Genomic DNA, 288,358 nt, shown 5'->3' on the forward strand with positions numbered 1-288,358 from the left:
TTGACGAATACTTATGTAGAATATAATACTATCAATCCATACTCAGTCATATCCTGATTTAATACCACACATATCCTTATTGATAAATCATTGCATAGAACACTCTGACGAATTCCATGCCGTGATATATCAAAATCCCATAGCTCAAGATAACATTAACACTGGTTCAAAATACTTTTAAAAGAAGATACAATACCCCTCACTTTCCATATTTACAAATCATTATAATGGATACCCTTCTTGACATATAGATACATATATCTTTTTCATGGAAAACCCTTAAGTCTTAGTCCCTCATAACCCATAACATATCAGTACTTCACCTTAGCTTTACTATTACAAAACTAAAAGAATTTACTCATACCTTACAATAGAGATGAACATTCAGATTCAGATATTATCAGACATCTCTGACAATTTATGCCACATAGGCCTAACAGAAAATGTCACACAAGCAACCATATAGAGTACGTACCAAGGTATTCCATTCAAAATCTGTCACAAAGGCATTTCTTTCAGAGTTCGCCACAAATGCTATTATTAGCTGTCATGTTTACGATATGGATTTGTCTAAACTCACATTACATAAGGTTTGCTCATCATCGTATTGGGACACACAGAGAACTCGATTAGGTAATCACCATTCCTTAGTTCTTTTTCATAGAGTGTCATGGTCATGGACTTTCTTTTAGAGTTTCATATCAGAGTTCGTATTTTTTTCCCTAGTGGACTTCACCATATACTACCGTGGTAACTAGACACATACTCACTTTACAGAATTTTCATGCACTAACACACTCTAAGCCCAACATTTTAATTCACTAACATACACCCAATAGATCATCATATACTTGAAATTATCAAATTCACTATCCATATACAGGCTATACTTTTCATAGTTTTAGATTCATAATTCAATCAATTTCCTTCAAGTATCTCTCGATATGAACAGTATATATGCAGGAGTCAGCATAGAACTCACTTGATTCTCACTAACGGTAGTTCAAAACTCCAGATATGGATATCCATCTTGAACCAGTACCAACCACTACTTTTAGAATATAATAACATCATTAAGACTCATTTGTATACAATTTACCATTAATTCGAGCATTGACAACTCCCATGCAAAGCCTTATACTTACATCTTACAGTTCATGTACCTCTTGTAGACTTACTCCTTCAAAATTTAACATGTAGAATAGTAATACTTACTTATCAATGGAATAACCACTGATCATGACATAACCTTAGCTTCTAGATTATCAATAAATAGATACATCCAAACTCAAGAAAGGTATCAATAATTTCTACTTAAGGAAGAAGAATAAGAAGAAAAAGGACAAAGAAACCCCTTTCAGAATACACTTTCAAAACACGCTTAGTGGAGTTTAATAAGTGTCTTACGTATCAGAACTTGCCTTTTTACTGGCCTACAATTTTTAAGAAAAATATAAATAAGTTCCTTTCATCAAACTCATCAGGCTAAACTATACATTTCTAAATAACCAAACTATACCAACTTGTACCTTAAATGCCAATTTAGTGAGTGTAACAACTCAATTTTCGGTGGTGCAAGACAAGGCGGTTTCAAAATCTCATTTTCGTAAATTGAGTCTATAAATATTATATTATATAACTTTATTAAAGTTTGGTCTTTTAATTTTGTTTATTAATTGTTTAATTATGCTACAGAGACTAAATTATAAAAGTCTTATCGCTATTAATTTTTAATTGGCCAAAGATATAGGGACTTAAGCTATAATTAAACAAAGGTCTAAAATGGTAATTAAATTATTTTTCTATTACGGTTAGTGGATGGTGATGATTTCTCCACTAAATAATTTTATTTATTGGTTCTTGTTAATTAATTATAATTAAATTAATTAAACCTAGTTAATTAATTACTAATCATACTATATATGTTATCATCGTTCTTCATCCATCTTCTTTTTACCAATAGTGAGTCACGTCGAGACGTTGAGTGCCTGAGGTCACGACGGGACATACTGTTTTGACAACGTCACGAAGTCGACTTCAATCCTTTTAAACTTTGCAATTTGGTTCTATTTTGTGTTCAGGTTGATAAAAGAGCTTTGGTAAGCTCAATTAAGACACGTATTTGATTGTTTAACATGAAATGAGAACGATTACCATTGAGTTACATGTGCGTATGAATATTTTACTGTAATTTAACTGTAGTTGCTCCGACAACGAATGTAGCATCTTGTAATTTAGACGTACAATGAGGGGTAGGGCGAGGGTTGTTACCGTGAGGGGTAGGTTGTAATGACTGCTAACTAAGCATGGAGTAGAAAGGGTGGGTTTTGCCTGAGCGGTGCTGATTGAGGTGAAAGATGAGATGAATTGGTGATAAATGGTGAACTATTGACCAAGTTTACAAAGGTGTGGATCGAACTAGCTACGAAATTGGTGAGGAATTAGGTAGTGTTGAAGAAGATTAGGACAAAGTAAGTGAGATGGGTTTTGGAAGGATGTTAGGATTTTGGTGATGGTTTGGTTGCTTAAGTGGATGAGTATTCTAAGCCCAAATTCAATCCAAAGGGTAATAGTGGGGGAGACAAAGAAAGGCCCACTAGGAACGACAACAGTAGGAAGCTTTGAGACAAAAGGAAGAGTGGGCCTATAAGTTATTCTATTGTGATGACCCACATATGATCAATGATTATCCAAAGAAGGCCACACTCTCTACTATGGAAACAAAAGTAGAGTCAAATATGGAGGATAACAATCTTGGTTCGATACTAGGGGGTGTCGAAGATAATACGGGTCATGGGCTGATGTTTGTAGACATAATCGTGGTCGATAAAAAATTAAATGCACTTGTCGACACAAGTACAGTTGATTTGTTCATGTCCGAAGAGGCTGCTTGTAAACTTGGCCTCAAGATTGAAAGTGAGTCAGGTCGAATCAAAATGATAAACTCAGAAAGTGTTCCAATCAAGGGGGTTGCAAAGAGAGTGGATCTTCAACTTAGCAATTGGACCAGTAAGGCATCCATGAAGGTAATACCACTTGATGACTATGATGTTGTGGTTGGATTAAGTTTTCTTGACCGGGTTAATGTGTTTTATTGTTCCTTCGGGTAATTACATGGTGATTTCAAATTCGAACCATCAATGCATGGTGAGAATGACAATGAAAAAAGCTTGAAGAGAAAAACATTGTCAATAATTCAATTTGCTAAAGGAGTATGTGGAGATGAAATCTTCTATTTAGTCACATTGAAGATCGAGAAAATCGTTAAGTCCGTTGGTGAGATCCTGAAAGAAGTGGGTCAATTGTTGCAGTTATTTTGGGATGCAATGTCCGCCTAGTTACCCAAAACTTTGCCACCCAAGAGGGAGGTGGACCAAAAGATCAAGTTAGTGTCCAACATGGTGCCGCCAGTAAGGTCCATATATCGTATTTCTCCACCAAAATTAGAAATGTTACGAAAATAATAGAATAAGCTTTTAGATGCGGGATTCATTAGGCCATCTAAATCTCCATATGACGAGCCTGTATTGTTTCAAAAGAAACATGATGGATCGTTGAAAATATGCATCGATTATTAGGTTCTAAATAAGATTACTATGAAGAACAGGTACCCTATTCATCTTATTGCGGATTTGTTTGATCAGCTTGGTAGCGTGAAATGGTTTACCAAGTTGGATTTGAGATCGGGGTACCATCAAGTTCGGATAGCTGAGGGGGACGAGCCAAAGACAGCTTGTGTGACGCGGTATGGTTTGTAAGAGTTTCTTGTGATGCTCTTCAGGCTCACGAATGCCCCAGCTACATTTTGCACCCTAATGAATAATGTACTTTAACCTTTTCTTGATCATTTTGGGTTGTTTACCTTGATGATATTGTGGTGTATAGTAAGTCTCTCGAAGAGCATGTGGGACATTTGAGGGAAGTATTCCAAACTTTAAGGAAAAATAAGTTGTTCATCAAAAAAGAGAAGTGCTCATTTGCCTAACGAGAAGTGTCATTTCTAGGCCACATTGTGGGATGTGGCAAGATTCGAATGGATAGGAGTAAGATTCGGGCCATTATTGAGTGGGACCTCCAACTAAGATGACGGAGTGGAGATTTTTCCTTGAGTTGGCGAATTACTATCAACACTTAATCAAAGGCTACTCTAGAATTACTACACCCTTAACAAACATGTTGAAAAATGGGAAGGTATGAGATTAGAATCCGCAATATGAGAAGGCCTTTAATCAATTAAAGCAAGTGATGATGAGGGAACCTGTACTTGCTTGCCAGATTATTCAAAGCCTTATGAGGTACGCACGAATACCTCGGATTATTCTATTAGGGAGTATTAATGCAAGATGCGCATCCAATTGCTTTTGAGAGTTGAAAGCTTAATAATACAGAGCGGAGGTACACGATCCAAGAAAAGAAAATAACCGCTGTGGTCCATTGCTTGTGCACATAGAGACATTATTTACTAGGTTCTAAGTTCGTGGTCCTTACCGATAACGTTGCCAACAGTTATTTTCTAACCTAGAAAAAGTTATCTCCCAAACAGGCTCATTGGCAGGTTTTCCTAGCTGAGTTTGATTTCACAATAAAGAATAAAGTCGGGGAGTGCCAACATTATAATTGATGCACTTAGCCGAAAGATGGAGTTTGCGACAATCAACCAACTTAATGGTTTCTTATTGGAATGCATTAGATAAGGATTGTCTCATGATCGCACAACTAAAAACTTGATTGAGCTTGCCAATGAGAGGAAAACAATGAGATTTTGGCTTGATAGGAAATAGATATTCACTCATGGGTACTGTATCTATGTGCCCCATTATGGAAAATTACGCAAGGAAGTCATGAAGGAGTGTCATAACTCGAGATGGGCGGGCCATCCAGGAAAGCATCGTACATTGGCCCTTTTGGAAGATCGTTACTATTGACCTTATATGGGTGATGATGTGGAGACTTATATGAAAACTTGTCTAGTATGCCAACAAGACAAGGTCGAGTTAAAGACTCCGGCCAGTTTACTACAACCTTTGCCCATTTTGAAAAGATTATGGGAGAGTGTATCCATGGATTTATTATTGGTTTGCCTAAGTCTGATGGGTTTGCAAGTATTCTTGTTGTGGTGGATAGGTTTTCGAAGTATGCGATGTTTATTTCGGCTGCCAAGGAGTGCCCTATTGAAGAGACAACTTGTTTATTCCTTAGACACGTGGTAAAATATTAGGGAGTGCCACTGTCTATCATCAGTGATCGAGATGGGCGATTCATGGGCCGGTTCTGGACAGAGTTGTTCAAGTCAATGGGCTCAAACTTGAACTTTTACATAAGCATGCATCCGCAAACCGATGGGCAAATCGAACGAGTGAATGCATTGTTGGAGACATATCTTCGGCATTATGTTAGTACCACACAAAGGGATTGGCCAAAGTTGTTGGATGTGGCCCAATTTTTATACAATTTGCAGCTAAGTGGGGTCACGAATCAAAGTCTGTTCGAGATAATGACGGGTCAACAGCCACTCACACCCAACGCTGTTGTGACCCGTTATATAAGACCAAATCCAACAGCTTATTGATTTGCGAAGGATTGACAAGAGAAGAATGACTTGGCTAGAGCTTGTTTACACAGGGCAAGTAAGCGCAACAAGAAGTGGGCCAATTAGAATTGAAGAGATGTACAATTTCAGGTGGGTGACTCAGTTTTTGCCAAACTACACTTGATTTTGTGATATATGGGTTTGCACAAGGGGCTTGTACGAAGGTATGCGGGGTCATTTCGAGTTGTGAAGAGAGGAGGCAAGGTGGCCTACAAGCTTGAATTGCCAGCAAAGCTCAAAGTCCACCCAACATTTCACTTAAGCATGCTTAAGCCATTCCATGGGGATTAAGAGGATCCGAATCGAGGCAAGTTCGAACAAGCACCAATGAGGGTAAAGGTCTTTTACGACCGTGAAGTTGAAAACATGGAGGCAAATCGTGTGATTAGACGAAAGTACCATCGACTGCGGCATGAATACTTAGTTCGACGGAGTGGGCTTACCGACAGCGAAGAAAGTTGGGAACCTGCCGAGGCATTGTGGTAGTTCCAAAGAAAGATAGACTAGTTTCATGAGGAGGACGAAACAATGGTGTCGCTAGAACAAGTGGGGGAGAATGTCATGGGTTGCGCATGGGAGCCCGCAACCATGACAAACTTGTAAGATCCATCGAATTTGAAGGAGGTCATTTAGCCCAATCGGACTAGTCCGTTGCTTGGAGAGATTGAAAGCCCATATCCGAAGCTTGGCAAATATGGAAGGTGATCTTCAAATATATGTGATCCTAGACATTAAATGTAATCTTTAGAAGATACGGTTCTGTAATCTTAGAGATTTGACATCTAGATAGCTTTTAATATTAGCCATTGATGTACTTTGATTTTTACCGTTGATTTTGGGGAGGGAGACTCAACTATAAATAGAGGCCTCTCCCCTCATTGTATTTCATTCAGTTATTAATAGAATTTTTGAGAGCATTCACTCAAACTTTTCTTTCAAGTGTTCTTGCTTTTCTGTGGCTTCTATTCATCTTTCGAGTTCGTTCTTACTTCGTTCTTTCACTGTTCTTCATGGGAGCCTTAGAATAATTCTGTTGAATCCTCATTTGTTACGAGTTAGGCTGACTTAGGCGTTTTTTAGCGAAGAAACTGCCTAAGGCCGCACGGATCGCACGGGAAAAATCTAAGTCCGTGACACTAGGTCCAAGTTAAGGTAGGGATAATTGATAATTTTTAGACACTCATATGACTTGTTTATAGTAAAGAGAATAAAACCTTCGCTTATTTTGAAAATATCTTATTTTTTACTAAAATTTTTACTTATATTTCAAATTGCATGTTTAATTTTGTACTAACTACTTTTTATTTTTTGTCTAGCTATTTTAAAACGTATAAAAAAATTAATGAGAGAAAGTTAAGCCTAGGAAACAAATTAAAAATATAAAAGAAAAGTAGCGGCTTTGCATGAGTTGGTTAATGTAAATATTATAAGTTTGGGTTAAGGCGGCAGGCAAAGTAGGAGACAAGCACCATTTTCTAAGGGTGGTTTCGGTGCTCATTTTAGGTAGTATTTTTTTAATAACATCTCATAAATAAGAGGATAATGCATTTCAGTACACTCGAATTTACGTCTTTTTGCATTTACAACAATACTAATATTAATTGAACTAAGACTCAATCAACATATTTATGAAGATTATATAAACTATTCTTAACCAGAAGAAGTAAATAAGATTAAATAAAGGGTTTTAGGATATTTATGGAGCTTAACTTTAATTAATTTTATTTTTTACTTATAGTTTCTTAATGATGACTTTTTAAATAAATTAAGAGAGAAATTTATCCATGCTTTGATGAAGCCTAACTCGCGGAGTTTAAGTACTTATTCATGGAAGGGATGAAAATCATTGGATTTCAACCTTGGTTTTTGCAATTTTAATGAGTTTAACCATTGCGCCATATATTGACTCAAATACTCATTTTAATGCTTCAAATGTATTTTTCTAAATTAATTTATATATATTTATTATATTAATCACTCACAAAAATTTATCATATTTGAATTATAGAATCCCATTTCACACTTGATTCAAATCAAATAAAACTTGCCGAAACAATTAATTAAATAATCCTACCTCTTAAAAGATTTGATTAAAATTTAAATAACCTTCAAAGCTAAAGTGATAGTCTAATGATACATAATTCCCGTCGCATTAAAATCATATATAATGTATATGTGCATAACCAAGATGTTAAAAATCAAAGGGCATTTTGTTTTTGTTTTTGTTTTCAATTTTATCAGATATATAATTTTGTTCTTCAATTTGACATGACAAGCAAAGTGATGAAAATATGAAACCCTTGGACCAAACTTAAATTAGGAAAATTGATTGGCGCACTCAGAACTAAAAAATGTAGTCAACAGCTGAAAGTGCAAGTATTCATTCATCGGAAGATTTGGTATGTGGCAAAGGCCGATGCACTGACACCAAAGGAAAAAGGTCGGAAAGCCAAAGGCGTCGTCGGGGGATTCATACTAAAAGAAAGAAAAAGAAAACAATGTACCTTATCATTTGGTTAAAGAGATAAGACAAAATCACACGAGTGGGAGAAGATGGATTGTCCGCGGACTTGTCGTGAAAGTCATGGAGTGAGATGGTCGGTGTGCTGCCGCTGCCCACTGGGATGTGGCTATGAGAATGGCGTGAAAATGGGGCGTGTCTTTATGCGCCTTTGTCGTTTTAGTGAATGTGCGTGTCGTTAACATTGACAGGAAATGCATTTGGTTCATCAATTCTCGAATCTCACATTCTGGATTATTATTATTTTGAAATTTTGATTTGATCTAATCCTCATAAATTATTAACATAATTATTATATATATTTAACATCCTAATTTTTAATGTCTTAATTTTACTATTTCAACCAAAGTCACATTTAACTATTATATATATAATTTTATTACACAATTTTTTTCACTCACATTGGGAGTATGTTATAATATAGAATTAATTATTTATCTATAGTATACATAATGCATTTGATTGTGTTGATATCATGAGTCAATTCGATACAAATTAAGTCAAGAAAATTACTTATAAATCATTTTTAAAAAATAATGAGTATTAACGTAATGATATTTTTGTCTTTTAAACAAAATAGCTAAAGATTGAATTTAAGACTAAAAGAGGTTTAAATCTATACTCATAATATAATTTTAATTAAAATTTCCTCTCCCTACCTCGTGAGTCTGAAAAAACAAGTGATAATAAGGAGATTGAAATATACATTAACATATATATATATATATACCTGAATATCAAAATAGTATTATAGTGGATAAAATTTGAAAATAAATATAAATTTAAAACAGTATATACGAAAAAGAAAAACTATATATTAACACTTTTGAAAAATTAAAATCCTAAAAATAATAATTCAATCAAAACATAGCTGTTGATGTGCTAGCTGGATAAGGCAAAAAAAGGTGATGAGGCTACGTGATTCACTTCGTTTAGTGCAAGGTAGAGCACCATCGGATGAGGTGGCTTTATATACTTTTAGTTTTGGACTCTCAAGTGCCATGGGACGAGCTGATATTAGCAGGTTAGAGTTATATGGGCATAAGTAGAGTGGAGCTATAATTTGTCATATGTCACCTTGGATGAAACGTTACGGTAAAAATTCGGTATGACGGTTATAAAGTGAGATTCGTTAAATTATTTGTGGATGAGTCCTTTTGAAGAATTTACCTACACCATTTGTGGGCTTACTGTTAGGGTATAACAATAATGTTGGTATATGTATTTATTCAAATATTTTAACAAATAATTAAAATTAAATGAATAAATAATTTGAAAAAGCAATATACAAACGACAAAATATAACAACTTGAAGAAAAGAGAAGTAAAAAAAATTGAATGGCTGGTGAAAAATTGTGGCCTTTCTCTTTCGGTAATGAATACGGGGTTCATCTGAATTTATTGGGTTGCAACCAATGCCTTACACAGGGAATGTGCAATTTGGGGTGGCTAAGGGCTCCCGTCTTTTGAATAAGGATGGCTAACCAACTTAAATTTCTACATAGACTCCATCAGTCTATGCCTCATGTTTTTTCTTTCGAAAATAATTAACATTTCTACTAGGTTAAGCTTTCTTGTGCTTCAGCAAATGCATCCAAAATTGGAATTATTAACCCAATTTTTTTGGTTAATAGTTTTCCAATGATTTGTTAAAATTTTAAGTATTCTTGTGTAATTATGAGTATGAGTTCTTAAGAAGAAAATAAGATTTTATGCATTTCAAGTATAAATCTGATATTCAAGCATGATAGAAAAAGAATAATTCAATAATAATACAATGAAAGAATCTGTGACAAAATTATACCGCCTAGATACATATTTTATACACTGACATGCTCTCATGTCTTATAATCTTTGTTTAAGACTTTCAAGCCAGTGTAGAGCAAGTTGAGGTTGAAGGGTCAAACAAAGCCGGAAGCAGATACTTTCTCCCATTCACACCATGTGCGTTGTAGTTAGCGCCAGTTGTGGCGTCCACCGGAAGGTCTCCAGCATAGCCTGGGTATGCTCCTTTACCATAAATACCGGGACAAGCAGATGCAGCCTCCAGTGGTGCCTCTTTTGGACCTTGGTAGTACCCATTTCCAAACGGGTTGGTCACTGTCCCAGCCAAGAGGCTAGCCAGGTTGATCACCATCCCATCAAGACCGACATCATTGTTGGGTGCAACCAAAGGTGGGTTCTGTGGTCCGTAGATGGGCTGGTGGAATGGCCATGCGCATTGACCTGGGCACTGTGTCTCGGAGTTTCCAACCCAAATGTAAGCGAACTTACTGTTGTGACCCTTGCTTGATCCGCCCAAACCTGAACCATGGGTTCCACACCTGCTTGAGCAGAACCCTTCGACAGCCACGTCAGCTGATGTCAAAACAACGTTAATGGCGTTTTTCTGACCACCCTTTGATGCTAATTCCATGATCTGTTGATTTGTTAGCGACTTTCCCAAAGAGTAGTTCTCGTCAAGGATTTGTGAACCCAATGTGATAGCAAGAGAATAAGGTTTCTTGCTGAGCTGATAGTACTTCTCTGTGGCTTTCCACCATGTGGCGACCGAGGGCTGAGCTATTGTAGGCTTGGAAGACGCAACGGAAGTGACGAAATCGGACACAACCGCACGTTGAGAAGGCTTGAACTTGCCGTACCAAATAAGATTAACAGAGATTTTCCCAGACAGAAGAGGACCATTGTGGTATTGGAAGAGCAAAGGCTGGTCAGGTTGGTCTGACTCAACGAGCCTCCTTGCATCGGCGGTGAAATGTAGCGAAGAGGCCAAGACAATAAGAAACATAACAAAATTAAATGTAGCCAAAGAAGCCATGATGAAACAAAGAGAAAAAGAAGAAGCTGAGGTGAAAATGAATGTCTTTGTTCGGTTTGGGATGAAATGAAAGGAGGTAAGGAACATATTTATAGTGGTGATTTTTTAAGGTAGGAAAGAGCCAAAAAATTCAAAGAGAAAGGTAAAGGAGTGGGGAGGGAGAGGTGGCATGCCAGCCAATTGACGCGTTATATTATAATCAATGACTCTCCCACTCAACCGAAATAATGCGTTAGAAGGATCCAGTTTAACGCCAGCTAAGGGTAGATAAAGACACAAAGACGTGAAGAAAATGACGAAATTGAGTGGGTATTCAGGTGAGGGAGCTTTTGAGGCCGAAGGAAAACGCGTCTTAGTGTTTGGGAATTGTGCAGCCAAACCAAGTGGGGTTTGTTATTTGCCATTACATCTTCAATAACAGCAACTTGCTGGAATATCAAGGTTTCATAAGTCAGAATAACTACTTCTAAACCAAACAAAATAATTTTCATACATCAAACATGTCATGTTATTTATTCATATAACATGAAGAATATGTGGCATGTTATCTGTCGCAGATATAAGGACCTTCATTGATTTGGGACAATTTGTTGTGTTGTTTCTATTTTTCCCTCCTAGTGGTTATTGTATTTTGTTTGATTTCCACAAAAAAAAATTTCATTGATATTATTGTTAGAGATTTTCTTTAGAGGACTGCTATTTTTTATAAGTGTTATAATTTTCATATAAATTTATAAATATCAAATTATTACAGTACGGATTATTTACTGAATTGGATTAAAATCCGTACATTGTGAAACTAAAAAATCCCATTATAAAATTTGAACTTGAATACTCAAAATTCAACATTTCAATTTTAAGTATTTAAAACACAATGTTTTTTGGCGAATAATTATAATTAATCAAAAATTTAATGATTTTTAATGTAGTTTATTATAATCAAATTCATATATAGTATATCGTGATTGTGAGTTTAATCTCGACATTGATTGTGGTCTCTTTTTTCTTTTGTAAAAGCAAAATGGATCATAATTCTCATTTAAAGTAGACAAAGAAATGATAATTTCTTTTTAGAGTAGTTAGAGGTTAAGGTTTAAATATGTGGAAGGTTGATACAATGTTTTAATTTTGAGATATTGCATTTTTATCAATTTTATTGTTTGTTTAGATTAATGATGTGAATGCTTTAATCTTTATATCTTTTATTAATTTAGACATTATAATCAATTACAAACATGTTTTAAAAATATTTTTTCTATATTTTCAATAAAAGATATAAAAATTACAAAATCTTTAAAATAAAAATAATCTTAAATAATTTTAAATATGTGAAAAATATAATTTTTTTAAAATTGTGATATTTACTCCATGAATAGCATAATAAATAGAAAAAGATTGATTTTTCAATGTGGAATAATAAAATATTATGGATTATTTTTATGATATATAGGTGAAAGAGTTTTTTAATTTCAGATCTCACTAATTGATATATTTTAAAAATCTAAATAAATGAGATACTTGATGATCTTTTAAACTCATTTATAAAGTTGAAAAACTTTATATTCATAACATTCAAATGTACAATCTTTAATAGTTTAATATATTATATTAATTATAATTAAATAAAAATATTTCTAAAATTGAAAAATAAAAAAATAAGTAACATTTAAACTTGGAAAGCCTGAGTCCAAGTTGTAGAGCGAGATCCAGCTTTTATTCTAACACTATAGTCCTCTTAATTAAAATCCCAGCTTTACCCGTGAGGGATCCAGTTGTAGAGTCTTGTAGGTTTACTGAACAGGATTCTTCCACTAAACGGTGTTTAGAGATGAAAATGTAGTTTTGCTTGAAACTTGCCTTCTTTTAAATTGTATTAGCAGAGCATTTGTCAGAATAGGACAAAGACATATGGCATGAAAGAATAAAAAGCACCCAATCGATGTATAGCTCCTACTATTTTGCTGCCAACTGTTTTGTTTTGTTTTTTTTTCGACTTGAACCTTCCACAATTTTCAACTTGGATTGTGAAAAAAAGCAAACCGAACTAGTTTGCTGATATATTATTATCCAAAATAAATCAACAAATAAAAGAATTACATTATAAACCGAGTACTGGCTAACACTAATTTTGTTGATGGCTGCTTCAAATGGTTAGACCAAAGTTGAGCAAGATGATGTAGAAGGATCATATAAAGCAGGAAGCAAGTATTTCCTTCCATTGTTACCATGAGCATTGTAGCTAGCGCCAGTTGTAGGGTCTACAAGTAGGTTTCCTGCATAGCCTGGATAAGCCCCTTTACCATAAATTCCAGGACAAGCCGATGAAGCCTCCAACGGTGCCTCGGCTGGGCCTTGGAAGTAACCATTTCCGAAAGGGTTCGTGACGGTCCCGGCAAAGAGGCTAGCCAAGTTTATGACCATGCCATCAAGACCCACGTTGTTGTTTGGTGCAATCAAAGGCGCGCTTTGTGGTCCGTAGATTGGCTGGTGGAACGGCCAGGCACATTGACCGGGGCACTGGGTCTGGGAGTTACCCACCCAAATGTAAGCGAACTTGGAGTGCTTCTTGGCCTTGACGAGACCATCGGTGGAGCCCAAGGCAGAGCCATGAGTCCCACAGCGGCTCATGCAGAACCCTTCAACAGCAACATCAGATGCTGTTAAAACAACGTTGATAGCATTCTTTTGGTCACCCATTGAGGCTAGCTCAACGATTTGTTTGTTTTTGAGTGATTTGCCAAGCGAATACTTGTCGTCAAGAATCTGCTTTCCCAAAGACAGGGAAAGGGAAGATTTCTTGGAGGTGAGGTGGTAGTATTTCTCAGTGGTTTTCCACCATTGGGCAACCGAAGGCTGGTTGCTTTGCGATGGAGGCGTGGAGGAAAGGGAGGTGACAAAATCAGAGACAATAGCCCTCTCGGAAGGCTTGAACTTGCCATACCAAATCAAATTGATAGTAATTTTGCCAGAAAGAAGGGGACCATTGTGGTATGTCAAGAGCTGAGGCTGGTCTTGCACCACTTCACTCAGCTTCCTACCGGCCAAAGAGATTTGAAACAAAGAGATGACGAGGAAAAGTTTGAGGACACTTTGAGTAAGGAAAGAAGCCATTTTGATTTTGATAGAAAAAAAGGAGGAATATATAAAAAGCAGAGAGAGGTTTGAGCTTTGGGTTTTGAGTTGTGGATTTGATCGAGGGGAGATGGGTATATATATAGGCCGAAAAATTGTGTTTGTTTATTGAACTTTAATCAATTTTTAAATTAAAAAAAAAAAAGGGGATAGGGTTTGGAGCTTCGAGACATTGCCAGCAAGCTTAAAATAAAAAACCCAACGGTTCACCCAAGCGTGTTTTTAATAGTAAAAGAGAAAGAAAGCGCGGTCTCCCTGGCTCGCTCAACGTGTCATTTAGTTCACTCACCAATTAGAAACGGTCGTGATGAGCAATGCCCAGAAAGCGCGTGTACATATATTCCTTGTGGAAGATGGAAGCAGATATATAGGGTATGAAATGAACAGGCTGGAGTTAATTTTATTAAAGCAAGCTGGCTGGCAGTCAGAGTGTGGGCAAAGTAGTGAAGTCTAGGAATCCAAGGTAAATTGACACGTCAGTTTAGTTGCTAGGCTTCAACGCTTAGCCAGCCATACTGTGGACTTGCTCGTTGTTAGCCAGCTAGCTGCTTTTCAAATTCAAAAAACAAAAACAGACTTCTTGGTTCCTGTACTTCTTGCAGGTTAATTTTCGTGTCGTGGTTTAAAGTTTGAGCTTGGAAAAAAATTAAAAAAAAAAATTCATATTACTATATCCTTAATTTCTTTTTTAGAGGAAGTCAGAAGTTTTGTATTTGGAGACTAAAGTTTATGTTAAATGATTTTCGAATTAGGCAAATATATTACGAGTGGCACAATCATGGTATCCCGATATCGCATGAGCCTCAGCACGTTGCCTGAGAAATGAGCATAGGCATCCAGGCAGGCAAAGACTGCATCCAAAGCATGGTCAAACAACGATGCACCAAGATGGTTGTATCAACTGAGGAGGCACACTTTGAGACAAAGCGTAGAATTAAGATCCCCACGGGATTTCATTTCATTTTAAAAACTAAACCATCAACTGTTATTGCTTACAGGACCAAATTAAAAAGTATAGCAAACATAAAAAAATGTCACGAGCTTTATTAAAAAAGTATCCAAAACCTAATCTAGTAGTAGCAATCACGAGGCATGCTAAATTGTTACCTAGTAATTACTTGGACCACATGATTCGTATCTCTTAATTAACATAATAATAAAAAAGGGGTATTCTCTTGAAATAAAATATTGTAATATGTTGAATCAATGAATTGGTTGCCAATGAGTCCACTTACAATGCCCTAAAGTCCCGAAATACTCAAAACATTAAACAATTACTGCATCGTGTTGTGTCTGATGGGAATTTTCATATTCTACCTGCCTTCTTACATACTTGCAGACATTTCCCATTTATTTATGTCTTCAGTTTTTATATTGCTAAATTGTTTTTCGTTTTCTAACTGCAACATTTCTCCGAATCTAAGCCCTACTTTTTGCAATCCAAAATCTAATCATGAATTCACTGATAAAAAAACTGAACTTCAAGCCATCGTTTTTAGCTATGCATAATAAGAGTTTTGGGAATTCCGAATTATGAATTCATTGAACGATGGATGATCTGAGTGTCAAAAGTGTTCCCCTTCTTCACACCCAGTTTCCTATATTTATGTGTTGAATTGAGCTGAGCTTAATAAGACTTTTGGGAAACCATCATTTTGAGATGATCGGAAGTCAATATTGACACTTTCTCAGAAAGTACTTGAGTGGAGCCTTCACTGGATTGTCAACTCTCCCATATTTCCAGCTCCATCGACATTGCATATTCAATTGCAGTCCATGATTTTGGTGCTGGATTTATTTTATTCGCATAACCCTTGAAGAAATCAGTTTTAAGTGCGTGAGTATATTATATTCCATTAACAGCGCACTTGGACACCTCGGATGCCGCCAAAGCAGCAGCATCCGATGAACTCGAGCAGAGCACCCAGCCTGTCTGAGAGCAGATGAGCTTGCTTTTGTTCCCATACTTGCAAACATGGTCACCAATTGCTTTGATTTCTTCAAAACCTGCACGAGTGATGCTTTGAAACTCTAAATTAATTAAACATTCAATCCCCGGTACTCAATCCATTGAAAAGTAACATCAAAGCCATGATATTCAACCATGATGGCATTCATTGAGAAACGATGGGCAGGGTGAGAGGGCCTTTCATCTATCTATTTTATGATTTTGATAAAATGTCCACTCACAATATGAGACATGGCATCCACCTCTATGAAGCATGGGATGGGGAAGGCTCTGCTCTGTTTCTTACAGTAGTCCCAAACATACTGGAATATTCCCCATGGATGTGACATTGCAGTGAAGTTTTGTCTGTGGGTATATGAAGCTACCTTACATGGGGTTAAAGATTCTTTTCGTGGAGAACATTGCAAAAACCCGAACAATTTTTAATTTAACCACAATGGTAATAAATCTTGCAGGGTTCATGCACATAATTAAAGAATTGGTTAAGTTTCGGATATCGACTTCAAATTTTAATCTTTTATATTGAATAATAACGCAGTTTAATGATGTAAAACGAGGCGGCAACACCAATGAGATAAGAGCATCGATCCAAAAACAACTCTTCAAACTGAAGGGAATGGAAATGCGACGCAGCCTAAGGTAAGAGGCTTTTTTTACAACACATGCTGCCCATACCTCTTCAAACAATTATATTTAAATCGATTTACGAGCTTTAAATTGATGTAACCATTAGCTAAAGTTGTCCTAATCTCCATGCAAAAATAAAATGGGTTCAAAAAAGTGAATAAATAAAGGGAAGATTCTCGCTAGATGTTCTCACCTCACATCTTATCTTTTCCCAATTTTCATGATCTCTACATTTTTTCTTTAACTGCGTAGCTGCCAATGAAAGCTACCGTGCAACCGCTACCACTTTCTCAGTGCATGTACCAACTTACCCATATCCCAATATCCAAATTCAAGCTCCCTTTGTCTCTTGCAATTTCAGAATCTTTGGGTTCCTTTTTTTATCTTGAAAGCTTTTCGAAATGAGTTTCCATTGGTTAGCCAAAACAATTCCTCTTGTTATTTTACTGATTTACCTAAGCTTAGCCAATGTTTGCCTCGGAGCAAGAAAGCTAAACTCTTTATACTAGCAACCACCCCTGGCTTTGACTTACCATAACGGCGCATTGCTTGAAGGCAATATTCCAGTCTCTATTCTCTGGTATGGTGAATTCTCACCTCCTCAGAAATCCATCATTGCTGATTTTCTACTCTCTCGGATCCCTCCCCTGCAAAACCCTTGGTTTCTCTTTGGTGGAACACTATCCAAACTTACATGAAAAAAGCAGGCAGAAGCGATGCTCGTATTGTTTTAGCAAATCAAGTCACCGATAGGAACTATTCCATCAGAAAAATTCTGAAAAAATCTCAAGTTTCCTTGTTGGCTAAACGAGTTCACTCCGAACCCGATGGATTGACTTTGTTCTTACAGCCAAAGACGTGGCTGTCGAAGGCTTTTGCACGAGCAACTGTGGATTCCATGAACGCTAAGGAAAAGTCCGTGTTTGTATGGGTTGGAAACTCGGAGACTCAATGCCCAGGTTAATGCGCATGGTCAAACGCCGCCAATGGAGACGTGGGTGTGGATGGCATGATCATAAACATAGCTAGTCTTCTGGCTGGGGCCGTCACCGGCGCATATGGAAATGAAAGGAAATACTTGCTACCAGCCTTGTTTGACCCTGTTACTTCTCAATGTTCAACGCTTGTGTGAGACCCTCACGGGAATTATAAGTTTGTACTATCTATTAGTCTGCTGTTATATGTGTAAATAAATCTTACGCTATCTTACCTATAAAATGAGTTTGTATGAGGGGGGAATGTAAAATATTTTATAGTTGAGGATCCGGGTAAAAAATATATCACCTATAAAATTACAAATTCTATGAGGCAAATTTAAATTATTTATTTTTCATTAAAAATTGATTAATTTACATTACACGTGACATGTCACATGTCATTATTTGGTTATTGCATCAACCACGTTAGTTTTTAACATCGTATATAAATGATTTTTTTACTTACTCTTTAAGTAGAAGTGGTAAAAAGCAATCCGCTCCATAGTACTTTTCCCTACATGAGTCTCATGCACTTTTGATAAATTACTATCCGCTACTTCGTGAATATTAGAGAAATAACAAATAAATATCCCTAAACAGTTTGGCTATTTAAAGTTTATGTAAGAATTAGATGAATTTTAAGTTGGAATCTTAAAGTTAAAAGGTCTAAAAAGCATAGTGTATTAGGTTCATATCTTATCATTTATTAGTTTTAGGGATAAATATAAAAATATATATGGACTTTGGTTTAATGTGCACTTTCATATATGAACTTTGATTTTGTAGAATTTTATATATGAAAATTTGATTTGATTTAACTATCGAAGTTATTAACATAATTATTAATATAACATCATTTAATGTTTATATATTGAGTACACAAATACTTATATTCATCGATCTAAAAATAATTTGATGTATTTATTTCTTTAATTTGTATAATTGAATTAAAATAAAATTTTCATATATGTATATATATTTGAATCACAATTAAAGTTTCATGTTTATGCCAAATCAAAGGAAAACAATGAGAATATAATTTAGTATCTGTTTTATAATTAAATTGATGTAATAAAAGTGAGGTATAATTAAATAAACATGAAAATGAAATTACATAATTCATTCTGACTATTAAATAATATATTGATTAGTTTTGTGAACCTCTTAAACTAAAGACCTTCGTCCTTTGGTAATGATTACACATAGGACAACACTTACGGCTATAAATTAAGCCCAACAGCCTCCAAAAGGAATGACCCTGGCCGACTTACAAGACTTTAAAACAATAGTTGAAAAATGACACTGCCCTCAACAACCCATTTCTGCCTAATTACATTCATCTAAATTACAAAGATTTGGTTAATCACGTTTTCCGAATTGTGAGAGAGTTAATAGTTGAAAGTATTGTATGAACACAATTTAGCAACATAAATTCATTCATGTTGCACACTCGACTCTTCAATCTTCATTTATTTGATCTTTGCAAAACATAGATAAGTGGTCATGTTTCATATTTATCAATTCATATAATGCCAATGAGAGGATACCGTTAACTCTTTAATCGAGTTATAAATTCCATTGTTATTACTAAAATCATGCCATACGCAAGTCATGTACCCAACATACCGGCTATGGGCTAAATCATCTTTAGAGTATAAGCCTCCACTTATATCAAAGCACGTAAGTTACATACGCATGGTCAGTGGCTAACTCAGGATTTAGGTAAATCACACCATGAATGTCACAAGTGAATTATTTCACAAATGGATTCAGAATTAATTCAACTTGGGTCCAGCCCAATGTATCATTTATGTCTCTACTTCTGGAGTCAACTGCTCTGATAGTCAAAACTAGTTATTTTCCCAATTGGAATTGTAGACGACATAATAATCGTTCTAAATATTTGAATCAAACGTTCACTTTAATTTTTTGACAAGATTACAGACTTGTTTAGATTATCTACCGAAGTAAGTTGTCTTTCTTGTATTGTAAACGTTCTTATAGTTCCACTTATCATCAGTTTGAACTTAGACAATCAATAAGCTAATTTTTGTTTGTCATAATTTTGTTATGTATACAATATATGGAAGAAAGAAACACAAAAAACATAACAGTGAAATATGAAATTAACTTTATTTCTTCATCGTTCAAATACATAGAAAACAGTTACATGTTTACTACAATATGGGCACATTTCCCAACATTCTAAATAGTTCGAGCCTCGAGTAAGCTCTTTTTGGCCTGAGCTTGTAAATTTTTTTTATTGTTTTGTCACTATTTTGCTTCTATTTCTATTGTTTTGTTGTCATTTCACTATTATATTATTACTATTTTTTTGTTATTATTTGGATATTGTATAACCATTGTTATATTGTTAATTTTGCTACTATTTTAGAGGCATTTGCTTGTTAAATTGCACATATTTTAGTGTTATTTAAATATAAATATTTAAAAAAATATTTTAAATTTATTGAGAAACATTTATTTTAATATTTTTGGTGTATTTGATATATTCTATTTTTAATTTATTTTTATATAAAAATAACAATGTAAAAATATAATACGCGTGAGCTGGTGATCATGGATTAGGCGGCCCGGCCCAGCCCGACGGCCCACTCGAAATATGGGAGGGGTCGGGTAAAAATATAGGCCCGAAATATGGGTTTGGGCAAAAAACGAGTCCCGTTTAGAAAATGGGCCGGGCCTCGGGCAAAACTTTTTTAACCCGGGCCCGGCCTGAACTGAATATATAATAAATATATATTTTTTATTTTTAAAATACATTTCCCATTTCCCCATTTCCCATTAGACATTTAGTATTTATATAATAAATATATTTTTTATTTTTTTATTTTGAAGTATTTTTAAAATATTTTTTATTTTTAAAATACATTTCCAAATATAATAAATTGGTTGCAAAAAGGACGATGAGGATGATGTTTCTTTGGTTGCTTTTTAGGATACTTCCTTTCTAATTGTTGAAAATTTAATTTAGCTTACAATTTATATTTTGTTATAAAATTAAATATGTTGATTGGTTAATGTTGGATATTCTAGTTGCTTGATTATATTTTGCAGGTTTTTTATACAATTTTGGTGTTTACTAAAAAAATAAGGGTCGGGCCGGGCTCGGGATTAGAAATTTTTCTCGGGTCGGGCTTGGACAAAATTTCAGGCCCATATTTCGGGCCGAAAATTTTTCTGGGCCCGGCCTGGCCCATGATCACCTCTAGCCGAGTTTGATCAAAATTTTAAGTCCATTTTATAAGTCAGGCTTGATCCTAAAAAATTAACTTAAAATTCTATTGAGGTCCGGCCTGACCCATCATCACCCCTAAATGTAATACATGTGCTTTTATTCGTATTGATTTGATAATTATGATGATATTTCTTTTATCTTATAAATAAACAAACTATAAAAAGAAATAAGATTAGAAAGAAAAAGTTGGATTTATGAGTTGATATAAAATTGATAATAGAGTTGAGGGATTTGATTTAATGTAAGCATTTAATTAATGATACATAAAAATCAAATGAATGAGAAAGAGAAAGAGAATGTAGCATTTAATTTCTCTGTCAAACATAATGAAGATCAGATAATTTGAATTTTGGTAATAACCCAACCTAAGAAACGCAGCAATGGAAGTGGGGATTGCTGATTTTGTCAACTATTGTCAGCAATTTCACATTATAAAAAGATGTCTTAACCTGTGATGAAAATACGAGTAGATGGGTAGAACAAATTTGGTATCAGTGGGTTAAATTTAATCAAACACATAAGAAAGCGATTGAGGTTAGGAAACAGATATTCAGCGCTGACCTATTCTTTTCACTGTAGTGTGACTTGCTTTTTAGGTTTGCTTCTAAAAGCAAATCCCCATTTTCAACGTAATTATATTTTTGGTTTAGCAGAAATAATGGAAAAATGATTTAAAATGTTATCTCCTCCTCCATCACGCTACTAACACATCAAGGAATGGTACGGGTTAAGGCGGTGGGAATAGTCTGCCACCGCCTAAGAAGAACACAATTGTTTGGTTTGATTCCTTCACTAACAGATAAGAAGGGAATTCAAATCTCACTTTCTTTTCATTATCAAATGCACTTTTAATTTAACCATAATGTTTCATCCTCTATTCTACCAAATTTAGATACTTTTATTTTAATTTATTTTGTAATTAAGAAATTATTCTAGTATGAAAAGTTGAAAATGCCACTTGCATGAGGGCTATTATAAAAGGGGTCCCGAATCTTTCTTGTACTCCTATTTTTCTACATTTAGAAATATCAATCAACAATGGATTCCTCCAGTCATAGGCATCATGCAGTATGTATTCCTTTCCCTGCTCAAGGTCATATCAATCCCATGCTAAAGCTAGCCAAAATACTTCACCAGAAGGGCTTTTATATCACCTTTGTTAACACTGAGTTTAACCACAAACGTCTACTTAAATCCCGAGGACCTGATGCTCTTAATGGTCTCCCTTCTTTTCGTTTCGAGACTATTCCCGACGGCCTTCCGCCGACCGATGTCGATGCCACCCAAGACATCCCTTCCCTCTGCGACTCCACTAGCAAGACTTGCTTACCCCACTTCAAACAACTCCTCCGCAAGCTAAACGATTTCGCGTCCACATCCAAAGTTCCCCATGTTTCTTGCATTGTTTCGGATGGTGTCATGAGCTTCACTCTTGATGCAGCTGAAGAACTAGGCATTCCTGAAGTTCTGTTTTGGACCACAAGCGCTTGTGGCTTCCTCGGTTACGTTCACTATCGCCAATTAATGGAAAAGGGTTATACACCTCTCAAAGGTAATTTTTATCATCCAACTTTTTAGCTACTTTCACCACTTGCTCTAGCGCCGCCATTGTTGTTGGGTTTAATTATTATTGTTATTTTCGATTTGCAGATGAAAGCTATTTAACCAATGGGTACTTGAATACCGTCATAGATTGGATACCGACAATGGAAGGTATCCGATTGAGGGATCTTCCTTCTTTTCTTAGAACAACTGATCCGAATTTTGTTATGCTTGATTTTATTTTATCTGAAACCGAAAGAGCTCGGAAGGCGTCAGCAATTATATTGAACACGTTTGATGATTTGGAGCACGAATCATTGGACGCACTCAACTCAATGCTACCCCCAGTTTACTCAGTGGGTCCTCTGCATCTTGTTTTGAATCACAATGTGGATAATAGTGAGTTGAAACAAATAGGATCGAATCTTTGGAAAGAAGAGCCAGAGTGCCTCCAATGGTTAGACTCCAAAGAGCCCAACTCTGTTGTTTACGTGAATTTCGGGAGCATCACTGTGATGACAGCTGATCAGCTAAACGAATTTGCTTGGGGGCTAGCGAATAGTAAACAACCTTTTCTGTGGGTCATTAGACCCGATCTTGTCGGTGATGAATCGGCAGTTGTGCCAGCAGAGTTCGTAGCGGAGACCAAAGATAGAGGCATGTTGGCAACATGGTGCCCGCAAGAACAAGTCCTGAACCACCCTTCGGTTGGAGGATTCTTAACGCATAGCGGATGGAATTCCACGATTGAAAGCATATCCGGCGGCGTGCCCATGACATGTTGGCCGTTTTTCGCGGAGCAACAAACGAACTGTTGGTATTCATGTACTAAATGGGGAATCGGCGAGGAAATCGACAATAATGTTAAAAGGGATGAAGTAGAGAGCCTTGTCAGAGAGCTAATCAAAGGAGAAAAGGGTAAAGATATGAAGAAGAAAGCTGTCGAGTGGGAGAGAAAAGCAAAGGCGGCGACTGTCAATTCTGATGGCTCGTCTTACAGGAATCTCGACAAAATTATCCAACTTCTATGCACACCTAGAGCTTAAAATCAAAGCCTACTTTACTTGTTTGATTCAAAAGAAATATATCTTTTAAGTTAAATTATGGAGTATAAATTTAAATATTAAAGTATACTCTAATCTCGCTTTTAATTTCTTAAATTTAGAAATTAATTTTTTTAATAAACTGGTGGAAGATGTTATCTCCTCCTCCATCATCCAATACCCAATTGGCTACTAACACATAAAGGAAATGGTACGGGTTACGGCGGTCGGAATTGTCTGCCGCCGCCTAAGAAGAGTGGGTACGTAATGTGATTGTGTCATCCATGATGTTTCAAAAATGTGAAAATAATACTATTGTTTGATCTGATCCCTCCACTAATATGATAAGAAGGCAATTCAAATCTCACTTTCTTTTAATTATCTAATGCACTTTCAGTCAATCATAATGTTGTCATAGAAATTTAGGGAGGAGTTCAATTTTTAGGGTTTAGATTTTAGCTAGTTTGGCTGTTTCTTTTGTAGGACCGGACGATTAAGGTCCTCATTAATTAGGAGATCGTGATTAATATGGCATCCATTTATTATTTTTCAAAAAATAAAATAAAAAGAAATTAGTCTAGTTGTTAACATGCATATAAACTTTGGTTAATATATTTTCATGACGTTAAATATTAAGTATAATATAAAAATATAGATGACCATAATGATGTTGTAATATCTATATTTTCATAATGCTTTTAGATGTCTTTAGACTTTAATGACATATGATTCGGTTCCAAAGAAGATAAAATTATAAAATAAAAATATATTATATGTTATGGAGGAAAGGGCAACGTCCTCTTTATTTCAACCTCTAAATTTAAGATACCAAAATATGGTAACTCTTTGATAAAATTTGCACTTTTGTATGATAACATTAATGATTATGATAGTTTAATATCTTTATTGCTTTTCTACTAAATCAAGTAAATATATTTACATTAATTATGATAAAAATTTTGTGTTTTAATTTCTAAAATAATTATATATGCAATTTACTTCTGATATTTGAAAATTAATTTTCTCATTTTGGAAAAGAAACAGAAATATGATTATTATAAACCTCATTATTTGATTCGTTGATTCTGTTCGAATAAGAACTACAGCATGGTGCAATCAAAAGGATTTATTTTGTTCCAAATCAAAAGAGCTTTAAATGGTGAATGAATACTTTTAAAGGATCTCAATAAGAAAATTATTTTCACTTTAAGACGTAACATTTTGCATATGTTAAGAAAATACTTTATTTTGCACGTAAAACAGAAAATTTGAAATATTGTGTTCTCAAATAAAGAAGACAGTCACGAATCTTGATCATGAAAAATAAAATAAAAATTACTGAATTCTAAAACTTGAGTGTAAGACAATAGTTTTTTTTGGGTATAAAATCCATTTTGTATTCAACACCTAAATATTAATTACGTGAAATAATTACGTATCATGTTATTAAACAAAGCCCGATGTGAGATAATTATGGAAATCCTCAACTGCTGGAGGTCACGAATGACAAATATGATTCAATAATCACCACTTCTATAATGGGAAAATGATGTGTTGTTTTATCAAAGTTAGCCGCATCGCCATATCATTTAAGCCACCAGCAGCAGCCACCCTTCCCTGGTACTGCTTACCGTCAAACCTATACCTTAGCTCTACTCAGATGATTATTTGACTTTTCTTCGCTAAACAATTGGAGCATTTATTTTTAATATAATTTAATATTTTTACTGCCAAGGCTAGATTTATCAGTAATATGAAAAGTTGAAACTGCCACTTGCATAAGGGCTATAAAAGGGGTCTCAAATCTCCCCCCATCAAAGCATATATCTTTCTTGCATCCTTCTGTTTTTCTAAACTTGAAATATTGATCGACAATGGCACTACACCAAAACAAGCTTTTAGCGGCGTTTTTAACGGCATTTTTAGCGACGTTTGGATAAAAAACGCCGCTAACGATCGATCATTAGCGGCGCATTACGGAAAACGCCGCTGAAAATAAGCATTAGCGGCATTTTTGAGAAAGCGCCACAAAAAACCTAAGCCCAACGACGTTGTTTCCCGAGCTTTCGGGGATTTAGCGGCGTTTCTAAGAAAGCGTCGCTAATGCTCCGGGCTTTAGCGGCGTTTTTGCAAAAGCGCCGCAAAAAAACCTAAGCCCAACGACGTCGTTTTATGAGCTTTCGGGGATTTAGCGGCTTTTAAAAGGAAGCGCCGCTAATGCTCAGGGCTTTAGCGGTGTTTTTAGGAAAGCGCCACAAAAAACCTAAGCCCCACGACGCCGTTTTCTGAGCTTTAGGGATTTAGCGGCGTTTTTAAGAAAGCGCCGCTAATGCTCAGGGCTTTAGCGGCGTTTTTGGAAAAGCGCCGCAAAAAAAACCTTGAGCTTTCGGGGATTTAGCGGCGTTTTTGGAAAAGCGCCGCTAAAAATATTTTATCTTAATTGGTTTATTCATATTAAATAAAATTCAATTTATTTCTAATTGAATATTTAAAATCTTCAGAAAAAAATAATGACACGTAGAAATAATTTGAAATAAAACACATGGAAAAATTAAAATATTATTATTTAAAATAATTGTAAATGAGATAATAATAAATTTGTTTAGGGTTTTTAGTTTAGGGTATATGATTTATTTAAGATTTAAGGCCGGTTTAGGAGTTCATATTTTAAGGTTTAGGGAGTATGGGTTTAGGGATAATGGATTAGGGGTTAGGATTTAAGGTTTAGGGGTTAGATGGTTAGGGGTTTAGGGATTAAAAGTTAGGGATTCAGGGGTCGAGTTAGGGTTTTAGGTTTAGATTAATTATTTTTTAATTTATATTTTAAATATGTTCTTATATAATTGTAAAAGAGATAATAATAAATTTGTTTAGGGTTTTTAGTTTAGGGTATATGATTAATTTAAGATTTAAAGCCGGTTTAGGAGTTCATATTTTAAGGTTTAGGGAGTATGGGTTTAGGGATTATGGATTAGGGGTTAGGATTTAAGGTTTAGGGGTTAGAGGGTTAGGGGTTTAGGGATTAAAAGTTAGAGATTTAGGGGTCGAGTTAGGGTTTTGGGTTTAGATTAATTATTTTTTAATTTATATTTTAAATATGTTCTTATATAATTGTAAAAGAGATAATAATAAATTTGTTTAGGGTTTTTAGTTTAGGGTATATGATTAATTTAAGATTTAAAGCCGGTTTAGGAGTTCATATTTAAGGTTTAGGGAGTATGAATTTAGGGATTATGAATTAGGGATTATGGTTTAAGGGTTGGGATTTAAGGTTTAGGGGTTAGGGGTTTAGGGGTTAGATGTTAGGGGTTAAGAGTTAGGGATTTAAGGTTTTGGGATTCAAGGGTCGAGTTAAGGTTTTGAGTTTAGATTAATTTATATTTTAAATATGTTCTTATATAATTGTAAAATAGATAATAATAAATCCAATATATTGAAATTATGAGTATAGTTTAAATTATTTAAGAGATATATAATAGATAGATTTTATATGTATTGAATGGTTAATTTAGAGGGTTTAAGGTTAAGGTTTACTTGAGATTTGTTAAATGATAAAATTTTATACAATTAATTAATGCTATTATATTTTAAAAATGTAATCTAAACCATTTTGAGAGTTCTTTTATTTTATTTTATAAAAATCAAATTATAAAAATAAAATAAAAATTTTTAGCATAGCAAAACGGTGTCATTTTGTTCAAAATGAAATAAAAAAATAAATCAATTTATTAAAAAATAAAAAAATTTAGAATAGCAAAACGGCGTCGTTTTGTTGAAAATGAAAAAATTTTGCGGCGTTTTATAAGAAGCGCCGCTAAATGTAAGCAATGCAAAGAATAAATCAATTTATTAAAAAAATAAAAAAAATTTAGAATTGCAAAACGGCGTCGTTTTGTTGAAAATGAAAAAATTTTACGGCGTTTTATAAGAAGCGCCGCTAAAAGTAAGCAATAGCGGCGTTTTCCATAAAAACGCCGCAAAGAATAAATCAATTTATTAAAAAAATAAAAAAATTTTAGAATAGCAAAACGGCGTCATTTTGTTTAAAATGAAAAAAATTTGCGGCATTTTATAAGAAGCGCCGCTAAAGGTAAGCAATAGCGGCGTTTTCCATAAAAACGCCGCAAAGAATAAATCAATTTATTAAAAAAATAAAAAAAAATTTAGAATAGCAAAACGGCGTCGTTTTGTTCAAAATGAAAAAAATTTTATGCGTTTTGTAAGAAGCGCCGCTAAAAAATAACAATAGCGGCGTTTTCCATAAAAACGCCGCAAAGAATAAATCAATTTATTAAAAAAATAAAAAAAATTTAGAATAGCAAAACGGCATCGTTTTGTTTAAAATGAAAAAATTTTACGGCATTTTATAAGAAGCGCCGCTAAAGGTAAGCAATAGCGGCGTTTTCTATAAAAACGCCGCAAAGAATAAATCAATTTATAAAAAAAATAAAAAAAATTAGAATAGCAAAAAGGCGTCGTTTTGTTGAAAATGAAAAAAATTTGCGGCGTTTTTAAAGAAGCGCCGCTAAAGGTAAGCAATAGCAGAATAAATCAATTTATAAAAAAATAAAAAAAATTAGAATAGCAAAACGGCGTCATTTTGTTCAAAATGAAAAAATTTTGCGGCGCTATAAATAAGCAATAGTGGCTTTTCTTAAAACGCCACAAAATTCATTGTACCTAGAAAAAAATTTGGCGCTGATTTTTCCCAAATTTCCCCCCTAAAACCCCTAACTTTGCAAACAAAAAGAAAAAAAGAAGAGGAAAATGGAGGTACCAAAGACGATTCAGCACAAAAACTATCCAATCTACTTACGAGTTCTACCGTTTGTTTCCCTGGAAAATATATGAGACTTAATATTTTTATTTTGTTAGTTTATTTGTGTGTGTATTTCATCTTGTTGTGTTCATTACTTAGATCCCTATTGCTTTTATTTCTGTTCCATTTTTCCTCTTTTTTCTCTCTTATATTTTAGCTAGAAATCGACGATGCCAGAAGAAGCTAGAAATCGACGATGCAAGTTACTGCTGTTCTCATTGCTGCTGGTAACAAGTTATTGCTTAAAATTCATGGTAACAAATCTACTTCAAAGGAAGCTATTCATATTCCTTCGTATAGAAGCGAAGTTATTTACGGTGGAACTTGGTTCTCCAGCTCTCGTAAGTTTGTTCCCAGTTTTGTATTTGCCATCTATACCGGGTTTACCTCTCTTGCTTCTCTTCGTCTTCATCTCCCTTTCATTTATTCTACCAAAAACGCCTCTTACTTGTCATTTTTTTCTCACATATCGTGCAAGACTCATTTTTATTATGAGTTTGAAAAGTAACATAAGTTTGAAAAGTTTGAAAAGTAAAACTCTTTTACGTTCTCTCTGGGCCAAGAGAAGGATTCAACTCGAACCCAAAATTTGTTGCATTTCTGGATACACTTCATCTTTCAATTTCATCAGTTACCAAATTTTATTTCTCAACGGTATGTAAAAGGCTTTCTTTTCTTTTTGTTTTGTTTCATGGATGAGTTTTTTCCCCTCTATTCATTTCAACCGAATCAAATCCACTCCACCAATTTCTAAATTAAATAAATAACAAAGTAAATACCACCAATACTGTTTGACTGCTACATCCTCTGCCTTTGTTGCATTTGGTTTGTGTGTATGTAAACAGCATGAAGTTGGGGCTCTGTTGGTTTCTTAGTTCACTTTATCTGATTTCTCTCTATATGTCTCCAATTTTCGAGATCTGTGGATTCTTTTTCTACATGGTTTCACGGCATTTTTCTGTTGTTGCTGGGTTTTTTTATTCAACCATTAAGAAAAACTTTGACAGATTTTGGGTGAATGTAATCGTTGAGAAGAAGAAAAAAATGAACCAGCGCTGTTTCTTTTATTATCATATAGGAAAAGCTTTGATGAGGGATTAGAGATAAGAGGGGATGAGAAATCTTGGCCGGCCAACCATTTACTAAATGAAAAACTATTTCTTTTTTGATGCTAAAATAAAGTAACATATTTATTTTCATTTGTAAATTTCCGTTGCACTTCCTCTATACGAACTTGGAGAATTGTAAGTTCTAACTTTCTTTAGTTCTTTGTAGGGGCTGTACGTGATTGTCTTTACAAGTCGCCTTTGAAATTATAACAACAATTGGTTTATGAATTTGGCAGATACATTAACAGTTGTGCATTAAGTGGTGAGATCCCCTCAACATTTGCTAAACTTAAAGAACTGCGAACTGTGTAAGAAAGACTCCCTAATGTTTATATAGGAGATTTCAAGGGAACTCTTTTGAAGGTCCAATACCATCCAGTTTAGGAAATCTAACAGTACATTAGAGTTCAGCTTGTATAATTTGTTTGGATTCTTTCTGTCTTGAAGCAGATATTACTGAATCTAAGCAGCTTTTGGATAAGCTTGTTGTGGTGAAGTATAATGGAGCTTTGGGAAAGAATATGGGTTTCGATGGTCCCGAGTAAGCAATTATCTAACTTCTGGAAGTTTGATACTTATTTTTTTTCCAAGAAAATAGAAGCATTTCTTGATGATTCCATAGTTATATATTAAAGACTTGCCTCTACATAAATGAATATAGTTTCTGTGACATACATATATTTATATATGCTTTTTACATATGCCTCTACATTCATATATTTATATATGCTTTTTATATTGTATTGTGCCAAATAAAGAGAATAAAAGTTTTAATTATTGATAGATTCTGCGCCTTTTATGTACTTTTTTATTAAATCACTCTTTAATCAAATGTATAATTATAAAATTAATAAATTTTACTATAAATAATTATCCTTATATAATTAATCATTTTAGTAAATTCTCCAACTATCAAAACAGATCACTCCACCATCCCAAGTCAAAATTTTGTTAAGGGTAGGAGTTGAGAGAGGTAGATATTTTGATGAATATTTTCTTTTAGATGATAATTATATACTTCTTTAAGTTTGTTTTGGATGTTGGGACAATGTCAGTTGATGCCGAAATTTGATAGTGCTGCAAATTGAAGTATTTAGTTGCTGAAAATTGAGATGTTTTATCGCTGTAATTGAGGTGTATAAATGTTGTTAATTGATATGTTTAAGTGCTGCAAATTGAAGTATTTAGTTGCTGGAAATTGAGATGTTTTATTGCTGTAATTGAGGTGTATAAATGTTGTTAATTGATATGTTTAAGTGCTGCAAATTGAAGTGTTTAAGTGCTGCAAATTGAAGTGTTTAGTTGCTGCAAATTGAGATGTTTTATCGCTATAAATTGAAGTGTTAAAGTGCTACTTTCCATTGTCACCTCTCACATTTCTTTATGCATCAATAACTATACTAATGAAATCAAGTACTACAATTATATATTATTACAGATGGGGGTTGGAGAATACGATCAAAGGGAAAACATCAGATATAGTGATTCCCAGCCAAGCAGTTGCTTCTTAGACACCCAACATTTTGCATAACCAAACATGACCACAACTTTTAAACCTACATGTTGAGGTTGCTACATACAAGTAAGTCCCTTCCTTTTTTTAGTTTATGTGATATGTGATGATTGTGTTTTAAAATTTAACTTGTTTTAGTTCCTTACATTCTTATAGGATTCACACTCAAGGAGCAAGAAACATCTCAGCAACTCATTGGGATTGAGCAGTCAAAATTCAGAATCAAGTGACACACAAGAGCTAGATTTGGAGCTTGGACTGTCATTGTAATCAGTAACTTTTTTTTTTGCTACTTTAAATGCATGCTCATGGAACTACATTTTATGCTTTCCTAGAATTGTAAGTTCAAATAAGGTGTTGATCTGCAATTTATAGATTCAACTTGAGCAAGTTGATATGAACTAGTTTCAAATTTTTTTAGGAATGTTATATAAAAAAAGGCAATTTGACTTGTTGCATGAGATATAGTGAAAAACATTTATCTTCTTGTTCATGAATTTCAATTTTAATACGTCTTCAAATTAAATTATACATTTCTTACTTGGTGGAATCTCACTTTTGTTGTTGCTGCAATCTTTAACCAAAGACTGATGTATGTACTGATAACAGTTTTAAAGGATTTGTTTAAACAAATAAAGGGATTGACGTTTTTATAATAATTCAGGATAGGAATGGAGCAAATCTAAAGAATGGAGTGGCGTTTCTATAAATTTTTTTATTTTTCGTGACCTTTAGTGGCGTTTTTGGAGAAAGTGTCGCTAAAGGTCTTGTTTTTTAGCAGCGCTTCAGGAAAAAGCGCCGCTAAAGGTCTTGGTTTTTAGCGGCGTTTGAGGGAAAAGCGCCGCTAGAGGTCTTGGTCTTTAGCGGCGTTTGTGAAAAAAACGCCGCTAAAGGTCATTGTCTTTAGCGGCGTTTGTAGGAAATGCGCCGCTAAAGATCTTGGTCTTTAGCGGCATTTGTGGGAAAAGCGCCGCTAAAGTTAGGGACGATGTCGTCAACGGCGTTTTTTTCGGCGCTTAATAAAGCGCCGTAAATACTTTTAGAGGCGCTAAAAAGCGCCGCTAAAGGCCTTAAAAAGCGCCGTTAAAAGCTTGTTTTGGTGTAGTGTGGGTTCCTTGGGTTATAGGCATCATGCAATATGCATTTATTTCCCTGCTCAAGGCCATATCAATCCCATGCTAAAGCTAGCCAAAATACTTCAACAGAAGGGCTTTTATATCACCTTTGTCAACACCGAGTTTAACCACAAACGTCTACTTAAATCCTGCGGACCTTATTGTAATAATTCAAATACATGGTATTCATAAAAAAATTCAATATTCATCAGTGGAAACTTTCAAAATTTTAATAGAATCGAAAACAAAGGTACTGGCTAGCAGGACCTAGTTACAACGATCTCAAAAACATAAAAATTACAAGAAAATGGATCAATTTCCATACCATGCAAGGAAAAATGATGAACAAAGCTTCCTAGGGCATCAATGGTGAGTTTCGGCCAAGAAGAAGAGAAAAATGAAGAATTTTGGCTTTTGATTCCATTTGTTTAATTTTAATTTTAACAAATTTACCATTTTGCCATTATCATTAAATTTTCTTTCATTTTTAATTTTAATTGTCGTCCCACACATTAATCGTGGTGTAATTGCTACTTAAGTCCATCCTCAACTACTAACTAATCAAATTGATCACCTAATTGTAATAATTACTAACTTTTGCACCTTTTTCAGTTTAGTCATTTTTCTTTAATTAACTATCTAAACGATAAAATTCCCGAACCAAATTTTAATACGACTCTAGTGACTCTATAAATATTTTAAAAATAAAATTTATGAGTCAATACGACAGAAATTTGTGCTCTCGAAACCACTGTTCTGTCACTACTGAAAATCGAGCTGTTACATCCTTTGCATCTTGTTTTGAATCACCATGTGGATGATAGTGAGTTGAAACAAATAGGATCGAATCTTTGGAAAGAAGAGCTCGAGTGCCTCCAATGGTTAGACTCCAGAGAGCCCAACTCTGTTGTTTACACGAATTTCAGAAGCATCACTATGATGATAGCTGATCAACTAACCGAATTTGCTTGGCGGCTAGCAAACAGAAAACAACCTTTTCTGTGGGTCATTAGACCCGATCTTTTCGGTGATTAATTAGCAGTTGTGCCGATAGAGTTCGTAGCGGAGACCAAAGATAGAGGCATGTTGACAACATGGTGCCCACAAGAACAAGTCCTGAACCACCCTTAGGTTGGAGGATTCTTAACGCATAGCGGATGGAATTCCACGATTGAAAACATATTCGGCGGCATCCCCATGACATGTTTTTCTGTTTTTCGCGGAGCAACAAACTAACTGTTGGTATTCGTGTACTAAATGGGGAATCAACATGGAAATCGACAATAATGTTAAGAGGGATGAAGTAGAGAGCCTTATTAGAGAGCTAATCAAAGGAGAAAAGGGTAAATATATGAATAAGAAAGCTATAGAATGGGAGAGAAAAACAGAGGCGACGGTTGTCAATTCTGATGGCTCGTCTTATAGGAATCTCGAAAAAATTATCCAACTTCTATGCACACCTAGTGTCACGGGCCGAAGTTCAAAGCCCGTGAACATCGCACCAAATGCATCCAATGGAGGTCTATTGCTTAGATGGGGATTGTCGAAACCATTTTTTTGAAAAACAAAAATTTTAGGTTGTTGACTTTAAAAAATGAAAATTGGTAGTCGCTACCAATCTTTTATTGAGGTGTGATTAGATCACCTAAAAAACGGTTTTGGTCTACGAGTTTTAGAAAAATGGATCCGGGAGTCGGTTACGTACGATGAAGGATTAGCACCCTCGTAACGCCCAAAATTGGTACCTAATTAATTAATTAGTGTCTTAATGTTGAAAATTTGAAAAATATAATCTTTAACAAAAACTTAAAAACGTTACTTATTAAGACCCTTATCATTTCAGAGAAAGAAAATGTCATACCCAATGCGTTAGGGCACAACATTCTAATTTCCTCAAAAATGAATTAGCCTAAAACTCGTGTAATAAAGATTTAAAAGAATATTCATTTGTTTAAGATTTAAGAAAACGCGGCCCAATACGTTAGGGCACAATTCCTCAAAATCCCAAACTTGAAATATTTCCTTTATTATTTTTTTTTTCAAAAAATCTTTTTCTCGAGAAATCAATACGTCACATCCAATACGTTAGGATACAACATATTTAACTCCCCAACAACAAGCTTTTTATTTTATATATTTTTTATTAATGAGCAACCCTCGATCGTTGGATTTAACGAAGAAAATTGGAACTCAATACGTTAGGGCTCAATTTCCTTGAAAATCCTAAATATGAGTGTTATCTCAATTTTGAAAATTTTAAAATTAAAAAAATGATGTGATGCTACATTAAATATAAAATGTAATAATAAATACAACAATGACATAGAAATAAACGAAATTAATGTACATAAACAACGACATGTAAAATATCAAATGAATATAAATGAAAACATAAATCAATAAGCAAATGAAGGAAATAAACAAAAAATATAAAGAGAAAAAGGTACAAAATATATATACATTTGAAACTATGAAGAATAAAAGACATAAAGATAATTTACTCATAAAATTTTGGGTTATAAAACTTATATATATAAAATACATAATGCATTTATGAAAACAAGGAAAATATAAATATATATATATATAAAATATATTCATGCATTTACAAAAAATGAAATATATAAGTATAATATAAAAACGTGGAAAATATTTATAATAAGCTTTGAATGGAGTATAAATACATGTGTATATATTACAAAATGTATAAACATATAAAAATCATAGAATATGGGCAAGCGTATAAATATTATGAAATATAAATGTGTATATATATGTATAAAAATTATGAAAATAAAATAATAATAAAGTATGTATATAATATGTATATATACTAAAACATTTAAAATATAAATGTATATATATTAACATGCATATGCGCACATATATGTAGGTATAATAATAATATATAATATAATAATAAAAATAATAATAACAAAATTAATAAAATAGACTAAAAACTTAAAATGAAATATTAAGGATTAAATTGAAAATCAACAGAATTAAAAAAAAAGAAGGGCCCAATTAAAAGGCACGAATAACTCATAGGGCCCGAATGGGAAAATATCTCCGTCCTTTGAAACGCGTCACTTTATTAGGGCTAAATAAAATAAATAAATAAAATTCGCAGTGGTATCACCTTCTCCCTTTTTTAAAATCGTAAATAAGAAAAAAGTAATCGAAAAAGAAAAAAAACAGTAAGCTACCTTTAAAAAACTGCCAATCGTTCTCCCTTTTTTATTGATTCTCTTTTTTTTTTTACAATGAAGGGAGAGGCCTCCATTTATAGCTGAGCCTCCCTAAATCCAACGGTATAAATCAATTACATCAACGGCGAAGATTAAAGGGTATCTACAAATTAAATCTCTAAGATTACAAAATCATATCTTCTAAGATTACATATCATATCTAAGATTGCATATATCATATCTAAGATTGCATATCCTCGAAGATTATGTTTCCATATGTGAGTCCGGGCTAAAATTGGGTATTAAAGGGATCATTTGGCCCACAAGAACTGGCCCGATTCAAAGAGCTATTGGGCAAGCCTGTCAGATTGAAGCCTGGTTGGCTCGATAATGAAGAGATGACAACTTAGGCTAATATGGTAACTAATCTTAGAAGATAGAGGGAATCATATCTTGTAAAGATTAGATTAGATTTGATAAGGCTTATCTTGTAAATCCCTAAAATTAAGGGATATGATTAAATCTCATCCGTCGATGTAAATGTATCTTGACCGTCGGTTGTAGGGGAGCTCAACTATAAATAGGGAGCCTCCCCCTCATTTGTACTCACTCCATTCATTGTTTCATTATTCTTTGTGAATAAGAGATATAGAGAGCATTTACTCAAACACCTTGTGTGCATTCTTTTCTGTGGCTTTCTGTTGTTCTTTGTTGTTCTTCTTTTGGCATAAATCGCTTCCGCTCTTCAATTGGTGCCTGTGAGGAGTTCTAAAAGAATCCTCACTTTTGGGAGTTAAGGCTGACTTGGGCGAGTTTGGACGAACGGATCGCCTAAGGCCGCACGGATTGCGAGACGAAAGGTCTAGCCTCATGACAACCTAGAGCTTAAAATCAAAGCCTACTTTACTTGTTTGATTCAAAAGAAATATCTAAGTATTGATAAGATTATATTATTTTTCCCTTACAAAATTAATATAACATTATCACTAATAAAATTCCGTTCGTATTATTTATTTGTATTAAATTATGGAGTACAAATTTAAATAATAAATTATACTTAATTTCATAAATTTAGACTTTTACGTTTTAATTTAAAATTCTAAATATAATTATTATCATAAATTTGACTTATATAGATATAATAAAAATATGATGTGTAATATTATTATTTATCATTAACAATATAAATTGCTTTCTAACTATATGATTGGACTTTTTGCATAAACAATATATAAATAAAAGTAATTACTAGAATATTATACTTTGAAAATTGTTTGATGTTTTAATTTATTTGTCAATAAATTTAACTCATGTATATGCATGGTAACTTTGAAAAAAAAAGAAAAAACTTTCATCAATCATAAATCGATATTAAATTAAAGGTTTTTAATGTAGAAATGAAAAAAAACCTTGAAGTTTTAAAAATACTAAAATCCTGGATTCAACATATTTTATATATGAAAAGATGTGGGGAAATTACCAATAAAAGCCGGGTTTTTTCAAAATTTATCGAAATGGGCCGATTTTTTGATTATTTACCGCAATAGTCCATTTTCTGGGAAATCGCGTTCACGTCAGCGCGATGTCAGGGTACATGTCAGGACATCGCGTCCACGTCGGTAGCGACCTGCCGACGATGAAGTAAATCGCGCCCTCAAGGACGCGATTTCCTTCCACGTCGGCCAGTCGCTACCGACGTGACGCGATGTCCTCCGTGCGTGAACAGTACCCCAACAGTAAAAAATTTGACCGTTGCCCCCCCAACGGTAAAAAAAAAACTATAAATACCCCCACCTCTTTATTTTTTTCACAAACAAATTCTATCTAATATTTCCTCTCTAATCCTCTCAATTTCCTTCCAAAATTCTCTGAAACGCATATTTAATTTCAATTGCCCCTCAATTTCCTTCGAAAATTCTCTCAAATCCATATTTAATTTCAATTTCCCCTCAATTTCATTTTTAAAATAATTTTAAATTTTTTTATATTTTCATCAATGGCAGGATCATTGATTCGTCTTGATAGGAATCACATATCGGTAGAGCAAATGAAAATGGTAAGTATTAAATTTAATTTTTAATTATTATTTAAGATTTTTTTATTTATGTATTTTTAGATAATTATTAATTTATTATTTGTTGTAAAAGTCTGAAGATCGGGTATTGGAATGCAATATCCAGAATATGCAAGCTCCTCCATCACCATTAGTAGAGAACTACCTGCGGGAAGCGAGTTTTTTGGCACGTGGCGACGGTAGGCCGGGGATGCAAGTTGGACCCGAAACTGATTAGTGCGTTGATCGAGAGGTGGAGACCCGAGACGCACACATTTCATCTTTCATGTGGAGAGTGCACTATCACTCTAGAAGATGTCGACATGCGATTGGCATTGCTTGGTGGGCGGGACCCAACACGGTTCATCCAATCTAGCAATTGGGAGGCGGTGTGCTACGAGCTATTGGGTGCTATTCCGGAAAAAATGGATGGAGGTAAGGTCGAGATGGGCTGGTTACGTGCCACCTTCCCCGATCAGAATGCAAATTCAACCGAAATTGAAAGAATTCGATGTGCTCGATCATTCATTCTTCAAGTAATTGGAGGTTAACTGATGCCCGACACGTCACGGAGCCGTGTACATCTAAGGTGGCTGCTAAAACTCGTTGATTTTAGAAGAGCCGGTGAATTTAGTTGGGGGTCTACCATCTTGGCAACAGTATATCGGGAGATGTACGGGGCGACGCGACTGAGGAGAGCAAACATCGGAGGTTACCTGTCACTACTGCAATCATGGGCACGGTTTCGCTTTCCATTTCTACGTCATCGAGTGAACCACCCATATACATTCCCACTCGTAACGAGGTGAATTTTATATTACATTTTGGAATTATTATATAGATTTTGTAAGAATAAACTTATGCTAAAAATTTATTTAATTAGGTGGAACCATCCGACAAGTTATCGTGGATTACCGTCTGAACTTGAAGATATACGGCTTCTATTGGACCAACTGTCGGAAGCAGAAGTAAGTATTATTGCAAATAGATATTTCCATACATTCGCTAGTCGATTGATATTTAGTATTTAGTATTTAATATTATGTATATAACTAATATTTCTATCATGTTTATATAGTTTCAATAGACACCATACGAGGATCCGGCAATTCGGGCAGTAATCCCGGAAGAGTTTTTACAAAATCTGAACGTTTGGCACGTAAAAGTGGTGTTGATCAACTATGCAACCGTGGACCCTCACCAGACAGACAGAGTGCTACGACAGTTTGGATGTAGACAACCGATTCCTGCGGACCCTGAGGAGTTTGACGAGCACCACAAAATCGACATTCGACTATTAGGTACGGATTGACCTAGATACTGGTCCGAGTACATGGAAATGTGGGAAAATCGACATGAATATCTACATACTCGGGAACAAATCATCGTTCCGGAGTTAGCGTGCGTTCCAGAATACATGCCATGGTTTAGGATCGATGGCAAGCCGTATTTACTTACGCCAGAGGAGAGGCAGCGGCAAATACGTATCGAAAGGGAAAGGCGCGGGCCTCTAAATCCAAGACGAGAAGACTACAAAGGTAGCCCCTCAACGAGGCCCAGACGGTCACCCGGCTCATCATCAGCGGCCATGCAATCACCGACCCCAACAAGAGCACCGGCGAAGTCACCTGACGCAGCAATTCAACAGATGATACCCACGCAACCGCCTTTCCCTATGATGCCAGGTGTTTTTCTTAGCCCTTATATGTACCCTAACCCTTACATGTATCCTTTTTCGAATACTATGGCAAGTTGGAGCCAAATGCCCGGTTCAGGACCATTTCCTGTGATGCTGAGCGGACCGTCGATATCTAGGCCAGCGGCGTAGGAGGGATCACACATGCCTTCGGGGAGCTCTCCTTTTTACCAATCGCCAGCAACGTATGGCTTTCAAACACCGTCGTCGTTCATGATGCAAACACCTCCACATACACTATTCTTTGAAGGTGGATTATCGTCCCAAGTCCAACAACCAGATACCGAACCGGAAGAACCACAATCACCACCGGAGGAAGAACAATCGCCCCGGAAGCTAGAGGAAGGAGGAATCCAGTGCGTAACCGTCGACGGCCGCCATGTGGAACCAAATCCCCCGGCCATAGACATTGATATAATAGACATACAAATTTTTTCGAGTTATTTTGATATTATTTGATATAATAAAATAGAAGTTCTATTTGAGGTCATAAAAACCCTAATTTAATTTTACTAACACAATTAACTAACTTAATTAAAAACCCTAACCCTAACCTAATTTAATTAAAAACCCTAACCCTAACCTAATTTAATTAAAAACCCTAATTTAATTTTACTAACAATTAACTAATTTAATTAAAACCCAAACCCAAACCTAATTTAATTAAAAACCCTAACCCTAAACTAATTTAATTAAAAACCCTAATTTTATTTTACTAACAATTAACTAACTTAATTAAAAACCCTAACCTAACCCTAACCTAATTTAATTAAAACCCTAACCCTAAACTAATTTAATTAAAAACCCTAATTTAATTTTACTAACAATTAACTAACTTAATTAAAAACCCTAACACTAACATAATTTAATTAAAACCCTAACCCTAAACTAATTTAATTAAAAACCTAACCATTAACACAAATTTTGGACTTAATAAATTTAAATAATTTGATAATTTTACTAATCATTAACACAATTTTGGACTTAATAATTTTACATATTTTGATAATATTACTAACCATTAACAAAAATTTTTGGCTTAATAATTTTATATAATTTTACATAATGTTAGATTTGGTAAAATGTTTTATGCTGAACTAACAATCAAATAATTTTACATATTTTGATAATATAACTAACCATTAACAAAAATTTTTGGCTTAATAATTTTACATACTTTTACATAATGTTAGATTTGGTAAAATGTTTTGGCTTAATAATTTTACATACTTTTACATAATGTTAGATTTGGTAAAATATTTTGTCTGGAACTAACAATTAAATAATTTTACATAATTTGATAATTTTACTAACAATTAATACAATTATCAATTACTAATTGAAGAAAATATTATTTTTTCTAAAATTACATTCAGCTATTGCGATTAGGGCATGATCGACTTGTATGGCCTGGGTTCCTACACCATCCGCACAACTTCTGTTGACTGGCTATTTCTCGGATATCCATATTGTTCCGTATTCTAGTGGAGCAAGGTTGACCCTTTGGTTTGCGACACAATTCTCTATCCGGTAACAGCTTAAAAAGAGCAAGAGATACGGGCGGTCACTTACGTTCATCTGGGACCGGTGGGAAAACGTGTCTCCATATGTTGTACATGTTTTTTAGTTTGTGCACTTCGTCCACATAACTCATCGGATCCAGCCGGAGTTTCTGACAAGCTGCAATAACATGAGCGCATGGATAACGAAGTGTGTCAAACTTCCCACAGTCACAAGTCCTGTTTCGCAAGTGTACACGATACTACCCGCTAACAACACCTTGGTGCGGTCTGTTAAACTCCGTCACGCGAAACCATAAATTGTCTCGATCGTGACACACTGCGTGCATGATGTTTGCCATCGCCTTCGCCTTGTTAATTTCTTGAACTACCTTACTGCACCATACATGGCCACCCTACATCGCTCGCATAAGTTCTTGTTAACTTTGGAAATAGCGCCGTAAATGAAATATGTCTCTCGCACAACCGATGTTATCAGTAGATGGCGCGTTCCTTTAAGAATAGAATTTATGCATTCAGCCAGGTTCGACGTCATATGGCCATATCGTAGGCCTCCGTCGTATGCTTGTGTCCACTGTTCGAAACGTATGTTACAAAGGTAGTCCGCCCCTTCTCCGTTTTGGGATCGTAAAATTGCCAACATCTCCTGAAAACGATCTTTATTTATTTCATACCCTGCCAATATAAGATAATAGCGAAAATTTTATACCACTTCTACCAATAAAACTAATTCAAATTGACAAACGAAATAATACAGTTATAAACTAAATACCAATGTTGGCCACTTGTCGTCGTTCGCTCTTAGATAGATACTGCCTGTAGTAGTTCGAAGCAACGTGTCTTAGGCAATATCTATGGTGTGTACGCTGCCACAAGCTTCCCTCTCAATCAAATGCAGCTAGTATACCGGCGCTCCGATCTGAAATAACACAGATATCAGGTTGGGGGCAGACATGCCTCCTTAACCTAGAGAGAAAGAAATCTCAGTCATCAGATGACTTCCCCGGTGTTATTGCAAATGCAATTGGAAGAATTCTCCCACCGTCGTCCTGTACCACTGCAACCAATAGCCAATGAGTATACCTACCGAACATGAAGGTACCGTCAATTTGTACCAACGACTTGTAGTATGGAAATGCGTCTCGGCATTACTTAAAGGTTCAAAATAGCCGTTTGAACACTTGGCATCCACGTAGCAATCGGCCGTTGTAGTACGCATGTTTCGTTTCAAGGTCTGTGATGGCACCTGGGATGTATCTATCTAGCACCTGACACCACTGCCATATTTCATTATATGAGGCGTCCCACCCACTATGCATCTTCTCCAACGCCTTTTGCTTAGCTATCCAAGCCTTGCGGTAAGAGGGCGTGTACCCCATTTGGCTACGGATATTGGCAATTATCACCGGCACTGAAGTCCTAGGATCTGCTTTTATCGTGGGCAGTATCAAGCTAGCTAACATAGCTGAATCCATTTTGGGATGATCTTGTGAAACACTTACAGAGGGAGTACATTAAATAATTCAACATTGCAAAATAAAATTATTGTTCAGATAAATTCAATCATGTACCTGCAGCACATGTATGTGGACCTTTGTACTTTTTTATCTCCCACAACCCTGTCCTTTTCCTTAACGAGGCGACGATTTTCCATGAACATGTGCCGTCTTACACTGCACACTTCGCCTCAAACTTATCAGATTTTGATTTAACGACGTGGTAATTAACGTCGTTTTTGATGCTATGCTGTTTCAAAGCTCTAATAAAACTATCCTTGTTGGTAAACTGATTACCAACTTCAAGTTCACCGAAATCTACCCCCGAACTTGTACGATCGCGCAACCGGTGTGGTAGATCTGGAAACTCTAACGCATCATCTACTGACAGATCGACATTATGCATGTGGGCTGGAGGTGAGTATGCTCTAAATCGTGGATTTTCTTCATCATCTGAACTCATTTCAGCATCTTCACCTTCTGTTGGAATAGGCTCCGGTTCAGAAAATAATCCCACTTCTACACTATCCGGCCCGGGCTCTCGAGGTGGATCCACATCAGAGTCATCTTCTAACCCACAATCATCTGCAGCGTACGACGTCCCCTCACCGGTTGACGTCGTAGGTAGTACGTCATCCCTTCTTCTCAACATTTGATAACGTCCCCAATTGGATGTAGATTGCCATCCACTAGAACTTGATGCAGTTCCCCAGTACGTATTTCCAACATCAAACGTCGAGCCACCGACGTATATGTCCCATCTACCGACAGAGTGTCTTGCGGGAGATGTGCATTCGACACCACTACCGAACATGGGCTGTTCCGTATTTTGTAACCCGCTAACCGAGTGCCGGCCAGGGGTCGTGTATACATCTCGAACACCGGACGGAAGTACATCAGTTGGCGACGTAAATTGTACATATAACTCAATATAAGCTGCTCCACTAGCAAGATGAGTGTGCACCATTGCCTCCAAGCTACGAACACCTTTTATGTCGAACGAGTCATATGTCACCGGATCAACACAAGAACAAAATCGATACGTGATTGACAGAACTTTCATTAGCGTTGTTCCGAAGATTTTACGCCTAATTCTTTTACGAAGTTCTACCAAATCTATGTTCTGGTTAAATGACAGTTGCACCGTATTCTCCGACAAAAAAACAACACCATTCTCGGTATGGCAAACCTCAACATCGTAGTAAATAACAACACTAATACGTTCACTCATTTTGAAACTCTAACTTTCTTAGCATCTCTAAATTGTTTCTGCTATGACTTATACATTCTAAAAACATTTTCTGCCTAATTTATAGCCTCAGCCCAAACTTGCTACTGTAGCAAAATCGCGTCTACGAGGGCGCGATTTCACAATTTCTTCTCAAATAGCATCCTGGTAGAAGCGATTTTATACTATTTGCTCAAAAACGTCAAAAAAATTATTTCTTACATGACCTACTGTAGCAAAATCGCGTCCACGAGGCGCAATTTCACAATTTCTACTCAAATAGCATCCTCGTAGAAGCAATTTTATACTATTTACTCAGAAACGTCAAAAAAAATTATTTCTTACATGACCTACTGTAGCAAAATCGCGTCTACGAGGGCGCGATTTCACAATTTCTTCTCAAATAGCATCCTGGTAGAAGCGATTTTATACAATTTGACCAGAAACGTCAACTCGAGATAATTTATTCCGGGACCTAAAAACCTTAAAAAGACTGAACCCTAAATCCTAAAAGCCAAAAAAACCAAACGTGAAAAATACGTCAAAATCGCGTCCCCAGGAACGTGCTACGTGGCAGGACATCGCGCCCACGTTAGCACGACCTGCTGACGTGGGCGCGATGTCCTGGCATGTACCCTGATATCGCGCTGACGTGGACGCGATTTCTCGGAAAATGGACCATTCCGGTAAATAATAAAAAAAGGCCTATTTCACTAATTCGTATTATTTATTTGTATTAAATTATGGAGTACAAATTTAAATAATAAATTATACTTAATTTCATAAATTTAGACTTTTTACGTTTTTAATTTAAAATTCTAAATATAATTATTATCATAAATTTGACTTATATAGATATAATAAAAATATGATGTGTAATATTATTATTTATCATTAACAATATAAATTGCTTTCTAACTATATGATTGGACTTTTTGCATAAACAATATATAAATAAAAGTAATTACTAGAATATTATACTTTGAAAATTGTTTGATGTTTTAATTTATTTGTCAATAAATTTAACTCATGTATATGCATGGTAACTTTGAAAAAAAAAGAAAAAACTTTCATCAATCATAAATCGATATTAAATTAAAGGTTTTTTAATGTAGAAATGAAAAAAAAAACCTTGAAGTTTTAAAAATACTAAAATCCTGGATTCAACATATTTTATATATGGAAAGATGTAGCCAACTAGATACAGGGTATAAAATTACAAGGAAGGGGAATTTGGCACGTTCAAATTAATGTTGTAGTGTCAACTCCAAGGGTGATGTGAGTCATAACTCATAACTCAGTCACATCTAATTTTATTTACATTAATTTGGTATTATTTATATTTAAGTAGTGCTAATTTCTTTTATATTGATACGGTTATTTAAGTAAGTTACATATATTTTTTATGTACATTATACATTATTACTCTAATGTGATTGGGTAATTTTGGATTTTACAAATTTTATAAATCATCTTTGCTAAGATTGTTACATATTTCTTCACAAATTTTACCCCAAAAGTAGCCCATCTCCCCTGAAAACTAAATGGAAACTATCAAAAAACATCTGCAAACATTGTAACATGCAATGTTTAACCAAAGTAGACAATGTAATGACTCGATTTTATTTAGTGTCAAAAATACTATTAGATTTAATAATTGAGTCTAAACTGAAAATTAAATTACGTGATCATTACATAATTAAATATGTTTGCACATAATTTTTAATATAGTAAAATCATCGACAAAATTAGAATTAAGCTATGTAAATTAATTAAGATGAATATTTAATGATTTTGATACTTAGATAAATTGGTTTGTTTGTTTTTATTTAAATCAAGAGAGGTAAGTTTGAAAATGTAAAAGGGTTCAATTGGTCCGAATAGTATTAATACTTTATTTGATTGAGTTAATTTCATAAATTAATAACAATATAATGATAAATAATTTAATTTAATATTCTTTTAATTATGATATCGTACATATTTCATGTATTATTATTGATTAATTTTAAGCGATACATTTCATTATTTATTATATATTATTTTTAGATATATATTTATGATTTCCATGTGCATGGGATAAGATTTATAATATTATTATTACTATTATAAAGCGAACAAATAAAAAAAAGGAAAGTGGGGCCTAATATTTTGGACAGAGCAAGAAAATCCAACTTAAGATGTAAGAAGGTTGTATTCACTGTTTCAAACCCCATTTTGATGGAGAAGGAATGAAACACAGCTATAAAGTGTTGCCTTCCTCTTTTGGAAATATAACCCAATAACTAATTCCATCCTAATCATTTTTTTATCTCTTGCTTTGCCAATTCTGCGTAGAACAGACGGTGATCATGTAATAATATATCTAAAAAAGTACAATTATTTACTTCAAAAAATCCTTTTTCTTTTCTTCTACCGTTAAAATAGTCACTTTTGTGCGTCGAGTTACATTTTAATTTTTTACTTTTGAAATATTATGTTGTAATCACTTATGTTATCATGTTGTAATATTTTAGTCACTGAGTTGTTAATTATCGTTAACGGTGTAACGGTGAGCTGACGTAGCACGTTAAATAATCATTTTAAACGAAAATTTTAGGTTAAATTCTATAATTGATCACTATATTTTTTTTCATTTTGAGCAATTTAATTTTTTTTCCTTTATGTTCTTTTAACTTTCTTTTTTTTTTCCATTCTTTTCTGCTTCTCCCTCTGTTTTTCTCCTTTCTTCATTTCTTTTAACGTAGTTTTTCTATATTTTTCATTTGTTAAAACTAGTCCATAAGCTCGCCTCACTCGAAAAAATTAAATTGTTCAAAAAAAGTATAGGGGCTAGTTTTAACAAATGAAAAACATAGAAAAATTACGTTAAAAAAATGATTACGGGAGGAAAACAAAGGGAGAAGTAGAAGAGAATGGAAAAAAAGAAGAAGAAGAAAGTTAAAAAAACATAAAAAAATGTAAATTGCTCAAATGAAAATATATGGGGACCGATTGTATAAATTAATCTAAAATTTTTATTTGAAATGACGATTTAACATGCCACGTCAACTTATCATTACACCGTTAAAGGCAATTAACCGCTCAATAACTAAAATATTACAACACGATAATGTAAGTGACTAAACGTAACATTTTAAATATAAATAACTAAGATATAACTTGAAGTAAAAAAAAAAAAAAAAAGAAGTGACTATTTTAATAGTTTACTCTTTTCTTCTCCATGCTTCTAAGATTCACCGGAAAAGGATACGATAAAATCATAGGTCATCGCATTATTAAAATGAATTATTATTTTGTACCTCGATAATGTCAATAATGAAGTAAAAAAGACTATGAATTTGAGATAATGTTATTTACTTTTAGAGCGTAATAAAATAAAAAATAATTAAAAAAATATTTGACGTCATTTTAAACATGCTTTTTTTTATCTCTACTGACCATAAACAGAATAATGATCTTATTAAGATATTTTGATATTATTTATACAAATATTTGAAGAAACAAGGTAAAAGCGTAACCGGATAGAGGTGAGGGTGCGTATGCTGCAACCAAGAGTTTGCGTCCGAAATGAAATTGTTCTCTGCATAATTGCCGCCTAAGAACGCCACATAGTTTCCCATACGTGGTTGAATCAACTACGTATTTGTCCATGGCATGGCACTACATAAAACAAAGCTCAATCTCTCCATTTCATCAACATCCCAATCTGCCTACCATCTCCATATATCTTATTATTTTAAGTTAAGATTTTTCTTCTCTTTTTATTAGTGTCCATTTGTTTAGATGTAAAAGGTTTTACAGAAAATATTTTCTGCATTTTCCTGTGTTTGTTTCACAGAAAATAGTTTAATTAACGAAAAATAACTTTTTTTTCTGTAAAATGACTTACTCTTTTGAAAAACGTAAGTCATTTTCCGAAGAAAAGCTCCTCTATAGATAATTTTATTTTTATATAAAAATCAACTTAAATCAAGCTTAATATTATTATATTAATAATAATTTTTATTTTATTTTAAAATATTTAAAATATTAACATACCTATTTAATTATTTATATGTAGTCATATAATAAATTATTATTTCAATAAATATTTCAATTTTATTTAATAATAAATTTTAAAATAATAAATTTAAATAATATTCATCACATATTATTGAAAATATTCAATATTAATATTTTATAATAAATATTTATTATTCACCAAAACAATAATAAATATTTATTACAATTATAAATATATTTATAATAAATGTTTTGTAGTATAAAGGTCAAAATATGTCATAAGTCTCTATGTACTCTTCACAAATTTGCAATTTAGTTTCTATACTTTTATTTTTAAAAATTGAGTCCCTTTATTTTTCAGGTTTAAAAATCAAGTCCAATTATTGACATTATTAATTTTTTGTCAATTTTGTTGATATCACATTTTAAATAAAAATACTTACTTAGTAATCATGCAACTAAAAATGACATTGTAATGAATTTGGATTTAATAAAATATTTTAATATATGCAAAAACAATGTAAAATATAAAATTATAGATATAAAATAAATTGAATTAAACAATTAAAAGATAAGAAAATCTCAAATATATGTATGTTTCATTAAAAATAAATTTTATAAAATATTTTTAAGACATCTGTTAAACAACAACAAAAAAAAATATTTTATTCGACCTGACAAAGGGGAATTTGGAGTTGAGAAATAAGCCCCATGCAATTTGTATTCCATTCCTTGCACAAGGCCATATAAACCCCATGCTGAAGCTTGCCAAGCTACTTCAACACAATGGTTTCCATATCACCTTTGTGAATACAGATTTCAATCATAAACGTTTGCTTAAATCTAGAAGACTCTGTGCTCTAAATCCTCACCCGTCATTTCGTTTGAACCCATATTATTGGAAAATATAGATTTTTTAGAAGTTTTGAGTCATATTCTCCATTAGTAAATGTAGAGATTTGAATTATAAAATTATGATTTTATATTTTACTCCATGAGACCTTTACAACGTTATATCATATGAATGAGAAATTGATGCTCAAAATAAGCCACTTGTGAATTATATTGAGAAAAATGAAAAGTTTAGTCCAATAAATATCAAGTGTGGAATATGTTTATATATGTAAACCAATCTAATGGTTATTGAATGACTAAACTAATGCTCTCCCTCGAGCACAAGGAGGTGCAAATCCAAACCTGCCAGAGTTGGGGCGCACTCGCATGACGTGTGCAACCAAAAGTTCTTCATCGTTGATCACCGCAGCCGTGTTATTACTGTACTCATCTTGTTGTTGTATCTTGGGAGACAGCAGACCAACGCTTTTCCAACACAAAACAGTTTGATCTTCTGATTTAAATAAATGAATAATTTACATTACTATTATTTTAATGTCGACGTTTGTGCAACACCCATTTCCGATTGTCTCCCTCCAGTTGATGTTGATGCCACCCAAGACGTTCCATCTCTCTGCGACTCCATTTCCAAAACCTGCTTGCCTCACTTCAACAAACTCGTCCATAAACTCAACACCGACTCCGACGTTCCGACTTTTTCTTGCATTGTTTCCGATGGTGCAAGGAGCTTCACCCTCGATGCAGCTCAAGACTTTGGTGTCCCTCAAGTTATTTTTTGGACTACAAGCGCTAGTGCTTTCTTGGGCTATTGCTACTTTGGCCAACTCATAGAAAAGGGCTATCATTTTGAATATATTTGAGGACCTGGAGCATCAAGTTCTACGTGTACCCTCCTCAAAGCTACCTCCCGTTTACTCCCTTGGTCCTCTTAACCTTTTATTGAACCATCAGGTCCACCACAACGATTGCAAACAACTTGGGTCAAATCTATGGAAGGAAGACCCCATCTGTCTTGAATGGCTAGACTCAAAACAGCCCAACTCTGTGGTTTACGTGAATTTTGGTGTCATCAGTGTGATGACACCTGATCAGCTCACAGAATTCGCTTGTGGGTTGGCTAATAGTAACCACTCATTTTGTGGGTTATTTGGCCTGATTTAGTATCCGGAGACACTGCAATTCTACCACCAGAATTTTCGACAGTGACGAAAGACGGGTTTAGTGGTAAGTTGGTGTCCGCAAGAACAAGTTTTGAGCCACCCTTCTGTTGTTGGATTCTTGACACACAGCGGATGGAACTCTACCATTGAAAGTATATCATTTGATGTTCCAATGATATGGTGGCCATTTTTTGCTGACCAGCAAACCAATTGTTGGTTCTCTTGCACTCGATGGGGAATCGCCATGGAAATTAACAGTGATGTTAAGAGAGATGAAGTTGCTGGGCACGTTAGAGAGTTAATGGAAGGAGAAAAGGGCAAAGCTATGAAGAAGAAAGCTTTAGAGTGGAAGAAGATGGCCGAAGAGGCCACCAACACTCCCGATGGATCATCTTATGATAATCTAAACCACATCATAAACCAGGGTTTGCTCCATTAGTCCATTAGATTAAATCACTCTACTTTTAGATTTTACATGTTGATCAATCTGTGTGCTTTGTTCAGATTTTAAACGCTGTTACCTTCCCAAGAAACATAGGAAAAGACGCAAACAAACTATGTCCTCTTCAACAACAAAAGTAGTGCACCATTCGGAGGGATTTGAGACGACCAGTAATATTGAGACAATCAGATCCAAAGAAAACTTTGGATCATCCTAATGTTATTGGGCTTAAAGCTTTGATCCATTCATTCTTTCAAGTTTTGTAAGTCACGACGTGAATGGTCTATCCGTGTTATATGTTTCATGAGAAGACAGATAACTCGAAACATGTTATGATATGTAGATAAAGTTGTAAAGATGAAAGATTCATCTTATTATACATAGTTATTTTTTTCCGGATTTTTGGCGGGTGATATAAATTAAGGGTTTTAATATTCAACTTGCTAAGAAAATATTAAAATGACAAAATTGAGGGACAGTGCACTGTCATAAGTATCAAGAAGGAGAAGTAGCATATTTCCAAAGCCAAAAATATTAAGAGGAATTATACATTATGCGGGCAAAAACTGGGTCCAATATTCATTTTAGGTTAATAGTTATTATTATTAATTATGGTAACTAGTAAATTTGCGACCTATTCATAAAAAAGAGTTACATCATTAATTCCACATATTTATTAATTCAGATTGACCCCATACATAAAAGAAAATCAGAAGATGCTGAGAGGTAAATTGTTAAGCAATTTTTTTTTAAAGGGAATGTGTTTCGCTTTTGGTTCATACTTCTTACAGTGTAGTTCTGTAAAGGATGTTAAAACTCCTAATGAATGAATAACTTAAGATAAAAACTTTTGGGGAGAAAAATAGAATAAGGGGGAAAAAAATCAGCATAAGGGTGGTTGATTAGTCCTCCTTTTCCTGCCTTAGGCCATAGCAGTAACTTGATGCAGTAGTCAGCTATGGCTAAAATGTTGAGAATATAAGAGTGAAATGAGGTGATAAGAAGGGCATAAAAAACTTATCAAGATTGTACAATTTGAACATTTTGGCATCAGGGATGAGTTCTTCCCTTTAGGTTTTTGGACTTTCAGAAGTGATGGCCCCAGATTCTGATTCTGTGGAGGTAGGTTGAGGAGTCTGTGAATCTGAGACCAAAATCAGTAACAAAATTTATGATAAGCATGTATATATATACGTACATATATACAATTGAAAAGAGCAAACCAATGATAAAGATGAAGCAGTCTACTTTAAAATGTATATATATTTCCATAAGGAAATAATGCCCCGCATGTGATGTTTCACTGAGCAGCAGGGCCCCTCTGCCTGCCTGGCTTCCATGTTATGTCTTTATACATCACATTGGACTGGAGGCATTCTAAATTTGGAAATCCAATAGCCATGCATCTACTAGAGAGAGAGAGAGAGAGAGAGAGAGAGAGTTACTCTTTTACTGAACATTGAGACAGCTAGCCTAGCAAAGCCAGTATCTCTCAGCATATTAATGTAAATCTGGGTTACTCTTAAACTCAATGGGATTTTTAAGACAATTTTTTGGTCACTCTTTTCAACGCAATTCAATTAACTATATATTGTGCTTTAAAGTCATTCCTTTTTTCATCTGTCATATTCCAAGAAAGGTTATTGGCCTGATCAGTCCAATAGAAAAGCAAAAAGGTTTGTTTTGTCAAAAGAAAGTGTGAATACTAACTTTGCTACTTAAAGTCTAGTTAAATAAATCCATATTATTCATATATAGGAACACATAAATAGTTAAAACAATGGCAGTGAATAACATGGTTAGTGGGCCTCTCCAAATTCGACCACTTGACTGCATGATCAGAATCAATCAAACCATCATCCCTGATACTTGAACCACGTGTCACTATTTGTTTACACCATGCTCCTCTGTCATGACTTTCTATTTGACCCATCTTTTAGGTCATGCCAATAGCCAGACAGCTCATTCACATGTTTGAGGTTGCCCCATGTGGCCCCCTTCCCATTTGGCGCATGCTAAGCTAGAACGCTATTACTATATATTATCTGTGGCAGACTGTGTATGTGAAAATCAGAGGAACAAGGCAGAAAATTACTACCACTTACCAAGTATGAACACTAAAACCATATGAGCATTTGGCTCAGGTGCATTCTGATTATAGCTTTGGAAAAGTAGTTGGCTCAGTATCATCACATATGTATGAAGCCTGAGTTATGTTGGGATACAGTGGTAGTAAAAACTGAAAGGAATAATTATTTACCTGCAGGAGATGGAATTGGATGCCTAGTGGGATGAAAAGGTGGGGGAGGATAGGTGGAGAAGGACCCCTCCATTTGTGAAGGATAGTAAAGATAGGACGGTCCGGGGATACGTTGAGCCTGGGGTGCAGAAAATGTTCCCCTGGGAGCTTGCAAAGAGTAGCCAAAATAATATGGAGACCCCATTGAGGTTGATGATGAACCATACAGTTGATGATAGTATTGTGCCTGCTGGATTTGTGGATTATAGACAGCCTGCATTCCCATTTTCAACATTCCTTTACCAAATATGGTTGCCTCAACTCTTTGCTTAATATTAAACAACTTAACTATTAATATTGTTAATTTTCAGGTGAATTATCTTATGAAATTGACTGAGGTCTAGGTTTCTTCACTTACTTGGTGATACCCGTATTCAGGACTGTAAGTTGGGAACCTGGAAAGATAGAATTCATCAACAACTTTTGTTAGAAATAGGAGCAAATTAAAGGGGAAAAACTATGTTTTCCCTTGGAAGCAAATCGCAAGATGCACCATCCATATTTATTAAGGAATTAATTATAGATAGCATATAAGATGTCCACCATGAAGCAATTATTAGTACTAATAACAATATCGGCTTTGGTATATACTTGAAATTAATTCAAGGTATTGACTCTAGCGTTTATGCATGTATATAACATGTACACACACAAATGTATATATATGTTTGATGTAAACGAAGGATATCATATCAACTTATTCCGTACATTTCAGTGTGGAATATGTTATAAAAATCTGCCAACAAACCCAGAAACTAAAAGTTCAGACACCCCACAAGTGATCACTGATAAAAGTTTGTCAAGAAAGAGAAATTGGTATATTCTTGCAATGGTACTTTAGTTACATGTATGTCACACATCAAGAAATGTAAACTATAAATGAGTTGGATCATTACCAGATGAGAGCATCAAACAACTTAATTACTATAACCTCATTTTTTTTTCTTAAAATTTTTTCTGTTTTCACTCAGGGATGCCTGCCATTGTAAGCGGGCTAAAAATGTATCCCTTTGTATGAACTCATATACATCTGCATTATTTGGGACCACTTTGAAATATAAATAGGCACTACAAAGCATTGCCATATGTTCTACTAATCTTACTGGATTTCCCAATTTGATTAACTGATCACTTAATTTTCATATACCTTAAAAAGTAAACTAGATTGTAAGTTGATTAATAAATGGAAATATGATCATACATAATAAGGAACTAAAAGCTGAATTTATAAGGATCATAAACGTCCCTCTATCAAACCTTTTTCATATATATATATATATATATATATATATTTTGTTTGCTTCGCCAAAGAAATGCTTTTAGCCTTTTCTTAAAGACTCAGTTGATCCCAATATGTATCATTGACTGCATTAATTAATATAAGGTTCCCATTTCCATTTTTCTTTTTAATCCAAGTGATGACAAATTTGCATAATGTAATTAGACAAACACTAAAATATCCAAGTTATTTAAAATTTTAAAGGCATGCATGTACCACTTCCTCTAACTGGTGCATGTGGACAAGCAATAGCTTTGATTTGATTGAAAAACCAATAGGGAGTACTCACCCATATGGTGGATAAATGACAGGTGGTAGTGGCGGCGGTGGTGGTGGAGGCACTGCTGCTGCAACTCCACTATACGACGGTGTACCTTGCTGTGCAACTCCCTGAAAAGGACTGCTACCTTGATTTCTTCCTGCATTAAAATCAATCATATCCATTTCATTATTGTCATCACCTGTTTTTTTTTTTTTTCTTTTCGCTTTCAATAATTGAACAAAGAGCATGGGGGACCTCGTGGCGGTGAAGGTCTAGGCCTTCCGAGTGAAGCAATGTTACAATTTGCTCTTCTTCCACCAATCACAGGATTTGGATCAACACAAGCCCTCCGAGCTGATTCAGGATCACGGAAAGTAACCTACACAAATGTAATCATACGTTTTGGATCAACACAAGCCCTCCGAGCTGAGTCAGGAACACCTTAATGCATAACAACATATGAGAATGTAAGAGATCAGATATAAAACTTACAAAGCCATATCCTTTAGATTTGCCAGTGTTTTTATCAGTGATGATAACAGCTTCAAGAATCTCTCCAAACTGCTGAAAATACCTACGCATTTCCTCAGTGGGGGTCTCCCAAGCTAGTCCCCCAACAAACACTTTGGTAAACGTTGTGTCACCAAAAGGTGATCGATAATGTGGATAAGCCATGGCATCTAAACAAACAAAACAACAAATGGGTAACTTTCCTTTTGCATGAAAACCCTCTCCTCCTTTTTTTGGATGAATCACATTCACGGTTGACAAGAATGGATCAGAAAGCTGAATCTTGTGCAGTTCCACCTCATTTCCTTTGCTTGTTGCTCCACTGTGCTTGTCCCTATATCCATTTCCCTAGTCCCCCACCCCCCACCCTTTTTGTTCACCACAAAAGAATCATTGAAGAGGGTCAGAGAATGAGATGAAGCCTTGTTTATGATGTTACAGAAGTTGTTGCCTGTTGTTATTATTTGATGAGTTGGTTAATAAAAGAGAAAGCCAGAAAAGGAAAATAAAAAAGGGAGAAGAAAACAGTAGTTTAAAGACACAGAGACCCGACAGCTGCAAACGTTAATTTGCTGTCTATTGAGATATGGAGAGAGAGACAGAGAGGAGAAGGGGGCTTTAGCTTCGTAATATCGAATGACAGCTGAGCCAGCGTGACTGCACGCACTTGAACCTGTCCCTACGTTAATATAATCTCTTAACTCCCCCCCTCAACCCCTCAATACAGTAGTCTTTTTGAGTCCTTGCCTGAAAATTTGAACTTTATAAAAAAAAATGCAGATAATTTATATAAGCATAATACTAAATAATATGATTTATATACAGAAATTATTTAATGTGATTGGTGTGTCTTGTCTTGAACAACATTGCCATTGGTGATTGCTTTTGGAGAGGAAATAAATAAAGAAGAAGACGAATAATTAATAAGAAAAACAGTGATTGCAGGGCCTACTTCCATTATATATAAAAAGAAAATAGAGAATACCAGGCTTGTATAAGCTGGAAGAGCATTTAGAAATCAAATAATCCATCATTGAAAGGACCATTGACTCTCTGATGATGTTATGGTCCAACCAAGAGAACCCGCTTCTTCCACTAAGCTTTTGCTTTTCTAATTTGATGAATAAAATGACTAAGATTTCAAACTTGTTCATTTATAAATATTAATCATTGCTTACAAAGTTTTACATTTTTTTTATCAATTTTAAGATTATTTATGCTTGATATACCGTTTTAAATTTTTTATAAAAAAATTACACTTATTCAATTAAAAATTCATTTTATTAAAAGAAATTTAAATAAATTTTATTAATTGAGTGTTGGTTTTGTTACTATTGTACAAACCTAAATTTCTTCTTATTTAAAAATTGGGATGGATTATGAATAAACTTAAGCATTGTATCAAAAAAATATTTTATTTATTTATTTATTATACTATTCTATTTATTTTTGTTAGATTCAATCTTTATAATTAATAATTTCAACTAAAAGTAATAAATATTTGCTTTTCATCTTTTGTTTTGCTTAGCGGTGGTGGTGTCTGTCTCCGAGCTAGCTATCGCCTATCTTTTTTCTCTTCCATCAACTCTTTCTTTCTTTTTTCTTCTCATTCATTACACACGTCTTCTCTCTTTTCAGTTTGTAGATCTATTTTGTGTGTATTTTTATTGTCTTCGCAAGTTATGATGGAAAGATGACTATACTTGTTGTTCGCTAAAACTCCACCAGCCGCCAGTAGTTTTTCTTGGAAAACGGGTGGCTCTTTGTCAACTTCTTAATTTGTTTCTAGAGTATTTCAGAATAATACAAAATTTCACGTGTCGATTTGGACCTGTGTTGTCTTAAGTTTTATATGTTTTTTATTTATTTTTCTATTGTTTAAGAAGTCTTCAATTTTAGAAGTTTTTGTCTGCTCTTGTAGCACGTTTTTTAGTCTTTCTCATGCATGTAATTTTAGTTTTACAAATGATTTAGGGATGATTTTGTTGTCGTCTTCTCTACTTTGGGAAATGCTCGATTCTTTTGTTGATTTTTGCTCGCCGCTTTGGATCATCTGGGGCTAATTTCATTATCGTATTAAATGTTTGCAAACACTCCACATATGTCGTGCTTGAGTTGTGACAAAGCTAATTATCAACGTGTCATAATGCTCTATTGATGCTAAGGCTAAAGCCTTTATTGTGTTGGTGGAGCTTGTCCTTCACCATCTATGACGAGTGTTTGCTATTTTTTCTCTCTCTGAATTGTATGGTTTCATTCATTGAATGAATTAATGAATTTACCTTTCAAAAAAAAGTAATAAACATTTAGTTAGTTATAAAATATTTTAACTAATTTTAAATTAAATTATTGTTTAATATAATCATATATTAAACATGATGTGTATTTTTTAAAGTTATAAGTATAATCACAATTGCAAATATAAATAACAAATTTAATCATTACCAAAATCTAGACCAAAAAGCCAAAATAAATCTAAATACAAGGCGCATATATATGGTGAGACATGAACTAAAAATCACACATGAATTATAAATAATAATCAGATTTGAACTTGATATCTTAAAGTTGTTAACAGGCTATAAATTTATCTTTAGAAAATGTTATCAATAATAATTGTATTTTGTTTTGTTTTGTCTTTTCTTTTCTTTTTCCTTTTATTTATTTTTAATAATTGTTATGTAAATATATTTTGATTATTCAAATTAAATTAAATTATATGTTGATGTTTTGAATTTTTTCTTTACTTTTTATATTTTAATAATTTTTTCATTAAAATATTCTAAATAATAACTAATTAATTTTATATAAAAATAGTTTAATGAATTCATCCAAAAATCAATATATAACTTAATTAAATACAAATTGTAAAAAACTTAATTTTAATTGAAGTCAATTAAATTAAATTTTATACTAATTCAATATGCAATTTAATTTTTATTATTTTGTAATTAAAAATAGAGAAGTGGTAATAAACTAAATAGAAAACAGATAATAATAAGAATGGTGGTGGTGGCATAATGGTCTTTTCATTTAAGATTTCTTAATAAATAAATTTCAATGGAGTTGATGAAACTTTCTTGAAATATGATGGATAAGTTTCTTTTATTATTATTTATATAAAATATCAGTTAGACCAACTTATCTCATTATTATTTAATATTTTAAAAATTAATCATCATACAACATGACAATAATTAATTAAATAGTCCCAAATAGGCTTAATAATTTTATTTAAGACACGAGAAGAAAAACTAAAATACAATTGCAAAAATAGCATAAATTATAAAAGAAGTCAAAATTGCGTATAAATACGTAATACCTTGAATACGTTAAATTATATATATATATATATATATATATATATATATATATCCTTCGCTTCTTCTCTCTTTCCCTTCTTTCTTTTGTTCATCAAAATAAGTTAAAGCTGGCCGCATGCCTGATGAGGTTATAGAAAGTCATATGATAATGATATTTGCACTAACCATTATACTAACTTGTGGTGTACAATTGTAAGCTTTAAATATATATATATATAAGTACATAGAAATACACAAAAATAGATCCTTGAATATTCCCACATGAATCCATGTTCCAAACCTCCTCTAATCACAAGCCTGTTTTTACATACAGAAAATGAGAATATTATTTATATATATCAAAAGAATATAACAGTTGGGATCACATACATAAAACTAATCACTGAACAGCGATAGAAAATCATGTGCAAAGGAGGGAGTCGTTGGGCGGGGATGACTGCATGCGTTTGAAAACAACAACATCATTCCCCTTTAATTTGGTCAATCATATTTATATAAACAAAAGCTGATATGAAGCAAAATAATAATAAATCATGGTTTAACAGATTAAAGCATTATCATTATATGTATGTGTGGAAGAGCATTAATTATATTGTCCACAACCGCCAGCGAACTCTTGAAGGATTCTTCCCCATTTCCCAATTGGAAACGCATGTTTGTCATATCCTTTGTTGTAAAGCTAGCCATGGTTTAAAAGACAGTGGATCGAGCTTTTATATCAACGAAAATAATAATAATAAAAGAACCCTTTTATTGTTATTTGTGGGGTTGATGAGAACAGGCAAAGAAAGCCAAAGAGAGGGGGGTCAGTTTATCTAAGCTAAGCTTTGTTTGTTGGCAGTGCCAGCGTTAGGGACGATGAGACAGCTATAAGAAACTATTTTTCTAATATATATTTATGAAAACTGTGCAAGTCCGTGAACTGGCTGGCTGTTTTCTCCACGTGGGGGTCGTATCACTCTTTGAGAACAATGAGCTGGATTGCATCTACTTTCTCTCTTTATATTTTATTGTTATTTATGATGGGTTTCATCTGTTCTTCCATTGTTTTCATGGTTGAGAGCTGAGGCCCACCTCTACTGCTTCCATCTATCAATGAATGGCTAATTAAAGTTTGCAGTCTCACCCAAAAAATAAAAGCACTTTCTCCCACATTCTTTCATTAGACTCACCTCACTTCCGGCTTCAATTCTCCCACCGCTGCCATAGTTGAAATTTTTGAGATGGAGCAACAAGATGTGTTTTAATTGTGATTGGTCTTGAACATAAAATCTTTGTGCTATCTTAAAAGTAACATACTAGATCCCTGGAAAGGGGGGGCCTAGCTATGCCTGAAAAATCAGAGGGCCTAGTGTTAAATATCTTTTGACTTTTATAGCCGATCAGTCCTTAAGGCATTTTGGCATCAAGACATATAGTTAAGCTGTTTTAGCAGCAGCTATTAACTCCCTTAGTAAATGGTCTTGCAATGTCATGTGATGTCTGAGAGATCTAGATTTGAGGATTGTACATTGCATTCAAAGACCTAAATTAAGACTCAAAGTGTAAAACCCTAAACTGAATATTCTTGGGTTCAAATCATGGCCATGGGCTTTGACGATTGGCCGGGATTCACTTTCCATGATGAATAAAAACCAAACATTTGGAATCAAAATAAGTCACCGAAACTATAGGTTTCTAACTTAAAAATCAGATTACATCAGTAGCATATTCGATTTATTCATACTGTGATTTTGAAGGAATGATAAATTAAAGGAAGCAAAATAAGGTTGCGTATTGCATAACCAAGATATCAAATAGAGATTTGAATGTGAAATGTTACTTTGTTGAGCCACTTGAGGGTGTTTAAAATTTACTGGAAAATGATATTTAGCAGTCTGGAATAAGATTAGTCATGTAATTAGAAGTTTACTTTTATTTATTTATTTTTAAATACAAGACCTTTACTACCTGCATTATATTAGTGTTTTGGTATTTAAAGAATTTATTTTGTATTATAGATAGCATCAGTTGAGGAGCTTCAAATGCCCTTATGTACATTTATTTACCTGCCCATTATCCACCGGAACAGGATGGCCTAAACAACATTGATAGCCTGATCGAAAACAAAAAGAATACTATAAAAATAGAAAAGGTTTTGTATGGTATATGGACATCAACATATATTTCAAAAGTATTTGACTAAAAATCAAAACAAAATTAGATCCATTTAAAATATGAGTTAAATTTAGACTTGAGATTTGAATTAACCCGTTTTTCAATTTTTGTAGTAATATATTATTTTTACATAATTTATATTAGCATTTTAATGTAAATATTAAAAGAATGTGTTAATTTTAATAATTAATTGTGTACATTTCAATTTTGATAAATTATAAATTATATGGATTAATTATTTATAAATATAGATAAAATTTGAAACACAGTATTGATGCTAAACGAAATCTTGGCCTGAATCAGTGGACAAAAAAAATATTCCTAATTCATTTTTATAAAATTTGTGCAACTTTGAACCAATTGTAGGGTGGAGATTTGAAATCTTATTAAATACGCATGGACTGATTTGGCAAGCAGATGTGGTACCTCATATTCATTTTTAGAAGACTAGACAGCATAACAATGACTTAACTATATCCTAATTTTCCTTTTCCTTTAATGAAACCGTGTCGGACTTTTATTATTATAAATAATAACCATTTTATCTTCCCAAACTTTAACCGCTTAATACAACTTGTTTTTATCTTTTAATAAGGTTAAGTTGGAATTCAAAGTCTCTTCTCCTCAATATAGATCATATCTAAAGGTTGTATATATATTGAAAATCTTGGGAAAATTGGTTTATTGATTTTTTTTATAAAACTTAATTAATTAAAAACATTTAAATCATTTGAGGTTAATTTTTTTAAAATCTTAACTTCAAATATGTATTATGTTAATTAGAGTGAAAACTAAAATTAAGTAATAAATAAATTTTGGTTAAATGATAAAGTATAAATGTTGAAAGTTATAAAAGTTTATGTTTAAATTCTATTATCTGTATTTGTATTTTTTATTTTAATATATAAAAATATAAAATAATATCCCCTACTTTATAAAGTGAGAATATTGTCGTTATTACTAGATATAAAAAAAAAAGGGTAGGATAGTTGTCTTATAACTGAAGTACATCTCTTTAAGGTACAGTTAACTGAAATAGATACTTTTGACTCAACAAACATCAGGGGTGGTGGCGCAGTTGGCTAGCGCGTAGGTCTCATAGCTTCTGAGTTATCCTGAGGTCGAGAGTTCGAGCCTCTCTCACCCCATCCTCTTTTTTTGCCAATGTGTGTGTGTGCCAGCCCAGTATTGTCAATGTCGTCAGGCTTACGCTATTTTGCGTCATGCACGCCTATGCCTTTGCTCTAAAATTGGATGGGCTTTATACCGCGTTCTATAACAACAAAACCCGATTATTGAGCCAATTTTATTGATAAAAAAAAAATCAAGTGAATGGATAAAGTAATTGCATTTAAACATTTAAATAAGAAATAAAACTGCCATAGAGACGAGCGTAAGCATCTTGGTCAATACCGTTAACCGTTTTTTACTTATAGTTCCTTTTGTTTCCATTCAAATTTTATTGCAATGTTTTTATCTGCTTCTAAACAGCAACTTATTGATGACTAAATAATCAAAGGTGTATTAATTATATATTTTGTTTTTCAATTTATAAAATATTATCGAGACCTTTGAGCATCAGAACACGTAAATCGTAAACGATGTAGAACAAAGTCGTGACTTGTCTTTACAAATCATGGACGTATGCAATGTGTGGAATAAAGTTGCCATTTCCACTTTCTTGGAACAAAGTTTTGAGTATACTGTTTTTTGATCCTTCGCTATCATCCATCGCTCTCCACTTTGCACTATCCTGTCACAAAAAGTTTGGGGCCTCGTTCATCTTAAAATTAATGTGGTTTTTGCACTATCAATGTATTAATGATTGCTTTCCTTAATTGCTCACTGTCTTAATTACAAAATAGTATTTTGGGTTAATTTACGTTAGATATTATTAGAAATGTCTATCGGGATAATATTATTATCTACGTATTGCATATATAAATAATTATTTTTTAATATAAAAATAAATTAATGTTTTTATTTATTTATATATACATGATTGAATTAAAATTAATGTTTCACATCGTTAAATTTACCTATTAATTGCATATCCAACTTCAGCTAACTTTAACAACCGTAGTAAATTTTCAAAATGCATAAATTAATTCGCAATTGTACGGCATTCCCAACAAACAACCCACTAGCAAATTGCAATACAATATGTGATTTGAGTTCAATATTTTAATCGAGATATAGCATTATCACTCTTATACATTAACTATATTACTCTCTTTCCATTAAAAACTTTCATAAATTTGCACTAAGTTATATTTCTTAGAATGAACAATGTTAATACTCGGAATCTAGTCACCAAAAATATAAATTAATACTCTGAATCTCATACTCATTACAATAATAGGCTTTCTTTTAAATAGGCATATATTAACTTTAATGTTCAAAACTTTCGGCCCATTAACAGACAAGGCGTTAAATTGCAAGGTTAGGCAAGTTGTTGTTTGTCCCTAATGGAAAAGTGGTAATCATGGTAAGCTTTGAAGTGGGGCTAATTAAATAGATACAGTGAACCAGGTTAATTCAAATCCAAAGAAGTTTCTGGAATTCATCTGTTTGGTTAATTAAGAATGGTGGTCAGCCTGTGAGGAAACTGTGAAAATTAAGTATCTTGATTTTCACATGCGAAAAATTCAATGATTATAGCTATGTAAGAAATAGGAGACGAATGGAAATTATGGCTTTCCCACGTTTTTTAAACTCATCACATGCACTGGAGGGAATTGGCCCTATTGTTAATCATACTCACAGGTTGCCCTAAGCTTTGACATTATGTATATTATGGTTTTTCCAAATTTCAAAAATATTATTGCATTAGACCAAGACATTTTACTCTTTTATTTTTTTTTACTTAAGCATATTTTAATTAATACTAAAAAAAGTCAAATTTCCACTAGGTTTGTGGGTAGGGAGGGAGGGGGGTGTGGGCTCCCATTGGTTATTGGCTGAATTCTCATTTATGCTCTCTCAACTTGATTTGATGCTAGTAGTCATACAAACCTTGCAAGTCGAGGAACGTAAGTATGCCACAAAACCTATTGAGGAGTCTTCTACTAGTACTATTGAAGATGGTGATATGTGTCAACAAGAAAGTTCTGTCAACGCCATTTGTGAAGAAATACTATGTGATCCTATGTCTATTGTTGAGATTTCCTCTAGTGACAAAGAAAGTTGTGATGATGAATTCAATGTTCAAAATTTTTGTGAAGAGCTAAAGGGAAGTGAGAATGATTCATGTAAAAAGACCGATAAAAAACGAGATTTTGAGCGATAAAAGTCAATTTGATGGTCCAACTTCGGTAAGTGAAAATTCCTATGAGGTAAAATTAGATAATTCAATTCACATTGAAAAAGAGAATGCAAAAAAAAGAAAGAACATATACAAAGGAGAGGAATGACTATGTTATCACTAACCTTAACTTGAATTTATCTAGTGGGCCTGTTTATTTCTTTCAGGAATTCGTTGATCCTATAAGAGAAGATCTATTAAACCATTCCACCTATAATCACGTTCTTTATTGTTCGGCCAAAGACAAGATTCAAGGATGAATCTTTTATTGGGGGATTGATATATGCACGAATGGGTTGAAATTTATTATAAATTTCTTTCACTGAATCTTCCAATTTTCAAGTTTGGAAAATTAGTCGACTTGCAATGACTTTTTGGATGGGATCCAGGCATTTTCTGGGTTGAGATGTTTTCATAGCGTTCAAAGAGCTATCTCTTATCTTCGAAACGCACTTTTAATCACTTGATTTCAAGTTAGGGAGCTCAAGTTATGATTGTTTTAGTGAAGATTGCGAGAGCAAAATTTATGGACAGGATTATTACGACAAATTACGAATTTCAGGCTTTAATTCAAGTTTAAATCATATTGGGTTTGATTTTTAGGCTTAATTTTGATTATATATGATCCTATATTGTATCTATTAGGTTTTATATTCCGAATATTAAGATATTTTTAAGTATTTTAAGTTGTTTAGGAGTTTTACGTTTCTTAGTCAAACAAGAAAATTTAGTTCTACTAGAATTACTTATTGTTTAGATCAATTAGAGTTTCGAGTTCTATTTTAATGCGATTTGCTAGCCTATATGAAGGCCTCTTCATTATTTATTCATTTGTGCTTCACTTTTGAGTTAATAAAATTCTCTTTGAGTTTTCTTTTGAAGAATTTTTCTTCAATATTATTTTAGAAGAGTTTTAAGAATCTTTTTAGATTGTGAGAATCACTTCAAGTTTTTCTTTTCCAATGATTAAGATTCTTTACTGGGAACAAATTAGAATTGTTTGAAGAGGGTTATGGATTCATCTTATTTTCAAGGCTTTTTAGGACTTCTACACGTCATCTCCATCTTTATGTTTTTTGTTTTTCTATCATGTTCTTATTGTTTTGAATCTCGGTGAAATTCAAAGTCTTCGATTATAGAAAGTGACTTCATTTATTCCGTAAGTAATCTGATTTAATCCGTAAAAAGTAATCTTTTAAGTCTTCAATTTCAATTCAATTGATCTTTATGTTTTGGGCTTTAACTCATCCAAATATTTTTAAAAATAGATAACTCAATGCTTTTGTTATAAAATTGACCCGAAGTTGTGACAACTATTTCAATCACAAAAAGAACCACAAAGTTTATCTTACCTCCAAATATGTCAACAAATTCGACTCTTAAAATAAAAAAGCTTCATAGTAATTTTGCCCCTCGTTGAGAATGAATGATTAAATGCCAAAGTTACATATTTTATGTACTTAAATTGGTTAATTTATGAGAGTGCACCACTAATTTTTCCATATTTTTGTTGAATTTTGTGCAGGGGTGCAATTTGAGGCTAAATAGAAGAAAAAGAAAACAATTGGGCTAGATTGAAGAAAGAAGCAAAGAAGGAGGGCCAAAGCAGAATTTTTCCAAGAATAATTAGCTGAAATTATTGACTTAGTGGGAGATTATTTTGGGATTTATTTTTATATCATAGAATATTTTTCCTTGATTTTCTATACTAGTTGGCTTTTAATTTAGCAAAGCCACTAGTATAAATAGTGGCTTATTTTGTTCATTTTAATCATCAATTCATAAATCAACTTTCATCTTTGAATTCAATCTTTTCTCCATTTTTTCTCACGTAGCATCTGTTGTTCATAGTTTCTTTTTCTTCAATTTATTAATTCCTAGTTAGCCACCTCCTTAAATCGTTTGCAACCCTTTTCATTTCCAGTAGCCAACCATCCATTTTAATATATTACTAAATTTCTAGCCTCCATATTTAATTACGCCACCCATCCTTTCCACCTATTTTTTTTACCTTATCCAATTATGCCCAATACCATCATGTCCCAAACCTTAGCCAACTAAACCCATTTTCAGCTTTAGGCCGAAATTAGCCTCGTCAAAACCCGTGAGTTACGAACCTGAGCAATTTAACTCCTAAAATTTCAGTACTTATTACTTCTCTGGATTAAGAGTATGATTTTGTCAACTCACAAAGTCAGATCAACATTAAGTCAAAACGTCGTTTGATTTAGTGTTGTTAGACGTACAGTTGGAATTCCGAAAGAAACGTTTCTAATCGGTTTTCTGTGAACACATTGGCTTGCCAAGTGGAGATTGTTATTTGGTTCCGTCAAGGGAAGTAGTAACCGGGTTTAAATGTCCCACGCGGTTGAGGGCATTGGTTCGAGCTAGGCTCTTCTAGAATGCAAAGCTGCCGGAGTTCTAAATCACGAACGTTTCGTGGTTGTTCGATCGGTAAGGGTTAGTTATTGGACGTTCCATAACTAATTTACACAAGGAAGAGTTGGTGTCCGAGGCGTCCTTGGTAGCTATAACTAGCTTATTGGAAAAGAGGAGTTCATCTAATTTCGAGGATCGGTTCAAAGACGAGGAAAATTTGTGCCTAATGCTGAGCTTATTCTAATTAATTTTTCTTCAATTTAACTGTTTTTATTATTCTGTTTTCAACCTTTTCTTTTTACGCATTTTATTTATTTATTTCAGGTCTTCAAATTTTATCCCCCCGAACTTCTTGGGCACGACAACTGCCCCGACATAAATCTGGTTAAAAGAGGAACAATTTGTAGTAAACCCAGTCTCTAGGGATCGACTCTACTCCCTATACTGCTTAAATCGCAAATTAGGTGTAGGTTTATATTGGTGGATTCGACACCCATCAGTTTTGGTGCCGTTGCCGGGGACTGGCAACACTTACAAATTATTTAAATCATCTTCATGACCAGATCTTCATCCGGAGATCTCGAATACGACTCAGAGATCGAGAAATCAGCACGAGCACGACGAAAAGAGACAGAAGCTCTTAAACGTGCAAGTAAAGCAGAAGATAACCTCGGTGAACTAGAAAGGATGGCGAACCGAACCATACGTCAACTAACCGCTGCTCCCAACGAGCAAACACCATTATGCATCAACTATCCAGCCGGAGAAACCCCATTCGAGTTGAAGTCAGGCCTGATCCACCTTTTGCCCACTTTTCGAGGCTTGAAGAATGAAAATCCACAAACTCACTTGAGAGAATTCCACATGGTCTGCTCAAGCACGAAACCACAAGGAGTAACCGAAGATGAAATTAAACTTCGGGCCTTTCTATTTTCTTTAGTTGATACAGCAAGAGAATGGTTATTTTACTCACCCCCCGATTCTATTACAACATGGGATGACTTATCTCGTGTTTTTCTTGACAGATTTTTCCCAGCATCACGAGCAGCTGAACTTAGGAGAGACATAGTGGGAATCTACCAAATGGAAAGTGAATCGCTTTACGACTATTGGGAGCGATACAAAAAACTATGTGCAAGTTGTCTTCAACACGGTTTGACCGAACAATCACTTCTTCAGTATTTCTACGAGGGTTTGCTCCCCATAGAAATGAAAATGATTGACGCGGCTAGTGGGGGCGCTTGTCAATATGACTCTTCAAAGGGCAAGAGAACTGATATCCACCATGGCGGCAAATTCTCAACAGTATCGGCCGAATTCAGAACCCACAAGACGGGTTAATGGGCTAAACGTTTCATCCTTAGAAGATAAATTGGATAAGCTTACTAATATTGTTCAATCTATGCTTACAGAAAAGAAGAATCGGACCCAACTGTGTAGAATTTGTACTACATCTGAACATCCGACGGATTTGTGCCCAATTCTTAACGAAAATTCAACGGCACATGTTGACGCTGTCGGATGCTTTCCGAGACCTCCGCAAAAAAGCTATGATCCTTTCTCTAACACCTACAATCCCGGGTGGAAGGATCATCCCAACTTAAATTACGGAGCTAATCCCCGATATAATCCATCATACCAACCGAGACCTCTGCAACCACCGCAACCGCCACCCAAGCCGAGCACATCTCTAGAAGCTGTTATGGAAAGACTTGCCGTCGATGTTGCAAAATACCAACAGAGGACAGACGCATCAATATAAGAGATAACTAATCAAGTTAGTAAACTCTCGATGGCAGTTAATCGTTTGGAATCTCAAGGTAAATTACCTTCCCAGACAGAGCAGAATCCTAGGCAGAATGTAAGTGCAATAACTCTTCGTAGCGAAAAAGTTCTGGAAACAGTTCCAAAAAAAAGTCATGGGCAAGACAAGGAATGGGAATAGTAGATCTCTGATCCAAAAGCCAGACTGGAATCAGAAATTTAGAAACCAGTCGTGATGCCACCTCATTTTCTAGGGAGGCTCGCAAAGGATAAGAAAGAGAAGGAGGAAAAAGAAATCCTCGAAACGTTCAGGAAGGTAGAGGTAAATATCCCTTTCCTCGACGCTATCAAACAAATCCCTCGTTATGCAAAATTTCTCAAGGAATTGTGCACTAGCAAGAGGAGGTTAATAGGTAACGAAAGAGTAAATGTAGGAGAAAATGTCTCCGCAGTACTGCAAAAGAAAGTTCCGCCTAAATACAATGACCAATGTATGTTTGTTATTTCCTATGAGATAGGTAATGTAGGCATTAAGAAGCCATGTATGATTTAGGGGCTTCCATTAATGTTATGCCTTATCCTATTTATATGTTGATTAACGCGGGTCCTTTGAAAAAGACAGGATTAATAATCCAATTGGCGGATAGGTTAGTCATCTATCCCGAAGGGTTGCTTGAAGATGTCCTTATTAAAGTTAACGAATTATTTTTCCCTGCAGATTTCTACATTATTAATATGAAGGACGATAACTCAACTAATTCGTCTGACATTTTGCTTGGAAGACCGTTCCTAAGTACCGCAAGCGCAAAAATTAATGTTCGGAGTGGAACACTTACAATGGAGTTTGACAGTGAAATCGTGAAATTCAATGTCTACGAAGCTATGGGTCATCCTAACTCACTATCAAATATCTCTAGCATTGATATTATAGATTGTTTAACTCAATCCTATTCTGAATATCATGACTTTGATGAGTTAGAACCTATCCTTTACAGAACCATTGACATGGATGTTTTAAGTTGTCTCGATGAATTATCAATTATAGAAGAACCGTTGCGAGAAATTGTCAAACACTTGGAGACACAACCAGCGTCGACGAATCGAGGTAACCAATTTGAACTATTACCTTCCCAAACTAAAATGTTGCCTTCGATTTTGCAGCCACCAACCTTGGAGCTTGAAGCATTACCAGACCACCTTAAGTACATCTTTTTGGGCAAGAAAGACACTTTACCAGTGATAGTGTCAAACATGAAACCAAAGAGAGATGCTCAAAGACGCCTTAATCCACCCATGATAGAAGTAGTAAAGAAGAAGATCCAAAAACTGTTAGATGCTGGAATGATATACTCGATCTCCGACAGTGATTGGGTTAGCCCGGTTCATGTCGTGCCCAAGAAAACTGGCGTGACAGGAGTGAAAAACCCATCAAGAGAGCTAGGCCTTACCCGAGTCCAGAATGGATGGAGGGTTTGCATCGATTATAGGAAGTTGAATGCAGCTACCCGAAAAGACCATTTTCCACTTCCCTTCATCGATCTAATGCTCAAGCGATTAGCTGTGGAAATTCAAAGTGAAGAAACCCGGAAGTGCATTAAGGAGAATGGTCAACGGCTGAAACCCTTTTACGAGAATTTTAAACACACACAGTTGAGGAGATTATTCTCAAGGAGCCTAGAGCTTGAATAACAAGTCGTCGAGCTTAACGACGTTAAACAAAGCGCTGTTGGGAGGCAACCCAAATTTTCTTTTCCTTTATGCAAAAAAAATTTTTGGTAAAATGGAAAATGAAAATGCATGTCAAGGATTAGTTCTGTCTAAAGAAAGACTTGGTACTTAAGAATGTCTATTGTGACTCACCTCTCTTTCCTGTGAACTTACTTGGTGCATTTATCACGACTGTTTTACCAAATCTCGTAATCTTGGTTTTTAATAATTTATTTCTCGAGTTTATAGCTTAGCTAATAAATTAAAAAAAACATTTAATTTTCCTATTATTATTATTATTTACTTTTACTATTTTATTTTATTTTCATTTTTATTTTTGCCGGAAACATTCCAAGACAAAATTAAATTCCACATGTCAACCCACAAAATTCTTTTTATTTCAACCAAGGCCCACTCTACCTACGAGACCACCCTCCACGACGTTGAAATACATGGGGAGTTTCTTTTTCTCTCTTTCTCTTACTTATCTTTACTTTTATTCTTTAAATTACATTGGGACAATGTAAAATAAGTAGGGGGAGGGAAATATAAATTGGTTCTAATTTGCTTATCTGTCATCGCTATTTTTGCATGTTTTTGGTAAAAGGTAAAATTTTTCTTTTGATGGTACACTTATGGTTTGACCTATTTAGCTATTTAATTTTTACACATGAAACTTTTTAATAACCTATACTTAGTGGGTAAGAAATTTTTGGGAATTATGAGTTTGCTTGACTGCTTACCTTTTATCATATGTCAAATCTATTCAACAAAAAAAAACAAAAAAACAAAAATAAATAAAAATAAATAAAAATAAAATACTCCTCTAGTACGAATGTTAAGAGTGAAAAATTGGGGCTGTACATTGGGCTGAGTAACCGGAACGTGGTGCTTGGGTTGTCATCACATCTCGCGTAAAAAGGCTCGTGTGGCTGCCCAATTTCTTTACACTCACTCCGCTAACAAGTTATCATGAGTAGGGCAAAATAACCCGCTTAGAGACGTCCGAATTGAGTAACCGGAACATGGTGCTTGGGTTGTCATTATGTCTCGCGTAAAAAAATTCGAAAATGTCCTAAGTACAAAATAATTAATAAAATAAAAGGAAGGGTAAGTCTATCTCTAATAAATTCTGAAATATATTTACTTACTCCTTAGGCTAGGTTATTTGAGATGTTAATGTGCTAGGATTAAATTGTTGAATTGTGCAAACCATGAGGGTCAAATCCTATTTTGGAGAAAATTTTCCTTTTGCAGATACATACAAAATGCTCGAGGACTAGCATAAGCTAAGTAGGGGGATTTGATTAAATGCCAAAGTTACATATTTTATGTAATTAAATTGGTTAATTTATGAGAGTGCACCACTAATTTTTCCATGTTTTTGTTGAATTTTGTGCAGGGGTGCAATTTGGGGCTAAATAGAAGAAAAAGGAAACAATTGGGCTAGATTGAAGAAAGAAGCAAAGAAGGAGGGCCAAAGCAGAATTTTTTCAAGAATAATTAGCTGAAATTGTTGACTTAGTGGGAGATTATTTTGGGATTTATTTTTATATCATGGAATATTTTTCCTTGATTTTCTATACTAGTTGGCTCTTAATTTAGCAAAGCCACTAGTCTAAATAGTGGCTTATTTTGTTCATTTTAATCATCAATTCATAAATCAACTTTCATGTAACACCCCTTACCCGTATTCAATGCCGAAATAGGGTATGAGGCATTACTAGAACACTTACACATGTTAGCCGAATAAACATATAGCATAAGCATTATAAGTATGGTCGAGTTCAACATTTACTCATGTATCAAACTTACCAACATGAGTTAATCCATAAACCATTCATGGCCTTACTTCATACCAAATCATATACCAAATATACCACACTCACATACTATGAAACTTTATTTTCCCATATAAGCTTAAACCATGATCATCACATATCAAAGACAAATGTTCTTGACATTTCCATCACATAAACCGAATTAATCAATGCAACTCAATGATATAATCATCCATATATTATTATTATCATACACATATATATATCATGACTAAATTTCTTAAACATTTGGTCAATTGCTTTTCAAAACCGCAATAGTTCTTCAGTACCAATACGTATTTACCATTCAATTTAACATTTACCGATTAAAATCGGGCATATGACCATTTATACACAATTCATTCATACATTTTATTATCCTCCTCCTCCTCTCCATTCCACATCCTTAATGTGTATATCACATTTAAACAACATTAACTATAATTTCACTATTCACTAACATGTATATTCAAAGTTGTCTATTCGAGTCACAGTCACTAAATTGTTTTTACGCAGAGCTACAGAACTCCAAATTAAGATCCATAAATTTTATCCGAAACTAGATTCACATATATTCTTACCATAAAATTTTCAGAATTTTTGGTTTAGCCAAATAGTACAGTTTATTCTTTAAAATTTCCCCTATTTCACTATTTGACAGTTCTGACCTCTCCTCACTAAAAATTAATTATCTCACTGTACAGAATTTGGATATTGTTTCTGTTTGTTTCTCTTAAAAATAAATTCACTAAAAATTCTAAAATATAAACTTTATCCCATAATTATTTTTTTTACAATTTTTGAAAATTTTCCAAAGTCAAAATAGGGGATTCCAAACTCATTCTGACTCTGTCTAATTAAACTTCAAATATCTCAAAATATATAACTCTTTTGTTTTCTCTGTTTCTTTTATGTGAAAATAGACTCATTCAGCTTCAATTTCATAAATTATTCAGCCTCTAATTCAATTTCCACCATTTTTGGTGATTTTTCAAAGTCACACAACTGTTACTGTCTAAACCGTTTTGTTGCTAAATGTACTCTTTCATAATTTCACTTTTTCACTTTCAATCACAATTCAATTCAAAATTCACTTTTCCATTTCTAAGTCGATATTCAATTCAATTACACACCTATATTCATTATTCAATTACACTTAGTTAATTTCCCGTTGAACACTCGGAATATACATGGATACGTAGAGAATTAGCACATAAGTGCCACACTCAGATATGTAGCCGAAGCTACCACTGAAACGTAGCCGAAGCTACCACTGAAACATAGCCGAAGCTACCACTGATATGTAGCAGAAGCTACCACTGAAATGTAGCCGAAGCTACCACTGATATGTAGCCGAAGCTACCACTAATCAATAACACTGGAAATGTCCACGGGCTTGCTCACACAAGCTGTCAGGTGTCTGCAACACATGTTAGATCACCCAGCACCCGGGACTCACTGTAACACTGTAACACTGATCTCTAGTGACATGTCACTTGTATCCACTTCTATTCCTAAGTTCAACCGGGAATTTACACTTAACACTTTATTTTAAACACTTTATCACTTGAATAATTCATGAATAATTTTCCTTCCTCATTCAATATTAATTCACATATCAAATATAATTCACAATTTATAAAAATATAACTATTATTTACACATAACTTATTTTGATGCAACAATATAAAAATTTAGCAATTTAGTCTTTAATCTTTCCTTTTCTCCGGTCAAGGTCGATTCCACTTCTTTCTTGATCTATAATAACACATTTGACTTTTTTGATACTCACATTTATCAAAACAGTCGTTGACTCAAACTTTTGCAAAATTACAATTTTGCCCCTAAACTTTTACATATTTACACTTTTGCCCCAAACCTCGTAAATTAAACTTCATCCCTTATTGTTATGTATTATGACATGCTGAACATTTTTCCCTTCTATAGAAACATCAAATTCCAACTCTAACACTTACTTATGAACATTTAGTATTTTTATCGATTATGTCGTTTTACTCGTTTTCACTCAAAATCGCTTAGCAAAAGTTGCTTAACATAATTTCTAGCTCCATATTCTACCATAAAACATCAAAATAAACACATTTCACATATGAGTATTTTTCCAAATATAAACCCTATATTAAATTATTGCTAGAATAAGCAAAATCAAGTTACCGGGACTCTAAAAACGTGAAGAACATTAAAAACGGGGCTTAGAATCACTTACTATGGAGCTTGGAAGCTTTAAAACCCTAAAAATGGCTTCCCCCTTGCTGATTTCATCCAAATGAAGAAGATGAGCACAATTTGCCATCTTTTTCCCTTTTAATTCATTTTAATTACTAGATTACCAAATTGCCCCTAACTTAAAATTTTCTTATTTCACTTATCTCATGCCCATTTTTGTCTACCAACTTAACCAATGGTATAATTACCATATAAGGACCTCCAATTTAAAGTTTCATAACAATTGAACACCTCTAACATGTAGAACTCAACTTTTGCACTTTTATAATTTAGTCCTTTTGACTAAATTGAGTTCCCAAACGTCGAAATTTTCGAACGAAATTTTCACAAAATCATTCTGTGAAATCGTAGACTATAAAAATATAAGAAAAATAAATTTTTCCTCGTCGAATTTGTGGTCCCGAAACCACTGTTCCGACTAGGCCCAAAATCGGGCTGTTACATTTCATCTTTGAATTCAATCTTTTCTCCATTTTTTCTCACGTAGCATCTGTTGTTCATAGTTTCTTTTTCTTCAATGTATTAATTCCTAGTTAGCCACCTCCTTAAATCGTTTGCAATTCTTTTTTTTCAAATTCCCTTTTCATTTCCAGTAGCCAACCTGCATCCATTTTAATATATTACTAAATTTCTAGCCTCCATATTTAATTACGCCACCCATCCTTTCCACCTATTTTTTTACCTTATCCAATTATGCCCAATACCATCATGTCCCAAACCTTAGCCAACTAAACCCATTTTCAGCTTTCGGCCGAAATTAGTCTCGTCAAAACCCGTGAGTTACGAACCTGAGCAATTTAACTCCTAAAATTTCAGTACTTATTACTTCTCCGGATTAAGAGTATGATTTTGTCAACTCACAAAGTCAGATCAACATTAAGTCAAAAAAGACGTCGTTTGATTTAGTGTGGTTAGACGTACAGTTGGAATTCCGAAAGGAACGTTTCTAATCGGTTTTCTGTGAACACATTGGCTTGCCAAGTGGAGATTGCTATTTGGTTCCGTCAAGGGAAGTAGTAACCGGATTTAAATGTCCCACGTGGTTGAGGGCATTGGTTCGAGCTAGGCTCTTCTAGAACGCAAAGCTGCCGGAGTTCTAAATCACGAACGTTTCGTGGTTGTTCGATCGGTAAGGGTTAGTTATTGGACGTTCCATAACTAATTTACACAAGGAACAGTTGGTGTCCGAGGCGTCCTTGGTAGCTATAACTAGCTTATTGGAAAAGAGGAGTTCATCTAATTTCGAGGATCGATTCAAAGACGAGGAAAATTCGTGCCTAAAGCTGAGCTTATTCTAATTAATTTTTCTTCATATTTATTTAACTGTTTTTATTATTCTGTTTTCAACTTTTTCTTTTCACGCATTTTATTTATTTATTTTAGGTCTTCAAATTTTATCCCCCCGAATTTTTTGGGCACGACAACTGCCCCGACATAAATCTGGTCAAAAGAGGAACAATTTGTAGTAAACCCAGTCTCTGAGGGATCGACCCTACTCCCTATACTGCTTAAATCGCAAATTAGACGTAGGTTTATATTAGTGAATTCGACACCCATCAACATTATGTATAGCGTCGAAGTGAGTAAACATACATGGAATCGGCAGGCACGCTCCAATGTAGGAGCCGAAACCACGTGGCTGCCGTAGTCTATTGCGTAGACTAGAAGTGGCTGGTGAGGTACAGTCCATCTTCCATGGCCAGCTGAAGTCTAACAATGCACCAAGGTGGAAGGATGCGTATTTAACAACGTAACACGAAACATCAATGCAGAAATAATTAATTCTGGAAAGGGAAAACAAAAAAAGGTTCCTACAGTACTGCTATTGTATTAATTATTAATTAACACAATAAATGATCCCACAACATGATTCGATATGTCCCTAAAAACCTGCCAACTTCATTTTTCATGATTCTCAATTATTATAAATAATTAAAAGAAAATCGCACAAAAAGCAAAAGAAAAGGAATATTTATTCTTTTATACGTGTAAAGGCTTTGAATTTGTGTCCGTATAAGTATTGGGCATTTAGAGAATAGATGTGCCTGGACCACGGTAGTCCTGATTTCAAGAGGCAATCAATGGCGTTGGGATCGAATATGAAAATGGGATCACCGACGTCGTTTTATTGGGAATTAATGTAATATTATCCTGTTGGTGCATGTATGTATGTACCTGGAAGTCAAAGGTTGGAGGAAGATCTGAATATCAAAAGTATTATATTAAATAATAAAAGTGTAATGTTTTGTTATCCAAAATTTCCACCTCAACCAAGACTGTATAATTTGATAAATGGAATGGTGCGAGTCTTTTTCCTAGTTTCAGCTCCCGTGTTTACGTCATTACCTCAATGACAACACAAAAACAAACAGCGCACGTAAAGAAAATAGAATAGCTGAGATCTTCGGCATCGCATGTAACCGTAACCAGCGCCTCCATAACTGACACGTCCTTATTTTATGTCACCGACAGAGGAACGCGGCAGACCGGGCCCTACAGTTTGTTCTCCGACCTTTTTTCTCAGGTTGGTCCATTTTTTTTTATATAGTTTTTTAATTCCTCAAAATCTAGTGTGCGTTTGCATGTGTGTGGTAATTACTGTTTTCTTATTACACCTGAAAATTCTCCAAACTCCAAAGTTTCACATTACTAAAATAAATTTAAATACCTTTATTTCTGTATTTTATTTTGAAATTGGTCTTGATCCAATGCATCTATTAACCCCACACACTACCCTATGTGTGCAGATAACTATAATTAAAGTACATTAAGTATTAAAAAGCTTATTTATTCGAAAATAGTTACTTTATAAAATCATGATGCGAAAAATAAATTCAGGATGCCACTCTGGAGCTTAACAATTTTTATCATCATTCTTAACGAAAATAAATAAATAAATTTACGAGGCAAGATTTGTCACCGTCTAGCGTTCCCGGCAGGAGTCATTAAACAAAATTAATGTCTTAATTCGTTGCTCTACTGTCGGTTTTATACAGCTTTGGATCCCAAACCTACATTAATTATGCTAACTACAATCATAATAAATTGAAGTTCAACTTATAATCAGCACCTTTTAATAATTACTTACGAGAATAAAAAGCTGAAATTTTAACTTTTAGAGTTAAGATAAGAAGATAATGAATTATCTTATAAATACATACACTTAGTTCAAAAATTTTAATTTTCTTTTATCTTCTTATCATTTTAATTTTAAATGTTTTGAAAAATTAAATAGGAAAATATATTCTTTTGATTTTGTTTCAATTTATTTTCATAAATAAAATAATTCACAATTATTAATCTTATAAAATTCAATTTTTTCTACATCAAAATATTGGTCTTAAAGACGTAACAACTTGAACTACATATGTTAAATTTTTCCTATTTATGACTAATTAAGTAATTTTTGTGTAGAAATGAATAGGTTAGATTTGAAGAAAGTTGTTAGTAGATTTGGTTTTCAAAGAAAAAGGGGGAATCTTAGTTGAACCCGTTTTTGTTATTGAAGTACTATTCTACGGTGATTAATTTGCCAGTAAATATTTAAAGTCCAGCGGTGAAACAAATTTACTGCAAAATAATCGGAAAAGGGTTTTAATTAATTTATATAATGGAACCTTCGTAAAACCTATCAATTTAAAATATTTAATTATTTAAAAGGAGAGTAGTTTTCTTTCTCAGCTTTTCCCGACCTCTGTCTTCATTGGTTCCTTGCGAAAAATCGCTTACATTTCTTACAGTATCAAACGGAGCTCGCAAAATCGCGATAAAGAAAACAGTCAATTTTTCTGTAGATTAAACAAAAGGAAAATTTCTTCTTAGCATCTCCATTTAATGAAATTACGCTGATTTTGTGGCTGGTTTTCTGCTATTTTTTCTCCCATTTCTAGCTCTGCTCCCCCCAACAAGGTACCCCTTTTTTTTTTTGGTGTTGTATTTCCTTGTTCGTGTTTTCTAACAGTTTAAATTTGTCTGATTTGATATGAGTTCCGATTTTCAAATGTTTGATCCATCATGGGTTTTGCTCATTTTTGAATCTGGGTTTTCGTTAGATTTTAGTATTGGGTAGCAAATATCAGTTAATTTTAATGAAAAGTACGTGATTTTGAATGGAAATGAGCTTACTATTTGTTACTTTCGGGTGGCGGCACTCACTCATAGTTTTTTGTATGGAAATTTATCTACTTACTTTCCTTTATTTTCTTCCTTTTCTAGTTTCACTCTTAGAATCATTCGAAACGCTTTTCTTCTTCTTCTTCTTCTTCTTCCTTTAGAAGCTTAAATTTTGATAGGTACTCTAAGAGTTTCACTTTCAGCAGGGTTTATGGATTTAGTATCTTAAAATTGGGTCAAGTCTAATTTTGATCTTATTTAAGAGCAGTAAGTCTTTGGTTAAGTTAAAAACCATTTCATGCTTGTCCTTATTACTGGGCTAGCTAGGTTCAGAGAGTGATTTGTGTGGGATTTTTTTCCTTCCTTCTTTGGTTTCAACTTTAACCTCATTGTGTTATTTCTTGAAACTTTCCTGTTGAAATATCAGGTTAGTAAAATGCCCCGGCCTCTGCATCGAGGTGTATCTGGTATACGGGTCTCAGGCAACAGCAATGATTTTTGGGATGCCGAAGTGAAAGATAACACAGAGAAGGAAGATTTGGATAGAAATCATTCTTCTAGTCAGAGCTTTTTGTCCCTCAGGTCTCCTTTTCGGTTTTTTTTTCAAGATAATTCTCCATCCAAATATGGTGTCACTGAGAATGGTTTTACAGCTGATCCCTTCGGTGGTGGGACTCCAAGAAGCCGGCATAGGTTAACAATGCTGTTTTTGAAGTTAAGTTTAGTTGTGATCGTGATTCTTGCTCTTACTGGATCATTTTGGTGGACCATCTCCATTTCAACATCATCTAGGGGTCATATATTTCGTGGTTATAGGCGACTTCAAGAGCAGCTTGTTTCTGATTTGTGGGATATAGGGGAACTTTCTCTTGGTCCTTCACGGTTGAAAGAAATAGAATTCTGTTCTGAGGAGTTTGAGAACTATATTCCTTGCTTTAATGTTTCTGAGAACGTTGCTTTGGGTTATTCTGATGGTAATGAGTATGACCGACTATGTGGGCATGGGTCAAGGAAAAGTTGTTTAGTTCTTCCACCTGTGAACTATAAAATTCCTCTTAGGTGGCCAACTGGGAAAGAGGTCATCTGGGTTGCTAATGTTAAAATTACTGGTCAAGAGGTATTTTCCTCTGGCAGTTTAACCAAGAGGTGAGTGGATGTTTCTCTTGTCAATCAAACTTTGATATCTAATTGCCTTCATCCACCCTTCCCTTCCCTCCTTACCTATTTAAGTGTTTCTTCAGCTCCTTGCCTTGTGCCATTGCAGGATGATGATGCTGGAGGAAGATCAGATTTCTTTCCGTTCAGCATCACTTATGTTTGATGGCGTGGAAGATTATTCTCATCAGATTGCTGAAATGATTGGACTGAGAAATGAATCTAACTTGATACAAGCTGGGGTAAGCGAAATTTTACCTTGGAACATGCATGTTGAGCTCCTACTGTTGAATTCTTTATGATTTTTTTCCCTTGTCTATTTTATTCTAATATTAATAAGGTTATTTCTGTTTAGCTTCAAGGTTGGCCTGTATTTTTTATTGCTTTATTATCTCTTACTTGACTGTAAACTGTTAATGATACCTTTTGGTTGCTCATTGCACTTCTTGGAATTTAAGCCTGAATTAGCTTAAAGCCTTCTTAATAGCTACCATGATCTGGAGTGCCATAATTCTATTTACTTTCTTCTGCATTCCAAACACAGTTAAAATGTTTCTACTCCCCCTACCTGATCTGAATTTAAGGCTACTGTTGCAGGTACGAACCATCTTGGATATAGGATGTGGTTATGGTAGCTTTGGAGCTCATCTTTTTTCCAAACAGCTCTTAACGATGTGTATTGCGAACTATGAGTCCTCAGGCAGCCAAGTTCAACTCACTCTCGAAAGGGGCCTTCCTGCAATGATTGGTTCTTTTAATTCGAAACAGTTACCATATCCATCTCTTTCATTTGATATGCTGCATTGTGCACGTTGCGGTGTTGACTGGGATAAAAAAGGTATAGTTTAAACTTTGGTGGCGTAGAATTTGCTGCCACTTTCCACATCTTTTCATCCCTCGCCCCCTCCCGCTACCCTGGTTTGTTATAATTTCTTATGTTGAGAGACTCATTTTGTGTTAGGAATAGAAATAGGGCTAGAATCATTATTGTATGGCATAAAAAAGTTCTGTTGAATATTCTGTATATAAAAGGTCCTTTATGAATGTTTTTTTGGTTTTTTGGCAGTTAACTCCTGCCAACCAAAGGATAATTTAACAGAATACACAAATTCCATGGTCAACTTCCTTTATTATTGCTTAAAGTTCTGAAAATTTGCCTCACCTTCAGTTGCTCTTATATTTCCTAATTTGAATGTGTTATCATCTGTTGGCAAAATGTGTGCCACAGATGGTATTTTATGCCAAATTGTGTGACTTCTTTTGTTTTTATTGTTTTGTTGTAATAAAAGTTTTATGCCAAAATGTTGTGCCACAGATGGTATTTTCTTGATTGAAGCTGATAGAGTTCTAAAACCGGGTGGATACTTTGTGTGGACTTCACCTCTTACCAACGTTCATACTTTTCTTCGGGACAAAGAGAAGCAGAAAAGGTGGAATTTTGTTCGTGATTTTGCAGAAAATCTCTGCTGGGAGTTGATATCACAACAAGATGAAACTGTTGTATGGAAAAAGACCAATAAGAAGAGTTGCTACAGCTCCCGGTAAGGCAATTTTTTTAATCCTATTTACATAAATTTTCTTCAAACATTTATGTATTTTGACTATGTGAATCTTGGAAATCTTTATTACTCGAGAGCAGTAGGTTGTCCTGATCGTGTTATTGTAATGTATGTATCCAGGAAGCCTGGTTCTTTTCCTCCTATATGTAGCAAAGGACAAGATGTTGAATCTCCATATTATCGACCTCTTCAAAACTGTATAGGTGGAACAAATAGCCGCCAATGGGTTCCTATTGAGGAGGGGGCAACATGGCCTTTCAGGTCTAATTTGAACAAGAATGAACTAGAACTATACGGTAATTTGATGCTCTTTTCAAGGTTGTATTAGAATTAAATTCCATCAAGCATTGATGTCAGAAATTTCTGACTGCCACTCTGATTTATCTGTTTTACCAGGTCTACACTCGGAAGAACTTGTTGTAGATACCGCAAACTACAAAACAGCTGTTCGTAATTATTGGTCCCTTCTGTCCCCCCTAATATTCTCAGATCATCCAAAGAGACCAGGTGACGAGGATCCTTCTCCACCTTATAACATGTTCAGGAATGTGCTAGACATGAATGCTCGCTATGGTGGTTTTAATGCTGCATTACTGGAAGCAGGGAAGTCTGTCTGGGTCATGAACGTAGTCCCAACAACTGGCCCCAACTACCTTCCCCTGGTTCTTGACAGGGGATATATCGGTGTATTCCACAATTGGTGATTCTCTCCTCTAGCTATAATTTTTTTTTCTTTGTTGCAGTGTTGTTTCAGTATGTTCTTTATATGAATCTAAAATATGAGCAGCCTTATAGTAATTTCTATGGGGCCAAAGAATGATTTTCAGCAACTTGATATACTTTAGTAATAAGCTTTTCTCTCTGAGAGTAAAATAAAATCAAATGCAGTGAATGAAGAAAGCATTTGTATATTTAAAATGTATGCATCATGCAACAATATTAAGAGTTGAACTGAAGGAAACTCTGCTAGACTTATCTTTCTATTTAATGTTTGATGTGTTTACTGGAACTCAAGTTTGAAGTTAGTACGACATATTAGTTGATTAGGTTCACAGTTGATTAACCATGTTTCTAATTTTAATGATGTGATATTCTTGCGCTGGTACTTATCCGAGCCACTTATATCTTTCCTTTTCTGTTTTATGTTATACTGTCTTATGATCCATCTGCATCATATTCAGGTGTGAAGCATTTCCAACATATCCCAGAACTTATGATATGGTGCATGCTGATGGACTTCTATCCCTTGAGACTAGTCAATATCGCAGGTGCACCATGCTTGATCTTTTAACGGAAATAGACAGGTTGCTTCGTCCAGAGGTACTAAACCAAAGCTATCAATTATTTAAATCAGGCCATATTTTAGTTCCTTTTGTGGTTGCCTTCTGTTTCCCTGTTCTTGATCAGTGGATTTAAGTTCAGTTCTTAATGTGTTATTATTACATGCCAAACACCTTTTTCTTGTCATTCTAACTGATAATCTACGTAAGCACTCAAGGAAAAAAGAAGCAAGTACTTATTCATTTGGTTTTTCTCCGTAACTAATGTTGATTTGAGAACTTTTGTAGCTATATATTTGGGGTTTGATGTTACTTTCTCTTATAGATTTGAATGTCTGTATGAACATTTGTATATGCGACAATGATCGCTTTGCTGGTTGGCCTTTGAAATTAAGAGATCCAATCACCGGAGAATCGCTTCTTCTATGGATACCACTCAAAATATTATTTGTAATAAGTCATACTCATTCAGCTGTCTCATATTGCTTCTCTATCATGGCTTAGAGACATGACTCACACTTTCATACTATGCAAACATCTATGCATATGTTAAATTCTATCAACTGTTAGTAGGCCTTTTTAACACTACCAATGTTTACTGCAATGTTTTAATGCATTCAATGGTGGATGCAGGGTTGGGTAATAATTCATGATAAGGCTCCTCTTATCGAATCAGCTAGAGCTCTAACTGTGCAGTTGAAGTGGGATGCCAGAGTCGTAGAAATCGAAAGCAACAGTGATGAGAGACTCCTAATCTGTCAGAAACCATTCTTTAAGAGACAAGCAACAAGCTAAGAACAATATCTGGAGAAGAAGCCCCAAAATTTTTCAAGTCTTGGTATTCAAATTCATTTTGTGCATTTTGAACAGAAAGAAAGAAGAAAGCAGCAAAGATAGTTGATGAAAAACAAAAATGAAAGCCGCAAGGCATGGATAGGGTCTTGTAATTAATCGAAACAGAGGCGCCATTGCAAGTGAAAAACGTATAGCTTAGGTTTAAAATTTTCATGTTCTTTGTTTCATTATTACTATACAAAATACATGATTTAAGGTTGTGCAAAAAAGGTTACAGGTTAAGCTTCTAGCTGTGCAGCATAGAGAAAAGAGAAGAGAATGAATTGGAGAGAATGAAAAAGAAAAGAAAGAATTGCTTGTAAGTGCATTTATGATGAAAATTTATAATTCATGTTATGATTTTCTTCGAAACCAATATGGTGGATGGTGCTATTGATCTGAATTGAATTGAGAACTCAAGTGAATCGTTTTCCTTTGGATTTGATTTGAATCATCAGTTGAATTTTCTACTGAATTTTGTAATCAAACCAAACTGTGAAACCAAGACTTTAATCTGGATCATGATCAAGAGTTAGTTTCAAGGCGAGTTAAATTTGTTTTGTATGAGATTATGTGAACAAGATATAATATTTTGGAACGATAAAAAGGGTTTGTTTATGCAATCCTTAGAAACAAACTTCATGCACTAACACTTGATTATACCACACAAACACAAATCAAATTACCAAAAATACAAAAAGAAACAGAGCGGGGTTGATATGTCTGCGAAGCAAGCAGTCTTTAGGTTCACTCACAAAGCAAAAACAAGGAAATAAAGAAAAAAATGCCCATGAATTGTCCAGGCAAATTACTGGTAAAATATCTTAACGGGATGAAGAAGCCAGTGCAGGTAATTTGGCAGATGAGTGATAGCGACTTCGGCTCTTCAACTTGTTCTTGTTCTTATGCCCCACCCCCACACTGCCCCTATGCACACTGGCGGATGTTGAAGCACCTTGGCTTGTTCTTTTTGATGCTTTTCTTCTGGAGCTCCAACTGCCACTCCCTAGAGCAGCTTTGGCAACACTATCAGTGAGCACTTCCCTTGCCCTTTGTGGTTTAATGGGTTGCTTGTTCAGGTACGTAAGCTTAGGGAGCAAGCTACAAACTGCCTTTCGCAGCTGGTCGTCACTAACGTTGCTCTGAACTGGATTTCCCAACAGATTCAATGCTTGCAATGAGTTGTAGTTGGCGACAAGCTGACCCAATGCCCTTGTTGTCGTTATCTTGTTGAAGCTCAGGTCCAATACTGTCAACTTCAAGAACCTATGTAGCCCTTCAACATCACTTATCTTGTTCCCAGCAAGGTACAGTTCTTTGATCAGTATGCAGTTTGACAACCCTGGCATCATTAATGAAACACAATGCACTTTTAGAACTACATGCAAGTTGTCTAAGGAGAATGTTTCTAGGTGACAGGTTCACGAACTAGTTACCTACCATGTCCAATTCGAGCAATGCGGTTATAACTAAGGTCAACAACTCGCAATCGAGTTAACTCCCTGAGTCCTTCGATGGTGCTGATCTTGTTTCTTGACAAGTTGAGTATGTGAACGCCCTTTGGCAATGATCCAGGAGTAATATGGGCTGCCGAGAAAGCAAGAATCATAATCATATATCAGAGTGCAAACTGCAAATTAGTTATATCATCAACTTCTTTTCAAGAGCTTACTTATAAAGTTGTTCGACAAGTTGACAGACCGAAGGCTGGTGAAACCTGAGATGATTGGAATAGCTTTCAAACCTATTCCTGATATGTGAGCAACGGTTGAAGAAGAATTGAGAGTCTGAATGACACTATTGGCATGTAAAATCTCCTCAGAGAGATTGATATCCGAACGGCGAGTGGAATAGGCAGTGTTTCTTGCTGGTGATTTACCAGTGTCTGGAGAAGGTGGAAATGTGATGCCCTCTTCATCATTCACATCATCAGCAGGCTGCACAATTTCGGTTTCGAGATCTCTCACCCATTCATCGACTCTTGAGAATGATGATGATGGAGCAGGGAATGCAACCCATTGGTTCTGGGGCCATAAACCAGAAACTCCATTATGAAAACCTTTCCAGCTCCGGTTGTCATCGCAGTTGCCAGTGAAGCCTTTGTTCAAGGACTCTCCCGTAAACGATCCCGGTGATTCCATCTTGCTCAGATTCATTGCTTGATGTAGATCAATTGTGTCTGAAGAATACCCACCTTGCTGGTTCAAAGTAGCAGTGATAGGAGCAGGTTGCGGTTTGGTCATCCAGTTGTGAGAGTTCCGGTGGCTCCAGAGGAAGAACTTCCACCATAACTTTCTGCTTCTGGAAGGTAGAACTTGACTGGAAGAATGTTTTTTCAACATCACTCGGTCGGCACTGCAGCGAGTCATCACAGAAGCAGGGCTACCGAGATTAAGTCCTGCAGATAAGTCCTGCAAGTCTTCAAATGACTGAGATGGAGGGAAATGATCAGCTACCTCTCTTAGCACATTCCTCCTCTCCAAATCGGAACACGAGCGCTTAAGCATAGGTGAAGCCCAGAACTCAGCCCTCCTCATCCCAGGATCACTAACATGTCCACTTTGGACCTTATCAACAGCCTTTTCAACCTCTTCCTTGGCTTCAGTTTCAAATGAACCTGAAGAAGCAACCCTTTTGGTTCCAAAATCAAATTCTTCACTTGAGTTGGCCACATGGGCTTGGAGATCAAAGTCAGAGAATTCTCTCTTGATTGATGCATTCTCTTCATGCTCATCTTCCCCTTCATATGCTTTCTCTACTGCTTCACATCCAACAGGGCTCCCATGCCTGATCACCTTGACATTGCAATCCTCCTTAAACCCAACAGGTGCTGGGACACTAAAAGTTGTCGATTTCAATTCATCGCTCTCTAAGGGCTTCACCGGTTGTTGGAGCTTAATTTGGAGGGTTCTACCATTCTTTTGCTCACCAGCCCCCTACAAGTGAAACAGATTCAAGCCAGATGAAGCAGGAAATCATTACATGCACAAAATTGAAGTCTTATGTTAGATTTTTAAATCCCATTCTCACCTTATCTTTCTTTTTCCTCGCGGTCAACAAAGAGAAACAATTGAATTTGGCCATTTTATGAAGGACCTGGGTCAAAATCTCAGAGAAGCCTAAATGTATATATGCAATGAGTGCACCGTTTTATTTTCGCTCTTCCGCCTCTTGAACGTAAACTATCTAATAAGCTCACATCTCTAACCGATTCTAATTAACAATGGAACTTGAGTTTGTGGTTTAAACGTTAGCCATAATCAACAGGAAGGCACCAAACCAAGGAGCGTGTAGAATCTGAAGGCGAATGACCACCGGAAATGAAAGGGCCAACGCCTTCTCCGGCTCGAGAAGGTGTCACTAGATTGTCGGCCAGAGTTGAAGACCCAGCTTCTTTCCAGAAGCTACTTTTAAATCTGTCCTGTTTAAGAAGAAAAGCAAGCAAGTGGTTAAGAAGACTCCAAAGCTCCTTTAAGGCAAGAGTTAATTTTTCACACCTATTTGAGCAAATATCTGTGTCAGTTTGCCTTGTTAACATAACCCCATTAATAAAAGAATCTCACTCAAGACGTCTCCCAACTCCTCATTGAAGTATTACATAACCCCATAACCTTTAAGGATGACACCAAATGGATTACAACACTCTCAGATTCGTAACTTAAAACATGGGATCTAGGATGCAGGTGAAGTTTCTGGCACAGATTAGTTAAAGAAGAAAAAACAAAGTAGAAAGTTGGAAAAAAAGAAAAACTAACCTATTGAAGCTAATCTCCGCCAGAGTGTTATCCTTGGAACGCCTTTGTTGAGCAAAAAGCAAGGAAATGGTTTCGAAGCTTTGGATAAATGAAAGAGCAGATTATTTGAGAAGAAAGGTAGAGAGGTGGTAAAATATGGAAAGACGAGACTGGAAATAGCGAGAGATGGCTGGTTGTAAAGTAATATAGTAAAATAACATACGCGCATGAAACACGGCGAAATGGTTATGGAATGGAATCTCAATTGTCAACCTACCCCTATAAAATTATTATTAGTTAATTTTTAAGTAAAACCAGTGTACGGATCATATTTAACTTGAGTCAGGGAGACTAATTTGGGCTAAAATGAAAGAGATTTATTAATCAAAATTTTGTCAGCATTTTTCATGTGGAAAAAACAAAGGGTTCGTATTTTTTTTGGAAAGTAGAAAATGTCATTGTGAGTTAAGAGTGATTTGGAAAGTACATAGGATCCAAGAGTTTGATGGAACTCTCTCTGCCTTTGGTTCGGTCATCGGTGCTTTTGACTTTACAAGCTTTCCTAGATTTCTCCTGCTCAGACAGGTGCATTTCGTCACGTCTGCAAGTTAATTGGGTGTTGCATGTGATCTAAAAATCGATAGTTTTAGTAGCGATGAAATAGAAAAAAGTTGATGAACCGACAATGCTACCGTAGACTGCACTTATCAGAGTACGGCCCATTTTCCAGCTTGCCATCATCATAAATCATTCCATTGCAGACAGGCATATGAAGACAGCCAAATTGCAGTGCCGTGCAATTTCATCCCAACTGTAAACGTCCTCTTTTATCTTCCCGTCTTTATCTTGCTTCTGACGTCTAACCTTCTTTTTTTATTTTATTTTTTGCTTTGATCTTATTCTTTTCCATATTCTCTTTTAGATAATATCGCTAAAATTACGCAAATTTTGTGAACCACGAAATCAGCATAAAGGAAGATTAATAATTCAATTAGCATTTATCCTTACCACGCGCTCCCTCCCTCCCTCAACCCCATCAATCATCATCATTCTTCTAATTCCTTAATCAAAATAGAGAATCAGTTTTTTACGAAACAAATGGACCCTAAAAAATTATTTCTCGTCTGAAACAACACAATGATCAGGACGGCCACCACCCATGGTCATGCAGGAAAAAAAGTGACTTTTCTTTATTCATGACTATGACGTCCACCTGCTATGATATTGATTTGCCTCTTAGCTACTTCCCTACATATAATTGCTTCAACTATCACGTATCCTCTACTGTTCAAAACTATATCTACACATCTCCCAGATTTTCCGGGAAAAAGAAGAAATGAAAATCGAGTTCAAGTATATACGAATTACGAGTATAAATACAGTGTTTTTGCCGACCTATTTATGATGCAACAGCGCATGCAAAATATTTCCTCTCAAATAGTACTGGATTGAAGGTTTTTTAAAGTTGAAATATGATTTTGATAATGACATGAAAAATGATGGGTTTTTTGTTTTTGAAGTTGTTCCCCTGTATCCATGTCGTGGACTGAAAACCAACCTCTTATTTTTTCCTAAATAGAATATGGCAATGTTCCTATTTGGAACATTTTTAAAATTTCAAGCCTGTTTTGGTCTAAAATATATATGGGGTAATAACTAATAATATATAGCTCTTGGGAACATCAAGGGCCATGAATAGTGTGCCAAAAGGAGGCAGAGAAAATATAAATCTGGGAAAATGAATTGGATTTTAATGCTGTTTTGTTTTCCCCTTTTTTGTCGCTTTTACACTTGATTGCATTGCATTTGATCTATAGACACTACCTAAATTTGACATTTAGGGTCAAATTACAATCTTTCTTTCTTTCCGACACGGTAATATATAATAACACCATCTGACGGAACTTCGCTTCTCTTTGACTCTGAATCATCCGTTGGCTAATGATGAGCCCAAAATAACAGATTTAGTTAATATTTGAGTTAAAAAAAATATCCTTCTTTTGCTGTCAATCAACATTGGCAACTTGGTGTAGCCATAGGTTTCAATTTTTAACCGAAAGTGCATGTCTTTATGGGTCTTACCCCATGCACGGAAAAACGAAATGAATGACAGTCTCTAATTTATTATTGCTCTCTTTTATGTTATCCATCTGCATTCATTGCACTTTTGTCTGTTCCCTCTCAACCTTGACACTCCTAAACCTTGACGAGAGAATAACAGACAACGGCCATTGAAGATGGTAGACCATAATTATATATAGGTGAGCTAATGGCTTCTATATTTTCATAGAAAGCACTGAGCTGAAACTAGTTGGATGGCAAAAGTCTGCATATGGGTTCGTCCCAGGCTGCACATCTTTTTCCTTCGATCCAAAGGATCTCTTCTTCATCAGCTGTGTTCAAATTAAGGGTATACAAAATATTGGTTAAACCAAATCAAATAAGTTGAAATAATTTTCAGTTTATTCGATTTATTTGGTCGATCTTTCATTTTGAATATATTGATACATAGGGGACTAGGTCGTGAAAACAAGTGGTTCACTTATAACAGGACAGAAGCCGTCTAGTACAGTGGCCTGAGAAGAGAAGGTGGCGTTGTAGCAAAGGTAGGAGAATGAGGAGTGCGGATTTCTTTCCCCTCCCCTCATGCCACGAGTTATATATATATATTGCCCTTTGTCCCAATTAGGCACCACGTGTTAAGTCATATGCTTAGGTAAAGAAAATCATGAAATAAAATAAGATCATATTGGGATAACGAATTTTATTCTAAATAGATTAAAGATATCCTAACACATTTACGACAATGTTATTGCACGAGCACTTGGTAAAGTAGTTTCTGTAACGATATATATTAAGGGAAAGATCAATCATGGTGTTAGAATAGAATGACTCTATGACTTCCACTGTGTCTAAAATATTGTTTTCTAAACAGATTTTTCCAACAACTGACCCATCTATGAAAATGGATTCATATGAAGAAACATATCTTAAAGATTGGATCAATTCAAATCAAAACCAAAAATCAAATCTTTGAATTTAAGGAGATTGGATTGTCTAGTTAAAGACTTAGATATCTTTGAGGCTTAACCCACAAACTGGAACCTAAGCTATACCCTTCTTCTTATCTTGGTACTAAACCTTTTTTTGGTCACAAGTGTTACCTAACTATTTTTTCCCAAGTTGGTAACTTTCTTAGTTAAATCGTTAAGTCTATTTTAAAAAAGGCTTGACCCACAAATTAAAACGTAAAATATATATTTTTCCCAAGTTGGTACCTAAACTTTTTTTTGGTTGCAAATGGTACCTAAACTACTCTTTTGGTACTCATTTTACACGAAAATATTATATCCGTTAAAAAAATTCAATCAAATAATAAACCGTCACATCAAATAAACTTAAAAATGATGTTTTTTTTAATTCTTTTATTTATTTTCTTTCTTCTTCCTTTATAATGTCTAACAATACCAACAATGCTAGAATTTTGCCCTATCAAGTTCAAGATGTTGGCAATTAATTATGTTTTCAAGCTTCACCACTTGCTTGCTCGACTCGACGAAATCGAAAAATTCATTTCATCTATCAAAATTAATGTTTTTAGAATTGGACCGAACCAATTGGTCAAACCAGGAACTAGTCGAGGAACTAATCTAAAGATAGGGGTTGAACTGATTGACATGTGGACTGATACAGACAGGTTGAATCGATTTTCTCAATTATTTAAATATTTTTGTTTTTGTGAATTTTATAATAATTTATTTGATCGAACTGGATGAACTGATCAAATCGGGATCTAGGCCTGACCAGTTTAACCATTAGCTTGGTTATGTACTGTAACACCCCAATACCCAACCAATTGTCGAGTCTGAGTTACGATGTGTCACATTCGTTGTCGGAGCAACTACAGTCAAACTATATTCAATTACATCTATTAAATGATAAATTTAAACCAATACAATCATACAGTACAAAATATAACTATTTTCGGGTCTTATACGAGCTTATGAAAGCTTTAACACTAACTAAAGGTCAAATTAGGGCTAAATTGTAAAGATTCTAAAATACAGAGTTGATGTCTCAACGTAACATATTGGGTAGACCTCATCGCAACGTTTAATACTCGGCGTCACACCATGGCATGGCAACTTGGTCTCGTCGCGAAGTCAACCATTCAATGTCGCAATGTGACATACTGTTTTCAAATGGTTAGGTTTTGGTACTTGTTTGCAATCACCTAAAACTTTTCAAATTCGTTTGCAGTTATAATTTCAACCAAATCTATATACCTAATGAGATCTATTATGTCTAAAATATCATTTATACATACACGGCTTCATCCATTTCAACAAATTCACTCAAGTACATGAAACAATTTATCCATGTCCTTCATTAAACTAGTTGGCATTTATACACATATATATAGACACATTACCAATTAGCCTATTAACATACCACAAAATATGTCTAACCAAAAGTTGCAACATTCACAATATCATGTACATGAACATATGACCAATCAAAAACACTAATTCTGACTCAACCTAAGTACATGTCATATAAACAACAAAATAAACTATACAAACTTTTGTTGAGTCTAGGATCTCTGTCTAGATGTTGAAGTTGATGCTCAAGGCCTCGATATGAACCTATCCTACGCACAAAAAAACAAATCGTACGTTGAACAATAAAAACTCAGTGGTATTTCTATGATTCAAATCAAAGAATTACAAGTTTATATCAATTGCATACATTCAATTCAAAGACCATTAACAACAAATTCATACATATTTCATGCTAATCCTTAATCACATATCAATATATATAAGCCACAAAGTGCACCAAATATACCAACTGAATCAACTATGTATTACTTAAATAACAAGCTAGTTAATCATACAATACCAATATCATTAATATTTATTTTCCTATTCAATTTAACACATACAATCAAATCCGTATTTCAATTCCGAATCGAATCAATCATTCTTTATATTACTGTATTGACCCTCAGGCTCGTTAACCGGTTCGCATGGTCTTTCACATGCTATCGATAATCAAATATCGTTTATAAATATCTGTAATAAATTTTATAACATTTAATCATTTTCAAATATTAATTAACCAATTCATAATTTATATTCTCTGTTAACATGACTCAGACTCGAACGGATACACTGATCCTAACCAACACACTAATTTGGCTCCTAGTGTCTCATCAAAATGTCCGAAGTAAATAGATTGTGCCCAGCACTCATCGGTATAACCAAAATAAAAATTATGCCCTAAACTTATCAGAATGTCCAAAGGAAAATGCGCCCAACACTCATCAACATATAGCCGAAGTAACCTGTATTCAATCTGTCCTATGGCATACTAACTATATCCAACTCTGCTTGAATTGTTAATAGGGTAACCAATAATCTAATTTCATTATATAGCTCGATTTACATTTCATCATTTCCAATTCATAATCCAATTCATTATTTTATAAATAACATAACATATTTCAACCTAATTCAGACCCAGTATCATACATTTATCAAGTTATACTATTTTCTATTTTATTCAATTTAGTCCTCTATTTCAATAATTAATCTCAATCATAGCAATTCGATTCAAATAATCATTTCCAACTCACCTCAATATCATACCATGCAAAAAAATAATATAAATATTCAACAATTAAAGTGATTTGAATCATACAAATACAAACTGAAGACTTGAGTTACTCATCGTCAGCTCTCGCCTTTCCTTTCCCTTTCGATGACCTTATTTCATCTTTAGTTACAAATAATAATTCAACAATACAAAATATCAAATTTCATATCAAACCACTTTCAATTACAAAGTTAAATATATTTTTCAATTTATTCAATTTAGTCCCTAAACCTAGGACAAACATAAGTTTTTATCTAGACCTTCAAATTAAAATCTAATTTCACATATATTCGTTAGGGAACTTATAATTTCTATTCCTACTAAAATTTCATAACAATTTTCATTTTATTCAATTTAATCCATAATGCATGAAACTAACAATTAGATTGTACAATTAAGTCTTTTTCTTAGTCTAAGCTTAATTTTTATCAATTTAACACCTAAACCATTCGATCCTCAACAATGAGATCTTATCAAAACTTCACCAAATCATTGGGTTAGCTTAATCAAGCTCCCAAGGTAAAAATTCTATAAAAATAAAAGAAAAGTGGTTAGAGACTTACTTGAATTAAAGACTAAAAGCTTCAATACCCTAGCAACGACGTTCTTATTTTTATTTTTCATTTATGGTCGGTTGGAGAAGATGACATTTATCTTTCCATCCACCAATTCTCAGTTTTGTACTTAAATTAATGATTATTTAACTTTAATTAATCATATTTTTAGTTTTAATTAATCTTAATTTACTAAATTAATATATATTCATTATTACGGTCCACTAGAGAATGTTTAAAAGTGGTTTATTAACCATTTTGACCCTTTGGATAATTACAATTTAAGTCACCAAGACATTTCCTAATTAAAAATCTATAGCGATTGGACTTTTAAAATTTAGTCCTTGGGCCTCAATTAAACACAATTTCGACTAAATTGACTAATCAAATTTCAATTCATATAAATACTAACTCTGTAAATATCTCTATTTAATATTTACAGACTCAATTTACGAAAATGAGATCCCAAAACCATATTTTCCGACACCACTGGAAATTGGGTCGTTACATAGAAAGGAAAAAAAAGGAAATATATAAAAGAAAATAATATTTTTTGTCTTTTTTGCCACATGTCAAATTTTAATTGGTTATTTTTTAAAAATAGTATTAATGGTTTAACTAATGATTGAACTACTAGAGGTACCAACTTGGGGAAAAATAGTTTAGGTACCACTTGTGACTAAAAAAGATGTTTAGGTTCCAAAATGAGAAAAAAAATGCATAGTTTAGGTTTAGGTACCAATTTGTGGGATAAGTCATTTTTTTTTCAATAGACTTAATGGTTTGCCTAACAGAGGTACCAATTTGGGGGAAAAAGTAGTTTAGATACCACTTGTGACCAAAACAAAGTTTAGGTACCAAGATGTGAGAATTGATATTGTTTAGGTACCAAATTGAGGGTCAATCCTATCTTTGAAATATCTTAAACTTTATCAGGATATTGCTTATGCTTCTTTAGCTACATAGAGAGATTGATTGTACTTGATCTAATATAGTTAGCAAGTCGAAAAAACGTATATTGAGAATAGAATACTTGTATAAATTTTGTACGGAGAGTTTAGCACTTATTTTGTTTATTAGAAATTCACTATTGTGGGGGCATTTTGTAAGCAAACAAGTAAGCCAGTTGATTTACACAGTTTTTAAATCTTTAAGTGTAAAATGAATTTACTATATTAATGTAGAACAAGACTTAAATCAGTGTTAGAGAGAATAGATTATCTCTATAGAAAGTCCCGCGAACAGAAAAAAACTGAACTAAGTTCACGTTTATTCTTTTGGAGTTCTGCCAACAATTTTAACTGCTTCTATAATGACTTCCCTATTTTGCAAATATTGACTGCGTTTGCTTTAATTAGGAAAATACAACAGTAACAGATTACAGAATATAAAGTCACATTTACTTAGCTAAATTTACATTTTATTCCATGAGTGTTGAAGTGGTTGAATATTAAAGAAAAAATGTTGTGAGAATATTTTTTTATTTTTCAAAATTTAAGAAAAATACTAATTCAATAAAAATGTTTTTAAATATTTGGTATCCAAGTCATCAGTTAAAATAAAAAAAGTGTAGACCCCATGGATTCACAATCAATCGTGTTCCTCCAGGTCAACATTACTTCCCATGTGATCACTGCCAATTGTCAATCCAACGATCACAACTTCTCCTAAATCCCTCACATGCACCGCGTTGATTGAACCCTCATCCGCACCCAACATATTTCGACTTCTCCAAGGGTTTTTCCGACTTTTTCCTTATCCTCAAAAGTCCCTCTCAGAAAACTCAATCCAGACCGTCGATTCACCCTCCCCAGCGAACCACATCTAACGGCCAGAAAACAAAGTACGGCATTCCTTAAAAAGCAGTTTCCCTTCCTTTCCCCAGCTCCCCCAAACCGCAAAATCTAAAGATCAAAGACTCAAAGACAAAGAAAGCGGCCATGGAGAAGGAAAGAGAGCAACAAGTTTACTTGGCAAGGCTCGCTGAGCAAGCTGAAAGATACGATGGTAACTACCTTTTTGTGGATCTTTCAATTTATTCGTGAGATTTTGTTTGCTTACTTTTTTTAATCCTTTATTTTCTCTGATTTGATCGGTAGTCTTATTCTGTTTCGTTTTTGTCGTTTTAACTTGATTTCTAGCTTGATCTGTAGTTTAGAGAATAGTAGAGGCTTCTGTAGTTTAGAGAATAGTAGAGGCTTTGGTTCTGATTTGATGATAATATACTGAAAAGAGGTGATGAAGTTGAGACTTGAGTTACAACCTTTTTTTAAAAACAAAATTTGTAGCAGTAGATAAATATTAGCTTATCTAGGCATAAAGAAGTCCGATTTGATAAAGCAATTGCTAGTACTTTTTATTAATTAAGGTTAAAAACTTGTGGAGAAATAAAATGCTTGTTTTTTACTCTCATTTGAGATGTTTATGTTTAAGTTTTTACATTTTGAGTTGTTGCTCATTTTCTTAAAAAAAACGGTGTTTTTTTTTTCTTTTGAATTTGCTATTAAGTTTCCCATTTTAACAAATTTGAAGAAGCAAAAGACAAATTAGCAAATATATGTATGTTTGGGGCTCATTTTTTGGTTTGTTGGAACCTCAGCTCATTTGGAATCTGTTTTAAAATTGTAAAAAAACTTTACTATTTCAGAGATGGTTGAGGCCATGAAGAGTGTTGCTAAGTTGGATGTTGAGCTGACTGTGGAGGAGAGGAATCTGTTATCTGTGGGATATAAGAATGTGATTGGAGCAAGAAGGGCATCCTGGCGGATACTGTCTTCAATTGAACAGAAGGAGGAGGCCAAAGGTAATGAACAAAATGTGAAGAGGATAAAGGATTATAGGCAAAGGGTTGAAGATGAGCTCTCAAAAATATGCAATGACATACTCTCAGTCATTGACAAGCACCTCATTCCATCTTCCTCCACCGGGGAATCAACTGTTTTCTACTATAAGATGTGAGGATCATCTTACTTTCGTTTTTGTTTTATGGGGCGGTTTGAGTGTGAATATTTCCTTATTTGTTGCTTTTTGTGTAACAGGAAAGGAGATTATTTTCGTTATTTGGCAGAATTTAAGGCAGGAGATGATCGTAAAGAAGCTGCTGATCAGTCACTTAAGGCTTATGAGGTGCGTTGAATTCCCTCCAAATCCTGCTTTTTTTTTTTTTGCTCTTCTTTTACCTTTAATCAGCCCTCCTCTTATCCTATTTTGATTTTTATTGTAGGCTGCCACTTCCACTGCAAGCTCAGATTTGCCTCCAACTCACCCAATTAGACTTGGCCTGGCTTTGAACTTCTCAGTTTTCTACTATGAGATATTAAATTCTCCCGAGAGGTTAGAAATTGTAGGAATCTTTCTACCCCCTGTTTATACACAATCATGTAACCTACTTCTAAATTTTCTTTCCATTGGGGAGAATGATCCCAAAGCTAATTTTTCTTTTCATTTTGTGGTAGTTTCAGAAATACTTTCCTTGGTAACCATTGTTGTTGTTTACTTATTTTAATAATTATAGATGGCTATTATATGAGTTCCACTTTAGCAGCTAGTGTTTATCTAATGAGATGCAAATCGGAGCAGGGCTTGTCATCTGGCTAAACAAGCATTTGATGAGGCTATTGCCGAGCTTGATAGCCTTAATGAAGAATCTTACAAGGATAGCACCCTTATCATGCAGCTTCTTAGGGACAACCTCACCTTGTGGACCTCGGATCTGCCAGAGGAAGGAGGTAAATATTTTGTGTATGTTTCTGTGATTAATAAGAGAATATATATGTACGGGCACATTTGGATTGCTATGGTTCACTTGTTGTCTGACTGGATTTTATGTATTTATAGTTAGTTTCAAGAAGCATGATCTCCTCCTACTAATCACTTTCTGCTAATACTAGTAATTTCTATTGTCAACTGCCTCTGATAATTTCCTTTTTGCAAATTTGCTATTTGGTAATCCAGGTGAGCAATCAAAAGCAGATGAACCTCAGGCTGAGGTAAGAAAATTTTAATTTTTTAAGCTGGACTGATCGTTGATCAACCGATGAATTTTATCTCTGGCATGTTAGAGTTTATTGTGGTGTGAATCTTGATTGCATTCATACTCTTTCATTCTGCTGTCTACAAATAAACCTCTTTTTCTGTCTTCTCAAAATTGTTCAATATCTTGGCAGAGTTAATTGGATGAAAGAGTATTCTTTTAAGACTGGGCTTGTCGAGGTAGGAAAGGGGCTTGCTGCTAGAGTGACCTGCTTTCAACTCATGGTAGTAGTACCAGGATTTGTTACCTATGACATGGTTCGATTTGTTTATCAGATGTTTTCAGACTGTTGTTCTGTGTTCTCTTCTGTTTAAACATTATTGAATCGGTTACTTTATAGTCTTTATGACTTACTTCCTTATGTTCAATTTTTTGTTGTCTTAGCTTCTTGTTTTTCCATGTGTTTCTGATTGAAGCACACCACACCTCGCTCATTCTTCAGTTTTTTGCTTGGTTTTGATCTTAACATAGCTTAAATGCCCAATTTGTTTGAGAAGTTTTCTGAACAAGGGGATTGATATTTGTGTAGCAGCAGTGTTCGATTCTGTGTGTGGACCTTTTTGCAAAATTCCTGACATGGGTCATCGTCTACTTTCAGACATCCATATTTTGGCCTCCAAATAAGCAAATGACCATCCTCCCCAGTCCTACTGAAAGGGTTCTTTGGGATAAATTATCTTTTTCATTGAACTCGATTGTGAACTGGAATATTTATATATATAGTAAGAGCCTAAGAGGGAAGGGCTTGTTTAGATTTGAATCTTGAATTTAACGTGAGCTAAAATTTCAAAGTGAAATTTAGAATCTAACAGAAATATTATATCCTTGAATATATGGGCCTGGTTGTTGAATTCGGTATTCGAGACTACTAACTCGTTTGCAAATGGTAGCAGATTGATACAATACGTATGGAGAATAATGATTGAAATTCACTAAAGGAAGATGAATTTTACTGAATAATCAATTCCTTAGCAAGAATTTATGTTATGGATTTCCCTAACAATAAAACTAAGCATCTGATGCTCAGAAGAAAAGTGGGAGGGATGCATCTAACGGGGGCTCCTTCGGAATAGCTTAATAGATTCTGTGTCTCCCTCTGTTGATTTTGATTTTTCATATGGACGTAAATGATGCATAAAATCTAGGCTGTTTTCAAGGTTATCTTCTCTGCTTCTCCTTTGCAAGATGAAAGATGGTTTTCATTGTTGGGAATGGGAGATGGGGTGGACGGAGGAGGCTGCAAATCAACTAGAAATGATTTCAAGTGCCTGTAAGACTCTTTTGGCTTCTCTACGATGAAGGCGTGTCCCGTGCCCTTGATGACGACGAGGTGAGCATTATCTCCCAGATGCCTGCATTTTTTGAAAAAAGAGAAAGAAAAAAAATCCCTCGATCAGCGGAAAGTTTTTTTAAGTAATTTGATTCCCAAAGCTTTGAAGAAGATGCGAACCTTTTTAACCTGTGACCCAATTCCAAAGGGAAAATTTTATCATATTCTCCCCATAAAATCAAGGTGGGCTGAAAATAGTGAAGTCACAAAGGTTGAAAGCAAACTTGGTTCAGAAAAAAAGCAGCAAATGGTTAAAAAAACAAAGAACGGTTTAAAATTAAGATGAACCTGAGAGATTCTGGTAATGTTTGATAATTTTCGATCTTTCGGTATTGCTCGGATCAGCTCTTTCTTTTCTTCCGTGTACTCTGTACACATAACCTGTTTGTATATGCGGCCCGAATTAACATAAAGAAAAAGACAACCCCAAATGCAAAGCAGACGTATTGAGGCAGTCGATTGGCTATTAACAAAGACGAGAAATTTGTGCTGGTTCTAGAGACTGAAATCGTTGGTTCACTTACGTCAATGAAATCCGCGAGCAGACAAGAAGGGACCAAAGTCGAAGGAGGCGGCTTGAACATAGCAAAACCCAAGAGTTCCCTAAGCTTCTCAGGCGTTTGGGGTACTAAAATATCGGCAGCTTCTTCCAAATCAGATACCTTGAAAACTCCTTCCTTCAAATCTTTCTCTTCCATGCAAACTCCAGCGCAGCAGATCACCACTCGCTCAACAGCTTCACTGAACTGCGCTGCTAAGCTGTACCCAACAAACCCACCATAGCTGAGGCCTACCAGGCTGAGTTTCTTCACCGAGTTGGCTTCCATCACTCGCATCACGCACTGAGCCTGAAACGATTCGGAGCGTTCAGGCCGAGTCGTGTAGGAGTCCCCGAAGAAGACAAGGTCGGGTACGAAGATGTTGAAGAAAGGGATCATCTTACGAATGGTGTCACCCCATTGCCACATTGTGTTGGCTCCCAGTCCATGGATGAGGAGGAGGTTAGGCTTGGAGTCATTATGTGTCTTGGGGACCCAACAGTGCATGACGGTGCCATCTTGGAGGTCCGTGATGGTGGATCGAAGCCCCGCTTTGAGGAATGATGATTTGTAACACCGGTTTCTGGCTGCGGTTAAGCTGAAACACCTTGTCATTTTCTTTTCTTAGAAAACCTATGGAATCATACAACCTAAACTCTTCCGCCAAGGGAGGGAAATGATTGTCCTCTAATCACTTGATAATGATGGATTTTGGTTTAGTTTATGTGATGTGAGAGGGACATAGATAGCACTATTAAAATGGATTTTTGAGGAATAAAAATTTGTGGGTGTAGAGGAATAAAGAGTTACATCAGATCTTGGTCTGATTTGAGAGAGATATTAAAACTCAAAACAATGGAGGAAGGAAGATGAGAGATAAAGGATATGTAAATGTAATATGACCAACCAAAGCGATTGAAGCCAATTTCCACCAGCAAGTTCTTTTCTTTTTTGTAAGGTTTTTTTTTTTTTTTTTTGTGGGGGACATTAAATGCTATAGCCAATAGAAAAGATTGGAATTTGTGTGAAAGAAAGAGATGGTGTTGTCGGGACCATGTGGGTTCTGGCTGGGGTTATTCTGTTTTCTGCTTTTCATTTAATCTAATCTTTTATTGCCAAGTCAAATTTTTTTAAAATGATTTTTCATGATTAAATTATAAATATTTAAAAACACAGTATAATTATTATTATTATAATTATGTTTATTTAAATAATTAAAACTAAAAGTTTGTAGGCCAAAGTCCCAGTGACGCCGCCCCTGCCTATAATAGTCAAGGGAGCAGTCATCAGGGGTAAGTTTTGTTTAGTTGAACTTCCATACGGAGATGGATTACCAGATAAAAAATGTGTGGATGTAAGTAAAGCATACTAGTCGTTGAACTGCTGCTGAGCTTATTATTATTATTATTATTATTAACGATTAGTGACATTCAAGCTTCACAACATTTTCTCTGAAAATTTTTTGTTCATAATTTAATTGTTTTTCTTAATTTGATTTCTAAACTCAAACTCTGTTAAAGTAGGAAAAAATGTTAGTCATCAACTAGATTTTTACAATTTTTAAATAAATATATAAATATCATGGAATGACAAAACAGATATAATCAAAGAAACTATTTTTATTTTCAAATGGAAGGATTAAAAGTAGGGAGAGAGTAAAAGGTGCAGTGGGAAACGTAACAGTGCTTATCGTGCGGCTCTCTCCTTAATCACAATCAATTTGGGGTTAATTCCTTTCATCACGTGCGCTTCTATTTTGAAATTTGAGAAAAATCAGCTCTAATTAATCAACATCAAATCCACCACCTCTATGTTTAATAATTTAATTTAAACTTAATATATTATTTCAAACTGATATTTATGTTGTTGTTTTTTTTATCTAATCTATTTTTTGTATTTGACAAAATTACACATTTTAATATTCAAAGGTAACGATGTTAAGCTTTTAGTGTTTAATTTAGATTTTAAAGTTGATTGATGAAACTTAATTGCTAATATTATAATATTTAATTTTTAAAATAAAAATTAGTGTTAATTCTAAATTTGTTTAACTTTACGTTTAATTTTTAATTCAAGCGTTAGAGTTAATTTGGTGAAAGCTAATTACTATTATTATTAGTTAATTATGAATTCCCATCAAATCAACTATAAAACCTAGACTAAACATTAAAAGTTAACATTGTTACCTCTAGATATCAAAATGTATACTTTTGTTAAATATAAGTATTATATTGTAAAAAAAAAAACATTGATGCCACATAAAACAAATATCAAACTCAAATACCAAAATTATGTATAAAGACTATATATATATATATAGCTTACGTTACATTTTAAGAGGTAAAAGGATGAAATTTCACATAAATCCAATCCTAGATAAACATACCAACACTTGAATTTATGTACAAAATAGTTTATAGACTTAATTTTTATATTATACTACTATGGTTTCTACCACGCTTCGTGTTGAGTTAATTATTTTTAAGCTAGATTATAGTGTAATTATTTGAAGATTAAAATATATTCTATATTTATGTAGTCTTCATACATTTGAAATTTTGTCTTATTACTTTTTTTATTTTATGACAAAGTCAATAGGATGAACATGATAGATTCATAAATATTTTTTGAAATAAATAATCGGTCATGTGACATAATGGGTCCGATTTAAGAAAAAATAATATTTTTAAATAAATAAGTAGTGTGATAAATAGGGTAGATAATATTTTTGATGTATAATGTTTTAAAGTTAATTGCAACGTCCAATCAAGTAAGCAAGCAAAAAGGAAGCTAAAGTTGGATAAAATATTTGTTAACATAATAAATGTGGGAATCATCAGGTCACGTATATGAAATTGAATGCAGTTAAAGGGTGGGAAGTTTGGATACAAATTCCACGATGCATATGCCTCTGAGTCGGACAATTCGCGAAAGTGTTCACTTTTGGTTTTGATTCAACACTGTTGAATGCCATTAACCAAACAAAACGTGGGTGCTTTGAGCCTGTATTGGGCCGTCTTTTCTGGGTTTCTTTTAACTGTTGCATCTTGACTTTTGGGTAAACTTATCCACATTTAAGGCCCATTACTACCAAAATTTTCATTTTTTATCCATTCAATCAATCAAATCCTAGAAGAAACCACGGAGAGGACAGCATAATCTACGGGATAACAAATGCAAGTCTAGTTATCTATAAATGTAGGGATTAGTGCAAAGAATGTAGGATCAATTTGAACCTTACTTCAACTAATTTCATCCACTTGGCTGATTGTTAAACTAAAAATTATAGCAACTGAATCGAAGAATGAGGTTAAGGTCGAATAGAAGCAAAGTAACCCAATTTGCTGAAAAACAAACTTTTAATTCAAATTCCTGCACCCACAATTTAAAACAGGCAACTTCATCTGCACTCCAAGACTTGAGAAATTTCTGGTGACAACCATTACCATATACAATGAATTCCTAATAGTAATAATAATAATAATAATAATAATAATAATCAAACATCAAAGCCTAATAGATAAAACAAATTTACATGAGTTAAAACCTGTATTTTGTTTTTGAATAATAATTTCGTAAATTCCAAACCTTGATTCTGCAGAACTTCAAGGATTACCCCAAGCAGCTATATGCATTTTCATGTTGGTCTAATCCACAAATTGCCATCCTGGGTAAACAAACTCTTATTTCAGCACTTCACCCGAGAGCAATATGATTTAAACGATTCTATCCCCTAAATCTAACGACGACGCAAGATATGTCATCTTTGCTGTCTCTTTTAACTGCTTCGGTGGTCAGTTGCTTTGCGGCCTTCTGTGGGTCTTTGAACCTTTTTGCAATATCAACCGCCTCTTGATTAGTCATCACCTGGATTAAGCATAAAGAACGGGAAATAAAACTCCTGCTGAACTATTACTAGCTCATGCATCATTGAGACAATTTCTTGCATGTGCACGAAGTGAATAAATATAAATGAACAGAGGCATCAAAACCAAAAGAATTTACCTTCCAAAGACCATCACTAGCAAGGACTAAAACGTCTGTATTGCCATCTACCTTGGCGTTTTGAATGTCTGGATCTGACCGCAGATGTGATTTAAGGCTCTTGTCCCCAAAAGCACGTGAAACTGCCAGTTGTCCGTTAACTCTAGGAACATCTCCTGTTAAGCATGACAAAACAGCAAATTCAACAATTTCAAAACGAAAAAAATTACTAGAGCAAGAGCCTTATGTTTCACTCTATAGTGAGAATTTCCATGGATTAGAATTAGCTGAACTGATGTTTTCGGGCCATCAATTCTTTTGTGGTATCTTTGAATGTATTTCAGGCCAAGGCACGAGAAGCAAAATAATAAAAATTAATAAATAAAAAAATCATGGCAACTTGCAGTTTCCTTTTCAATGGATACATCAAGAAAAATGCAAAGGAAGCCAATGATGTGGATTTTGAGTAAAGCAACCAACTTACAGAGTCATTATCGTAACCTAAAATTATTGCAGATTCCATATTAGGAATGAAGGAAGAATCAGTAACTTGAATCTAATAAGTGCCCACAATAGGCTGGCAGCAACAAGACAAAATCAGCCTATCCTCTTCATTGACTTAACAAGGTAATTAATACTTGGCAATAAAAAGTAAATTTAACCACTAATTAAATGTATGCGCCCATAAAAAGAAGAAAAATAAGAGAATTACAAGGTAGTGAACCGTAAAGACAAAAATTTCTTTTCAATGTAGTTGATGTGTTCTTGGTAGATGGAGTAACTAACTGAACCATCAGTGTCTTAATGAGGATCAAAACTACATGGATAATAAGTTCTTTTAGGAACTTCCTACATAAGTGTCTAAGCATTAGAAGCTGCAAACAGCTTAAAGATCACCAGCAGATTCAACCATTCAACTTCTTTGCCAAAACATGTTATAAATTATTATCATATTAGACTGTATGTGCATAATAACGAATGAACTTGTAAACATTGGATGCAGTAGAAGACCTGGCATATTTGAGACAAATCCTCCTCTGTTCTCAATGCTGCCTCGTTCGGTGTTTGGTTCATGATCTGTAGTCATCTGTGTAGCCTGACCCCTACTTGAAAGAACAGCACGAGAATCTCCAACATTTGCCACCCATAGACTTTTTCCATTTATCAATATTGCAGTTACAGCAGTGGATCCACCACGACCCAAGTCAGCAGCACGTGAAAGAATTGCTTGGTCTGTTTTGTCATAAGCTTTTGAAATGGCTCTGCGGGGATCAACCCAAAACTCTTCCTAGAAAAAGTAAGAAATGAAAGCATAAGTTGATTTGAAAGTAATAAGCCAAAACATGTAATTACCCTATTAAAAATGGTATGGCACATCCCACCTCCTTTAGGATATTGGCAAACAGATGCTTTTGTAGGTAGGCAGGTACACTATCTCCCAGATGACCATCATAGATAGCAAAAAGCCCCAACTCGTGACCTTGAATCTGCATGAACTTAGCGACATGATAATCCTCCATAGGATGACTTGCTTTCCCTTTTACTAGGCTGAAACCAAACCTCATTATACCCTCATGGCTTTTCCCCTTGCCAGAAGCAGATGATGAACGCCCCCCTCCATACTAAAATGATAAAACAGTAACAATAAGTCTCTTTGTAAGCCTCACTTAGCCACGTTGCTTAACACCAACCAAAAGAAAACCTATACCAATCCGGTTACTATAAAAAACCATCAAATATGTTGCATCAACATAACATTATGAAAAAGATGACACAACGAAAAGGGAAAAAGAACCCCAAAGAGTAAATTCTTGTAGCATGGAAAGTTCATCCAAATTTCCCTTCTAAACAAGCTGTGTACTGACTGTTCATAATAAATCAATATACAGGATCATATGATGAACTTCTTGTACAAGACTGTTGGGCAAATAGATTTTTTAAAAAAAAAATTAATTGCATAACCTGTATTAAAAGAAAAACTCTAAATTGGTTTACCAAGTTAGGAACATCTGCAATATAATCACACAATAAAAAATAAATAAAAGAAAAGAATATATTTATGACTATATGCCATACAGATCATCATTAGGAAGCGTTCATGAAAAATTATAGCAATCCCAACACACATCTAAGATGAATGATCAAATCCTTTCAATATGCAGACCATTCTTGCAACCCAAAATCATCACTCTTAAGTAGCTCATATAAGATACCTACTGAAATCAAGCAACATAACCTCAAAATTAATCACACAACTAACCTATATAAAAATTCCAAGTTTCATCACAATTAATTAAAAGTTTTATTTTCCCAAACATAGGAGTACTAAGAAAAGCCTTAAAAGAGTACAGCAAATATGCTTTACCTGAGAGGAATTAAAGCAGCACAACCAATCCATAGAAAATAAAATTTCTGCAAAAACCTCTAATTTGCCTGACTAAATTCTCTTCAGCATCAAGTTCCTGGTCAATTCAAAGATATCATCAAAACCCCAACAAAAAAAGTATCGTTAAGGGAAAACCCTCAAAGCCACAAATAAAAAAAAAGAGAGCAAAAACAAAAAGATGAGCATGAAAGAATCACCAAGATAAAGAATCAATTAGAAGGCCAAAATATGCCTTGCTTCTGCTACTGCTGGGTGAAGTAGGTGTCCGCTACAACAGCTTTCCTTTTTGTTTATCAGCTGGGGTTTTCTTCCTCTTCTTGTTATAGGTTGGCTTTTGTTAATTTGTACAAGCAATTGAATAATATTTGAAAGCTTTCTTTTAAAGGGTTAAAAACTAGTGCTTAATATTAAAAAAAAGATTGGAATTTGGAGAAAAAGAATGGAGCTTTTGCCTGAATGATTACTTGTGACCGTTCTAGGAAGAGTCTTCCTTTGCTATTTGATATGATATATCATAATATTTATGTGAAAAAGGAATCGTTAACAATATAATGAAAAAAAAGCTGCCACAAAGCAGACTTCTTCATGTTGACTTTGCTGTTTCAGTCTGTTTTCCATTTTTGGGGGCGCTTTCTTTGTTTTCAGCGTTAAAAAAAAATCCTTTTATTTTTTTATTAAAAAAAGTGAAAATTTACAAATACAATTATCAATTAAGCCAAGTTATTCTTTTAACAATCTTCTCATAAATTTTGATTTACACAATACTTATAATTACCCATAACTCTTTTCAATATACTTCAACGCACTTAAACTAATGTTATCTTATATTGGTAACAATACTATGCTAATTAAGTTAAGAATCAATCAACAATTAAACCAAGTTAAATTAATTTCTTCATTCAAAGACTTGGATTATGTTAATTGGTGAAGAATTTGTGGTAACAAATGATAAGTTGAAATTTGATTTTTTTTTACGTAAATCGATAACCAACTCCTAACTGGGCAACCCTTGAACATGTCTGTTTTAAGATGATATAAATTATTAATTAATTACCAAAGAAGTTATACTCATGTAAAATTCATTAATAAACATAAATATGATTTTGTGTACGGTAATATTAGTAAACAACATCCCAAACTAAATAAAACATTTCAAGAAACAACTTACCGCAAAGCGGACAAAATTAGGGTATGTTCAACTTCTGATTATTTAAGGAAATAGAATGATTTTTCTTATATATGGCAATAATGCTTTCCCAGTTCCATTACTCCATCAAGCATATGTGTTTTTTTTCATGTTCTTTTTATTTAGTTAATAAATATATTGTTTTCAATTTTATTTTATTTTTAATTAATACTTATTTTATTTATATCAATAAAACAATAAATTTGTAATTATATAATAAATATATATTTTTATATCTATCATTATGTAAAAATGTTTTTTAAGTGTATCAACTATTTTATTCATTTATTTTTCCTTATATATAATTTTTATATGTCAAAATTTATTTTTTGACGTGATTATGATAAATTCTAATATTTTAAAATTAAATAATTATTTTAAATATCATCATTATTTTTATATGTAAAATATTTTAAATATTATTATTTTTATACGTGAAATATTTTAATTAATTATTTCAAATACCATTATAGTTTCATCTAGTAATATGAATTTAGACTTGATAATGGGTTGGGCCGAAGTAAAATTTTAGGCCCATTTTCTAGGCACGAGCCTGGCCCGGCCTAATAAAATGGGTCTAAAATTTTGTCTAAGCTAGGCCTAAATTAAAAATACTAAACTCGAGCCTGGCACAGCCTGCACATATTAATTTTTTTAGATTTTTTATTTAAAATTAATTTAAAAAATATGATACATCAAATACACTAAAAAACATTAAAATAAATGTTTTCCAACAAATTGAAAATATATTAAAAAATTTTATACTTAAATAACATTAAGATAGTTACAACTTAGTAAGTAAATGTCTCTAAAATAGTAGCAAAATTAACAATAAAACAATAGTTATACAATATAACAGCAATAAAACAACAGCAGAACAACAACAAAATAGCAGGAAAAAAGTTTAGGCTTATTCGAGTCCGGGCCAAAAAAATCCTACTTGAGGCCCGACCCATTTAAAAATCATGTATATTTTTTTGTCTAAACTCATTTTTTGATCATATTTTTCTATCTAAACCCTCTCACTTTTCAGACGGGCTTTCGAGTCTGGGCAGATGACCCGACCCATGATTTGGTCTATGCATGATCTACATGAATGGAGCATGAAATATGACGGTTAGATTGTTAAAATATGAATTGTATAAAAAGTTATGAAAGGGTGTAAAACTAATTAAATTTTACACCAATGTATCCCTCCCCAAGAAAAATATTTCAAAAGAAATTAATTGATGTTTTTTTAAAAATAAAATATATTGAACATAATGATAAATATCAATAATATATATTCGTTATATAAGTACATATTTATTATTTTATTTATACAGATAAAATAATTATTAATTAAAAATAAAAAATTTGAAACAACATGAAATAAAAAAACACAAGTGTAGAGAAGAGTTGAACTTGTGACTCAAGGATGAAAATACTAACACGTAACGAAAGAAGACGCTTTTTGTGAAATGTATTTTTCCAAAAATGTTTTTTCTTAAAACGGGTTTTTATCACATCTATAAAAATATGACCTATTTCCGTAAATAATCAAAATTTTAACTTAATTATATCTCTATTCTTTTTCTAAAATCGACATATACCTTGAAATTTACCTTTTAAAGAGATTAAAAGAAAAAGGTTACATAGTGAATGATAAACTAAAATTATTCTGGAAATGAAATAATCATTGATGACTAGAATCTAAATAAAATATTTATAGAGTAATTCAATTATATCTTATTTGTCCATCTTTTAAATATTCAAATTTGGGAAACTTTATAAATTTTAGAGATTTAAATCTTGGATAAAATTAAAAGACAAATTCTCCACCAGATATAATAAGATTCCAAAACATACTTTAAAAAAAATTCAAAGCTTAGATGATGCATGCCAAAAGACCTATATTGTAGAAGTAAATCTTAATTTAATTTTTATATAATTACAATATTAATTTAAGTTATTATTATTAGGCATTTGACATCTTTTCTAATGTACCAATTTAAATAAATTATTGTCAAAGTGTAATCTGATATGAAAACAAGATTTACTTATATCAACTTGATAACTTGTTTTATAATATCAATTTAATAATATAATAAATAATCATATTTGTGATAAATCTAAAATTTTAAATTGATACAATAGCATTTTTATGTTCCCAAAAATATTGTTTCACATGTACTTAAAAATTCAATTTTTTATATATAAAATACACCAATATTTGTAATAAACTCAAATATTGAATTACACACTCGTAAATCATAAAAAAATATAAAAGAAATTCTTTAATTGAATCTTATAAGCAAAACAAAAACATTGTCGAAAATTTCCATTAATAATTAATGGTTGGTAGCATTTATATTCGAAAATAACACGGTCCAGCAAACTTATTTTGACATATAAAAAATACAACACACTTCGGATAAATTTCTTTTTGTAAATACAAAATTATTTAAATAATTAATGATATTTTAATTGGAATGACAAATATTTTTGAAATTTAAGATTTTAAAAAATTGAAGTCATAATTTCAACTTCCACCTATGTGATTTTTTCTAATTTTATATAATAAAAACACAAACAATTATACAATAATATTGTTTCTTTTTTATAAATTTTGTGCAAAATATATAACGACAAAAATCACATCATAGCAGCGCGAAGCTAACGAAGTAGAATCCCGGGAAGACTTAGCTGAGGCGGTTTGTTGGTAAGGACCTTGGACGGCCGATGCTGGATGGTCTCTGCCGCAGCCACCAACTATACATGTTCGTATTTACTCTAGGTTAAGACATGTGATAAAGGTGCAATGGGTTTAAATAAGACATCTAAATTTGTGTCATATAGTTTTACTTCTTGTTTTGTGTCAATTAGCCCTGATCCAAAATTGAATCTATAAATAAATTTAATTATATATATAGAGTTTAAAATGATTCATATATATTTTTTAATTTTTTAAATTTATATTTTCTTATATTAATAATATCGATATTAATTAAATTAATATTTAATTGACATAAGCTTAATTTTCTAAACTTGATATCATTTTAATTTTTATTTAAATATAATTTTATAAAATAATTCTTTCAACAATCTCTCCTTGGCAAAGATAGCATTTTGAACCAACCTACTTCCTAGTAACGTGACCGTTCCTTGCTAAAACTGGGACAAATAAAAGGAAACCAAAATTGAAATTAAGAAAAGAAGGCCAAAATCCGTGACTATGTAGTCATCATCTCCTAAGGCCGCCGCTCAGCTGGTAAAGAGAAAACAAGGCTAATAAAGATACAAATATTTTCGTTTACTTGCTCCCTTAATTCATAAAATTCATATTTGAGTAATTATTTCATATGCAACTTACAAGTCTAAAAACTCCAAAATCATACCAATTTATCTCTCTTTTGATTTTTTAATTAAATCTTTGAGACATTTGCCATATTCTCAAATTGTTTCATATATAAGATAATCTTTTATCTATTAAGTAATTATTTGACACACTAGTAATAAAAACTTTTAACTCTATAAATGGGTTAAAATGTCATTATGTTTAAAATTTCAAACTTCCAAAAAAAGATGATCATCGAGGTAGCATTAGATGTGGCTTTGGTTGTGGGGGTGGTTGAGCCATCAAGAAAGCCTGCATGAGGGAAGATGATCTACCAGATGGACCGGATGAGGATATGACTGCTCCGACTGCAAATAACATGTTGCTTAAAGACATACTAATGAATGGAGGGAATGGAAACTCGAATGATAACATGCCATTAATGGTTGATGTTGAAGAAGATGATATCAAACTTCTCGAGGGTGATGTTCTTATGAGCGTGGAGAATGAGAATCCTTCAATAAAGTTTTCAGAAAGTGGTAATAATTTGGTCAATGAGAGTATGTCTAAAACCATCATTCTTAAATCACTGGGGATGCGGATTGGTTTTAACGCTCTTCGCAGTAAAACTCTTATGCTTTGGAAGACTAATCAATTGTTCCAATTAATGGATTTGGAAAACAATTATTATGTGGCCAAATTTCGCTTTATTGATGATTAATACGAAGGTTTTGACAAGGGGATCGTGGGTGATCTTTGGTCATTATCTCATTGTCTAGTCGTAGACACTCGATCTCAGTACAATCTAAGAGTATCCACACGAGGCCATTCTTTTGACAACTTAGTGGTTATAAGTTAAAGATATTATACACGGTAAAAGCTAATAATGTAAATCAATAAGTAGCTCAAAAGAGAATTGAGCCGTGTCTTTTGTTTTTCGTTTTGAAACTTTCAGTCTATTTGTCTTCAACTTGAAGATGATAGAGACTATTTATTTTTTAACCATGTTAAGCAACCTATGCTTTATAATAACATCTGGGTGTAACGCAATATTTTAAAATTCGAAGTACCTCTCAAAACATAATGCCATCTTTTAAGCTTCTAAAACAAGAAGATTTATTTTTGTTATCATTATTGACTGGTCTCAAACATCAACCAGAAAAAGGAATTGGTCCAAAATCATAATGTGCCGATTGTTTACATGTTAGGAACAAGCACACGTGATGTGACCAGCGCCCGCGGTCTTAACAAGCTGAAACCCCAACCTTTTTATCTTTTTGTGAATGTGTAATAAGAGAAAAATCTTACCAACTTTGTCTCACACTTTAGATTATTTATACCTATTTTTTAATTCATCAATCTCAACACGAGTTTTTGTCCAATAACTTGTGGAACTTAGTAAGATAAGGTTAAATTTAATGTTTTTTAAGTATCGGATTTAAATATTGTGGAGGGAAAAAATAATATTGAGAGAATATAAATTTTTTGATTTAACTAAATTTTAAATTTAATCAAAATTTAATGTAATTATCAGAAAAAGACCCCAAAATTTATAATAAACGGATTATAAATCTATATATTAAACATGAGACCTATTTGACATAAAAAAAAAATAGATTTGATTCCTTTTTAGTTAGTGTTTTTAACGTGAAAATTTGTTTATTTGATAGGTTGCGGAGCTCAAGACCGGAAACCTTGACGGGGAAGCCTCATGGCATCTTCTTCCTCTATAAAATAATACCCTTCCATTCCTCTGAAAATGAGAGAATTAAAAACTGTGTGTTGTAATAGGGGAAATTAATGAAATGATATAATGGCAAAGGACATAGGTTGTTATAAAAAAGCAAATAGTCCCGAGTTTAATATGCGATTTCAATATTCTTATTACAAAGTATGGAAGGGGACTGAAACATAGGTTAGTGGAAGAGTTCATCTTCTTTTTAAGATGATCTCAAATTAATGTAATAATTTAGTTTAAAAAAGGTGTTGACTTAAACTGTGGCCTACAGTCCAACTATATAGTAATAGTATGAGACCTTTTATAGAATTTAACCTTTTAAAAAAAAGCTTTGTGAGAAATTTCTACGGAAAATAATTGCTGAGAAGGTATATTGAAATTCAAATTATTTTAGATTTGGATTACTTTAAATTATCTATATATTTATATTCTTTTAGTTAAAATAAAATTTAACTCAAATTATCAATGCATGTTTTTTCGAGTGGTAAGGAATTCAATGTCAACATCTTCTTATGTTCGAGTCTCATGAATGGAAAAAAATAACATTAAAAGGGTTCTGCTCTCTGTTAACTACTAATTTTTTCAGTTAAAGTCACCCCATGTCACAACTATGACGTAGCATTTGGCAAACAAATTATAAAAAATAAAAATCAATAAAAGTTCTAAAAATTATTAAAAATTAGAAAAAAAAATAAAAATGTAAACATTTTATAAAAATCATAAAATATAAAATTGTAAAATTTTATAAGAAAATTATAAAAAACGTAAAAACTATAAAATTCATAAAACTTATAAAAATTATCGTACCAAAAGGAATTTTATAATTTTTCTATAAATTTTATTGATTTTATTTTTTATCATCTTTACCACATGTCACACTATGTTGCGAACATGATAGCTTTAATAGAAAAAATTGGAGGTCATTAACTTTAATAATCAACTGTTAATGTTAATGATTGAAGGGTCTTTTGATGCATTTTATAATTTTTAATATTTTTATAAAATTTTATATATTTTTTCTAATTTTAATAAAATTTAAATATTTTATATTTTTATTAAAATTTAATATTTTATAACTTTTATTGATTTTTACTTTTTATAATTTTTTTCCATATGTCTCGTTGTGATTGTGGCACTAGTTGATTTTAACTGAAAAAAATTAAGGACAATTAACTTTAACGGTCAACCAATTAACGATCAAAAAGCTTTTTTTGATGCATTTTGATAGTTCAAATATCTAATATTCAATTGAGTGTAAAAAAAGCAAGGCAATGACTTAATTGCTTTTTTTGAAAAAAATTGAGGACTTTTTTGATGCATTTTAAGAATTCAAATTTCCAATTGAGTGCAAAAAAAAAAATTTAATTCTTTCTTTTTGAAAATTTTGAGGGATTTTTATTCCTTAAGCCAAAAAAAAAAAATTATAAGTTTATGATATTGTTTCGTGTATATGATGGAACATAAAATTGGAACTTAAAAATTGAACCAAAAGTAAGACGAAAGGAGTTGAGAAACATGTAATTGGATAATGTTTGGTGTGGTGGTGGAGTTTGGAACAGGGCACACACGGTTTCGTCTCCCTTTTCGCTGCACAATTTGTCAAAGGCAGGATTCCTTGTGTAATAATAAGTCGGGGGGATTCATTAATGTTATAATCAAGTTTCCATAAAAAATGTTTACTAGAATAAGGAAAATTGCAGCAAAAGTGACAAAATCTTGACAAGTAACAGGCCTACCAAAAGTTTCTTTGACAGAATAAATATGGAAAAAATCAACCAAGTGAAGAACATGTGCTACCAACAAAACATAATTAACAAATTGACCCTTTGGTAGCTGTGTAATCTTAATTTCACCGAAATTATCTCGAGGGACGTTTTCCTACCTCCCACATTTTTTCAAGGATAATTTTTTTTAATATCAAATTAATGTTTGATAAAAATTTTAAAAGTGAGTGCATCAACAGTCACTCAATTTTGGTTCTAATAATAAAATAATCATTCAACTTTAAAAAATAATAAATCGGTCACTAATATTATTAAAAACTGACAAATCAATCACTCACTGACATTTTCCGTTATAAGTCTAATGGAACAGTTGACGTGGTCCGTTAACTAGCTGACGTGACCAACTAAGTAGCCATGGTGGAAACCCAGTTTAAGAACCAAATAAAATAGTAAAAGAAGAAGAAGAAAAGAAGATGAAAAACAAGCAGAAGAAGAAGAGAAGAAATGGAGATGCCGAAGCAAGAGAGATGCGAATTTGAATCAACAAAATGCCATTGTCATTGCTAGCTTTCCTACTTTAATATAGCATTTGGCAGCAAGAGAGAGGCGAATTTGTAAGGAAACATTAAAACTAAAACTTCCCTATTTGACGCTTCGCTTTCACTTATCAAACTTTGCAGCAATGGCTTTGCTTTCAGATTCTTCCAAACAATCCCTTCTCCCAACCTTCCTATACTCTTCCACCAACTCTTTCTCTTTCGATCGATTCCACAATGCTAATAACTCTGCCACCAAGGCACTAGCCCACCACCGCCATTTGTTCACCGCCCCTCTTTGATGGCACTAATATATCTCTAACGGATCTTAAATGTGTGTTTTGGCATTGGGGGTTGCAGTTTTATGTTTTATTCATTTTGTTGATTCAGATTCAAGTCATAAAGATTGAGATTTAGAATTTTTTTCTTCTTCTTCTTCTTTTTCTCCTACTGCCTAGCTAGGGTTCTTATATTGGGCCGATTAAATGACAGGTAGGATGCCAACATGGCCAAATAAATGGCAGGTCAACTTTTCATTATGTGACGGAAAATGATTACTAGAACTAATTTGTTATTTTTTTAAAGTTGAGTGACTGTTTTGTTATTGAAACCAAAGTTGAGTAACTGTTGATATTCTTTAAATTTTAATCATGCTTCATATAACTCATGACCTTTTAAGGATAAGTTTTAAAATTACTTATAAACTTGGTTTTAATGTACAAATTATAATATATTATTTTAATTTTGTACAATTATATTAGTTTTCATAAATTAATAACACTACAATCAATATGATATTGATTTACATTTATTTACCACATAATAAACGATTATATTTATCTAACATAAAAATATTTAGATTTATTTGTTTGTTAAATATGTATAGTTGGGTTAAAATAAAATTTTATATGAACAATTGAATCAAAATAAAATATTTATGTATATAAAATTTTCAAATTAAAGTTTATGATGTATCACATTAGACATTATATTAAGGTTCTCGTATAATTTTAAAATTTATATTGAAGTTTTGAAATTGTTGCTAGCAAACTAACAAAGTGTTTGGAAGGAGTAACAAGGAAATGGACACTTATCTGGCACCAAACTGGAAATAGCAAACAAAATCGAACACACAAGAATTGTTTACGTAATTCGGTATCCTTACATCTACGAAGTCTAATTTAGTGAGAAATATCGACTCACTTCAACAATTACAACAAGTGAATCTAACTTATCACACACCCGTGACAATTTTCTTCACTTTTGAACCTTGAATATCGATACTCTCACCACTAAGTTCACCCCAGTGAGCCCAGCAAATAAAATCACAACACAAACGGTTTTAATATTAAATTGCAATCTCAGAAAAGTTCCTTACACGAATAGGTTAAGTTCTAAAAACTTTTTGTACAATCACTTATACTAGTCTCCATTAAATAGATTATTTTTTAGACTTGCTTACATAGAAAATCTATCACAATTTCACTAAAACAGTAATAAGATAAATTGTATAAAATATAATAATTATAAGTAAATATGAACTCATATCCAATTCAATATCCATGATTGAAGGGATTGACTTGGATGATCGAATTCAATACAATCTCTAAAATATGTTTGATTAATAAATTGCTAATACTTCAAAAATGGAAACTATCGGCACTCACAAAAGAAATAAGCTTTAACATATGCCGGATAAAATTCACCAAAAACATTCTACAGAATATGCTATATATTAAAAAAATAAAAGGTTAGCCAGCAGCCACCAGGTAGGCTTAAGAATCCTATAATTGCAATCCTGAATATAGAAAATAACTACTCCTTTTCCTAGATTTTGTGTCTGAAATTTAATTCATTCCATTTGTCTAGATTTAATAAGCCCTTCGTGACAGACAGGGACAAAGTAATTGGAATTCATAGTTCTTGAAACCATGATTTGCCGACCAATGATTCGGTTTCAGTGTTCCTAGTGAAATATTATAAAAATAAAGAAAAACTTTGTTTGGCTGGCTGTCTTTGTCTGTCAGGAAATGACCTTATTTGAAGAGTTCAAGTCTTTGATACCATCTAATGATTCCCGATATGTCTTCCAAACACTTGCTCTTTAGTTTTAAATAAAAACATAATCCCAGATTGAATCTGCTGCTATATATGAAGACAGAATATTGAATCCATAGCAATTTAATGAAGTGTCCTTACAAAGTTCTGAACTGCAGTTCGGTCTAGTTTCTAACAGCTACAATGGCCAACACGCCTTCAATTACCGAAGACTTCTCCTCAAAACATTCGCCTATGAAACACTCTGTAGAAGCGGCCTCTCCTAAACTTCCACCGCCTACAAAACGCCGTACCATGGAAGAAGCAAAAGTTAAACATTTACCAGAATTTTGCGTTAATAATGAAATTCTTCCGTCAACCATGCAGAAGGTAAAAATGAATGTGCTTGCTTCTTGTCTGTCTGGCTGTCACATATTTTCATCATTATACATGACAAAAAGAATATTGCTCTCTTTTGCTAAATAAACTGTGTAAACAGGCTGTTGCAGAGCTCCTAGGCACATACTTTCTTATCTTTATAGGTTGTGGGTCAGCTCTTATAAACGATTTTGAACCACTAACTATTGTGGGCATAGCAATTGTATGGGGCATGGTTCTGATGGCAGCAATTTATGCTGTTGGCCATATCTCCGGTGCCCATTTCAACCCTGCTGTCACTCTTGCCTTGGCTGCTGGTCAGAAATTTTCATGGAAACTTGTAAGGAATGTCTAATTACAAACATTTTTACCATTTTACTGCAACATATTCACTTCTCTTTAGTACAAGTTCATGCACTGAAATCCGGCTTCCTTATCGGTCAAGGTACCTATGTATATGGTGTCTCAATTGCTTGGATCAACTCTTGCAAGCTTGACCCTCAGGGCCTTGTTTCATTACCGAGGTATTGAAGTAACAGTGACCCAATACAAAGATTCAACTAGTGATCTTGAAGCCTTTGCATGGGAATTTATAGCGACTTTCATATTGATGTTCAATGTTTGTGCAATCGCCACTGACCACAGAGCGGTATGTCGATACCTTGTTTTATGTTCTTTTCAATTCCTCAGGAATAAGCTATGTTTTATGTACAAATGTTAATTATAGTTATTCTGAATCTTCGATTGACCAAAGCAGTGCAAAGCTGTCGCTGGAGCTGCAATAGGTGCTACAGTGCTGTTTAATGTCATTGTAGCTGGGTAAGTGAACTTTCCCAGCAACATTCCATTCTTTTTTTATATTTCATGAACAATTCTTTCGATCATACCTCATATCGTAAAATTTATGATCTCCATATATTTGGCAGGCCGATTACCGGAGCTTCGATGAACCCTGCAAGAAGTTTAGGCCCTGCTGTTGTCTCCGGTGTTTATGAAAACCTTTGGGTCTATATTGTAGCTCCAGTTCTTGGAGCAATGGCCGCAACTTTTGTGTACAGTGTTCTTCGAGCACCTGAACCAGAAAAGCCCGAGAGCATAAAAAGCAAGCATAATGAGCTTTACTCTGAAGTCTGATCCCATCCAAATCTCGTAGTTGGAGATTTCATCTATGTCCAACAGCAGCGTTCAATAGTTTTCCCTAGGAAGCATACTCGATTAGGCTTGTTGATGGATGCTTTAGTACAAATAAGAATCAAAGAAATATAGGAAATATCTACCTATGACGTAGTTTTTTCATCAATAAAAAATAAGCATTCTACTGTAGTTTTTTTTTTCTTTTCAAATCTATAGATATGATGTGGTAAAGCTGGAAAAACAAACAGAGAGCACCAAAAATATGAATTACAATACAATCATTTCTTACAATCAGTTAAAAGTAACATAAACATGGTTTTATTTGAGGACTACACAATTCTAAATTCTACCCATGACTCTCTTCACTATCTTATAAAAGAAACAAAATACTATACAGCAGGACTATGTAATATGGTACAGCATGGGAAAAAGATAGTACAAAGATCAGCAGCCAGATCAATCTTAAGTTTCGTACACATAGGAGGGCAACTGCTGATCAAGTTAGATTGGGGATAACGAGTGTGGTAGATTGAAGCCATGTTATACCCCATCAGCCCACAAGATTGGCCATTCTGGCATTCTCTGACTACAAGATTCCGGTGTTCGTAAGTGTTTATCTGTTTTACCAGTAAAATGGATTAAAATGAGTCATATTTCAGTCGTGGTTCTAAATAATGCTTATGTTCCACAATTGATCAGTTTGATACATGTGAAATATTTTAGAAACCTAGTCATGGACAGCAAGAATTTTAATATGTGAGAAGCTGTACTAACTAGTAACTTGGTAAGAAATGTTTTCAAATGAAGCATCTTCACTTCCTCAGTCATTAGGCAGAAGGAGCTTTGACACCAATCAGAGTATTAGCTATTGTTACCACAACCATGTGCAGAAAATGAGAGAAACTACTGGACAAACACTGGAAAATGATTGAAATGTTCTTACCCAGTTTGAGATAAACGCCTCCAGTTTACTATTTGGTGGGACTGTGGATGCCTTGGTAAATAAGATGAGCTCGTACCAATACCGTTTTCATCACCTATGAACTGCTCTGAATAACTAGAAGCTGGAGGAGACCAAACTGGAACAACTCCGCCATCCCTTTCTCTCCTACTACTGCTAGTAGATGAATCTGCTGTGGAATCCTCAGCATTTCCCAACCCCATTGGGAGATTAAATTGCCGAAAAGTGTTGTTGTTACGAGCTGTTAGCTGAATTCCCTGGTTTAATGAGTCTCTTTGTGGTTCTTGATGTATATTAACGTTTCTTGGAACTTCTGCTCTGCTATCTTCTGTTGAAGTTCTAAGATCCGAAGAAGCTTCTTCATGTATGCCTCTCACCAAAGAAGAAGTCATGCTAGGAACCATCTGATCTTCGTATCGCCGAGTTGTAGCTGGAGCATTGTTCCTTGCTGGTTCAACATTTTCCTCCATTTGTATGTCTTGAGGGAAGGCAAATGGCACTGATTCACTAGAGTCTCCTAGGCCTTCTTCAGTTCCATTCTCAATTGCAGCTCTTGAAGCAGCTTCTTGTTGCCACATCACCGAAAGTGCTTCTTGCAACCTATCTTTTGCAGCATCTATTCCTACAATAGGAAGAGGGTAATTTGATCCGAGCTCAATTCCAGCAGCTTGGAGTACAGATTCAGGAGCATTCCATGGATGGTGAATCCAATCTGTTGGCAATCTTGCAAGTTCAGGGAGCCACCTTCGGACATATTCTCCATGTGGGTCAAATTTGTAACCCTCAAACTGTCAGAAACATTATCTGGATGAGAGAACTGGCACTATATATTATCCAAGAATATTGCATAGATAATAAGGCCTATACTAGATTTCAAACATAGCATTATAAACAAATACCAAATGAAAATGGCTGCAATCAAAGTTTCAATTTCCTTTCTGCAACATTTACAAATTTATGCTTGTAAGTATACTTCAGATTAGGAAAAAGTTATGGTTATCATGCGGAGCTTCAATAGCCAGAAACAATGAATTTAGATAGAGGCGTTGAATACCATTACTAAAAACATCTCAAATACAATCTTAATCATTATAATTAGTTGAATATGTAATGTGTGTTTTACAGTGCATCAGAAGCCAAGTAGCAAGGAGAATCGGCAAGACAGCCAACAAAAACTTAAGCCAAACCTGTGGATTATCTATGCGGTCAAACTCACGGCCATCCAGAAGAGTACCGGATATATACTGCCAACCAAGAGCATCACTCTCTAAATCTGCATCTAATAGGGTATCCCAAAAGTACTTCATACCCCATCTCCAAGGAAGCTGCAGAACCTTTACAAAGAAACTTGAAACTACGACTCTTATCCGGTCATGTAGCCAGCCAGTGGCCCACAACTCTCTCATGCCAGCATCCACCAATGGATAACCAGTTCTACCTTGTCTCCATGCCTTAAAATAGCCCTCATCCACTACCCAAGGGAAAAACTTAAGATGCCCAAGAAGAGGCCTTTCATGGCTGTAAGGATGGTTAAAACTCAAGTATCTTGAAAATTCCCTCAGACCAATTGACTTGAGAAACAAGTTAACACTCTCCTCACCAGCTTTATTCCCTTCATTGGCCCATAGAACCTGCTTGATGCGGACAAGATGAAAGACTTTTCTGACGCTCACCTCCCCAAAGTGCAAGTGGGGAGAGAGAAATGAGGTGGTGGCACTATCAGCCTTTCTTCTATTCTTAGAGTACTCAATTAGAGGTCCATTAATGAATGTGGTCAAAGCCTTATCAGCATTACTCCAACCAGGTGACCATGCTCGAGCTAAAAGCGCATTGCTTCCCTTCTCTGATTCATCTTCAAACACCAATTCATCCGAATGGCAAGTTGTCACATCGCCTAAAACAGGGAGACACAATAAGTATGTACTACTTGAACAAGGATAATACGTAGTTCACTATAATTTCCAGGAACATAAATCAAAAGGCTAAAAGGTTTCAATTTTCAAACCAAGCCTGGCACTTATATTGTTGAAGCCCAACGAAGTTCAAAGAGGGGGAATGGGTGATAATGGAGATCAACAAGTGAAGAACAGAATTCAATGGAAACCAACCTGAAATGATTCTCTTAGGAGGAAGAAGTGGAGCCTCAGGGTCATAGGGCATGCTCAGGCATCTTTCCCAGAAAGAAGAAAAAGTAGTGAAAGGGCGTCCTTGAGCATCATTTACATCCCAGGGTTCATAAAGTAAATCTGCATTGAACGATCGAACTGCTACACCATGGGCTGTTAATACCTCCTTTGCCCGATGATCCCTAACCAGTGATATAGGATCTGAAAAGTGGCAAATTTCAACTTAACTGTTAAACATAAGAGCCTTTTCTAGGGAAAATAAAGAACCTGACAATACAAATTCGTTTAATCAGTTAAAGACACTAAAACTTAGACACCTGTTTGAAAGAAACTACGGTCATTATAGCTGGAACTGGCCAATCTTAGTAGTGTCGACAAATTAAAGGACAATTAATATGCAACCTCGAGGAAAAGAAAACTGAACACGCCTGGGAAAACTAAAATTGCAAAAGGCCAATCACTCAATAAGAAAAGAAAAGCAAAAAATGCAGGTCTGCCTAGTGGATGACAAGAATCCATCTCAGTTTATGCAAATCTCATAAGACTGGGTTATTATATTAGAAACAGAATAAAAAAAGCAAAACCCTCAAGGAAGGTTAGAAGAGAAGAATAAATGGAAATAAAATATTGCCTCAACTTGATCCATATAATCCCCATGCAACCCAACATAATAAATAAATAAGCTTTTGTTATTAATACCCAACATAATAAATAAGATTAAAAAAAGGATACATAATCTTCCCCTTTGTTTTTCCCTCAGTTAATCAGCAAAGAGGGAAAGATAGGAAATGAAAAGAAAACTAACCATACAAGTGATTGAAGAAGAGCTGAGTAGCACCAGTAGATTTAACAACCTCAAGCAGAGAGGAAACACTATCAGAAGATCTCTTAGTGATGAGACAAGTACCAAGGCTCCTCAAAGAAGAATCAAGGTGAGCTAAACTGTGCTTCAGCCACCACCTTGACACCCTTCCAGGGTAATAATGGCCTTCTTCTTCAGGTGCCCATACAAAAACCGCAACAACAGCGCCAGCTCTAACACCAGCTGCAAGTGCAGGATTATCTTCAACTCTCAGATCCCTCCTGAACCAAACTATGCTGCAAGCACTACCTGACATATCTCCCAAAAGCTCATCAACCTAAAAACATGCAAAAAACAAACCCACCTTTTATTATTTTTCCTCTACCATATAGCATGGCCAGGAAAATCCTTGTTGTCTAATTAAAAATCTTATCGTTCCAGCTTTTTTTCAAACAGGAGAAGCTTTTTAGTGTTATTATTAATAATAATGGGAGGAAAAAAGTGCATGTGATTGACTATAAGTGGGAGAGAGAGGTTTGACACTTATCTTTTACTTCTAGATGCTCATTTATTAAGTTTATTATATTTATTCAACATAAAAAGAAAGTGATTTATTCAATCCTTGTTTTTTGGGTTTAATTCGTAATTTTGTATATAATATTCATACAGGACCAGTCTGGTCGGACCAGTTGCAATCAAAAGATCTAGGCTTGGCCTTTAGAGAGGGGGAGAAAGAGATGAATTTGGAATGTGAATGCAGAGGATTGGTTAATGGGGAGAGTGGGGATACACAAAATTGATAGACAATTTGTAGCCACAACTTTTATTTTCTTTTTTCCTTCTAGATTTTTAATTTCCTCTTTCATGCTTTTCAACAAAACGAAAATCCACCCACCCCTCTAGTTCCTTCTCTATCCCTCTTTCTTTGACAGGGTGCAGGTGGGGGGGGGGGAATTATCTTCTATGCCATTTGTTATTTATATCTGTGTAATTTCAAGATGTTCATTTCTCTGGATTTCAACAATGGGCTTCTTCCATATATTTGTCCAAAGGGTTGTATTTAGAATTACAAATACAAAAATTATTGCATCTGATCCTGAGGTATATTTATCATCTTTGAGATGGCAATGGAACTGTGGGAAGGGGACAGCCAGCATGGGGAAGACTGCTTGAATTTGGCCTTTTCTCTTCAGGTGGGCCATCCCCATCAATTGTTCTATGACTTGTATCATAAAAGCTCAGATTCCATTGATTTATGATGGTGATTATTTGTGTCTCCCTCTCTTCTCACAAAATCATTCTTTTCTTTAAATTTTGAAAGGAAAATTTGGATTAGTGGTAGTAATTTCTCTGAATGAAGAGGTTTAATGGAGGTGAGGCATGAAGATGTTTTTAAAAAAAAGGTAATGTGCTTCTTTTGCCTCGATTTCTCTTCAAATTATAAAATTATTATATTTAACTTTTAAAATATTTAATTGAAATATTCTCCCATGTTTGTATTTCAAATGCACATTAAAATTATTAAAAATAATTAATAAATATCAAATAAGATAAACAAATTGGATTCAACATCATAAAAGTAGAATGATTTTCAAATTTTAATATCCACGATGAAGCGAAACGAGAATCAAGTACAACATGTAAACAATAAAGCATGATCAATTTTTAAGTTAAGGTGAGGGCTCCAATGGACTGTTTTAATGAGGCACTTGATGAGGTGAGTCTAGTGGATATTATGACTTGGTGATCTCCAGCAATATTGTTAGAAGAGAGACTTGACAAGTTTGTGATTAATCTTTCACTACCTTAATTAATTTTTTATTTTACAGGTTGAGGTTTTACCACAAGTTAATAATAGATTTGTTGGAAAAATTCGATTAATTTTTTTTATTGCACATCAAAAATTATTTTTTTTAAAAAATTTAATCGTTGTTATATTTATAGTAATAAATCTTCTACTAAATTAGTATTTATGTTTTGGAATAAGCGAACTTAGTCATTTTTTGGCTTTCTACCAATACGATCTTTTCCATTATTCTCGGACCCTCAACTTACTTAAAGTGTGGACTCTAAATTTTTGAATCGACAACACAATGAAAACTTATTGATATTCTAGTGGGAAAAATCAATTTCTCTCTATGAGCTAGAAACCATAGTTGAACTCTCTTAAAAAATGGAACTTATTAGTAAAATAAATGTCACTGTAAAATGACAAAGTGGCGGTATATTTTGGTTTAGCCCATAGTCCCCAATTATATAGAAATGTTATAAAAATTAGAGAAAATAGTGTTTTAGGCACAATGAAAGTTTAAAATTTTTTTTCTTTAAATCGAGCCTTGTGATATTTATAGTAATAAACTTTTAACAAAAATTATACTTATGTTTTGAACGAAAGCTGTAATACCCCACACCAACCTAATCACCTGACATGTGATGTTACATTTGTCATTAAAGCAACTACTATTTATTCCAATATTTAATAATGAGTCTACTAGCAAATTCGTTTCAATATTTAATAAAACACAATATATATTTAGATCTGGGTGATAAATGAGCTTATGAAAGCTTTTATACTAATCCGATAATGATTGAGGGACTTAAATGTAACATAATCGAAATAAGGATGTATTGTCGCAAAACCAAGGTATGATGTTGCAACCCCGAAAGTAGAAGCTTGATGTCGTGACATCATATAGAGTGTGTCCTGACCCTAAACACAGAATCTCGACATTGCGACCATAATAGGGGAACTTTGCAACCTTAAAGGTAGGGTGAACTCAATGTCGTAACCTCAACAAGGGAGAATCATGAGAACGGGGACAAAAACTAAATGTCTCGACACCAATAGGTGTGTGTCGCGACCTTGAGGGCAGTTTCCCCAAATTTCTACTTCATTTAATCCAACCTGTCAAGCACCAAATACCAATTGGTCGAAGCAAAATCTCGTACATTAATCTTATGGCATGCCAACTATAACCGACTTTGTCCGAGACAATTAATATTGTAACCAATGTTTTAATATATATGTAACGACCCGATAGTCACGGGTATCAAAAAGTGTATTTTCGGGTCACCGTTTTCGGAAAACGAATTCGTAAATATTTAATAAAAATATTTACAAAGTTAGTTATGTGGTTAATTAGATTTTGATTAGGTGAATTTGCTTAATTTAAGAGTAATTAGGTGTAAGGACTAGATTGCATATAGGAGAAAGTTAAATTATAAATTAGAGAAAAGTGAAGGGACTAAATAAGAATTAAACCTCAAATTAACAAGTGTGTGGTATTGGTAATGACATGTGTAACATTTAAATACATACACTTATAATAATTATTACTTACTTATTATTTAAGTAAATATTATTATATTGTTATATTGTTATAATAATTAAAACATAAAATAAATGAAAGAAAAGAATAGAAAAAGAAGAACAAAGTACAACAAAACAGAGAATAAAAGAGAGAAAGAAAAGGAGAAAAAAATAGGGTTTTCAAGGGTTTAAAGCTTAATTGGTAAGTCAATTTAGTCCCTTTTCTTGTAATTTTATGTTTTTAGAATCCTAGTATTAAATACTACTTAACCTATGTTGAAATTTTAGAAAATATTGAATTTTTAGATGTTGTTCATATTGATTAATTTAAGTATTTGGGATTAAATTGATAGAATTTTAAGTTAGAAATGAAAAAGGGATTGAATTGTAAAATAAATTATAAGTTTAGAGTATTAGGGACTAAATTGTAAAATTTTTGAAATTTAGGGATTTGAGTGAAATTAGAGAGTTGAATTTAGTCTAAAATGGAAATTGAATGAAAATATGGAATTAGTTTTGAAGAAATAAAGTTAGTCTCGGTTTAGGGACTAAATTGGAATTTAGACAAAAGTTGAATAAAATTTGAATTATTGAATGTGAAATTGTATTGTATTGATGAATTTTAATTGTTTTAATTTCCGTAGCTAACGCTGTACCGAAAAATTCGACTAAGAAAGAAAAAGATAGTAGACGAGGAGTAGCTCGGAAATTTTGGTTTGTATTTTTATAATCCGAATTTAGTTGTTAATTGTTATAATTCAATTTAATGTATATGGTAAGTGTTGAGGTGAGAATTATTGTGTTTTGCAATTGAAATGGATTGATTTAGTATGTGATGAATTTATTGAATTTATATTGATTGAATTGGTATATATATATTGAATATATTGATTATTTGAATTAAAATGAATATTGGTTGTATTTGAAAAGTAAATTGAAACCCTATTAATTGTATCAGGCTGAGTTAGATATAGATGGCATGCCATAGGATTGAAAGAGTTCAGGGATACTTCGACTTCGAGTCGATGAGACACTGGGTGTCAAATTATTACTTCGGATAAATCCGATGAGGTACTGGGTACCAATTTACTTCGGCATGGCCGATGAGACACTAGGTGTCAACTTATTGCTTCGAATTATCCGATGAGGCACTGGGTGCCAAACTGGTGTGTTTTGGTTGGATCCGTGTATCCATCCAAGTTCGTGTCATGTTAATAGAGGTTATTGAATAAAATAGTGTTATGATTGATATTGAGTGGTGATTTGAAATATGGTTAGAGACACATGATTTGTGTATTTATGAATTGAATATGAATGAACAATATTGTTGTTCAAATGATTTGTGTTCATATTGTGAAAAGTTATCTAGGATAGCAAATGATAAAAAATTGAATGTGTTATAAATACCTTATTTATGAATTGAATAATTGTATGACTATAGTTATTGTATGTTATATTATTTTACTTTTAAGCATTCGGATTATAGAAATACCACTGAGTTTATACTCATATGACGGTTTGTTTTTTCTACGTGCAGTTAGGTTAAAGTCAGATTGTCGATTCAGCATCCATCAACGATCCCGAACTCAAAACGTGGTGATGTATATTTCTTTTTGTGTCGACATGTACCTAGGATGTCTTATGCTTGTCATTTTGGAAAGTGAATGTAAATGATGTTATAAGATGATATTGGTTACTTATATACATGATTATATGTGTTATGTAATACCTCAAAAATTTTTACAGTAAGATATTATTTTGATATAATAAAATAAGGAAATAAAGCGACAAAAAGGGGAAATTTTGGAGTTATGTCAACATTGGGAAGTATATTATGACATATTAGTTCAAGAAAGGATTAAATCGCAAAAGTGAGAAAAGTTTTGTTGCCCAAGAGTAAATACTCAAAATTTAAGGGGTTAAAGTGTAAATATGAAAAAATTGAAAGACCAATGGTGTAAATATTTTAAGGGTGGAATGGTCTAGAAACTAAGGAAAATGGATGGATTAGGACCAAATTGAAAAATGTGAAGAATTTTGAGGGACTAAATCATAATTTTACCAATTAAGTGATGACTCAAGGATGAAATTTTAGAAGATCATAAAGGGCAAAATGGTCAATTAATAAGAGAGAGAAATCTAGAAGATAATGATGATGTTGGAGATATTTTAGATTAAATAAATAAATAAATATTAGTTTATTAATATTTTAATTTGATTTTTAAATGATATTTCATTATTTTATTATTATTTTATTTAGTATATATATAAGAAAAGGAAGATAAAGAATCATTCAACCCACCATTTTTCCCATGCACCAACGTGAGAAAAAGAGAGAAAGAAAGAAAATTTTGCTTTCTTTACAATTTGGTCCTTTCACCAAAAATTCACCATTTTCATCTAGAAATCAAAATAATTTTCATATCCATCAAGAGAGAAAGATAACAAGGAGACTATGGGGAGCTAGAATATCAAGTTAGATTCAAGAAATAGAAGTTGGAGGAGAGAGAAAATCAAGTTAAAGGTTGAAATCAATATGACAAGGTAAGAACATCAAGATTTTAATATATTTTTAAGTTTGATATTATTGAAAAGTATGGAAATGATGTTAAGGTAAAGTTTTCGATATATGGTCCTATGTTCTTGATATGTTACTGAAGATAAAATAAGAGAAAGTGATGAGAAATAATGTAGAGAAAGAAAATAAGGGTGTTATAAACATGGTAATAAACATCTTGCACTAAAATAGTTTTGGACAGCAACAGTAGGCTAATTTTGAAAAATCACCATAAATTATGGAAATCGAATTAGAGGATAAAAAATATGTAATTAAAGCTTATTAAGTCTAGTTTCTCATAAAGGAAACGTGTAAGTAATGGAATTGTAAATCATGAGATATAATAAATTTTGTGAGATAAGGTTAGAATGAATTTGGGTTCCCTATTCGACTTTGGAAAATCATAAAAATTGAATAAAAATAATTAGTGGCTTAAATTTATATTTTAAAATCCTGAATGAGTATATTTTCAATAGAAACAAATGGAAACATTATCCAAATTTTTACAAAGAGATAATTAATTTTTAGTGAAGAGGGTAGGAACTGTCAAATAGTGAAATAGAGGAAATTTAAAGAATAAACTGTACTTATTGGCTAAACAAAAATTCTGAAATTTTATGGTAAGAATATATGTGAGTCTAGTTTTAGATAAAATTTTCGGATCTCAATTGAGTTCTATAGCTTAATATATAATTAATTTAGTGACTATGACTCAAGTGAACGACTTGTTATGAGTAAACAAGTAAATAGTGGTATTATATATATATCAAGGATGTGGAATGGAGTGGAGGAGGAGGAAAATACATGTGAATATTAAGCTAATATGAGTTTATTTTAAAATAGCTAATTTACATGTTTTAGGTTCGGGACTAAATTGAATAAAAGTAAAGTTTTAAGGGTAATTTTGTAAAAATGTCAAAATGACCAAATTGCATGAAATGAATTGTTTTATTATTTAAATTAATAAATTGAATGAAATATTAATTTAGATCAAGATTGGGTGGAGATTCGAGGAAAATGAAAATTTTCAAAAATGTCCCTGAATTTTGGTATTTCTGCAATTTAGCCCGGTAAGTTCATGTAACTTGAATTATATTCTTAAATGCTTGAAATGTATGTTATTGATGTGAATATGATTTGAATGTTCATTGTATGAAAATTGATGAAACATTGATATATTTGATAAAAAGGGGAAGAAATCTCAGTTGAATGGAAGGAAAATTCGATGGATCTCTGAAAATGAATTGACGGTAAAAAGGATCTAGCCCGGACTGGTGATCCGATCCTATCCTGATATAGCCCTCCCGAAGAATATGTGAAAAATGGATTTAGCCCGGATGGGTAATTCGAATTAGGGTCTGAATTTAGCCTGGACTGGTAATTTAGATCCAAGCTCATTAGAGTAATTGTCATTACAAGGGATTTAGCTGGACTAGTAATCCCGCTGTAAGGATAAGGTTCACGGGAGTGTGTCTGAAATGGAAATGTGCCCACATGAATATGAATTGACGGACCTGGGTACACTAAAAGTGCACCTCTGAAAATCCATCGAATTTCTGAGAAATTCAACGGGATAAATATGGAAAATAATAAGGGTAATGGAAAACATGGAATTGAATTATTATTGGAAATATATTATCGAATTTAATACCCAGTTTGGATTGAACGCGGGATTGAGTATAATCGTTCTGTGCCAAAGGATGAATTGACGGATAAGACCATAACTGGGTTATGGCATTACAAATGTAAAGGATGAATTGACGGCAAATTACCCAAGTAAACTGAGGTTCAGCATTTGTTGCGGACTTTCGTGTTTACTATATGTTTAGCTCTCATGAACTTAAGTTCAGCTTTCGGGCTTCTGAAAACGATGTACTCATATCCGTAAGTTGTTCTTCGAAAGGTAAAATATCGGGAGTTGTCTTGAATGGTAATATAATTATTTATATGATGCATTGAATTGGTAAGTATTTAAGTGAAAATATGCTACTGCTCATGAAAAAGTATTAAGGTTTAAATTAAGCAATTTTCTTATGAAATGACTTATCATGTGATCAGTTCGGGAAAGGCTTTGGGTAAATGCACTAGCTTGTGACCATGGTTGAATGATATGTTTATGACTTGTGTGACATGCATATGGATCAAGCATGGAAAGTAAAGAAATGCAAATGAAAATAAATAAATTATCAAGAGTTAAAGTTATATAAAATCCTACTAAGCTTGGGATAATATGTTTAAGTGATATTGTGGATTTATTCACCTTGTAAGTTGATGAATATAACTTCAGGGGTATTGTGGTATCAATATTGGGTTATCCTTGATATGTATAGATTTCATATTTTAAAAGAACTAATATGATTAAAGACTACACGAGCTTACTAAGCATTCATTGCTCACGTATTTGTTTTTTTTTATTTACCTTATAGATTATCGGAAGCTCGATTGGGTTGGAAACTTGTCGGAGATATATCACACTATCCATTGGTTTTATTGGTAATTTTGGAGGATTTGATTCTAGTTATAATGGCATGTATAAGTTAATTTAGTCAACGTTGGCTCATTAATATTTTGATTTTGGTTGGTTTCAAATATGAATGCTAGATGAAATGAAATGTCTGAAAATTAATTTGTAAATTTCGGTAATGTTCCGTAACCCTGTTCCGGCGACAGATTCGGGTTAAGGGTGTTACATGTTAATTTGAGGTTTAATATGGAATGTTTAAGTTGATGCATAAGTGAGAGTGATATAGGCAATTTGGGTTGAAATTGGTATGAATTTAGAATTGGCTTAAATGATGTTTTATTTGATTGTTTTGATAATATATGTGAAGTACCTATGAGGATACATTGGTTAGGAAAATAGGATGATTGTTTTGACATGTTTTAAATGTATTAAATTGTGTTTTAAAGTGATTGAACGATTGGTTTTTGAATTGCTTGGTGTTCAAGGTTGCAGGAAAGGGTAAACTTGATGTTAAGGTTCATTTTGAGTCCACAAGGGCATGTGACTGGACCGTGTGAGACACAATACTAACATATGGGCGTGTGTCTTCTGTTTCTTTGAAAATTTTTTATGTTTTCGAAAAAAATTCTTGGAGTACCCGGTTTAGTCCCGATTTGTTTCTAACACATATTTTGAGCCTCGAGGGCTCATAAAAGGGACAATATGATTAAATTATGATGTGTATGCTAGATGATTATATAATGTTCATATTTAATCTGAAAAGTCCAATAATACTCCGTAACCCTATTCCGTCGACATATAAGGGTTAGAGGGTGTTACAATATATATATATATATATATATTCATGATCACATATCATAGTCTCATATAATACCAATTATATCATGCTTAATTCAATTTAGTCCATATCAATTCATATCATCAAATACATAGCATCACATAATTCACAATTTACCAATCATGCAATACTTACCAAATTCATGATACAAGTAGAGATATTACCTTAAACAAGCTAGTTTGTAACAAGCCATATAAATATTGTTATATGTATTGAATTTAAATCATGGAAGCACAAAATGTTATTGTTACTCGTTTATAACTCTCATCTTTCCTTTCTCTTGAGACAGTCCGACGTTGTATTTAGCTACATTCAACAATTCAATTATAAAAATGGCATTAGTTTCCACTCATTCACATAAAAACATATAATGAAGCATATTTTGCATTTTATTCATTTTAGTCCTTATATTCGAATACTCATATTTTTTATATTTAGCATCGGATCGAATTCGATTTCATATCCTTTCATTCGGGACCTTGTACTTTTAATCTATAGCATAATTTCTTAACAATTTTCAATTTAGTCTCTAATGTCACAAAACTAACTATTAAGCTTGAATTAATTTTTAGCTTAATCCTTAACATAATCCAAGCTTACTAACTAGCAATCTTTTCAAATTCAAGCTTAAATTCATAAATTACACTTTAATGGCAACTTGTCAAACATTTAATAATTGAAGAAATTAACACATAAGTAAATTAAATCAAGCTCCTATGATTCAAATTCTATAAAAATTTAAGGAAATAGCTTGATTACCTTAGTTGAGTTTAGATAAAACGGAAAATAAAACAAAGAAGTTTTTCTTTCTTTTCTTAGATTGAGACGACCAACCCACTAAAGAAGATGATAACTTCATGTTTCTTTCCACTTACTTAGTATTTATATTATGATTAAAACCTTGATTAATTTAATTAATCATAATTAGTAATTTAATGTTAATACGTTAGTTTTAATTAATCAAGTCGATTAAGATAAATGGATGTAAACATTCCACTAACTTAGTTTACAAATTCGAGTTCTGAAACCGCATTTTCTGACACTGCCTAAATCGAGTTATTACAAAAGTGGTCTAGGTTGTTTCTTGAGCTTTAACTGATCAATCTTTTCTACTATCTTTGAACCTCGAATTATTTTGAGTGTGGGCTCAAACAAACTGAATTAGCACACAAAATGAAAACTTTACATAATTTTTAGTAGAAAAGTTAATTCTCTTTATAAACAAGAAACTATGAATATTTTCCTGAAAAATATATTTTATTCTTTAAAATAAATTGTCACTATTTTTCGACAGAATATCGATGCTCAAAAGTTGTGTTTGTAGGTTAACTCATAGTTCTTATTTATAGAAAAACGGAGCAAGAGTTCTGTTCGAATAAGGTTTAATTAAATAATAACATTTAATATTTTAATAGAATATAGAGGGGTTGTAAAACCTCTTGTGCGACTTGGTCGTCGGGTCCAAGCTATAGAATGCTACATTTGTTGCCGAAGCAAATACAGTCAATTTTGTAGTATACAAACATTCACACATGTAATTAAAAGTTAATCACATTCAAATTATGTTAAACAATCATATTCGGGGCTTATATGAGCTTATGAAAGTTCTTTTGTCAACCCTAGCACGATTGCATGTGTGAATGTTTGTATACTGCAAAATTAACTGTAGTTGCTCTGTAACAGCCTGATTTTGAGTCTAGTCGGAACAGTGGTTTTGGGACCACAAATTCGACGAGGAAAAATGTAATGGCCTGAATTTTCAGAGGTGTCGGAACGGTGATTCGAGATCACTAAATTCGACAAATGGGTAGAAAATATTATTAATTTAGTGAGTATAAGTTAAATGTGAAGTTAGGAAAATTTTTGAAATAGTGAATAGTGCACTAGAAATAAATATTAAAATAATTAGAATCGAAAATGAGGTATCGAGACCTCAAGGATTTTAAATTGAGCCATAAATATTTTTATAAATATTTATGGAGTGTTAAAAAGTTAGTATTAAAGTTTCGTTAAGAAATTTTAAAGTTCCAATAATTAATTGAACAAAAAGGACTAAATTGTAACAAATGAAAAATTATGGGAAATGATTAAATAGCTTAAATGATAAAAGGAAGAGGACTTAAAAGGAAAATAGACCCAAGGTCTATTTGGGCTGGACGGAAAAGGCATGAAATCAGCAACAAAGTAAGGAGAATTAAGGGTAAAATTGGAATATTGCAAAATTTACTTAATAAAGTTAGGACCAAAGTGGAATTATCTAGATTTCTCTTTATTTTTCTGCATTCTCATCAGAAAAAACACCATAGAAGGGCTTCCTTAAGCTGGTTATTCCTATTTTTACTGCAGGTAAGTTCAATTCTTGATTATTTCTTGAAAATTTTATGTTTTTGTGACTTTTACAACTAGGCCCACTTGTTGAATTCATTAGTTTTTGATTCTATGAAAGAAGTTGAAAGTTGATATGAATATGTGATGGAAGTATATGATGATTTAGCATGGAATTAGAGCTTTAAATTGTTCATATGCTGATTTTATTGAAAGAATTGAATAGAAAGTGAATGTTTGGGACCTAATAGTAAAAGAGTTTGAAGATAGAGTTATATGTGGAAATTCTGAATTTCAATAGTTGTGAAACAACTTATAATGTCTAGGTAAAGTATTAATTGAGGAAATTAGATTAATTGAGGGGTTAATTGAGAAAGGACCGAATTGTATAAACTGTGAAATTTGGGGCAAAAAGGAAATCAACATTTTGCACTAAAGCAGTTTTGGACAGCAGCAGTAGTATAAATTTGAAAAATCACCAAAAATTGTGGGAATTGAATTATAGGGTGAATAAAATATTAAATTAAAGCTCATTGAGTGTAGTTTCTCATAGAAGAAACGGTGTAAGCAATGGAATTGTAAATCATGAGATATAATAAATTTTGTGAGACAATGTCAGAATGATTTTGGGTTCCCCTGTTCTGACTTTGGAAAATCATCAAAAATTGAATAAAAATAATTATGAGTTATAATTTATATTCTTAGAATCCGTAATGAGTCTATTTTCAAAGGAAATAAACAGAAACATCATCCAAATTCTGTACAATTAGATAATTTATTTTTAGTGAATAGTGGTCGGAACTGTCAGACAGCGAAGCAGGGGAAACTTTAAAGAATAAACTGTACTATTTGGCTGAACCAAAAATTCTGAAAATTTTATGGTAAGAAGGTATGTGAGTCTAGTTTCAGGGAAAATTAACGGATCTTAATTTGGATCTCTGTAGCTCCAGATAAAAATAATTTAGTGACTCTGACTCGGATAAACAACTTTGAATATACATGTGAGTGAATAGTGAAATTATAGCTAATGTTGTTTAAGTGTGGTATACACATTAAGGATGTGGAATGGAGAGGAGGAGGAGGAAAATTGGGAAATATATGAATGATTTGTGTATAATTGGTCATATGCTTGATTATAATTGATAAACGATGAAATAGAAATGATGCTTATATTTGTGCATTATTGGTCATGGTTTAAGCTCATGTGTGAAAATAAAGTTTCATAGTATGTGTGTATGGTATATTCGGTATATGATTTGGCATGAAATAATGTCTTGAATGGTTTATGAATTAACACATGTTGGTAAGCCTGATACATGAATAAATGTTGTGCTCATCCATGCTTATAATGCTTATGTTGTATGTGTATTTGGCTAACATATTTGGTGTATATGCTTAGGCTTTGGCCAAGTCGTGGCTAGATTATGCCACGTTAAATTTATAAGTTATGCATTGAAATGGTTTATCGTATGGTTAGCCCCAAAAAGAGTTATGTTTAAATACACTAGCTTGCGACTATGGTTGAATGATATGTTTATATCTTGTGTGATGTGCATAGAAAACGAGTATGGAAAGATAATGAAATAATAAGTTCATATAGCTGAAATTTAATGATTAAATGTTAATTTCACGAATAATATAATGTGTGATGAAATATATTTATTGTTGAAATGAGAATAAAACAAAAATGCGAAAAACCGAATAAATGATCAAATTGAGCGGAACGCCGGATTTGAGTACTTCTGATCAGTGGCAAAGTGATAAGTGGTAGCCTTAGCTACACTTATCTGATCAAGTGACAAAGTGATAAGTGGTAGCCTTAGCTACACTTATCTGATCAAGTGACAAAGTGATAAGTGGTAGCTTTAGCTACACTTGTCTGATCAAGTGACAAAGTAATAAGTGGTAGCCTTAGCTACACTTATCTGATCAAGTGACAAAGTGATAAGTGGTAGCTTTAGCTACACTTATCTGATCAAGTGACAAAGTGATAAGTGGTAGCCATAGCTACACTTATCTGATCAGGGACAAGTGATAAGTGATCATATGTAAGACCATAGTTATACTATGGCAAAGTGAAAGTGAAGTACTCAATTTTTCCGTAACCGTTCCCTAATTTGATTAAGGATGGTAAGTGACAAATTGACTCAAAAGAATTAAAGAAAATGGATAAGTGGTAGTGTATTTATACCAGGATGATGTTGTTATTCAAGCTAAAGTGATATTTTCATTGCAAAATTGAGAATTTCATAAATGTGTTAATGAATGGTATAATCGATAAACGTTGATTTAAATGGTAAATACGTATTAGTGTTAAAATTAGTGACATTGAATTGTACGTGAATTAAATAGAAATTGCTAGTGATATGATTTAAATTGCGAGCAAGAGAAATTACGAATTGAATGAAATGGAAATGAAGCATTGAATTGCATGAATATGTATCGGGTCTCGTAGGCCATAATTATTATGATTATAATATTTTGATGATATATTGTGAAAAGTTATAGAAGCATGTTAATTATTTTGAAATTTTTAATTTAGATGAAATTTTATAACTCGGTTTAATACGTTTACAAGTGTATGTGTATGTGTTTTGGTAATGCCTCGTACCCTATTCCGGTGTTGGATACGGGTAATGGGTGTTACATGCTCCGATAACGAATGTAACATATTGTAGCTCGGACACGGCGATCAGGTCGAACAAGGGGTGTTATAGGGGTGGCGACACACCTTTATTGGGATTAGGGTTTGTTGCCCCTCACACATGTGATTGGGCTTTTGGGCTCGTCTCATATATTGTGTACAACTATATGTGTTATTCGGGCTTTTATCCAATATTTATAAGTTATCCAACCCGATAACTATTTTCTATTACCCAAAATATTAATTAATTAATTAACTTAACTAAATTAATTTCTTAATTAAATTATTGTCTCAACTCAATTTTAATTCCGTTAAACTCATGAAAACTTCACCGTATTAGAATCCATGAAGAAATTAATTTAATTGCATTATTCAACAAACCTGTGATGTTTGAATTAATTTATTTCTCAGTTCAAATTTCAATTATTTAATTAAAATTAATTAAATAATAATTCGAAGAAACTAAATTAATTTCTAAATCATCTTTTGTGCTTAGCGAGAAAATGTATTTACTGCGAATAGTGATACATGCGATCTATTTCTCTTACTTATCGCTTTCATTCATTCCACAACTTATCATTTTTACATGCAATTCATTTTGGGTTATCTCAAGTTGGCGGAGGGACCAATGAGATATATAATTAGGATTCAAACAATTTTCAATTAAGTTTCAGCTCTTTGCCTATTAATTACAACTTATTTAATTATAGAGTCATTCGACTATAGTACCATGACATTGTCATAAGTATGTTACCCTTATTATATACCATTACAAAAGTTACTTTATTAATTACCCATCCAATGACATTGTCATAAGTGTGTTACCTTCATAGGATATCATTAATCTTTTGAGATAAAATTCATTCTCTCAATATGATCCTGTTTTATCTCATGGTTTTGATTATATCTTTTGATATGAAAAAACCCTTTACTAACACATAGTAATTAAATAATTTGTCATAAGTGACACATAGCCACGTTCCTTTTTCTTCAATCAAATAATGCCAATGAGAGGATATCATTTATCCTTTATTTGGCTATGAATTTCACTATTGTGAAATGATGCTACATCATACAAAAGTCGTATACCTAATACACCAACTTTCGATTTCTTATCAACCAAAATAATCACACCCATATATCTATGTGGACTTGCTTCGATACCCAACAAGCCGATGCCCTTTTAAAGGCTCTGGAATTACAGTTGTCGGGGTCTCCAAGGAGCTTTACAGAGGCAATTGTAGTTTAACTGGACCCGCTCTAAGGATTGACTCTTTGCCTATATTAGATTTGTTGAGCGTGAGTTTAACAACCCTGACTATATTACTTTCTCCTATCACTCTTCTCTCTCCAATGTTGCGAGTGGCGACAGAGGCTAGAAATTACGGCGGCTAAGGTTTCTTCACTTTAGGATTAGATTGGGCCTTGATTGCCTTTATACTCACAACATGTTTGGTTTGGTGTATTGGCTAAGCCAATACACCCCTAATCGGTGGACCCCATCTAATCCCTCTCTATCCCGTGTTTGGTTTAAAGTATTGGTAATACGGGTGTAATCGGTTACTTTCCTAATCGGTGAAAATCACTGATTTCTATTCCCCCCATTTTGCCCAGATTAGGAACGGCTTCAGCAAACCCTCCCTGTTTTACCCTCCCCCGATCCCCTGTGTTCCTCTTCCGTTCCTTCAAGCTTGCTCCCCCCGTTTCATTTCATTTCTTTTTCGGCCGATTTGCTCTCTGTCGATTTGCTCTCTGTTTTACCCTCCCGATTGCCTTCCCCATTGTCTTCCTTCCTTCTACCTTCTGCCCATTTGCTAAAGTTTCGACTGATTTCCTTCTACCTTCTCCCTTCTTTTCTTTTTCTTTACAACTTCTCTGTCACTCTTTCGATTGGCCTTCTCAACCAGTCGACACTCTTTCGATTGCTCTCAAGTAGTGGGTTTCGACACTCTTTCGACCGATTGCTCTCTTGAAAGGTAAAGGTTACTGCCTTGTTAGTGCAAAGACGAGTGGTTGTGACCGGGATGGGAATAGTAACTCCGCTTGGACATGAGCCTGATGTTTTCTATAACAACCTGCTTGTGTCACGGGCCGCAGTTCAAAGCCCGTGACCAGCGCACCAAATGCATCCAATGGAGGTCTGTTGCTCAGATGGGGATCATTTGGCCCACAAGAACTGGCCCGATTCAAAGAGATATTGGAGAAGCTCACGATTGAAGCTTTGGTTGGCCCGATAGCGAAGAGATGGCAACTTAGGCTAATATGGTAACTAATCTTAGAAGATAGAGGGAATCATATCTTGTAAAGATTAGATTAGATTTGATAAGGCTTATCTTGTAAATCCCTAAAATTAAGGGATATGGTTAAATCTCATCCGTCGATGTAATTGTATCTTGACCGTCGGTTTTGGGGGAGCTCAACTATAAATAGAGAGCCTCCCCCTCATTTGTACTCACTCCTGAATTGTTTCATTATTCTTTGTGAATAAGAGAAGTAGAGAGCATTTACTCAAACACTTTGCGCGCTCTTTCTGTTGTTCTTTTGCTTAGCTTCTTTTGGCATAAAATCGCTTCCGCTGTTCAATTGGTGCCTTGGAGGAGTTCTTAAAGAATCCTCATCGAGTTAAGGCTGACTTGGGCGAGTTTGGAGCAAACGGATCGCTTAAGGCCGCATTTGATTATGAGACGAAAGGTCTAGCCCGTGACACTTGAGGTGTTAGTGGTATAAGTGAAATCGAGACTTTTGATCGCGCTTCGCCTCCGACAAGAAGTTGTCTTTGGTTGGGATCTCTTGTTTTGCTCTTGTTTGTACTTCTTGCTCATTCTTCTCGCTCTGCTTTCTCTCAGGAGGATTCTTGGAGAGATCAAATCTTCTTAACGATGGATGGGTCGCACCAAAACTTTCCAAGAGGATGGACAAATTCATGCTTTATTCTCTTCTTCGCGGAAAGAAAGCTTTGCAAGATGGGGAATAAATGAAGATGTAATGGAGGAGTTAGATAAAACGAAATGCGAGTTTTGATTGGTTCAAGAATGGGTGGCATGAAGGTAAAATCTTTTCTAGAAGAAGGAAAGTGTCATGGTATATAGTTTTCTTTCTATATCCATCGATTCATATACATTGCTTGTTGTGGAATGAACAGGTTTTCAACGATACGATTGAAGCTTTGAGGATCTCATACAGAAAGATGAATCCTTTTTGCGTACCGTTTGCTACAACAAATATGGGTTCTGCAATGCTTGCAATGGATTTAGTTAGCTTAAATTTAGATTCTGCAATGTTAAGATAGACCTTGATGGATGTTAAAATTTCGAGTTTGAGCTTTAAACTGATGATTTCTTCAGGGATGGATGGGTCCTAATTATTCAATCTAGGCTTTTATATGTATATTATTTTTGCATGACCTCTATATGCACCTGAACGATGTATATGTACCTGAACGATAATATTTTATATGATATTGATAATATTAAGAAGTCCTAATTGCAATGACCTCTATATGCCTTAAGAGTATGATTTTTCATTTGAGAAAATGGTTATGCTGTGTTTATTTTACTTCATTTCTATCTTTTAATGAGAAAGAAGGGGCCCTTGTTTTCAATGTTGAGTGTTGAAATATAAGTCCAATTAGCATGGTTTTAAGTTTTATGCTGTGGTTAGTCTGGTTTTTGGAAGTTGTTTCTGGTAATATCTCATCACTTTTTTTTGTCATTCTGCATTTATGTATAGGATATGATGCATTTTCTTGTTTGGTTATTTGTTTAGGAGGGGTTTTCAAGTTGGAACTATTTTTGCCTGAAGAATATCCCATGGCTACTCCTAAGGTAGTCAGCATTGAGTTATTCTTAATATTTAGCATGATCTTCATGTTTTGGCATCTGTTGGGGTATGCTTGATTGATTTCCCTTGATATATGATATTGATTGACTTTACATTGGGTTTTATTATGAATTAGGGATACACTAGTTTACATGTAGAGAATGCTGTCTTTGCTTTGTGTGACTATTTTATCTGTCACGTTTTTACTGTTAGTGCATCTAGTTTCCAAGCATATAATAACTTAAAGCATTATTTAGTATTTAGTTATTTGTAAGCTGTCTTTAATTATCTGTTAGTGAAGTAAGTACTCACTTTTTGCTTCATTGACCAAGCTTTAACTGACCTATATCAAGTTGCGTTATGTTTCTTGAGGATTACTTCTTAGCTGTCTTTCCTGGTAAAACTTGCTAAATGATTGGCAATAGAGATTTCCTTTAACCGTCCAACCATTTTTGATCGGCCATTGTTGTAATTACAACTTTCTTTTGGATTTTACAAGTTCCTACTATCTTGATGAAGCTACAGGATGGGGTTTGGAAGTATCTCGAGCTTAAGAAACAACTCGCAGAAGCCAAGTCTAATGGCATCACCGTTTAGGCCTTGGTTGTAATAAATCCAGCAACCCAACAGATGTATCAATGAAATGCTTTGAAAAGTATATTATAAATGAAAAGGTTCATGCAATTTCATTTTTCTATTATTTCATTTACTGAATGTGAATGAGCTTATACAAAGTTTGGAATTTTGACACGAATATAAACTCTTTTACTGCTCTGTGGTATTATGGAGAGTGTGGAAAAGGGAGGTTACATGGAGGTTCTTGGGTTTGGTGTTTGATGTGAGGAGCATATATACAAATCAAGATCTCGTGAATGTGTGTTCTAACATCACCGGTCAAATTCTTGCTAGTCTTGTAATGAGTCCACCTAAGGTTATATCTTTTGCCATTTAAAGCCGCTTATCTGTTTGTATTCAAATGACATTGGATGTATGACATAGGACTAAATAGATTTTGAGCTTTGACAAGTCATTATAAGCATTGTTTCTTATAGAAGAAACACATTATTGGAGAAAGCTTTTGAATCTCCCAACTATTGGATTTGGGTTTCTTTTGACAATTTGTTTATTGTGCTTTTGTTTAGATGATGAGAAAGGAAAGTCAAGAATTATATTTACTCGTTAAGTTAAATGAAGATATTTGTAATTTAAAAAATAAAATTCAATATAAATTTAAAATAAGAGTTTAACTAAAAATAAGAGTTAGTGGCAAAAACTAATAAAATTTAAATTTTAGTGGTAAAATTCAATAACATAAAAATTAAGTTACAAATTTACTCATATTTTTTAAAAATAACGGCAAATATAAATAAAAATAAAGTACAGTGACAAATTTCAATATTTATCTATAGTATGATGATAATTTAGACTTTAATATTTTTAAGAAAACAATATTTGAATTTTTAGAATGGTACGGTAAAAAAATTTAAAACATAATTATTGTGCCACTATTTTAAAATTTTTACCAAACACAATTTTAACATTTTTAGATAATTTGGTAAGAAATTAACTGTATTCCAATTATTAAATAATATGGTAATTTAAAATAATTTTAGTACAAGATCATATATATCTAATATAATTAATCGTCATTAATTTGAATTTATATTAAATAAGTAATTGAAAATATATATTTTATTAAATTATATTTAATAATAATTATGTTAAATTATATTTCATAGTATTATATATTATGATTTTAGAAAATTCATATAAGAATATTTAATATTAAGAATTTTATTAAATTATATATTTTAATTAAAATATATTTAATAGTAATTATGTTAATTTATATTTTACAGTATCATATATTATGATTTCAAGAAATTAATATAAGAATATTAATTATTAAGAATTTTATTAAATTATATATTTTAATTAAAATATATTTAATAAAAAATATGTTTAAATATGATTAAATTATTTATTATTGATAATAATAATCTTATTATAATTTAAATAACAATAACAATAATCATTTACCAAAACAAATTTATGCTAAGGGTATTCTAGTCATTTTAGTTTTTTTCCATTATGCTATTACACCTCTATTACATTCAACCAAACACAAGATTACTATTACGCCTCTATTCCATTACATTCAACCAAACAGTTGATTTGCTATTACACCTCTAATCCAATACACCTTTAATCCAATACACCTCTAATACAATACAGCGAACCAAACGCACCCTCATTGTTTTATTTTATTTTCTAACTTTTGGTCCTTTATGGTTTCACTCTTTATAAGCTAAGGAACTTGTTCATTTTCTAAAAAAAAAAAAAAGAAGCAAAAAACTAAATACCTTGAAGTAATCTTTATATTTATTCATTATTTTAAAACTTAAATATTATTCAACATAACATTTTCTTTATAAAATTTAAGTAACACTTATTTCACATAAAAAATAAAAAAAAGGATCGTGAACTAAATATAAATAAAAGTTGGTACGATGCTCTTTCATGGACACATGGCACATGCCTTAATTCCTAGGGACATATCTATTCATCAAATAACTTATTTATTTGTTTTGCAGGCCGTTTTCGTGTTAAAAAAAAAATTAAAAATTTCAGGACCCCTCTCCTTTTGCATTCATCAGCCTAAATTTTATTAGGAATCAAATGTATGGCATATTTATATTTATATTTATATAAATAAAGTATTCAATTATAATTTTAATTTATATAATAAAAAATATTTGTAACTCATTTTATAATTTATTGACCAACACAAACAAATTTTGAATTTATCAAAGATATTTTCTTTATGAGAAGAAAGATCTAAAAGAATAAAGCACTAAACCATCCAACTTAAATCGTACAATTTTTTTCATCAATTCATTCTCGAATTAATTTATTCTTTAATATATTATTTATTGTAAAGGAATTCAACCAAATGAATTTTTTTATTTTATTAGTTTCGATAAATGATGTTATTACCTATTCAAAATGAATATTAAAAGTATTTGATTTTTACGTGTATTAATGAAGGTGTCAAAGGTAGACCAAAATACAGAGGTGGTACTAAAAGATAGGGCACATGGGTCTTGTTTGGTGGAGGAAAATGCATGCACCAATGTCATATGTACAAAATAAGGGAGTGAGATTAAAAATTACTGTTTCAATCTTATAGCTGTCAATGCCATTCGGCCATGGTGGTCACTAAATGGCCCCCTTTCTCAACCACCTCCGGTCCACCTTAACCTCCTTTCTCTGTCTATGGTATTTAAAAGGGAAAAAAAATCTGTAGTTGTATATCTTTGCATAAAAAATTGCAAATTTAATGGAGCGAGTGCATGAATGATTAAGATATTCTTAATGTAAATGTAAAATTTTAACAGTAAAAACTTGTTGTTTTGATATTTCTTCCATCGTAAAGAAAAAAAATTTCCCGTTTCTATTCTGACTACTAAAATGGGTTGGACCTACGGGAGTTGGCATATGGGTAAAGCCAATTCTCTATTTGGGCTTAAAACCAAGTACTACTAACATTATTAGCAGGGCTACCCGTACTGCATGAGAGATTGTGATTTTTCTTAGGGGTGGGGGGTTGAGATCTAAATTTATGTTTGTTATTGAATCAGTAGATCTGATTCAATTTAAATTCTCATTTAAATAAAAAAATGTTGATACACAATGTAAAAGCCCAATTTCTGCCCAAGCCCAGATACAAAAATAATAGTTCATTTTACATAAAAAAAAACCCAATTTTGCCAGCCCAAATAAAACACCCAACGGGCCCAAAATAAAAAAAACCTAGCCCAAATGACTTTAACAAGTTTCGGCAGAAGGGAGCAAACCCTAAGCCCAGCGCCGCATGCCCAGGCTCCAGCAATGCGCGCTGCCCACCTCCTCGCACGCCACCGCCAAGGCTCGCCAACCACCGGGTCGTCCACGCGTCGACACTGCAAAAATTAAATACAATGGCAAAAAGAAGGCACGCGGTAGTTAATGACAAGAAAGAAGAAGAAAGTGTTTTTTTTAATTCGGCTATAAAAGCTCGAATCTAATCGTTGTATTTTTTTTACGAACGCTCATTAGAAAAAATCAAAAAATAAAACAGAGATTTGAAAAGGTTGAAATCTGATAGCCTTTGTTGTGTGTTTTTTTTTTCCTTTTATTTTTGTTTCTTTTATTATTTATTTATTCATTTTTACAAATCAGTTTTAACAAACAAAATAGAATAAGAAGAGAAGAGAAAGAAATACCTGGAGCGCCTTTGGCCGTGTCGTCGGAAGCCTTTCCATCGCCGAAATCGGCTCTAACGGCGGGGCCGAAAGGTTCTTTCTCTCGGCGTTCAAGCCAAACAAGCTTGGCCTCTGAACGGGACTTGAAACGGGCCAGAAATTCCCCTTTGCGCAACGCCGGCCACCGGCCACGGCGGCGCTGCGGGGTGACCATGGCCGGATCTTGGCCCGGAGAGGGGAGGGATCTGAGGGAAAAGAAGAACTCTAAAGTTTCTTTTTTTTCTTTTGCATTGACAAAATGAAATTTTCAGAAAAAAATTGTTTAAATAGCATGGGGTAAACGGCACCGTTTTGCGCAAATTACACTGACGTCGAAACGACGTCGTTTCATCGACATAACCCGAGTGCCGACCCGACCCATCCTCAGGATCCGCGTGTTTGCGGTGAAGGGACTAATTGCGTGCGGAGTCCTTCCGATCTTGGGCTGTGGTGCAATCTGATCCTTTTTCATTTATTTTGAAATTGGGCCGCGAATTTTGCCTCTGTTTCAATTCGGTCCTTGGGCCATGTGTAGTCCGTCTGTCAAAACGCTGCGTTTCTGGACTGGGGGATTATTTCTTGCAGGTCCCTCGCGCTTCGAGCGCATTTCAATTCTGCCCCTTTGCGTTTTTTTTTATTTTTGTGATTTTGACCTTGAAACTTCAGCCCGATTGCGATTTGATCCTCAGCCTATTAAATCTTGAATATTTTTTTATTTTATTTTGTTTTATATTTCTTTTAGCAAAAATCAGTTATCTAATGTTTCCTTTAAGGTTATTTGTTTATTTATTTTCTGGTTTTGGTCGAAATTACATTAGCTTCATTTTTATTTGTTTAGTTATGGTTTTTTATTTTATTTTGGGTTGGTTTATTTTATTTTTATTCATCATTGCAATTTTATTTATTTGTTATTATCAAAATACTTTTCAAATTTCCTTTGTATTACGTTTATTTGTTATTATTGTTATCTTTATTTTGTTGCTCACATAACTATTATCCATGCGTGTTGATGTTACACTTTTAAATATTAACTATTTAATTTTATGCACATTATGCCATGGTTGTTTAAGATGCATGTTGTATAGCCACGTATGATCCCTTTTGCGCGTCAAACGTTTCTATTGAAAACATAATGAATTAAATGTTTTCATTTCACTACTATTTCACTCAAATTCGTAACCAATTTCAAAAATAAGGCAATATTTTGTATTTTAGAAATTCGAGAAATTGTACCCTAACTTACTGGGTCTCGATTTTCTCGTTAAACCTAAATAGCAAAATATCTTTTAAATTTCCAAACACATAAAATTTTGAAAATAAAGGCAATATTCTAATTTAGAAAATTCGAGAAATCGTGCCCTAACTTACTGGGCTTCGATTTTTCTCGTTAATTCTAAGTAACCGAATATCCTTTTAAGATTAAAATAAATGAGGTTTAAACAACGAAAAATATATGCAAGCTTACTCTCAAAATACGAGGTGTTGTGTCCTAACTTACTGAATGTGACATCTTGTTACTTCGAGATAAGAAGGCATTTTTCCATTTTGATTTATCCAAGTAATTTTTTTTAATGCAATATAAAGAATGATCGTATTTTTAAATTCTTTTCGAGTTTTTACTTTTCGACATCAAGACATTAAGTAATCAACTAGGTACCAATTTTGGGCGTATCGAGGGTGCTAACCCTTCCTCGTGCGTAATCGACTCCCGAACCCGTTTTTCTGAATTTCGCAGACCAAAATGGTTGTTTTAATAAAAATTAAATCGTTTATTAAAAACAACCACTTTTCGAGGTGACCCGATCACACCTCATCAAAAAAAGGATTGGTGGCGACTCCCGTTTTCATTCTCTTTTTCAAAATCCAAGTCGACCCCGTTTTTCATCAAAAAAATGGTGTCAACACACAATATCATCAGAAGTGAATAAGGAGAGGTTGGTGATGAGAAGGGTCAGTTCACCCATTCTAGGGTCAAGAGCCAGATAAGTAAAGGGACTCAAGATGAATGCTTAGTTTATTAGAATTTTTGGAGAGGAGCCCCCCTACGGTTTTGATACCTTTGGGCATTTATGGGAGAGTGAGAGTTAATATCCAATTATTCCTTTCGATGGGCTCGAGGTGGCCCAACGAAGGGACCAATTGGGTCCAAGTTGTAGTATAACAATAATGTCCCCCCAGTCAAAAGGTAGGTTATAAAGTGACATTCTCTCGAGACCATTTGCAAGTTCGCCCCGCGAGTCGTAGTTGTTGCAAATAAAATAACGAGACAGAGGGTACAATCATAGGCTTGATGACCCGGGAATATACGATGTCTTGTGGGGCAATGAAATTCATGCACATCCTTTTTAATAATGTGTTTGCGGATGATATTACTATTCATAGTTGACTTATATAAATTTTGCTTTGTGATTTAGTGGGTGGTATGTCTATTGGCTCGACAATCCAAATATGTATAACTGTAATACCCCTTGTCTGATCTGATCGCCAGGTTCAAGCTACAGGATGCTGCATTCGTTGCTGGAGCAATTACCGTCAAATACATTGTAAATAAATCATTCAAACATTCAATCATATCATAAACACGTTCACATTATGATACACCATTAAATTCGAGCTTTAATAGAGCTTACAAAAGCTCTTTTGTTGACCCAAGCATGAAATAGGGTCAAATTGTAAAATTTTAAAAATTCAAGATCGATGTCGTGACATCACCTCCTCCACGTCATGACGTTGCCAAATAATTTGTCACGTCGTAACCTCAAGCCCCCCGTGTCACAACGTGACTCACTGCCGGCCATTGTTGTGACAAAAAATGTTACTTGTTAGGACGTGGCCTTTGTATTTGATAAAAAATAAATCATTTGGTACATATTTCAAAACTCTCAACTAAACCTATTAAAGACCATTCCATTTGATAAAAATGTTACTTGTCGGGGCGAAGAATGTTGTTTCGATTATTGATTTGATCGTACTTTGTAATGATTAATTATGATAAAATATACGAATCATTAATATTATAATTATAATTTCAAAAACATATAATTAATATAAATGCTTTTAATATTTTAATCAATAACACAAAATTTGAAGTTAGATTGGAAGGCAATGAAAATAAATTTTATTGTAACACTCCTAATCCACATCCGTTGCCAGAATAGGGTTACAGAGTATTACTGATCAAACAAACATAATTTCAAGCATTTCATATCATATAATATTAAAGACAAAACTAATCAAACCCATACATATTGTCCTTTATTCGAGCCCTCGAGGCCCAAATTACGTATTAGAAACAAGTTGGGACTAATTCGGAAACTCAGAAATTTTTTTGAAAATAATACAAATTTTTAAAGCTGCAGGGTTCATACGACCATGTGGCCAGAATGTACCTTAAATAACAAGTTTACCATTCCCTACAAGCTTGGACATTAAGCAATTCAAAAACCATTCGTTTAACTTATTCAAAACACAATTAAACATATCCAAAATGTGTCAAAACAATCATCCTAGGTGCCAACCAATGCACCCTCAGAGGTACCACAATTATATCATCAAAACATATAAATAAAACATCATTCAAATCCAATTTGTAAACATGTCAATTTCAATTTATTTTACCTATTTCATGTTCATTTAAACATTAACTTAAATATGTCATATTATGACCTCAAACATAAACACATATTTATATGTATATAACCATCTAATATTAACTTATAATCTTATTTACAATCAATCCACAAAATGATTAATATTTAGACACCCTAGGTACATGTCGGCACAAAAGGAAAAAACATTACCACATTTGAGTTCAGGACCGTTGTTGGATGCTAATTCGACGATCAAAATTTAGTACCTAACCTGCGCACAGAGAACAAAACCGTACGCTGAGTAAAACTCAGTGGTATTTCTATAATCCGAATATTTAAAAATAAAATAATATAAAATGTAAAATAAGATGCTAAGCACAATTGAACATTTTAAACCATACAATACTCAGTTTTCATCACTTGCTATAAAAATAGCTTTTCACAATTTAACTCACATTTCATTTATGCAATTGCTTTATCTATACCATATTCAATTCACTATTTCACTTCCATTTCAATATAAATTATAAAACTTATTTATTCATTTACCCTTATTAACACGACTCGGACTCGGACGGATACACGGATCCAACTAAAGCACACCAGTTTGGCACCTAATGCCTCATCGGATAATTCGAAGTAATAATTTGACACCCAATGTCTCATCGGCTAAATCGAAATAAATTGAAACCCAATGCCTCATCGAATATATCCGAAGTAATAATTTGACACCCAATGTCTCATCGACTCGAAGTCGAAGAAATCCCTGAACTCTTCCAATCCTATTGTATGCCATCTATATCCGACTCAGCCCGATACAGTTAAGAGGGTTTCAATTCACTTTTCAAATACAACCAATATTCAATTCAATTAAAATAATCAATATATGTTCAATATATATATACCAATTCAATCAATATAAACATGGGTGTTCAATCGGTTAACTGACCTGAAATAACATTAACCGAATTAACCGACCTTTCAAAATTTTTAACCGTTAACCGAACCGAAATTTTTTCGGTTAATTCGGTTGGTTAACCGAATTAACCGAAAATTATATGTTTTTTATTTTTGGTTAAAAATTAACTGAATTAACCGAGTTACCCTAATTAATCGAATTACCCGAATTAACTGAATTACCCAAATTAACCGAATTGAATCACTACATAATTAAAAACATTACATAAGTCTTGAAATTAACACATAATTAAAATGTAAGTCTTTAATATTCTCCATTTGTATCCATTTCTTCTCTCCAAAAGATCTCCATTTGCATTAAACCTACAAAAAAAAAACATGTGCCTATTTATATATTTTTTTTAATTTTTAAATTATTTATTAAATTATTTGTGATTTTTATGATTGAGTTGGACTGGGTAATTGGGTTAGGTTAGATACTTGGGTTTGGATTAGGTTTAGGTGAATAGTGGGCTTATTTATATATTATAATTTTATTTATTAATTTTTTCAGTTAAACCGAAAAAATTCGGTTAACCGACTGGTTTCGAACCGAATTAACCGTTAACCGAAAAATTAAAAAATAATTAACCGACCCCCGACCGAAAAAATTCAATTAACCGACCGATTAACCGAATTCAGTAGGTTAACCGAATTTTTTCAGTTTTACTCGAATTTTGCACACCCCTAAATATAAATTCAATAAATTCATCACATACTAAATCAATCCATTTCAATTGCAAAACACAATAATTCTCACCTCAACACTTACCATATACATTAAATTGAATTATAACAATTAACAAGTAAATTCAGATTATAGAAATACAAACCAAAAATTTCGAGCTATTCCTTGTCGACTTTATCTTTTCCCTTCTTAGTCGAGGGTACCAGTACGATGTTAATTATGGAATTAAAACAATTAAAATTCATCAACACAACACAATTCAATTTCATATTTAACATTTTAAATTTTACTCAATATTTACCTAAATTCCAATTTAATCCCTAAACCGAGACTAATTTTATTTCTTCACAATCAATCCTATATTTTCACACAAATTTCACTTTAAACTAAATTTATCTCCTAATTTCACTTAAATCCGTAAATTTCAAATTTTCACAATTTAGTCTCTATTACTCAAAATTTATAATTTATTCTACAATTCAATCCTTTTTAATTTCTAACTTAAAATCTATCAATTTAATCCCTAATACTAAACTTATTCAACATAAACAACATCTATAAACTCAATAAATTCTAAAATTTTGACATGGGTCGGGTAGTATTTAATACCGAGATTTCAAAATATAAAAATTACAAAAAAAGAACTAAATTGACTACCAATTGAACTTTGAACGTTGAAACCCTAATTTCTCCTTTCTTTTCTCCCTATTTCGTTTCCATCCTGTTTCTTTCTATTTCTTTTTGTTTCTTTATTTATTCTTATTATATATTATAATATGTATAATATATATACTTAAACATTAAGAATATATATAATAATATATATAATAAACTTATAAATATCTATCTTATGCGGCCTGAATTAATGCCAATGGCATAATTGCTTCTTTAGTTCCTTTTATTTCACTTTAATCTATAATACAATTTTCACTCTTTATGCAATTTAGTCCTTTTATTTAATTACTCTTAATTCATGCAAATTCACTTAACCAAAACCTAATTAACTACACAACTAACTTCATAAATATTTTTAATAAATATTTACGAGTTTAATTTTCGGTAACGAAATCTCAAAAATACACTTTTCGACATCCATAACTATTGAGTCATTACATTTATTCCTAAGTCCGGCACTGAATAATATGTAACCGTATATGAAGAATGATGATAAAGTGTAAAGCAGGACAGCAGCTAATTTGCAGCTTCGATAGTATTAAACGGTAACACATTAAATCACAAAAGAGGAGGCGTTAATTTGTTGGTGTGGTTGTAAATAATGAGTGAATTGCTATTGCTTACGGAAGTGGAGAAATTAATGAAATTATTATTATAAAAAAGAGAGAGAGAAAGCATTTATCACTAAATTGGAAAGTCGTCATTGAAGATGTAAAGGTTTCATCTTTCATTAAGAAAAAACAATAAATTTTGTTATATAATTTCTCCATTTCTATTTTTATCTATTACGTCTTTCAATCCTGTAAACAGAAGAAAAGAGACATTTAAATGCGCTCATCTGTTATAATCTCTTTATTTTTAAAGTAGAGCCCTTTCATATTTTGATGATAATTTTTGTATCTATTATACTTGTCAAAGCCTTCTGGAATGTTATCAGGCTATAAGGAATGCCCACATGACTTATCTAAAATGGCTTTCGTAGCTTGAGTGCAACCCGTTTCGACAATAATATTAGCCCAATTAGTATCCCACACCAGAAGGAATCTATCATAAATCGCTCAAATTAAGCTCAACTTATTCTACGCTACATCTGCCAATATTTCGATTATTTTACAAGTGAATTAAAAAAAAAGTGTTCTTATTGATATTTCAAAAATTATTAATATTTGTTAAATATTTTAATTAGCACATATCTTTTTTTTTTAATTCTTATCTTTTACTCTATCTTAAATTGGATAGATTTAATTGATGTTGTAGCAAATAATTTTCTTTAAAAGATTAAACTAATAATAGTATATATATTAATAATACATAAGAAAAATGTTATCGGTAGTGATTCAATATCTCAGTGGTTAAAAGAAAACATGGGCAATCTTTAAAAAAAAATTTATTTTTCATTTAAAGATGAAAAAGAATTAAATTATATATTTTAATTTAGATTTTGAATTAATATGGATGATTTTTGGATATTGATGTTTTGCAACAAAAGAGGGAAAAATAGGAAAAAACCTTGATTAAAATGGATATTCCAGATTTAAATCTTATAATGTATAAATACTATATAGTTTAAGGTTGAATCTATTATAATTTTTAGAACAATTAAATATTATATTTTAGTTATAATTATTGCAGACCTACATATAGTCCACTCCCTATATAATGGCTTTGAACAGATGATATAGTATGTTGATGGAGTGATATATAACCGTACTACTTAGGATTAAAGAAATTAAGGGGATTATTTAATTATAAAATGCATTTTGCATGCAGGACGGGAGGATATAGTTTTCATTTCTATAGAGTAGTTAGAGAAGTTTGATTTCTTTTCTAGCAAGGGATTGACTGTGTCCCTCCCTTCAACTAAACCAATCCAATATACTTCACAAAGTCTTGGTAATTAAAAGCTAATATCTCACACTTGTCATGTCTCTATCCATTCCAATGGAGTGCTCCTCCTCATGAAAATATGGATTAAAGATATTAAAGCTCAAAATGACTACATGAATCTCGAATTCATAAAAAGCTATGTGCTCTTGATTAAGTTTACTATTTGTGAAAGTCAATACAGAAAAAGGAGGAGGATAAAACACAATCTGGGTTAGGTTTCTTTTCTTCTCATCCTTCATATATTGTCCATATTTAAAAGAGAGCAAAATATTATCACCACCTAATCCTACCCCCAAACATTAAATATACTATTCAAAGTTTCTTATGTCACTGCAATTAATTATAAATTAAGAATTGGAAATGATTTATTTAATTATTTATTTCTGGTTTTAGTCCATGAGAAGGAGACGGTCGTAGATATATAGTTGGTGGTGACAACAATCCATAGATGGCTACGAGTGGCAACGTCAAGAAAGGGATGCTTTATTTTCTTGCAAATAATGCAATCATATGGCGTTATATGATTAGTACATCATAGTGGTAGGTGTGTCGACTGAAGGCTAGGCTAAGTATATGCTAATTAATTGTATAGGACTGATTTTTATAACTAAGTGATTACACTTGCCCTCTTTCAATTACTGCTCTCGGACTATTCCGGTGCTAAATCTAATAATATTCAATCAAGATCTAAAACCAGGGATTCCTTGCTCATTCAAAATTTACATAGTGCAGCTAAGGATTATTGAGAAAATGTTATGACTTATGAGAAAAGGCTCAAAATTTTATGCAAGTTACTGGTCTTTGAAAGTGTTGTGTATTGACATAAACACTTTAAAGTTTATAATGATTCCTCAAGAGAAACTATGTATCTTTGTAGTACTTAAATTTATCAGAAATATTTCCAAATTAATATCTCACCTATCATGTGTTTTAGATTTTATTTCCTTTTCGATAATGGGTGTATGTGTGTGTATTATATACACAACCATATATAGCAACTATAAAAGGTGGTTTATTGATTTTCTAAGCTAACTTTACCTATGGCAATAGAGCCATAGAGCTAGAAATGAATTGGTGTTCATGGACAAGAATCACAACCTGAAATCAATCATTAAACAAAAAAGCTGTTTATAGTAGGATGAAAATGTTTGAACCAAATTATTATCTCAAAATTATGCATACACATATAAGCTGTATATATAAATAAATATACATAGATGTTTGGGGGTGATACAGGGTAATCATGCATGCATGTAAAGTACGAGATGGATGCCATAGCTATCTACGGTAACAGAAAATTAACAATGGGAAATACAAACTCCAACAACACTGTCTAAGAAATCTCATGCATGATAGAGTCGTCGAAATAGAGTTCAGGCCAGTAAGGAGAGGCGGCGCCATTATTGTTGCTAGAATTACTGCTCACATCTCCTGGATTGCTTAGTGATGTCTCGGTGGCTGTTGGAGGAATGGTAGGGGATGGAAGAAGCCATGACGATGAGTTATCGATTTGGTTATCTCCTTGGCTGAGCATTGTAAAGCTGGAACAGTTCCCCATCTCAGTGTTTTCATTATTCAACGATGTTTGGAAACTGAAAGGGACTTGTGGGTCTAGTAAGTGAGGTAACAGAGTGGGATGGTGGAGTTGTTGAGAAGAAGCATTTCCCACAGAAAATTGGGATGAATTTGGAATAACTGGGTTTTCTTTGACATGGGCTGGAACTGGTGAACTTAATAAGTTGAGAGCTTCCATGTCTGCAATGCCATTTGGTGAAGATAACGAGTCGTCGTTGGTCGTCGTTGAAGCAGCAGAGTGGAGGAGTAATTGCATGTATTGAAGCTTAGCCAAGTGAGCAGCTTCTGCCTGTAATATTAAAGCTTGGTCATCGAATAGATGAGGACTGTTTTCCAGGAGGTCTTTAAGGTTAGCAAGGGCTATGAGCTGAGGCAAGCTAGCAAAGATGTCAGTTCTGGGCTGATGGGTCATTGGATCAATGCCCATTTGAATCAGCTTTTTCTTTAAATGGGTATTCCAGAAGTTCTTGATTTCGTTATCAGTGCGCCCTGGTAGATGTGTTGCAATGGCTGACCACCTTAAAAACGTAGAAAAAGAAAAAGAAGTGGCTTTTAATTCTTAAGTTATGGAGTAAAATCAATAAACAAAAAAAATTGATTTGCAGTAAAATTACTTGTTTCCAAGTACGGAATGCAAATGCAGGATTGTTTGTTCTTCATCTTGAGAAAATTTACCCCTCTTGATATCAGGCCTCAAGTAATTCGTCCACCTTAGCCTACAGCTTTTGCCACATCTGTTCAGACCTGAAACCATGAAAATTGTTGTTGTTTTAAACTTACTAAAAAGGAGGATGAAGATGGGAAGAAAGTTGGAAATAAATGAAACCTGCAAGCCTAGGGAGAGCTCTCCAACTGCCATGGCCATGTCGTTTAATGTAGTGAACCAGCTTTTGGTCTTCTTCGGGAGTCCAAGGTCCTTTCTTGAGGCCATTCTCGTCACAGCATGCAGATCTCCCCATTAATGTTAATTGCTTCGCCTTCCTCACCACCAAAACTCTACTCACCCATGCTTTTATTTATACACACTCTTCCCTCACCGCCTTATTTGTCAATTAGCTACTTAGTATTTAACAAAATGTTTATTTTTTACATTCAAAGTTAGGAAAGTGAAGGGTTTTACTTTTACCGTACCTTGAACTTGGATAACATTATTTATTCAATTTGTATTTGATGTATTATTATTGTTTAAATCTATATCAAGTTAGTCAATCTCACGGTCATGTATATTATTAATAAACTTTGAAAATACTCTACCATCAAAGCTAAGTACGGATTATTATGTTCTTTTAATAAATTATGTTACATAATTTCTTATCGGTGTGTATAGAACTCCAAATAAGATAAAGAATAGATTCAGATTATAACATTGGTAATATGATATTAGATGAAGGAATAATAGGGAAAACCAGAGAGTTATCTGGATGAAAATTCTAAATCACAATCACATGTTAAATTTAAAGGGAGAATATTGGTTCAAACTTGTTGGGAGAAACAACCGCAAACTCGAATGTGGATTATAAAACGGACATGCAAAGTACTAAAATTTTTTTCAATATTTATTTAATTACTTTCATGTTGTCCATACACCAATGATGCATCAAACAAATGTGACTCAAACCCAGGTCACACTTGAGACGGTGAACACGCTTGACCATCAGGCCATCACATGGTGTTCCAAATTTAACAATTTATATTTGCTAATTTATTATATATAAATTGTCGAGCTATTAATTTACAGTGTTATCCAATCAGCGTAATTTCTTGATTTTTCGAAAGTAATTAAAGCAGGAGAATTAATTTTTAAAATTTCATAAAATAAAAAGATTAAAATTGATAATTACCATAATTGGAAGCAAAATTATCCGTGGAGTTTTTTAGGTTTCGTAAACGAGTTTGGGTGTAAAAAGTTAAAAATTAAGTACATAAATATGAGCTTGTAATAATTACCTTCCTTCCGTTAAAACATTCATCAACTTTCTTGAAGGAAAAAAGAAAGAAAGAAGATTTATTCATTTATTTTGAATGGATTCAACATTATTACGATATGAAACTAATTTTCTTTTGGCATGCTCTGAGACTCGAAAACAAATTTAGATCATCCATTAATTTCAGTAATAAGCTCTTTCTAATTTGTCAATGTCAGTTGCCGACAGCCAAAAAGTGAGAGAGAGGCCATCCTTTTTTATCTTTTTGGCCATAGCTTTGTCATTTCTTTCTACACAAATCTTACACGGTAAAACATAAACCCCTAAGACTATACTATATTTGCTTTCCCTAGTTATATATTTTTTAAAAATAAACCACCCCAAATCTCCCATTTTCTATATTTCTCCATCAAATTAGTTAGTAAACGTTGAGACTTTTCATGCACAAACAAATGAATAAAATAATACAAAATTGGGTCCTTCAACCAAGGTTCCTTGTCGGGTATTATTTTGATTTGAATAAATAAAGCTGCCATGCTTTAAAACTTTCATCTGTTTTTCTTTCAACTTTTAATATATAAATCGACGTTAAAGTTTTCAAGTGTCAGCTAAACAAACTGATTTGCTTGCTTCACCAGGTTTCCAACCAATGCATCTAAAACCCTGACGGCTGACGGCCCTTGTCCCTAACATAGCCACGTCCCACGAACATCCCACATATCATGCAAAAGATCTGCAGATCCTACTTTCTTTTATGTTTTTTGTTGGCCTCCCTGTAACCCACGACATTTCATTAAAAAACACACCTAGATTGATGGATGGCTTATGGATGAAGCTTGTCTCCATGAATTGAGAAAATATTGGAAACCCATTTTATTAAATAAAGTGATTTTAAGTCCCCTAATGGATAACCTAATTCAGGACTGTGGGATATTGCTTGAAGAAACAGCAAGACATGGGTTCTACGTACAGGTAATTACCCCCCCCCCCCCAATTTTCTCATCATCTTTTGTTTTGTCCCTTGCAATCTGTTGTTCTTAAACAGATTTCAGTATCTTACTATATTCGTATGGCCACCACTGCTCTGTCTCCATACTCCAAATTATTATATTTTCAGAGGAGATGCATATAATAAGTTGCAGTCTTTGTCAGTCCATATGAGACAAGCCAATACTGTCAATTTTGGCCCAACCAGTGCCACCAAACTATTAAGGGATTTTAATTATGTTATGGAGAAGTCATTGAAATTGTATATCATTTGAACCAAGTTGGTCTGTTTTATGCCAAAACGTATACAATCTGTTTGGATTGGACTCCAGCTTGCTGGTATAGACATCAGAAACTGAGCTAGGGTTATAGAGGGGGAGTGGAAGAGATAATCAAACAATTTCACTCAACATCTCTCAAGTTATGGTGAAAGTAGACTTTGTAATATATATACAATAATTATTTGATACATTCATCATGAATTGAAAGAATGATACTCAAATTCCAGGCTGATGATTGGATTTTCTATTCAAGGGAAACCACAGTTGTTTGCTAGTGATCCATCAAATTAACATTTCTGCTTATTTTAATTTACTATGTAATATATTATATATATAATTCTTTTGCCGATAACTAGTTCACAAAATACCATCACGTAGTGGAGGAGTTAGAAAACTTTTTTGGGCGAAATTAAATTGTATATTTTTACAATAATAAAAATATAATTTTATCATTTTAATAGTTATCTTTATAATTTTTAAAAGGTTAAATTATATTTTTATCAGTCTTGGGGGTCAAAATAAAATTTTACCATTACTAATTTAAAATTTTATAAATTATAAAGAGCTTACATTAAAAATTTACCATTTGGGGGGCTCAATTGCGCTACGCCACCAACAAGAACCATGAACCCTAAACTTGGCCTTTTGGTTCAAGGTTCAAGGTTCAGAGTTTGAGTCCAAAGTTCAAGGTTTCAGGTTTAATATTTGGGGTTTAGGGTTCGAAGTTTAAGATTTAAGATTTAGAGTCCATGTTAAAAATATTATCAAAATTATATATAAATGACATAGAAAAATTACTAAAATCTCATTAAATAATTGGAAAAAGATATAGGATAACGTGACGCCTTTGTTTTATATAATTCTTTCTCATTGCACATATTCAAAGAAAATATATAATGCAAATCGGTATATAAAATAAAATATTATTATTAATCCTAAACGATTTAATTCAGTCTTATTTTAATTTGATAATTTTGATCCTTTACTTTTTCAAAATTTGAAAATTTAATCTTGATAAAAAAGTAATCATTAAATTCAATAAGTGATTTTAAATTCTTATGTGGTAAATATATTATTACATGTATACTGTCATCCCAACTTGTTATTTCTACATAATACTCGTAGAAAGATCATGTCGTTTTAGTTAATGGTTTTAACAATTATCGTTTGATTTAGGATTAAAATTTTAAAATTGAAAAGTATAGGGACTAAAATTGAACAAATCAAAGAAGAGAGACTAAATCCACAATTTAAGCATAGGACGAGACTAATAGAAAAATTTGACCTAACGGATTTAATTATTACTATTTAACTCAAGAACGAAATTTTAAAATTCAAAAAGTATAATAATTAAAATTGATCAAATTAGAGTATAAGAAAGAGATTCAATAGTACAAATACTATTAGTGAAAATTGAGAATTTTTTCATTGTAATACATGAATTGGTAATAATTTAGTAAAAAATTCATCAATGGAATTAGAAATATAGTTTAAAAAAAGTTATGAGATCTGAAAATATTGTACATTAATTTATTTATACTTATAATACTTGTTGACACCATTTTTTTTGTTAAAACAGGGTCGACTAGGATTTTGAAAAAAGAATGAAAACGGGAGTCGCCACCAATCTTTTTTTTGATGAGGTGTGATCGGGTCACCTCGAAAAATGGTTGTTTTTAATAAATGATTTAATTTTTATTAAAAAAACGATTTCGGTCTACGAAATTTAGAAAACGGGTTCGGGAGTCGGTTACGCACGAGGAAGGATTAGCACCTCGATACGCCCAAAATTGGTACCTAGTTGATTTATTAATGTCTTGGTGTCGAAAATTAAAAAAACTCGAAAAGAATTTAAAAATATGATCCCTCCTTATATTGCTATTTTAAAAATGTCTCGAATAAATCAAAATGAAAAATGCCTTCTTATCTCGAATTAACAAGATGTCACATCCAGTAAGTTAGGACACGACACCTCGTACTTTTTTGAGAGTAAGCTTGCCTCTTATTTTGTTGTTTAAACTTCATTTATTTTAATTTTTAAAGGATACTCGGTTATTTAGGATCAACGCGAGAAAAATCGAAGCTTAGTAAGTTAGGGCACGATTTTCTCGAATTTTCTAAATATGGAATATTGCCTTTATTTTCGAAAAATCCTCGTATCGAGAAAACAACGTGTCATATCCAATGCGTTAGGACACAACATATTGAAACTCCGATAATGAGCTTTTATTTATTTATTTATTTAAAGAGGATTCTCGATTATTTAGATTCGATGAAGAAAATTGGAACCCAACACGTTAGGGCTCAATCCTCTCGAAGATCCCAAATACCGAGTATTACTTTTATTTTCGAAATCTTCCTTTTTTACAAATCTGAGTAAAAATGGGTGTAATGGAATAACAATGATGATGATGTAAGTAGAATGATAATACGAGCAATAGCATCAAAGATAAGATAAATAAAAAGGATGAATCAACAACATACAAGAAAACAAGCATATAAGCAAATGAGATTAAAATATTTTAAAATAATTATGAAAACGTAAATAGATATAATTATAAAGAATGTAAGAAGATATATATGTAAGTATACATCAAAGTTTAAAATAATAAAAATATAAGTAAATAATGATAATTTATATATAAAAAATGTCAAAAGTATAATGCGTATATATGTATTTTAAAATTATAAAACCTAAAAAGTATATATGTATTTAAAAGAAATATATATATGTAAATAAAAATTATAAAATATAAAAAATATATAAGTGTGTATATATTCGTGAAAGTAGAAAGATGTATATAGACAAAAATATATGAGTACGTATGTATGTATGTATGTATATATATATATATATATATATAAAAAATAAAAAGGTATATAGATTATAGAATATAAAGAATATATGTATGAGTATGTATACATATAAATTGGGAAAAATATGTACGTGTATTATAAAATGCATGCATGTATTTATATTGACTTAAATCAAGTAATACAAACAATAAGAAAAATATTAGGTAAATAAAATATACACATATATATAACTTAAAATAAATAATAAAGGAACTCCCTTTTCTTTTAAAAAAATTAAATGAACTAAAGGATGAAATTAAAATCAAACCAAAATCCGGGGTCTAAATGTAAATAAAAAGCTCAGGATGAACTTGGATACGCCTAAAGACTGGAGGACTGATCAGGCAATATGCCCCAATCCCAGTGCAGCGTTTCAATGCAAATGACCGCACATGGTCAAAGGACCAGATCAAGCGTAAACAAAATTCGCGGTCCAAATAAAAAAATAGAAAGGTCGATTAGCATCAAGCGCAAGATGGAACGACCAAATGCATAAATTACCCATTAGGGCAAAACATGCGCAGATCTTCATCAAACGGCGCCGTTTAAATGTTTTTATTACTTAAAAAAATTGAAACCCTCATTTGCAACCTCTGTTACAAAAAGAAAAAAATGGGATCCTCTTGACCCCTCCCACTATTCGCCACGGAGCCTTCGCTTGCCCACGGGATCAAAGACCGACGACGAAGAACATAGGCTTTTCAGCCCTTGTTTCATGGCGTGCAGAGTCGGGTTTCCAACCCGAGGGACCAAGGACCATTAGACCCACCTTAAGGCCGATTCACCGACGGCAAAGGAGATCTCCGTCGACGAGCTACGCGGTGGTTCCAGTGCACGCTTCTTTCCCTCTTTTCCTTTTTATTTTCGTAGATAAAAAGAAATAAAATAAAATAAAATAAATAAAAATAAATAGAATAGAATAGAACACTAGATCTGAAACAAAAATGAAATATCACATTGGAATATTTTTATTTCCTTGTGTTCGTAAAAAGAGAGGAAGAAGGCTACAATGGTGAGATTTCACTTTTATAGCCGATCTATATAACTTTTAATTTCTATTTTTTGTCTTTTTGCTATTTGTTTCTTCATTGTTGCGTGTTGCTCATTTTGCGTGTGTCGACGCAGCGTTGCAAAGCGACGGCAGAGGCGTGTGAGTAGTAGGCGTGTCTTTGAAGGCGTGATGAGGTGAGCGCACATGGGTAGTAGGGGCTGCTAGGTTTTTTCTAAAATGTGTTTAGGCTATTGGGCTTATCGGGCCATTAGGGTTTTTTCTGATTTGGGCATATTGGGTCTTTGAACTGTAAATATTTTTATTGTTATTTTTGGGTTTTGGGTCTGGGCAAAATTTGGGCCTTACAGCTGTCCCTCTTTGCTCATTGTCGTGTAACGAGAATGGAGCAAAGACTTCTAAGAATGACCAATTTTGCCCGGTCTCACCGAGTCTTGGCCCCTTGGTGCTCATCTTTTCCAAGTAGCCTTATTCTAGTCCACTGGATCTTATTGCTTTGATCCACTTCACGGCATCTTTAGAGAGATATGTCTTCAATCTACTCTGCTGTAACTTCTTGGGGATGAGGTTTGTAGTTTTAGTCTGCTCCACTGCGACTTCAGGGAGATAAAACTGGATGTGATCTGCTCTATTGCAACTCAACTTCAGAAAGATAAGATCTGTGGTTTTAATCCGCTCCACTGCAACTTCAGGGAGATAGGATTGGTTTCTTTCGTCTGCTCCACTACTGCTTAGGGAGATAAGACTGGATGTGATCTGCTCCACTACTGCTTAGGGAGATAAGATCTGTGGTTTTAGTCCGCTCCACTGCAACTTCAGGGAGATAGGATTGGTTTTTTTTCTGTCTGCTCCACTACGGCTTAGGGAGATAAGACTAGATGCGATCTGCTCTACTACTGCTTAGGGAGATAAGATCTATGGTTTTAATCCGCTCTACTGCAACTTCAGGGAGATAGGATTGTTTTTTTTTTCTGTCTGCTCCACTACTGCTTAGGGAGATAAGACTTGATGTGATCTGCTCCACTACTGCTTAGGGAGATAAGATTTGGTTTCTTTCGTCTGCTCCACTACTGCTTAGGGAGATAAGACTTGATGCGATCTGCTCCACTACTGCTTAGTGAGATAAGATCTGGTTTCTTTCGTCTGCTCCACTACTGCTTAGGGAGATAAGACTAACATCTTTGACCTGCTCCACTACTGCTTAGGGAGATAGGACTGGTGGCTTAAATCTGCTTCACTACTGCTTAGGAAGATGAGATTCGCCGTCTTCGATCTGCTCCACTACTGCTTAGGGAGATAGGATCTAACATCTTTGACCTCCTCCACTACTGCTTAGGGAGATAGGACTGGTGGCTTAAATCTGCTTCACTACTGTTTAGGAAGATGAGATTCGCCGTCTTCGATCTGCTCCACTACTGCTTAGGGAGATAGGATCTAACATCTTTGACCTGCTCCACTACTGCTTAGGGAGATAGGACTGGTGGCTTAAATCTGCTTCACCACTGCTTAGGAAAATAAGATTCGCCATTTTCGATCTGCTCCACTACTGCTTAGGGAGGTAAGATCTACCATCTTCGACCTGCTCCACTGTAACCTTAGGGAGATAAGATCTGAAATTCTTCGGTTTACTCCACTGTAACCTCAGGGAGATAAGACCTGATGCGATCTACTCTACTGTAACTTCAGAGAGATGAGATCCTTTATTCTAATCCGCTCCACTGTAACTTCAGGGAGATAGGATTATTAGCTCCAATCTGCTCCACTATAACCTCAGGGAGATAAGATCTGAAATTCTTCGGTCTACTCCACTGTAACCTCAGGGAGATAAGACTTGCATATTCAACCTGCCCCACTGTAACTTCAGGGAGATAAGGTTTGTGGCTTCGATCTGCTCCTCTGTAATCTCAGGGAGATAAGGTTTGTGGCTTCGATCTGCTCCTCTGTAATCTTAGGGAGATAAGATCTGAAATTCTTCGGTCTACTCCACTGTAACCTCAGGGAGATAAGACTTGCATATTCAACCCGCCTCATCAGAACCCGGGAGATAAGGTTTGTGGCTTCGATCTGCTCCTCTGTAATCTCAGGGAGATAAGATCTGAAATTCTTCGGTCTACTCCACTGTAACCTCAGGGAGATAAGACTTGCATATTCAACCTGCCCCACTGTAACTTCAGGGAGATAAGGCTTTATGCGACCTGCTCTGCTGTAACTTCAGAGAGATAGGATCCTTTATTTTAATCCGCTCCTTATAACTTCAGGGAGATAGGATAGTGTCCTCGATCTGCTCCGCTGTAATCTCAAGGAGATAAGATCTTTGGCGTCAATCTGCTCCACTGTAACCTCAGGGAGATAAGATCTGAAATATTCACTGATATGTTCTCTGGGGAACATGACCTGTATAATGAACCTAATTATGCCTAATGATTAGGATGGCACGATCAAAAAGAATCAAATGCTCCTAACTAGCTATGTGTGAATGGTGTTTGCATGAATGCATAATTTTATTTTTCCAAGAGTGATCCCGCTTAGGTTATCACTACTCGAAGTTTATTAAGGTTTTGTCACTGAAATGTTACAACACCTTTCTTTTCGACTGGCGCTTTCTGAAGAAACATTTAGCCAGGTTGTCCCCACTGTAAACCTCAAAGTTATATCCACTGGGACGCTAAAATTTGTACCATCATTCTCTCACAGTAATTTAAGGGTAGAAATACGTGGCTTTTCCTCAGTCCTCTTTTATCACAATTCGGGTATATAGGATCTGAACCGTTCTGGTTTCCTACACCATTCTCAGGGTGTTGTTCGTACTAAAGACTTATGCGCAAATGAGGGCTCTCTTCTCCGAGGTAACTTCTTCCCATTGCTTGATGATCATTGCTTGCTTGTTCATTTAAGCTTTGCCACCAACATGGCGCCTTGTCAATCAACGCATTTGAAAATAAAAATCCAAAGAAAAAGTCTAGATTTAGACTATTCCTTCTCAAATTTCCAACCTTTAAAATTGGTGTGTTCTAAACAATAATCCTACTTTAGGCTCCTATATTATTTAGAAACTTTTCAGAGTAATAAGCAAAATTTCCTTTGTAAAAGTTTTATTAGTCCATTAATCATTATTCCAATGCGACATGCTCGCAAGAAGGTCATAACAATGGATAAGAATAAAGTTGGTTCTGAGCATAGCTCGAAAGAACAAGTTATCCAAAAATAGTAAAGAAGGTTGACAAAAAAATTGATTGGGAATGTATATCTTGGAAAAGAATAAAAGGTATTCTGAGAACAACAAATAATATGAGAATTGGGTGCTTTAGATATCGCAGCTTGAACTTTTCTGTACAAACTTTCTGAAGACCATTTTGAGTTGGACATGTGTTTAGGAGATCTACAGTGCTCTGTCGATGCCCCAAGATGTCGCCTATCCTTTCCTGTTGATTCAGGCATAGCAAGATCGTCACATGCCTAATTTGGTCAAGATTTGAATTGCTCTGATCACCTCATGCCCCATTCTGATCAATATTTGAGCTGCCCTTTTCAGATTTTCAACTCAAATCCCCTTTTGCCTAAGGCGCCCTTTCCGAGTTTTCCCCTTAGCTTCTCAATTTTTCAATTTTCATTTTCATTTTTCAATTTTCATTCTCATTTTTCATTTTTTCAGAGTGCCCTTTGCGGGTTTTCACCTTGGTCCTTTCTCCTTCTTTAAACGAAGTATTTCTTGACTGGATCCGAGTTTATAGGACTAGCAATCTCACTCAAGATCAGTGCTCTTCTGAAGAATGTCTTCTTTACAACGTAAGGACATTCCTGGTTTGGCATTCATTTCCCCCTGGAATCCTTTTAGAGAGGAATGATCTTTTTCGACATCCAACCCTCTCATGGAATTATCTGAGATGACACTATTCATTATGGGCTCGTATCATTTGTTTCTGGTACATCCGACCCTGAAGAATAGCTTTTAACCTTTTTCCTAGGTTCAACTGATCGCATCACGATTGGATCCATTCTGCTTCATCCAATTCTAGCTCAACTAATACCCAGAGAGAAAGGATTTCAATAGGTAAAACTACCTAAACCCCGCAAACTAAAGAGAAAGGTATTGCCCCGGTACAGATGTTCGTCAAGTAAGGAAGGCAACTAGTAATTTCTCATGCCAATCCTTGTAAGTCTCAGTCATTTTCCTTCAATTTTTGATGTTCAACTCTAGGCAATTCAGTGACGAATCGTGGTGTCCACTTCTGAGTTAATTTGAGACCTCAGCAATCGTGCTATTGTTTAAGCTCAATGCATTCTCCAATACCCTCTTCTCTGAAATTCTGTATCGGTATACGATGACTTTGGCTCATGAAGTAGCCTCTCAAAATGAAGCAATGTCCATTAGAGGTCTTCGATAATGGTGATGTCCATGCTTCATTGTGCTCAAAATTTGAGTCGCCCTTTTCGGGTTTTCAACTCAAAACCTCATTTGGTCACAAAGCGCCCTTTGCGGGTTTCGCTTTGGCCTTTCCTTTTATTTTTCTTTTTCTTTTTCATTCTGATTTTTTCATCTAGATTTCTCTTTTTCATTCTTCTTTCTTTTTCTCAGTTTCATTTTGATTTTGATTTTGATTTTGATTTTTTCCTTCTTTCTTCTTTTTGTTTTTTGTTTTTTTATTTTTTTCATTTTCATTTTCATTTTGACTTTGATTTTGATTTTTCTTTTTTCTTCACTTTTTTGATCTGAGCCTTTTGGGATGCAACTTTGACAAAAACTTTGGATCTTCCTCTTTAATCAGGATGGACCCAACAACAACTTGAAGAGATGGAAATTTGACTTCAATTGGGCAAAACTATGCTGACTCCACGAGAAGGGCATTACCCCGGTAAAGAATTACATCGTTCATACTGTAAATTTCTGACATCGTGCTGTTGTGCAGATTTCATTATCGGCGTTTAACCTAAGTATATCCTGGTATGATCCTACAAAGATATCTTCGAAATCTAGAGGTGCCTCAATAAGGTGTTGCTTCGTCTCTGCGATCAGGTCAATTCTAATCTTCGCCAAGCTCACAATTTCTGATGATTCCTTGTGAGGTAGGATCTGTCTATCCTCTTGTTCAACCATCTTTAACAAGTCGGGAGATAAACTACAATCTTTGTCATTTTCAAAGCCCTGGGATCCCTCTGAACACATGCCCCGCTCAAAAAGAAAATCTGAGTTTGCAGCAGTTTCATTCATGTCATTGATATTTGAGGACTCATAATAAGCACCAAAGAATATACAAAAGGAATGTATACATTTATGAATAATTATTTATACAATATGATTATGAATGAATGAATGATGTGGAAGAAAATCCAAAAGAATGAGATATTCAGAAATAATTGTTCAAAAAGAATGAAAGAATATTGGCTCAAAAAGGAATGCAAAGATGTATTTTATTAGAATAATGACTTTCAGACATGAGCCTATTTCACAAAAGAGTTCTTATTGCCTCTAGGCTAAAAGCAACAAGTGTGTTCTGAATATTACTCTGAGTAAGCTCTAAATACTACAGGGGTCTCTTCTGCAGTCTAATTATTCAGAACACTCTCAAGTTTAGAAGGGCGAACATCTAATAAGATCTCTTCTTCAGTTGTTTCTTCATATTCGGCACTGATGTGAACATTTCCCAACATTTCTTCATTCATCGCATTCCCTTCATTATTCGTATGATTGAGCAGCGGGTTTTCTGTACTGATTGAATCATCAAATTTGACAATGCCCATTTTGATAAACCTTTCGACCAACTTTTTAAAGGCAGTGCAATTCTCTATTGAATGCCCCGTAATTCCCGCATGGTAGTCGCATTGTGCATTCATATCGTACCATTTGGGATAAGGAAGTTGTAAAGGGGTCAAGTAACGAGATGCAACAATATGCGCATCGAACAAGCTTTGATACAGCTCCTTATATGACATCGGAATTTGTGTGAACTGGAGCTTCTCAGTACCTGGTTTCACTCCAGGTTCTTACTTTAAAGGGCTCTGATGGCTGGTGGTCTTTGTCTTTGGCCTGCCCACAGTGATTGGTTTTGAGTGGCCCTTGTTATATTCGCCTACATTATCCCTTTTATTCCCCTTCTTCCTTGGGGACTTTGTAGTGTTTGGGTACTCTACCCTCATCTGCTTTATTTCAGCTAGATTAGCAACAGGATTAACTAAATCGTTCCTCAAATTGGATCCTAAGCCTGTTAGGTAATTCACTGGTGTCGATGTACCAGTCTGATAGTGTTGGGATCCGATAGTAAAAAGTGCTCCTTGCGGACGCCCATCTGGCTGAACCTGGACACTTGTCGAAGTACAATCTAAGGAATAGACAAGATCCTCATTATCGACCCCAAAGTAAACCACCGGGTCATTCACTTCTTTTGACTTTCTAGCTAGCAATCGGTTGAACTAGTTTATCATAGTTCTCCGTAATTCTAGCATCTGATCTCTCATCTCCTGTTGAAATTCAGTCAATTGCTTCTGCATCTGAATCTGCATTCGCTCTAACTTTTCCAACCTTCATTCCATTTTTCTAACCTTTGTTTGGATATCGTAAGGGTGTTTGGTTGGTTGGTTTTCCAGGTTAGCTGGAATAAATTTACTTGTTTAGACTCTTTCAATAGATTTTAATGCATGTAATGCAAATGCATGAAATGAATGCCTAAAGAGACGTTGATTCTGATTCAATTACATTTAGAAAACTTTTCCAGAAAGTAAATTCCCTTACATAAAATGGATACATGTACGGCTTCACCTTCATATTCCAAGAAACAACATCGGTCTTTTTCTTCATCCGCATGTTTGAGGTAATCTTGCTAATAGATGCCATTGCTAGCTCCACTCTTGATCTTGGTTGCAATCCATCACCTGCCCGTCCTCATAAGGCTCGTCCGGCTCTTTAAGGGGTGGAATGTTGAAGGCTCTTAGACAATTGCCTTGAATCCTCAGGCCACGAAGCAGGGTCACGAACTCTTCCATCGCCATTCTTGTGTTTCTCAGAATATATTCAGGCAGTCGTATTGTTTTCCACTTTATCAAGGAATTCGTATTCCACGACAAGCTTTCTAAGTTAGTAATCAAACTTGAATCAATATCTCTTTCTTAAAATGCAGATGCAATGCAATCATAACCAAAACACAACAAGAGGGGTTAGCACAAAACAGAAGTAAGCAAGGAAAACAAAAGTACCTAGTCGGGTAGTCACTAGGGATTTAGAGTGGCTCCACTTAGGATGTGTTCTGAAGTCCACTATATGAGGTTTGGCTCTAAAGTACGGGTACCCGAACCAGCAGATTCCTCAATCCTCACCCATTATAGGCTCATATGGACTGAGTTCAGTTCAGGGGAATACATTTCCCTATGGCCATGCGGAGATGAAAATCTCACGAAAACATAGGTATGGATGTATCCCGGAAGCGATTCACTATCCCATGCGGAGGTGAAAACCTCACGAAGGCGTAGTTTCTCACTCCCACTTAAAAAGGTGTGACCAACGGTCATGCAATGCAATATGCAGAAATATACATCTAAACGCAGTAATTACAAACAAGATGATAAAAACTGAAATAAAGACAAATGAAATGCAATACAAGGATCGTGTCAAGTTTTCCATCTTTGACAAAAGACAAAGTAACCAACACATGGCTCGACTCTCTTATTTTACCTCCCCAGTGGAGTCGCCAAGCTGTTGACACCATTTTTTTTGTTAAAACAGGGTCGACTAGGATTTTGAAAAAAGAATGAAAACGGGAGTCGCCACCAATCTTTTTTTTGATAAGGTGTGATCGGGTCACCTCGAAAAATGGTTGTTTTTAATAAATGATTTAATTTTTATTAAAAAAACGATTTCGGTCTACGAAATTTAGAAAACGGGTTCGGGAGTCGGTTACGCACGAGGAAGGATTAGCACCTCGATACGCCCAAAATTGGTACCTAGTTGATTTATTAATGTCTTGGTGTCGAAAATTAAAAAAACTCGAAAAGAATTTAAAAATATGATCCCTCCTTATATTGCTATTTTAAAAATGTCTCGAATAAATCAAAATGAAAAATGCCTTCTTATCTCGAATTAACAAGATGTCACATCCAGTAAGTTAGGACACGACACCTCGTACTTTTTTGAGAGTAAGCTTGCCTCTTATTTTGTTGTTTAAACTTCATTTATTTTAATTTTTAAAGGATACTCGGTTATTTAGGATCAACGCGAGAAAATCAAGCTCGAGAAGTTAGGGCACGATTTTCTCGAATTTTCTAAATATGGAATATTGCCTTTATTTTCGAAAAATCCTCGTATCGAGAAAACAACGTGTCATATCCAATGCGTTAGGACACAACATATTGAAACCCCGATAATGAGCTTTTATTTATTTTTTATTTAAAGAGGATTCTCGATTATTTAGATTCGATGAAGAAAATTGGAACCCAACACGTTATGGCTCAATCCTCTCGAAGATCCCAAATACCGAGTATTACTTTTATTTTCAAAATCTTCCGTTTTTACAAATCTGAGTAAAAATGGGTGTAATAAAATAACAATGATGATGATGTAAGTAGAATGATAATACGAGCAATAGCATCAAAGATAAGATAAATAAAAAGGATGAATCAACAACATACAAGAAAACAAGCATATAAGCAAATGAGATTAAAATATTTTAAAATAATGATGAAAACGTAAATAGATATAATTATAAAGAATGTAAGAAGATATATATGTAAGTATACATCAAAGTTTAAAAATAATAAAAATATAAGTAAATAATGATAATTTATATATAAAAAAATGTCAAAAGTATGTGCGTATATATGTATTTTAAAATTATAAAACCTAAAAAGTATATATGTATTTAAAAGAAATATATATATGTAAATAAAATTATAAAATATAAAAATATATGTGTGTATATATTCGTGAAAGTAGAAAGATGTATATAGACAAAAATATATGAGTACGTATGTATGTATGTATATATATATATATATATATATATATGAAAATAAAAAGGTATATAGATTATAGAATATAAAGAATATATGTATGAGTATGTATACATATAAATTGGGAAAAATATGTACGTGTATTATAAAAATGCATGCATGTATTTATATTGACTTAAATCAAGTAATACAAACAATAAGAAAAATATTAGGTAAATAAAATATACACATATATATAACTTAAAATAAATAATAAAGGAACTCCCCTTTTCTTTAAAAAAAAAAAAATTAAATGAACTAAAGGATGAAATTAAAATCAAACCAAAATCCGGGGGTCTAAACTGTAAATAAAAAGCTCAGGGACTGAACTTGGATACGCCTAAAGACTGGAGGACTGATCAGGCAATATGCCCCAATCCCAGAGTGCAGCGTTTCAATGCAAATGACCGCACATGGTCAAAGGACCAGACTGAAGCAGAAACAAAATTCGCGGTCCAAATAAAAAAAATAGAAAGGTCAGATTGCGCATCAAGCGCAAGATGGAAGGACCAAATGCGCAAATTACCCATTAGGGCAAAACATGCGCATATCTCCATCAAACGGCACCGTTTAAATGTTTTTATTACTTAAAAAAAATTGAAACCCTCATTTGCAACCTCTGTTACAAAAAGAAAAAAAAATGGGATCCTCTTCAGCCCCCTCCCACTATTCGGCCACGGAGCCACCGCTTGCGCCGCCGGGATCAAAGACCGACGACGAAGAACATAGGCTTTTCAGCCCTTGTTTCGCGGCGTACCCGAGAGTCGGGTTTCCAACCCGAGGGACCATTAGACCCACCTTAAGGCCCGATTCCGCCGACGGCAAAGGAGATCTCCGTCGACAGAGCTACGCGGTGGTTCCAGGTACGCTTCTTTCCCTCTTTTCCCTTTTTATTTTCGTAGATAAAAAGAAATAAAATAAAATAAAATAAATAAAAAATAAATAGAATAGAATAGAACACTAGATCTGAAACAAAAAATGAAATATCACATTGGAATATTTTTTATTTCCCTTGTGTTCGTAAAAAGAGAGGAAGAAGGCTACAATGGTGAGATTTCGACTTTTATAGCCGATCTATATAACTTTTAATTTCTATTTTTTGTCTTTTTGCTATTTGTTTCTTCTGTTGCTGCGTGTTGCTCATTTTGCAGGTGTCAGACGCGTTGGTGCAGGCGACGGCAGAGGCGTGCGAGTAGGCCGGCGTGTGCTGAAGGCGTGACAGAGGCTGAGCGGCGCACATGGGCAGTAGGGGCTGCTAGGTTTTTTCTAAAATGTGTTTAGGCTATTGGGCTTATCTGGCCATTAGGGTTTTTTCTGATTTGGGCATATTGGGTCTTTGAACTGTAAATATTTTTATTGTTATTTTTGGGTTTTGGGTCTGGGCAAAATTTGGCCTTACAATACTAATTTTCGATTATAATCATCTCATTTTAAATAAATATAAACAAAATATATATTTGATGCATTAATCGATACCTCATATACATAAATCATATTTAAACAAAAACCTCAGGAATATAAAAAAAAAAAAACAAGAAATATATATCCATATAAATGTTGGCATCTTAATTGAAGAAAAGAATGTTTGCTAACATGTTTTGTCATACGTGAATTTTTTCTCTATCACAAGTGAGTAGAGTTCTGAATTTTATTCAATTAACGACTGTTATAAGCAATGAAAATTAACATCCAAACTTGGAACCCCATGAAGCTTTTGCCGATATCACGAAACATAAATTCAGCAGGCCATAATTTACTACATGAATTGCATCAGTAAACAAATTCTATTCATCAAATATATCCTAAGCCCTGTGAACTAGGACTTAAGTTTAGCTAATATTATTTCCATTTTATTCTATTTGTATCATGTTTATTATATATTGTAAACATTGAGGAGGGAAAGAGCTAAAAATTGTAAAATCACGATAATAATGTGAATTTTAAATACCTATCTCAAACTGCTCTTCTGTTTTTGCAATGATGGGTTTTCGCATGGTGGAGGAGGCACACCAAAGATCCAATCAAGAACATTTAAGTACTTGGAGTTAAACAGTTCCCTCTCCTGTGCGTAGCAATGCATTATGATAGCTGTCGACAAGCTGAATATCATCACGTCAGGTCTCTTCAGATTCTTCGACCGTGGCAAATACCCGATGTCAGCCACCCATGTAAAGAAGCTCTCTATGGCTCGTGCAAGGCAGTAGAGTGATATCTCCATCCGCCTGCTTTTCTTCTCAATAGCAACACTCAGACCGGCTGGAAACTGCACAAAAAATGGACTTAGGCTTACAACTTATATGTTAAAATTCTATGTTACTCGGACACGGTCATGAGTTTCGATATATGAATTCAAGATGGATATATTTGTTACTTTTTTAAGCCTTGCTATGTATTTGTCGAGTCATGGATGTTTGAATATATGTAGAACATGGGTATTCCAAGTAGGATAAATTGAAAGAGTCCTTTACCGATCCAATTGCTATCAATGGTATGCTACATCTTCTCAAGAACCCAAACAGCATGCAAGTCCACATCCTGTTTAAAAACTTAGTGGTTAGCTCAATACAAAGGCCAATATTTTCAATGAAATTAGCATGAGATTGTTACATTGCCATTTTTAATTTGACATGGAAGATTTTAGGCAAACATATTAGCCTATTCAAAGCCTAATAGTCTGTGGTTTATTCAGAGTCAACGGTGTTCATGGCACTGCAATCTTACACAACTTGATGTATGACATAGCTAGATATCGCAAATTAGTAGTAAAGCCAGTAGCTTTCATATAAATGATTCTTTTCTTCCAATTTCTAAAATTCACTGCTAGGAAAACATAAACATTCCTTTTTGTTTTGGATCTCAAGAACCACATTTTATCATGCGATTGATTTTGTTAAATTCAACTATATCTTTTTGCTAAAATTACAACCAGATGCAGAAATTTCTAAGTCGCTTTCAACTAACAATTTCAGGAAGATATTCTCCCACTGTTTTCTTTCTAAGCGTATTTACCATGCTTTAGTTATTTTAACGGAAAAAATCATATCTCAAGGGAGAAGTCTAATTGAAGTTGAAAAACATTAGAAAATACTGATCATGGAGAAATTTTTTTTTAATATAATGCATGGCGCGGTAGAAAAAATATAACACTAACCAAGCTGATGTGCAATAGGTGGCTAAAAATAAGCTTGATCTGGCAATATCAACAATACCTTTTCCTAATATTGTGCAAGGCCTGCATTAAGTTCAAAATAACTTTGTCAGAGAATAATTTTAACATGGAGCTCGAGAGGGGAGGAATAAAACATTTGACAAGTCTACCAAAAACTATAGGATCCAACATAACAAGCTCAACCTCAATCAAATTGTAAAATGGCCTTTACCTACTATGCTAATCATGGAGGGGCAGCGCAGAATAAACAGAATAATACAAAGTAAACAAGTTCCTTCCTTTTTTCCCAATAAAAATAAGTAGGCAAACAGTAAGTGAAAATTTCACCCAGCTTAAAAAAAAAAGTCAAGAACAAGAAAAAAGTCTAACTGCGTTACCTTTTGAAGAGACCTTGATGATGAACTATCAAAGCAGGAATCAAATAAACTGGAAGGTATACTGGTAATGCCCTTTTATATGCTTCAATAAGAAAAGTAATTGCATGTGCTCTGCATGATTTATTCCCGTGTACCATCTGCAAATAGCTTGAGAATTTAAGCTTAATTCTCAGAAATAACAATATACTTTACTGGCAAAGCTTCAAGCATTAGTGGCTTGACTGCTTGTATTCGAAGTCCATTATTAACTTTCTAAAGTTATGAGTCATTTAAACAGAAATCACATACAAAATGATACCTACAAGAAAATCAGTTTTGCTTCAGCTATCAATATTGATTAATGCAAGTACTCCAACGATCTTATCACAAAGGGAACAGTTTTTTGGAAGAATATCTTGAATTGTAAATTGCAAATGAAATCTGTTTGCAAGGCCTATGAGGACTTCAAAGAATGATCAAGTGTGCTACATAGTTTTGGCTAATACGGATAACTCCATATGATAACTATATAATTTTAAAGCTGTCAAAAACACGTGCTTTTTACATTTACAAGTTCCAACAAGAAGACCAAAAGCACTAAGTTAGTTCAAAATTTGAGAGTTACAAGGCAGCATTAGGTTGATGACCAGACCAACTGAAGTCACGTGGCAATAAAATACAAGGTTGCTTTGTCTATTCATATAGCTTCATGTGCCACGTACTTCTGTTTTCGAATTTTCTGTTTGCAATCTCTGATAAACTATAATGATGGAGAGTTTTTATCCCCCAAGAACGAGCATTATGAGATATGAAGAGAATGAGGGAAACTAAAAGCTAGATGTCACTTCAAATTCATTTCTTAACCAAAGGTCCAAAACCACCTTACTTGGTTTTCTTGCAAATAATTATATACAATGTGCTATAACTTAATAATCGTGAAGACAATAATTGAGATACATATCTGTCCTGGTCCAGATCCTGAATGGAAAAAGATGCACCCGTCTTTGTTGGTGTTATTCGAGATATGGTCCTAAATGATTAAAACAAAATGGAGATGTCTTATTTATATCGGACACTGTAAAGAGGGAAAAGGCTTTGTTGTTATTCTTTTTGAATCAATGGAAGAAAGAAGGGCAAATAAATAAGGAATGCATGCCATGAACAAGGGTTCGTACTACTCAGCAGAACAACCAGAAGGAGAAACAAGGATCATACCGAACAAGGGATTTTCATGTTTGGATCTAGTTTAACGTCAACCCCTGTTGCCTTATAAATTTTCTCTATTGCTTCCAAAGTAGTGAATGGAAGGTCACTTGCTAGCTCTTTTACACCTTGCAGTATGACAATGTCTTTTCCACCATGTTGATTGAGAAAGGACTTATATGATGGGGGCAAACAATCTTGCTTCAAGATGTAAGAAGACCTGAAAGTATAAATGCTCCCACTTGAAAACAATGCCCAAAAAGGTAATAATAGTACATTTATCATCCTTTTAGGAGAACTAGTAAAACACATATTATGTTGAAGGATACAATTACATGTACAACTTGTAAAGCTACACAATGGCATACAGCAACTACCATGATTAGACAACAACAATTGCAATAAAGTTTAATGGCTGAAATCCAAATAACCAAGAGAATTTAACAGGAGTAACATACAATATTTCCGAAGTGGAGAGACACATAAGGAATATGTCACCATGCTTCCAAGTAAGAGGTTTACAAAACTTCCCAAACCGTTTACTCTTTATTCCACAACGTGATGCCAATACGGCAGCTTGCATGAGTATGTATATAGCCAAACTCGTATGTCGCGTGTTAGATCCGGTAAGAAGCATGGAAGGTCCTGCAACCAGCCCGGCTACTAATGCCCGCCATTTCGCGGTCCTTATTCAAAATTTAACACTCCACTAAATGAAACTCGAGTTCATAAAAACTTTCATTTCAAGTAAAGATAAGAAAATTAAGATTAAGAGCATTGCCTGTGATTTCCTCCGCAAGCAGCAACGGTTTCATCTACGTAAACAAATGTACCAGCAAAAGTACCAAGAAAAATACCGTATCTCAGTGTCTCCTTAATCGCCATAGAAATTGCTTCTTTATCAGAAAACGCCTCAACTTTCCTAAATCAGAAAATTGTTATTATTTTGTTTTGTTTTCAAGCAATTTAAAAAGAAGTGATCAAAATTTATGAAACAAATTACTTTGGTTTCTTGCGCCGCAAGCGTGCGAGAATGGAGAAGATAGCTAAGCCACCTTGCAGGCCAGCTCCAATTGAGAAGCCTTTAGCTGAAGCGACGAAAATTCTCCGCAACCTCTCGGAATCAGTTAACAGGACTGGATCAAAACCGAGCTCAGAGGAAGAACATGATGAAGGTTCAGACCTCGGGCAATGCATGCATGTCTCGTCGTGCGATGCGGAGATACCGAAATTAGTGGCTCCATCATAACCACCATTCTCGCCGGGAGAACAGGAGCAGCAACATCCACCGTTGATGGCTCCGTCTCCGGACGGCGACATGATGAACCTACGGTTTCGCGTAGCGGAACTAACGAAGTTTCTTTTTGGAAGAAAAAAAATTCAGGAAATGATGAATTATTTTGGAGCCTGCAAGGTTGGTGGGAAATTAAAGAACCGAAGTTTCAAACTTTTCTGCTTTAGGGATTATCGAGTAGGCCATTGATAGACCGACACGTGTACCAATAAACTTTCTTTTGTTGCGGTTTTTTCCGGTGCTTCCGAGTCCAAACATTTCATTCTCAGTCGTCAAAATTTATAAACTGTTATAAATATTTTATTATTTTTCGAATTTAATCTTTTATCGGAAGCAGTGTTTTATATCAATTATATTTTTTTTATGTTTATAAATATTTTATTACTTTTCGAATTTAATATTTTATTTTTATTTCATAATATATTATAATCACGAGATTTTTTTTTTAAATGGATCTCCTTTGAATTTTCTTCTTCCTTCTTTCTTATAGCCAAGTTCTTTTAAAAATATTCACCCCGGTACCGGTAAGAGAGAGAGAGAGAGGAGTCAAACCACTAATTCCTAATTTTTCTTTTCGAGCCACCTAGCTTAAATCACTTATTGTAATGAATGCAATAACATTTAGAAATCTTATTAGTGTGGAAGTTTATGAAATATTTGATATGTATCTAATGGTTATTGTTAAAATCTTTTATATGAATTAGTATATGATGAAGTTGATATTGAAATTCTTGAAGAATTTAGAAGGGTAGAAGCATATAAAATTTCAGGAAATTGTTCAATATATTTGTATAAACATTTATATGAATTGAAATGATTTCAACATATATGGTAAATTCAACTTAGCGAATAATAGTTGAAGAAAGACTATAAAGTGATCCAAAATACATATATACATATTTTAGAATGATCATGAAGTTTGTTATGATTATTGTTGGAATTTCAAGAGATCAAAATATATTTTTCTTAAAATTCTTCCTCACTCATGACTTTTAGAAGAATGATGATATAAACGTCTATCAAACTCATTTAAGTGATCATAATTTGAATATATAAAATATGAGATATTATATGATGTTGTCACAAACGGAGTAAATATGCATTGTACTATTTTTTACCTTAACCGAGATTTTTTTCATTGAATTTTCTTGGTAAGGTTTTTAACGAGATAACATGTTATGCGTATTATAGATATGTGCACTTTTTTTCCCTTCATTAAGAATATTGTTCCACATGGTTTCTAACTTTGTAAAATTTTAACGAGACACATTATCTACTAACGAACATCCTAGGGGTATTATAAATATTTTATTATTATGTGGGTGTCGATCAATATTAAAATAAGTATGATATGTATTAGGATTTTAATATTTGATAGAAGTAGAGTTTTATACCATGTATACTACTTACTTCTATAAATATAAACTTAAAAATATTGTAAAATATTTTCATTGAGTAAAATACATAATTATTTTTGCGCTTTTTATCTTTATTTCATAACATAAACGTAATAATAAAAAAACATCTTGGGTTGACTAACCGTTGATATAATTCTCTTGGTAAATTATGATACATCGTCGGAATTTTATAACTAGGGCCAGTCACTAGTTAGCAAAAATCACCTCAATTGCCTGCAAATTCCAAATTCCAAAATCTAATATTATATTTAATTTCATTTTTATGCTCTTGTCATTACTCCTTGTATTTTGATTTTCTGTTTCTTTAGTCTATGCCAAATTTGTTAAATGATATTGAAAAAAATCAAGGTCTTTCCCCGATATCTATACACTTTAAACTTTTAAAATTTACTTCTTCTATTTATTTGATTTAAAAGATAAAATCCATAACTTCTAGCTTGAATATGCAACATTTTAATTTTCAAATGTTTGATGCAATAATCAAATTGTAATTGAAAACACACATTAAAATATAGAAAAATTCAATTAATAAGGTAACAAATTTTAATTTTTAAATTAAGGAGTTTAAATCTTAGAGTCAACATTGTTGTGAAGATTTTCTTAAACCTGATTAGGCTTAAATAGTAAAAACAAATCTTGAGATTGAAAATATAACAACTAAATTTAGAAATCCAAACCATTAAAAACATAGTTAGAGAAATGAATACAAAAAATGAATTTGGGTGAGAGATCTATATTTTTTAATGTTTTTAAAATATAAGTGGATTGCATATGCCTTCCAGTGGAGGCAGAATTAGACGTGAAATGTTTTTTATCAATAGTAGTTATAAAAAATATTGCTACCAGTAGGATTATTTTTTAAAACAACTACCTTTGAGAACAACATGTTGGAAACAACTACCTTGGGGAACAACCTTGCAAGGATAGTAAGATTCTTGGGTGTTCATTATTGAAATATCTTGAAAGAGCATTACTTAGATATATATTTTGTTAAGTTTGCTTCTTCAAATTTTTTAGAATACAAGACGTTTTCCTTACCTCTTCATTGAGCAAACAGTGCATTTACACAACGGGTGTAACTTTCATGTAACCCTTCTTATACCTATTATTCATATAACTTACCTTCCATTATTCACATTTAAGTAACTTCAACCACATCCATAACCCATTATTTTATCACATTCATTTCAACCTTCAAGGACTTGAATCTTTTGACGAACTTGAGTACTCTAAAATTCTCTTTACAACTCCCTTACTATTATTTCTGCAACCACCATGGCTCTCACTTTTCTCAACCTCCTATAGTTTACATCACCGCCTAACACAACACTTTCCAAAATCTACTTCGTTATTGATTTGTAACATTTCCTCATTTAACCAAAAAAACCCCTTACAAATGCCAATATTGACTACTACATTTCAGTGAATTGACACGAGGTTATTCCGTCTTTTTGCCCAAAGATGGTGACAAATAGTTGAATCCTTCTTATCAAAAGTTCCAAATAATTTGGAAGTATCAACTGCACGTCATTCATAAAGGCTTAGATCATACATCCCCTCCCCCTTCTTCAACCACCCAAGGTCCCATAGAAAATGCTTAAATGCAGTACTAAGCTCCGGATCTTAAGCACCATAAAGCGTCAGAAAACAGCATAAATAAAAGCAAGCATCGAAACTATGGAAGTCAGTTCAATCAAATTGGATGGTCGGTCTATCAATCAAGAAAAGGATTTAAGATGTCAATAAAGGTTTTCTCTCTTGTCAAGTACAAAAATATGTGAAGAACATCAATGATAAATTGACAACTGTTAAATTTAAATGACTAATACTTACCACTATGAACCTTTGTGCTCTGATCATTTTATAGTCAATCTACAACATCCTACCAATCCTTTTCCTGAGTGGATCCATTGTCTCTCTTTAATTCACTTTGAGAACAATCTTCATAAACTCGTAAACAAAATAACTGATTGAAGCAGAAGGAAGGACCTGACAATGAAACATATTTCAATTAAAGAGAATAAAAAACTCGGCATCAAACAAGATACTGTATTGTGGAGAGAAGCATATGAGCCACATATAATGGAGGGGGGTTAAGTGTAATATCCCATTTAAACAATTAGCCGATCATATGTTATGGTTATACTATAATCTAGAAAAGAATCAAGTTCAAAGAACTTCAGAAGAGCACAGAAACATAATAGTGAGATGAACTGTCATGCTCTGTTGTTATATTAATTGTTTAACCCCATGTCTGCATTTATAGAGCAATAATTAGCATAAAGCTTTTCAGAAACAATTCAAGAGATTTTATTAAAAGCTTATCCACTTACTTGTAGCAAGCTGGGAATTAGCCCAGCATAGAGAGCAGGAATTCCTCCTTGCTCAACAATCTTCAGACCAGTTGCCAGTGCGCCCATTTTGCTTGCCTGGACTTGCAATTGCAACTGTCTTCTCACAACCTCAAATGGGTAAGTAGCAACTTCGGCACAAGCACCAGCAATAGCCCCATATAGTAATGTCCTCACTGGTCCTAACTCTAGCTGATCCAAAGCATTCAGATCCTGCCCCATCTGTCTCATGTTCTGAATTCTTTTCCGACCTTCCGGGGAGTGCAGATAAGCTGATTTCAGCATATCATACACACTGTAGAATACTGCAGCTGAAGGTGCCATGCTTACAATAGAGGGCACTAGACCTCTGTAGAGAGAAAAGAATCCTTCAGTTTGGATCATGTGGCGAAAAGCACCAATTACACCACCTAAGGCTTCTCCACCAGGAGCCACCAGCTTAGTTCGGATCTGTACAACAATAATAAATTAGTAGTAAATAACTACCCTCCTAGACAAAGATGAATATACAAAACACAAAACAGGGACAGGAACAGAATGAAATAGTCGGTAAAAAAGGACCTCTCAAAGTGTAGCTAGTTACAGTAAGCCCGGAAATTAACAAAAGCAATGAAAGGTCTAAATACCAATCCTCCGCGGAGGAACTTATCATATTTTAATGTAGTTTGAGTATGTATCAAACATTTGTAATATATCTTTAAGTATTAATCCTCTCAATCCCACTTTGTTATTCAGTAAATATCTCAAATAACCACGTGGGATTCTACAAGATGTCCCTGGAGCCACTATCTTCACCTTGGTAGGCCAAAAAATATTATGTTAGACTCGACATTGCAAGGGCAATAATGGGAAATTATCTCGATCTTTTGGTCCAGAAACCGTTCTCCTAAGACTTAAGACTAGAGGATAACATTAAAATTGGTCTGTTATAACTTTGTTCAGCCTCTAATAACACAAAGAATTAACGACTGCCCATTGCTATTTACGACAGTTGCCCCTGATGTACAATATAGAAGTACATACAGCCATACGCAGAACATGCCTACAAGAGTAAGATCAAATTGAAGATAGAACAATGAAAGGAGGAACAAAATCTTAGGTTTCGACATACAGTATCAAGAGGTAAGCAGAGAACGGTAGCGGTAATGCCGGCAGCAGCACCAGCAATGAACCTCTCAGAATTTGTGGTCTCCTCATTTCCAGACAGTCTAAGCAACTGTTTCCTATACGTATCGTAAGCATAAAAATTCACAGCTTTGAATGGAGCCGTGCGAAGAACATTAATTAAGTTCCCTTTCCAAAATCCAAGTAATCCTTGCGTCAAAGCAATCTTCTTAACAAGCTCAAATATATTCCTTTGTTCACCACGAACTATATATTCCAGCTTTAATCTCTCTAACGGAGCAACAAATGTTCTATACCATTTCAAACAATAATTAGAAACGCAGAGGGCCCTAGGCAAATTGGAAATGGGGCGTAGCTAAATGACGACGAAAATTGTCAACATTACCTGGAAACCATGGCGGCGATAGCCCCAGCCCACAAATGCTTTGTAGTATTGACTGCGCCACGTCGCGTTACCCTAACTTTCTGTTTGACTTGAGCTACAGCCCCCTTGTTTTTCTTGTTTAATTCATTTTGTAGCTGACATTCCTTGTGTTCTGAAACAAGCCCATCGCTGCTCAAGCTAACGGACAGAAAAAACAAGTCCTGAACGGCGACCGACTCACGCTTTTGCCTCCGAGAAACGCAAGCCGTGTTTTTGGAAGGGGGAGAACCTTTAAAAGGGGAAACCAAGTCAAGAAGGGAAGAGGGGAAACAAGGATCGATGAATAAACCACCGGGGACGAGCAAATTAGAGTTAGAGGGAAAAGGGAGGTAAGGTTGGTAGTCGGGGAGGGAGTTTTTGAATTGGAGATGGAATTTGGGCATTGTTAAAAACGGTGGTGGAAATGGCGGGGTTTGGTTGTTTGGGTAAGTTTGTTATGTTAAGGAAGGAAGGGGAGAGGGGTCAAAGGAGGCAGTGAAGGAAATGGTGGGAAGAACTCGGCTGTGGCTTTGCATCCATCGCCGAACCAGCTATAGTACAAGCTCTGCCTCTTGACTCTCGTCTTGTGTGAGTGACCCGAGTCGGTTTTGTTGCCCTGATATTTTTATTATTATTTCATCTTCTTTCGTTTTTTAATTATTTCCCTTTTGGTTCATGATATAGTATACTTCTATACGAAACCCACACTTATCCACAGGTACTTCTGTTGTAGGCTCAAAAAAAAAGAAGTTTAGGAAAAGATAAACGAAATCAGTTAATATAAAAAATTTTAACGTTTTTATATTTTTCAATTTTTATTTTAATAAATTATTTTACCGGAATGACCAGTCACAAGTTTTGTTTTATATGAAAACATATATTAAGATTTTCGCCCCAATTATCATATCATTGAAGCAATTAAAGAAAAATAAAAAGATTAGAACAAGAAACCGAATGTGAATGCTAGATTTTAGCGAATACCATATTATGGATTTAACCGTAACCATAGGATCTCTTTTTTCCACATTAGCCAAACTCTAAAAACATATTATACCTGATGCTAAAAGTGTTAAAAAGGAAATTTAGATTTCAAACTTCAACACCACATTGCTTTTATAGATCATAAAAGGATGTCTTAATCATACCAAAAAAAAAAGTATTTAATTATTCATCTATTTTGAGAATTTTTAGTTGTTGATATATTATTTAATTCTAAATTAAATTACAAAATTATTAAAAACATTGATATCATTATAATAAAATTTATTATTTTTAAAACTTTTTCGAAATTTTAAACTTTTCATAATCGAATTAGTGTTAAGAACACGTAAAAGATATGTAAGTTTTTGCAACACAATGAGCCCAGCGTCTCGCTTCCGTTCTTACGTTAAGACTGATGCCATTACTTTGGACAAGTCTGACTTGTCGAAGCATGAGCTGGATATACTGAGAGGTTGAAGTGAGCTTCCAATCCAAATTAGACTTCCTTAATAGGAGATTAACCCATTGTTTCTCTTTGTTGATGAGCTTACAACTACTAATCTAGTGCTCAATGAGTAGAATAAGAGATGACCAAAAGATGAAGATTTTTGCTTGCAATTTAAAACATTCCTGTAGGCTTTCACAAATTATGTAGAAGACACCTTATTAATTCTGGATGATCGTAGTACATCCGAGCCTATTTGATGACTACCATTTTGCATACACAAAAGCAAGTTTCCCAGTTGACCAACTTATCATGCAAAAGAACTGATCTAGGAGGAGGACAGTCTCTGCATGGATGGATATATAATTTGTCAATGAGTCAAAGGAGGTTGCGATTGAGGATAGTAGGTTGTTGAGCCAATGAATCACCCCACCGGGGTTGGAGATGAATCTATTAAAAATGACCTTTTTCTTGGCTTTCCAGATGACCTAGAGGGTGCTGGTGAATGGTGTGTAAAAGTATTTAGCATCTTTTTTTTTTTTGGATAGAATCTAGCATCTTCGGTATCTCCATTACCTGACCATTGGAAGATCCAATCCGTGGTGGATCTTATCCCAAGTTGATCAGTTCTCATTGAGAGAGGGCTTTCAAACCAAGTGGCTCTTGCAAAGGAACAATGGATGAACAGGTGATCAATGCTTTCAAATCCAGAACCACATCAAGGACAAGATATATCTAGCATTACATTGCTCTTGTAGAGCTCCTTTTTCACTGGTAAGCAATTATGGGTGGTTTTCCATATGAACATAATAAGCTTGAAGGGCATCATGAGTTTCCAGAGAGCTTTCCAATAACTTGAGCTAGCGTCTTGGCCCAAGATATTGCCGTGTATAGAATACCAAAGAAAACCATAAGCCCCTTTGACTGAGAATTCACCATTGTGTGCATCTTTCTAAACCAGTTTATCTTTTCCATCGATGAAGGAATAAGGCCTGGTTATGAGTTTTTTAGCCTCGGCTTCAGTAAGATTGCTTCAAACTTTTAAGAGATCTTAGTCTTTTTTATTCGGTGTGCACTATGATTGAACTGACTTTGAATTAGAATGAGTTTTAACAACATTGGAATTAAAGTTGTCGGGGTATGGGGATGCCCAACTATTGTTGCTACTCCAAATATGAGCATATTTTCCTTCATTACAAATGTCTCTGCCACGTAAATTCCCTTTCCACATCCAATAATTAGAAGTCTGAGCTTCTACAATCTCAAAGCGTCAGATTTACAAGGCTTTGATCTCAAAATAGAGGCCAATAAAGAATTAGATTTTATCATCATCCTCCATGCTTTCTAACTTAGGAGGGCTCCATTTGTAATGTGCTTAGCAAATACCCAATCCTCTTTTAGAGATGGGATAGAAACGTTTATTCTAATTGCAAGATGAACTTTCCCTGACCCACTTTGTGTCCACACCAGAATGAGCGAATGACCTTGTCAATTTTATCACAAACATTGACAGGGGCTTTAAAGACTAAGAAGATGTAACAAGGCAATGATGCAAAAGTCGATTTAATAAAGGTAATTTTGGCCCCTGGTGACTACATTTTGCTTTCCGTTTGTTATTTATTTTATCAATGATATTTTAAAAAGAATTCATTCATTTTTCGATAGTTTCCATTTCAACTCCCAAATGTTTTCCCGATTTATCCATATTTTTTGCATTGAGTATACGACAATACCATCTTTTTACTTATGGTTTTGTAATAGTCATCTACAAATAAAAGATGATTAATAGGAGGGACACTTCTACCAATTTTGACTCCCTTTAAAAATTGTCAAATTCAACTTTTATTAGTATAAGAGGAATGATATTATATAACAAAGCACAATTTGGTAGGGAGACAAGGGCCTTTTTGTCTGAGTCTACAATTAAACTTGAAATTATTTAAGAGGTCGTCATTAACCAAAACATGGTAGGCAATTGTTGGGACACACTAAAAAATTATAGCAATCAATTTCTAGCTAAACCCCATTAGCTTAATAATAAATTTATGGAAGATCCAATTAATTTTATCAAAAGCTTTACTTATATCGATTTAGGGAGCTTTTTCCTTTAGTCTTCTGTCTAATGGTATGAATGATTTCCTTATCAAGTATCATGTTGTCAAATATTAATCTACCTAGGACTAAGGTGTTTTGGTATTGTGAAACCATGTTTGCCCTTAATAATTCAACCTATTGACAAGGACTTTGGAAATGATTTTTGTATGCATGTTACAAAGGCTAATAAACATATAATCAATAGGTGTATTATGTGAACACTTCTACGGATTAAAGTGATAATAGTATTAGTGAATTCTTTTAGGAAGAAGTCTAGATCAAAGAAAGATAGTACAAAATGGGTTGTCATAGCTCCACAATATCCATAAATTTTGATAGAAGATGTTTGGTTTACCACCAATGCTTATGCCTTAATGGATCAATTTGGAAGATTGCATCTTTTACTTCTTGTAACACCCCCTAACCCCAAACCGTCACCGGAACAGGGTTATAGAGTATTACCGGACATATCTGATAACTTATAACTAATTCACAAATAAATAACAGACATAGCATACTTTAATCAAATATGTCATATTAGTTCCATTTCATACTTATAACCAATTTAAACATCGTTCTAAAACCACAATCACAAAACTCTTATACTTAACCTATATATCACTTAGGTACATGCCACATTATCAAAACAAAAGTACATCACCAAAATTTCTCTGAGGTCGGGATTACTCTGGATGCTGGACCGAGCACTGGCTTCCTACTAACCTGCGCACGGAAACAACCGTACGCTGAGCATGGGAATACTCAGTGGTATTACCATAATTCAAATTTATAACATTAATCGATAATTTATATACATTCAATTTGTATCTACAATTATTTATTAATTATCTCATACTTTAAATCAACTTGATCATTAATAACAATAAGCAATATTTCATCTTATATTTAAGTGTATTCGAACTTATTTCACTATAAAAAATTTATTAGATTTTTCCACATCTCATTCTAATAACTCATTCCAGTTCATACAAATCCAATCAATTTATCAACTCATTCATTATCATTTCTATTTATATTCAATTTATACTCTTAATCTTTTAATAAACATTTAATATATTAAATCAACTTGTTTCAACAACAATAATAATAACAACTATTTTTCAGTTCGATTCATTCATTTATAATCAATTTACACTTATAATCTTCTAACACTCAATTTATACATTAAATCCATAAATAAATTTCAATAACTTGTATTCAATTAAATTCACATATTATTTCACTATTTCAAATCATTTTATTTTCATTTTTCATTTCTCATTTCTCAACAATGGCTATTTCAGTTTGCTTCTCTTTGCTTATATTTTTACATCATCTCATACTACCAAAACTATTTCATGAACTATATCATTATCTATTTCTTGAACCCATGGTTCATACATTTCATTTCCATATGTCAATTTAATATCTCATTTTGATTCATATTCAAGATCATTCAATAAAATTTATATTATCAAAATTATCCATTTACCCTATTAACTTGACTCGGACTTTGGCGGATACACGATTCCAACCAAACACACCAAGAACATTAATCGATAATTGATAATGTTGTTCGACACACAAAGTGCCTAATCGGTAACAGTAATAAGATATGATATGATTTCGACACACAAAGTATCGAATCGATAATGATAACGATATTCAACACACAAAGTCTTGAATCATAACATATGATAACGATAAGATGATGAGTCGGCACATACGTGCTCGATCGATGGCAAGCAAATACCCGTACTTTTCCATATCCTATGGCATGCCAACTATATCCGACTAGCCCGACTAGTTAATAGGTATTTAATTCACTTTTCAATTACAATTTTCGTCTTAGTTCAAGATCAATTATAAATTCCTTATTTCAATCATTTTCACAAGATTATAGTAAATTATTACTTCATAATTTTATAATTCAATGCATTATACATAACAATATTCAGTATTTTCATAATTCACTCAAGACTCAAAACAATATCCAAGATTCCTAATTGATTCGATGTCGGTCTCACATATCAATTTCCACTTTCTCAATTCAATTCCAATAAAATCCATATCAATCACCAATTTCAATATTCCAGTTCAATTCAATGATTCAATTCAAACCATTTCAATTTCTATTCAATAATCACATTTCAATTCAAATTTACTTTCCACTTTCTAATCTACCAATAGATATTCCGACATTCACATGTAATCATACTTGATTCATGTATTCACACTTTTCATATTTTAATTCACTTTTATTCAATTCATATTTTATATTTTATTTATTTATTTATTTAATGAAATTCAAATCACTAATTACTTTTCAATCAACATACAATTCAATATCGCATTAATTCTTTTAATTCAAATCATATCACTAGTAATTTCCATTCAATTCACATACAATTCAATATCAATATTCACCTTATTTTTATTTACTAAACATATTATTCAAAATTCAACAATTGCTATTTATAATTTCAATACCAATACGTATTTTTCATTTAATTCAATCATGATTCTTACCTCAATTTGCTTATCATGTATATTAATTTAAATTTTAACAATTAATAATTAAATTTGAATTATAGTAATACTAACGAAATTTCTCTCGAGTCAATCCTTGTCCACCTTCTCCTTTCATTTCTCGGACAATGACTCTTGCACGACATTAGCTACGTAATTAAACAATTAAAATTATTAATACACAATTCCATTAAAATATTTCCATTTATACCTAAACTTTACATAAACTCTAATTTAATCCCTTATCAATACTAATTTTATTTTTCCTAATTTAACTCCATATTCTCTCTTAATTCTCACTATATACTCATTTTAATTCTTCATTTTTATCATAAATCCCTAATTTCGAAATTCTCTCAATTTAGTCCCTATTAATTCAAAACTTATGTTTTATTTTACAAATCAACCTTCTACTAACTTCTAACTTAAAATTCAATCATTTTAACCTCTAATTTATCAATTAATTCAACATGAACAACATCTAAAATTTACTAACTTCCAAAATTTCAACTTAAATCAAGTAGTATTTTGTTCTAGGATTCCAAAATATCAAAACCATAAGAAAAAGGGACTAAATTGACTTACCAATTGAATTTAGAAGTTTTGAAACCCCTGAACCGTCGCTCTCTTTCTTTTTCTTCTTTCTCCCTTCTCTGTTTCGTTTTGCTCTCTGTTTCTTTCTTTCTCATTTCTATTCTTTCTTTTGATATATATATATAATATAATATAATATATTAATAATAATATAATATAATATATTAATAATAATATAATATAAAAACATAATCATTACTATAATATAATAATATTTTTTAACACATAAAAATCTCAGATTTTTATACTTATGCCGACTTTGGAAAAAGGCATAATTGCCTATTTGGTCCTTTTAACTTTTCTTTAATCTATAATTAAACTTTTATCCCTATTGCAATTTAATCCTTTTCATAATTAACTATCGAAACGTTAAAATTTCTTAACGAAACTTTAATATTATCCTATTGACACTCTGTAAATATTTATAAAAATATTTATGGCTCAGTTTATGATATCGAGGTCTCGATACCTCGTTTTTGACCAAATTTACCTAATAATTTCTTTTAAATCACAAAATTCACTGATTCAAAAATATTTCTAAAATCGCGCTGAACTTATAATTATTAATTAATAAACTTTTCTAACATTTTCATCAGATTTAGTGATCTCAAATCACTATTCTGACACTACTGAAAATTGGGCTGTTACACTTCTTTTCTAAAGAATGAAAAATTTAGGATGTTTTTCGTCTCAATAGATAATAAAAATAAGTGAATTTTTGATAAATGACATTTCACTCACTTTAACTTTGCACAGAACAGATTTAAAGTAAATAAAAAGATTCGTCTGATATATAAAAGATCACCTACCCAATTATTATGCAAGTATTGAATTTTCAAAATTCTATTCTAAGATCATCCTTTTTAGTTACACTTTGAAAGAATTTAGTGTTTCGATCACTTGAGATATTGTGATTGAGTTTAGAATTTTGAACTTAGTGAATTTATTTTTACTTTTCATCTGTCTAAGGTGATATTTCTCTCGTATTCTAATTTCTTCAAAGTTTAATTGAATTAAATATTCATGAAAAATATTAAATTTGTATTTCTTTAAATTTAAAAGACCTGATTGTTCCATTTTACAAAGAAGAACTTGTAATTTTAAGCTTCCACATCAAAGGAAAATGGTAGTGATCTAGAAATGCAGACATAAATTTATTCAACATTCTAATTTACGTTCCTTTTTCCTTTTTAGCTGTAGTTTAGCAAAATATTTCGATCAGGTTCTACTATGAAAAGAGAAAACCATGAAGTATTAGTCTTTTTTTAATTTAAATTTATTTAAGTTTTATATTTATACCTAAATAAATACAGATACCCAGATAAACGTTTGTTAAATATAAAATTTCTTTGGGAAGAAAGTCAACTTTGAAAAGGAAGAAAAGCTTCTAATTCTGACTTTCTAAGTAGACGCTGCAAAATGTTAGGATAGGACCGAGCGCATGCAATTGGAACTCCCGCTAACTAACTTCCCTGCGTCCATATAAATACCATAGATCCTTCGCGCCTTATCCATTTTCGAATTTCTCTCAGTAAATACTCGGATTTTCAGAGGGAGAGCTGGTGAGAGCGATTGAAGCGAAATTTCCTGAGTTTCGTTGGCATATTTGATCTTCGATCTTTGAAGATGCAGAAACTCGGGGTTCCAAGCATAAAAAATTTGGATCATTTCAAATCCTTATCACGATCCGGCTCTGGAGCCGCGAAAACCTTCTCATTCTCTTCTCGCCCATCTTCCGATTCAGTTTCTCTGGGAAGTTTCGCCAGTTTGAAACTAACTGCAGGTTTTGATCGACAGATTTTTCTCTGATTATGTAACTTCTCAAATAATTCTAACAATTTTGATGATTCGTTCCGTGATTTTTTTTCCTTGTAGAGAAACTTGTTAAAGAGCAAGCTTCTGTGAAGACCGATCTCGAACTGGCGGTACTTTCTCTCAACTTCATGACTCTTATTCTTCCTCCTTGATCTTCATTCAGCTTTGTGAAAAACACGCAGATTCAAGAGTTGCTTTACTTTTTGATTGTTATTGTTCTTGCTTTTGCTAGTTCTTCAATCTATGAATCATATGGTTTGGTCTCACGAGATAATGAAGATCTGTTCATTTTCTTTTTTAATGGCTATTTTATAAATCGTTTCAACAACTGTAGAATTGTAAGCTGAAGAAATCGATGGAGCATATCCGTGTATTAGAGGAAAAGTTGCAAAATGCTTTCAACGAGAATGCTAAACTCAAAGTAAAGCAAAAAGAAGATGAGAAGCTCTGGAAAGGTCTGGAGTCCAAATTCTCTTCAACCAAGACTCTTTGTGATCAACTCACCGAAACCTTACATCATTTAGCCAGTCAGGTTCAGAATGGTAAGGGTTTTTACATACATGCAATGCAATATTCTCTGAAATTTCATATTTGTGATATATAATGGTTTATCCCCCCCCCCCTTTAAATAGCTGAGAAAGATACAGAGTTTTTTGAAGTCAAAGTGTCTGAAAGTTCAAAAGCGATAGATTCACTAAATGAGTATATGGAGGGCCTTTCATTGAAGCTAAGTTCTGCTGAGGAAACTATCAGGAACCGTGAGTTACTTGTACTTTCTTCGCACAAAATCATTCTTTTTAAGTTGTGATGATTGTTGAAGATTTTTTTCTTAATAAGAACAAGAGCAGCGCACATTTATCATTCTACAATGTGCTGGACATTTGGTATTTTCAATGCAGGTGGAAAGGAAATAGAAGAACTCAAATTTGAGAAAGAGGAAAATGATAGGCTTTACAAGGATGAACAGTGCAAAATAGCGAACCTCATTGAGGAAAAAGGTGAGCATACTGCTTAGCTTAGTTTGTACAGAGGCTTTCTCATATTCGTTTAATGACTACTAAGTGGTTGCATCAGTTGTTAGATGATTTCTCATGAATACATAGCCTGATGTGATTCTAGCTTAATGTTTTGGAAGATGTTTGAAGGTTCTGGATGAATAAATAGCGTAACATGCCTCAGGTTTCATTCCAGCATTACACAAATAAACTACTTTAGTCAATCTAGGAACAAATTTTACCTAAAAAAATTAAGATAGGAAAAGGATAATAAGGGGTTATCTTATTTTAAAATTGATAATCATGCTGTAATTATCATTCGGTAAGATGCAATACTTATTATATCAGTATTTCTAATGATCCAGATTCATGGCAAGATAGCAAAATCATTGAATAAGTTTTTTACCAATTTGACTTTAGGATTCTTGGCTTTCAGAATTCCCATATTTAGAAAAAAGAAGGCTTTTCTATTTTAAGCCACTTAAATTGACTTTAGGATGCTTGGTTGATTTTGAGGTGTAACAGTGTAATTTTTAGCCATGAAAACCGTAGTGTTTGCTTCATAAAAGCACACTTCTGGAATCTTTTTCATGCAGATGCTCTTATAAAGAAATTTGAAGCAACCATAGCAGCAAATAAGCTGGCTGCAGAGAGTTTGAACTCTAAAATGGGAGAAGTTCAGCTTGAGTTACGATCAAAAGACGACGAGATAAAATGTTTGCTAACCACTCAGGAGAATTTGGAGAAAGAGAACAGTAATCTTCTGCTGGGCAATAATGAATATGCTAAAAAGCTATCAATATCGCTCCAGGAGATAAAACATCTTGAAGGTTTTGTCTCTGTGTTGGCTGCACAATTGGTCGAGCTGGATAAACAAAATCTGACTTTTACAGACAAGTTTGATGAACTAAATTCTCTCTACGACACTTGCTTTAAGTTAGTTCAACAGGAGAAAGACCTTGCTGCTGAGCATGCTCAAAAGAAGTATGAGCAACTCCATGATAAATTCTTGTGCATAACATCAGAAAGGGATGCACTAGAATTGGTTAACCAGAAGTTAAACAGTAAGATCATTGAACTTCAGAAAGCCCAAGAGTCTGTTATGGCACAGCTTTCGGAAGAATTCCATTTAGCTGAGAGGAGAATCCAGAAGTTGGAGTCCGAAGCAGAAAATCTGGTCTCAAAGAAGATTGAAACAGAAAATTTGGTTTCAAAACTGGAGGAGAAGATTGATACACTGTCTGAAAGTTCAAGATCATCTGAGAATAAAATGGTTTAAATATAAATTCAAATTCAAATTCAAATTTTATCTATTTGAGCTAGTCTTATTGCTAACATAAGCCTATTTGCTTGTCCTACAGCAAGATCTACTGCTGAAAATTTCAGCTCTGGAAATGGAGAATAAAGATAATACAGAGAAAATGCAAGCAGAGATACGGGGTAAAAAAGAAGAAATTGATATTTTGGAAAAGGAGAGGGAGAAACATGAGGCACAGGTAAATTCTTTGGAGAAACATGTTGGTCAACTGCAGGTCATGGTGGAGGAAAAACAACAGCTTATCCTGCAATATAAAGAAAGAGAAAAAAAGCTGGAAGTTCAAATTTCAGAGGTTTGGGAGACAGTTATAGAATATGTAAATTTCGAACTCCCATGCAGGATCTGAAATAAATATAAGATTCTTTATGTTTCTGCAGAATCAGGCAATTCTGGCAACTGCTGAAAGTAAACTCGTGGAAGCCAGGAAGCAATATGATGTGATGCTAGAGAGTAAGCAGATAGAGTTATCTAGACATTTGAAAGAGATATCTCAGAGAAATGATCAGGTATCATTTTCTTTTCCCTTCAATGTGATATGAATCCTTGAAGATGTCAATTGGATTAATACTCAGACGAGTTTGTTCAGGCTATTAATGACATACGGAGGAAGTACGACATGGAGAAACAGGAGATTGTTAAACTGGAAAAAGAGAAGGTTAGCTTATGGTTGTGTGTTGCAATATGCAGAAAACAGTGGTTCTCACTTACTTAATCTTTCAGGTTGATAAAGTTGTTGGAGAAATGGAACAGAAATGTGACCAGAAGGTTGCAGAGTGCAGAGAAGAATTAAGGCAGCAGCTGTTGTGCATTCAAGAGGAAAATGCTACTTTAGTATGGCACTGGAAACTAGTGCAAACTTAAGATCATGTTGTTTGTTCTCTCTTTATGCACATATAGGAGCTTTGCTGTTTCTACTTAATGGTTTTGTGGTGTAATGTACTGATTAACCTTGGATGTCATATTATAAATCTAAAATACATTGCCCCTCATCTATGACAGTGCAGGCTATAAATTCTAATGTCATTCTTGTCTTGTAGGTCACTTGTCTTCAGCAGGAGAATGATAGAAAGGAACAAATTCTCAAAGCTGACCATCATGAGGAGCTAAAACGTGCCCAACTTCAGGCAGAAGATGAACTGAGAAAGGTATTTTCACTGTTAAGTTTTAAGTTTGAAATATTCATATTAGCATCAATTATTATTATTTTTAATTTGGCAATAGTTTAAGAATTTTCTAGAAAACAACATCTCTTAGGAATGAACATGAAGTTCAGATGAAAGCATTGAGGTGTCAATTTGAAGATGAGTGCAAAAAGCTTCAGGAGGAGTTAAATCTCCAGAAGTCCAAAGTATGTATTTGCTTCCCCTTTTATATTAACTGGAATTATATGTGCACTGATTTATGTTAATATGTTGTAGGAAGACAGGCAGAGAGCTCTATTACAACTGCAGTGGAAAGTGATGAGTGACAAACCAAAAGAAGAACAAGAAGTGAACTCGAGAAGGGTTGGCTTGTTTCTTTGACATATTGTTCATTCTCTCTCTCTCTCTCTCTCTCTCTCTCTCTCTCATCCTGTGCATGCAAAGAACAAGACACACCATTAACTGTCACATTAGCCGTAACTTTCATGTTGTCCAAATGTGCAGTACTGGAACCTCATTGTTCAAGGCGTTATAGCTAGGCTATGCAATTATCACTTGTACCAAAATACTTCAGTGAATAATGTCTGTCTTATGAAGACATTTCCTAAGTTTTGGCGTTGACTGGATTTAGATTCATTATGCATTGAGCATTATTGGAACTGCTGTTGTGCATGATTGACTGAATCTATGCTTTTGGAAAGGGAAGCAAAGGTGGATGAAGAGTAATGAATACTAGTAGAGTAGAAGGGCATGTATGTCACCAAATACCACTGTGGCACTGAAGACCATAGTTTAGAGTTTATGCTGAGATATTTTACTTCTAACAGACAACACCTCCTAAAAGACACAGGAAAACATTCATAGTTGGCAGACATAGATATTCTACTTTTTTGTTATAAGTTAATTGGAGTCAGAAATCTTACCTTGTATGATTTGCCTTGGAGTAGGAATCAGATGTGGAATATTTTGATAGGCATTATTAAAATGTAATTACATGTGGCATTCAACACATTATTTAAAATGCCATCAGTTTGATGTATCCTTGCAGGATTATTCCATTTCTTCAGTCAAGAAGAAGGATTCTGGTTTTGAGAAAAGAACTCAACATGCTCTGGTAAGGCCAGAGGAAGAAGAGAAGGTAACAAAAAGCTATAAATAATTTTGAATCTTGACTTCTAATCATATGAGTCACTGTGATTGCTTTCTATATTGTCTACTCAAATCACATAATATACAAGGCGCCTTAAACGTCTTTATATTGTTTACAGGAATCACCATTCCCAGGTGTAACACAAACACCAGTGTCAAAATTGTTGAAGAAAGTAGAAAATACCAACACAGGAAGTGTAAGAAGCATTCCTAAGCATCATAAGAAGGTGAGATACGTTTGTTTTCTTTCCCCTTTTCCATTTGCAGTTAGGTTGGGAAGAAAAGGATGAGATGGACATTCATCATTGATATATATTTGCTTAATCTTACATTATGGCATGACAGGTAACTCACCATGAATATGAAGTTGAAACTTCCAATGGAAGAACAATTACAAAACGAAGAAAAACAAGAAGTACAGTCTTGTTTGAGGTTTGTAACTAACACCATATTGAATCCATGAAAAGTTTACATCCTTGGTAGAAAACCCAAATGTGATATATGTTGATCAATAGTGTTGTACATTTGCACGTATGCACACATGCATGATCCATGCTGAACTTCCTTGTCTGATGTTACATCAGGATCCAAGGAAACATAAGAAGGTCCGGACACCAAAAGCTAATACCCCAGCAAGTTTTGTCAAGGTACTCAGAAGCTAAAGATGGTTCCTAGATCATAGTCACATCTATACTCATATCATATGTCAAAATCATGAAGCATGACAGCTTGAAAATGCAATTTATACTTGGCAGAAGAAAAAGGAAAATACAAAACTAGCTAAACCATCAGGGGATCAACAGTTAAAATTCTTTAATACATTCTAGTGGACGTGGTTAGAAATAGTAGAGGAAAGTGGAAACAAATTCCAGTATATTATTGAAAGAGTATGAGCGGCACTAACGAAATAATTCCTTCCTTAGAGAAATGCTGAAGCCCATATATTTAGCATTGTTTGCTTTCCAAATATTTAGCATCGTTTGCTTTTGGATATAGTAATTGGATGCAAGTGTAGGCTGAGTAACCTAAAACAAGGAACAAATATTTAGCATCGTTTGCTTTTGGATATAGTAATTGGATGCAAGTGTAGGCTGAGTAACCTAAAACAAGGAACAAGGGACTGACTTCAGAGAAATAGTAACAAAAATAGATTAGACTAACTGTTTAATGACCCGTTTTATCAGCATATGTTTGACTGTTTAAATCAGTGTTTTCCCTTTCCAATATTAGAGAAACATCATTGATATATATTCATCATCCAGGGAACCAAGGGATGTCAACCAAATGTTTCAAATATCGGTGATTTGTTTTCAGAAGGTTCTCTAAATCCTTACGCAGATGACCCGTATGCATTTGATTAAAGGTACTGTCATTTATCTATTCTAGGAATGAACTTCTAAACAAGATTCTTCTGTTTTTTTGTTTTTTTCCCTCTATTTTCTTTGGAATAGCAGAAACTGGCTACCTTTGGTCTCCATTAAGCAATTGAATTGGTGGGATATTGGACTTGAAAATTGTTTTCATAAGATTTATGATCTCACTCAACCATACCACCCAAAGTTGTCCAAGTGAAGTGACTTTTGGTTCTCAATCATTCTGCCTCAGGAGCGAATAATTTAAAGTTCGACATAGCAGGCTTGATTGTTTGGGTGGTTTGTCCTTTTGAGCTTGTTTAGTGTCAAATTATTCAAAAGGGATGAATTCTAACCTATCACAAGATACTCTAAAGCAGAGAGCATCTTTTCAGTTTTCTACCAAACTGTGGTTTTATCTAAGATATGACTGTAAATTTATCTTGCCATTGATGCTTCTTTGCAGGATAGATGTATCTGATGTTGATACCTAAAACCAGCGTTGTCTTTTTCCCATTTCAAAAGAGCTTTTTCACTTGGTTCACTGGGTGGGCAGTGGAGATGAATTGAACCATTCTTTTCTGCTTGCAAAAGGCATGTGATGTGGTCTGATTTTGTAAATTCCCATTGAGACAGTTTATCTGCTTCAATCCCGCATGTAAACAACATTAGATAAAGGACTTATTAGGCTGTTTGGAAAAGGAACATACTTGGAACTTTTGTCCAGTGTGATCGAAGTCGTGATCAAATCAGGTGATGGGCTGATAGCTACATGGTTTTTAGCATATATGGAGCTTGCCCACTCTGAAGGAACGATTAAATTCTCCCTTTTTGTTGTTTCTGCCTGGAAATACAAATTTGTGATGTCCTGATTCATTTGATTGGGAGTACGGATTTAAAAAGTTAAGCAGGGACAAGATTGAAAAGCCTAAGGCTAGGAGTATCAAACTGGTGGGTATAGGTGGCTCATGGTTACTTGTCATTTAAGATCCCTTTGAGGTACCTATTGCTAAAATTTACTCTAATTAAAAGAAAAAAGTCAAGAAATGGAAGTTTTTCAAAATCGTCTTCAACAACCCCCTCTCATTTTTATATTTCGACTCATTCTGTATGGATATGAAGTCTTAACTCCCCTGCTGCATTCATGCCGTTTATCTGGCTTATTTTGCCTCTTAATCTACTAACCCAGTTAGGCAAGCAAAACCCATGTTATATGGACTTAGCATTTTCTCTAAAGTTCTCATGCATAATTGTGTCCAACATATAAACATATCCAAGAAGGCAATTTTCAGACTTCCCATGAATTCTTTGTAAATTGATTTAGTATTATGCAATTTCTGTAAGCAACAGAACTTTATAAATGGCCTTTCTTCTTTGTTTTTTTTGTGTTGGCAAGAGAGTGACTTCAACTTCGGCTTGCTGGTCATTTCTTCCTCCTCCTAGGAATAATCAAGCAGAAACTAGTATTGCTATGCATTGTTCTTTGTTGTCGTTGCCCTTATTATATCAATGAACTTGAAGAAGAAACTGGAAATTTATTGTAGCATAAAACTGAACAACAGATTAATAGTGATTAATTTGTTTGGCAAATTGATCTAACTCAAACAACTGAAATTTCTCATTACTGTTCATAACATCGATCTCCAAAATGACTGAAAAATATTTGAAAGCTAGGTTGCTGAGTAACAGAAGAAAGATTCATCACCAAAGATAAAGAAATCAAGTGCTAGCTTCATAAAGAAACTGGAAATCAACATAACCAAGATGACTTGAAGAATCAGATCCACCATTCCACAGAATTTGATTTTCTTCATCTTCAATCGCTCCTTTACCAACTCCACCCTCAGGCTTTCAATCTCTCTCCTCATCTTTTCCTTTACCTGCGTCTAGTGAGGAAAATGGAAGGAAAACTGAAGGGAATTTGAACAGTGTTAAACATCAAATTCGAACAAGAAGCACGAACCTTAAATTTGTCGTTGTTTGCTGCTTCGAAGACGCGATTCACTGATGATTTCAGTGAAGAAAGCAGAAGCGCAGCTTTGGCGCGGCGAACTGCGATCTGCAATTTTCGATCCTTGTCTCTTCCTTCCACTTCAGTTCCTTCCATTCCCTCTCGTTCTATCTGTAGAAAACGGAAACCTGCTTTTGAAATTTGAACTCCGATCTTTAAATAGTCCCTCAAAAGCGATAGCAAACCAAATCCAAATGTATGAAATTTGTTTTTCCAGCAGCTTAGATAGTTACTTGGTGACCCGTTAGGCCCGCAGACTAGCTCAGCCCATCTCATTTCTAGAGTTTTGAATAAATTATGCGTTTATTTTATTTTATTTTATTTGTTTTTCACATAACAAATTTGATGTTAGTATTATACAATAAAGATATGAGGTCAAATGATACTTGCAAAAAAAATGTTGAAGAAGGAAACGTGAAAGAGACAATTATAATATGCATCAAAGTTATTATATTATTGATGAACACTGAATTGATAAAACAAAACATAAATGCTTATATTTATAGGCTTACAAAGAAACTACCTTAACACAAAGATAGCTAACAATTTATGTAATTAAACTGAAAATCTGGAACTAACAAGATTCTACCGAGATACTTGTTCAACTAAACAACCCACTACTTTGAATTAACCCTCAACATTCTCCCTTAATTCAAACTTGCAGACACTAAGTACACTTCTAAAATAGCTAAACTTCAAGTGATCACCCCTGAACCTAGAGTGAAAACATTTGCTGATACACTTCTTCTATCATCTAAAGAACTTGCCCAATCACTATCTGTGAACCCACACAATTTGAAATTTAAAGTTTTTGAGTACCAATGTCATACTCTAAAGTTCCAGCAATGTATTGCAAAACCCATTTTGCTGCTCCATAAATTCACCTCTCACATAAATCAAGAGAGCCAATTTTTGGTAGTCCAAGAACCATACATTTATCACTTAGCAATTTCAGACCTTTAATATTGAGATGTCCATACCTCAAATGTCATAGCTTCGAGTCATCCTTTGCACTTGCAGCAAGAACAAAGTTCTCCATGTTTGAAACATCCAACGAAAACATCTAGTTTGGAGTCATGTGGACATGGACTTATTTGCCTGACTTTTTATTTTTGATGATACATGCATCATCATCAAATATGATAGAATATCCACCAGCCATTAGTTGTCCAACACTCAATAAATTGTATCCTAAATCAGGAACAAATTGAACATTGCATCTCCCTTTTGTTCCCAAGCTGCACCTTTATCTTTTGTGACTCATCAAGCACATTGAACAAGGATTTGGTGCCTGTCATATGATTCAAACAACCACTGCCCACAAGCCATAAATCATTTGGCTTATGGTTAACATCAATACAAGCCATAAAAAGTTTATTTTCCTCATCACTTTCTGCTGCAAAGTTAATTTTTTTTATCCTTATACCAACCATCAGCTTTTATATGCCTATATTTGTTGCAATGATAACATTTTATGCCATATTTTATGTTACCTTGCTCATTGTATTGCCTCTGTCCATCATTCCTTCCTCTGCCTTTGCCTCTACCATAACCACGGCCACGGCCACCACGAAATCCTCCTCTTTCTCGATCATTGTTTGTTGAACGGTCATTGTCGCCTTGATTTGTGAATGTCTCCTTCACTTGAAATGCCTACTCTTCGCTCTTTTTTACTGATCTGCTGATTCTCGCCTCATGAGATTGAAGAGACCCCATCAGTTCATCAACGGAGAGAACTGACAGATCTTTGGATTCTTCTATAGCAGCCACAACATGATCAAATTTTTTTGTCAAGCTTCACAAAACTTTCGCTACAATTATCTCGTCTGAAATTTGTTCGCCGTATGAGCGCAATTAGCCGACTATTGTCCTTGTTCGTGACAAAAAATCAGTAATTGATTCACCATTCTTCATCATCAATGTTTCAAAATCACGTCATAGTGATTGCAATTTCACCACTGTAACCTTTGAATCACCTTGATACTCTTTCTGCAAAATTGACCATGCTTCATTTGATGTGGTTGCTGCAGCAATTCGTGAGAAAATAGAGTCATGAATCGCTTGCTGAATAATGAACAATGCCTTAGCATCGTTTTTCTTGGTTTCTTTCAATCTCTTTTCTTCTTCTTCGTCAGATTCAAGTATGTCAGCGAACCTGTACTCAACCAAGTCCCATAGCTCTTGTGATCTGAGCAATGTCTTCACCTTGATGCTCCACCACTCATATTTCTCACCATTGAAAATAGGTATGAGTGGTTGAGAGGAAGAAAAACCAGCTGATGCCATTCCAAGAACACACTCTCTCTTCTCTCGTGTTTCCCAAAGACCCAAAAAGGTATTTCTCTCAAATACCCAGTGGACCCAAAAAGATCAAACCTTGCTTTGATACCAAATTTGTTGAAGATCAAGGAAACGTGAAAGAGACAATTACAATATGCATCAAAGTTATCCTATTATTGATGAACACTGAATTGATAAAGCAAAACATAAATGTTTATATTTATAGGCTTACAAAGAAACTACCTTAACACAAAAATAGCTAACAACTTATTCAATTAAACTAAAAATCTGGAAAATCTGAAACTAACAAAAATTCTACCGAGATACTTGTTCAACTAAACAACCCACTATTTTGAATTAGTCCTCAACAACAAAAAAAATAATAGAGCTAAAATGTTGATATAAAATCAAATTCTTCGAAATATCAAATTCAATATTGAAATATCTTAACTTGGTACTTTGACATTTGAACCCTAGTAGGTCGAGTATAATTCATCAAACTCTTTCATTTTAAAAAATAGAAAAATGATAAAATCTCACATGTGAAGTGCATCAATCAAGTCTCACTTGGTGAAGAGATGAGCACCTTAATAAGATGAAAGAGTGGTAGGATATGGTGAAAAGACATTGATGGTTGATTAGGAGAGAGGGAAAAGGGAAAAGGGAGGAAAAAGATATGGAACATTTTTAAAATATTTATAATATTCCAATAGTTATTTACAAGTGATTCAAAAATTATGTCATTTGATTATTAACCAATAGTTATTAGTGATGAGTTATATCTCTTAAATTCAAAAGTTATAATAGATAGTTACATCTCTATGAAGAGATATGTGACCTCTTATAAATAGGTGGGATCTCATCTGTATTACATATCAAAACATAAAAACTTTTGTTTCTCTTTATTCTCCTTCATCTTCTATTATTCTTTAATTGTTTTACAAAGAATTATTGTAAAAAGTCTTTATTGAGATTGATACTCTTGCTATACTTTGTTCAATTCTCAATGGATTGTTTCTGTTAGTGCAAAACATCGACAATCATTGGGCTTAGGCTTTACTATATTCTCGAGGTTCATTTTCTACTAACTATTTTGTACAAAATATAGATAAAAATGAATAAAACTTTAAAGAAAGTGGCACTGAGCCTTCGTTAAGTTTTTATAAATTATTTTTTATTCCCATACACTAATAGAAGATGGGGTAAAGAGGAGGGAAAAAAGGAAGGACGGAAGGGAAAAAAACAGAGATTGAAGGGCTAGAAAGAGGTGGGGTGGGGTTGGTTGGCCATCAAAACGTTGTCAAAAGGGCTAAAAATAGAGAGACGTAGGAGAGTTTTTAAAAAAAAATTATAATGTATTTATATGTTAGTGTGATTGATAATTTTTTTGTTTATATCTAGCTTAATATGATAATTTAGCTTCAAATTTATTAATATTGTATTTCCTCATGTCAACATTCAAATGAAATACAACTATTATGATTATTTGAAATAATATTACAATTTTTGATATATATTATAAGGTATTGATTATTTGATATATTTATTTCACTAAACATTTTAATTCTAATATGAATTTGATGGTAACTTTTAAAATTACTTTGACAAAATATAATAAAATTTGTTAATTTTAATATTTTTCAATAATATTTAATATTAGTAAAAAGTTATTTTGTACTTAAAACTTTTGATTAATATGCTATCCAAAGAAATCTCATTTAAAACATTTCCTTGAGATGACAATCTTACATTTCCATTGGCATCAAGATTCTAAAATATAAAAGGTAGTTTCAATACCAATCTTTATTTACTTAATCTTACACTCTCTATTTAATCTTACATAATGTCTTTCCAAATACTTAATGTCTTTCCAAATTTTACCAGACAAAAATGAACCATACTTAATATTTTCCTTCAAAAATAACAATTGCCCAATTTCGTTGTGATCTTATTCTTCTATGATCCAACTATAGTAATCCAACCCATGTCCCCATTTTAATGTCTTTCAAAATTTTATTTATAGTGATCCAACTATGCTAGGCAAGCGGGGTGTAGGTTCTTCATATTCATCCGATTCGTTGTGATCTTATTCTTCTATGATCCAACTATAGTGATCCAACTATGCTAGACAAGCGAGGCATAGGTTCTTCATATTCATCCCATTCAATGGCTTGAATTTCCTCTAATGGAAATGAAAACCAATCCATGTAACAGATTTGTGTATTGATGATATTAATTGAACTCTGAAATCGACTCAAAATTTTTCTCAGAAATAAAGTCAATTACCGATAATGAAGATGAATAAAAAATTTGACATCGTCTTTTTCTTCATCTTCATTGTCGGTAAGTGACTTTATTTCCGAGAAAAACTAAAACCAATCCATGTCCTTAATTTTTCTCAGAAATAAAGTCAGTTACCGATAATGAAGATGAAGATGAAGATGAAGAAAAAGACAATGTTAAATTTTTTCTACATCTTCATTATTGGTAACTGACTTTATTTTTGAGAAAAATTTTGGATCAATTTCGGAGTTCTGCTACATTACTTTTGGCAACTTGAATTTGTATGAAAATGACAAAGTGCTCGAGTGGGATGATTCGACCGGTTTAACAGCTTTTCAAAAAGCTAAACAAAGATTTTGGAAAACCCGTTGCATTTATATTCAGATTTGAAGTTTAATTCTTTTTGGCCGACACATAAGTAAATAAGTAAAATTTGTTTTTTAATTAAATTATTATTTTGGTCATTATATTCAATTTTGAAGTTTACTTAATTATGTTATTCTTGTGTTGAAGTGAAAACTCCTTAAATTAGTATTTTCTATTCATTATGATGGTATGATTTTGTTTTTATTTTAAATAAAGAAGAATTTGTATAAATATTTCCCATGGCATTAGCTTTCTGAAAAGTTGTTAAACGGGTCAAATCATCCCACTCGAGCACTTTCAATCCCTTTGTCATTTTCATACAAATTCTTATTTGCTTTAACAAATATTTCCCATGGCATTGTATGTGACAGTCCAATTTTGACCCTAATCGGAATAGTGGTTTCGAGACCACAAATACGAGTCTGAAAAATATTTTAAAATTTTATTTTTGTGTTTATCATGTGTGAATTTACATGTGTGAAAGTTTCATGAATTAATTTTATTGTTTGAGTGCTTAATTTGAGAAAAAGGCTTAATCGCGTAAAATAAAAATTTAATGGTTAAATATGAAAGTGCCTAATTGTTATTGTCTTTATAATTTGGAGGCTCTATGATGCAATTAATCCACTATATAAGTTAGTGGATGGCAATGGTCAAGAATGACCTTATATTATATGTTTTATATATTATTAAGTAAAGGTTAATTTAGTAAAATAATAATAATGTTAATATATGTTAATAAAATAAAAGAACCATGCAATTGTTCATCTTTTCTTCACCGAAAATACAAAAGAAATAAATGAAGAAAAAGCTTTGAACATTCAGCACTTATTTAGCTTGATTAAGGTTAGTTTTTTGTTTCGGTTTTTGATAATTTTTACGTTTTTGAGATCGTTGCTTCGAATACTATCTGACCCATGCTTGAATTTTTGATTTTGATGAATATTTTGAGTTATGCCATTGATGAATAATTGTGTTTTGTGAAGTTTAATGATGAATAATGAAATATATGTTTTAGATTAATATGTTTTGTATTGGAATTTTTGATGAAATTGAGTATTTAGGGCTAAATTACAAAAATAATATTTTTAGGGACTAAAATATGAAATAAATAGAATGTGTGGACTTAGATGGACTATAGGAAGATTCGGCCTAGCTATGGTATATGCAAATTTTGTGTATTTTGTGTTTTATGCAATAGGGACTAAATTCCAAAAAGTGTAAAATGTCAGGGGCAAAATGGTAATTTTCTCATTTATGTGTTTTTAGACTAAATTAAGTAAATTATGATTAAATGAGTTTAATTTGAATATGTTTAGATCAAGAACGAAAGAAAACGAAATTAAACCGGGGGAAGTCGAAAATAGTCGAGTAGTCGATTTCATCCACCGATATCCGAGGTAAGTCTTTAAACATATAAATGTCGTTAAATTTGATAATATATATATGTTACACGATGAATGGAATTTTTGTGAATTTAATTGTGTATGACCGAATGTATATTAGGCAAAAGAGCTATATTTTGAGTTCGATCCACTTGAGAACCAATCCCCGAAATCCCCGTACGAACCCTAGGAATAGTTAGGATACATATATCATGACATAGGATCTCTGATATGTGTTTTCGTATGAGACCACGTCTAGGACGTTGGCTTCAAATTTTGTATACGTGTAAGACCCTACCCAGGATAGTTGAATCGATATGTGATTACATGTAAAACCACATCTGAGACGTTGGCGCTGTAGAAGCTTTTCAATTATCCGCGTATCTTTTTTAATTCCTAACGGTTCAACGGACAAAGATAAGTTGTGTACGAATGTATAAATCAGGCTAAGTGACCAGGTATGTTATAGTTGATTACCTATGTGAAAATAAGGTAAGTTGTATACTTGAATTGATGATATGAAACTATGTGAAATATGAATTATGTGATTGCATATTTGAATATAAATGTATTCGGTCTTTGATGTATATGTGTATTGAGGAAAGTGATGATTAATTATATTAATGTTCAATTGATTATTCGGCAAAGAGGAAAGTTATTACAAATTATATAAGTTTTGATACATAAGTTGATAAGTTGAATTATATGTGAAATTATAATGGTTTATTATTAATTGTCTAGCTTAATTTATGTAAATGATTAAATGTTTATTTGCTTATGACTTACTAAGCTTTGATAACTTACTGTGTGTGTTTGTTTTCCGTTTTATAAAATTGGAAGTTGGTTACAAGCTCGGGGATCGTCAGAGAAGTCTATCACACTATCGACTGTTTTCGGTATTTTACTAAGTTTGAATTTGAATTTATGGAATGTATAGTCTAGTTAATATGTTTGATTTTTGGGTATGTAAATATGAACCATGGGAAAATGGCTTATTTATTTTGTTAAGCATGATTTTTATGCTTTGATCAAGTGATAGATATGTTGATTTTGGTATTTCGGCCATGTCATATTTATTTATTGAATTATGTTTGATATGTTTTGTTAAGGTATTATTATGTAATTTAGTAATTAAGTGAACTCGGTTATGGCATATAAGTGAAATGCTAAGTAAATCATAGATGAAATGATAGTTAAATTTGGTTTGTAAGAGTATATTTATATTGATAAATTGATTTGAAAGAAACTAGTAACGTGCATATGTTCGGTTATAAGGTATGGAAGAACATGTGTATTTTTGGTCATGATCTAGACCTGTTTTGGAAGTGTGTTTTATGCTATAAATTTGTGTATGGATATAGGTTTGGAAAATGTAAAGTGATAGGTATGATTTTATTATTTGAATTGATATGGTTTGATTAGGAAGTGGCATATTTTGACTTATGATTTAATGGCTAAATCTTGTACAATTTATGAGGTTATTTATGGATACTAATTTGTTATGAAATAAACTAGGAATGTGGAGTATTTAATAAAAGCATGATTTGTTCATACAAGTGGACTTAATATTCGATTTTGTATTTGTAAAATGATACTAATTGTATGGATATTTGGATATGGCTAAAGTGGTGTATTCATATGCTAAATTTGTAATAGATAAATATGCATGTTTTAGTTTTTAAATGATATATAAATGACTTTAAAGTAAGCTTAAAATTATTGATTAAGATGTATACTAATTCGTGTAATGATAGTTAAGTGAGTAATACAAGTTTGAATTTAGCCTATATAAATTTATTGGATTAGTTGATTAAAGGACAAGTTGATTTGAATTGAGTGTGTATAGTTTATGATTGAATGATTTTATTGAAATGGTCATATGTGTACAATATAATGACATCAAAGGTATGTACGACCATATTATAATGTTGCTAATGTTGCATATGTGATAGTACATTAAGTTGTATACATATTGGTTTCATTATGTACATATACGAAGTTATAAAATGAAATGTTTGATATTTAGATAATGAAATTATGTACGAACATATTTTCGTATTTGAAAAGTGAGGTTATATGCTTGAATATGATTTAATTATGAAAATGTCATTAATATTATGGATTTAGGGAATCAAATATTGAATATGTACATATCTGAAGTTATAAAATGAAATGTTTGATATTTAGATAATGAAATTATGTACGAACGTATTTTACGTATTTGAAAAGTGAGGTTATATGCTTGAATATGATTTAATTATGAAAATGTCATTAATATGATGGATTTAGGGAATCAAATATTGAAAGTATTATTTAATTGAACATGACTCGATGTATACAAGTTTGGTTCGAATTTATTAATTATAGAACATGTTCGATTGAATTTTGATGTATGCTGGAATTGAATTAGTTTAAATTTTGAAATGTGTTATTTGTGAGACATGCTCAGTAAGGTATGATTGATTTGAATTGTGAAATACTTATTTATATATTTGAATTTAAATAAGTGAATTGAAGATATTCAAGTTTGATAATGTTATAAATGTATCGTTATTCTTTGGTGTATGAAAGGTGATAAATAACTGTGTTGAACTGTGTCTTGTTCGAAAATGTCTCGTAACCCTATTCTGGCGACGGATACGGGTTAGGGGTGTTACATTGCACCCACTTCTAATGCATAAAATTTTCTCCCATGCAGGCAATGATTCGAGTTTGGGATGAGTAATCCTTTGTATGTAATAACTTAGTTGATTATTATTTCCTCTTGGTCATATCGTCAAAGAGGAATATCATTCTTTTGTTAGAAAAACAAAAGCAAAAGCTTTAGTAAAATGTAGAATACTTTGATGCAACAAATTTCAAGTAGAATTGTGAAAATGACGAATTAGAAAAATCCTTATAATGTATCTTTTAACAAGATAGCCTTTTATTGTTTTATAAATTAACTTTGTATAAGATTATTTCTTTATATGATAATTTTATATACAAAATTACATCTCTATAATATTATTATTCATTAATCAATAATTATAATATACTTTTCACATTATAGTTTTTTTTTGTTTATTAAGACATATTTACATTTTGATGTCATATGATATACTTATTTTGGCCATCACATTTATATTCGATTTGAAGTTTAAATTTTTTGGCTGATGCATAAGTAAATAAATAAAATTTGTTTTATAATTAAATTATTATCTTGGTTGAAGTGAAAACTCCTTAAATTAGTATTTCGATTGATCATGCTGGAATGATTTTGTTTTTATTTTAAATGAGAAATTGGTATAAAATCCCATTAAACTTTAAAATTGAGGTTAAAAATTAAATTATATCTAATGTGTTCATGAGCCAAAACATTAAAATTTAGTATATTGATTTCCATGAAATTGCACTAAAATTTAAGCATAGATAAAATATGTTTTAAGGGAGAACTCAAGTTCAAACTTTAAAGACCACATCATTTGAAAGAGTAGCTACAGATCCTAGAGAGATTAATTTCTATGAACAAAAAAATGATAAATCATATTTACAAATAAATATTCTATTAACTACTACTATTAAACTAATAATGTAAGTTCTTTGGCTTTGTTTGTATTTATTGTTCTATGATCCAACTATGGTAGGTAAGCGTGGTGTAAACTCATCATACTCCCATCCAGCGGTTTTAATTTGCTCTAATGGAATAATTCAATCCCTTTCTCCCGTGCTTCTTCAACCTACTACCAAAATGCGTATATATATATATCAATAATAGACAGAAACTAGCATTGCATTGACATATAAGAATTAATAGCATGCAATGCACCAAATAATTGATATGATAAGCAAATTTATACCTTCTTTTCGTTGTAGAGCCGTTGAACATGACGAACACCAAGCATGAGTAAAGTAGCCACTATGACACCCGACACCAGAAAAGCATTATCTATAGAAACCACTAGAGCAAGTAAAACATATACATGGTAATGATCATTAGTGTTCAAACTAGAAAATGTAAAAAATTAATATATATTGATTTACCATGCATAATATTATTCAACCACATCATAATGATCATTAGTGTTCAAATTATTCAATAACAATAAGTCCTTAAGAATATGATGATGATATCGAATATTAATAATAAAGTTCTTAGCCAATGTTTGCCAATTTTATTGTGATCTTATTCTTCTTTGATACAACTATGCTAGGCAAGCGAGGTGTAGGTTCTTCATATTCATCCTATCTAGTGGCTTGAATTTCCTCCAATGGAATCGAAAACCAATCCATCTCCTTAGCATTGTCGGTAAGTGACTTTATTTCCGAGAAAAGTCCTGGGTCAATTTTGGAGTTCTAGTCAATATCATCGATATACAAATTTGTTGCATTACTTGACAACTTGTTCTCGCAAGGAAAACCATGATAAATTTCCCAGAATCTCTGTTTGGCTTCCTGAAAAGCTGTTAAACCGGCCGAATCATCCCACTCGAACATTTTGTCATGTTATCTTTTCCAAGGCATTGCACCCACTTTGATGCAGAATTTTTTCTCCCATGCAGGCAATGGTTCAAGTTTGGGATGAGTAGTCCTTTGTCTATAGTAACTTAGTTGATGATTATTCCCTTTTTGACGATATGACATTTTTCTATTTGAAAAGAAATTAAAATAAGAAAGATAAATATAATGTTAGTAAAATATGATTGTCTTTGAAACATGCCTCCAAGATGCAACAAATCTATGAGTAGAATTGTGAAAATGATGAATAGAAAAATTCTTTATATAAATACCAAAAGGGTATCTTTTAACGAGATACCCTTTCATAGGGTTGTATTGTTTTATAAATTAACTTTGTATAAGATTATGTTTTATATGTTAATCTTACGTACAAAGTTACGTCTATACAATATTATTATTCATTAATTAATAAATATAATATATTTTATTTTTGTAAATAAGTAAAATCCAAAAATTATAAACGTTTTATTTTCTTTTCATCATATTTACATTTTAGATGTCATATTATATAATCATTTCGCCATCGCATAGGTAAATAAATAAAATTTATTTTTAATCATTTTTTTGTTTTAGTTATTATATTCAAATTTGAAGTTTGTTTTTTTTAAAATTAACATAAATTTAACAAGTATTTTTTAATTTATCTTTTCATCATATTTACATTTTCATCATTTTTTTATTCTTTTAATCAAGTATTTTAGGGCTAAATTGAAAACTAGGCTTTTGTTTTTTAGAAAAGAAATTATAAGCTTGCATGTAAACTAATCAGTAAATAAAACAAGTTAATAACCTGTTAAATATCAAAATGTTAGATTCCGATTAGATTAATATCAATCGAGCAGGGGAATGGTTAGAAATTGTTGTGTTTAATCACCAAAAGTCATACCTATTAAATTCCATAAAAAGTGAAAGAAACCCCTCTGCATTCCAATTTATCTTCCTTTTGCCAAAAATCCAAAGCACCAATAGCTTCTGCTTCTATATTAAGATTCTTATGAGTCTGTCAGTCTCAGTATTATAATTATTTTATTAATGCTTGGATTGGACCCTGAACTCAAAATGGATTCTCAAGATTAAGAAGCAAAGAAGGAACCGTACGGGCACTGGCAACGATGCTGGCTTCAGCTACGCCAAATAAACCCAGAGATTCCCTCTCAAATTCAAAGCACGCTCCTACTCTTCAACCCCTCCCCACCACTTTCTCTCTCTTTCAGCAGGTTTGAGTTTTGTATTATCAGTTTTTGGTTGACTTTTGCTGATCATTTAGAGACATTTATTATGTATAAGAAGCTGAATTTCATGTAAATGCTTCGTTCCCACAGGGTAGCTGTAGGTACATGGCATGTCTTCAAAAGTCATCCTATATACTATTTGTCAACAGTTAGTTGAGTCTTTTGACTTGAATTATCCCACAAAAGCTTTAGGGTTGGTGAATTGATTTCTATGTTCTTGCTACGAAATTATATCTGATGGCAATGTTGTTTCCCTACCTATCCTTGCTACATACCCTTCACTTAATTGAAGGTCATATATGTCTTTATCTTCCTGTAATCATCTATGATATTTTTCCCATCTCTTTGCAAGCATGGTATAGGAAAAATTAGATCTTGTTTCTCAGATATTACTGGAAAGCAACTGAATGTATATATTTTCCCATTCGTAACTCACTTTCCTATGAACATCGTATTTATCATTAAAACGTGATGTGCATTATCTTTGCTTAATTGGCCGGGCATTTCAAAGTTGGTTAGTTGATATTCTCTTAAAATCGTACGGTTCTTAATTTTAACTCATCAGCTTAAAATGGCATCATATATCATGGGGCTGTTAAGTAACACCATCAAGAAAAAAAAAATCAACTTTGTGATACTTTGTTGAATATTGGCCAGCATTGCAGCAGGAAGGTCTTTTGGTGCACATTCATGCAGCTGAAATTTTTTTTACACGCAAACTAGTCTAGTTCAGTTGTAATTTGTTTTGTTGATGTATAAAGACTAGTTAGCTGATTTGTTTATGTTTAGGTACTGATTTGGCTGAAAAATCAGCTTGTTTACTTGTACAAGTTATGTTTTGTAAGTTTCAATGTTAGTGGGAGTGGTTACGTATTTGGTATTGTATGTAACTTAAAAAAACAATCCCCTTCAAAAATGAATCAAGTGAAAAACTTGTTTTAACTACTTGTTTTAGCTTCTCATTTTTCTTTATTCTCTGGTTTTCCTTATTTTTAATAGATTGTTTTTTGTTTAAATCGATTGTTTATTGTTTGAATCTATTCATCTTGATTTAAATCAATTCTCTGTAGATTAACTCGATTCAAACCCCAACATACTTTGGCATAAAGCTTACTGAAGTTACAAGTTCAGCAACGCTTATCCCATATCATTATAATGCACCTACATAATCGAGCCTTATAAAAAGGTGTTGTGATATGCCACTTATTATTGGTAGCCATGACAATTTTGGGAACTCTTGCTTTGCTAAAATTTTCTTGGAAGATAAAAGATTGACCTTCTTAGTTTTGGCGCCTTGGGAAACTGGGAGGATCCACTTGCTTGAAAAATGGGGAAAGGATGCTTTTGTACTTGGCTTAGTAAGCAGGTATGTGTTATTATGCATGGTTTGACTGAATAATAGCTCAACCATGAAGTTATGGGTAAATCTTTGATGAAGCACGGTCACTGTCTAATTTGTTTGGTTAAATTAGGAGCCACATTTTTAATCTCTCTTCAGTTCCGCACTTCATCCTTCGCCAAGAACAGATGAAAAACGAGCAGCAAGAAGCATGAAAATGATATGCTTATCCATTCAACAGGAAAACATTACAATTTAAGTCACTAAACATTACCAAATACACAACTACTCCCACTAACTATATTGTAACTTACATAACATTGCTTGCACTTAAAACAAAAAAAAAAAAGTCAATCAGCACCTAATCAAATCAGTGCATAATAAATACATTGGTTAAGATCAAATCAAATGAAACTAGAAAGAAACTAAAGCTGAACCAGCATGCTTCAATAAGAATCAGCATGCATCATAGTTTCAGCTGCTGCATGGTTGGCCAACTTGTAACAGTTTCATTGTAGGTGCTTCTTTCTTCCAAATCAGCAATGGAAAAAAGAATGTATCAGGAAAACAAGGGAAAAGAAAATAAACACTGTTATCTGGATTTGCTGGGGCAAAAATTTGGCTTTAGCACATAAATATAACTTTTTAACATCTCATAAAGATGAATCAGGGCTTCATGATGGAATTGTTGTCACAACTATCTTGTTCTTGGTCTTTTCCCCCTCACATAATGGTTTGTGGATAATTTTCTATGTATTAATTTAAATATTGTAATACTTGTTTTCTTTAACTTTCATATGTTTAAAATAGAAATTCACTGTAGATTATATGAGGCTTAAATTGAGGATAGACAAGTAGACACCTCTAAACAATTGGTTCCCTCAAATCAAATCAGAACATAATCATATGAATATCATTTCCACGTGTTTTCAAAACCCCATGCTATTAAGTTTATTATCTTGGATAGTGACCCTGTCCCCTTGAGAATGATTATGGACTGTTTTGTGAATTTTGAGACTTTTTAAGCATGATGATTGGCAGTTATGTGATGTTAGAGATACATATTTAGAAAAATATGCCAAATTCTCCGATCACTCAATCGTGACATCGGATCACTTCACTTCTCCTTTTAATTTTGTGGGAAAATCTTCTCAAACTTCAGTTTCTAAACCTATTTCTTAAGTACACGTTCATATTACTGCAACGATCTGGTTAATTTAAGTTTCTAGCTATTTGTAGATGTTTGAGGATTGAAGGTTAAACCGGAGCTTCTCGACTGTAAAAGCTTGGGGTATGATCTTTCATCACCTCTATGGTCATCAGAGCACATTGCCTTAATGTTGCACGTTTCGGACTCAAACCGATATCCATCTCTTGAAATCAGATGGCAACATGAGATGCTGTAGTAGTTTACATTTAGATAGCAAACATATGAAGAAATACAATTAAATTTTTTGCAAAATCACAGTTATAGGGTCCATCTAAAGCCATAAAATATCAGGAAATTATGTTTGCAAGCATACTCGTTTCGGATACCTTCAGGTAGCTCTGCTAACCAAATTTTATAACCCTGTAACTAATGCTGATGATAACATTTGAACTTTTCCTTATCCATGATGCTTTAGAATATCTGCCAATATTCTATACATGTACCAGTCTTAATTCATCAATTCTTACTTGATGGATTATTTTTATACCATAGAAATCTCTGCTATAGCATTACAACATATCTGATGCAGCTGAATATTGTCAGTGCCAGACCTTGTAGTCGGTATTTATAACTAAGGAAAATAATATAAATATTTTATACGCAACTGCACATCTATCAAGTTATTATAGGGAGAAAAAAAAAAGAGAAAAAACAAAAACGAGTTAAAACACTGTCTAGCTTGATCTTGCATTTAAATTCAATTCTACACCCACTACAACTGTTCACTCACAATGAAACCAATAAATGCTGCTGAACAGTCTTATGTTATATTAGTTGCACCATAATTTTTTATTAATCTCCGTAACCCTTTCAGGTTTATCCTCTCTAAACATTGAAGACACTCGACTGCAAAAGAAAAAAAAAACCCAAGTCCCTGGGTTTTGGTATGTCATCTAGATTGACATTGAAGTTTCGGGCTGCAATTTCGCTTTTTACAATGAAACAGGCTAAGGATCAGAGACAAGGAGTATACGATAGATATGAACGTATGAAAGAGAACCAGTTTGGTTTTAATTGCAAATTGAATTGGTAGAAAATTCAGTGAGCCGCCATTTTCTTACCATAATATCCGATTGCTTAAACAATACTAGAAAATAAACCATTATCATACATATATAATATATTTCTACATCATACAAGTCAGTACTATGTATGTTAGTTTCGGTTCTCTCTATATGACCCTCAGTAGGCTTTTTTTTCATTGGAGATGAAGATGCTTAAATATAAATATATGTATATATATATATATATAAATCAGCTAAAACCTTTAAAGCACCACTATTTTGCTTTCCAAGACGAATTAAGAAATACAAATTTAATCAACACACGTTGGGGTGGATTTGTTATCCTAAACATAAAAAACTTGATTGTCCTTACTAGCACAAGAGGCTAAGCCCCTGCTTGAATAGTTTCGGAGGGCCTTGGTCTGGTGGGTGCATGAATTTGCAGTTAGGGCATGCAGGTGATGACTTGCAAAGCATCACCAACATGTGGCATCTCATGCACACTGTTGCTACCATCTCTTGATCTTGCTGATCATTCTCCTCCACTGCCAACCATGAAAGGTTGCGAGTTAATCCTCCCGATGAGTTGATCTTCTTATCAACTGAACCGGCCCTCGTGGGGCCGACGGAGTTGTGCTTGTTGAATAATTGGTGATCTTTTTCATTAACTTTCCTTACTGATGAATCGCATGGTAGGTTTAGCTCAAGGTCTAAGCTCATGTGAACGGGGCTTGGGGGTTCAGGGCTTCTCCTTGGATCCTTTGATGTTCTCTTATGGGTCCTTGTATTGTAAAAGTGTATCTGCCCTGACTGAACATCGAAGAAAGCCAAGCAGTTATAAGGTTGTAGCTATTGTTTATGTAACAGTAATACTACTGCTGAATCATATTCTTCTTCTAGTTATGTATGTATGTATGTATGTATGTATGTATACCTGAATGTCTAAACATCTTTGCCACTCCAAAGGTAATGGAGTCTCGAGGTGTAGCTCCATATCGAACACCGATTTTATGCTTTCAGCTTTAGATCGCTTGTCAGAAGTTTCTTCATGATCACCTTGTGAATCTTCTTCCAACTTTCTCTTCTTGGATGAATTGTCGAACTCTGAGATTGTCTTTCCGATCATATCTGAAGGGGAGAGGGGGGCTTGAAAGGAAATCATATAGAAATTAAAAACTACACCAAAGGTAGAGCTATATAGTTTTTAGCTATCTTAGTTTTCTGTCTTTTCAGAGAGAGAGAGAGAGAGAGAGAGAGAGAGAGAGAGATCAAATGGATGAAATGGTTTAGGTGGTTATATAGGCTAAAATTTGGGGTGTTAAAGGCAAAGTATAACTGCAGGGCAAAGCTTTTCGATTGAAGAAATTAACCAAAAGGAAGGGCCTACCTATGCATGACGTGCATTCCAAGTTGGCTCTTCAATTAACTACGCTACTTCAACCCAAGCTGCTGCTATTCAAAGCTTAGATGTGAAGTTCTAACCAACCTCTCTCTTTAGTCAATTATATATAAATTTCACCTGATCTTGATGGCTCCTTAATTAAACCCCTATTAATTCCAAACTAAATTACAACCGTAAATGTGTTTTGGGTTCATCATATTCACGAATTTGTTACTATTGTGACTAATTGCGATGAATAAAAACAAGGTAAAAGAACAAGGATTATAGTATCATGTTGCGGGAGCGATCCAATCCCGATATATCCTAGGTGTGGGGATTCAACTTTTTGAAGCCATATTAGAGAGTGAGGCAAGGGAAAAAGTTAGCTAGTTGTGGGTACTTAAGAAAGGCGGTGAGAGGTGTGGAAGGGGGAGCTAGGGACATTAAATGAGAAGAGTGTGTAAACAGTTGAAAGGGGAGGAACTTAGTCTTGAATGCCAATGGGATCTTTAATAACATATAATAACTTCAACTTCCACAATTGGGTCACTCAAAGAACTACAACTTTTAAAGCTTTCAACACCCACCTTTTGCCATTTCAAACAAATCCCCATATCAATTCAAAGCTCTGAACACCCCTCCTCAGCTATATCCTAATAATAACTAATAATATAAATTCCCATCGGCTAAAAGCACCATTCCATACCGATCAAGTATCTTAAGCTCTGGGAACTAACTGTTTTAATCTCCTAGGACCAGCAGCAAAGGAAACCTCTTAATTTTCGATTCTCCGTACAAAAAAAAATCTTAATTACTTCAATTATTTATACTTAATATTCGCCTTTAACGATATAATCCTTGTCTTTTCTAAAAGCTATGTTATATAGCCATGACCAAATTACAACATGCTGTAACTTTCAAAGCTGATATATGAGCTTTCAGTATCCAACTATGTCAGTATATTCATATAAATATACTGTACTCGCCCGTGATATGGGGAACTTTTCACTTGAAAAAGGAAGAGTAGTATGGGAAGCAAGGGGCAAAAAGAAAGTTAGGGTAAGTAGTTTTGAATGTAAGAGGAAAATGATGATGTAGGTGCGAAATATATAATGGTGCATGGCGGTTTAGACGTTAAGTGATATGGAAGTCCTTAAGGCGATCGAATTTCACCAACCAAATATAAATTGGTGAGGGACCCTAAATAGAGACTAGACAGCAGATGACATAAATATACCCAACCCATTTTAACATCCTCCCCTTGTAATTTTTTTTCCCATAATAAGCCTGTATTCCTGACCTAATCAACCCTTCCAATCTTGAAAATTATTAATAATCTTTAGCAAAAACAAAAGGAAAAAGGGTCCAAAATCCAATTCCACAAAAGCCATTAAAGGCATGCAGGCATTGAGAGAGAAAGAGAAGTAAGTCTACCTGCCTTCATTAACTCCCCATCTTGAATTCACTTAAATGCAGAATTCAAGGGAAGGGGAGGATGACCCATTGAAAACCCACCTCGCTTTCTTCAACATCTTTCGATTTCATCGTCACCACCTTCTGTTTTAATGCTCTCAACCCAACTCTTCTTCCCTTCATTTATGTTCTTCTCTCTCTTTCTAAATGTTGATTTCAAAGGGTTTTAAATCACAATTCCTACTTATGAGAATAACTGTCAGAATCTACCACTCTCACTAATAAATTACATGTGAATCACTTAGATCCCCAAATATACAGCCTTTTTAATCCCATTGTCACTTTGTTAAAATTTGGGTACCATTCACCAATTTCTTTCCAGTCCCACAATTTAATGAATAATTATTTGCCTTTACCCGCCTAAATCCCATATCTATATTACTGTTGCTCACCCATTAGCACCTAAGCACCATAACTATATTCATCCACCATTTAAAACCCAAAATTTATTTTTTGAAGTTTATAGTTAATATGAAGGATTATTATCGGATTGATTGTGGTAATTTTTTTAAATTTTATCCTTAGATATTTTATTTTTATTACCTTTTAAATATGCAGATATTCTTTTATCCGCTTATAGAGTACTTGTATATATTAAATAATTATTTTGTTATTAGTGAGATGATATTTTAATTATTCCAGTATATAAGACTTAATGCTTTTAACGATTAAGTTCGAGTTTTACTGTGCGAAAAATTATGTATAATTTAATTCGTTATTGAATTAAATTATTTAGTTCAATGCTTATAAGATTTGATTTTAAATGAAATTGTTATATAATTAGTTGTAATTTGAAAATAAATTTATTTTTTTACTTAATATAAATATATATTTGTTGCCTTTTCTTTCAATAAATTAGTATATGAGAGCACATGAAAACTCTGCAAACCCTAATCTAAATTAGGGAAGCGAAATTATCTCACTATACTCCTATAAAAGAGGTTATTAATGCTGTTGGTTGTGCCTTACTAGCTAGCTACTAGTCACTCGTCACTTGTATTAATTATAATAGTGATACGTGGTGACGTCGATTTTTTGCTCCCTTAATAACTATGAAGTTTTACTAACAAGTATTGTTAAAAATATTTCGAAGAGGTTATAATTTTTAATGACATTGATTAAGGAGATAAAAAGAGGAAAATATAACTAATGCATTTTTAATAAAGTAAAAAAAGTAATATTAGAGGTAAAACGGTTTTTAAAGCAATATTAATATAGTAACTTGTTAGTGTAAGCTATATTGTAACTCAACATCATGTAATCTGGCATATTTAGTTGATATCTTTTAAGTGAAAAATTTTAGATCTTTAAATGCACATACTTTGAGGATTTTTAGCAAGTACTTTTATTGAGTTGAATTGTGAAAATTAAAGTCAACAAGATTTCTCTTAGAAAATCTCTGCTATTCTATTTCATATTGAAGACCTAATCGAGCTGAATTCAAAGAGAAAAATGTTCCCATTGATTGTATTTTTGACAAGTCACTTCATGTCTATTTAAGTTTGTTTGTTATTTATGTATGAGAGAGGGAAAGCACTTAACTCATTCATTGCGAGGAACTTATTCTAGTGCATAATTGTTGTAAATAAATTATCTTAATTGTGCAATTTGTAACTAAGTTTTCAAGGGGAAAGTCTTAATGGGGGAGAGTGAAGTTGCAATTTGGTGAGTGAGTTGAATTTAAATCATATCTTGTGCTAAAGATTGATAATGGGTTATTCTTTAGGCAATGCCTTGTAGATGTAAGAAATTTTTGAATTGTATAACCAACTTTTATACCTATCTCATTTTTTTATTCTATTAGTTAGTAAGCCTACTTGCAATTGAATGTGCAATTGGAAAATAAAAAGCAACGAACTCTCAATTGGTATAAGAGTTAGCCATGATGAACTAAGTGAAGACCCTATCATTGGTTTACTGTTGAAATGTAAGGAAAATCAATCTTGAGACCTCCTATGTTGGATGGAATGAACTATGCCTGCTGGAAGGCAACGAAGGGTTTCATCAAGTCCATGAATAAGAAACCCTAGTATTTGATCTTGACTACTTGGGAGCCCCTAACAACTGATATGAGTGGTGTAAAGACTCCAAAACCTGAGGTTACATGGACTAGTGATAAGGGAAAGTTGGCCAATGTGAACTCTAAGGCCGTTAATGTAATTATTAATGGAGTTTCCCCTCAAGAACTAATACTGTTAAATAGCCCAAACTCCAAATGCCAACAACAATATTTGGTGCTCTAAGGATGCAAGAAAAAGAAACCTTGTCTGAGTTTCACGCAAAATTTTATGGCATCACAAATCAAACTTTTCTCTTAGAGAAGCGTACCAATGACAAGCTAGTTAAAAAAGTGTTTAGGTCTTTGCTTAAATGATTTGTTGTAACACCCCATACTTGACCCGACCGTCAAATCTAAGCTACAGGATGTCACTTTCGTTGTCGGAGCAACTACGGTCAATTATATTCAATTTCAACCATTAAACATTTAAATACAAGTAATACAAGTGTATGATATGATATATAATCATTTTTGGATTTTATATGAGCTTACGAAAGCCCTTTTGCAAACCCAATGTTGAATTTGGACCAAGTTGTAAAGATTGTAAAATATCGGGTTGACGTTGCGGCTTCAAAGGTTCCTTATCGTGACGTAACTCACTGACTAGGTATTGTCGCGACGATAAGGGCTCGACATTGCGATGTGACTGTTTGTTTCGCAAAAGGTCTAAAATGGCATCAACTTGCATCACCTAAAATCAATTTTCATCAATTAAAGCTACTAATTCAACCAAAATGCAATTTTCAAATGTGCAATTCTAACAAATCTCATCGTTTACATATACAGTTATATTACATGACCTTACATTTCATATTAAACACTTATGGCATCATCTAAAAATTTACAAAATAGATACATTCATTCATATATTATCTCAAGTAATTCATCAATTCATATAAGCCATTTAAGTGTCAAATTCATTTACACAATCCAACCATTTGACCATTTCTAATTCATCAATCTAAGTTCAAAGATGGACATGATAATGTAATATGCAAAAACTAACTCAACCTAGGTACATTCCATATATTTAACCAAAACGAGACTATACAAACATTGTTAAGTTGAGAGTCACTACCTAGATGTTGGAATCACTTTTCGTAACCTCAAGATACACATGTACCTGCGGACAAAATAAATAAACCATACACTGAGTGATAAAGCTCAATGATACTTTCATGATTCAAGATAACATATCTTAAACATTAGTAATTGATCACAAAGTATAAATACATTGCCTATACAATTTATATTCTATCATGCCAAGCAATTCCATTATGAATTACATATAGGAGTATACATATGGCAATTAGCAAATTAATCTATTCATCATTGCAATAGAATTGACCAATTCATCCTAGTTTCCAAATATCAAAGTCTATATCATTTAAACATTCCATACCATTTATGAAACAAACATATATATATATATATATATATATACCTTTAACATTAAGTCATCCAATTCCATGATCAATTAACATCATTTAAACATGTAGCTTTCATATTTGAACATGAATTCAACATCCATATGCACATGTTATTGACATTAAGTCATCCAAACCTCATGATTAATCCACACCATTTACCTTTTAACTTACCATTTAATCCCTTTCTGGAATTTACCAATTTATTTGTACTCATTTCGGCCTCCAAGGCTCATTTTCAACCATTTTCATAATCTCTTTTGTTTAGTCTTTTTAACATGAATCACATATATCACAAGTCATATAAAAACACATATATTGTTCCATATATGTTAGAGTGTGATTTTGCATATATTTTAAAAAGTTTCTCATGTGTTTTGATGACCTAATATGCTTGTAAACTCATCTTTTGGTTGAATTGTGTATTTTGTAAGATAAAAAGAGAGTTACAATCATTTGGAAGTCATGTAAAACCCCTAACCCGAATCTGTCGCTAGAACAGGGTTACGGAGCATTACTAGAGTTCACAAGTTAATTATCAGACATTTCATTTTATGTAGCATTCATATTTGAAACCAATCAAAATTAAAACATTAATGAGCAAACGTTGGCCAATTTAACTTATACATGTCATTCAATGCATTATTCCCCTAAAATGCACAAACTCAACATTCAAGCTATTTCAATAATTTCCATGTATCAATAATATATATATATCATGATTGATGAGCTCATCAATACCATGATTTCCATTCCCTTGTTATTTTTCCATATTTATCCCGTTGAATTTCTCGAAATTTCGATGGATTTTCAGAGGTACACTTTTGTGTACAAATTCGGGTCCGTCAATTCATATTCATTTGCGCACATTTCCATTTCAGAGAGCACACTCCCGCGAACCTCATCCTTACAGCGGGATTACCAGTCCAGGCTAAATCCCCTGTAATATAAACTCATAGAGTATTGTCGGGATTACCAGTCCAGGCAAAATCCCCTGCAATGACAATTACTCTAATTAGCTTGGATCTGAATTACCAGTCCTGGCTACATTCAAACCCTAATTTGGATTACCCGTCTGGGCTAAATCTATTTTCCACATATTCTTCGAGAGGGCTATATTAGGATAGGATCAACCATCGGGCTAGATCCTTTTTACTGTCAATTCCTTTTCAGAGATCCATCGAATTTTCCTTCCATTCAATCGGGATTTCTTCCCCTTTTTATCAAATATATCAATGTTTCATCAATTTTCATACAATGAACATTCAAATCATGTTCACATCAATAACAAACATTCAAGCATTTAAGAATATAATTCAAGTTACACGAACTTACCATGCTAAATTGCAGAAATATCAAAATTCAGGGATATTTTGGTAATTTTCTATTTTCCTCAATTTCCATCCAATATTGATCTAAATTAATATTTCATTCAATTTATTTATTCAAATGATAAAACAATTCATTTCATGCAATTTGGTTACTTTTTGACATTTTAACAAATTTACCCTTAAAATATTACTTTTATTCAATTTAGTCCTGAACCTAAAACATGCAAATTAGCCATTTTAATGAAAATTCATGCTAGTTGAATAATCATATATTTTCCTCCTCCTCCTCTCCGTTCCACATCCTTAATGTATATAACATGCTTATATGTAACATTATCTATAATTTCACTATTTACTTATTTGTTCATTCAAAGTTGTCCACTTGCATCATAGTCACTAAATTATTTATATCTTGATCTACATAACTCTGAATTGAGATACGTTAATTTTCTATGAAACTAGACTCACATATCATCTTACTTTTAAATTTTCAGAATTTTGGTTTAGCCAATAAGTACATATTATTCTTTAAAGTTTCCCACATTTCACTGTTTGACAGTTCCGACCCTCTTCACTAAAAATTAATTATCTCTTTGTACAGAATTTTATTATGTCCCCATTTGTTTCTCATAAAATAGACTCATTAAGGATTTTAAACATATAAATTATAACCCATAATTATTTTTTACAATTTTTAATTATTTTTCCAATTCAAAATAGGGAACCTGAATTCATTCTGACCTTGTCTCACAAAATTTATTATATCTAATGATTTAAAATTTCATTACTTACAATTTTTCTTCTATGAGAAACTAGATTCAATAATATTTAATTCCATATTTTGTTCATACTCTAATTCAATTTCCACAATTTATGGTGATTTTTCAAAGTTAACCTACTGCTGCTGTCCAAAACTGTTTTAGTGCAAAATGTTGATTACTAAATTTATAACTCCTTATTCCCTTTCTCTATAATATTTCCCATCACTTTCTCTTATTTTCCTTCACTAATATATCAATAACATAAGACTTTATTTAAGAAAACTCTACTATAACATCATTTCCATGCTTTTTCAATAATATCAAACTTAAAAATATATTGAAATCTTGATGTTCTTACCTTGTGCTATTGATTTCAATCTTTAACTTGATTTTCTCTCTCCTCCAGCTTCTACTTCTTGAATCTAACTTGATATTTTAGCTCCCCATAGTCTCCTTATCAATTTTCTCTCTTGGTGGCTATGGAAATTTCTTTGATTTCTAAGTGAAAATGGTGAATTTTGGGTGGGAGGACCAAATTGTAAAGAAAGCAAAACTTTCTTTCTTCTCTTCTCTTCTAACATGAAATTAATGGAAAAATGGTGGAATGGATGATTCTTCATCTTCCTTTTCTTATATATACTAAATAAAATACTAATAAAATAATAAAATATCATTTAAAAATTAAATTAAAATATTAATAAACTAATAATTAATTAATTAATTAATCTAAAATATGACCAACATCATCATTGCCTTCTAGATTTCTCTCTCTTCTAATTGACCATTTTCCCTTTATAATCTTTAAAATTTCATCCTTGAGTCATCACTTAATTTGGTAAAATTATGATTTAGTCCTCAAAATTCTTCACCTTTTCAATTTGGTCCTAATTCATCCATTTTCCTTAGTTTCTAGATTATTCCACCCTTAAAATATTTTCACTATTGGTCCTTCAACTTTTTATATTTATACTTTAACCCTCAAATCTTGAGTATTTACTCTTAGACAATAAAACTTTTCTCACTTTTACAATTTAGTCCTTTCTTGAATTAATATATAATATACCATAATATACTTCTCAATGTTGACATAACTCAAAATTTCCCCTTTTTGTCACTTTATTTCCTTATTTTTACTATATCGAGGATACTATCTTACTTTCTTATTGTAGTAATTTTCAGGATATTACAAGTCATATGGAGGTTTTTATGGACAAAATGAAGTTTGGTTATTTCGTGGACTAAGAAGATGGGCAGAAAAAGTTGGAGAATATGGCGTGCCCACGACTTATACTCAAAGAAACAAAGATGCGTGAATTTTCTAGAGTTTTCAACAAATCTCTATCTTCTTGGAGATAAGATGGGATTCTTCAAAGCTCTATTTTCAAGGATTGATTAGGATATTTTATAGGATTTTATGGGATATTTTATGAGATTTTAAGGGATTGATTAGGATTTTATGGGATGTTTTAAATTAAATTTTTATTTTGAACTATTTCCTAGAAGATCTTGAAGGGTATTTAAAAAGACTTTGGCCATGAAAAAAATGTATAAGACTTTCACGTTTTCTTTTGCTATTCTTTTTCTCTTCATGGATTGGTAACCTCTTCATTCTAGTCAAGGATTTTATCAAGGTTTTTTTATTAATTGAATTGTAAGATTATTGTTCTTCATGCTTTTAGATCCTTAAATATTTTTACATTTTCCGTTTTTCATAATATTATTGATTTGAGAATTGCATGAATTGACCACTCTTCAATTTGTCAAGTTAATAGACAACCAATTAGGATCTTCTCATCCGTAATTGTGGGTAGGTTTTAATCCGTATGGTGAATAACTTAGGTTATGAAGGTGTAAAATCTAGTTTAAATTATCCGCTCTGGTGTGAGATGATTGGCTAGAATTGGGTCCCACTAAATCATAAGATTGTTGGTAGATTAAATCCTAGGAGCGTCTCTACCAAACTATTTATCAGCAAGAGAAGTAATCATTCGAGCGTCTCTTTGATTACCGAGAAATTAATAAGAGATTAGGTTATTAGAGCGTCTCAAGTAGTTATAACCAATTTATTCAAGAAATTTAGAAAATTATTTGCAAAATCAATGATCAATCTGTGAATAAAAAACTACGATTTCCCTTGGCTGGATATTTATCAATCCTTGAATTCTCCAAAATTTTACTATTTTGTCTGCATTCTTTGTCATTAGTTTTTATTTCAGTTTGAACTATAAAACCCCCTTCGATTTTAATTTCTCATTTATTTTCTAAGAATTACTCTAATCCCACTTCCTGTGGATTCGACCTTGCTCACCACTCTACAAAACTTTGTTTTTTCTTTCTTTTCAAGTAAGATTTATTATTTCTTGGTGGTCTCAACAACTTACCAATATACATTTATCAACTCACAAACTCATAATGATTTCATACAGTTCATTTCATTACCATATTCTATTATCAATTTATTTCATTACATTTCCAAGTTTCCAATATCATTTATAATGTTTCGTTTGATGGAACCTTAGTAAAACGGACTCAGATATATAGGTGAACTAAGTTTCTCGTCGGAGCTGAAATTACATCAGGTTACCTGTTTGGGATAAACCTATGTCATATATTACTCGAGAATCCATGACAAGGGCTGGATCTCGTCATATTACCCTAGAATCTGCAATAAGGCTAGATCTCGTTATATTACCCCTAGAATTTGCAACAAGGCTAGATCTTGTTATATTACTCGAGAATCGGCAATAAATGCTAGATCTCATTATATTACCTTAGAATCTATAATAGATTCTAGATCTCGTTATAATCTTTAATAATCTTCGATCAAGCACGCATATGACTCTATTGGCATGTCAATCGTATCCTAGCTTTTTACTAAGTTCACATGGATAACATTTATACATATATGCATTACAATACCTATAATCATTCTTATTCACCTGTCATACCCAGTGTTCGATCACATTTGCAATTCCACACCCTGTACACTGTTCTATCACATGACAATCATTTATCTCATTTGATTTCATTTCAAGTTAATCCAATTCATATATATATAATTTTACATTCAATTTCAGAATCACGTCTCAAACCATCATCGATCTACAATTAACTCATACCATATAACATGATTTAATCCATTTAGATATTACAAACCATGTTTCATAAAATCATTCTTACTTTTCATTTTATTCAATTTAGTCTATTATCATGAAATTCAACAACAATCACAACAAATCAATTCATACGAAAATGATATGCTCACCTCGATGTTCAATCATACAATTAACATGTATATGCGAACAATTAAATATATCTTGAATCATAAAAGTACAAATCGAAAATCCTGCATCACTTGTCGACGACTCTATCTTTTCCTTTCCCCATTGATGGCTAAGCATTGTGTTTAGCTACATACAATCATACAACAAATAAACAATTATCAATTCACATCCAAACATAAAGTCAAACATGCTTTACATTTTATTCAATTTAGTCTCTTATCTTTAATTAACCACTTTTTCGGCTAAATTACTTATATGAAATTTATTCAATTTAGTCTCTTATCTTTAATTAACCACTTTTTCGGCTAAATTACTTATATGAAATTCAATATATTATCATAATAACTCCGTAAATATTTTTATTTAATATTTACAGACTCATTTTACGGAAATAGGATCTCGAAACCGCATTTTTCGACACCACTGAAATTTGGATTGTTACATTTGCGATTAAGGTGATTGCAATAAAGGAAGCAGAGGAAATTGATGCAATAAGGATTGATGAATTGATTTATTCATTGCAAACCTTCACGATGAACTTTGAAAAGACAAAGAAAAGCAAGGGAAAATCGAAGAACATAACGTTGCAATTTTCATCCTCCCTTACAACTAAGAGTGAAATTATTATTGAATATCTACAATAGTAGTTACTCAAAACTTCATCAGAGGGTTTAAAAGGTTCACCAGGAAAAGAAAGAAGTTTGGGCAAAGGCAAAGAAGTAGTAATTAATGAAGATACGCCCAAAGGAAAAAAAGAAGAGAATATCGTGTCACGAGTACTAAGATTTTGGTTATATTTAAGTTGAACGCGCTAATATATTAAAGAAGAAGATAAAGTCTCTATGTATTGCTTCGAGTGATGATGACTTCTCAAGCAAAATAGATAATGTCCTTTACACCCCAAATTATATTAGTGACAGTGATGCCAAGTTTATTGATGATTTTTTTGGAGACTAATGAACCAGTTTATGTTATTTAGACCTATCATGAATTACTATATTCAATACAATATTATTATTATAAATAACATATTAATTAATTTTAAAGAGCATTTTAATATTTTGTTCGACAAATCGAATGAATAGTAATTCAATTGGTATTATTATTTACGAGTTTAAATAAGTTAAAAGAGTATAAATGAAGGAAATCTTACATGCAAATGAGTGATATTAGGATTAGAAGTGAGCGCTCGATCGAACTGAGTGAAAAAATTTCGAGTTCATGAGTCTTATTTTATCATCATAACTCAATTTGAAATTTTTTCGAATTGAGTCGAGTGAAATGGAATTCGAGTCAAGCCGAATCAAGTGAAATTGTATGAGTTAAATTAAAAACAAATTAAACAGGTCAAATATAAATATTGTTACAGTATAACTAATTCCATGTTAGAGCACATAAATTTGAAACCATATATATTTGAAAAAAAATCAAATTAAAAAAATAATAAAAAAGATACTTGAGTATGATAAATTTGAATCATTAATTGGGTCTCCAAAATTATTATTTTAGAAAAATTTTAAAATCTTAACCTTTTTTTATATATTTTTAGAATTTTTAAAAAAATTAAGAATATAATTTTGAAATTTTTATAAATATTTTAATTTTTAATTTTTTTTTTGTAATTTCTATTGAGAGAGAGACCAATTTGCTTATTTTTAAAGTTGACAGTGACCAAAAGGGTATTTACACTAATCTGTTATTTGAATTATTTGAGTTATTCGAATTGTAAAATTCAATTCGACTCGAACTCAAAACTTGACTCGAGTTATTTGATTTGACTCAAATAATTCGAATAACTTGATTTGATTAACTCGAAATTTGAATTGTTTTTTCGATTTTTTCAAATCAAATCGAGTTTTGCTCAAATCTAATATATCAATTTAGCTCAAGTTGCCTATAAAAGTATGTTATTTTGCTTTATTGTTTTTTACTTCCGAGAAATCTTGTATATATAACATTAAAACATTTTCAAGAAAAGAAAAATAAAACAAGACTGAAGAAAGAAAGATGGATGATTATATATAAGATTTGATATTCAACTTTCAAGGCTGCCACGGAAATTGTGGGTCGAAATTGATGATGAATTTTCTTTAAGTCAAAAGAAATTAGGAAATTAAAGCCGTAAAAGGCCTCTTTCAAGGATATTTCGTATGTGTTAATATAGGGGTGTAAATGATAAATTGGTTATTTGTAAATTATTCGAGTTTGATTTGAAAAAAAATTCGAACTCGATTCGGTAATTATCGAGTCGAGCTCGAGCTCGAGCTCGAGTTACCAATCGAGTCAAATTTGAGTTTAGTAATATTTAGCTCGAGCGACTTTATCAAGCTTTCATATTTTCATATTATTAAATTATATTATTGCCCTTAATATATATTATTAATCCTAAGCTTAATTATAGAGTCGAGTTCAAGCTCGAGTACAAAAATTAGTAAATGAACTTAATCGAGCTCGAATAGCTTAATTATATTTCAAGCTAAGCTCGAACTTAAAAATAAATGTTCAATTGAGCTAGAGTTAAATAACAAATTTTAAATTTCGAGATAAGCTTAAACTTAACAATATTCAAACTTAATTGGGCTCGATTAGACGGCTATGTGTGAGAAGTTAGACGAACTAACTGTTTAATTGTATTCATTAATTGGTTACTTGTGTTTTTGTTTAAATCCAGTAATAAGTGTATATATATTTTATATTTAATATATTAATAATTCATCTTTATAATATTTTAAACATAAACATATTTATATTTAAGTCAATTCTCTATATCATGTTTTATGTCGTTTTAATTATCATGCATATATTGTATTTGTAATTGTATGTCCTTCTCCCTTAATAACTACATCACAACAACTTTGAAATATGAGAGTATCGTCGGTCAATACAACGCAACAGAAATATTTGACCAAGAAAATTTGGAGGACAAAATGAACCAATAACTAAAACTTAAATTCTTTCTTGAATATATAATTTTAAAAAAATCTTTCTTGAAGAAATTTAAAAAAAAAAAAAAGAAAGTAAAATTCGAACCATTTCTTCCATTTTAAAAAAAAGTACTCATTCATCCCTAACTAATTAGAACATATAATTTAAATAACTCATTAATAAAGAAGCTAGGTTTTAGAACTAATTCCACATGTTTTTCAGAGTTTATTTTTTAAACTTTGAAATATCATTAAACCTATTATAAATGCATGCACAGCATTTATAATTAGGGAAGCAAAAGAAGTTAAGGAACCTGATGGTCATCTAAACTGATGGAGGCCGTCAAGACCGCAGGGAGAAGTATAGCTTTTATCAGTGGGGGGGACCACCCTTATAGAAAGAAAAATAAAACTGATGAAATATTAATGCATATTGGATATTCATGAATATGGATTACCTACTGGTGCATTTATTTTTCGATCTATATATAGTTATATGTTAGATTGGGATCCCTATACCAAATACATGCATAAGATAATCTATGCATTTGATATTCATACATACATAGGGTATCTAGGCATGCATCAGGCATTGCCGCGTGTTTTCAATCACAGTGGTTGGTGGGTCCATTTTAATTAAGTTAGCCTGCTAGCAAGGAGACATATAAGGTCTTTTCTTTTTCTTTTCCACACTTTGCAGGACCTTGACATAAAAATCGTGTTAAACGAGGCTTTAATCTGACACTGGTATTTCACTTTCCTGGAAAATATATAGTTTCTAAGAAGGATATATATCTATATATACAGCTTCTAACAAAGGAATTATTTGAGGTTTACTTATTTCATGTATGTAAATATATTGTATTTTTATACTTTAGTTTCTAAACTATCTACTTTTTATACATCACCTCTCTTTCGATTGGAAGTATTTGGATCAATTGTTTTGATGATCAGTAATATATATATTTTGTTAACCCTAATTGAAATGCTCAGTGAGGATATAATTTCAAAAATAAAATTACTTTTAAATTTAAAAATTATACAAAATTTAAATAAAATAGCTCTTAATTAAAAGTTAACAATCAATTGAGCCTGTAATATGGTTTTCTATTGAATCTAATGACAAGTACTGACGTGGTAGATGATGTGGTGACTGTTTTGGCATTTGACATGAAAAATTTGTTGACATGACGAGGTGAAGAGCTTAATTAATTTTCAATTATTTTAGGAGTGATTAACTTAGTTTTAGAGATAAATTCTAAAAAAATATTAAAATATATATAAATTTATAAAAGGAGTAATAATTTTAAATGTCTTACAATATATTTAATAATTTTATATAATTTTCTAAATTTTTTAATAACTATTAAAACTTTTTAATTAAAATTACTATTCATTTTTGTTTTCCCTCACAAGTCATACATTATACTTTAATTCATCTTTATCAATGTTTATCACATCACATCTTCTCAACCAAAACAATTACTCATCACTTAACCTTAAGCTATCAAACACTAAAACTATTACTATCGATGTGGAAAAAATGAATTAATTATGAAAATCTATGGAGAAGTGAAAGTGTTTAAGTGTGGCACTCCCTCAACAAATGAGGAACATGTTGGGTATTTAATGAAAAATTGTAATGCTTTATCTTATCGTACCACTAGCAACCTTGATCAAAGGTACTTTCAATGCTTAGTGTATGCAGGAAGGCAGAGAGGTCCTCAAGAAAAGGACAAATGGAAAGACCCAGGCTGGAAAGGATGCAATTGGACTGATCACAACAATCGGGCTTGACATTGGAAGTCAATGGAGAAGTTAAAGGGCCTGTCGGATGACTCCGATAGTAAAACTTAAGATTTAGCCATTAAACTTCATATTGTGTATAATTTGTATAATTTTGATTTTTGAACATCTTATTAATTTTTATGTAGGACTAGGAGATATTAAAGTAGAAGTTAAGGTATGATGAATATCTAGGTCACTTAGACTGATATGAGAACTTTAAAATTGAGATGATGATGTCACAACACCCTTAAAGATACGGTTTTTACAAAAATAGAGTTGATGTTGCGACATTGGCCCAACAATGTCGCAACATTGGCAACAAAATTGAATTTTTAAACCTTTAAGGGGAATGTTGCGACATTGCACCTTGGTGTCACGACACGGGCATTTTGAGCAAAATGTGTCGACATTGGAAATGAGTGTCATGACATTGAGTCGGGTTCTACAGCAAAAAAATACCCGACTCGATGCTTAAACCCTAAACACCCATCATTTTTAAACTTAAAAACCTAAATATAAATATTATTTAAACCCTATTAACTCCTAACCACTTTATTAGTTCCACTAAAACTCTTTCAAACTCTTAAAACTCTTTCCTTCATTCAATCTCTCCCAAAAATTTTCTACACTTTTTCTTGTTTCCTTTTTTTTTTTTTTGCAGGTCTTCAAGGAATCACACATTACAACAAAGGTGTCTTCTTCAATCTCAATGGTGTCAACAACAAGGTTAAGGGTTCTAAACTCATATTTATGGAAAATATTTTTGGATTGTTAGATTTAGAGAAATAGTTGTTTGGTTGTGTTATTGGTAAATTCTAGTTTTAGTTGAACATTTTATTAAATATTATAAATGGCACCCAAGAAATTTAGAACTCTCAAACCCAAGAATGGAAATGGATTTTGATACCTTTTTTTTTCAACACAAAGATGTTGAAAATACTTTTTGGAATTGCAAGGTATAACATTTATTCAAAAGGGGTTTCAATCCATCCTCGACATTGTGTGAGGAAGTATGGGAATTGGTTAATCATCACGGGTGGTATAGTTTTTGTGTAAACCTTAAAGAACCCCGCGATGATCTATGTAGTACAAGAGTTCTGTGCTTCTTTGAAGCACAGAGAAAATATTAGTCGTATGGACGAGGAATGCTACGAGGTTCGTGTTAGAGAGGAAAACGTTATAGTAACCCCTCGTCAAATTAGTGAATATTACAATGCTTTGTATTATAGAGACGATTTTGTTGAAATGATTGATACCAAATTTTATGAAAATATTGATATGAAACATGTAATCAACTATTTTATAGAAGGAAGAGGCGAATGGAAACGCTAACCAAATACTAATAACCCACTTTCGTTTAATCAAAAATTTATTTTTTCAATTGCAAAAATGTGGATTCAATTTATATGTACTTGGATCTCATCTGCGCTAAATATCTATAATGTGAATGCTTTTCGAGCAATCTTGTTATTTGTTATCTTGCAGAGAAAGAATATTTGTGTAGGGAAATGGATTTATTTTTCCATAATCAAATGCATTAATGGTCCGAAGGCGGAGATATTCTTCCCTCACCTAGTGACAGCCCTATACTGAAAAGCAAAGGTTTTGATGACTACCACAGAACATTTCTTGAAGCCGACCAAGAGTCTCATTGGGGACTCGATCTTTACGCAATATAGAGGGCTTTAGAGAAGGCAGATCATTGAGTGGAACCAAAGGAGGAGGAAGAAGATGGATGTGCCACCTCCTCTATCAACCAAGAAGGGAAAAAGCAAGACAGTAAGAGAGCAGGGAAGCTAAGGGCAAGATGAGATACCCGACTTCAAATTTATGGTAAGATAGATGTATGATGTGTAGCCAATTTATAAAGATTATGTTAGGAGGCATGGTGAGAGGATGACATAGTTCCCACCTGTAAATATGCTTCCATGCAATTCCGAGGGCAATACAAGGAAAGATAGGATAAAGAAGAAGGGAGGAGGATATGGATGAAGACTTCCCACCCATGTACAACTTTGAAAAGGCATTCCAACCCGAACGACCTTAAACTAAAAGTCTCAAACTCCGCAGCCCAACTCGAGATGACCCAACCCATTCATCGATGGACGAGCTTCAAAGCTGTAGTACTATGTGCATGCTACTATGTGAACCGAACATCATTGATTAGTAAGGTGGTTGCTATGTGCTGATTCCGTCAGACATCATTGATTAATAAGGTGGTTGCTATGTGCTGAATCCACCGAGTATCTGTTATTATTCCAAAGTGTTCATCGGGAAATTAACTAAGTGTAATTGAATAATGAATATAGGTGTGGAATTGAATTGAATATCGATTTAGAAATGGAAAAGTGAATTTTGAATTGAATTGTGATTGAAAGTGAAAAAGTGAAATTATGAAAGAGTACATTTAGCAATAAAACAGTTTAGGCAGCAACAGTTGTGTGACTTTGAAAAATCACCAAAAATAGTGGAGATTGAATTAGAGGCTAAATAATATATGAAATTGAAGCTAAATGAGTCTATTTTCACATAAAAGAAACAGAGCAAACAAAAGATCTATTTTCACATAAAAGAAACAGAGCAAGCAAAAGAGTTATATATTTTGAGATATTTGAAGTTTAGTTAGACAGAGTCAGAATGAGTTCGGAATCCCCTATTCTAAATTTGGAAAATTGTAAAAAAGTGTACAAAAATAATTATGGGATAAAATTTATATGTTTAGAATTTTCAGTGAATCTATTTTCAATAGAAACAAACAGAAACAATATCTGAATTCTGTACAATGAGATAATTAATTTTTAGTGAAGAGAGGTCAGAACTGTCGAGTAGTGAAATAGGGGAAAATTTAAAGAATAAACTGTACTATTTGGCTAAACCAAAAATTTTGAAAATTTTATGGTAAGAAGATATGTGAATCTAGTTTTGGGAAAATTTACGGATCTTAATTTGAAGTTCTGTAGCTCCAGGTAAAAATAATTTAGTGACTTTGACTCGAATAGACAACTTTGAATATACATGTGAGTGAATAGTGAAATTGTAGTTAATGTGTTTAAGTGTGTTATACACATTAAGGATGTGGAATGGAGAGGAGGAGGAGGAAAATTGGAAGAACATATGAATGATTTGTGTATAATTGGCCAAGTTGTGGCTGGATTACGCCACATTAAATTTATAAAATTTGCATTGAGATGGTAAATGTCTAGATGGAAATATGCTTGTGATCATAAAAGGGTGGTAAGGTTTAAAATTTGTAATCTTTATTAAAATGGTTTATCATGTGGTTAGTCTTCAAAAAGACTAGCTTGCGACTATGGTTGAGTGTAATGTTTATATCTTGTGTGATATGCATAGGAAACGGGAGTGGAAAGGAAACGAAATACTAGGTTCATGCTTGAAGTGTAAAATGATGCAAAAAGGGGACGTTAAGTTAAACGATAAATATGTATTAGTATTGAACTTAATGAAATTGAATTGTACGTGAATTAAATGGAAATTGCAAATGATATGATTTGAATTAAATGAATTATTGTGGTATTGAAATGTATATTGGATTGAGAATTTAAATTGAATCGTGAACATGAGAATCGTGAAGATTTATAAAATCATGTTAAAAATTTGAAGAGTTTAAATTTGAATGAAATTTTATAACTCGGTTTAACATGTTTATAAGTGTATGTGTTCTGGTAATGCCTCATACCCTATTCCAGAGTCAAATACGGGTAAGGGGTGTTACAATGTGACATCGTCAGATTCGGTCATAACGTTTAGACCGAATTTGGGGTGTTACAAAAGTAGGCTGTCAGAAGAAGATACAAAGGGAATATGAAGATGATTGAGTCATCAGAATCCGATTCCGATGAAGATTATTAAAAGTTTTATTGTTGTTTTGGGGATTATAAATAATTAACTTGGATGATACATGTTATTTTTCTACTTTAGATAAGATTTATTTAGTTTATTTTTAATTATTAACTAACTTTTAAAATGAATTTTGTCGTTCTATGTAGGTATCCCACATGAAGATGCATAACTATTTTGAGCAGAACATGCAAACGGAAAACAACCCAACTACACCTCACTGTACCGTCACAATGACAAAGGGAAGTTCTCACTCTTATCTTTAGTTTTAGGCACATTAGGGACAATGTGCAATCTAAATTGTGGGGGGTATACATAAAAAAATTTTATGTTTGTTTTTTTTTTTCTTTCGTATGTATTCTTATTATTTTCGTCAAAAAAAAATTTAAGTATGCATGGTGCTTGAGCTTACAGTAATGCAAGTGATAGGTTAAGAGCATGTTACTAGGAATTGTTTGTATGAAATTTGTAAATTTGGCTTGATAGTAAAGTATTCTAAGCTTTCAGAATTAGACTTGTTTGTTCACTTTATTACACGGTATAATAGGTAAAAGCGATTAAGTATACCAAATGACAAATAACTACATAATAAGGCATATATGTATGACTTGAACTGTAGGTAGCTATAATTTTGTCACTCGAATTATTGAATCCATGAATTCTGATATGCCTAATAATGACCTAAAGCATTGTTTTGTTAAAGCTAGAACCTAAAAAGCTAACGTTATGCACGTGCACCTTAGTACCTATATTTGAGCCTTAATCCCACTTCTTAATGAACCTCAATATTGAAACTATAAACTAAAAAAACTTTATTGATATCCTTTGTGGTCCCATATTTAGATTCTGCATGAATTTATACGTCACGCCATAGATGTTGAGGGTTAGGTAAATATATCATGGAGGTTTCGAAAAGAACTAGAGTGGAAAAAGTAAGAAACAGTATGATATAGCAAGTATAAGACTCTTGCAAAAAGTGTGCTTAAATGAAAAATTAGTGTGAGAATAAAAGTATTGTTAGAGTTAAAAGCAAAGTGAGAGAAATAAAAGCATAGAATGGGACAAAAACAATGCGAGTGAAAAAGAGCGAAATAAGTGATCAAATAAAAATTATATGTACTTAGGAAACTTTTCATTCATATTGCACAAACTTGCTAAGCTAATTGTACTTATGAATATTATATCTTGTATTCACATTTGAAGATAAAATGAAGGTGAGAGAATGAGATATATAAATGTAAGCTAAAAGCTACACTAGGGGGTGCATAAGGAACTATATCATGTGCCAAAATAATTTCGTGCTTAAACTATTTTGATGCCCTTAGTTCTTGAAATCCAAACCAACTTTATGTGACTTAGGTAATTCAATTCATGGATGAAAGTCATGATGAGTTATGTGAATTCTAGTTGATTGCATCCTCTGACATAAATGCTATAATTGTGTAGTTTGTTTGGATGGAACCATATGCTTAACCATCTGTTTACTTGTCAATTTAGTAATAGTGAACTATTGTGTTTGAATTTAAGAACCATGAGTATTTTGCATATCACGTCAAAGTTACAGGTTTTAGCAAGCACTCTTAGCTTCTATGTCTCCAAACTAACTATTTCTATTAAGCATGTTTAAGGGACGTCTTTTAGTTGTATGTTTAATGTTTTGTTTACTTGAAGAAAAGCAAAGAGTTAAGTGTGAGGGAATTTAATCTACCACAATTTATTGTGGCAAATTAAGCTCTTTTCACCACTTAAGGAACTTGTATTCAAGTGATTTTCTATCTTTTAATTCTATTTTTAAAATTAATTGGTTTTGAAGTTAAGTTTAATAAATTGAGCTTTTAGTGTTGTTTTATGACCTTTTAGGCTGATTGGGACCTAAGGAAGAGCTAATAAGTTACTAAGTGTGTAGGACAATATTTTTGGCCAAGGAGTCAGTGAACTACAATAGATGTTGCAACATTCAAAGAGAATGTTGCGACATTGAAGCAAGCCTCACACTTAGTCGAATTTCCAACACAAATCCAAGAGGTGAGCTATTGGAGACAATGTCACAACAGCCATAAGCAAAAGTTGTGACATTCAACCCAGAATCCAAACGAGAGCATACTACCAACAATGTTGCGACATCAGGGAACCAAAATTGCAACATCCCATCCAGAAGAGCAAGCAATCTGCCCATAAAGTCACGACACCGGCTAAGGGTGTCACAACATCGGTTTAACGAGGCCCATATGACTGCAAAGGGTGTTTTTGCCCGTACAATATTTGTTAACTTGTTACACAACTTGTAATTAACTTAAATTGGTCATATAACATAAACACTATAAATAGTACCTCACAAGACCTGATTAGGGGGCTGGTTTTTGTTTTTAAGTTCTTTCATAGGATTAATTAGAATTTTATTTATATCTCAATTTTCTTTTCGGTTGTTAAACACTTTGTTAATTTTAATAGCAATTTTGTTTTTGTTTTCTTTTAATTACTTTTTTTTATTTTCTTCTTTGCCAAATCAAATATCAACATCATTTGTGGGTTCAACAGTCAACACTCTAAGCTTTGATTCAAGATTTTCGGATTCTAAGCATTCTTTTCCCTTCTCTTTATTTTTACATTTATGTTAATATTTGGTAATCGGGGAGGAGACATTGTATCTAGAATGGCCATGAACTAATGCCTTATGAAGATTGAAAAGCTAAAGTGGGAGTGGTTGTCTTAGGTTTCGGGTTTTGAAACTAGTTAGGTGGATTAGGTTAAGTGAATTAAACCCTAGAATTGATGACTCTAAGAAGTAACTTAGGTAGATGAGGCTAAAACAATAATCTGCTTAGGACCAACTTAATCTACCCTGATTTAATTTATTAGATCGAAAGATAAGTAAGTTAAGTCGGTCAATTAATTTAGTTATAGGCCGAAAGGTATTAATTAGGTTAATTGTTAGTTGATTAGTAAAAACCCTGTATCTAAGTTAATCATGATTGTGATTTTTGTCTACTTATATTGATTGTGATTTTGGTGTTTAGCTTTTATATACTTTGGTTTTGTTTCGTGATTCATCTCTTCAATTTTTTGTTGTAATATGATTAGTGCGTGAGTAGCTATTTAGACCTAGGTAGTGTGTGATTTGTTCTATTAGTTTAGTTTAAAAGAACCTCCTTTGAGTACGATTCTCGAAATATTTTCCAGTGTTTCGTTATAAATTTTATTATATTACACTTTAACTTATACACTTGTAGACACCACACTTCACTCAGTTAAAAGCACCATCCACCAAAATTAACAATTGATCTTCTCACCTTTTTTATGTGAACCGTACCCATCATAACAACTCTCTACGAAAAACCGCTATTTATTTTTGTGTTGTAACAATAATTAAGATCAATAATCTTCCAAAATTTGAAGACAACACTTCTTTAATTTCTTTAAATACTCGGCAGATGAAGTAGCCCTTGAAAACATAAATTCATACAAATCAGCATATTCATAATAAAAAAGTATTCATTCTCACATGCACCATGGCTTAATAAATCGCCGCATAGATTGGTCAAACAATCAGCAAAATAACTACAGGGAAAGCCTACACTTTAAGGCTCAATCCACTTTATATATGGGTGCATGGGTGGCCCCAAATAGTATAACTAACGGATAATATAAATAAAAAATATTCAATACTATGTAAGAAGTTTAGCATTTGCATGCCCTGTAAACCAATTTGATTTATTCAATTCATTTTGTTGTCAAGGATATAATTTTATGACGATACAAATAAGGATTTTACAAACGTCACGTTATTTGTATCATTTTTCAATAATCTTATGCTACATTAACATTTTTATTTTGAATTTAAGCATTTTCATCCCGAAAAAGAATCAAATGAAAATGAAAATCTTGAAATTCAGAATAAAATTACTAATGTGGCATAAAACTATTGGAAAATGATAATATTATTATTTCGTATAATCCTTTCTCTGACAAACGAGTATTCTAATAATAATTGACTAAAGAAATTTCAAGAATTGCAACTATAAAACTAATATAAAATAGTTTTTAATATTTTATAATATTTAAACAAAAATATGAACTGTTGGTCCAAGATGAGCCGGATTATTCGAACATGGGCATGAAACATTTCTGAAACCAAGTACATGTCTCATAATTTCCTCTGGTACCCATCGTTTGCATGAAGGAAGAAAAAAAATTGAAGTGTTAGCAATCTAAGGCATCAACATCGAGCGGCAATGGCAGATTAATTGAGAGGAAGCAATTCACATGTTTCTCGTTGATTGATGATGAGACTAATTATAAATATCATTTGATATTAATTCAAATGCATGCATGCATACGTGTTTAGGTGTACCGAAATAAAAACATTTAAAATAGTTCATGTGTTGTAGTTGTCATGTTAAAGAAGTTAGTTTAGATGATATTATATATTATTTATTTTTATGTCATATTTTTATATCATTCGAATATAATTTGCACACTCACAAAATTATATTATCATACAAATTAAATCTGCAAATCCATCCTATATTATATTTTAAAAGATATAAAGGAAAATAACAGCTACTACTTCTTCTTGTTCTTTTTTTTTATTATTTTTTATAACAGCTACTACATTAAGTACGCGTTAATCCAATGTGGTAAGTAAAAACGAAGAAACAATGGGAAAATGTGGGCATTAAGTTATTAACCAGAAACAAAGCGTCGCCAATACCAGTGCTTCTCCCAAACAGAATTCATGGAGTCGAGGGGAATGCCTTTGGTTTCGGGCAAGAAGAGGGCAACGAAAATGGTCATGGACGCGATCCAAGCAGCGTAGAACAAGAAGGTGCCATATTTGAAGTGGCAGAGCATGGTCAAGAAGGTTTGGGAAAGCACGAAGGTGGTGGCGAAGTTGACAGCAACGCTGATGCTTTGGCCCGTGGACCGGATTTTAATGGGGAATATTTCACTTGGAATGAGCCAACTGAGAGGACCCCAAGACCAACCAAACCCAGCTGCGTAGATGCACATTAGAACCAGTACCAGTATGGCGTAGCCTTTGCTGATTTCCTTTGTGCCTGAAACCCCTGTTGTAACTGCTAGCAGAACTGCCACCCCTACCTTCACAATTTTCCCAACCAACATTGATTTAGAAATTGCTTCAATGGACATCGATAAAGAAAATTCATGGGTGGTTGGGTGCTTTTAGTTTTCCTTTAAAGCATTCGCTTTGGAACTAAACCAGAAATTTTGAGGGAGATAAAACTTTAAAATTTTGAGTGGTCAAAATTAAAAAGGTTTAAATTGAATTATTTTTTTAAAGGACCAACAGTGAATTGGAAAGGGCTTAAAAGAAAATTTTTCCATTTACCCTGGGGGCCAAGGCCCTGCCTCTCCTTGGTGCGCCCCTGGCAATGAGTATACGATCTCCTGATTGGAAAATAACAAGAGCAAAAGCATACCTGACAGACAAACATTTGAATTCCACCTTCCAAGAACAAAAACCTGCGACCAAACCGATCAACTACACCGGTGGACACAAGGATTGATGCAAGATTAACTAACCCCAATATGATAGCCGCTATCAATGCTGAATCATTTCCAAAGCCAACTGATTGGAATAGAACTGGTGCATAGAATGCAATGATGTTAATCCCCGTAAGCTGTTGAAAAAATGGTATTGCAATTGACATAACCAGGTGAGGCCGATATTGCCTCTCAAATATGGTAACAAAGGGCTCTCTCTTTGCTTCATTGGCTACATCACTGGCCTTTTTTAACTCAGCCAGCTCAGCTTCCACATCACAATCTTTCCCTCGGACTTTTCGAAGAGAATGTCGGGCTTGCTCCACTTTGCCTCGTTCTATTAGGCTGCTGGGAGTGTCTGAAATCAAGAGGGCGCCTATAGTCATGATGGCAGCGGGCACTACGGCCAGGCCAAGAGAGAGGCGCCACCCCCAACTTCGTTTAGCAGTACCGTAGTTTATGCAGTTGGCTGCCACCACGCCAATGCCTATGAAGAATTGGAAGCCTGTGTTGAAAGCTCCACGCCATCTTGGTGGTGCCACTTCCGAGAGGTATACAGGAGTTGCCTTAATTCAAAGTTTACAACAAAATTTCAAGGTTATAAGAACTAGGTGATCCCTCCTAAGACCAAATTAATGTTGAAACTTCAAAATTAAATTATAGAGACTAAACTGTTAAACTTTTATAGTAATGGGATGATTTGCTCATAAACGTATAGCACAGGGATATACCGAATTGTTTAACCAAAATTTAATGTTAATTTTGCTAGAAAGCTGAATAAACTTTGTTAGTGCATTTACTATTACACGTGCTCAGAGTTGACTTTCACATGATACTTAAACCAGAAATTACCTCTAGATTTTAATTTTATGATTTTTTTTGGGGGGGGGGGGGAATTTTGTGATCAAATTGATATCCAGCTGGCATGTCTAAATTAGGATCCTCAAATCTTAAAATTATTCGTTTGTTAACCATGGAAAGAAACACTGAAGAAGTAGATCATATCTACAATGTAATAATGTTGATGTGTTCTTAAAAATAGCTAATTGGATAAATATATTAACTACAATATTAAGGGAAATATTTTAAAGAATTATTGTATTTTTTACGAATATGATTAAGTGACAAAATTTGAATGAGGTTGGCCAATACAACTATTCCCTAATGTAAACCAAAAAAAAAAAAATACAACTATTTCCTACAAGGCTACAATCCTTTCCAAAAAAAGAAATAGGACCAAGCTAGTTACCTGATTGGTAAAACCAACCCCAAATCCAAGCAAGATACGGCCGAAGATAAGCATGGCAATGTTAGCAGCGCCGCCATTGATGGCAGCACCAGCAAGGAAGGTGAGACCACCTAAGACCATTGTGTTTCGTCGACCAATTGCCGCAGTGAGGCGGCTAGCAACCAGTGAGGCAGCTAAACCAGCAATGTACAGTGAAGAAGTAAAGGATGTTAAAACTTGGCTATCATACACGCAATAGATGTTGGTTTTAGCCTCTGCTGCTTTTCTTAAAACTGATGGGAAAAATTTCTGGAGAAATGGTTGCATAGTTGTCACACCTCCTGCAATTATTTAGCCAACAATATCAGGGAAGTTTCACTTTCAGTTTCAGCTGATTCAACTTTCAAGGTTTTTGGTACAAATTTACCCATCCTAAATTCCATTTGAGACCTTTAGAGTAAATTTAACATAGTTTGAACTAAACCCCTTTTTTCCTTTCTGTAATTCGAGTGTATCGACTTTAGACACTTGAAGAACAGCTTCGAATTCTTTATCTGTTTTCAATTCATTTTTTCGGTTTAGCTGCTTTGAATTTTAACGGAGAATGAAATTAAATATAAAAATACTACTCCATTTATGCTCACATAGCATTAAATTTGTTCCATTTCTGTAATGAAACGTCTCTCAAGCTAATTGACAAACTAAAAAACATGTGAAAGAATCTCATGGATGCAGCGAAAAACACAATTAATTACATGTACTCCTCTGTTTTACAATCATGGAAGATGAAAATTTAATTCGAAGACGAAAACAGTGTAAATTTTTTTTTCATTCTTCTTCTTCCTACCTTACTCTGTACCTGAAATTATTACGAAAGCTGGATAAAAAAACAATTACCTGAAATTCCAATGTCATAACCAAATATGAGGCCGCTTGAAGCAGCAACAATGCAGGTGATCACCACCGAAGCTGTGATCTTGCCATTGAAGCTGCTGACAGGTCCATCGACGCCGCCAAAACCTCCAACAGCCATTTCTGGTGCTATTTGTCAGTGTCCGAGGAGGATCAGTTTTGCTCTCCTGACCACCTTGTCGTGACAAAGACGAGATCACTCTACTTTATATACTGAAAATTAGTGGGTGTTGCTGAAGCCGTAAGAGCTATGAATTTATTTTGCTTCCAGATTGACTTTATCCTAATTTTGTTTTGGATCTGATATACCTACCTTTCAATCTGTCAACGAACCTTAACATTTTTAGTCAGAGAACCTTGGCATTTAATATTTAAGAAAAAAAAATTAATGCCAATCAATACAAAATGGATAACCGTCATATTTTCATATAATCATTCCAAGCAACGCCTCATGATGATCAAAATTTTAAATCATATGTAAATAATTTATATAATTATATCATTATTAAATTATTAAAATATTATTACATAAAATAATTTAAAATTAATAAATTTGACATGGGTATAACCTTAATCTCACTTTTAATTATATGATTTTGATTAAGGGAAAGAATCCTTATCAAGAATGGTAAAGAGGACCAATGATTTTCTTCATATTTTGAATTTAGTTATACCTTTTTCTTTTTTTCTTTTTTAATATCCATTTGAGTTTAGTTTAGTACTGTTTCTCAAAGGTACTTTGGATCAAAAAGTACTTTGGAGCAAAAGTTCAAATTTTATGCTTTTACTTTTGGCTAAAAAATTACTTTTGCAAAGTTTTTGAAAAGCTCAAAAGCATACTCAAATGTATTTTGTCCCAAAAATACTTCTTAAAAATAATACTAAATTGCAGAGCCTATTTCCAATGCTTGTCTAAACATGTGATTAAATTATTATTTATCCTAAAATTAAATTACTTTTGCAGATTTATTTAAAAAAAAACTTGCAATTCAATACCTCAACTTTGAATTTTTGTAACCTAAGAACTAGCGATTTTAATGTATCCTAAAAGCATTATAAAAGTTTCTCCTCTGTTATTTTTATATTTCTAACAATAACTTGTTTGATTGCTTTAACTAGAGCAACTTGGCCGGGACTCGTTCGTACACCCAACAACGATAGCGCGGGGTGTTAGGTACTGTGGGGCAAGTCTCAATGTCAAAGGGACCTCTGATTTGTTAGTGTGCAATAGGTTGTAAAAGGACCGAGGCAGAGCCACGTCAAGCAGAAGACAAATCTCCAACAACCATGCAAAGAGCATGAAATGAATCAGCAATTGTTGGCTTAGCCCACGTGAAATACCAATATCTTCCCTTCTCCGATTAAGCAACATTATTAATTCAAGAAAAAAACAAATAAGCAACATGAATTCGTAAGTGGAATGAATATACATATATCAATCTTCTCCTACTTCTCTTGAGACGAATGGGAAGTGGCACATGGGATTATGCTCATAGGTCATAGGTAAAAGGGCATGCAAAATAATTGAATTTAGCAGTTAATACAAAATCCAAAATTTGTCCAACCATTAAACCATACAGACTATCTTACTTTATTTATTTATTTAACCATTAAAATATGCTGGTGGAATTTTTAAAATTTCATTTTACTTCTGTTTGGCACATTATGCCAGCTAGAAAACGTGATGAGATACAGTGATGTTAGTGGTTGACCAGAGAGAAAATACAAGGAAGATGGAAACAAAAGAGGAGGAGGGAAATAAAGTTTAGGAAAGAGAGAAAACTGGAGAAATTCTAGTTCCCCTACGGTCAGCGTCCCATGAGCCCGGCTTATAGCGGGTCATCCAATAAAAGAATAAATGAAAGGGAAATTATATAGTTTAGTATCTAAACTTGCTTTTAATTTCTAAATTGGTACTTAAGTTATTTTTTGTCCAAATTAGTAATCCAATTTCTTTTCTGCCACATATTTAAATTCATTTTTTAACATAATTTAATTAAGATGACATGGAAATTAATACATAATAAAAAAATTTGCTTTATGTATTTATTTTAAATATTTTTCATTTATCTTCATATATAATATTTTAATTTATCAAAATCCCAAAAAAAAGATTCTTGTATAATTACAAAAGTATATTTCTCATGCTTGATATTGTGCCAAATCGACATATTTATATGCTACTAATTTTGGTGTTTATGGCTCATTTTATTTATTTATGAAAATGTAGTGCAAGTCCAAGATGTTGAGAACAAGTAAAAATATGGAATCATAGGAGAATAACAATAACCTACAACACTTTTTTTAGGATCATTTTATTTTAATATTATTTGTAAAATAGTTTAGCTAAGATTAAGTTTTATCTTGAAGAAGTTGATTAGTTAGCAGTAAAGACGAAAAAGAGAAGCTAGGGAGGTCTTTTGATTTTTAGGAATAGAATAGAATTTTTTTTTCCAATTAATTATCATGGGTCCAGGGGTTGAATTCTGACTTCCATATTCGCTTTTTTCCGTTTTAATATTAAAAGGCGTTGATATTTTTGTCTACCAGAGACTTTAATGTACTAAAATATTTAAAATATTTTAAGTATATTTTTGTTAGAATTGTGTGACTTAAATTTCTATTAAAGAAATAAAATACAGTGGTAAAATAGGAGGATCTATAAGGGCTACCAGAGGGTAAATTCCTAAATTGAGGTTGCACCTACAGCTCCCACGGTACGGTATAGGCTGCATAAGTAGAATTCGTTTAGAAGTACACTTCTATTTGATATTGACTGTGCAAGTAAAATTCATATATAACTTCCCTCCTTCTATTTGACATTGATTAGAATAAAATTTTTCAACTTATTAAACTCCTTTTATATTAATTTGAATTTCAACATTAGTGCATTTGCTTCTCCTCTGTCCATGGTTTTTACTGGAAAAGATTTTTACGTAAAATCTGTGTGTTTTTTTTCGTCCTTTTTTTTTGCTTTACAATTTTTCTGTATTACCATTATCGACGTTCAGTTTTTACAATTTTAATATTAAAATCTTTAAAGAAATATTTTTTTATGAATATGTGTATCTTTTTATTTCCACTTTTTTCCATAAAATCTTAATTGCTCAATTTTTTCAAACTAAATCATTACTTTGTCAATGATGATGTTGATCTTTGGGCTGGTCATGGTTTTTTTTCATTTTTCTATAATTTTATCTTGTTTTTAATTTAGTCCACGTTATTATGGTCATAGTTTTTGGTTTGTCAGTTCTATTTTCTTTGACATATATGACTCAAGCCTGTTTTTGACATTTTTGAGGTGCGAAACAATGAATTGGATCCCTTTTTAAAAAAATTATAAAATGTAATACAATAAAAGTTGAAAATATTTTTGGGCCCTAGAAGATAAAACATTTATGGTGAAAAATTGAAAATCCTAGGCATTTAATTAATTAATTTTAGTCTGAATTTTTTATCCAGATTAATTTATGATACTGTGAGTCTTTTGGGGCCTTTGACAATTTTTCTTGTTTGATTTGTGTTTATCGTCATATTGATTTGATGATAGCGAGGTTAGGATTTAATTTTCAACAATTTGATCAAGCTTATACATTTCTAGTTTGCTTTTGAATTATTTCAATGTTACAGTTATTGTCAATTTACCATTTTTTTTGAGATTATTTTGCAAACATGACATTTGTGCATAATTTGTAATTATTTATTTATCATTTGTACTATATGTCATGTCTTTGTATTATTATTATTATTATTCAAAATTACTATTCATGATAATATTTTTAAAAATAAAATATTTTATTCAAATCTAACCCATTTTTAAAATAATTAACCTCAATTTAAGTTTTCTTTCTACCAAATCTCTTCTATCAATAATTCAGTCCGATGGCTAAATTTGTTCATATGTTAATCATATTACAATGCTTTTTTCAATTTTTAATAAAATTAATTCGGATTAATTAATGGTTCAATTTATTATTAAAAACATACATACTAAAAAATATTTCATTTTAATATTTATAATTTTATTTACTATTATCAATTTTCGAATTTAGGAAATTTTGGTTCAAATGGCCTGCCCTTAAACAAGTACAAAACCATAGTGGCTTTTTAGATAAGGCCTCCAAAAGAAACTAAGGGCAAAGGCCCACAGAAGATAGTATAACGTTAGTGTTAGGCAAGAAAATTTCTAACTTATAAAATTTGTCCAACTTGACAATGGAAGACCCAAAAAGTGGAGGAGACTTTTCCAAGTCTTTCACGTTAGTGTTAGGCAAGAAAATTTCTAACTTATAAAATTTGTCCAACTTGACAATGGAAGACCCAAAAAGTGGAGGAGACTTTTCCAAGTCTTTCTCTTATTATTTTATATTTAAAGGTGGATGGGTACTGAAATAGTGAAATTCAACTTTCCTACGGAAAAACAAATACCAATCATGGAAAATTCCACTCAAATGCTGAAGTTTATAAATCTTAAGGTATATCCAAATTGCAGATGAACATACTTACAGACATCAATAATATTTTGATGATGAAGAGAGTAGTCTGGCTTGCTTCCTTGCTTCTCCTGGTTGTTACGTTGCATGCTTGTTTATCTCATGCTCAGTCTAATTCTACTGCAGAATCACTTGCACTCCTCGATTGGAAAGTCAACCTTCAATCCCTCACAAACCGCTCTGTTTTGCCTTCCTGGACTATCTCGCCTCGAAATGCAGAAGCAAGTCCATGCAGTTGGTTTGGGGTCCATTGCAAAGGCGACAGCGTTTACAGAATCAATCTTACGAGCTATGGCGTAAAAGGTACATTGCATGGATTTCCATTCTCATCTTTGCCTAATCTTGAAGAATTGGACCTTAGCATCAATGGACTTTTCGGCACGATCCCACCTCAAATCAATCAGCTCTCTAATCTCACTTACCTTGATTTGTCATATAATCAGTTGTCTGGTAAAATCCCACCTCAAATTGGTCAGCTTATTCATCTCAGGACCCTTCACCTTGTTCAGAACCTATTGAATAGCTCCATTCCTGAGGAAATAGGTCAGCTAAAGTCCCTCGAAGAGCTTGCCTTGCAGAACAACTATTTAAATGGTTCCATCCCTTCCTCTTTGGTTAACTTGGCCAACCTGACCTACTTGTATATGTTAAATAATTCCCTTTCTGGTAACATCCCTTCAGAAATAGGAAATCTCAGCAGCTTGCAGGAACTTTACATTGACAACAACCAACTCGCAGGTTCCATCCCTTCCACTTTTGGAAAACTAAAACACTTGAGATTGCTCCACTTGTCCACTAACAGTCTTTCAGGATCCATCCCTTCTGAATTTGGGCATATGGAATCGCTGAATGAATTAGCACTTTTTAAAAACAATCTATCAGGTTTCATCCCACCCTCACTCGGAAACTTGACTGATCTGACCATTCTCCAACTGTATGAAAATAAACTTTTTGGCCCCATTCCTGAAGAGTTAGGGAACTTGAAATTATTGGTTTTCCTAGAGGTGAGTCAAAACCAACTCAATGGTTCTATTCCATCTTCATTTGCTAATTTGAGCAACTTGGAAACTTTGTTCCTCCGAGACAACCAACTTTCCGGTCCCATACCTCAAGAAATAGGAAACCTCATGAAAATGTGGATGTTGGAACTCGATGGAAACCAGTTCACTGGGCAGCTGCCGCAAAACATTTGCAGAGGTGGAACACTGGAATATTTCATAGCCAATGACAACCATTTCAGAGGACCAATACCCAAAGACTTGAAAAACTGCAGCAGCCTAAAAGAGTGCGCCTGGAAAGAAATAGACTGACTGGAAACATATCAGAAGATTTCGGAGTCTATTCAAGCTTGAATTTTATAAGCCTTAGTGACAATGACTTTTATGGTGAAATTTCACCTCAGTGGGCGTCGTGCAATAATTTGAGCAGCCTACAGATTGCCCGGAACAACATCACTGGCAGAATACCACCTGAGCTTGGAAACTCAGCTCAGCTTCAGGCTCTTGATCTTTCTTCAAATCATTTAGTGGGGGAGATTCCAAAGGAACTGACAAAATTGACATCTTTAACAAGGCTTATTTTGTCAGGGAATCAACTCTCTGGTGGTATACGAATGGAAGTTGGATCTTTTTCCCAACTCGAGTATCTTGATTTGTCGGCAAACAGATTGAGTCAGTCCATCCCCGAGACTATAGGGGATATGTTGAAATTGCACTACTTGAATTTGAGTAGTAACAATTTCAGCCTAGGAATTCCACCTCAGATAGGCAAGTTAGTTCAAGTGAATGAATTAGATCTGAGTCATAACGTGCTTTCTGGGGATATTCCAACACAATTTCAATCTTTGCAGAGCTTGTCAACGTTGAACCTCTCTTACAATAACCTCTCCGGCAGCATCACCATTTTCGATGAACTCCGAGGCTTGGTCCATGTTAACATTGCGCATAATGAGTTGCAGGGTCCAATTCCTGATATTCCGGCATTTCAAAATGCTCCAATACAAGCACTAGAAGGAAACAAGGGTTTGTGTGGCAATATTAGTGGGTTGAAACCTTGCAAGCTTTCTAAAAACGGCCACCACACGTTACTCTACGCAATCATGTTTCCTCTGTTAGGAGCTTCTATCCTTTTAATTGTTATTCTGGCTTTGTATTTCAGCTTCAAAAGTCGGGGAAAACATGCAGATGAAGAAAGTGAAAGCAGCTTGATCAGTGCAAGCCTCTTTTCAATATCGTCCTTTGATGGAAAATTGTTGTACTCTGAGATCATAAGTGCAACAAACAACTTCGATTCTAGTTGCTGCATTGGAAAGGGAGGATACGGAAATGTATACAGGGTAGAGCTATCATCCGGTGATATTGTAGCTGTGAAGAAAGTCCATCCACTGCGTGCTGATGAAGTTAGAGCTGCAAAAGAATTCCAAAATGAAGTAATGGCGTGCATAGAGATACGGCATCGAAATATCGTAAAGTTCTATGGGTTTTGTTGGTCTGCCGAACAATCATTCTTGGTTTACAAATACCTTGAAAAGGGTAGTTTGGCTACAAATCTAAGCAATGAAGAAGCAGGAAGAGAATTGGATTGGGAAAAAAGGGTGAATATTATAAAAGGTGTTGCTAATGCCTTGTCTTACTTGCACAATGATTGCTCGCCACCGATTGTTCATCGAGACTTGTCAAGCAACAATGTTTTGCTTGATGCGGAATTTGAAGCTCATGTTTCGGATTTTGGCACGGCTAAACTTCTCAATCCAGACTCATCTAATTGGACCAATCTTGCTGGAACATATGGATATGTCGCACCAGGTAATTTAGTTCATAGAAATCTTTTGTTGCATAAAAGGTGGATCATCATTCTGCAATCGACTATTTCTTTTTTAACAATTTTTCCTTTTCAGAACTTGCCTACACAATGAAGGTTAGTGAGAAATGTGACGTTTATAGTTTCGGAGTGTTGACTATGGAAGTTATCATGGGAGCACATCCTGGTGACTTGATCTCCACACTACCATCTTCATCTCTTGAAATGCGGCTTCTGGTAAAAGATGTCTTGGATCAAAGGCCTTTACCTCCATCAACAGACGTTCAAGACAAACTGGAATCAGTGATGGAGATAGCTTTTATGTGCTTAGCTGAAAATCCACATTCTAGACCAACCATGTACGCTATTTCTCAGTTGTTAGCCAGCTGAACCATTTCCTCCCATGGGTCATTGCATTGAATTGCAGACCAGAACGTATGATGTTTGTCAGCTGTTACTCTGAAGTTTGAATATTTTATTGCTGTGTCATTCCAGATATGCAAGTAGATTTGTAAGAATAGTATTCCCAGGTTTTTATGTATCATATTCCCGTTTAAAGTGATTTGCAAGCAAATAGACACCGTAATGTAACTTCTTTTCAAGAAATAAGAAAGACTTCATTTTACAACTTCTATCTTTTTCTTCTTAATAGAAGAGGAAATACATAAATTAAACAAACATAGCTCTTGGTGACATAACACTAATAGCATCAATACCAAGTTGATCAAGAAACACCATTGAAGGAGAGTAATACAAAATACTGTGTAATATTTGCCCCTAAGCCATCGATGCTATACAAAATATTAAACATCATATGCTATACAAAATATTGTAATCAACTTATAACTTCAGACATGATAAATTAAATTGTTATGTTAGTTATATCATAGCAAGTTTTCTTGGTTATCAATGACGACTTTGACTTTCAATCCAACCACCATCCACAGTACTTATATTGCCGACTTTACTCTCCATTTCCTTGTAGAAGCTGCTGCTCAATGATTGGCTCTCAGAGACAAAAATATATGGTTGGTTCAAATTTTCTGGTTTTAATCAGGCTGCCTTTAGTTTGAAATTGTTTTGGTTTAATGATCGAGGGGCTTTTGCAAATGCTATTGACTTTTATAATTGAAATTTTCAACAGTCATAGTAATTCTTTTTTTGTATATAATAATTGAGTTGGTAGAATTTGTGTGATGATGTGTGTTGGTAGAATTTTTATCTTCAAGTCTTCAAATGATATTCGTCTTCACTGTAGATATTGGTGTTAAGATTTGGGCTTAATTATAATTTTAAAAAGAATTAAAGGATTTAATGAGAATGTCTAAAAGATTTAATCAAAACTTTAAAAAATAAACACTTAACGAGATTTTAAAGGGACTCAATTAAATTTTTTAAATAATTTAAAAGACTTAATGAAAAATTCTAAAATCGCTAATTAGTTTAGTTAAAAGAAAGTCAAAATAGAATTGGTTAATCTAATATCTAACAAATATATTTGGCTATTTTACCAAACTGATCCAAAATAATTAAATGTTTATAAGAATAATTCAAATTCAAAAGTATTTACGAGAATGACTTGTCAGTGCCTCTGGGTTATGACACTTTCATAGTTCGTACCCATGTCTGCAATTCCTAAAAAATTACTTAATAATTGAAAAAACGGTTAAAATACTTTTTTTTATGTCAACAATGCAATAGCTGACACTTATATATATATATATATATATCCATATTTTTAAAAATACATGTTATACTAGGCATAAAAATAAAATTGAAGGTACCGTGTACCAAGTGATTGATACACCTTTTTCAAAAAAAAAATTTACCGGAATGGTCCTTTTTTCAAAAATTTACCAATAAAAGCACTTTTTTTTCAAAAATTATCGAAATGGGCCCATTATTTAATTATTTACCGGAATGGTCATTTTTTCGCGAAATCGCGTCCACGTCGTAGCGATGTCGAGTGCAGCGTCGAAAATCGCGTCCACGTCGACAACTTCGCTTAACGTGGGCGCAATTTCATTCCAGCAGCGTGAAACGACTAACGGTCAAAAATTTGACCGTTCCCCCCCCAACGGTCAAAAAAAAAACCATAAATACTCCCAACCCTTTTTTATTTTTCACAAACAAATCCTCTCTCATATTTCCTCTCAATTACTCTCAATTTCCTTCCAAAATTCTCTCAATTTCCTTCCAAAATTCTCTCAAATCCATATTTAATTTCAATTTCCTCTCAATTTCCTTTTTAAAAATAATTTTAAAAATTTTTTATATTTTTATAAATCGTAAAAATTTGTACGATTTCATCAATGGCCGGATCATTGACTCGTCTTGATAGGCATCACATATCAGTGGAACAAATGAAAATGGTAAGTGTTAAATTTAATTTTTAAATATTATTTAAGAATTTTTTATTTATGCATTTTTAGATAATTATTAATTTGTTATTTGTTATAAAAGTCTGTAGATCGGGTATTGGAATGTAATATCCGGAATATGCATGCTCCTCCATCACCGTTGATAGAGAATTACCTGCGGGAAGCAGGTTTTTGGCACGTGGCGATGGTAGGTTTGGGATGCAAGTTGGACCCAAACCCGATCGGTCGTTGATCGAGAGGTGGAGACCCGAGACGCACACATTTTATCTTCCATGTGGAGAGTGCACTATCACTCTAGAAGATGTTAGTCTGCAGTTGGGATTGCCGGTGGATGGGCACCCAGTCATCGGGTCTGCCCAATCTAGCAATTGGGAGGCGGTGTGCTACGAGCTTTTGGGCGCTATTCCAGAGAAAATGGAGGGAGGTAAGGTCCAGATGGGCTGGTTACGTGACACATTCCCTGATCCGGATGAAGATTCAACCGAAATTGAAAGAATCCGATATGCTCAGGCATACATTCTTCAATTAATTGGAGGTTATCTGATGCCCGACACGTCACGGAGCCGTGTACATCTAAGATGGCTGCTAAAACTCGTTGATTTTAGAGCAGCCGGTGAATTGAGTTGGGGATCTGCCGTCTTAGCAATATTATATCGGGAGATATGCAGGGCGACGCGACCGAGGAGAGCAAACATCGGAGGTTGCCTGTAACTACTGCAGTCATGGGCACGGTTTCGCTTTCCATTTTTACGTCCTCGAGTGAACCACCCATATACATTCCCACTCATAACGAGGTAAATTTTATATTACATTTTACAATTATTATGTAGATTTTTAAAAATAAAAGTATGCTAAAATTTTATTTAATTAGGTGGAACCATCCAGCAAGTTATGCTCGATTACCGTCCTCTCTTGAAGATATACGGCTTCTATTGGACCAACGGTCGGAAGCAGATGTAAGTATTATTGCAAATAGATATTTCTATACATTCACTAGTCAATTGATATTTTGTATTTAGTATTTAGTATTATGTATATAACTAATATTTCTATCATTTCATATAGTTTCAATGGACACCATACGAGGATCCGGCAATTCGGGCAGTAATCCCGGAAGAGTTTTTACAAAATCCACAAGCTTGGCACGTGAAAGTCATGTTGGTCAACTACGCAACCGTGGAGCCGCACCAGACAGACAGAGTGTTACGACAGTTTGGATGTAGACAACCAATTCCGGTGGATCCTGAGGTGTTTGACGATCAACACAAAGTCGACCTTCGGCAATTGAATACGGATTGGACGAGATACTGGTCTGGGTACATGGAAATGTGGGAAGATCGGTATAAATATCTACCTACTCGGGAACCAATCATCGTTCCGGAGTTATCGTGCATTCCAGAATACATGCCATGGCTTAGGATCCATGGCAAGCCGTATTTACTGACGCCAGAGGAGAGGCAGCGGCAAATACGTGTCGAAAGGGAAAGACGCGGGCCTTTAAATCCAAGACGACAAGACGACGAAGGCAGCCCCTTAACGAGGCCCAGACATTCACCCGGCTCATCATCAGCGGCCATGCAATCACCAGCCCAACGAGAAACCGACGCGATCACCCGACGCAGTTAGTTCAACCGATGATACCCACGCAACCGCCTTTTCAGATGATGCCAGGTGCGTTTCCTAGCCCTTATATATACCCTAACCCTTATATGTATCCTTTTCCGAGTCCTATGGCAGGTTGGAGCCAAATGCCCAGTTCAGCTCCATTTCTTATTATGCCGAGCGGACCGCCGATGTATAGGCTAGTGGCGCACAAGGGATCGCAATGGGGGCCGTCGGGGAGCTCTCCTTTTTACCAATCCCCATCAGCATATAGGTTTCAAATACCGTTGCCGTTCCTGATGCAAACACCTCCACATACACTATTCTTTGAAGGTGGATCATCGTCCCAAGTCCGACAACCAGATGCCGAACCGGAAGAACCGAATCCCCACCGAGAACAACAACCGCCATGGAAGCTAGAAAATGAGGAATCCAATAGCGTGAATCAAATAATCGCCGCCATGTGGCACTGAATCCCCCGAGCATAGACATTGATTTCCGTATTTGATGTAATAAAATAGAAGTTTATTTGATGTAATAAAAACCCTAACCCTAACCTAATTTAATTAAAAACCCAAAACCTTAACTTAAAAACCCTAACCTAATTTAATTAAAAACCCTAAACCTTAACTTTAAAAACCCTAACCTAATTTAATTACAAACCCTAACCCTAACCTAAATTAATGAAAAACCTTACGCCTAACCTAATTTAATTAAAAACCCTAACCCTAACCTAAATTAATTAAAAACTCTACCCCTAACCTAATTTAATTACAAACCCTAACCTAACCTAATTTAATTAAAACCTTAACCTAACCTAATTTAATTAAAAACCCTAACCTAACCTAATTTAATTACAAACCCTAACCTAACCTAATTTAATTAAAACCTTAACCTAACCTAATTTAATTAAAACCCTACCCTAACCTAATTTAATTAAAAACCTAACTCTAACCTAATTTAATTAAAAACCCTACCCTTAACCTAATTTAATTACAAACCCTAACCTAACCTAATTAAATTAAAACCCTAACCTAACCTAATTTAATTAAAAATCCTAACCCTAACCTAATTTAATTAAAGACCTTAACCTAACCTAAATTAATTAAAACCCTAACCTTAACCTTAACCTAATTTAATTAAAACCCTAAACCCTTAACTTAAAAACTCTAACCTTAACCTAATTTAATTAAAAACCTAACCTAATTTAATTAAAACCTAAACTAAGTTAACATTGTTACATTCACGTAATGTTAGATTTGGAAAAATGTTTTGACCGGTACTAACAATTAATAATTTTACATAATTTGGTAATTTTACTAACCATTAATACAATTTTTGACTTAATAATTTTACATTCACATAATGTTATATTTTGAAAAATGTTTTGACCGGTACTAACAATTAATAATTTTATATAATTTGATAATTTTACTAACCATTAATACAATTTTTTGACTTAATACAATTTATCAATTAATAATTTCACAAACTTAATTTTTTTACAATTACATTCAACTATTGCGATTAGGGCATGATCGACTTGTATGGCCTGGATTCCTACACCATCTGCACAACTTCGTTTGACTGGCTGTTTCTCAGATATCTATATTGTTACGTATTCTACTCGAGTAAGGTCGACCCTTTGGTTTGCGACGTAATTCTCTGTCCAGTAACAGCTTAAAAGGAGCAAGAGATACGGGCGGCCACTTACGTTCATCTGGGACCGGTGGGAAAACGTGTCTCCATACGTTGTACATGTTTTCTAATTTGTACACTTCGTCCACATAACTCATCGGATCCAGACGGAGTTTCTGACAAGCTGCAATAACATGAGCGCATGGATAACGAAGTGCACCAAACATCCCACAGTCACAAGTCCTATTTTGCAAGTGTACACGATATTTCCCGCCAACAACACCTTGGTGCGGTCTGTCAAACTCTGTTACGCAAAACCATAAATTGTTTCAATCGTGACACACTGTGTGCATGGTGTTTGCCCTCGCCTTGGCCTTGTTAATTTCTTGTACTACCTTACTACACCATACATGGCCTCCCTGTATCTGGCCTGCATAACTTGCTGCTCGCTTTGGAAATAGCGCCGCCAAACAAAAATATGTCTTTCACACAACCGATGTTATCGGTAGATGGTGCGTTCCTTTAAGAACAGAATTTATGCATTCTGCCAGGTTCGACGTCATATGGACATATCGTAGGCCGCCGTCGTATGCTTGTGCCTACTGTTCGAAACGTATATTACAAAGGTAGTCTGCCCCTTCTCCGTTTTGGGATCGTAAAATTGCCAACATCTCGTGAAAACGATCTTTATTTATTTCATACCCTGCCAATATAAGATCATAGCGAATAATTTATACCACTTTTACCAATAAAACTAATTCAAATTGACAAATGAAATAACACAGATATAGACTAAATACCCATGTTGGTCACTTGTCGTAGTTCGTTCTTAGATGGATATTACCTGTAGTAGTTCGAAGCAACGTGTCTTAGGCAATATCTATGGTGTGTGCGCTGTCATAAGCTTCCATCTCGATCAAATACAGCTAGTATACCGGTGCCCCGATCTGAAATAACACAGATATCAGGTTAGGGGCACACATGCCTCCTTAACCTAGAGAGAAAAAAATCTCAGTCATCAAACGACTCCCCCGGTGTTATTGCAAATACAATTGGAAGAATTCTCCCACCGTCATCCTGTGCCACTGCAAGCAATAGCCGATAAGTATACCTACCGAACATGAAGGTACCGTCAATTTGTACCAACGGCTTGCAGTACGGAAATGCGTCTCAGCATTGCTTAAAGGTCTAAAACAGGCGTTTGAACACTTGGCATCCACGTAGCAATCGACCGTTGTAGTACGCATGTTCCGTTTCAAGGTCTGTGATGGCACCAGGGATGTATCTCTCTAACACCTGACACCACTGCCATATTTCATTATATGAGGCGTCCCACCCACTATGTATCTTCTCCAACGCCTTTTGCTTAGCTATCCAAGCCTTGCGGTAAGAGGGCGTGTACCCTATTTGGCTACGGATATTGGCAATTAACACCAGCACTGAAGTCCTAGGATCTGCTTTTATCGTGGGCAGTATCAAGCTAACTAACATAGTTGAATCCATTTTGGGATGATCTTGTGAAACACCTACAAAGGGAGTACATTAAATAATGCAACATTGCATAATAAAAGTATTATTCAGATATAGTCAATATTGTACCTGCAGCACATGTATGTGGACCTTTGTACTTTTTTATCTCCCACAACCCTGTCAGTTTCCTTAACGAGGCGTAGATTTTTCATGAACATGTACCGTCTTGCACCGCACACTTCGCCTCAAACTTATCATATTTTGATTTAACGACATGGTAGTTAACACCGTTTTTGATGCTATGTTGTTTCAAAGCACCAATAAAACTATCCTTGTTGGTAAACTGATTACCAACTTCAAGTTCACCGAAATCTACCCCCGAACTTGTACGATCACGCAACCGGTGTGGTAGATCTGGAAACTCTAATGCGTAATCTGCAAACAGATCGACATTATGTATGTGGGCTGGAGGTGAGTATGTTCTGAATCGTGGATTTTCTTCCTCATCTGAACTCCTTTCAGCATCTTCAGCTTATGTTGGAATAGGCTCCGGTTCAAAAAATAAGCCAACTTCTGCACCATCTGGCCCGGGCTCTCGAAGTGGATCCACATCGGAGTCATCTTCTAACCCACAATCATCTGCAATGTATGAGGTCCCTCACCAGTTGACGTCGTAAGGAGTACATCATCCCTTCTTCTGGGCATTTAATAACGTCCCCAATTGGATGTAGATTGCCACCCGCTAGAACTTGATGCCGCTCCCTAGTACGTATTTCCAGCATCAAACATTGAGCCACCGACATACATGTCCCATCCACCAACAGAGTGTCTTGTAGGGGATGTGCATTCGACACCGCTACCGGACATGGGCTGTTCCGTATTTTGTAACCTGCTGACTGAGTGTCGGCCAGGGGTAGTATATACATCTCGAACATCGGTCGCTGGTACATCAGTTGGCGATGTAAATTGTACATATAACTCAATATAAGGTACTCCACTAGCAAGATGAGTCTGCACCATTGCCTCCAAGCTACGAGCACCTTTTATGTCAAACGAGTCATATGTTACCGGATCAACAGAAGAACAAAATTGATACGTGATAGATAGAACTTTCATTGGCGTTGTTCCGAAAATTTTACGCCTAATCCTTTTACGAAGTTCTGTCAAATCTATGTTCTGGTTAAAAACCAGTCGCACCGTATTCTCTGACAAAAAAATAACACCATTCTCGGTGTGGCAAACCTCACCATCGTAGTAAATAACAGCACTAATACGTTCACTCATATTTGAAACTCTAACCTTCTTAGCCTCTCTAAATTGTTTTTGTTGTAACTTATGCATTCTGAGAACATTTTCTGCCTAATTTATAGCCTCATTAAAACATGCTCTCAGAGCAAAAGCGCGTCCACAAGGGCGCAATTTCACAAATTCTTCTCAAATAGCATCCTACTAGAAGCGATTTTATATTATTTGCTCAGAAACGTCAAAAAATAATTATTTCTTACATGACCTACTGTAGCAAAAGCGCGTCTACGAGGCCGCGATTTCATAAATTCTTCTCAAATAACATCCTGCTAGAAGCGATTTTATACTATTTGCTCAGAAACGTCAAAAAAATAATTATTTCTTCCATGACCTACTGTAGCAAAAGCACGTCCACGAGGGCGTGATTTCACAAATTCTTCTCAAATAGCATTCTGCTAGAAGCGATTTTATACTATTTTATCAGAAACATCAACTTGAAATTATTTCTTCTAGGACCTAAAAACCCTTAAAAGCCTGAACCCTAAATCCTAAAAGCCAAAAAAACCTAACGTGGGAAAAATCGCGAAATCGCGTCCACGTCAACGCGATGTCAGGGTACGCGCCAGGAAATCGCGTCCACGTCAGCGTGATTTGCTGACGTGACAGCAAATCGCGTCCTTGAGGGCACGATTTGTTACCACATCAGCAACTCGTGCTGACGTGGACGCGATTTCGTGAAAAAGGACCATTCCGGTAAATAATTAAAAATGGGCCCATTTCGATAATTTTTTTAAAAAAAGGGCTTTTATTGGTAAATTTCCCAGTTTTTTATGCTACTGTGGTGAACGGCACCCACACAGTAAAAAAATAGAGACTTACACGGTAGAAAGTAAGTAAAATCTCGGAAGCACATACAATGATGTGGCACGTCAATTTCCAAAAACACAGCTGGGTTACGAATATATATATAAGCATGTATATTATGTACTTCTATTGCTTTTGAATGAATATATGCAACAAGCCCTAAAATTTTAAACTTCTTTGGTAACTGTATGTTTTTTCATGATAAGGGAGGGGGTCCAAGGATCAATCTTAAGATTTGACATCAATCAAGATTTCATTTTAATTGAAGTTTTTTTGCTATTACTCCAAGGGCGAACTTGAAATTTTAATAATTGTACTTAGTATTATAAAAAAAATGGCCTAAAAATCTTGTAAACTTAAAAGTTATTATCCAATAAAATTTTAAGCCATCTAATAAAGAACCCAAGTTCCATCCCCTTCAAATATTATTCTCTTGTTTCCAAACAATGTGGAAGCTGAAATCATCAGGTTGAGCAAAACAACAGCTCATCTCTTTTCACTTCTTCTCCCCAACTTTACATCACTATATAGTCTCACCTGCATGGATGTATGGCCCCCAAGAAAAAAGATGGCTTTGTTCTCAATGCTTCTTTATATTTTCTTAATTGAGGTGTTCCATTAATTTCTTCCGGGGCTGTGGGCATTAGGGTTCACTTTTGGAGAAAGGCAAAAAATCCATCATCCCATGCCATTCTGCATTTTTCCCATATCAAAGCGTGCATAGACCATGTCCAGTTTTCCATTTGTTTGTTGTGTCCATGAGTGTCCATTTTGTATTCCAGACACTGATTCAACAATGATATGAGGAGAAGAAGCTATGTCCATGCTTCATAGCATATTATATATCCCACACCTAAGCGCAGACTAAGATATTTGATTGACCTCAAATAGATGGCAAGGAAATCATGTCGTACAACATCATATAAATCTTGAACAGCCTTAACATCACCTTTTTCATGCTCCGACTTTCTGTTTAAGCCACAATCAGACCAAAGGACAAACATAAGTATACAGATACAGAATTTTATGAGAAACAAGGTAATATATAAAGATAACGAGAATACCCCAAAAACATCTGTTTAACCTTTTCCTTTGAAATTTGTATAGAGAAAAATCATGATGCAGGCTTTTATAAGCAAGTCATTTTCCCTTTGAAATTAGTATATCAAAGAAGTGAAAAGAGTGCCGGCACAGGAAATAATTGTTTTTACCAGCAAAGGGGTACTCGCCAATAGAGTGCGGATGGGCCCCGGTGACCGACACTCTAAATAAATTATTATTTTTATTAGAGTATAGATTCTGTTAGTCTATTACTAATTTGTTATACAAGCTAGAATATTGTTAGTAAGTGGTTAGTAGCAGTTAGTTATAGTAGCTAGTCATAGCAGTTAGTTAAGTATAAATATTATTCATGTACTGATTAAAGGTAAGCTAATAATACTAGTAAAGATTTAGGGTGGGTTTGGATGGGTGATTGGGTGCGGTGCGGTGCGGTACGTTTAGCTTACTTTTTGTCTCACGCTATAGTATCTAATCTCACCGCCACCGCTGTTTTTACACTAATCACAGGTAAACACACCGCCCATCCTAACTCACCCTTAGTGTGTTCATTCTACTTCTTTGTTCATGTTATTCATCATAATACAATTACTAACATTTTATACTCAATGTAACATGTATTTTTAAAAATTCTTGTAACACCCCTTACCCGAGACCTTTGCCGGAGTCAGGCACGAGGCGTTACCTGACTTAACTTACCAGTTCGGAGCATAAAAATTTGTTTTTAAAATTAATTCGCTCGCGTTCAATCAATACGTCCCTAAAAAGAGCACTCAAGACCCTAAAACATACAACGAAAACAATTTGGTTCCAAACCGGGAACATTAAAAATTTTCTGAATATTTAAACAAATCAAAATAATTTATTTCACTATTCACAATAAAACTGTCCACCTACATAACTGTCACTAATTTAATTATAACTTGAGTTAAAAAACTTGAAATTTAGATCTATAAATTTTTCCTAAAACTAAACTCATATATCTTCTTACCATAAAATTTCCAGAATTTTTGGGTTAGCCAATTAGTACAGTTTATTCGTTAAAGTCTCCCCTGTTTCACTTCCGACGGTTCTGGTCTTTGTTCACTCAAAATCAATTATCTCATTGTACAGACTTCATATGGTGCTTCCGCTTGCTTATATTGAAAATAGACTCACTAAGGAATCTAGAAATATAAATTATAACTCATAATTATTTCTGTAAAATTTTTAATTATTTTCTAAAGTCAGAACAAAGGACTTTAAAAACCATTCTTACCCTGTCTTACTAATATTCAAATATCTAAAATATATAACTCTTTTTCTTACTCTATTTCTTTTATGTGAAAATAGACTCATTCAGATTTAATTTCATATCTCACTCAACTTCTAATTCAATTTCCACCATTTTGGTGATTTTTCAAAATCACGTCAATATTGTTGTCCAAAAACTATTCCATTGCAAATTGTTTTACTCTTTTATAATTTCTTTGTATTAATTATCATTTAGGCATACACAACACCAAAACACGTTCTTATATAGTCATTTCAATAGTTAATCATTATCGAATATTTACTTACTACTCCTTAGCCATATCATAAGGATACACACAAAATGATTAATTCTCTATACATGCCATATAAATCAAAAAGTTGTTTAACAAAATCTACCAGGGTAAATCTGAATAGTGTGATCGTTGATGTAGATCTGATCCTTCGAACATATATATATACATCAATATACAAGAAACAATAAACACACACAAGTAAGCTTACAGAAAGCTTAGTAAGTTCATAGGCTCACAATAAAATCTTACCAAAATTTCACTAACAATATTAATAAACAAATAAAAATTCAACATTTCCTGCCAACCACAATCTCAAACAATGAATTTACTCAATCGAACTCAATATCAGATGTCAAATTATATTCCAAAATTTAGCTTCAATTGCATTTTTAAATACTTGTCAAATTAAGGATCGTCTTACGGATTTGAGTACATTGTTTGCTCGATGCCACGATTTGCTTGAATCTTTTACAATGCTATAACTCAGTATGGTTTCCTTCATTGAAATATCATACCTACTTTTCACAACTCAGTATGGTTTTCTTCACTGAAACACCATACCTACTTTTCACAATTTGACTTATTCGTCAATTCATCACTGATTACCGAACGTATGTACTCAATCTTGCGTATCCCTTAATTTGAACTAACAATCTCATTTTTTTTCTCATTTTTACCATAATCATAATTCAACAACAATAATCATAAAATTTCAGCCGTATGAACTTACCTGGGCCAATTTGTAGGAGTTGTAAACGTTCAGGGACTAGTTTGATATTTTCTCTTTTTCGCATTTATCTTTGAATTTTTTATCTATAATATAATTTTTTCCATTCATTAGCATATAATTCAATAATAATTCACTTTTCAATTTACGCCCTTCAATTTTTGAAATTACACTTTTACCCAAAATTTACAATTTTACAATTTAGTCCCTACTCAATTAACACTTTAATTGAACAATTTTTCCTCCAATAACACTTTATCTAATCACTTTAGACTACTAAACAGCCTTTTATATTCATAATTTAAGTACAAAACCCCAATTCCTAACTTTTTCACAATTAGGTCCTAAAATCATTTTCTACTAAAATCACTTAATAAAATCATAATATAATGAAATTAAAACTTAAAATATATAATAATTCATCATAAAATTCCATAAATTATTCATGGTAACTTACAAAATCACCCATGGAATAAAAAGCTAATGAATTCAATAGTTGGACCTAGTTGTAAAAGCCATAAAACATAAAAATTTCAAAGAAAAAGAAAGAATTGAACTCACATGGTATAAAAATATGAGAAACCAGCTTTTTTCAGACCTCATATGGCTTTTTTTCTGATAAATTATGAAGAAATCTCTAGATTTTTCACTTTTGTCTTTGTTTTATATATTTAATTTGTAAAGTTTCCAATTTTGCCCTTGTTTCTCCTTACTTTCTTGCTGATTTTTCTTGCCCAACCATCCAGCCCATATAATTTGGGCCTAATTGCCTTTTAAATCCCTTCTTAATAGTCACTTAAGCTATTTAATCACAATTTAACAAATTTTATACTATTTTCAGTTTAGTCCTTTTTAGTTAATTGACTATCCAAACGTTAAAATTTTCTAACGAAACTTTTCTACTAACTCAATGACACTCCATAAATATTTATAAAAATATTTTTGGCTCGGCTTATGAATTTGAGGTCTCGATACCTCATTTTAGACTCAATTTACCTATTAAATTCTTTTTAAATCACAAAATTCACTAATTCAAGAATTCTTCTATAATCACACTTGTCTCGTATGTATTTATTTATTAGATTTTAGAACTCACTGGTCGGATTTAGTGATCTCGAATCACTGTTTCCGACACTACTGAAAATTAGGCTGTTACAATTCGGATGAAAAAAATACACATGGGTATTGGCCATTATAATACCAACACCAAAAAATTTATTTTTTTAATCTTTCCAGCAATCATCAGGTAATCATTGCTTAATTATTGATATAGGTGCTGGCCATTAGGGTGCCATAATCCCCGGCAACGTTTATTTCAAGTCATTCTCGTAAATATTTTTGAACTCGGATCATCTTTGTAAATATTTAATTATTTTGGGCTAGTTTGGTAAAATAGCCAATATATTGTGAAAATTTTCAAGCAATGAAACTAAATAAACTTTGGATAAACTACACCCAATGTCACTAAACTATTAGTAAGTTTACATTTTGGTTACTTAACTTCCAAAAGTTATAAAATGGTTACTGAAGTATTTGGAAGTTTAGAGTCATTGGACTATTCAAAAGTTTTTTTTTAAGTCATAAGGTTATTAATTTTTTTATAATAAAGAAAATTCGCTAGTGAGCTCCAAACAACGATTGGTATAGTAGATCAAAATCCATCGACGAGTAGAAGAACATATCTTAGGTCCAAATCATTTCGATAGTTAGTGTCCAAGGGTGTATGTAGGGGGTAGGTAGGGGCCTTGGCCTCCAAAAATGGAAATTTGCTATTTCAGTCCTCTCATAAACAATGAATTTGTAAATTAATATATGATGAAATTATACTTTAACCCTTAAAATGGAAAAAAAATCTTTTTAGCTCCTTAAAAATGACGAAATAATAAATTAATAAATGATAAAATTATGTTTTGACCTCTCAAAATTTTATAATGAATTTTTGGCCCCTCTTTAGAAATTCTAGATTCGCCCCTGTTGGAGTCAGAGATCAAAAAAGAAAAAAGTTGCTTGGATTTTAATTAATAGATTCAAGACATTTAAAGTTGTTTTATGAAAAAATAATTGAATTGTTGAAAAGAATGATGAGAGAGCTTTCGATTGGTACAGATAATGTGAACAGAAAAAGGCTATATAATAGTGATTTTAACAACTTAGTGACTTAAATGAAAACTTTTGAATAAGTTAATAATCATTTTGTAACCTTTTGAAATTGAGTGACAAAATATAAGCTTGCTAATAGCTTAGTGACATTGAATGTAATTTACCCATAAAATATTAAAATTAAATATTTTATTACATTTTTAACTAAAATATTTTTCATTTTGTATGGAGACTAAATAATATTCGATAACGTACTAAAACAACACTTAATTCAGTGACAAAAGTTAACTCGAGTATGGCTGACATGTGATTAGTGTCAGAGACTTCTTAAAATCTTTCCCTTTTCTTTTAATATTTAGTTACCATTAACTCTCTGTTTATGCAGGAGATTTACAATTTTTCAATAATTTATTTGATTAATTACTACGTATTTTTAAATTTAAAAATTATGAATTAAGTAATTATTTACTTTTTAATATTAAGTAATTATTTATTATTATTATTAATTTAAAGGTTAAATACTATTTTTTGGCTGTTATCTTATAGTTAAATTATCACTTTAATATTTTTACCTTTTTTTATCAATTTGACTCCTATACTTTCATTCGTAATTTTTCTTATCCTAATTTAAATTTCTGTTAAAAATAAACCATTCAATGACACTTTACCATGCGTGAAAGAAAACAATAAAAAATACTTAAATTTCAGAAAATTTTAAAAATCATCAAAGTCCAAAAAAAACCCTCAAAAAATCTTAAAATATAGAAAATTATTAAAAACTAAATAATCATAATATATTTTTAAAAATTGTAAAAAAATTTAAAAATTAAAGTATCTAAAACTTTAAAAATAATTTTAAAAATATATATATCTGTTTGAATTTTTTTAACAATCTTATTATAGATCTTGATAATATTTATTATTTTTACACAATACCTAACACTAACCATAGCCTCCAACCTAAAAATAGGAGAAATTTTAAGTTTTTTAATAAAAAATTATCATAAAATTCTTTTAAAATATTATAAAATTCTAAGATTTTCTAAAATACTAAAATTCGAAACAAAGGTTCCTCTAAATTTTATGATTTTTTTTGAAGTTTTGCGTACTTATAGTATTATAAAATATTTCTATAAAATTCAAAAATAGATTATGTGTTTATTTTTTATAATTTTCTAAATTTATGAAATATTTGTTATAAGTTCTTAGACATTTGGGGCTAGCCTGTCCTTAAATAAGTAAAAATTAAAATATGTCTTAATCTATTTATTGTTCGAAAATTTAAAATTTAATTTTTATATTTTTATTTTAAAATTTAATCTTTCTATTTTTTAAATTTTAAAATTAGATTTAGTTGTTTAACTTTTTTTGTTAAATTTAGGGTTATTATATATTTTTAATTTTATTGCTATCTAGTGAGTATTTTTTATGTTAAAATACAACAACAACAAATATTTAAAAAAAAATAGTGTTAAGACTAAAGTAAAAATATTAAATTCTTGAAAATAAATATATAGGAACTAAAATCGAAATTTGTAAAGAGTATGGAACCTTTTTAAATACGTCGTCTCTCAGAGAAACCATGGTCAAACACAAGACTGGTGGAGAGTGGAGAGTGGAGAGTGGAGAGTGAACGTAGATCCGATTTAACAATAAAAGATTAGTCTTTCCAAGTTTTAAATGCGGTATGAAGTGCTTGCTTTCAACGTCCTTCAAAGACCAAACTTGCAATGGAGGGGAAGACGAAGACCCCAACAGTGTAAGCCAATTTTCCAAGTCTTCCTTTTATTATTTTTATATTTTAAGTCTGGGTATGGGAATTCAACTTTCCAATGAGAAAAAAAGAAAAACATCATAAAGGAAAATTGGACTCAAATGCTTTTAACCTTATATAAATCTTGAAGTATATCCAACTTGCACATAAACTTAAAACTAAATATCAATACTGAAATACTGTTTGGAACCTTGAGTTGTTAAAGATGAAGAGAGTAGCCTGGCTTCCTTCCCTGCTGCTCCTGATAGTTACGTTGCATACTTGTTTATCTGATGTTGAGTCTAATTCTACAGCAGAAGCACTTGCGCTCCTCAATTGGAAAGCCAGCCTTCTATCCCTCACAAACCGTTCTGTTTTGCCTTCGTGGACTGTCTCGCCTGGAAATGCACAAGCAAATCCCTGCGGTTGGTTTGGGATCCATTGCAAGGGTGACAGCGTTTCCAGAATCAATCTTACGAGTTATGGTGTAAAAGGTACATTCCATGCATTTCCATTCTCATCTTTGCCTAATCTTGAAGAGTTAGACCTTAGCATCAATGGACTTTTTGGCACAATCCCACGTCAAATCAATCAACTCTCTAATCTCACTTACCTTGATTTATCATATAATCAGTTGTCTGGAAGAATCCCACCTCAAATTGGTCAACTTATTCATCTCAAGACCCTTCACCTTGTTCAAAACCTGTTGAATGGCTCCATTCCTGAGGAAATAGGTCAGCTAGAGTCCCTCGAAGAGCTTGCCTTGCAAAACAACTATCTAAATGGTTCCATCCCTTCTTCTTTGGGTAACTTGGCCAACCTGACCTACTTGTATATGTTAAATAATTCCCTTTCTGGTAACATCCCTTCAGAAATAGGAAATCTTAGCAGCTTGCAGGAACTTTACATTGACAACAACCAACTCGCAGGTTCCATCCCTTCCACTTTTGGAAAACTAAAACACTTGAGATTGCTCCACTTGTCCACTAACAGTCTTTCAGGATCCATCCCTTCTGAATTTGGGCATATGGAATCGCTGAATGAATTAGCACTTTTTAAAAACAATCTATCAGGTTTCATCCCACCCTCACTCGGAAACTTGACTGATCTGACCATTCTCCAACTGTATGAAAATAAACTTTTTGGCCCCATTCCTGAAGAGTTAGGGAACTTGAAATTATTGGTTTTCCTAGAGGTGAGTCAAAACCAACTCAATGGTTCTATTCCATCTTCATTTGCTAATTTGAGCAACTTGGAAACTTTGTTCCTCCGAGACAACCAACTTTCCGGTCCCATACCTCAAGAAATAGGAAACCTCATGAAAATGTGGATGTTGGAACTCGATGGAAACCAGTTCACTGGGCAGCTGCCGCAAAACATTTGCAGAGGTGGAACACTGGAATATTTCATAGCCAATGACAACCATTTCAGAGGACCAATACCCAAAGACTTGAAAAACTGCAGCAGCCTAAAAAGAGTGCGCCTGGAAAGAAATAGACTGACTGGAAACATATCAGAAGATTTCGGAGTCTATTCAAGCTTGAATTTTATAAGCCTTAGTGACAATGACTTTTATGGTGAAATTTCACTTCAGTGGGCGTCGTGCAATAATTTGAGCAGCCTACAGATTGCCCGGAACAACATCACTGGCAGAATACCACCTGAGCTTGGAAACTCAGCTCAGCTTCAGGCTCTTGATCTTTCTTCAAATCATTTAGTGGGGGAGATTCCAAAGGAACTGACAAAATTGACATCTTTAACAAGGCTTATTTTGTCAGGGAATCAACTCTCTGGTGGTATACCAATGGAAGTTGGATCTTTTTCCCAACTCGAGTATCTTGATTTGTCGGCAAACAGATTGAGTCGGTCCATCCCCGAGACTATAGGGGATATGTTGAAATTGTACTACTTGAATTTGAGTAGTAACAATTTCAGCCTTGGAATTCCACGTCAGATAGGCAAGTTAGTTCAAGTGAATGAATTAGATCTGAGTCATAACATGCTTTCAGGGGAGATTCCAACACAATTTCAATCTTTGCAGAGCTTGTCAACGTTGAACCTCTCTTACAATAACCTCTCTGGTAGCATCACCATTTTCAATGAGCTCCGAGGCTTGGTCCAAGTTGACATAGCACATAATGAATTGGAGGGTCCAATTCCTGATGTCCCAGCGTTTCAAAATGCTTCAATACAAGCATTAGAAGGAAACAGGGGTTTGTGTGGCAATGTTAGTGGGTTGAAACCTTGCAAGCTTTCTAAAAACGGCCACCACAAGTTACTGTACGCAATCATGCTTCCTCTGTTAGGAGCTGCTATCCTTTCAATTGCTATTCTGGCTTTGTTTTTTGGCTTCAAAAAAAAAGGAAAAGATGCAGATGAAGAAAGGGAAAGCACCAAGACTGATGAGAACCTCTTTGCAATATCGTCCGTCGATGGAAGATTGTTGTATGCTGAGATTATAAGTGCTACTAAAAACTTTAATTCTCAGTGCTGCATTAGCAAGGGAGAATACGGAAATGTATACCGAGTAGAATTGTCATCAGGTGATATTGTAGCTGTGAAGAAAGTCCTTCCACTGCATGCTGATGAAGTTAGCACTGCAAAAGAATTCCAAAATGAAGTAATGGCGCTCATAGATATACAGCATGGGAATATTGTGAAGTTCTACGGGTTTTGTTGCTCTGCTGAACAAACATTCTTGGTTTACAAATACCTCGAAAAAGGTAGTTTGGCTACCAATCTAAGCAATGATGAAACAGCAAAAGAATTGGACTGGGATAAAAGGCTGAATATTATAAATGGGGTTGCTTATGCCCTGTCTTACTTGCACCATGATTGCTCACCACCAATTGTCCATCGAGACCTTACAAGCAACAATGTTTTGCTCGACTTGGAATTTGAAGCTCACATTTCAGGTTTTGGCATGGCTAAACTTCTCAATCCAGACTCATCTAATTGGACAAATCTTGCTGGAACATATGGATATGTCGCACCAGGTGATGTAGTTTATAGAAATCTTTTGGTGCATGAAAGGTAGATCATTGTTCTGTAATTGACTATTTCTTTGTTTTTTCTTTTCCTTGGCAGAGCTTGCCTACACAATGAAGGTTACAGAAAAGTGTGATGTTTATAGTTTTGGAGTGTTGATTCTGGAAGTTATCGTGGGAGCACATCCGGGTGATTTGATCGCCACGCTACCATCTTCATCCCTTGAAATGCGGCTTCTGGTGAAAGATGTCTTGGATCAAAAGCCTTTACCTCCATCAGCATACATTCAAGACAAACTAGTATCTTTAATGAAGATTGCTTTTATCTGTTTGGCTGACAATCCACATTCTAGACCAACCATGTGTGCTGTTTCTCAGCTGTTAGCCAGCTGAATCATTTCCTTCCAAGGGTCTTACATTGAATTGCAGACTGCCATGTACGTTGTTTCTCAGCTGTTACTCTTTGAAGTCCTAATATTTTTATTGTTGTGTCATTGCTGGTATACATGTAGATTACTAAGGAAACTTTACCAGGTTTTCATGTATCATATTTATGTTTGTAAGTGATTTCCAAGCAAATAGACCCCATTATGTAACTTATTTTGAAAAATGTAGATTTGATTTTAATACTTCTCATTACACATTCCCATATGTTATATAAAATATTCTAACTTATGACGCATTTAACAGAGGACTTCGACTTTCAATCGAGCAATTATCTGCAATATATATGTCGAATTTACTTACAATCCCATTGCACAAGCTGGTCAGTGATTGGCTCTCTGAGAGAAAAATCTATGGTCCGTCCAAATGTCAAGCTATGCATCGAAATTCTTTATTTTTCTACAGTATTAGTATCTGGCACTTATATTGGGAACTTTAGTATAGATAAGATCATCCAAATAAATGAAAAAGCTAAGAAAAATTGAGTTGGAAGGATTTGCGATGTCTGTTTGAAGAATATTACATTAACCAGTCTTGAAATCTTCAAATAGCTATGACTTGTCTTCAGGAAATTAGTAACTATGAAAGCTACCCTTTAACAACTTAATTTAATGTCCATTGACATTATTAAGTCCCCAAAAATCAACAGTTCTCTTGGAGCTTGACCCCAAACCTCAACAAGTACGTCTCCATGCAGCTATGTAACCATATTCCATCTGAACATATTTAATGTTTCCATACTCTTTCCTTGATTTGGCTTACAATTCCATCCGAACTTTCCTTGTTGACAAGTCTAGACCACCTTGCTATGGCTCGTAACAACATAAATGGCACCATACCAAAATAGATAGGGAAGTTGAGATCACTTTCTCAACTCTTTTTTGCATAAAAATGAACTGGCAGACAATATCCATTCTCCTATAGGGAAATTGAGCAACTTGGTTAATCTCTATCTTGGCGACAATGAACTCTACGTCTCCATCCCTGACTTGAATTGTTTGATTTGTCAAGGAACCATCTTGATGGTAGCTTCCCTCGGAAACATGACTAGTTTAGCATTTCTTTACAACCCCTGATTCCATGGGAAACCCCATGTCAGACATTTTGGATTAGCTGAGAATGAATCAACTGGAAATTTACCAGAAAATATATGCTTTGGTGGACTGCTTGGGAAACTTACTGTAGAAAACAACCATTTCAAGGCCCCATACCAACGGCTTTGGAAATTGCACCAGCTTAATAGAACTTAAGCTTGAAGAGAATCAACTTAATAGCTGAAGGTTTTGGCACATATCCGAACTTGAAGTACACTATTTAAGTTATAACCAGTTGTCTGGGGAGCTATCTAATAAATGGGAACAATACCCCCAATTTGACAAGCTTGAGATTTGCCAATAACATCTCTGGGCGAATGCCAACTAACCTTGGGGAAGCATGTTAGCTACAAATGCTTGACCTATCTTTAAAACATTTAAGAGGGGAGATTCCAATAGAACTTGAGACGTTGACGTCACTGAACATCCTTTTGCTTGATGATAACATGTTATCTGGTTACTTTTCCCTAGGGATTCAGATGCTATCTGGTATGCAAAGCCTTAGCTTTGCCCGCAACAAAATGGGCTGCTCAATTCCCAGTCAATTAGGACGGTGCTTGAATTTAAGTATGAACAAGTTTAATGAAGGCTGGTTTTCAGCCTTTTCCATCCACAAGCCAAAATGGTCGACTGACAAAGTGTAACAAAGTCCTTTTGATCCTGGTCCTTCTCTTTGGCGGTGAAGCTCTTTTTTTCTATCACTGTTGTGATATCATTAACCGAAGAATTAGGGACAAAGAAAACGAATCAAGAGAAGCACAGACCAGAAGTCCCTTCATGATACGGTGCTACGATAGAAAATAATTAAGCATTCGGACACCATTATCAACCAAAGGAATTGACTCAAAACATTGTGTCAAAGTATGACGGAATGTGTTAAAAGGTGGCTTTCATGCAGACCATTCTGTTCGAGCCATGCAAGTTGCAGCCGAAGAACATACTGCTGCTTTTTGTTGGTTAATTGATGTTTTGCTACTTAGTTACATTTGAACTAAGTATATAATGTATTTGATGTAATTTGGTGGTGATGGATTTGATAAATCAGCTTAACCAAGTGTGCAAGCAATTTTTTATAAGTTTCAAGACTTTGTTAGTGGAGTTAAGTGTATTTAGGTAACACTTTTTTTGTTTTTCAGACAAGTTGATTACTTGTTATATGTAATGAAATGTTTTCAGAAGAGAATAGATGAATCTTTCAGCATTTTTCTCTTCTCGTTTTGGTTCTTGTTAAGCAATCTGTTCTTGTTATTTTCAAGCCCGATTTCTTTATTTGTTCAGCAAGTCACTGTAGCTTCAAGCTCAAGACTCTGATGTGATTTCTTAATTTGTTTCTTAACTCCTACAGAATGTTCCTTGAGGTAAGGAGGGAAAGGGCTTTCCACGGTTTGTTATGATCTTCATGATGGCTTTTCAAACATGGACATCATCTAATTATTTGTATTTCATGATTATAATAATTGTAATATTATATATTCGAATATATTTTAATTGGATAATTATTAATTCATGTTTATCCTAAAAAGCAATAGCCTTCCAAGAAAAGGAGAAGAGAAAAAGAATAGAATAGAAGAAAATGAAAAAGACAAAAAAAAGGAAGGAAAATTAAAATATAAAAAAATTGTTCAAAAAGAAAAAGTATAGAGTGGAATTTGAGCTAAATTTTTTGTTCATATCAGCTTGAAGTTACACTTAGAGGTGATCATGGATCATGTCAAGTTTAAGCTGGGTTTAGACATGATATTTATATGCTTTATCCTTGTTGGAGTCCAACACTACTTAAAATATGAATTTAAAATTTTGACTAAATCCGCCCATATTTATTAATAGTTAATCTAAGCCTATTTTAGGCCTATCCATGTTATTTTTTAAAAAAGTTCAACAATTATGTTTTATTATTTTTAATGTAATTTTTTAAGATAGTGCAAAGAACCATGGAAAAGAAAATAATTTTTTTCATTAAAACAGTTTGGACAGCAGCAGTGACTTAACTTTGAAAATTCACCAAAATTTATAGAAAATTTAGTTAGAGATTGACTTAAATATGTAATTAAAGCTTATTGAGTGTAGTTTCATATGGAAGAAATGGAATTTTATCTGTTAGATATATTAATTTTCGTGAAATAAGGTCAGAGTGGATTTGGGTTCCCCTGTTCTGACTTTGGAAAATCATAAAAAAATTGTAAAAAAAATTATTAGGGTTTTAAATTTATATGTTTAAATTATTAATGATTCTATTTTCAAGAGAAACAAACGTAAACATCATCCAAACCCCGTACTAAGAGATAATTAATTTTTAGTAAAGAAAGGTCGAAGCTGTCAAACAACAGAACATGGACAAATTTGAAGAATTTACTGTACTTATTAGCTAAGTCATAAATTCTGAAATTTTTATGGTAAAAAGATATTTGAGTCTAGTTTCAAAAATATCAAGCGGATCTTAATTTCGAATTCTGTAGCTCAAGATATAAATAATTTAGTGACTATAATTCAAGTGGACAACTTTGATATGAACACATAAGTAAATAGTGGAATTATAGATAATGTTACATATAAGCATGTTATATACTAAAATTTAAAGATTCTAACAAATATATACATAAAGTATGGAGAGGAGGAGGATGAAAAAATATATGAATATATATACGGTAGATGAATTTGAAATGTTTGAAATGGTTGTAAGTGATGGAATGATTAATACATGTGAGTATGTTTAAGCGAATTGGTAAAATAATAAGTGAATAATTGTTAATTGATGTGATATTGAATTCTTTGCTAAAATTTTATAAAGAATTAAATTGATTTGCACAATTTAGAAATAAATATGAAATATCGTAAAGTGGGTAAACTACTTTTAAAAGTGCAGGTCCTCAATGCTCTTATTTGCAAAACTTTAATATTTGTGTTAATTTTATATACTTTGTTATCTTTGATTGAATATCATGTTTTTATAAGGACTTGATATTAGAAATACGTGTAAGTGGATGATATATAAAATGAAGTAGCGGTTATGAAACCTGAATATATATTCAAGTAATGATATATAAAAATAAATAAATAAAAATAAAGAGCGGAACTTGTAAGAAAATGGAGACGACGTCACGATGACAAGTTCGCCATGTCACGACGTGGAAACCCCAACATCGCGACGACAATTCAGAAATTTTTATGAACTTTACAGTTTGGCCTTTGATCAATTATGGATGTTTTAATGAGCTCCTTTAACTCATTATTAGTTCTATCATAAATTCAATTATTACTAAAATGAGTTAATGATCTACATTAATTAAATAATATGATAAATTGATATGAAATTTTCAGTAGTTGCTTCGACAATGAATGTGACATCCTGATGCCTTAACTCGACGATCAGGTCGGGTATGGGGGTGTTACAGTAAGCGCGCTAAAATTTCCTTAATGGCATGTCATCTATATTTTAATAGTTCATATCTTGTCTACATAGGCTTCATTTTCATCAAATTATAGCATTTATTTAGTTAAGAAATATACTATAAATTTACAATTTTCTCAATTGAGTCCTCTTCTTCACTATACAATATAGCTTGTATTTCACTTTAGATCAAATGCACATAACATCATCACTATATTACTTTTACATTTTTACAATTTAATCCTTATAACAATATTTAGTATAATTATATCTTCCACTTTCATTAACACATGTAACTTGTCTCCATATTTAATAATCTTCCATAATTAGCTAATAATTCTTATTATAAATTTCACATATCACTTTTACTTTGCAATTTTAGTCCTTATCACAACATTCCATACAATAGTACCTTACATTTTCAATAACACATATAACATATTTCATTTCTTAATTTAATTTCTATATTTCACCACAAATTCTTATTATCACATTCGCATATTATTTTTGCTTATTTTATCAAAATAGTCTTTAGGACGTCAATTCAACCAATAGAACTTTCATCTCTTTTTAATACATGCAATATGTTTCTCTGTCTAATATAATTTCCATAATTCTTCACTAGATCTTATCATATTTAACTCATGTTACTTTTAGACATTTAACAATTTAGTCTTTGTCTCTCTCTCATATTTTATTCTACACTTTCATAACACTTCCATTATACCTGTTCATGGTTTAGGCTACCTATCTAGGCCCGAAGGCCCACCCGAAATTTGGGAGGGTTTGGGTAAAAATATTAGGCTCGAAAAATGGGTTTTGACAACAAAATTAGGCTCGTTTAAAATATTAGTCGGGCTCGGGTCCGACTCATTTTTAAGTTTATAATACTTTATATTATGTTATTTTTATATATTATGTAATTTAGAACACATTAAAAAATAAACATATACTAAATATATAATACTACTCTAATGTAAACATTAAAATAATGTTAAGATGATTATATAAAAAAATTCAATAAATAAAAAATGTATAAAATTATTAAATATTAAAATTATATAATATAAATATTTTTAAAAAAATAAAAATAATATGGACGGATTAAAAATGGGCTTGGGTTAGTCTCTTGCAAATATGAGCAGGTTTGGGTAAAAATTTAAACCCATATTTCAGGTCAGGTCGAGCTTGACAAGCATAAAGTATATTAACATCATGCTTAAACCCGGCCCGAACCCGACTTGACCCGGCCCATGAGAACCTCTAACTACTATATCATTCCACACATTATTCTTATATATATATATATATATATATATATATATATATATATATATATATATAACTCAAACATTCATTTCCTTATAATAATTGCAAATTTATCAACTTTAGTATCTTTTACAATTTAATCATTTTATGTACTTTTAATCTTTTCTCACTTTTCTTCCATTTTCTCGTCATATATTATTTAATAAACACAATCAACTTATTATTTCTTTTCACTTAGTCATTACCATATTTTATTCTTCACTTATTAATCATATAAGCTTGTAATTAAATATCATATTAAATCTATATTCATCCTAATAATTAACAATATAATTGAAAAAAAAAAAGTAAGTTTCTACATATACTTACAACTTTAGGCTTGAAATCAAGCTTTCTTCTTCCTTTGGCCATTCATTTGCCTTATTTCTTCACTTATTTCTCACTTTCCTTTACTATTTCTCAAACACTTATATTCAACATTAACTCCTATTTTCTCTCTCCTCTAAGACATTCATGGATGCACCTCTGATGGAATTTAGGTAGTTATTAGACTTCTCTATTGATTTCACTCAGTAATTATGAAGAAATTTTAAAGAACTAAGCTTAACTGGTTTGGTAATAATGAAAATAATTTAATTGAAAGAAAAGTAAAACTTGGAATGGATGGTTCTGGTGGCTAACGTGAGAGATAAAGATGAATGATTGCTTTTATTATCTTCATCAATTGTATACTTACCATATATAAAATGGATGACTAAGCTGGTGTTATGAGTCAACTCGACACCAACTCAATTGTGAAATTACTAAAATATCTTTACTTATTAATATTATTACAAAGACATTTTTGTTAGTTCATACATTTATTTTATTTTGTTTTATATTTTACGTATTTATTTTACGATTCATGTTTGAGATTCGGATATGTCCTCCTAATAATATTGTCTCTAAGGTCCAAACTTTATAACATTTCGTACTTTTATATAATACTTCAAATAAAATAACTAAAAAATTGTTTAGGAATCAAATACAATGCTAACAAATCTAAATAGAAATCTCTTGCCACAAAGGATATAATTATTTATTGAAATAGATTTATAAATAGATGTGATAAAATGTAGTATGTACCTTATGTGAATTAATATACTAAAAAGTTAGAATCATTCATTGCTTAAAAAAATTACTTCTGACTCTAAAAGCATTTTTGGAAGAAAAGCTGTGCAGAACAAGTTGTTTTTGACTGAAATTTTTAGCTTTTCAGAAAGCACTTCTAAAAATGAGAAGCTAAAAATTTTAGCTTTTCCTCCGCAAAAGCACTTTTGGTGCTTAATTACTTTTTCACCATTCCAATAACATAATACTTTCCTTTTTTTTCTTGGTGCTTAATTACAAATGTGTTAAAATCATTAATTAAAAATAAAAAAATTAAAATCTTAATTAGAAATATTTGATGGTTATATTTAAATATTTAAAATATAGTTTATATATTCTACTTTAATTTTACAAATAATTAATATTTATTGTTTAAAATATTTAAAATTTATATTTCATATATTAAAATATTAATAACAAGTTATAATAATTTTTTATATTCTTACTAAAATATAATAATATTAAATAATTTAAATATTATTTAAATGTATATTTATTACTTGATAATAATATGTCTAAAATAGACATTTTATTTCTCAAAAACACTTTTTAACAATAATTCTAAAGACTCAAATTTTAAACATAACTTTTTAAATGCAGTCCTCAAAAGCAGTTTTATATAATACTTTTCAAAAGCACAGTCAAAACTATCACTAAATATCATGACATTGGATGCGAGATTAAAGTCAAACGAAACTTCATAAAACTTGGGCTTTTCCAACTTCTGTATGCCGTATTGAAGGGCTAGCAATTTATTTTGCTTTTAAAGATAGCTTTCCAAGCTGACTATGCAAAGGAAGACCCCAACAGTGCGAGAGACTTGTTCAAGTCTCTCTTAATATTATTATATTTCAACTTTGCCATGAGAAAAACACAAACATCAATGTGGAAAATTGGACTCGAGTGCTTTTAAGACTAAAAGTAGGTATATCCAAAATATTGCAGATGAACCTAAATATCAATACTGAAATACTGTTTGGAACCTTGAGTTGTTAAAGATGAAGAGAGTAGCCTGGCTTCCTTCCCTGCTGCTCCTGATAGTTACGTTGCATACTTGTTTATCTGATGTTGAGTCTAATTCTACAGCAGAAGCACTTGCGCTCCTCAATTGGAAAGCCAGCCTTCTATCCCTCACAAACCGTTCTGTTTTGCCTTCGTGGACTGTCTCGCCTGGAAATGCACAAGCAAATCCCTGCGGTTGGTTTGGGATCCATTGCAAGGGTGACAGCGTTTCCAGAATCAATCTTACGAGTTATGGTGTAAAAGGTACATTCCATGCATTTCCATTCTCATCTTTGCCTAATCTTGAAGAGTTAGACCTTAGCATCAATGGACTTTTTGGCACAATCCCACGTCAAATCAATCAACTCTCTAATCTCACTTACCTTGATTTATCATATAATCAGTTGTCTGGAAGAATCCCACCTCAAATTGGTCAACTTATTCATCTCAAGACCCTTCACCTTGTTCAAAACCTGTTGAATGGCTCCATTCCTGAGGAAATAGGTCAGCTAGAGTCCCTCGAAGAGCTTTCCTTGCAAAACAACTATCTAAATGGTTCCATCCCTTCTTCTTTGGGTAACTTGGCCAACCTGACCTACTTGTATATGTTAAAATAATTCCCTTTCTGGTAACATCCCTTCAGAAATAGGAAATCTTAGCAGCTTGCAGGAACTTTACAATGGCAACAATCAACTCACAGGTTCCATCCCTTCCACTTTTAGAAACCTAAAACACTTAAGATTCCTCAACTTGTCCACTAACAGTCTTTCAGGATCCATCCCTTCTGAATTTGGGCATATGGAATCGCTGAATGGATTAGCACTTTTTAAAAACAATCCATCAGGTTTCATCCCACCCTCACTCGGAAACTTGACTGACCTGACCATTCTCCAACTGTATGAAAATAAACTTTTTGGCCCCATTCCTGAAGAGTTAGGGAACTTGAAATTATTGGTTTTCCTAGAGGTGAGTCAAAACCAACTCAATGGTTCTATTCTATCTTTATTTGCTAATTTGAGCAACTTGGAAACTTTGTTCCTCCGAGACAACCAACTTTCTGGTCCCATACCTCAAGAAATAGGAAACCTCATGAAAATGAGGATGTTGGAACTCGATGGAAACCATTTCACTGGGTAGCTGCCGCAAAACATTTGCAGAGATGGAACACTGGAATATTTCATAGCCAATGACAACCATTTCAGAGGACCAATACCCAAAGACTTGAAAAACTGCAGCAGCCTAAAAAGAGTGCGCCTGGAAAGAAATAGACTGACTGGAAACATATCAGAAGATTTCGGAGTCTATTCAAGCTTGAATTTTCTAAGCCTTAGTGACAATGACTTTTATGGTGAAATTTCGCCTCAGTGGGCGTCGTGCAATAATTTGAGCAGCCTACAGATTGCCCGGAACAACATCACTGGCAGAATACCACCTGAGCTTGGAAACTCAGCTCAGCTTCAGGCTCTTGATCTTTCTTCAAATCATTTAGTGGGGGAGATTCCAAAGGAACTGACAAAATTGACATCTTTAACAAGGCTTATTTTGTCAGGGAATCAACTCTCTAGTGGTATACCAATGGAAGTTGGATCTTTTTCCCAACTCGAGTATCTTGATTTGTCGGCGAACACATTGAGTCCGTCCATCCCCGAGACTATAGCGGATATGTTGAAATTGTACTACTTGAATTTGAGTAGCAACAATTTTAGCCTGGGAATTCCACCTCAGATAGGCAAGTTAGTTCAAGTGAATGAATTAGATCTGAGTCATAATGTGATTCCAGGGGAGATTCCAACACAATTTCAATCTTTGCAGAGCTTGTCAACGTTGAACCTCTCTAACAATAACCTCTTCGGCAATATCACCATTTTCAATGAGCTCCGAGGCTTGGTCCAAGTTGACATAGGGCATAATGAATTGGAGGGTCCAGTTCCTGATGTCCCAGCGTTTCAAAATACTTCAATACAAGCATTAGAAGGAAACAAGGGTTTGTGTGGCGATGTTAGTGGGTTGAAACCTTGCAAGCTTTCTAGAAACGGCCAGCACAAATTACTCTACGCAACCATGTTTCCTCCGTTAGGAGCTGCTATCCTGTCAACTGCTATTCTGGCTTTGTTTTTTGGCTTCAAAAAACAAGGAAAAGATGTAGATGAAGAAAGTGAAAGCACCATGATAAATGAGAACCTCTTTACAATAGCATCCTTCGATGGAAGAATGTTGTATGCTGAAGTCATAAGTGCAACAAACAACTTTGATTCTCAGTGTTGCATTGGGGAAGGAGGATATGGAAATGTATACAGGGCAGAGCTGTCATCAGGCGATATTATAGCTGTGAAGAAAGTCCATCCACAGCATGCTGATGAAGTAAGAGCCGCAAAAGAGTTTCAAAATGAAGTAATGGCATTCATAGATATACGGCATTGAAATATCGTGAAGTTCTATGGGTTTTACTGGTCTGCTGAACAATCATTCTTGGTTTACAAATACCTTGAAAAGGGTAGTTTGGCTAGAAATCTAAGCAATAAAGAAGCAGAAAAAGAATTGGATTGGGATAAAAGGGTGAATATTATAAAAGGGGTTGCTCATGCCCTGTCTTACTTGCACCATGATTGCTCGCCGCCAATTGTTCATCCAGACCTTACAAGCAACAATGTTTTGCTCGACTTGGAATTTGAAGCTCACATTTCGGATTTTGGCATGGCTAAACTTCTCAAACCAGACTCATCTAATTGGACCAATCTTGCTGGAACATATGGATATGTCGCACCAGGTGATGTAGTTTATAGAAATCTTTTGTTGCACGAAAGGTAGATCATCATTCAGAAATTGACTATTTCTTTGTTTTTTCTTTTCCTTTGCAGAGCTTGCCTACACAATGAAGGTTACAGAGAAATGTGATGTTTATAGTTTTGGAGTGTTGATCATGGAAATTATCATGGGAGCACATCCTGGTGATTTGATCTCCACAGTACCATCTTCATCTCTTGAAAAGCAGCTTTTGGTGAAAGATGTTTTGGATCAAAGGCCTTTACCTCCATCACCAGACGTTCAGGACCAACTAATGTCTGTGATGAAGATAGATTTTATGTGCTTGGCTCACAATCCACATTCTAGACCAACTATGTACGTTGTTTCTGTGCTACTAGCCAACTGAATCATTTCCTCCCAAGAGTCTTACATTGAATTGAAGACCACCATGTGTTCTGTTTCTCAGCTGTCACGCTGAAGTCTGAATGTTTCTTGTTATGTCATTCCTTGTATACAAGAAGATTAGTAAGAATAATTTTCCTAGGTTTTCATGTATCATATTCATGTTAAGGACCAGCAAGTGTTGGGTGCAATGGCAAGGCACATTGCATTCCTAAGGTAGACCCAGGTTCAAACTTTGGAGATGACTCGTCCAAATAAATGAAAAGGCTTAGAAAATTTTAATGTTTCCAAACTCTCCTTCCTTGATTTGGCCCACAATGGTTCTTATGGAAATATTCTATCTGAACAATGCTTGTTGTCAACTCTGGACCATCTAGCAATGGATCATAACAACGTAAGTGGAACCATTCCACAAGAGATGGGGAAGTTAAGGTCACTTTCTCAGCTCTTTTTACATGAAAATAAACTCTCCGGTAATATCCCTTCTATGGTGAATTTGAGCAACTTGGTTAAGCTCTATCTCGGTGTCAATGAACTCCCCAGCTCCATCACTGAAGAACTTGGGATGCTAAGATCTCTTGGCTTGTTTGGTTTATCAAGGAACCATCTTAATGGTAGCATCCCTAGGAAACTTGACGGTTTAGCATTTCTTTAGCTTTCGAGCAACAAACTCTCTGGCTCCATACCCGCAGAATCAGAATGCTTAGGTCTCTCTATCAGCTTCAGCTGTGGAATATTAGTCTCACTGGTCAAATCCTGATTCCATAGGAAACCCCATTTCAAAAGTTTTGGATTAGCTGAGAAATAACTAACTGGAAATTTACCAGAAAATATATGCTTTGGTGGATTGCTTGGGAAACTTACTGTAGAAACCAACCATTTCATAGCCCCCATACCAAAGAGTTTGGAAATTGCACCAGCTCAACAAGACTTAAGCTTGAAGAGAATCAACTTAGTGGAATCATAGCTGAAGGTTTTGACACATATCTGAACTTGAAGTACATTGATTTTAAGTTATAACCATTTGTCTGGGGAGCTATCTGATAAATGGGAACAATACCTCCAATTTGACAAGCTTGAGATTTGCCAATAATAGCGTCTCAGAAGAATGCCAACTAACCTTGGGGGAGCACATCAGCTACAAATACTTGACATATCTATAAATCATTTTACATGGGATTCTAAACATCCTTGGAAGGTTGACATCACTGAACATCCTTTTGCTTGATGATAACATGTTATCTGGTGACTTTTCCCTAGGGATTCTGATACTCTATGGTATGCAAAGCCTTAGCCTTGCAGCAAACGAAATGTACTACTCAATTCCCAGTCAACTACGACAGTGCTTGAATTTAAGTATGAACAAGTTTAATGAAGACACCCCCCTCTGAGATTGGCAAATTACAATTGATACAAACTCTGGATCTACTGAAAATGGCGAACAATGCTGCTGTTATGTTTTTATTAAAGTGCATGCTACTACGATGATTTTGTTGAGTGCATACGGCTTGTATGCATGCTGCAGCAATTGTGCATGTTGCAGCAACATATTTTTTGTTTTAGTTGCAATGTAGGTTAATTTATATAAATAATATAAAAAAATTAATTTCTGAAATGAGTGTTAGTGGGTTTAATTACGAAAATAGTATGTTTTTTGGGTGGAGCCTTTCTCATAGGTGCCACCACCTTTTTCATAATAAATATTTTTTTATGTTTTTATAAAAAAATATTTTTTAAAAATATATATATTTATACAGGTCAAAATATGGTCAACGGGTCAAAATGCGGGTTGAAAATATTTTGTTATAAATTGTTAGTTATTTTGTTAGTGTTTTGTGTTTTGTGATTTTTATTAATGTAAAATTATTTTATTAATTATTTTGTTAGTAATTTATGTAAGTGTTTTGTGTTTTGTGATTTTTAGTAATATAAAATATTTAAAAAATATTTTTATAGTTATTTTGTTAGTAATTTATGATTAGTTTATAAATTGTTAGTGTTTAATTTAGGGTTTCGTAATTTTTTAGTAATGTAATTTTAAAAAAATAATTTTATAGTTATTTTGTTAGTAATTTATGATTAGGTTATATAAATTGTAGTATTTTTGACTTATTAGTAATGTAAATTCTTTTTAAAAATTGTTAGTTATTTTGTTAGTAATTTATGATTAGTTTATAAATTGTTAGTGTTTAGTTTAGGATTTTGTGATTTTTAGTAATATAATTTTTAAAAAATAATTTTATAGTTATTTTGTTAGTAATTTATGATTAGGTTATATTAATTGTTAGTGTTTAATTTAGTGTTTTGTGATTTTTTATTAATGTAAATTTTTATAATATAATTTTATTTTTATTTGACTTAGCGCCTATCAAATAGGAGTCACCAGCCTATGAGAAAGACGCCACCAATAAAATAATATTAATTTTTAAAAAATTATTATAAAAAAAGTGAAGGGGCTATAAAAAAAATATCATTTTCGTAATTAATCCCAACCCATTTCAAAAATTAATTTTTTTATATTATTTTTGTAAATTAACCATGCTTGGGAGACATTAAACATTTCCTACAACATATTTTTTTGGTTCTATTGCATCTACTTTTGACAACATGTTTTGTTTGACGTCTGTTGAGATATCCTATATTCAGTTTGAAGGTTAATTTCCAAATTCTAAAGCCTTTATTGAGGCTCTATTTAGAACATTGAGAAATAACAAAGATTTGTGTGGGAATTCTACTGGTTTTCAGCCTTTCCCATCCACGAGCCAAAATGGACGACTGACAAAGAGTAACCAAATCCTATTGATCTTGGTCCTTCTTTTTGGCAGTGAAGCTCTTTTATTGTCATTGTTTGTATTTCAAGAACTAGGGAGAAGGAAAACGAATCAAGAGACGCACATACTGGAGATCTCTTCATAATACGGTGCTACGATGGAAAAAATCGAGCATTCAGACATCATTAAAGCAACCAAAGGAATCCACTCAAAACATTGTGTCAGAGTACGAGGATTTGGAAGTGTATACAAAGCTGAGCTTCCAACTGGTCAAGCTCTTGCTATTAATTGACTCCACACATCACCAGAAGATGGAATGACCACTCTAAAAGCCTTTTACAAGTGAGATCAATGAACGACATCGCAACATTAAGAATCTTTATGGTTTTTGTTTGCACATGCAATACTGCTATTTGGCCAATGAGTTGTTCAAGGGCTGGCGCTTGGAGAAGTTTCTAAACAGCGAGGAAAACAGGAAAAGCAATGAAGCTTGGGTGGATCAAAAGGATAAATGTCATGAAAGTTGTGTTGTATGCCTTATCCTATATGCATCATGATTTTTCCCCTCCTATAGTCCACCCTGACATATCAAGCAAAAACATTCTACTGGACTTGGATAACGAGGTTCATATCTCTGGACTTTTGGCACTGCCAAGCTTCTAAAACTCATCCCACCTCCATCAAATCAAATGGTGCGGTATATGGTGTTCCTAAAGAAGACAATTTTCTTACGAGGACATTATGGGAGGTTCTTGGTCTTGAAGCTCAACTTCCTGAACCAAGCAAAAACATTCTACTGGACTTCCACGCAACAACATTTTTTATACAATAGACATAATCTAAAGGTAAAATAGGTGGATGTAAAATTATAAAGGATGGTGTTTTTGAAATTAACTGCATATAGGGTGAATAATTAACTTTAGAGCTGAAAACAATAATGATTAAAGAAGACAAAAGGCTCCGCTTTGTTCTTAAAGATCTTATCATTATAAAATAACAATCATTCTTTTTGAAGAAACGGAAACAGCGTGATTACCGACCACGTCATCTTAACCTTACCCCCTAAAAATATCTATCCCCAACATTGTCATTTCCGTTCACGTGGGCCGTAATTATTGGTCAACTTTTGGCAGTGACAGCTAGACAGACAGGTAGCAGTTTCGTCGAGAACATTCACGTGGCAAAATTGGGAATTTACTTGGACGCGGCATTCCGGACCGGACAGACACGTCTACTTAAGTTTAAGCTCCGCTGTCCAAAATTCACTCTCTCGTTTCTATACAGATTCAGAAAGAAATAAAGGAAGAAGAAGCAATGGCCACTCTTACAGTGCCCACGACAGTTCCTTCAGTGTCTGAAGATTGTGAACAACTAAGAAAAGCCTTTTCAGGTCTCTCCTCTTTCAGTTTCTTCCCTTTACCATTTCTCTCGTATGTTAATCTAACTATGTTTACTTTGATCTTCTCCATACAATATTGATCGGATCAAACTTCTTTACACTAGGATCTATAATGAACGACCTTTTTTCTGATTTTATTTCGTAATTGAAAATGGTCTTCATTTTTACACCAAAAGAGTTCCTTTTTTCCCGTGCTGGTGGGTGGATCTTGCGATGATCTACCACGATCTGTCAAGATTGTGTGGAAGAACTGAAAAAGATGATCATCAAATGATAATGCCTTTTATTAGTTAAGCAAGTTCCTTGGTTTATGACGCCTGATTAGTGTTTTTTGTTTATACTGCGGCTTATAGTGGTATGCTTTTTCTTGACTTTTTTATCAGTTTTGATGATCTGATGATGATATGGTTTTGTTCTGGTATTAAGAGACTTCAAGTCTTTTGATGTGTAAACATAGTATAATAGCATGTCTTACAAACAACTTTAAACTGACCGAGTTTTTGTCTTAAATTATTTTATCGTCGTTCTATGAGGCAGTTTCTCCACACATTGATATAAAGCTTGGATTGATGTTTCATTGCAGGATGGGGAACTAATGAGGGCTTAATCATAGATATATTGGGTCACAGAAATGCCGAGCAACGAAACTTGATTCGAAAAACCTACGCTGAAACCTATGGAGAGGATCTCCTCAAGGCACTAGACAAGGAGCTCTCGAATGACTTTGAGGTCAGTTTGCAAAATCAATTGCTTTATTCACTGCTAGAGACTATTTTACATATTTTTATTTTATGGCCTGGAATGCTGACTAACCTTGGTCGCTTTCCGAGTTCTTATCAGAGGCTGGTTCTGCTTTGGGCTCTTGATCCTGCTGAACGTGATGCCCTTTTGGCTAATGAAGCCACCAAAAGGTGGACTTCAAGCAATCAGGTCCTTATGGAAATAGCCTGCACAAGGTCTGCCAACCAACTGCTTCACGCAAGGCAGGCTTATCATGCTCGTTATAAGAAGTCGCTTGAAGAGGATGTTGCTCATCACACGACTGGCGACTTCCGTAAGGTATATTAGATGGATGCTTAAGTTATCTGTAAAAACTAAACTAGGTCTTGTATATTATGTTAGCGAGTCAATGAAGTTTTTATTATTTGTTTTCTGTTCTGACTAGCCCTGCTTATTTATGTGTCTTTATTCCTTTCAGCTCCTCCTACCTCTAGTGAGTTCATACAGATATGAGGGAGAGGAGGTGAACATGACTCTGGCGAAAACAGAGGCGAAGTTGCTTCATGAGAAAATTTCAGACAAAGCTTACAGTGATGACGATGTCATAAGGGTTTTGGCTACAAGAAGCAAGGCACAGATCAATGCAACTCTGAATCACTACAAGAATGAATATGGAAATGACATAAACAAGGTAAACAAAGTTGGATTTTGGCTGTTTTGTATTTGAGTATTTCAAGGCATCTTTACTTTTATACTAGAAGCCAATTACTTATCAAAGTTTTCCTTGGTCTTCGATTCCTATCTGCAGGACTTGAAGGCTGATCCTAAGGATGAGTTCCTTGCACTACTAAGGTCCACAGTGAAGTGCTTGGTCTATCCGGAAAAGTATTTTGAGAAGGTTCTTCGCCTAGCAATCAATAGACGAGGAACGGATGAAGGAGCTCTTACTAGAGTTGTTTGCACTAGGGCTGAGGTTGATCTAAAGATCATAGCAGATGAGTACCAGCGAAGGAACAGTGTCCCACTGACTCGTGCCATTGTCAAGGACACTCATGGAGACTATGAAAAATTGCTGCTGGTACTTGCAGGACATGTGGAGAATTGAATCTGATATCATGAGACAATTTCCTGGTGAATAAATGTTTATGACCAAACTATAATGGTCTAGTGTGGTTACGAGGTTTTCCTGTTTTTCTATGTACTAATGCGAGTTATATGTTATCCAAGAATTCGAAGTCTACTTAAAACCATATACAAGAGGCTTTTTTTTATCTTTTCTTTTGTGTGGCTACTGATTCTATCTTGCATCAAGCAGAAGCCGCTATCTTTTTTAAAAAACCTAGGATCATGCAATAATGCTTTTCAAGAATCTCCATATTCGAGAAGAAAATATGCAAAACCCAAAGAGAAATTTAGAAATCTGATTTGCAATATTCCTAAGCATACCCGAAAGTCAAATCTTAAACGTGACAAAATATCAGACATCCCAAGTTTGGTTAAAAAAGACAACAAAATAATACAAGTTGAAACTACATAATGAACAAACTAGAAGCAAAATTTTCTTCTACATCCTTAAGACTCTCAAAGGTAATCCGCTGATGCTGCAAAGCCTTCCACCACGACAGCAGGCACCAGAATTTCATGTACATTATATTATCTAGTAACCCAAGGACACTGACTACTTTGTAGTGAACAGCTAGCAAATTTGGAAGCACGACAACAGCGGCAGAGTGACTCCATCACTTTTTCAGGAGGTTCCTAGAGAATATTCTCTTGCAATATGGGCTGGTACGCAAGATCATGTGGGGACGGACAGCTCCAACTAGAGAAGCATGAAGGGAACCCTGCTTTGAGACAAAATGTTTAGAGATGAAAATCATGCTTCTTCAGACAAAAGTTAACTTATACAAGAGACGAAAAGAGATACTAGGATAGATTTCATTCAAATTTTGATCAAAATATTATCCGAGTACCCATACCTTAGTTACTGCTAAGGCAGATTGAATGACATAGTTGGCAAATGGGTCTTGCAATAATTGTTCAAAGTGTACGACAGAGATCAACTCATGGATGATTTGCGACCGGCTTTCTGCAAAATACTTGAGGCATTTTTCGACAACATGACTGCTAAATTTCTGCATTGAGAGGTGAACATAGTGCCCTTTGAACTGAGAAAGTAAGTTGTCAACAGCAGAGCGAACCTTTAGCTCTATAATGTACTGAACAACATAGTTTCTGTTTCAGAGAAAAATGAATATTACAATCAGAGAGATAAATAAATTAAAGAAAACTTTGGAGAAAATGAAGTTCAAAATATATTTTTTTCATGATGAAATTCTCCTCTAGTTATGATTTTAGTTAACTTATTTTACTATAGAGTTGATAGATCAGACTTGTTTCACAGGATGCATTTGCTTCTAAAGTTTGCCAAATTCTTGTTTTAAAGGTTTTTTTTCCCATTTAGGTAACCTAATATGTACATTACAGAAAACAAGACAAATAAAGATTGGAAGAACTAATAATTGATAATGCAAAATCTGCTTGATATAGGAGCTTAACTTGTCATTTTTATTCTTAATACCAAGTGAATGCATCCCATGCTCATTTGACATAATGTAGAAAGAACAGAAATGGCCGATGTAATTATAGAGGATCAATGTCTCTCAGAAACATAAACAATCAGTCAGAAAACTTGGAAGGAAATAAGGAACTAAGTTGACATACATGAACTTTTACCTTACACAAGGGTGTAACTTGTAAGTACTAGTTTGAAGATATGATTCATTAGCATGAAAAAATCATTTTAACATAAGAAGCAACTGCTTTTTTATGATTCATACATTCCATTAGCATGACAAAGATGTAAATATAAACAGGATTAATGTTTCCAATAAGCTAACTTAGTCATCAAAACCAACAATAAAAGAGGATGAAAGAAACAAACAAACAAAAAAATATCTTATTACCCAAAAGGATCTTGAGCAAGTAGAAGTCCATTTCGGGAAATTTGGGTAATTAGGTTATATCGATGTTGCCCATTTGAATGAGCAATGCAGCGTTGCAACACACAGCATCCATGACGATGAGTGGCAATATCTACGCAAAATTGTGCAGCAGCATCAAAAATAATCTGCATTGGTAATTAACAGAAGCAAAGGACCAAAAATGTTTCAGAATCAAACTTGGCAAAAGAAAATATACACATCAGAAAATGCAATGCATCAAAGTAGAGATAGAATTCCTAACACAGGAAATGCACCAATGCCCACCAACTACAGTTTGAATTAGAAGCATGCTTCTAGTACCAACAATTATGACTGAATTCTAGTTTTTTGGTTCATGACCCACAACAAGAGAGCCTGACCAATTCTGTAAAATTGCAAGCTAAAAGTTCTCCCAATGGACCAAAAACTCTTCAAGAATCATGAGTTACTATCTATCTCAAACCCATCATAGCCTGTTAAAGGTTGTTTCCTCCCTTGGAAAGAATTGTTCATAATAATAAATATTCAGAAAGATAGAATAGATTCCTTCAAATTGGATCCTTGCATTTGTGTCAGTTGCTTGTCATGCACTGGCAATATGCCAATACCTGTAATTAAGCTAGTACCTGCAAGAAATCTTTCTCCTGTTCACAAGGCTTATCTAACCATCAACGAGTTAAATTATATACCGATGTCTCAAAATACACACACAAAAACGAAAAACATATCCTGCAATGACCCAGAGGAGAAACATGGCATGACACTAGGCATAGGTAATAGTCCATAGCATAAAGATATCCAAGATAACCATATAATTTTCTTTAGAAGACTTGAGTAAACCTTGTCAAGATGAAAAAAAAGCATATATCTGTGATCTGTCCAAATAGTTAACTAGAGATAAACCATATAGTGGGTTGACACGATGAAATGAGACTGTAGTGGTCTAATTAACCTAATATATGTAAAAAAAAGAAGAATGTCCATGGTTGGGGTCATTCGTGAGCAAAAGTATTGAACCTCGTAAGTTAATTCACCCTCATCATTGTACCTTATTATCTTCATTACCAAGGCATTGCAAGAAGCGCTGCAAAACATGATTTCCATTGAGATCCTTGATAAGATCAAGAATTCCAGGTTTAAGAGCTGACTTGATAAGAGAAACTTCTTCTCTGGATTTGAGAGTCTCAATCAACTTCTGTACTACACGAGTACTGAAATATAGCAGTATACCAGTTTAGCAACAAATATATATACATATTATATAGGAAGAGAAAAGGCAAAGAATACGAGTAACAGAAAATAGAATGAAGAATTCAATGATAATGAAGCAGTTACCCATATGTGTTTAAGGAAATCCTCACTAGCTGTCCTGATTCTTTTGTGACCATGTGAACAATCTGCAGTCTTTGTTCTTCAGTACATACATCCAGCAACTTTTGCACAAGGTAGTTTCCAAAGGGATCCATCATAAGTTCCACAATATTATCAATAATTTCATTGAATATTATTTGAACATCTAAACAGCTTCCTTCATCAAATATCCTTTGCAAGAAGCGACAATGATTCTGGTCCTTAGCCATGTAATTAATACATCCTCGGAACTCAGCCAGGGAATATGGAGTTGGCATTAGTCTTACATTTTCTCCATGATTTTTATCAAGTTTAGAGCTTTTCTCTAGAAGGTTTTTGAAAGATTTTTTCTTATGACGCTTGAATGAATCGTGGCCCAAGTTCTGAATACCATACTTCAAATCTCTTCCTTGAATGATGACACTGCGATCCTCCACAAGAGGAATTTTAGTGTGCATGAACCTAGGATCACTCAAAGAATCAATGACACCTCTACCTCCATTACCATCCATCCCACTTTGCTTTGAGAAAACAAAAGGATAATAGGTATTCTGTAATGGAATACCCCTATTATCAAAACTCCTGCACTGTTCCATTCTCTGCTCCAAATGATAGTTTCTTTGGTTATTATGCCAACTCCATTTTGAAGCCAAATCATTGGAATGATTATAAGCAATGTTCTGAGGCCCCAACGAATCACCCTTTTCGTTTCCTCCCTGCAAACCAAGCAATGTGGACCTCATGACATCATTACCATCAAAATACATTGAAACTTGTAGTGGAGAAGATTGAAACCCTTTGCTAAAACCTTCATATGAAGTATATTTTCCAGCATTATAAGAATAAACATCACCCAAACCAAGGCCAAAACCATTTGGGTCGCTCTCAGATCTCCTCATTTCAGCAGAACCGTCACTATCTATCTCTTCATTTCTAATATGCATTTGATATAGATTATCGCACAAATCAAGACCATCCTCGACCGATCTTTCTTCATTCACGTTCGTATTTCTGAAATGAAAATCGGGTAAAGAGGTAGAATCCAACCAGAGTCTATAATCATGAAACTCGGGCAGTTGTTGTTGTTGTTGGTCTTCAAATGACGAACTTTCTTCATGTGAAGAAAACCCATTTGAGAAAGAGCTTGAAGGAGAAGGGGAAACTTGATTCATCATCTTCTTCTTCTCCTTCTTCTCACCCGTTTCAACCATCTTCACATACACACACAAAAGAGAAAGGGAACAAACAAAGAATCAAACTTTTATTACGAGAGAATATTTTCACACGAAACAGATACAGAAAGCTCACCGGACAAACAAACCAAAAAAAAAAAAAACGCTTCCTTTTCAGTAGACGATTGTTCTTTTGGTTGATTTGGCTATCTTTATTTCAACGATTTTCTCTTTCAAAAAAAAAAAAAAACATTGGGTTCTTTTTGTATATTGACGGTTACAAAAGGAATGGCGTACGGACTGGTTATGGCTTAAGCTCACTCCATTGCAGTAGGTGAGCAGGCACTACATTGTGAAAATATATAGATACATAAAAATAAAATAAGATAAAAAAAACACTTTGGAGATTTAAATTACGGTTTTTTCTTTAATCATCGGTATCTATCTTGAAATGCAAAACAGAATGCTTGATTTTCTCAGATTAATTTGACTTGTTTTTAACCTAACCTGTACAGTCAATTTTAGTTTTTTATCAGTGAAAACAAAGAGTGAAAGAATTTTTTAGTCATTGGATTTGTTGAAATTTGGGACATTCTCTCTAAGGGTTAAAAATTAGAGCGTGATTTGATCATAAACTTGGCCTTTTAGATATATACGATAGAGATAACCGCACCAGATCCCTTATTCTTCTAACCTAATCCTAACTGTCGTTGCCCAACAAAATGGATTCTCACGTTGGAAACTTTTGCTGTATTTTCTCTACCTTCAAACCACGACATAACAAAAATAATCATATTTTGTAATATTTTAGGTGATATCAAATATTAATGATATTGCAACTTATGTTAAAAGTATTTCCATATGATTATTTTTATATGAAATCTATCACAATTTTAAATTTTGTTCATAAAGATTTTAAATAAAATGATAATAAAATAAATCTCAAAATTATACATAAATTTTAGGTTTTATAGTAATTTTTTATTTCATTCGATTTTCATAAACATTAACAACATTGTTGATGTCAATTTTGTGGGCTAGTCTAAAAAAGGTTGAAGGTAA

The 288,358-nt window shown here is 33.4% G+C and overlaps 25 protein-coding genes, 1 long non-coding RNA gene, 1 other non-coding gene and 3 pseudogenes across 37 annotated transcripts; 16 read left to right on the forward strand and 14 right to left on the reverse strand.

The window, feature by feature from the left end:
- Positions 1-9,819: 9,819 nt before the first annotated feature.
- On the reverse strand, positions 9,820-11,006 carry LOC105770040 (protein PHOSPHATE-INDUCED 1). Its single transcript, XM_012591070.2, has one exon. It carries the CDS (start codon positions 10,927-10,929, stop codon positions 9,979-9,981), a length of 951 nt encoding a protein of 316 aa, XP_012446524.2. The 5' UTR covers positions 10,930-11,006; the 3' UTR covers positions 9,820-9,978.
- A 1,945-nt stretch (positions 11,007-12,951) lies between these two features.
- Positions 12,952-14,118, reverse strand: LOC105769813 (protein PHOSPHATE-INDUCED 1). Its single transcript, XM_012590700.2, has one exon. The coding sequence runs from the start codon at positions 14,038-14,040 to the stop codon at positions 13,081-13,083; it is 960 nt and encodes a 319-aa protein (XP_012446154.1). The 5' UTR covers positions 14,041-14,118; the 3' UTR covers positions 12,952-13,080.
- Positions 14,119-16,837: 2,719 nt separating this feature from the next.
- Positions 16,838-17,956, forward strand: LOC105765771 (protein PHOSPHATE-INDUCED 1-like; annotated as a pseudogene).
- Positions 17,957-21,856: 3,900 nt separating this feature from the next.
- Positions 21,857-23,566, forward strand: LOC105770363 (7-deoxyloganetin glucosyltransferase). The gene is made up of 2 exons (XM_012591531.2): positions 21,857-22,445; positions 22,544-23,566. The coding sequence occupies exons 1-2, from the start codon at positions 21,932-21,934 to the stop codon at positions 23,479-23,481; spliced, it is 1,452 nt and encodes a 483-aa protein (XP_012446985.1). The 5' UTR covers positions 21,857-21,931; the 3' UTR covers positions 23,482-23,566.
- Positions 23,567-29,146: 5,580 nt separating this feature from the next.
- Positions 29,147-31,320, forward strand: LOC105785126 (uncharacterized). Its single transcript, XR_001130787.2, has 3 exons — positions 29,147-29,947; positions 30,845-30,974; positions 31,076-31,320. It is a non-coding gene; the product is annotated as an uncharacterized LOC105785126 (long non-coding RNA).
- Positions 31,321-37,598: 6,278 nt separating this feature from the next.
- LOC105766849 (7-deoxyloganetin glucosyltransferase-like) lies at positions 37,599-50,078 on the forward strand (annotated as a pseudogene).
- A 240-nt stretch (positions 50,079-50,318) lies between these two features.
- On the reverse strand, positions 50,319-54,874 carry LOC105770198 (uncharacterized). Of its 2 annotated transcripts, none has more exons than XM_012591287.2 (6): positions 54,010-54,823; positions 53,773-53,896; positions 53,545-53,674; positions 52,335-52,371; positions 51,938-52,190; positions 50,319-50,821 (listed from the first exon to the last, which is right to left on the reverse strand). In XM_012591287.2, exons 1-6 carry the CDS (start codon positions 54,190-54,192, stop codon positions 50,748-50,750), a joined length of 801 nt encoding a protein of 266 aa, XP_012446741.1. In that variant the 5' UTR covers positions 54,193-54,823; the 3' UTR covers positions 50,319-50,747. The 2 variants fall into 2 exon arrangements, with proteins under 2 accessions (XP_012446741.1, XP_052487374.1); XM_052631414.1 differs by lacking the exon at positions 50,319-50,821 and adding an exon at positions 51,269-51,732 and having other exon boundaries at positions 54,010-54,874.
- Positions 54,875-60,570: 5,696 nt separating this feature from the next.
- Positions 60,571-60,655, forward strand: TRNAM-CAU (transfer RNA methionine (anticodon CAU)). The gene is given in 2 exon segments: positions 60,571-60,608; positions 60,620-60,655. It is a non-coding gene; the product is annotated as a tRNA-Met (tRNA).
- Positions 60,656-76,385: 15,730 nt separating this feature from the next.
- LOC105769527 (probable pectin methyltransferase QUA2) lies at positions 76,386-82,109 on the forward strand. 2 transcript variants are annotated; one of them, XM_012590214.2, is made up of 9 exons: positions 76,386-76,637; positions 77,269-77,987; positions 78,106-78,238; positions 78,594-78,834; positions 79,312-79,537; positions 79,676-79,851; positions 79,952-80,255; positions 80,737-80,875; positions 81,469-82,109. In XM_012590214.2, the coding sequence occupies exons 2-9, from the start codon at positions 77,278-77,280 to the stop codon at positions 81,628-81,630; spliced, it is 2,091 nt and encodes a 696-aa protein (XP_012445668.1). In that variant the 5' UTR covers positions 76,386-76,637; positions 77,269-77,277; the 3' UTR covers positions 81,631-82,109. The 2 variants fall into 2 exon arrangements, with proteins under 2 accessions (XP_012445668.1, XP_012445670.1); XM_012590216.2 differs by lacking the exon at positions 76,386-76,637 and having other exon boundaries at positions 77,276-77,423; positions 77,495-77,987.
- Positions 82,110-82,295: 186 nt separating this feature from the next.
- On the reverse strand, positions 82,296-85,650 carry LOC105769528 (uncharacterized). Of its 3 annotated transcripts, none has more exons than XM_052631208.1 (5): positions 85,425-85,650; positions 84,700-85,085; positions 83,342-84,605; positions 83,110-83,256; positions 82,296-83,011 (listed from the first exon to the last, which is right to left on the reverse strand). In XM_052631208.1, the coding sequence occupies exons 2-5, from the start codon at positions 84,751-84,753 to the stop codon at positions 82,494-82,496; spliced, it is 1,983 nt and encodes a 660-aa protein (XP_052487168.1). In that variant the 5' UTR covers positions 84,754-85,085; positions 85,425-85,650; the 3' UTR covers positions 82,296-82,493. The 3 variants fall into 3 exon arrangements, with proteins under 3 accessions (XP_052487168.1, XP_012445671.1, XP_052487167.1); XM_012590217.2 differs by having other exon boundaries at positions 84,700-85,090; XM_052631207.1 differs by lacking the exon at positions 85,425-85,650 and adding an exon at positions 85,167-85,353 and having other exon boundaries at positions 84,700-85,090.
- A 7,808-nt stretch (positions 85,651-93,458) lies between these two features.
- LOC105769531 (14-3-3 protein 7) lies at positions 93,459-96,031 on the forward strand. The gene is made up of 7 exons (XM_012590222.2): positions 93,459-93,622; positions 94,263-94,569; positions 94,654-94,741; positions 94,839-94,948; positions 95,195-95,343; positions 95,570-95,604; positions 95,782-96,031. Exons 1-7 carry the CDS (start codon positions 93,556-93,558, stop codon positions 95,785-95,787), a joined length of 762 nt encoding a protein of 253 aa, XP_012445676.1. The 5' UTR covers positions 93,459-93,555; the 3' UTR covers positions 95,788-96,031.
- Positions 96,032-96,570: 539 nt separating this feature from the next.
- LOC105769529 (uncharacterized) lies at positions 96,571-98,490 on the reverse strand. The gene is made up of 4 exons (XM_012590219.2): positions 97,503-98,490; positions 97,267-97,359; positions 97,099-97,166; positions 96,571-97,000 (listed from the first exon to the last, which is right to left on the reverse strand). The coding sequence occupies exons 1-4, from the start codon at positions 98,130-98,132 to the stop codon at positions 96,790-96,792; spliced, it is 1,002 nt and encodes a 333-aa protein (XP_012445673.1). The 5' UTR covers positions 98,133-98,490; the 3' UTR covers positions 96,571-96,789.
- A 2,411-nt stretch (positions 98,491-100,901) lies between these two features.
- LOC105769530 (probable protein phosphatase 2C 9) lies at positions 100,902-104,487 on the reverse strand. The gene is made up of 6 exons (XM_012590221.2): positions 104,085-104,487; positions 103,867-103,963; positions 102,884-103,123; positions 102,513-102,789; positions 101,523-101,677; positions 100,902-101,384 (listed from the first exon to the last, which is right to left on the reverse strand). The coding sequence occupies exons 2-6, from the start codon at positions 103,897-103,899 to the stop codon at positions 101,244-101,246; spliced, it is 846 nt and encodes a 281-aa protein (XP_012445675.1). The 5' UTR covers positions 103,900-103,963; positions 104,085-104,487; the 3' UTR covers positions 100,902-101,243.
- A 9,563-nt stretch (positions 104,488-114,050) lies between these two features.
- On the reverse strand, positions 114,051-120,376 carry LOC105769533 (cryptochrome-1). Of its 3 annotated transcripts, none has more exons than XM_012590223.2 (5): positions 119,829-120,376; positions 119,006-119,224; positions 118,085-118,791; positions 116,880-117,685; positions 114,051-116,000 (listed from the first exon to the last, which is right to left on the reverse strand). In XM_012590223.2, exons 1-5 carry the CDS (start codon positions 120,139-120,141, stop codon positions 115,988-115,990), a joined length of 2,058 nt encoding a protein of 685 aa, XP_012445677.1. In that variant the 5' UTR covers positions 120,142-120,376; the 3' UTR covers positions 114,051-115,987. The 3 variants fall into 3 exon arrangements, with proteins under 3 accessions (XP_012445677.1, XP_012445678.1, XP_012445679.1); XM_012590224.2 differs by lacking the exon at positions 114,051-116,000 and adding an exon at positions 116,186-116,553 and having other exon boundaries at positions 119,829-120,375; XM_012590225.2 differs by lacking the exon at positions 114,051-116,000 and having other exon boundaries at positions 116,876-117,685.
- Positions 114,629-115,936, forward strand: LOC105769534 (nodulin-26). Its single transcript, XM_012590226.2, has 5 exons — positions 114,629-114,814; positions 114,924-115,142; positions 115,248-115,451; positions 115,560-115,621; positions 115,729-115,936. The coding sequence occupies exons 1-5, from the start codon at positions 114,629-114,631 to the stop codon at positions 115,934-115,936; spliced, it is 879 nt and encodes a 292-aa protein (XP_012445680.1).
- Positions 120,377-120,946: 570 nt separating the features above from the next.
- Positions 120,947-137,461, forward strand: LOC105769938 (3-oxoacyl-[acyl-carrier-protein] synthase II, chloroplastic). Its single transcript, XM_052630243.1, is given in 7 exon segments — positions 120,947-121,018; positions 136,561-136,654; positions 136,810-136,926; positions 136,929-136,973; positions 136,976-137,010; positions 137,106-137,216; positions 137,308-137,461. Coding segments are annotated over 7 exon segments (504 nt in total). The 3' UTR covers positions 137,338-137,461.
- A 13,528-nt stretch (positions 137,462-150,989) lies between these two features.
- LOC105769936 (transcription factor MYB93) lies at positions 150,990-152,474 on the reverse strand. Its single transcript, XM_012590915.2, has 3 exons — positions 152,264-152,474; positions 152,052-152,181; positions 150,990-151,955 (listed from the first exon to the last, which is right to left on the reverse strand). Exons 1-3 carry the CDS (start codon positions 152,394-152,396, stop codon positions 151,196-151,198), a joined length of 1,023 nt encoding a protein of 340 aa, XP_012446369.1. The 5' UTR covers positions 152,397-152,474; the 3' UTR covers positions 150,990-151,195.
- Positions 152,475-169,299: 16,825 nt separating this feature from the next.
- LOC105769935 (uncharacterized) lies at positions 169,300-173,590 on the reverse strand. Of its 2 annotated transcripts, none has more exons than XM_012590913.2 (8): positions 173,203-173,590; positions 172,981-173,121; positions 172,658-172,885; positions 172,212-172,419; positions 171,018-171,154; positions 170,623-170,703; positions 169,940-170,006; positions 169,300-169,734 (listed from the first exon to the last, which is right to left on the reverse strand). In XM_012590913.2, the coding sequence occupies exons 1-8, from the start codon at positions 173,517-173,519 to the stop codon at positions 169,420-169,422; spliced, it is 1,494 nt and encodes a 497-aa protein (XP_012446367.1). In that variant the 5' UTR covers positions 173,520-173,590; the 3' UTR covers positions 169,300-169,419. The 2 variants fall into 2 exon arrangements, with proteins under 2 accessions (XP_012446367.1, XP_012446368.1); XM_012590914.2 differs by having other exon boundaries at positions 169,598-169,734; positions 169,843-170,006.
- Positions 173,591-176,599: 3,009 nt separating this feature from the next.
- On the reverse strand, positions 176,600-179,438 carry LOC105770313 (probable mitochondrial adenine nucleotide transporter BTL3). Its single transcript, XM_012591456.2, has 4 exons — positions 178,773-179,438; positions 178,374-178,677; positions 177,245-177,712; positions 176,600-176,900 (listed from the first exon to the last, which is right to left on the reverse strand). Exons 1-4 carry the CDS (start codon positions 179,192-179,194, stop codon positions 176,832-176,834), a joined length of 1,263 nt encoding a protein of 420 aa, XP_012446910.1. The 5' UTR covers positions 179,195-179,438; the 3' UTR covers positions 176,600-176,831.
- Positions 179,439-186,862: 7,424 nt separating this feature from the next.
- Positions 186,863-194,333, forward strand: LOC105771196 (synaptonemal complex protein 1). Its single transcript, XM_012592609.2, has 19 exons — positions 186,863-187,216; positions 187,309-187,358; positions 187,583-187,790; positions 187,881-188,006; positions 188,148-188,246; positions 188,840-189,516; positions 189,605-189,853; positions 189,939-190,067; positions 190,148-190,216; positions 190,282-190,392; positions 190,599-190,706; positions 190,799-190,909; positions 190,980-191,066; positions 191,752-191,841; positions 191,972-192,079; positions 192,198-192,284; positions 192,437-192,499; positions 193,115-193,215; positions 193,671-194,333. The coding sequence occupies exons 1-18, from the start codon at positions 187,060-187,062 to the stop codon at positions 193,211-193,213; spliced, it is 2,628 nt and encodes an 875-aa protein (XP_012448063.1). The 5' UTR covers positions 186,863-187,059; the 3' UTR covers positions 193,214-193,215; positions 193,671-194,333.
- A 408-nt stretch (positions 194,334-194,741) lies between these two features.
- Positions 194,742-195,394, reverse strand: LOC105767525 (uncharacterized). The gene is made up of 2 exons (XM_012587079.2): positions 195,168-195,394; positions 194,742-195,090 (listed from the first exon to the last, which is right to left on the reverse strand). Exons 1-2 carry the CDS (start codon positions 195,309-195,311, stop codon positions 194,875-194,877), a joined length of 360 nt encoding a protein of 119 aa, XP_012442533.1. The 5' UTR covers positions 195,312-195,394; the 3' UTR covers positions 194,742-194,874.
- Positions 195,395-211,066: 15,672 nt separating this feature from the next.
- LOC105770572 (protein CURLY FLAG LEAF 1) lies at positions 211,067-212,087 on the reverse strand. The gene is made up of 2 exons (XM_012591829.2): positions 211,746-212,087; positions 211,067-211,621 (listed from the first exon to the last, which is right to left on the reverse strand). The coding sequence occupies exons 1-2, from the start codon at positions 211,971-211,973 to the stop codon at positions 211,184-211,186; spliced, it is 666 nt and encodes a 221-aa protein (XP_012447283.1). The 5' UTR covers positions 211,974-212,087; the 3' UTR covers positions 211,067-211,183.
- A 23,554-nt stretch (positions 212,088-235,641) lies between these two features.
- Positions 235,642-239,107, reverse strand: LOC105770060 (sugar transport protein 5). Of its 2 annotated transcripts, none has more exons than XM_012591101.2 (4): positions 238,728-239,090; positions 237,852-238,171; positions 236,539-237,168; positions 235,642-236,197 (listed from the first exon to the last, which is right to left on the reverse strand). In XM_012591101.2, exons 1-4 carry the CDS (start codon positions 238,861-238,863, stop codon positions 235,781-235,783), a joined length of 1,503 nt encoding a protein of 500 aa, XP_012446555.1. In that variant the 5' UTR covers positions 238,864-239,090; the 3' UTR covers positions 235,642-235,780. The 2 variants fall into 2 exon arrangements, with proteins under 2 accessions (XP_012446555.1, XP_012446556.1); XM_012591102.2 differs by having other exon boundaries at positions 235,898-236,197; positions 236,448-237,168; positions 238,728-239,107.
- Positions 239,108-243,163: 4,056 nt separating this feature from the next.
- Positions 243,164-244,545, forward strand: LOC128041232 (MDIS1-interacting receptor like kinase 2-like). The gene has a single exon (XM_052630812.1). The coding sequence runs from the start codon at positions 243,235-243,237 to the stop codon at positions 244,543-244,545; it is 1,311 nt and encodes a 436-aa protein (XP_052486772.1). The 5' UTR covers positions 243,164-243,234.
- A 302-nt stretch (positions 244,546-244,847) lies between these two features.
- Positions 244,848-246,662, forward strand: LOC105784830 (MDIS1-interacting receptor like kinase 2). The gene is made up of 2 exons (XM_012610753.2): positions 244,848-246,039; positions 246,132-246,662. The coding sequence occupies exons 1-2, from the start codon at positions 244,848-244,850 to the stop codon at positions 246,422-246,424; spliced, it is 1,485 nt and encodes a 494-aa protein (XP_012466207.2). The 3' UTR covers positions 246,425-246,662.
- Positions 246,663-262,243: 15,581 nt separating this feature from the next.
- On the forward strand, positions 262,244-266,043 carry LOC105769555 (MDIS1-interacting receptor like kinase 2). Of its 3 annotated transcripts, XM_052631468.1 has the most exons (4): positions 262,296-262,426; positions 262,738-262,914; positions 263,055-265,416; positions 265,508-266,043. In XM_052631468.1, the coding sequence occupies exons 3-4, from the start codon at positions 263,256-263,258 to the stop codon at positions 265,798-265,800; spliced, it is 2,454 nt and encodes an 817-aa protein (XP_052487428.1). In that variant the 5' UTR covers positions 262,296-262,426; positions 262,738-262,914; positions 263,055-263,255; the 3' UTR covers positions 265,801-266,043. The 3 variants fall into 3 exon arrangements, with proteins under 3 accessions (XP_052487427.1, XP_052487428.1, XP_012445714.2); XM_052631467.1 differs by having other exon boundaries at positions 262,244-262,426; positions 262,735-265,416; XM_012590260.2 differs by lacking the exon at positions 262,296-262,426 and having other exon boundaries at positions 262,488-265,416.
- A 7,706-nt stretch (positions 266,044-273,749) lies between these two features.
- LOC128031928 (MDIS1-interacting receptor like kinase 2-like) lies at positions 273,750-275,867 on the forward strand. Its single transcript, XM_052631469.1, has one exon. The coding sequence runs from the start codon at positions 273,750-273,752 to the stop codon at positions 274,368-274,370; it is 621 nt and encodes a 206-aa protein (XP_052487429.1). The 3' UTR covers positions 274,371-275,867.
- Positions 275,329-277,192, forward strand: LOC105769554 (MDIS1-interacting receptor like kinase 2-like; annotated as a pseudogene).
- Positions 277,193-280,891: 3,699 nt separating this feature from the next.
- On the forward strand, positions 280,892-283,061 carry LOC105769557 (annexin Gh1). The gene is made up of 5 exons (XM_012590262.2): positions 280,892-281,061; positions 281,654-281,799; positions 281,911-282,129; positions 282,269-282,481; positions 282,599-283,061. The coding sequence occupies exons 1-5, from the start codon at positions 280,986-280,988 to the stop codon at positions 282,893-282,895; spliced, it is 951 nt and encodes a 316-aa protein (XP_012445716.1). The 5' UTR covers positions 280,892-280,985; the 3' UTR covers positions 282,896-283,061.
- Positions 283,062-283,130: 69 nt separating this feature from the next.
- On the reverse strand, positions 283,131-287,699 carry LOC105769556 (putative pumilio homolog 8, chloroplastic). The gene is made up of 5 exons (XM_012590261.2): positions 286,110-287,699; positions 285,823-285,985; positions 284,757-284,920; positions 283,770-284,025; positions 283,131-283,634 (listed from the first exon to the last, which is right to left on the reverse strand). The coding sequence occupies exons 1-5, from the start codon at positions 287,333-287,335 to the stop codon at positions 283,530-283,532; spliced, it is 1,914 nt and encodes a 637-aa protein (XP_012445715.1). The 5' UTR covers positions 287,336-287,699; the 3' UTR covers positions 283,131-283,529.
- Positions 287,700-288,358: the final 659 nt, after the last annotated feature.

This window comes from Gossypium raimondii, chromosome 5, assembly GCF_025698545.1.
Source record: "Gossypium raimondii isolate GPD5lz chromosome 5, ASM2569854v1, whole genome shotgun sequence".
NCBI classification, from domain to species: domain Eukaryota; kingdom Viridiplantae; phylum Streptophyta; class Magnoliopsida; order Malvales; family Malvaceae; genus Gossypium; species Gossypium raimondii.

What these genes read in the sequence shown, in the direction of transcription:
- LOC105770040 (XM_012591070.2), bottom strand. Translation starts at nt 10,929, where the DNA reads ATGGCTTCTTTGGCTACATTTAATTTTGTTATGTTTCTTATTGTCTTG.
- LOC105769813 (XM_012590700.2), bottom strand. Translation starts at nt 14,040, where the DNA reads ATGGCTTCTTTCCTTACTCAAAGTGTCCTCAAACTTTTCCTCGTCATC.
- LOC105770363 (XM_012591531.2), top strand. Translation starts at nt 21,932, where the DNA reads ATGGATTCCTCCAGTCATAGGCATCATGCAGTATGTATTCCTTTCCCT. An exon ending in GGGTTATACACCTCTCAAAG is followed by an intron (nt 22,446 to 22,543) that starts GTAATTTTTATC and finishes TTCGATTTGCAG; the next exon opens with ATGAAAGCTATTTAACCAAT.
- LOC105770198 (XM_012591287.2), bottom strand. Translation starts at nt 54,192, where the DNA reads ATGGCTTATCCACATTATCGATCACCTTTTGGTGACACAACGTTTACC. An exon ending in TAGACCTTCACCGCCACGAG is followed by an intron (nt 53,675 to 53,772) that starts GTCCCCCATGCT and finishes ATTTTAATGCAG; the next exon opens with GAAGAAATCAAGGTAGCAGT. An exon ending in TCCAATTCCATCTCCTGCAG is followed by an intron (nt 50,822 to 51,937) that starts GTAAATAATTAT and finishes TTTTGGTCTCAG; the next exon opens with ATTCACAGACTCCTCAACCT.
- LOC105769527 (XM_012590214.2), top strand. Translation starts at nt 77,278, where the DNA reads ATGCCCCGGCCTCTGCATCGAGGTGTATCTGGTATACGGGTCTCAGGC. An exon ending in GAATGAACTAGAACTATACG is followed by an intron (nt 79,852 to 79,951) that starts GTAATTTGATGC and finishes CTGTTTTACCAG; the next exon opens with GTCTACACTCGGAAGAACTT. An exon ending in ACAGGTTGCTTCGTCCAGAG is followed by an intron (nt 80,876 to 81,468) that starts GTACTAAACCAA and finishes TGGTGGATGCAG; the next exon opens with GGTTGGGTAATAATTCATGA.
- LOC105769528 (XM_052631208.1), bottom strand. Translation starts at nt 84,753, where the DNA reads ATGGCCAAATTCAATTGTTTCTCTTTGTTGACCGCGAGGAAAAAGAAA. An exon ending in CTTGTCGAACAACTTTATAA is followed by an intron (nt 83,257 to 83,341) that starts GTAAGCTCTTGA and finishes CTTTCTCGGCAG; the next exon opens with CCCATATTACTCCTGGATCA. An exon ending in CATTGCTCGAATTGGACATG is followed by an intron (nt 83,012 to 83,109) that starts GTAGGTAACTAG and finishes TAATGATGCCAG; the next exon opens with GGTTGTCAAACTGCATACTG.
- LOC105769531 (XM_012590222.2), top strand. Translation starts at nt 93,556, where the DNA reads ATGGAGAAGGAAAGAGAGCAACAAGTTTACTTGGCAAGGCTCGCTGAG. An exon ending in GCAAGCTGAAAGATACGATG is followed by an intron (nt 93,623 to 94,262) that starts GTAACTACCTTT and finishes TTACTATTTCAG; the next exon opens with AGATGGTTGAGGCCATGAAG. An exon ending in GGATCTGCCAGAGGAAGGAG is followed by an intron (nt 95,344 to 95,569) that starts GTAAATATTTTG and finishes TTGGTAATCCAG; the next exon opens with GTGAGCAATCAAAAGCAGAT.
- LOC105769529 (XM_012590219.2), bottom strand. Translation starts at nt 98,132, where the DNA reads ATGACAAGGTGTTTCAGCTTAACCGCAGCCAGAAACCGGTGTTACAAA. An exon ending in TGCTCGCGGATTTCATTGAC is followed by an intron (nt 97,360 to 97,502) that starts GTAAGTGAACCA and finishes ATATACAAACAG; the next exon opens with GTTATGTGTACAGAGTACAC. An exon ending in ACATTACCAGAATCTCTCAG is followed by an intron (nt 97,167 to 97,266) that starts GTTCATCTTAAT and finishes CACTATTTTCAG; the next exon opens with CCCACCTTGATTTTATGGGG.
- LOC105769530 (XM_012590221.2), bottom strand. Translation starts at nt 103,899, where the DNA reads ATGGATTGGTTGTGCTGCTTTAATTCCTCTCAG. An exon ending in GCTGCTTTAATTCCTCTCAG is followed by an intron (nt 103,124 to 103,866) that starts GTAAAGCATATT and finishes TTATCATTTTAG; the next exon opens with TATGGAGGGGGGCGTTCATC. An exon ending in CTAGTGATGGTCTTTGGAAG is followed by an intron (nt 101,385 to 101,522) that starts GTAAATTCTTTT and finishes TGCTTAATCCAG; the next exon opens with GTGATGACTAATCAAGAGGC.
- LOC105769534 (XM_012590226.2), top strand. Translation starts at nt 114,629, where the DNA reads ATGGCCAACACGCCTTCAATTACCGAAGACTTCTCCTCAAAACATTCG. An exon ending in TTCCGTCAACCATGCAGAAG is followed by an intron (nt 114,815 to 114,923) that starts GTAAAAATGAAT and finishes CTGTGTAAACAG; the next exon opens with GCTGTTGCAGAGCTCCTAGG. An exon ending in TTTAATGTCATTGTAGCTGG is followed by an intron (nt 115,622 to 115,728) that starts GTAAGTGAACTT and finishes TATATTTGGCAG; the next exon opens with GCCGATTACCGGAGCTTCGA.
- LOC105769533 (XM_012590223.2), bottom strand. Translation starts at nt 120,141, where the DNA reads ATGTCAGGTAGTGCTTGCAGCATAGTTTGGTTCAGGAGGGATCTGAGA. An exon ending in CTTCTTCAATCACTTGTATG is followed by an intron (nt 119,225 to 119,828) that starts GTTAGTTTTCTT and finishes GCCACTTTTCAG; the next exon opens with ATCCTATATCACTGGTTAGG. An exon ending in TCCTAAGAGAATCATTTCAG is followed by an intron (nt 118,792 to 119,005) that starts GTTGGTTTCCAT and finishes TCCCTGTTTTAG; the next exon opens with GCGATGTGACAACTTGCCAT.
- LOC105769936 (XM_012590915.2), bottom strand. Translation starts at nt 152,396, where the DNA reads ATGGGGAGATCTGCATGCTGTGACGAGAATGGCCTCAAGAAAGGACCT. An exon ending in AGCTCTCCCTAGGCTTGCAG is followed by an intron (nt 152,182 to 152,263) that starts GTTTCATTTATT and finishes TCATGGTTTCAG; the next exon opens with GTCTGAACAGATGTGGCAAA. An exon ending in CATTCCGTACTTGGAAACAA is followed by an intron (nt 151,956 to 152,051) that starts GTAATTTTACTG and finishes TACGTTTTTAAG; the next exon opens with GTGGTCAGCCATTGCAACAC.
- LOC105769935 (XM_012590913.2), bottom strand. Translation starts at nt 173,519, where the DNA reads ATGTCGCCGTCCGGAGACGGAGCCATCAACGGTGGATGTTGCTGCTCC. An exon ending in GCTTGCGGAGGAAATCACAG is followed by an intron (nt 172,886 to 172,980) that starts GCAATGCTCTTA and finishes ATTTTGAATAAG; the next exon opens with GACCGCGAAATGGCGGGCAT. An exon ending in CTCTCCACTTCGGAAATATT is followed by an intron (nt 172,420 to 172,657) that starts GTATGTTACTCC and finishes TTATACTTTCAG; the next exon opens with GTCTTCTTACATCTTGAAGC.
- LOC105770313 (XM_012591456.2), bottom strand. Translation starts at nt 179,194, where the DNA reads ATGCCCAAATTCCATCTCCAATTCAAAAACTCCCTCCCCGACTACCAA. An exon ending in ATCGCCGCCATGGTTTCCAG is followed by an intron (nt 178,678 to 178,772) that starts GTAATGTTGACA and finishes GAAATGGTATAG; the next exon opens with AACATTTGTTGCTCCGTTAG. An exon ending in TAATTCCCAGCTTGCTACAA is followed by an intron (nt 176,901 to 177,244) that starts GTAAGTGGATAA and finishes TTTCATTGTCAG; the next exon opens with GTCCTTCCTTCTGCTTCAAT.
- LOC105771196 (XM_012592609.2), top strand. Translation starts at nt 187,060, where the DNA reads ATGCAGAAACTCGGGGTTCCAAGCATAAAAAATTTGGATCATTTCAAA. An exon ending in TTAAACTGGAAAAAGAGAAG is followed by an intron (nt 190,217 to 190,281) that starts GTTAGCTTATGG and finishes TTAATCTTTCAG; the next exon opens with GTTGATAAAGTTGTTGGAGA. An exon ending in AAGAAGTGAACTCGAGAAGG is followed by an intron (nt 191,067 to 191,751) that starts GTTGGCTTGTTT and finishes GTATCCTTGCAG; the next exon opens with GATTATTCCATTTCTTCAGT.
- LOC105767525 (XM_012587079.2), bottom strand. Translation starts at nt 195,311, where the DNA reads ATGGAAGGAACTGAAGTGGAAGGAAGAGACAAGGATCGAAAATTGCAG. An exon ending in CAAACAACGACAAATTTAAG is followed by an intron (nt 195,091 to 195,167) that starts GTTCGTGCTTCT and finishes TTTCCTCACTAG; the next exon opens with ACGCAGGTAAAGGAAAAGAT.
- LOC105770572 (XM_012591829.2), bottom strand. Translation starts at nt 211,973, where the DNA reads ATGATTTCCTTTCAAGCCCCCCTCTCCCCTTCAGATATGATCGGAAAG. An exon ending in AAAGATGTTTAGACATTCAG is followed by an intron (nt 211,622 to 211,745) that starts GTATACATACAT and finishes TTCGATGTTCAG; the next exon opens with TCAGGGCAGATACACTTTTA.
- LOC105770060 (XM_012591101.2), bottom strand. Translation starts at nt 238,863, where the DNA reads ATGGCTGTTGGAGGTTTTGGCGGCGTCGATGGACCTGTCAGCAGCTTC. An exon ending in TTATGACATTGGAATTTCAG is followed by an intron (nt 238,172 to 238,727) that starts GTAATTGTTTTT and finishes AAATAATTGCAG; the next exon opens with GAGGTGTGACAACTATGCAA. An exon ending in GGGTTGGTTTTACCAATCAG is followed by an intron (nt 237,169 to 237,851) that starts GTAACTAGCTTG and finishes CTTTGAATTAAG; the next exon opens with GCAACTCCTGTATACCTCTC.
- LOC128041232 (XM_052630812.1), top strand. Translation starts at nt 243,235, where the DNA reads ATGAACATACTTACAGACATCAATAATATTTTGATGATGAAGAGAGTA.
- LOC105784830 (XM_012610753.2), top strand. Translation starts at nt 244,848, where the DNA reads ATGGAAGTTGGATCTTTTTCCCAACTCGAGTATCTTGATTTGTCGGCA. An exon ending in ATATGGATATGTCGCACCAG is followed by an intron (nt 246,040 to 246,131) that starts GTAATTTAGTTC and finishes TTTCCTTTTCAG; the next exon opens with AACTTGCCTACACAATGAAG.
- LOC105769555 (XM_012590260.2), top strand. Translation starts at nt 262,647, where the DNA reads ATGAAGAGAGTAGCCTGGCTTCCTTCCCTGCTGCTCCTGATAGTTACG. An exon ending in ATATGGATATGTCGCACCAG is followed by an intron (nt 265,417 to 265,507) that starts GTGATGTAGTTT and finishes TTTCCTTGGCAG; the next exon opens with AGCTTGCCTACACAATGAAG.
- LOC128031928 (XM_052631469.1), top strand. Translation starts at nt 273,750, where the DNA reads ATGAAGAGAGTAGCCTGGCTTCCTTCCCTGCTGCTCCTGATAGTTACG.
- LOC105769557 (XM_012590262.2), top strand. Translation starts at nt 280,986, where the DNA reads ATGGCCACTCTTACAGTGCCCACGACAGTTCCTTCAGTGTCTGAAGAT. An exon ending in ACTAAGAAAAGCCTTTTCAG is followed by an intron (nt 281,062 to 281,653) that starts GTCTCTCCTCTT and finishes GTTTCATTGCAG; the next exon opens with GATGGGGAACTAATGAGGGC. An exon ending in AGCTCTCGAATGACTTTGAG is followed by an intron (nt 281,800 to 281,910) that starts GTCAGTTTGCAA and finishes AGTTCTTATCAG; the next exon opens with AGGCTGGTTCTGCTTTGGGC.
- LOC105769556 (XM_012590261.2), bottom strand. Translation starts at nt 287,335, where the DNA reads ATGGTTGAAACGGGTGAGAAGAAGGAGAAGAAGAAGATGATGAATCAA. An exon ending in ATTTCCTTAAACACATATGG is followed by an intron (nt 285,986 to 286,109) that starts GTAACTGCTTCA and finishes GCTATATTTCAG; the next exon opens with TACTCGTGTAGTACAGAAGT. An exon ending in CTGCCTTAGCAGTAACTAAG is followed by an intron (nt 283,635 to 283,769) that starts GTATGGGTACTC and finishes GTCTCAAAGCAG; the next exon opens with GGTTCCCTTCATGCTTCTCT.